The following is a 288358-nucleotide window of genomic DNA, read 5'->3' as shown; positions in this document are numbered from 1 at the left end:
GCAAAATTTACCAGACATTACATACAGCGAGGACGATTGGAAATAGAATGCAATTGCCCAATCAACTGCCTCCTTTATCAGGCACTACTGCACCCTCTGCACAAAGGCCTCTTGGTTGGGAAGGCATGTCTCCCCAAAGACACCAGGAAAGAACTGGCATCAAGGAACAATGCCGTTCAAGTGTATTCGTTCATCCATTCATCTACTCATTCCCTGAAATGTTTATTGAGCACGTTATGTTCTGTGAACAATGCTAAGTGCTGAATAATGTCTACTTGTCTGACTTCTCTTCCTAGGCAAGAAGGAGGATCTGAAATTCCACCCGGGCTGGGTTTCCAAGACCTGAGGTGCATCTTGGAGTTGTGGGGCTGGCCCTGGGCTGCGGGATCAGGTTTAGGAAACCAGGAGGCTGTGTTATACTTGAGGGGAGCCAGGAAGCCAGAGAAGTCAGAAACATCCAATTCAAGGAGGCAGAGGGAGGGGAGTGCCATGCTTGGAGCTGAGAGCCAGCCACGGGGAGTCGGCAGATGTAGCATGGGTTCAGGTGGCCCAGAAAGTCTCCCAGAGGTCCCCAGAGAGGCCCTGCGGGAGAGCAGATGGATGGGAGGGAAAGGCCAAGGGAGCCACGTGGCTTTGATAACACTTATCACTGCTAATGAGTGAACTGGATACTTTTGTACGGATTAGACACGTGGTGATGGTTTTTGACTACTCTCCTTAAAGGGAATGAGGGCAGGAGGCACCAAGCTGAGGGACACTGTAGACCACAGGCTCCCAGCCCTCTTCTATCAGTGGCTTCACATCATTCACAGGTGCAACACCCTCCCATTGGTGACAGCTTCTGAGACAGGAATAATATAGGGTTGTCTCAGGAGAACAGAAAATTCCAGGCAGCAGTTTCACATGACTAGCAAAAGGAAACTTTTGAAATAGCCATGGAGGCTACGGGCTGATAAGACCCTGAAAACCAGGGTGTGGACCAAGCTGGCTGAGACTGACTGCATCCAACATGGCGCTGGATCTGACTAGATTTCACCTAGGACCTCATTATTCACTCATTAACATACTAAACACACACCCACCAGTGCCATGACCGTTCTGAGAGCACCCATATTTGGTGTAAAAATGGGTGGCATCACAGCTTTGAGAGATCGCCACCTTTTTTCCAGGAATCTTCATGAATATTCCACCCCTTGGCCGGGCGCTGTGGCTCACACCTGTAATCTCAGCACTTTGGGAGGCTGAGGAGGGCAGATCACCTGAGGTCAGGAGTTCGAGACCAGGCTGGCCAACATGGTGAAACCCTGTCTCAACTAAAAATACAAAAATTAGCTGGGTGTGGTGGCGGGCGCCTGTAGTTCCAGCTACTTGGGAGGCTGAGGCAGGAGAATCGCTTGACCCCGGGAGATGGAGGTTGCAGTGAGACAAGATAGCACCACTGCACTCCAGCCTGGGCTACAAGAATGAAACTACGTCTCAAAAAAAAAAAAAAAAAAAAGAAAAAGAAGAAAGAAACCCATAGAGTAGAGGTAGCAGCCCCAAACTCCACTGTGTGTCTCTCTCTTGAGTATACCCCGCACCCCGGCCCCACCCCTTTTTTTTTGAGAGGAGTCTCGCTTTTTAGCCCAGGCCGGACTGCAGTGGCACTATCTGGGCTCTCTGCAAGCTCCACCTCCCGGGTTCACGCCATTCTCCTGCCTCAGCCTCCCGAGTAGCTGGGACTACAGGCGCCTCCACTGCGCCCAGCTAATTTTTTGTATTTTTAGTAGAGACGGGGTTTCACCGTGTTAGCCAGGATGGTCTCAATCTCCTGACCTCGTGATCCACCCACCTCGGCCTCCCAAAGTGCTGGGATTACAGGCGTGAGCCACCGCGCCCGGCCCCCCTTTTCTTGAGTGTGTACTTTTCCTTTTGCAATAAATCTCCGTACTCTCACTATTTTCTGACTTGTCCTTGAATTCCTTCTTGTGATGGTGTCAACAGCCTGGACACAAGCTGGGGTCCGGGTCCCACCGGCATTTGGGGACCTCCTCCAGCCCACCGGCATCACTTTGATTACATTCACCCTCTCCACACACACACACATCAAGGAGGAGAGAAAAGGGGAGGCAGCAAATGCTCACACCTAGAATCTTGGACGGGGATAAGCCAGAGTTGGAAAAAGTCTTCTAGAAATTCTGCTGCCACGCCCCTCCACCTCCCCAAGAATGTGCCTTTCCTTGTTGGGAATCACAGCTGTGGACAGAAAGAGAGGGCGCCGGAAGCACAGGTGCACAGTGGACGTCAGTAACAGCGTTTATTGAACACACAAAGTGCGGAGTACTGGGCAAAACACTGGAAGGAAATACAGCGGAGGTTTGACAGCTGTTGTCAGCCTCATGAAGGTTACATTTGATTTGAACGGGGGGAACTCCGGTTAAGCATACACAGACGTGTGTAAACAAGCCACAGAAATACACACATGCTTCTTCACTACTACACGCTTATGATACGAGATTCCCAAGGAACTGGGGTACAAGAAGCCACTGAGACACACAGCTTAATTGAAGAGCAAAGATACAAGTCTCCACCCCAGGGTTCAAGTTCTACCTTGCTACTCTGGGGATGAGTGGGAGCTACCAGAAGACACTAGAAAATACCAGAGAATGATGATGAATGTGTTTTCTTAGCTCTATTAGCCACTATATTTCAAACTCAAATTAGCATTCTACTTTAGCATGATATAAAGGCAGTTAACAAAGTACTACAATAGAATTATGTCAATTTTTTAAAACAGTAAAATCAGACCTTCTTAAAGGACAAAGTTTCTAAAAGTTAATGCCTTTTAAAATCCTTTTTAAAACAAGTTTCCATATGTGAAAGACTTTCCAATAAATCTAGTGAATAGAGGCATTTTACTACTCTGTATCTGGGAAATTGTTTTTATTTTTATGTGCTTTTAAAAATTTTGTAACTTTTTTTATGTGCTTTAAAAATATTTTAAAGTAGGGTTGCCAGATAAAATACAGGATGTATTTTAGTGCATAAGACGTGATCATCCTAAAAGCTATTCATTGCTGATCTGAAGTTAGAATTTAGCAGCTATTTTTAGGTTAACAGGCCTTTGGAACTTCCAGAGCTTCCCAATAATGGGGGGCCTAATTTATCTTCATTTATATGCTAACACTGCTAGAAATAAGGACTTATTCTTCTGGCAGGAAAATTGTAGATAATGTAGAACTTACTCAAATATTGGAGAGATTTTCATTTCTTACACCCTTTATTGTCACCATTTTAGCAGTGCATGTTTGAGTCAGTTGAATTTTTTACCTTGAAATCTTTGACTGAGGTGGCTAGCGACAGATAGTAAAATTAGATTGCAGTCTGAGGAACAGTCTGGCTTGAAAGGTCCCCTGTACTAGTCACACACTCAATAATTTCTTCTGTTAGCATGTGACAATCCCCCCCTCCAAAAATGTGACACTCACATCTTGTCCCATTACATATCTGTTATGCTATTCATCATCACTTCTTGTCACTCTCTTTCCTTTTCCCCTTTCCACATTGAATTTTTTGGAGAATCGAAATCCTTGTGTGCCTCACAGAACATCAGGCCTGGATCAATGGACGGCCATAACCCCATGGAAATAAGAAAAAGCAAAGTTCACTTCCCTGATGCCTAGAGGCACGAAACTATGAAAGGTGGTTTTGTTTGTTTGTTTGTTTCCTGTTTGCTTCCCACACTAGCAGGCAAACTTGCTTCTGTCAAGTATGTTCATGTTAATGTGTGTAAGCGGACAGGACAATGTTGCTCTAAAAAAAGTGAGAAAGAAGCGTTGGTAGACTGAACTGATACATACTATTCTAGAAATGCGCTTCCTGGTATCTGAATGTACAGCTTGTATCTTATTTGAGATTTCTAAATCAGAGGAGAGATATTTCAACACGAATTCTGCTAAGAAATGAAGTTCGCATGAAACTTTGTCATGAAGGAATGTAAAATTATAATACTAGCTGAATTCCTATATCCAATAACTATTCTTTTTTTAAAGAACGCCAAAGAGTATATTCATATGTAAAGAACATAATTTATGTTTGGTTTACACGTATACATAAAATTAGCAAATTATTAGCAAGCATATAGATTGCATTTAAAGGCATGGACAGCTTTGACATTCAAAAGCTATTTGTTAACTGAGTCCAAGTATGCCAGTTTTAATTCTGGGCCTGATTATACGTGTTTCTACTTTTGGCCAGGTAGATGCTCCTTTGTTCCTGGAGATCTTTTCTGGGGAGGAGGAAATGTAGAAGAATATGAGAGATTGAGTTGAGGCAAAGAAGTCGTGAGGTTTAATATCACCATATAAAGGAGAAATTAAGTAATATATATATCATTAAAATAGAAAAAATATTCCCATGCACCTTCTGCCACTTAACATTGCTTAAAGTAAGACAGCATTCCATCCAGCTATTTGCCTTGTACTCTTTTCTCTTTAGAAATGCTAAATTCAAGGCTGGGTGTGGTGGCTCATGTCTATAATCCCAGCACTTTGGGAGGCTCAAACTTGAGCCCAGGAGTTTGAGACCAACTTGGGCAACATACTGAAACCCCATCTTTACAAAACAAACAAACAAACAAACAACTAGCCAGATGGTAGCATATGCCTGTAATCCCAGCTACTATGGAGGCTGAGGTGGGAGGATCACCTAAGCCCAGGAGGCAGAGTTTGCAATAAGCTGAGATGGCACCACTGCATTTCAGCCTGGATGACAGAGCCAGACCCAGTCTCAAAAAAAAAAAAAAAAAAAAGAAAAAGAAAAAGAAAAAAAGAAGTATTGGGTTGAAACTTCCATCTTTCAGACATTGCTTATGCTATTCTGATGACAACTAGCTTATGACTCCGAATGTTCTTGGCCAACCTCAAGATGAAGAAATCAGGCTACTGCCGTACCCAGGACAAAATGGCCAGAGAGGGTTTGCTTCCTGTTCCCTTTGTGGTCACAATGAGGTGGAAGGCTACAGCGGATACCTGATAGGGTGATGGGCTCCCTGCAGGCAGAGCAACCACCACAATTCTCCATAAGCAGAAAAAGCAGAGCATGGAAATGTGTCCCAGGAGGAGTGAGAGCCCACCTTGGATGTTCTAGAAGGTTTGAAAGCTCAGTAGGCCTCATATCTCCGTTTTGAACATGTGCTTGGCAACTCCATTTGCAGTATGAGCCCTGCTGGATTCCCGTCCCTGGCCTGCTGAGGTTTTTCTGGTGGTGAGTGTTACTTAACATTTCCTGCTTTGAACTGCCTAGAAACCAAGTCATGGCCCCACTGGAGCAGTGCTCTGGAATCCAGATGAAGGATGGAAAGCAGACCTTGAAGAGTTCCCACTGGAGGTGGAGCCTTCCTTCTCCATCACCTCTGCTTCCTTCTCTTCCTGATCTCTTCTTCTGTTCTTCCTCCTCTGCCTCCTCCCCGCCTTCCTTCTGCGGTGGAGGGTCAGGGGACAGCTCACTGGGGTGGCGCCGAGGCACTCATATGGCTGTACGAGAACCTGGACAGAGAGGCTCCTGTGGTCCTGCCTTCCTCCTCCTCCCCCACCTCTCCCCTCGCCCCTGGGGGACCAGGATTGGGGCAGCAGGGGAAGGTGGCCATGAAGCCGAGGCGGAAGCGTTTGTTCATGAAGCAGTAGATGATGGGGTTGACGCAGGAGGAGGTGTAGGACAGGAGGAGGATGAAGGAAATGGGGGTCCCTGAGAGGCGGCGCTCTGCGGAGGCGGTGTCGTAGGCCCGCCAGGCGTTGGCGCTGAAGATGGGCATCCAGCACAGGAAGAAGAGGACCACGATGACGATGAGCATGCGGATCACCCTCTTCTTGGCCATCAGGTTGGCCGCGGAGCTGCTGCTCCGGATGCGGTTGGCCCTGCTGCTGCCGCCGGTGGACAGCTGCCGGAGCTCCAGCTTCCTCGGGGGCCTGGACTTCTGCAGGTAACACCCATCGCTGTCCTCATATTTGCCGCTGCTGGTGGTGCTGGGTTTCCTTTCTGGGTGGGCAAGAGACATCACTCATTGTTGGGGATGGGTCATGCCCGGTAGAAGGCATGGAGCCCCTACTCCCCTCCATCAAGAAGGCCAGACCAAAAACGAACTGAGAAATGGCAGACAACCTGGCCTTACACTGATATCGGTAAGCATTGATCTATACTAGTTCTTCCCTTCAATGAAAATCTGCTTAAAATGAATAAAATATATAATAAAAACAATATCTTATGTATGTAGGTTACAAGAAAAAAATCATTAAAGAATGAATATTCACACTCTTTTCCTTCCCTTCATTAGCTCCCCAGAGGGAAGGTTCCTGCTTGCTGGTAAGATTCCAGATTGCTTTTATGATGAGGAATCTGGAGAAGAAGAAAAAAAACCATGAAAACCAAAGAAGCTAGAGAGACTCTGTTATCCACGTAGTAGAGGGCTGAGTTAGGGAGTGGAGTGAGAAGGGAAAAGCTATGTCAACAAGGGTGTCAAGGTCAATTTTCATGGACAGTGGATTGGAATGAATGGAGAAGGAGTGAGGCTTTGTGGCCACTGCAGGGTGAAAATAAAAAGGTGGAGAGAGGTTGAGGAGGAGACAACAAAAAGCCGGCTGTGGGTTAGGAATCAAATCCCTTCCAGTGCCTTTGGAGAGACACAAAACAGGCTGGAATTACAAGTAGCTCTGGTTGTGGAAGAGGGTCTGTTTGAATACAGCACTACAGAACAGCTGGCATAGAAGAGGCCTCGGCTTGCTATTGGGTTATATGTGTGTTACTTTATTCCACTCAGAACGCTTTTGAAAGGAATGATTTCCCCATTTTACAGATGAGGAAATGAAACACTGGGCCCATGACTGTGCTTCTTGACACAGAGTCTCGTAAGAATACTTAAAAAATTTTCCAACAAACTTTACGTACACGCTGGGTATACCTATTTAAATGATAGAAAACAAGCTTTTGTGCTTATTTGGCATAAACACACAGCTACAAGATAGTTACCTTTAGCAGACTTCTTGTGGCTAGCCTCAAATTTTATTCCCTGGTAGAGTTCCAAAGAGATTAATCCATATGCCACCATCATCACAATTCCAGGAATAAGAAAGAGGATGAGTAACAGGAATGTGTGCCTAATGAAATCAAAAGAAATCCAATAACCAGCAACTTTAGGCCTTCAGACTCAAATGGGAAGGAGTGAATAGGGTTTATGTTTATTTTTACTGGCCTGAGCAAACACATTAATTACTAGTATTTAATATCCTTGGCAACTTCATGTCTGGCAATTCAGTCATTATAAGTTGTTTACTTCTTTTCTTTTTTTAGATGAAGTCTCTGATGAAGGACTAGTTTAATTGGAAAAGTTTGGCGTAATTCTGTGCTTGAAAGAAGTCTATGTATTACAAAGAACGTAAGCTTTAAAAAATGAGAGTATGTGAATAGCATTTCAATAAAGCTGTTTTAAAAACCCCTAAAAATTACTTACATACATCAAGAATTTCTATGCGCTACATATAGGCTAAGCATTTTACATACATAATTACATTTAACTCTCATAATAACCATTGAGGTAGGTGCTATTGTCTTAATACCTACAGCAGAGAGGAGGAAACTGAGACTTAAAGAGATTAAATAATTTGTCCAAAGTCACACAGCTGGTAGCAGAGGTGGAATTTGAACCCCCAAAATACGATTCCAGAACCTAGAAGCTATGCTTTTAAGCATCACGGTATACCATTTGCCAAACAACAGAGTAATCAAATGCTTAGGCAGGGACAATGGAAAACCTTCTGGGTCTTACAAAACATGCCATTCTGGCTGTTTCCAACCCATAAGCAGCTCAAACATTTACATGGGTGTCCATTCTCCATGACCCTGTGAGGCTAGCATAGTGGCATCATCATTCTAGTGCATGGCTGGGTAGAGCTATGCTTTCTCTAAACATCTTTGATTCCTGAAGAATCACAGCCTCCTTCTTTATGAGTCTGGCCCCTAAATCACTTCTGCAGTCTGGCATGTGTGAGGTTACACGATTAGGCCATAAAATTGTCAGAGGCTCATGGTGGCTGGGCCATTTCTCATTTCAATTTGACATGTTTTGATAAGATTCCTTTTCAAGCCTTGGAAATATTCCTCTCATTTGCAACGTAATTCTTGTGTGTGTGTGTGCTACTTGGTTGAAATGAAAGGAGGAAAGCAAGAAAAGCAGAGATGATCTCAGTTTGGGGCTGTTACTCAACGTCTAGTTCACTGCTTCTAAAACATCCCTGGAATTGGTAAATATAATACCCTGCAATTCGCGTAGCCTTTTTTATAATGACATTTTTATGCACATATACTCCTTTGTATCTTACAGCCACCCAATGAGGTAGATTTTTAAAATATCCACATTTTTAACTCCTTATAGAGATAAGGAACCTGATGTTCAGAGAGCTTATGTGAATTTGCCCAAGGTGCCCAGTTAGTAAGCAAAGGAACCAGTATTAGAATCTTGCGTTTTTATTTCTGGTAAAATGGTCTGGGTAAGTACCAGAGCTGCTGCAGCTCTAAGAAAAACCGTGTGGGATTTGGGACTCATTCCCTGCCCTGTCTTAATTCTTTAGAAAATCATTGCCAGGTGCAGTGGCTCATGCCTGTAATTCCAGCACTTTGGGAGGCCAAGGTGGGAGGATCACTTGAGCCTAAGAATTCAAGACCAGCCTAGGCAATATAGTGAGACCCAATCTCTATTTTAAAGTAAAAATTTTATTAAATAAAAGAAGGCCAGGCACGGTGGCTCACGCCTGTAATCCCAGTATTTTGGGAGGTCGAGGCAGGTGGATAACCTGAGGTCAGGAGTTCGAAACCAGCCTGACCAACATGGAGAAACCCCACCTCTACTAAAAATACAAAAAAATTAGCCGGGCATGGTGGCGCATGCCTGTAATCCCAGCTACTCAGGAGGCTGAGGCAGAAGAATCGCTTGAACCCGGGAGGCGGAGGTTGTGGTGAGCTGAGATCACACCATTGCACTCCAGCCTGGACAACAAGAGCAAAATTCCGTCTCAAAAAAAAAAAAAAAGAAAAAGAAAAAGAAAGAAAATCATAGCTCTACAATTAATCAGCCTAACCCTCCACTACAGCATTTAGAAGCATACTGCATAGTGATTAAGCACAGAGCCTCTGCCTCTTTCTTAGGTTTGTGAATTGGGAAACTTAACCTTTCCAAGTCTCAGTTTCCTCAGCTGCAAAATGGGCACAATAATAATACCTATCTTAGAGTGTTTTCAGAGGATTGATTGAATGAATATACGCATGGCATTTAAAACAGAGCTCGCCAGCTAAGTGTTTGCTATCATGATTATCCTAGAACGAGGCTAGAATGACCTTCTCAAAACGTCTCCAGGAAACTGATCCCCCAACCACTCTGGGCAAGGCATCTCAGTTTTTCATAACATTGCAAAATTACATCAAGTTGTATTTTTAAAAATAAACAATGCAACCTTACCAGGACTGCTGCATAACATCATTTGGCAGTAGAAAGCGGCACATATTCGCGGTCTGGTTGTTATTTTTGGTAAAAGGCACCAAGTTGCTATAAATGGGGTACGGAGTCATGATGGTAAAGGAAAGGCACCAGGTAGCAGCAATCACCTTCAAAGCATGGGATTTTGTTTGCCAGACCCGGGACTGTAAGGGTTTGCAAATCGCACCATATCTCTCTAGAGATATGGCTACCAGGTTAAAGGTAGATACACTCACAGAGGTGCCTGGGAAAGGAACAAAGAAGCCGGTTATGTTGACTCTGAAATACAAAGTTTATTTGCACATTAGCTTGAATATATCTGATCTGCACAGGTTTGATATCAAAAGAAAACGCTTGGAAGGTAAAGAAATATTGTGTATGTATATTTTTAAAAGACGATTTATTCTCAGCTTTGTTCCAGAAAGGGTTTAAGGCAGTTAAAGAAATGGATTTGTAAATACATCTCATTGCCAATTTTTAATAAGTTTATGGAGCTTTGATTATCACCTAACACCTGCTTAGGCTCAAGGTGCTCATTAATTAATAACCGAGGGGATGAAATTCGTTCTTGCCCCCACAGAAGAGGTTTCTCTAAAATCTGAAGAAAAGCTCTAATTTTGAGTATGGTCTGCATAGTTAAGATGATTCTAAAAACCCGAGATTCTCAAGGGCTCTGTGACCCTGAAAGGTCACTGTGATCCGAGCCAGAGGCATGAAGGCTTTTTCTAAAAATTTTGAGTACATACTGTTCTTAATAGTGAAACAATCTATATTTCAAAATGCAGCTTGTTGAAAAAAAATAAGTAGTAAAAAAGATGAGGGAAAATGCCCCATACGGTAACTAAAGGTTTCCTCTGGGTGGGGGACTAAAGTCTCCTGTCTTATTGTTTTTGTTTTTCTGTATTTTGTAGAATGAGCAAGCATCACCACTACAGTGAGAAAATATCAAATGCACCTCATTTAAAATCATGTATGTCTTGGCTGGGTGCGGTGGCTCATGCCTGTAATACCAACACTTTGGAAGTCCGAGGCAGGCAGATCACTTGAGGTCAGGAGTTTGAGACCCGCCTGGCCAACATGGTGAAACCCTGTCTCTACTACAAATACAAAAATTAACCAGGCATGGCTGCACGTGCCTGTAATCCCAGGTACTTGGAAGGCTGAGGCAGAAGAATTGCTGGAACCAAGGTTGTAGTGAGCCGAAATCGCACCACTGCACCCCAGCCTGGGCGACAGAGAGGCACTCCATCTCAAAAATAAAATAAAATAAATCATGTACTTCTTGGTCTTAGATGGCCTATGGAAAAAAAAATTAAAATAAAAAATAAATAAAAATCATGTGCTTCAGCATTGCCCAAAAAGCTTAACTTCCATTATTTTTGTATTTGTATATGCATGCTTATTAAAATGTCCTATTATTCCCTTAAAATTCCCTGTAGAGTCCTTCTGCTATAAATTCTGTCAGTTCTTCCAAATATCTCTTACCAAGATTTCTTAAACCTCAGAATTAATATAAATTTGGGAGCAGAGGTCCTGAAACTGGGGTCCTTAGATTCTCCTTATTCTTATGGATATAAACTAATTCTCTGAAACTATGTCCAAAAATGTCATTTTTCTAGGGATCCTAGCTCTAGCTTTCCTTAGAGTCTTAAAAAAGTCTGTGACCCCCAAACCATTAACTAAAAACTCATGTTCTGGGGATAGGATTTGCTGTGCTTTACTGGATTTTACCCTAAAGAGTTGATGACATTTAGAGTCAAGAGTATAGCCCAAAACTCTCTAAGACTCAGTTCTGCGTAACGGATCGTCAATAACTATAAACTCACTGGCAGGCAAGCATTCTTTTTCTTTTTGCTACAAATTAGGAGCTAATGAATGTTAATTATTAGTATTGAGGAGACTACAAAATTAAGAGAAGAACCTAAATTATTGGAATTAAAAATCCAACAAAATTATTACGGTATTGCAAATACTTTCAGAATGATGTTACTTTTCTTTTGCCCAATAAAACATTTTTTATGCAGTTGAAATTTACATAACATAAAATTAAACATTTCAAACTGAACAACTCTGTGGCACTCACAATGTTTTGCCACCATGAAAACACTCATTTAAAATCTCGGTTCACATTCTCTGGTTAAGATTTCCAAATAGTATTACCATAAGATATATATGGATGGGCCTCAGGTGTCTACAGTGCTAGTTATTATTATTGCTTCATTATTTAACAATGATCTTTTTCCTTTGTAAGTTTTGTCTTTTTTTTTTTTTCCAGAGGACTTGGACATGGATTGACATATTCTTGGCTTTTGGTGGCACGAGGGTCAGTAATTCACCATCATTTTGTCAGTGCGGAATCCCACTTCCTCAACTGGGAAAAATAAAGACTTTTAAAGCTTTCTGGTCATTGAAGACTGCCCTAGCCTAACTCAGTTCTGCATATTCTGCAAGGCTTGGTCAGAACAAAAAATAACTCCCTTCTTATTTCCTATCTCTGCCCTTCTCCCAACTAATTCTCAGAAAGGGCAAGGGACTAGACAATCTGGCACCCAGAGAGGACCAAGAAATGTGTTTTTGTTCAACTTCGAGAGAACCACAGCAGCTGGCAAACTGAGGTAGCATGCTCACCACTGTGTGGCTACTAATCTGGACTCAAATCTCAGCTCTGTTGCTTACCATCTGTGCGGTGTTAGGCACATTATGGACTTCTCTGTGCCTCCGTTTCCTCCTCAGTGAGACAAGGAAGAATCATTGCATTTACTTCATAGAGTGGTTGGGAGATAAGGTAAGATCATGGAAGGCAAAGCACTTATACCACATCGAGTGCATAAAAGCACTAACAAAATTTAGCTCTTGTGATTTTCATTATCATCATTTTTGTTTGGCATAGGCAAAGAGCTACATATCTCAGCCAATCAGGATCAGCTTAGTGACCCCATAGCCCCCAGGAGCAAATTCAACTTCTCATCTAGGGGCAGAGACCTCTCTCTCTCTCTCTCTTTCTGCCAGAGATGGCCCCAGCTTTGCGGAGAACAGGCTGGGAAGTGAATCCTGAGAAGAGAATCTGGAACTGTGATAGAACTGGTTTTCAAATAGCCCCTGTTCCCTAAGAAAACAAAAGGAACAACTGCAAAGAACCCTCCTCCATCATCCTCACCCTCCCTAGAAGCCAGGACTCAAGTTGGGTATAGATCAGGACACAGTCAACAGCTTCCAGAAAGGGATAGAGCAGCTTAAAGTCACTTTTGACTTCAAACAGAAGCAAGCAAGTTCCTCTTCCCTTCAAGTAGAAGCAAGCAAAATCAACTGCCCCTGTGTTTTCCTATCAATTTATTTCACTCTTAGAAACTGATCTCCGAAATGGATTATGGGCACCAACTTGCGGGGAACGTATAAGGATGACTGTCAAGCCAGCACCAATGTCCTTGCACACAGCCATGCACAGCCTGATGTTCTGTGATTCAGCCCTCAGCAGGGCTCCTTTGCTGTGATTGTCAGAGGTTTGGGAAGGTCTGGGGCTGAGTGGGATCTGGAGCAAGCTCCAGAAAGAGTCACCAGCAGCAACTTACCCATGAAGTAGGTGGTGGTCTTGCAAACGGCGCTCCCGAAGATGAAATCCTTGAGCAGATTGGGGATGAGGTTGAACGGCATGCAGAAGAGACAGAGCATGAGGTCGCTGACAGCCAGGGAGAGGAGGAAGATGTTGGTGACCGTCCGCATCCGCTTGTTCCGAATCAGCACGGTGATGACCAGCGTGTTTCCCAGCACGCTGAGCAGGAATATCAAGGAGTACAAGAGAATCTGCACCGCTGGCTGCCACTCTGCAGAGAGTAACAGGAGCAAGACGGAGGGATGGAGGTGATGAGAGCGGAATGCTAAAACCGAAGCCAAGGGTGAATTCCTGCCGATTTACCCCCAACGGGGTGTACATCACTGGACCCACGATTCCTGTCCTGACAACATTTTGCAGAAACAAATTGAGGAAAGCAGAGACTGAATTATTTTGTTTTTAGAAGGTTGGTTTGTTAAAGGATCACTCAGGGAATCTTAAGAACAAAGCTCCTCAAGTGAACAGTGATCACTTTCTTTCCTGGCTGCTAAGCATTATTTCACTTTAATCACTTCATGCTGGGTTTCCCCCCAAGAAAAGAAAACAGCTGCATGGTGACAACACCTTTTCTGCTGTGCTTGTAAGTTCAGGCTTTGACACTTGTACTCCCTCTTGCTTCACTCAGCTTTTCCTTCCCTGCTTTTGTTCCCCCAAGTTCTATTCATGAATGCCCAACTCTCCCATGGGGGACAATAAGAATATTTGACTCTATTCTGCTTTTTAATCTCTTCTCCAAACTTCTGAACATATGACTTTATCCAGCCTTGTCTCACAATGACTTGGTTATATATATTTTTTATCAGCCTTGCCTTTGCTGATTTCTCCCACAACTCGGTCGTTTCCTGAATTAAAATAACAGCTTCCAACACTTACCTTTGGAAGGACGGGGTTGATCCAAGCAGAAAAGTGTCTCATTTTCGAGCCCGAGTTCGCAGGGAGGAGTGATGTTGCTTCCATTCACAAGAAGGCTGTCAACCACATCCATCCTTGCCTGCTGCTTTCCACCAAGTGCTGGAGAGCTGGTGAATTGCTCACTCCCGGCTCATTCCTCTAATGACCGAAGCGTCTCCCAGATGCAACCTGCCGTGGAGGAGCAGGGAGGGAGTGATTTCCAGGTGTGGGCTTTTTCAGCCATTCCTAAAGGCGACTCGAGTTCACCTCACTCACTCCAGCTGGGCAAGCATTTGCGCTCCTGTTGTGGAAAAGGCAGTGAGCGCAAGCCAAGCCCGCTCCACCTTCACCCCCCGCCCCCACCTCCCCCGGCCCTTTCCTGGGCCAGTCTTAGGGCCCTGAGTACAGACAGCCTGCCTACCTGTTAACCATTCTCAGAGTGTGGCTGCTTTTTACACACATGTGTACACATGCAAGGACACACACACACACAGACACACACACACACAGGCTTCCCCAGTACTCCTCTATATAGGAACCCATCACCATCCCAGACATATGCAGAAGAAAGCCCAAACTGGCTGTGTGAGACAGGAACAATTAACACGGTAACAGATCCGATAATGCAGACCATCAGGCCTAAAGAACACGGAGGGACTGTGTTCCACCTCCTTATAGAAAAGCAATTAGTGCCTTTTTAGCTTTGGAACCATGCCCGGTGGCGTGTGTGGATAGAACCGCTGGCTGGTTGTTAAGTTGCTACTAAACGCAGTGTTGTTTCTCGTGGTCTCTGCCCTTGTTAACTAGAAGGATTGAGGCACTTTTGAACATAGGTACCTGGGTCCTTATTACAAAAGATGTTAGTAAGATTTCCTCTTCATTCATGAAGGCTTGCGTTCAGCACATCTTCATTGAGAGTCAATCATTTGCCAGTCGCTTTTCTAGCATGTCAGCAAATAATGAGCAGAATTATTTCAGATAGTGAGTACTACAAAGGAAGTAAAGCAGGGAGATGTGATGTATACAAACAGATTAGGGGCTGATTTTTTGGGGGGCGGGGACAGGGTCATGCTCTGTTCCCCAGGCTGCAGTGGAGTGGTGCGATCATGGCTCACTGCAGCCTTGATCTCCCTGGCTCAAGCAATCCTCCTACCTTAGCCTCCTGAGTAGCTGGGACTACAGGCACACACCACTAAGCCCAGCTGATTTTTTTAGGTTTAGAAGAGAGGAGGTCTCACTATGTTGTCCAGGCTGGTCTCAAGCTCCTGAGCTCAAGCAATCCTCCTGCCTTGGCCTCCCAGTTTTGGGATTACAGGCGTGAGCCACTGCACCTGGCCTGGGGCTGCTGATTTAGAAGGGGTAGTCAGGAGAGGTCTCTTAAGGAGGGGACTGTGATCTGAGACCTGAACCACAAGAAGGACAAAGTCTTGTGAAGATCCAGGGACAGCTTCTCACAGGCAAAAGGAGGAGTATTTTTAGCAGAGGTAACAGCAAGTGCAAAGGCCCCGAGGTGGGAATGAGTGTGGCCCCATTGAGGTACAAATAGAGGCAGGAGTGAGCAAGAGGCAAACAGCAGGACTTGAGATCAGAGAGGGGGCCATCTCAGGGGCCTGGGTGTTCCATGAAGCTCTGTGGTGCTGGAAAGCCCTTCGACCTCCATTGCACAGATTACGTCGTCAGTTCAGACCCTTTGGAAAGCAGACGACAATGACTGTGGAGCCTGCGTTTCTGATGCGCTGCTTGGCTGTGCTGAGACTTGGTCCGTTTGCTAGATACCCGTGGGGCTCCTTGTGTACTGACAATGCTTCCACTGGCAGAGCTGCATGCTACTTCTTGCTGAGTCTCTGCCAGACACAGAGGAACTAACGCATTTTTACTGTCAATGTGGGGCTGGAAAGACAGTGGTGCCTCTTTTCTTTGAAGCCATGAAGACCACATGGTTGGGGCATTTAGTCACAGAAACAAGAAGAGGAAGGGACACTGGAGAAGCTGTGGATGTTATTAGGAGGACAGGCTTTGGCATCAGACGGACTTGGGATCAAATCCTGGCTTCACTGGTTACCTGCTAGGAAATACTGGGCAAGTTTCCTTCCTTCCTTCCTTCCTTCCTTCCTTGCTTCCTTCCTTGCTTCCTTCCTTCCATTTCTTTCTTTCTTTCTTTTTTCTTTTTCTTTTTCTTTCCTCCTTCCTTCCTTCCTTTCTTTTCTTTCTTTCTTTCTCTTTCTTCTTTCTTTCTCTTTCTTTCTCTTTCTTTCTTTCTTTCTTTCTTTCTTTCTTTCTTTCTTTCTTTCTTTCTTTCTTTCTTTCTTTCTCTTTTTCTTTTTTCTGAGACAGAGTCTTGCTCTGCTGCCCAGGCTGGAGTGCAGTGGCATGATCTAGGCTCACTGCAAACTCCACCTCCCAATCACAAGCAATTGTCGTGCCTCAGCCTCTCAAGTAGCTGGAATTACAGGTATGCACCACCACAACCAGCTAATTTTTGCATTTTTAATAGAGACGGGTTTCACCAAATTGGCCCGGCTGGTCTCAAATTCCTGACCTCAAGTGACCCAATCGCCTCGGCCTCCCAAAGGGCTAGGATTACAGGTGTGAGCCACTGCACCCAGCCTGGGCAAGTTTCTTAACCTAAGACTCATTTCCATCTGTCAAATGGGGATCAGAATGATTTAATAGATATTTGTTATGAAGATTGAACGATTGACTCAAGACAGTGTCTGACATACAAAAAATGTTCAATAAATCACAGGCAGCAGTATTCATAGCCTTCCTACAAGAATGGCTATTTTCCTTTTACAAATGAGAAGGCTGGGACTCACAGTGGCCACATGCTTTGCTGGTGAGAACCAGTGGTGGATTTCCCCTCGAGGACTCTGCAGACCCCATCCTCACACCACTTCCCATGGCATGGAGCTTTCCATCCCTATTCTAGCATCGTGTAGCCTGTTTGGAGCCAGGGCTCTCGTCTCTCCTTCTCCTTCCTGCTATGAGTCCTTTTGTCTGAATCTTCCCTGTCTACAGATGATGGACCCTGCTCGCTGGGCGATGACCCAGAGCAGCTGTGTTCTGATGTGGGAAGGGATGAGCATCCAGGATTTTGGCTGCTGCTTCAACTGCTCCAGCTGGGCAGACGTCACCAGCCATTCAGGGTGCCTCCTGCTGAGGCTCATCAGGCCCATCAGCAACTGCTTCAAAAGCTGCGGGGACAGTGGTTCTGTAAGTCCAAGAACCAGAAGAGCAGAGGGCTGGGCATTGACCTGCCCTGAACCAAAATGGAGCCCAATTTGGGGCAAGTTCCGCCTTTCCCTTCCCTTCCCTTTCCCATCTTCCTATTCTGTTTCTTCCTCCTGCTCATTGGTTGGCAGGAAGTGAGAGTGGGAGATGTGGTGGATGCTAGCGATTTTGTGAACTCACAGTTGGGGGGATGGCAGCATATTTGAGTGCTATTTTATGCAAACTTTACTGCACAACTGAATTACCTGGGTTAGTGGCTTAAAAATGGTGATTTCCAGACTTTCCTCCCGGAGATTCTGATCCTCAGCCCCGAGCCTGGAAATCTGCATTTTTATCCAGCATCCCTGGGGATTTGGAGACCTGTGATCTCAGGATCACTTGTGGGGAAACTCCCTGGGAACCATTAAGAGGGTGAGGGGAGCTATCAGAAGGCAGAAATTGAAGCCTGATCTTCACCCCTGGCTGGCTGGGAAGCATCAACAAAGGAATTACTTAACCTTTCCAAATTTCAGCTTGCTTGTCTGTAAAATAGGGATAAAATAATGCTACTATAAATAAAACAATACATGGAGACAACTCAGAACAGTGCCTGGAACATAGTGCTGGATACTATTTGCTATTATTAATGGGTAAGATTAATTCTAGGGATGCTCTATTTATCTCATTTTCATGGCCAGATTAAGGGCTTGTATTAATATCTTCAATACCCTGCCACAATATCTGGCATATAGTATGTGCTTGGTAAATATGAATGAATAAACAGCAAAAATTAGAGGAGCCAATATTTCATTGCTTATTACACCAATTGATAATTCTATTACATTGATTCCTTTTATGGCCATCTCTGTATTTTTTACTTTGAATTTGTGAGCCCATGTGATATGCTTTGGCTGTGTCCCCACCCAAATCTCATCTTGAATTGTAGCTCCCATAATTCCCACTTGTGGTGGGAGGGACTGGATGGGAGGTAATTGAATAATGAGAATGGGTCTTTCCCTTGCTGTTCTTGTGATAGTGAATAAGTCTCGTGAGAGCTAATGTTTTTATAAAGGGGAGTTCCCTTGCACATGCTCTCTCTTGCCTGCTGCCATGTAAGATGTGACTTTGCTCCTCATTCGCCTTCCACCATGATTGTGAGGTCTCCCCAGCCATGTGGAACTGTGAGTCCATTAAACCTCTTTTCTTTATAAATTACCCAGTCTTGGATATATCTTTATTAGCGCATGAAAACAGACTAATACACCATATGACCTAAGAGTTCAACTAGCAAAAGAGAATTGCAATGAAAGATTCCAATGCACTTTCAAGGGAAAAGCTGATGCATTTCCCGAGTGTCAGCCCTTGTTTCATTCCTCAACATACACTATAGTGAGCGCATCATAAGTGCCAGGTGCTGTATTTGGTGCTAGGGATTTTGTGAGCCAAGTGGATGGAATTTCTGTCCTCGTCAAATGGCTGTCCTCTGTGGGACACAGAAGATGAGTAGCTTGGGCAAAGTGGAAATGCCTTCTCACCTTGGAGACCTAACCTGTGATTAGGCACAGTTCCAGGTGAATTGATACAAATGGACTAAATTGAATTGGAATGGCATAAATGCCTCCCCTCTCTCTGAGACACACACAGACACACAGGGCATAAGTCCACGTGCCTCCTGCAGTCCACAAAACCCTTTCAGTATTAGGGACTCTCTTCTCTGTCAAACCCGGCCCTGGAAGGAAAAGACATGAGCAATCTCCATGGGTTCCTGGATGATAAAATTATTAACTGTTCTCCGAGCTATTCTCCATGTTAAGAAACAATTGTTCTAAAACACCTAAAGGATTTATATGTACTTTCCCCCTCGTGATGACATTAATCACATCCTCATTGCAAATTTTTTAAAAATAAAGAAAAATAAAGGCTGGGTGCGGTGGCTCACACCTGTAATCCCAGCACTTTGGGAGGCTGAGGAGGGTGGATCACCTGAGGTCGGGAGTTTGAGACCAGCCTGACCAACATGGAGAAACCCTGCCTCTACTAAAAATACAAAATTCGTCGGGTGTGGTGGCACATGCCTGTAATCCCAGCTACTCAGGAGGCTGAGGCAGAAGAATCGCTTGCACCCCAGAGGTGGAGGTTGCAGTGAGTCAAGATCGTGCCATTGCACTCCATCCTGGGCAACGAGAGTGAAACTCCATCTCAAATAAATAAATAAATAATAAAGAAAAATAGATAGGTATAAATATAACACAAATATATTTTGGGGCCCTACATGATTCATTCTCAATGTGGTGCCACTTTCAGAGAAACTCAGACACTCAGAGGTAGTAAACAGGCAATTTCATGTATGGGAGACTCAATTCATATGGCAGCCTGACATTTCTTAAAATTCTCTCGCCTCTCTGCAATTTCTCTGTACACTCTGCTGCTCAGATTGTCATTCCCTGAATTCCTCATTCCTCACTCTATTCCCAAACTCACTCAGAGTGCCACTTGCTAGGGTTTTTCTATTTTCCTCCCTCTAGCCTTCTCAGCCTTCTGGAACTGGCTGACTGGGACTTTTCCTCATTGCACGCCGGCCAAGCTTGGTTGCTCTGGGAAAAGTTAATGCACTGAGGCTCTCGCGCACCCCTGGTGCCCATAGAAGGCAGCTTGCAACCACCCTCTCAAGTTCTTCCCCCATGGCTGCCCTCCTTGGAAAAAGCATAGTGGACCTCTGCTGATGAATAGATCCTTTCTCCTTGAACAGAGGAAAGCCAGTACTGTGTCTACTTGGAGATGTCACTTAGCAAACTAGAGCTGGGATTTGGGCAAGGAGCTTTGCCTCTCTGAGTCTCCATTTCCTCACCTGTAAAATGGATTTGCAGCGATAATGCACATCTCAGAGGCTGCCGGGACCTTACTTCTCACAATGTGTGTAAAGCACCCAGGAGAGAACTTTGCATGTCATAGGGGCTCAATAAATGATAATAACAAGCAAAAAGTATATTGATAGGAACATTAAAACCAACCCTGATGCCACTGTCTCAAGATAACCTTTGTTAATGGTTTGGTGATTATGCATTCAGCCTTTTCCTCTAAATACATTCTTAAAAAAAGAGAGAACTGGAATAATACTCAATATACCATAATTATTCTACTTACCAATTTTTTGAAAATGTAATTTTAAGATAAATTTTTTCTCTCAAAATGAGAAGTATGGTTTTTGCAGCATAATGGAAAAATGTATTTTTTAAAAAAATTTAGATAGACAAGAAAGTAAAAACATCTATAACCCTATCATCCGGAGAATTTAAAAAATGTTTTATATACATCCTATTTTATATATTTATTTTGCATATGTCTTTTCTTCACTTAACATTATTCCATGATCATGGGTTTTTTTGTTTTGTTTTGTTTTTTTGAGATGGAGTCTCACTATGTCGCCCAGGCTGGAGTGCAGTGGTGCCATCTCGGCTCACTGCAACTTCTGCCTCCCAGGTTCAAGCAATTCTCCTGCCTCAGCCTCCTGAGTAGCTGGGACTACAGGTGCACACCACCACGCCCAGCTAATTTTTGTATTTTTAGTAGAGATGGGGTTTCACCATGTTGGCCAGGATGGTCTCGATCTCCTGACCTCGTGATCCATCCGCCTCGGCCTCCCAAAGTGCTGGGATTACAGGCATGAGCCACTGCGCCCGGCCAATGTTTAGGTTTTATTGTTAGCTTTTTGTTTTCAAAAGGGAACACATACACACATATTTTTGTGACATTTGATGTACATTGGTAACTTCAGGGCTGCCATCAGCCCATTTACAGCATTCACATTGAATGCAATGCAAACGTAACCTCATAAAGTTGTCCATGCAAGGTGCATGATCCCCTGGAGCTGCTTACCTGGCAGGCCTGGGCAACTGCTTTCCAGAAAAATCATACTATTTTATAAGACTCCTATTTAATAGTACTGGTTTATTTCCTTTTTTTTTTTTTTTTTTGAGATGGAGTCTCACCCTGTCACCCAAGCTGGAGTGCTGGAGTGCAGTGGGGTGATCTTGGTTTACTGCAACCTCCACCTCCGAGGTTCAAGAGATTCTCCTTCCTCAGCCTCCTGAGTAGCTGAGACTACAGGCACCTGCCACCATGCCTGGCTAATTTTTGTATTTTTAGTAGAGACGGGGTTTCACCATGTTGGCCAGGCTGGTCTCGAACTCCTGACCTCAAGTGATCCACCTGCCTCGGCCTCCCAAAGTGCTGGGATTACAGGCGTGAGGCACTGAGCCCGGCCCACTTTATTTCATTTTTTTAGAGATGAGGGCTCCCTCTGTTCCCCAAGCTGGAAGGCAGTGGTGCATTCATAGCTCACTGTAGCCTTAAACTTCTGGCCTCAAGTTCTCCTCCTGGCTGAGCCTCCTGAGTAGCTAGAATTACAGGCATGCGCCTGGCCACTTTTAAAAAATATTTTTGGAGACAGAGTTTTGCTAGGTTGCCCAGGCTGGTCTCAAACTCCTGGTCTCAAGTGATCCTCCTGCCTGAGCCAATAGCTGGGATTAGAGGCATGAGCCACTGCACCTTTCTAGTTTATTATACTCTTGTCAGCACTGGACATTTTAACACTTAAATCCAAATTTAATGTTTGCATTTTGTTAATAATTGAAAAAGGTACTCATGGTTGCTTTAATTTGCACAGGTCCTTTTTGAGACAGAGTCCTGCTCTGTAACCCAGGCTGGAGTGCAGTGGCGGGATCTCGGCTCACTGCAACCTCCACTTCCTAGGTTCAAGCAATTGTCCTGCCTCGGCCTCCCGGGTAGCTGGAATTACAGGCGACCACCATCACACCTGGCTAATTTTTTTTTTTGAGACCGAGTGTTGCTGTCACCAGGCTGGAGTGCAGTGGCGCAATCTCGGCTCACTGCAACCTCTGCCTCCTCAGTTCAAGCGATTCTCCTGCCTCAGCCTCCAGAGTAGCTGGAACTACAGGCGTGCACCACCATGCTCAGCTAATTTTTTTTTTTTTTTTTGTATTTTTAGTGGAGACAGGGTTTTGCCATCTTGGCCAGACTGGTCTTGAACTCCTGACCTCACGTGATCTGCCCACCTTGGCCTCCCAAAGTGCTGGGATTACAGGTGTAAGCCACCGTGCAAGGCCAATATGCAGGTCTTTTATGATCAAAGATGCTTACTATTTCCCACCTTTGTTTACTACTTGTATTTCTTCTTTACCAAAACCTAAGATAAGTCAGAGCATCTTTTAGGAATTCTGTGCTTTGCCCATTTCTTTATACCATCAACAAATATTTATTGGGGCAGGTGCTGTTCACAGTGGCGAACAAAACAAATTCCCTTCCTTTACCGAGCTCTCATTCTATGAGGGACACACAATAAACAAATAACTGAGTAGAGTTTTATGTCAGCGAGTGTAGAGGGCTGTGAAGGGAAACAAAGTGGGTTTAGGAATAGAGAGTGATGGGTCATCAAGAAGGCCTTTCTGAGGGAAAGAGTCTCAGGACAGTCTTGGAGAAGATCATTCCAGACAGGGCAGTTATTGAGGTCTTAATGTTTTTCTCATCACCTGATATGAGCTCTAAAGAACTGAGAATGATATTTAATTTGCAAATCACTGTCATAAACTGCAATGTGTGTGTGTGGCAGAAACTCCTTCCCTTCTCTTTTTACATAGTAATAGGGTCTCCCATTGTTAATTGGGTACACAACTGCCTAGCATTAATAATAATATTTTCCTGCCTCCTTTGCAGCTAGATAGGGCCATGTGACTAAGTTCTGACCACTGACAGGTAGGCAGAAATGAACATGCAGCTTCTGGAAAGCATCTTTACAAAGAGGGGGCATGCCCTTTTCTTTCCTTTTCGCCTTTCCTCTGGCTAGAATGAAGATGTGACCGCTGGAGCTGGAGATGCTACCTTGTACCATGAGGTGGGTGCCTGTGTTGGATGTAACGAAACAAGACACTTGAGGAGCCTGGATTCCTGACAATCTTCTTTATTTATTTATTGAGACAGGGTCTCACTTTGTCACCCAGGCTGGAGTGCAGTGGCATGATCTCGGCTCACTGCAACCTTCACTTCCTGGGTTCAAGTGATTCTCGTGCCTCAGCCTCCTGAGTAGCTGGGATTACAGGTACACACCACCATGCCTGGGTCATTTTTTTGTATTTTTAGTAGAGACGGGGTTTCACCATGTTGGCCAGGCTAGTCTTGAACTCCTGACCTCAAGTGATCCACCTGCCTCAGCCTCCCAAAGTGCTGGGATTACGGGCGTGAGACACTGCACCCGGCCCTGACGATCTTAGAATTGGTATATTAGCTAGACCTGAACTGCTTACCTTTAAACCTCATTTATGTAAGGAAGAAAAATTGATTTTATTTCAAAAAGCCAATGCTGTTATTGATTTTCTGCCTCTCTCAGCCTAATTCGAACAGAAACACTGTAAATGAGAGTCTGCATATTTTAGTTTCTAGTCTTTTTTTCTCACACTACTCCACAGCTATTAATATAGTCTGGATACATCACGGTAGTTTTTGCATCAACACTGGTGATATTTCCAACATTGGTTGGGACACTGGTGATATTTCCCCAGCTCAGTGTGCCTGTCTGATTCCTTACCACCTCATCAGAGTCTACTATTCCTTTTTAACTTTATTTTTATTTTTGTAGAGATGAGATCTCACCATGTTGCCCAGGCTGGTCTCGGACTCCAGGCCTCAAGTGATCCTTTCACCTCGGCCTCCCAAAGTGCTGGGATTACAGGTATGAGTCACTGCACCTGGACCAGAGTCTACTATTCTTATTTTTTATGAGACGTCACCTCTTTCTGTCACCCAGGCTGGAGTGCAGTGATGTGATCTCAGCTCACTGCAGCCTCCACCTCCCAGGTTCAAGCAATTCTCCTGGCCCAGCGTCCTGAGTAGCTGGGACTGCAGGCACGTGCCACCACTCCCGGCTAATTTTCGTATTTTTAGTAGAGATGGGGGTTCGTCATGTTAGCCAGGCTGGTTTCAAACCCCTGACCTTAAGTGATTCACTCGCTTTGGTCTCCCAAAGTGCGGGCATTACAGGCTTGAGTCACTGCACCCGGCCCAGAGTCTACTATTATTTAGGGCCCAACTCAAATCCACAGCCTTCTCCAGTTTACAGCCCTAATTGCTGGGTTTTTTCTCTCAACCTCCACAGCCCTTACCACGAATTCCACTCGCTGGGACTTAATCAAGTGGTCTTGTCTTTTCATGGGTTGAAGACAAATTTCTGCCTCATTTTTCCACTTTTGTCTATCTCTCCTGCTGTTGCCCTAGTGCATGTGACCCTCATCTCTCCCAGGGGGAATTGCTGGAGCTCCCCGCTTTCCCTATAACTCCTCCAATCCCTCCTCCATGCAGTAGTCTGTGTGGTGTTTTAAAAATAGCAGCCAGAATGTCATTCCCTACTTGACTTTGCAGAACTTTCCGGTGAGTCCCTCAATGACCTGGATGGCCCCTGCCTCCCTCTGTGGCCTTACCTTATGCCCTTCCCCACCCCATTTCCTTTCCGTGTGTGCCATAGACTTGCTTCTCCCCTGAGCCATGCTCTTAGAGCACTCCCTTCCTCTCGCCTGGAGTCATCGCACATGTTTTCTCTCTGTCTGGACTGTCCTACCCTCATGAATTCCCACCCACCAATGCCCTTCCTCAGGGAAATCTGTCTTTGGACTTAGACTAAAACAAGTTTCCCCATTAGCTGCCCACACAGGTCCCTGGTCTTTTCTTTAGCAGTCCTTACTGTGGTTTGTAATATTGTTTTGTGTATTTGTATATTAGTCAAGATTCTCTAGAGGGACAGAACTAATGGAATATATATACATCTATATATGGGAGTTTATTAAGTATTAACTCACATGATCACAAGGTCCCACAATAGGCCGTCTGCAGGCTGAGGAGCAAGGATTGCAAGTCCAAGTTCCAAAACTGAAGAACTTGGAGTCCAATGTTTGAAGGCAGGAAGCATCCAGCACGGGAGAAAAATGTAGGCTGGGAGGCTAGGCCAGTCTAACCTTTTCACATTTTTCTGCCTATTAATATTCTAGCCTCGCTGGCAGCTAATTAGATGATGCCCACCTAGATTAAGGGTGGGTCTGCCTTTCCCAGCCCACTGTCTCAAATGTTAATCTCCTTTGACAACACCCTCATAGACACACACAGGATCAATACTTTGTATCCTTCATCCAGTCAAGTTGACACTCAGTATTTGTTACAATTTGTGTCATTGTTGGGTCGCCTGTCTGCACACTAGATGGAAGCTCCATGAAGACAGGAGCTGTGCTTTGCGTATCACTACAGTAACTCCTCAGTGTTAAGTGTTGGTCAGTATTCCTCCCCAAACCACTAGAAGGTAGGTATTATAATTCCCTCTTGCACATGAAGAAAATGAGTCTCAAAGAGATTATAATAGCAGAATCAGCACCCAAACCCAAGTAGGCTTGATGCCAACTCCAACAGCACAAAGTATCACCATAATAATCTCCAGAGTCGGTTGGGAATGGAGGCCAAAAACTGGTTCCCACTCTGGTCTGGTCTTCAGTACAATTGAGGAGGAGGCTTATAAGTTTTTAAGATTCAAGTACATGAATCTCTGAATAAAATTTCATAATGTATGGCAGGCCCTGGGGGAGGTATTTGGAGGTTCTCTTAACTTGGGAGTCAACACAAAGCCAATATAGAATTAGCTTAGAATTTTCTCACCCTTTCTTAGGCTCTCCAGGACCACTCAGAGAAGGAAGCCAAGAGGCACTGCTCTGCAGTGAGCACATGGAACTCCAGTGTGCCACTTTATTGGGCCATCTTCACTGACCTGACCAGTTGGGCTCCACCATTGACCTTCATTCCTTTGCATTTCCAGTTCCTTCTCCACAAAGTGCAGATCATAATATTAACCTCACAGGGTTGCATTAGGAACCCATGAGATGGTGCATGTGAGGGAAAGTTCCGTCTGAGTTCTAGAGAGATGAGGGAAAAAAGCACCATTTTTCAGGCGCAAACACTCCGTCAGATGTTCTATTCTGCTGTCCTATTTCTCACACAACAGCATGCTGCCCCACCATGAGGCATCCTCCACTTATTTGTGGGAGTCCTCAAGGCAGGCCTCATGTGCACCTGCAAGTCACCCTCTTAGCTATTGCTACCTCATGCCGCCCCTGACTTTATCCCCTGCCCTGGATCCCACTACAGAAAAGTTCTACCTTGAACCACTGGAATCTCATCATGAGAACGCCATGGACCATGGAAAGGACGCTGTCTCTGTATCTTTCATGTATTCTCACGAAAGCACACCATCCTGCAGTGGCTCATCCTCCCGTACCACTGTGCAGCAGTGCGGACTGAGCACCAAAGGAGCCCCACTGTGTTAGACCCTAGAAAGCCTCCTGTGAAAACAGTCCCATCAACCCCAGCCCTCAAATCTAGTCCAAGGCCCACCGTGGCCCTCCATCTCTCCACTATCCTGCTGCACTGCCCCATCCAAACCCCTCTTTCCCCTGGAAATTAACAGACAAAAGCCCCCAGGAATATCAGAGGATGCAAAGAGATGGATGAGTCTTCCTGGGGTGGTGGGAGGTCTATGTCCCAGTTCAGCCAGCTGAGTGCCCTACCATACCACTGTTATTATGTTCCCATCATGTCAGGAGGAGGCTGCTGGGCACCACTGGGTCACTAAAACCCTGAGGATCACATTCCTCAGAGGCGTGGGGAACAAGCTTTGTAGCTTTTACGGGAACCATTTAGAGTTGTGCCCGGTGGCATCTGATCCACCCACAAGTCCACTTGCTATTTTGGGATTGTAACAGCTACCGAATCCATTAACTGGTTTAAAAGCGAAAGCAATTGGAAACACAAGTGCCTTGAAATGTTTAAACACCATAATGCTTATCTGGCCTGATTACTGGGAAGGGAGAGCCAGAATGGAACACTTGGTTTCAACCCTTTCATGAACCAGTCAATTAAAGGAGAACTGTCAGGAAAACATTATTTCTACTCCTGTCAATAATAAAAGCTTGGATTTGAAAGTAACTTATCTTAGGCATTTACAGATCACAGAGTAGTTATAGCCCCAAGCACACAGTCTCAGAGCCTACTATGCAGTGATGTCATTGTGCCTGCAGGGTCTGTCTGTCACCACGATGGACCCTGCCCTCCTTGAGAGCAGTGCCCTGTCAACCACATTTGCTGTACTTGTATCTCCATTTATTTCTGCAATAGTTAGTGCATTGTAAGCATGTGCTAAATGTTTGTGGGGTAAAAGAATGAGCAGATGGGAGGATTGATGTCATTTAATGTCATTTTATCATTTTTATATATGGAAGAAAATGTAAGAGTCTGGAATTGTAGGATTTTCAAACTGGATAGAATTATCCCTCTATTTTACTTATGATATAACCATTTCAAAAATTCAAGTCTCTTGAATGGCATGATCTTTCCAAGCTATTTAAAATAGCAGCAACAACAAAAGGAATACTAATAACTAATATTTATTGACTTCTATTTTGCATGCTTTATACACATTGACGCACTGAATCCTCACCCCGACTCCATGAGGTAAGTACTATTATGATCCTCATTTTCCAGAGAGGCTGAGTAGCTTTCCTAAGACCACAACAGAATGGGAACATTTGCCACCAAAATTGTCCTTGACCTTTTTTGGGTCTTGGATCCTGCTATAGACTGAACATTTATGTTGTCCAATATTCATATGTTAAATCCTAACCCCCAAGGTGATGGTGTTTGCTGGTGGGGACTTTGGGAGGTGATTAGGTCATGAGGCTGGAGTGCTGTTGGATGGGATTAGTTCCCTTGTAAAAGAGACCCCACAGAGCTTTCTTACCACTTCTGCTACATGAGGACACAGCAAGATGGTGGTCATCTATGAATCAGGAAGCAGCCCTCACCAGACCCAAGTCAGCCAGCACCTTGATCTTGGACTTCCTGGTCTTCAGAACTGTGAAAAATAGATGTTTGTTGTTTATAAGCCATCCAGTCTGTGGTATTTTGTTATAGCAACCCAAGTTGACTAAGACAGATTTCCTTTGGAATCCAATATTGTGAATCTAAGAAAAGATATTTGCACCCCAACATACATTCAATGTGTGCACAATTTTAGAAGTTCATGAACTTGTTAAAACCTAACCATAAACCATAGGTTAAGAATCAATATAACAACATGCTTAGGCTCTGGAGTCAGCCACACATTGTTTCTTTCTCTTTTTAAAACAGTATTGGCTGAACGTGATGTCTCATGCCTGTAATCTCAGCACTTTGGGAGGCTTGGGTGGGGGGGGGTGACTTGAGTGGGGGCGGCATGGAGGGGGAGGGGGCCAGGGGAGTGGGGGATGGATTACCTAAGGTCAGGAGTTTGAAACCAGACTGGCCAACATGACGAAACCCTGTCTCTACTAAATTAAAAAAATTAGCCGGGCTTGGTGGCAGGTGCCTGCCAGCTACTTGGGAGGCTGAGGCAGGAGAATCACTTGAACCTGGGAGGCAGAGGTTGCAGTAAGCCAAGATCGCGCCACTGCCACTCCAGCCTGGGCGACAGAGTAAGACTCTGTCTCAACTAAAAAAAAAAAAGTATTCATTGTTAGTTACAAGCAATAGAGGACTACATCTTCTCTAGTGAAAATTCAAACATTAGAATTGATGTCTAAATTTCCTTTGACCAATTATTTCCAGATGCCTTCCTAGAAGTAACCATTGTTACCACTTCATTTTATATTATTTTTCTATACATTAAATACCTAATTTTGTATCCACAGGCATTACTTGCTATGGTTGTGTGTTAATGAGGAGTTTACACAAATGATATTGCATTACATCTTTTTTCCCCCTGCAACTTTCATTTTTTCACTTAAGAATCATTTTAGAGGTGTTCAGCCTATATAGGTCTTCCATATCCTTTTAAGCTACTGCGTAGTATTCCATAATATAGATGCACCACACTATTATCATTTTCTTACTAGATGACTTTAAGTCGTTTTTATCAAGTTGGTGCAAAAGCAATTGCGAATTTTGCCATTACTTTTAATGGAAGTAACAGCGAAAACCACAATTGCTTTTACGTCAACCTAAAAGCTCTTTGATCTCACAAACAAAGCCACAGTGAACACTTTTGTACACCCTTCTCCAGTACTTAAGCAGGTGTTTCTCTAGAAGAAACACCAAAACACTGGAATTGCTGAGATATTGAATATGTGCATTTAAAAAAATGTGAATGTACCAAACTTTTGTTAAAAACGGTGGTGACAACTTGTATTATCTCTAACAATGCATAAAACTCACAATTTATGCATGTTAAACCATGACTTCTATCAATCTTTTCAACTTTTCTCCAAACTGATGGATAAAAAATGATATCTCATTATTTTAGTTTGCATTCTTTGGTTACTAGTGAGGTTGAGCATCTTTTTGTATTTTATTGATCATTTGTATTTTTTCTTTGGTGAATTACTTGCTCATTTCTTTTGCTCATTTTTCTGAGCATTTTCTTTTCATTTTTGATTTATGAGTGCACTATTATATTCTGACCAAACATTTATTAGCTATGTTACAAATATTTTCTCTCCGTCTGTCTCCTGTCCTTGTAAGTTACACACCTAGACTGGAATTCTGGCACTAACATTGACATTCTAGATGACTTGCATAAATACCACTCTGAGCCTTAAAGTCCTTTTTTGTAATATGGAAATAGGAACAGTATCTACCTTTAGGGTTGTTGTTAGGATTAAATGAGATAATGATTATAAAATGTTCAACCCAGTGCCTGACATATAATAGTGCTTAAAGGTCATTATTATTTTTCATTGTTAATTTTTAGAAGATTTTTCCATGTATAAGCAAAAATAACTCCTACCTGTTGGTTATAGCTCTATTTTCCACAGGAAAACAAAAATAGAAAGGCTGAGAGATCTTTTAAGATAAATGGTAGAAAAAGATCACATCTGATTTTAGTTTATAACTTCTACAATAGGCCTGTTTTATTTTCACTTGTAGCCAATTTTATAGAAACTAAATTGTTAGCACAGCAGGGGAAAGCCTGAATAGAAGTAAATTCTGTTTTCATTCAAAAAAACTTTTAAAGCAAATTTATAGAAATATTTTTCATAATTGCCTCAGCCTGGGGAGATGGAGAGACGTTCTGTCCTCTTCTTCCCCCTGTAACATTGCCTACAAAATCATTGTTCTTAAAGACACCCATTTGTTCTGAGAGACCAAACAGCTTCTGATTTGGAATCATCATAAACCTATGTAACCAACCACGCTCTCTAGGTCACAGAGCTTCCTCACGAACTTGATTCCCCCAAAAAGCCTCCAGAATAGGTGAGGGCAATAAAAACTATTGCCTCCAAACTTTCAATTGAGGAAACAGAGGCTCTGACCTTCCTCATGAACTTGATTCCCCCAAAAAACCTCCAGAATAGGTGAGGGCAAGAAAAACTATTTCCTCCAAACTTTCAATTGAGGAAACAGACGCTTGGAGGGCAAAGACATTCTTGACCTTCCCCATCTGAATGGGGTCTCCTTGTAGAAGCCTCCATCCCACCATGTATAAACCTCTATCAAACCATGCTCAAGTCGTGTGTATATGTCTTGGTCTCCTCTGTTGCATGAGTTCCTTTTGAGCAGAAGCCTCAAGTTTTGTCTGTGCATCCTTAACGCCTGCCTAGTATGAATGCATGGAGAGATGAATGGATGGATGGAAGACGGATGGAGGGATGGATGCATGGATGGATGGATAAATCAATGGAAGAGGGAGGGATGGATGCATGGGAGAAGGATGGAGGGATGGATGATGGATGGAAGGATGGGTGGACGGATGGATGGATGAGTGGATGGGTGGGTAAACTTAGTCAAAACCGTATCTGGTAAGAAATGGTATCCGGGTCTCCATAAACCATATCAAGCACTCCTTCTTGAGATGTAGTCAAAATTTTAAAATAATGTTTCAAATCATCATACAGGAAAATAGACTTTGGGAAGTGTGTTCGTAGAGTTCTACGAATTTTCACACACACATAGATTCATGTAATCACCTCCACGATCAAGATACAGAACTGTTCCATTATCACAAAAACTTCCTAATGTTACCCTTTAGAGTCACACCCTCTCTTACCCCAACCCCGGCAACCATCTGTCTGTTCTCCATCAATATCATTTATTTATTTATTTATTTATGGAGACAGGGCCCCATTCTGTCACCCAGGCTGGAGTGGATCACCCAGCTATAATCACAGCTCACAGCAGCCTCGAACCTCTGGCCTCAAGTGACCCTCCTTCCTCAGCATCCCAAGTAGCTAGAACTACAGGCACACCACCATGCTCAGCTAATGTTTTTTATTTTAATTTTTGTAGAGATGGGGTCTTGCTATGTTTGGGCCTGGGCTGGTCTCAAACTTCTAGCCTCAAGTAATCCTCCTGCCTCAGCCTCCTAAAGCACTAGGATTACAAGCATAAGCCACTGTGGCCAGCCTTTCATCACTACCTCTTTGTCTTTCAAGAATGTCTTATATGGAACCAAACAGTATGTGGCATTTTGAGAATGGCTTCTTTCACTCGGCATAATTCATTTGAGATCCACCCCTGTTGTTGTGTGTGTCAATAGTTTCTTTTTTATTGCTGAGCTGTATTCCTTTGGGTGATGTACCATGGTGCCTTTATCCATTCACCTATAGAAGACAATTTGGGCTGTTGCCAGTTGTGAGCAAGTATGAATTAGACTTCTATGAACAATCTTGTACAGATTTTTGTAAGAAGCTAAGTCTTCATTTCTCTAGGATATTCCAAAGAGTAGAATTTCTGGGTCTCATGATAAGTGTATGCTTAACTTTTTAAGGAGTTGCCAAACTGTTTTCCAGCAAGGCCATATGAAGCATGCTAACCTTGATACTATGGATCCTATTTAGAAAACCCTCTTCTCTTTTTTCTCTCTTGAGATAGGATCCCTTTCCCAGGCTTCCCTTCATCTAACTCCCCTCCCTGCATCCTTCAGAGTGCCAAGTGCTTCCCTGACATCCAGAGCCAAGAAGACAGCTATCAATCATGGTATGTGTCAGGGGGCACTGCAAGGCACACCCCCTCTAGGTCTTTCCATTCTGGCTTCAGAATGGCCTCTCTTCCACAGCACTAAGTTCCGTCTTTCCACCGTATTAAAAAACAAATGGTAGGGACTGGCCGGGCAAGGTGGCTCACGCCTGTAATCCCAGCACTTTGGGGGCCGAGGCGAGTGGATCACCTGAGGTCGGGAGTTCAAGACCAGCCTAACCATCATGGAGAAACCCCACCTCTACCAAGAAGACAAAAAGTTAGCTGGGCACAGTGGTGCATGCCTGTAATCCTAGCTACTCAGGAGGCTGAGGCAGGAGAATCGCTTGAACTCAGGAGGCGGAGGTTGTAGTGAGCCAAGGTTGCTCTATTGCACTCCAGCCTGGCAACAAGAGTGAAACTCTATCTCAAAACAAACAAACAAACAGCAGATGGTAGGGACTGAGAACATATTGGGCTCTTACATATTCTACTTAGAATAAACCACATTAAAGGCCATCCGAGTATAGACTGGGGTATAGGAAGTAGAACAACCAGTAGGGAGTTGGCTATCCGGAGGGACTTAGGGACAGAGGCCCTGAAAGAAAAAATAGAGGGCACCTAACCCTGTTTTTCTATGTCCTGGCGCCGCTTTGCTCACTTACACTCCGACTCTTAGTAATGCGTGAGGGTGATCCGCTCTCTTCCCTTCTTTCCTCATGTGCTTCTACCAATGATCTCATTTCACCACGATGAACATGGTACCACTGGCTCCTTTCATCCAGACTGGCATGCTGTTGTGTGTACAGAGAACCAGGCTAGACACTTTTCTTGCCCCCCCCCCCCAACTTTGGAAGAGGCACACTGCCTCTTAGAATAATCTATGTGTAATATTTCAAGCCTCATGCTCTTCCTTTTATCTGTGATTTTAAACACAGTTCTGTCAATGAAATGTGGTTATGCCAGACCTTGTAGCCACAATTAGTGATGTTATTTGAGTTGCTTCATTCTTGACAAACTTCCCAAATGCAAGGGATAAGAAGAAAAGGCTCTTTTTGTCTTTCTCTCTGTGGAATCTCGACACAATGCAGATCCATGTCTTTCTAACAGGCCTTTAGGCCAGCTCAGCAGTGGTGTGATGTGTCAGCGAAGCCACCCAAGCCTTCGGTCTGGGTAAAGCTGGGAGGGACTTGTGGCCTGGGGCCTGCTGGCGCTTCCTGCTGGAGGTGGTATTTCAGGGAAAACCACCTCACTGATGCCCTCTGTCCCCTCCTCCCCTCTGGCTGGACTGTTTCTCCCAGACTGGCCTGCTGGAATTTTCTCATTTCAGGAAGCAAATTGCTTCCCAGCTTACAGCTCAGAGAGTCCATGTCACAGTCTCTCTTGCCTTAATCGGGCAGTAGGCACGCAGGAAGCTCCCTTTCTCCCTGAGCTGGGCCTCAGCACCTTTCCCCTGGGGCTTGTAGATTAGAGAGAGCAGTGAAAAAGGAGGACTAGGGGTGGGATGAGAGTATTTCTGGGGTTGGTGAGTCTGATGGGGCTACCATGCAAACATTTCATTGTGGGAGGGTGGAGTGAGGGGAATGGAGGCCACAGAATTTACAGTATGCTCTAAATCCCCAGCCGTTCTGAATGACCTCTATAAACTGAGGACCAAGGAAATGGCTCATGCCTCTCTCTGGAGTTGTTCCTACTTCAGTGATGCCAACTGCCTGCTGTTCTTACCAATCAACATGGAATCCGGAGGATGACTCTAGCCAGGAAATAACAAAAGCACACGCACAGGTTTTCAGACCGACAGAAAAAATGTTACACTTTCCTTTAGCTTAGGAGCTTGGGGAAAGGGGTATGGGTGTTCTCTTCTTTCCTTTAATTTCCAAATTGTTTAGAGTATGCATGGGCTGCGTTTATATTAAATAGACTAGCTCTCATTCATTTACTAAACAGTCCACATGCCAGGACTGTGCTAAGCTGGGGATTGAATTCAAAGACAAGGCTCTCAAAAGCTAGGAAGCACCACCTCCCTTTTAAATGAGAAAAACAAAACAAAAAAGGGGAGGAAATCACTGACATAGAATGCTCTTTGTTGCTTGTAGATCATGGAGAACAACTTTTTTTTTTTTTTTTTTTTTTGAGACAGGGTCTTGCTCTGTTGCCCAGGCTGGAGTGCGGTGGTGTGACTCAGCTCACTCTAGACTAGACTTCTTGGGCTGAAGTGAACCTCCCACGTCAGCTTCCCAAGTAGCTGGGACTGCAGGTGTGAGCCACCGCACCCAGCTAATTTTTTTTTTTTTTTTTTGTAGAGACAGGGCCTCCCTGTGTTGTCCAGGCCGGTTTTGAACTCCCGGGCTTAAGTGATTCTCCTGCCTCAGGCTCTCAGTGTTGGGATTACAGGTGTGAGCCACCGTGCCTGGCCACATGGAGAACATTTTATAGGGCATTGAATATTCTGAGCATATCCTCAGTATTTCTGGCACCACAGGAGATGTGGGCAACTGCTCTCTGGAATATTTACCTTGTTATCCTCTTTGCCCTTCTCCAGCTCCTGTCTTATTGGCAATTTCCCTCATTTGAAGGCACTGGCTCCTCAGACTATCCAGCCTGCTCTTGTTTCTGGCTAGACTGAGAGGAACTTGTATTCGTGATTAGTATTTTCCACACTGTTTCTATGCTTGGGGTGGTTTTCTTCTGCTTTATTAAAACTAGTTGTGCTAACACTGAACAATTTTCGTAATTGTTAATATATGGAAAAGTGGCTTGTTATTATAATTCATTCTTCCTAGGACTCAGGCATGAGTCCTTAAAAGCTAGGTCAAAGGTCAGATTGTGAAAGTGACTATGGAACCGTGGGCTCAGACTTTTCCCCGATGCTAATCCAGCTACATTTGGATCACACCTGTGCACTTGACTCTAGTATGGGATACGTTTTCTCCCAGGAGAATCCTCAGTTCTTTATGCAAATAAGGTCGCGGTCTGATTCTCCCCACTACTCCTCTAGATGCATCTGAATCCTAAACACCAATTGATGTCCCAGCAAACACACTTGCATTCACAAGGTGTGCATGGTTTTGTTAAAATAGCCTGGTCTCTTTGGTCAGCTAGACCTGGAATTGAAAGTGACTTCATCATGTGCTTAGTGTGTGAGTGTGTGACCTTGGCCAAGTTATTTGAGTGGATGATGGGAAAGAAGGAACTACCTCGCAGAACCCACCTGGACCCTCTCTCCATGACTCAAGATTCCACTCATCAAGGAGCTGCCCAACTCATCTCTCCTCCCTCTTCACATCGCCAAACTTTCTCAGCCACCTAAAATTCTGTCTCGCTCTCTCTCTCCTCTCCACTCCCAAGTCTTTTTCCCCTGTGGGAGTCAAATATCTTCCCTGTTTGTGCTGCTCCCAGCCAGTGATAGTGTGATGGGGCTACCAGAGCCCAGCCATTCCTGTCCACAACCCTTTGGAGTCTTAGGTCCCTTATTTTCATGTGACAGAGAAAGAAGAAAAGATATGAGATTATGAATACTTGCAGTTTTCTAAACACACACACACACACGCACACACACAAACACACACCCACACAATAGAACACACTTGCAATGAGCAAGGATTCTTTGCCTGCTTGATCATTTATTGGAGTTTGGCTGGGTTTCATCAGGGTGAGAGAGGTGAAGAGGAGAAATAAATAAACCAAGAGAGGCTGGATTACACTATCTAGGAAAAATATAAGTGGAGGTGATGAGGCAGACAGGAGCAAGGGGGGGCCTCCTTTCCTTGAAAAATACAAAGACATGGGATCATGAAGCTAGGCCTTAGAAGATGTATCATTTTTTATCTTTCAAGAATCAGATGCCAAGATGGAATTAGAAGAACAAAGATTTATAGGGGGAAGTATCTGTAGGATAAAAGGAAGAGGGAACAGGAGGAACAGGAGGGAGGTTTGATATCTGTGAAGAAAGAGTGAGAAGGAAGGAGGGCTGGACAAGAAGAGCTTCAGGCTACAGTGCAGCTCTGAGGAAGTCTGCTAGGCTGTTGGGGCACCCAGACCAAAGGCTGCGCCCAGACCAAAAGCAGCCTTGTGGACAGGAATGGCTGGGCTCTGGTAGCCCCATCACACTGTCACTGGCTGGGAGCAGCGCAAAGAGGGAAGATATTTGACTCCCACAGGGGAAAAAGACTTGGGAGTGGAGAGGAGAGAGAGACAGAATTTTAGGTGGCTGAGAAAGTTTGGCGATGTGAAGAGGGAGGAGAGACGAGTTGGGCAGCTCCTTGGTGAGTGGAATCTTGAGTCATGGAAAGAGGGTCTGGGTGGGTTCTGCGAGGTAGTTCCTTCTTTCCCATCATCTACTCAACCTTCTCATCCTGCTCCCACCCCAATAAGACCTTCCATAAGATTTATGTTGTGTTAAGTGCCATGGGGTCTAATTTGTGCTTGTTCTTTTTAAAAAAAGTTTATATATATATTTTTTTATCTACATATAATAATTTTACGTATTTGTAGGGTACAGAATGATATTTCGATACATGCATACAATGCTTAATGATCAAGTCAGAGCAATTAGAATACCCATCACCTCAAACATTTATTATTTCTTTGTTTTGGGAGCATTCAAAATCCTCTCTTTTAGCTTTCTGGACATATATAATAAATTATGGTTAACTATAATCATGCTGCAGTGCTACAGAACGCTAGTACTTATTCCTCCTATCTAGCTGTCATTTTGTATCCCTTCACCAACTTCTCCCCATCCTCCTGTCCACCTTTCCCTTTCCAGTCTCTAATAATCATAATTGTACTCTCTACTTCTAGAAGCTCATTTTGTTAGTTCCCACATATGAGTGAGAATATGCAGTATTTATCTTTCTGTACCTGACATGTTTCACTTAACATAACGTCTTCTAGTTCCATTCATGTTGCCATGAATGACAGGATTTCTTTTTTTATGGCCGAATAGTTTTCCCTTGTTTATATATACACCACATTTTCTTTAATCGTCTGTTGACAGACACTTAGGTTGATTCGATTTCTTCATTGTTGTGAATAGTGCTGCCATAAATATGGGGTCCACATGGCTTCTGTATGCTGATCTCCTTTCATCTGAGTAAATATCCAGTAGTGGGATTGTTGGATTGTATGGTAGTTCTATTTTTAGCTTTTTGAGAAACCTCCCTACTATTTTCCATAGAGGTTATTCTAATGTACATTATCACAAACAGTGTATAAGTGTCTCCCTTTCTCTGCATCCTCACTGGCATTTGCTATTTTTTGTCTTTTTGATAGTAGCTTTTCAGACTGGGATGAGGCGATACCTGATTGTGGTTTTGATTTGCATTTCCCTGATGATTAGTAACATTGAGCATTTTTTTCATATTGTGATTTGTGTTTCTTTTAAGGTGTCTGTGTCTTATTTTGGTTATGTGTAAAATGGCTATAACAGCTACCTTCCAGTACTGTAACGATTAAATGAAGAAATGCAAGTAGAATTGCTTGACACACAGCGCACTGAACAGCTAATATGTGTCTGCCACTATTCTGTGTGGTAAGAACGAAGGAATAACTAGGAAAGGCATAGTCCTGATCCTTATGGGTCTTAATAAAGAGTAATTTCTCTAATTTTCCTTTTCTTAATCTCAGGAAACTTTTCAGTGTAGAAAATAATGCAATAGAAAAGCCCAGTTTAGTCTCATTGCAATCCTGATTTTAGATGGGCAATTTCCCCTAGTGAAATGATATTGATTAGTTGTAGTAATAATGATCTTAGCTAATATTTTCGCTTGCACTTTAGAGTCTCCAGGTGTTAATTCATTTAATTCTCATACCATACCTATAAAGTGAATATATGCATTACCCCCATTGTATAGATGAGGAAAATGAAGCCCAGAGATGGTTTTGGAGCACTTGCCAAGGTCTTGGCGGAGGCAGGATTTAAACCAGAAGTTGGTCTTCCAAGCTGCTACTCCTAATGGATGCTCCGTTCTATCACTGCAGTGAAAAAGGTTGATTGCCTCTGGAGAAATAAGTATTATCTAATGGCCCTGTCCACGCAGCCCTTAACAAGGTAAATGTTGGACAAATGTTTGCTTTTCATAAAACAAATCTTAATGCCTTTATCGTTCCATATGTACGTAGAGCCAACCCAAGGCCATTCGGGGAACCAGGGAACAGAGGCAGGCTGCGTAAGCCTTTATTTACAGTTGGAGAAGAGAGTTCGGCATCTTTCTTGCCTACAGAGTAACACTAACATCTGTCTTTAGAGGTCATTCTGGGTTCCTGCTGTTCCTGCTGTTGTTTGCTGCTAGTGCTGTTTCCAATCTATGGCTGCCAAGACGGAGTGCTCCCCTCATTCTCACCATACCGAGACTTCCCTGGTTCCTGGTTCCAGATAGACATTTCCTATGCCAATGTCAGGAATAATTCCTCAGCAAATTGTCATTCTAACCCTTCATCTATTCCCCCATTATCAACATTCCCCCACCAAAGTGGTACGTTTGCTATAACTGATGAACCTACTTCACACATCATTATCACCCAAAGTCCATAGTTCACCTTAGAGTTGACTGTTGGTGTTGTATATTCTATGGGTTTGGACAAATATGAAATGACGTTTCCACCACTGTTTTCACTGCCATGCAAACCCTCTGTGCTCCACCTATTCATCCCTCACTCCCTCTATAACCCCCGGCAACCACTGATGGTTTTACTGCCTCCATAGTTTTGCCTTTTTATCCCTTCAATTTGAAAGTTGTGGCCCAGATTAATTTACTTCCATTGCCATGTTCATTTCTTTTGGAATGACATAGGTTTTTTTCTGGATTCATTTCCTTGTCTTTCTATTTTTTCCTTTGTTTATTTGGATTTTTCTTCCTATCGTTCAAGGTCAATAGTGATATTAATATCTTCTACTTGGGTAGTGCCTTCTGAATTATAGTGATCTCATTTACATTACTGTAATCTTCTCAGTAATTCCATGAGATAGGCATTTTACCCTCATTATACAGATGAGAAAACTGAGACTCAGGTATTTTTGGCAATTTGTCCAATGTGATTGTAGTAGACACTTATTGTGTCTATTACACTTATTGTATATATTTATTGTATACACTTATTGCATCCATCCCCCCTGTTTCTGGTACCATCTCAATATTTATTAGCGTCAATTTCTCTACTCTCGATATGTGAGGTCCTTGTGAAGTTGAGCCGACCACTGGTTGCAGGAAGTGGATATTAGAGTAATACACCACCAGTGAAAATCATTCAGTGACCACTTCCCATCAGAACCGATCACAGTTCATCTTGACATGGACCTGGAGAAGGGCCTTCTTTTTCCTGGATGTGAAGCTTGAGGAGGGGCCACAGGAGAAGAGTGAAGATGGAGTTGTTGCAAAAGAATGCAGAGCTTATACAAAGTTATCTTGTCAGAATCTGGATCCGGCTGGGAGTTTCAGTAGAGAAAGCCAAGACATTTCCTTTCTGGCTTTTGCCAGACGAACTGGGTTTCTACCACCGAGCCCTAATCATCCCCCACATTCTCAAAAGCAGTAGAGAGGATGTGGCCCAGCTCACCAGACTCCAGGACTGGGGTGTTTGACTCTGCTCAGAGCCACCTTCAAAAGGCCAGCAACTCCACCTGTCTGAGTGTGATAAGAAAGACAGGGATGAAAGACTAGACATTGAGTACAATGTGCACTGCTCAGGTGATGGGAACAACAAAATCTCAGAAATTACCACTAAATAACTTATTCATGCAACCAAACCCCACCTATCTCCCAGCCTATTGAAAAAAAGAAAGACTAAGCGCACATCTCATTATGATATCACCCCCTCCCCTCCCCCAAGAACTTCATGTTTCTCCTAGCACTTGCATTTTTACTTGTTTAAGGATCTCTCTGATATCTTTCCAGTGATTAAAAACAGAGTAAAAAATGTCCAGCCTGTAAGAACCAAGGTCACCCCCCCCTTTTTTTTTCATTTTCAGTAGAATGGTGACCTTTTCTCATTTTTCGAGGGCTTCCTTTATTCTTCCAAAGAACTGAAAAATAATAGTTAATGGCTTTGCAGTAATATCTTCCCATTCCCTGAGTACCTTAGAATAAATGCCATCAAGCCTGGTTGATCGGAGTAGGTTCAGCTTTTATATACTCTCAGCCATCCTCTCTATTTGGAGAGACAGAGATTAAAGAAAAAACAGTAAAAGCTACTGACCTTAGAGATGATATTTTCTGTCTATTTCTTTTGCTTTTTGTTTTGTATTTTTTCTCTATGCTTTGCTATCATAAAATTAATAAATACTCACTGTAAATTATTTCGAACAATAAAGAACATAAAATTAAAAACAGAATCCTACCTTCCATTAACCCACCCTTCTCAGCCCAATTCTCCAGAAATAATCACTGTTAACAAATTAGAATGGAATCTTTCTAGATAATTTTAAAAGCATTTCAAATTCACTTTTTGAAAAAAATAAAACAGTATATATGTATAAAGAAAATATTTCCTCCACCCTTACTCAATTTTTACCACCTTAGGGTAGTCCTTGGGACTATTTTTATATTGTTCTGCAATAGTTTGTTTTTACTTAAAAGCATGTGATAAACACTTTTCAGGTCAACGTATATAGCTCTGCCTCATTCTTTCCAAAGGCTGCATAATAGTTTTATAGTCAGTTATACCATTATTTATGTATCCATTCTCCGATGATGGTTACTTAAATTGTGCCTATTTTCTATGATTATAAATAATACAGCAATAATTATCCTCATACACATATCTTTACACACTGGCACTAGTATTTCTGAAGGTTCGATTTCCACAAGTGGCATTTCTGGGTCATAGGTTACAAATACACAGATTTTTTTATTGATATTGTCAAATAATGCTCAAAAAGGCTGTATCAGTTTATACTACTGAAAGTGTATACTACTGAAAGTGCCTGTTTTGGCTGGGTGTGGTGGCTCATGCCTGTAATCCCATCAATTTGGGAGGCTGAGACCAGTGGATCACCTGAGGTCAGGAGTTTGAGACCAGCTTGGCCAACATGGTGAAATCCCACCTCTACTAAAAATACAAAAAATTGCCTGGGCGTGGTCACAGATGCCTGTAATTCCAGCTACTCGGTAGGCTGAGGCAGGAGAATCCCTTGAACCCAGGAGGAAGAGGTTGAAGTGAGCCGAGACTGCACCATTACACTCCAGCCTAGGCAACAAGAGAGAAACTTCGCCTCAAAAAAAAAAAAAAGAAAAAGTGCCTGTTTCTCAACCTGTTTGCCAACACTGGAGGTAGTCCATTTTTTAAAGATTTTTACCAGACAACAGGTGGAAAAGGGAGTCTTGTTGCTATTTTAAATCCTTTCTTTTACTATTATGAAGAGTTTGCTCTTTTTACTATTTATCAGCCAAAAATATTTTTTTCTGTGAATTGTCTTAACATAGCATTTGACCATATTTCAATCAGTTCATTTTAATTTTTCTTATTGATTTTGTAGAAATTCTTTATATTGTTATATATACTGTGGTAACTCATTTAACTCTAATTGACCAAACAGAAGATTTCCCTCCACATTTACGTAGCTGGGTTTGTTAGTTTTTCCTTATACAGAGATCTTCTTGATTTCACTTCAAGATTAGGAAAATCTTCTCCAGTCAATAATTGACTTTTCTCCAGTACATTTTAAATACTTTTTAGTTTACTTTTCTTTCTTTCTTTTTTTTTTTTGAGACAGAGTCTCGCTCTGTCACCCAGGCTGGAGTGCAGTTGCATGATCTTGGCTCACTGCAACCTCCACCTCCCAGGTTCAAGCGATTCTCCCACCTCAGCCTCCCAAGTAGCTGGGATTACAGGCGCCCGCCACCACGCCTGGGTAATTTTTGTATTTTTAATATTTACCATGTTGGTCAGGCTGGTCTCGAACTCCTGACCTCAAATGATCCACCCACCTCGGCCTCCCAAAGTGCTATGATTACAGGCGTGAGCCACTGCGACTGGCTACTTTATATGATGTAAAGTAGGAACTAAATTTTAATTGTCTAACTGGTAGCTAATTACTCCCAAGAAAATATATTCAATAGCAAGTTCATCCTTTTTCTTCTAAGCTGAAATACCACCTTTATCATATTTCCTAAACCTGCCTTTATTTCACTTCTGGATTCCCTGTTCTCTTCCAACAATAACATATTTGTGCATCCAAACCAGCACTGCAGTATATGTTTGCTCTACCTTACACATTATAGGTACCATACAGTTGAAAGCGCAAGCTCTGGAATCAGACTGCCTGGGTAAAAATCCCAGTCATAACACTTATTCGCTGTGTGATTTTGGGCAAGTCATTAAATCTTTCTTGAGCTTGTTTCTCTCATCTGGAAAATGACAACAATAATGGTATCAGTCTGATAATGCTGTTGTGATGGTTCAATGAAATAAGATATGCTGAGCATTTTATAGACGGCCTGGCTCATTCTAACTGGTGCTTTCCTAGGTAACTTTAAGTCTGAGCACTTACCATACATCACACACTCTGCTTGTGGGTACTTTTTTTTTTTTTTTTTTTTGAGATGGAGTTTCAGTCTTATTGCCAAGGCTGGAGTGCAACAGCGCGATCTCGGCTCACTGCAACTTCCACCTCCCAGGTTCAAGCGATTCCCCTGTCTCAACCTCCCGAGTAGCTGGGATTACAGGCATGCTTCACGACACCCTGCTAATTTTGTATTTTTAGTAGAGATGGGGTTTCTCCATGTTGGTCAGGCTGGTCTCGAGCTCCTGACCTCAGGTGATCTGCCCACCTCGGCCTCCCAAAGTGCTGGGATTACAAGCATGAGCCACCGTGTCCAGCCAAGTTTGTTTTTTAATCTCCATTTCAAAAAGATAGTAAATAAGATTCAGAAATATTAACTAACTTGCCTAATGTGTGATGGGGTGGAACCATGCTTCTAAGCTCTATTTGACTCATTACAAGACATGTGCTCTTTTCATTATATTATTCTCTTCTTAAGTAACGAGCACTAGGCAATAGTGGTAATTTGTGACTCAACTTCCTACATTTTCTAACCATCATATTCTTACTACCCAGAAACCATTGCTTTTGATGCTCTCTTAACTCCATGATGAGGAAGGATGCCGGTTTCAAAGTCGGTTCTCAAAAGGGACTTCCCATGCTCTGAGAATTTGGGAAAAACAAACCCTAAAACATAGTAATATATTTTCTATTCTGGTGATTTTCACAGCTGTGTCATCCGAAAATAATATACCATGTAGGCTGTTGGTCAAAACTTGAAATTATTTTAATTCTACTGAATTTTAAAAATTAAACTCGTGGTAACAGATTTGTTCGGTGTGACCTTGGTTTGCCCTCTGCTCCGAGTTCCCAGCTCCCCCTACGTCTGCCACCCTCTGCTCTCTTTGGCGTTTTGTTGGGCATCCTCTTCACTCAGTTCCAACGTTTCTGGGGTGGTTCCTTCCAAGATCGGGATTCTTTGTGTTGAAAACTCACCAGCTAGGTGTTCAGCAGCCTCATTTCCTCTTCCTAAACACATGTGAAGATTATATACCTTAGCTTGCTTGTGGACAGACCATGGCCTTGTGATGAGTTTTAGCCAGTGGAACGTAGTCAGAAGTAATATCTGCCAATTCCAGGACTGACAATAAAGTATACCACATGTGACGATTAATTTTATGTGTCAACTTGGCTGTGCCATGGCACCCAGAAAGGTGGCCAAATATTATGGATGTTTCCATGAGGGTGCTTTTGGATGAGATTAACCTTAAAATCAGGGGACTGATTTTAAGTAAAGCAGATAGAATTATCTTCCATAATGTGGGTGGGCCTCATTCATCAAAGGCCTGGTGGAAACAAAAGACTGGCCTCCCGCAAGCAAGAATTGTGCCAGCAAACAGTCTTCGGACTTGCATTGCAGCATTGGCTCCTCCTTGAACTCCAGCCTGCTGGCCCATCCTGCAGATTTTGGACTTGCCAGCCTCTGTAATCACATGACCCAACTCCTTAAAATAAATCTCTTTCTCTCTGTCTACACACACATCCTACTGGTTCTGTTTCTCTGGAGAACCCTAATGCATGTTGCCATTCTCCATGCTGTTTTGTTCTCCAGCTACATGGCAAAGATCTCCAAAGGTGATGGAGTCATGTGACGGGAGGAGCTTGGAGCCTGAGTCACCGCTGAAAGCACACTGCCATATAATGTCATCTGACCAGTGTCCGAGTTTGTGTGTGCTAGAGATAAACTTGTTGTTGTTGTTAAGTCACTGAGATGTGACTTACTAGAGTTACTTGTCTTAACTACATCATTATTGTCCGGAAAAATCCAGTGATGGAGTTACATAGAGACAAGAGAGGCTAGCTCAGCAGATGTGCCAGGATTTAGTTCCAAGTGGGGAACCACAGTAAAAAGCAAGGACGTAATGCAGAAGGGACCTGAGAATGGAGCAAACACAGAGAGGGCTTCTGGACCAGAGCTGGCCTGGTGAGTCAGAGCTTTCCCAGGCACAACAGATACCGGTGCTGCCAAACAAATTCCAGACTCCAGCTGCTGGTGGGTGTGAACTGACTGTCTGGTCAGCATCAACTCAGAGGCTGCATGGGAGTGAGAGACTTGGCTCCTATGGAGCCAAAGAGGCTGGGACCTGATCCAGTTGATTCAGGAATAATTCTCAGGGAAGCAGGAGGACAGTTGCAGGTAGCTAGAGCAGTAAACTCTCTCCTCTGCTGGAACTCCCTTGCTCCTTTGGTTACATTCATACTTCTCCAAGTATCCCTGCCCCTCTCTTGGTCTTGCAGACCTCCCCACATCTCCCTCTTGCCTTATTCCTCTGTGATAAGCTGGATTTCTTGCTCACCTGATTTAACTTTCTGGTCTGACCCATAGCTTGTTTTGTCTTCCAGGCATCCAGATGAGAATAGAGGGATGAGGCACTGACTTCAGCCAGGCTCTAGTCTTAGATTTGTCCTTGCTCATTGTAATAGATTGAATAGTGTCCCTCCAAAATTTATGTCCATTCAGAACCTCAGACTGTGACTTTATTTAGAAATAGAGTCTTTACAGATGTAATTAAGAATCTTGAGACAAGATCATCCTGGATTTAGGGTGCACCCTACATCCGATGACTGATGTCCTCATGAGAACTGGAGAAGACACAGAGACACAGAGAGGAAGGTGATGTGAAGGTGCAGCAGAGACTGGAGTGATAGGCCTGGAAGTCAGAGAATGCCAAGGATTGCTGGCCACAACTAGAAGCTAAGGAGAGAGTCATGGAATACATTCTCCCTCGGAACCTTCAGAAGAAACCAATCCTGCCAACACCTTGATTTCAGATTCCTAGCCTCCAGAACTGCGATAGAATACATTTCTATTGTTTCAAGCCACCCAGATGTGGTCATTTGTTACAGCGGCATCTAGGACACTAATGTACCCCTCAAGACCTTGATGTGGCTCTTGTTTCATATACAGAGCCTGCTGCCTGAGGTTTCACAGCCAGTGAGTGGTAGAACTAGGATTCGAACCTGGTTCTTATGATGCACAAATTAAGACCCTTTTTCCTACCTCTTGAGCTTGAGGCTTGCTAGAGCGAGTATACATGGGAACATCTGGTTAAAGAAGAGAATGGGGCAGCTGGGAGCAAGGAACCCCTTGCTGGAAGTCAACCCAGACTATTATCCCCTTCATCATAGGGTTACTGGTTAAATATATTTGTTCCTTAATTTCCACCCTTCCTACAGGGAAGAGAGAGAGAGCTGTCTACACCACCGGTTCTATACAGTGAAATAGAAAAACTCTATTCATCACCCAAATTTTTATTTGCTAGCCTCAAATTGCTAAATAATAGAATTCTCTGACTATAATCAAGATGTTTGCTTGGCACAGGTATGGAGAGGATTAGACATCTCCACAGTTGGCTTTGTTTAAAGAAAAAAATTAGAGTGATGACTCAGAATGTAAAAATCACATTACTTTAAACGATATGAATAGCAGTCAAGGCAAGAACACAATTATCTGTGGTTGGAATCAGAAAGCAGAGATTCACTGTCGCAGCTCAGAACAAGGTTTGTAGTCGTCTGCCCTCCTTCCTTTTCCAGACAATTTAACTGACTGTTGATCAATCAAACACAACCAAGAGCACAGAAACTGACCCCTGTGTGTTTAAGAGAATAAGATGGCATTTCAAGTTAGTTGTGGGAAAAATAGATTATTATTATTATTTTTCAATGAGCCACATAGGGGCAATTGATTAGCTATTTGGAAAAACATAAGTTCTTACCTCATGCGTGCTTGAGTCAGTCAGTGTTCTTAGTTGCAGACAACAGAAACCTCCCTAGCTAGTGTAACTGGAAAAGGAAATGATTAAATTATTAAAGGATAGGGTAGTCCTGAAACTCTCCAAGAAGGACAGGAATTGGGTCCAAGGATTATGCAGGCAGGGACAAAGCCCAAATTATAGAACAGGCCAGCTATAGTGGAAATACTAAAGCTTCCCTTCTAGATACCAGCCTCCACTCACTCTTGTAGCCAGGCAAAGCGTGGTGCCACAGAACTACTGCTATGATTGTATCTGAAATCTGGAGACCTGTGCCACCACTCTCCACAGAATGGATTTCTGGAGGCCCTTGCTTCTGCTCATCACTGGTTTCTAAATTAAAATTTCACATGGAACTATCTGATTGGTGGAATCTTTGTCACAGGCCTGTGCCCTCTATGCAAAGGCAGCTGGGACATCCAGTTTCTGGCCTCTACTGTGGAGTTAAGTACAAACCGATAAGGTGAGGATATCGCTTATGACACACACACACACACACACATGAAGGATATATCAAAGTTGTTAGCCCACCAAAAACGTAATGCATGTTAATTACAATACTTTAAAATATATTCTAGCCATTGAAGAGTTAAAGAATTAGCTGTACAAAAGGGAACCCTAAATGGACTGGAAGAAGATGTGGGTGAATATTGAATCAATCCTGGGATGAGGAAGGACTTTGTGAGCATAAAAGCAATAGAAGAAATCACAAAAGAAGCGATCCATAGATTTGACTACTTGAAAGGCCAATCCTCCTTCCATCAAGCAAACCATGCACAGTGTGACCGATCAGCCTCTGGTGTCGTTTGCCCCCTTTAAAATCTGCACATACAAGGCCAAAGTCAATGGAATAAAATCCACTTGGAAGGTCATCAGGGATCATAAATTTGAGTCCAAAATGAAGGGATTTCAGTCCTCTCAAAATTGCCTAAAACTCAGCTCTGATCTACTCCAGAAGATTATTTATATTGCAAAGGAAGAAGCTTTTGTTTTCCCCAGTCTCTTAAGAATTGCTCTTACATATTTGGAAAGTTTAATTATTTTTATTGTCTAAATTACTTTCTGTCTTTTAGAGGAACTTAAGTTAATCCATGTCTAGACTTATGAGATTCTTTTAATTAGAAAGAGGAACGATTTAGGTCGCAAAGTAGATTCCCAGCTCCCCCCAGCTCCCTCAGCTCTGTTTACAAGGTTATTGCTGAATGTTTTACTGCTAAAGTGGGTGCAGATGCAAGGCAGTTAAAAAGAATCCTCTTTATTCCTTTTCATTACAGCTACTGGAGGATGTTCGGATTTGCTTCTTGTGGCTAGCTAGGGTCTGACAATTGCTCTTCACTGGCAACACAGAATACATTACTTTTTGATTCCCTGTCAGATTTTAAATGTATCCTTCAGCTAATAATAAGCTGAATCTGCAAAGAAAATGAAGAAAAGAAGAGCAAATCAGGGTCTTGGTACAGAGATGAGCTGATGAGTGTCATGCTGGGGGCACTGAGCCAGCGAGCGGTGCAGACTTGGGTGCATCCCTGCTCTGGCTCACTCCAGGGTGAGTGAAGGGATGAGAAATAGGCCATGGATGGGGAGCAGATAAAGAAGCGCTGTCTGAAAAACATGATCTTAATTGTTTTGGGGTTTGTGATTTAAATTTATCCAAAGAGGGCGCTTGTATGCAGACGTGAAAATTAAGGTCTATTTTTAATCTGTACTTTCCATTCTTTGCCTTCTCATCACTGTAAACCTTTCAATGTTCATGTTTCAACCCACAAAACAGTAAAAGTCAGAAAATCTCATTATTGCATTTATATGCTAAGTACTTTGATGGGTAACAGAAAAATAATTCTGTTATTTATAACCCTTTTATTTTCTGTTTTTTCTTTTCTTTAGAGATGGGATCTTGCTTTTGCCTAGGCTGGTCTCGAACTCCTGGGTTCAAGCAATCCTCCTGCCTCAGCCTTCTGGGTAGCTAGGATTACAGGCATGAGCCCCTTTTTCAAGATGATGGGTGTGGTGGATTGAAGATCATACAAATACTTTGCCCCTCTTTCTCTTAAATTTAAGCTGGTCTTTGCTTTGACCAATACAAAGTAGTGGAAATTTTTTACTGTAGATCTTTCAAACCTGGGCCTGAAGAGAGTAGCAAGTTCTGTTTTCAAGTGCTTGGAATGCTCCCTCATGGAACCCAGTTGCCATGCTATGAAAAGCCCAACCAAGCGGAGAGACCACATGGAGAACTAAGTTGCTCCAGTTCAGCTTTCAGCAGAGAACCAGCTCCAACTGCCAGCCATGCGAGTCAGCCATCTCAGACATTCCAGTTTCCCAATGACTGTAACACCAGCTTACCCCATGTGCAACCAAGGAACCACCAGGCTGAGCCCAGCCCACCCAAAGGACTGTGAGAAAGACAATAAAGGCTTCTGTTATGTGAAGCCCCTACATTTTGTGGTGTTTTTTTTTTTTTTAAATGCAGCAATAGTAACCAAGATAGTGGGCCCTGATAAAATAACTGGAGGACCCTTTGTTTGCTAAGTAGTGTGTCAAATATGCATATATGAGTGTAGAATTCAGAGGAGGCTTAGAGCCAAAGCAATATGGTTGGATAGAGTTGCTTGGGGTGAAAGATCTTGGAGGGAGAAGGAGGAGTCTGAAAGCTGACAGTGTGTAGAGTTGGGGGAAAGTTAAGGGAGAGAAAGAAAAAGAAATAGATTTTGAGTTCAAACTGCCCACTCACTCCATCCCCTTCTGTAGCAGGTTAGCAGAGAAGGGGAGCTGGGGAAAGAAACACTAAGTCGTTGCTGTGGTGGGGGATAGGTAAAGTTCCTCCTCATCTCTTCTACACAATCCTCAGTATAGTCTATATTACTTACAAATGCTGCTGTGCAAGTGTATTCTTTGGGGAAAACTAAAAAGTGATGACTAAGAAGTCACTAAAACATGGGTGAGTGGAGGGCAAGTGGACACAGTGGCTGAACATGGTTATACGGGGGCCAGAGGACAAGAAGGCAAAGCACAGGGCACAGGCAACAATGTCGTGTTTCATCCTGCCAGCAACCCTCCAAGACAGGCATTGCTATGTTCATTTGGCAGATGAACGAACTGAAGCTTAGACATGTGAAGTGCTGTTTCCAAAGTAAGGCAGCTTAGAGATGGCAGCACTGAGATTGACACCCAGGTTCCTCTAACGCCTGTGCTTGAATTCTTTCCACCTTGCCTTGTTCCCTGTGCCTCTTCTCATCCTTTACTTTTCAGATAATCAATCTTCAAGACTTAAACAAGAGTTTCATATACCTTATATACCTGGGTTTCTCACGCTTTTCATTCTCTATAAATGCAATGCCCAAATAATATTTAGATGCGGCCAGACGCGGCGGCTCAATGCTGTAATCTCAGCACTTTGGGAGGCCGAGGCCGGTGGATCACCCGAGGTCGGGAGTTCAAGATCAGTCTGACCAACATGGAGAAACCCCATCTCTACTAAAAATACAAAAAATTAGCCAGGCATGGTGGTGCATGCCTGTAATCCCAGCTAATTGGGAGGCTGAGGCAGGAGACTCACTTGAACCCAGGAGGCGGAGGTTGCAGTGAGCCGAGATCGCACCATTGCACTACAGCCTGGGCAACAAGAGCGAAATTCCTTCTCAAAAAAAAATATATGTATATATATATATATATATATATATATATATATATATGTACATATTTAGATGCTGTTTGAGAGCCTGCTTACCTAATGGTTATGTACCTGGACTCTGGAGCCAGACTACCTCGGTGCAAAGCTCTGCCCCACCACTTGCTAGCTTTGTGAGACTGGGCAATTTCCTTGTTCCTTAAACCTTCCATGCCTCTGTTTTCTCCACCTGTTAAATGGGAATAAGGCTTTTGATCTCTTTGGTTTGTTGATAGGTTTCAATGAGTCAATGCCTAAAGTTCTTAGGGCAGTATCCAGCACACAGTAAATGCTACACAAGTATTCACTCTTGTGATTATGTTCCCTGCATTGTTTCATTCCCTGCCTGAAAATGGAAAACTATTTTTTATGAGTTATCTCATTTTCCCACAGTATGGTGCTGGTATTTTTGGTTTGGATTGGAAACGAGAGGCAGGGTCGCTTCTCCTTACAATGGTCAAGTTGCCTCCAACAAGTGGAGAGGGAATTCTGTCCCAGGACAGCAACTCTGCACCAGTGCAGAAATCTACATAAAACTTCCTTTCTCCCATTCGGATGAAAACAAATACATTCCTCCCTAATTTAAGGAGACACATACCTCTCAGAAGAACAAATAAACAGGCTTGCTAAACAAGAACTCTCAACTAGAGATTTGTGGCTGACACTAGTTTTCCTTCATTAAAGAAAAAGAGGCAGTGACTTTGGCTGGCATACCTTGCTCACCTGTTTCTGTGAGAAGAAACCAGTATTAGATTCTGATACCAAAGGTATCAGATGCAATTTGAGGATTTGTCTCAAGAATTCCCCCATAAGAGGAAATGTATAGATAAAAAGTTCCAGAAAACAATTCATCAAAATATTAGATCAACAATCCATAATGGATCAATAATATATATTACATAAGTCATCTTTAAACACAAACACACATAAAACAAGGTTATATATTGATCAGTTGATGAAATTGTTGTGACCAGAGGCCTGCAGGAACCTAATCTTGTAGTTCTCCTAAAAATAGCAGTTGTCATCTCGGAGTGATGGGTTGACAGACAAGCTTAACTTTTTTCTTTACTCTTTTCTACATTTTTAAAATAAAAGACATGAACATGTGTTGTTCTTACTGTCAATAGAAATAAGATAGCATTTTAAAGAAAAGTAATGTAATTGACTCAATATTAACTTGAAATTCATGGACTCCCCTAGAAATCTCAACTCCAGTAATAATCTTTGCTACACCAACAGCTCAACCAAAGAGAGACAGTCCGTTCACTTATTGGAAGGCTATTTTGATGTTTCTTCCTATTTCCTTGAGGAAAATAACACGAATTTTGTTGGTCTTTTCTCCTAGAGGCATTTCTTTCAACCCTTTCATCATGTTAACATTTCCCATTGGCAACCCCACAATTTATGAAAAAAAAAATACTTCTCACTGACTTCCATCAAAGCAGGTTAACTACACCTTGCAATAGACATTTTGACAGTCTGAAATAAAAGCTTGCTGGATCACTTGTATCTGAGAAAGGACAGCATAAGGCATAATGACCAAATTGGGCCCTGGAAGCCTGTGGTGATGCCTCCGTCTTTATCCACACCTTCAGGTGTGGCTGCAACTCTTACCCAGAGGCAGCTCGAACTTCTATATCACAAGACCTGGGGCCTGGAAGCCAATGTTCCTAATCAAATTGTCCTGCCTTAATAACAACAACAATAATAATTGTTCTGATTGCTATATCATTAGTAATACCAAATAACTATTGTTATATTATTATTACTATTATTTCGGTTGATTCTCATTATTCACCATAGTTGTGTTCTGTAAAATTCCCATGAACACTGAATTAGCAAATTCTGAACTGCTATTTTTAGGAGAACTACAAGGTTAGGTTCCTGCAGGCCTCTGGGCACAACAATTTCATCAATTGATCAATATATAACCTTGTTTTATGTGTGTTTGTGTTTAAAGGTGCCTTATGTAATATATATTGTTGATCCATTAACATTCAACTCACAGTCAACAGCAGTAGAACTCATGCCTGAATGAAACTTAGCTAACACCTGTTTTTTCTCTGCAATGCATATCACAGCCTTCTTGTGCTGAGGAAGATTTCAGCACTATGCATGGGAGACACTGTAAACAGCAAAACTAGCAACAAAAAACAAGCACAAAAATGTGGAATAATGCGGTGTTAAACAGATCATGAAAAGGACTATTGTCTACAGTATTGAGACGAGAGAGTTCCCTTGACTCTGTTGCAGGACTTGTAATAGATGTGTAGCTTGTTTATTTGGCCCCTTGTGGGAAGGGGAGCAGACAGTTGAGTGGGTGCAGGAACCAGGGTGAGCACTTTCAGGCTCTGGCCCCACAGCAGCGTTTAGGGGTATGTTACACTTAATGCTCTTTTAGCTTTGCTGTCCGTAGACAGCTTAAGTGTTAAACAGCTCAGTGAAGAGTCAGCGTGACAGCCTTTTTGGATTCTTGCACCCAGTGCATCCCGAATTCTTGTCATGCATCCAGGAAGAATCAGGTCACATGAATGGTTTCAAAGATTATGAATGTGGAGGATTTTATTAAGCAATAGAAGTGGCTCTCAGCAGAAGAGGAGCAGGAAAGGGGATGGTGTGGGAAGAAGGTGATCTTTCCCTAAGCCAGGCTGCCTGCAGCCGGGCTCCTCTCCAAAGCCGGGCCATCTGAAATTAAGCCGCATCTATCCATAGTCTCCGATGCTCAGTTGCTTCTTCTCCTCTCAATGTTCAGCTGCTTGTCTCTCTGCCAGCTGAGGTCTGGGGTTTATATGGGCACAGGGCTGGGGAGTGTAGCAGGCCAAAAAAGTAACGCTTGGGTGGGAAAACAGCGATAACTGTTCTCATTTAGAGCTGTGGTTCCAGGCTTGAGGGTGGGGCCTTTGCCGGGAAACCACTCTCTTTTACCCATTATTTCCCTGCCTCCTGTTCATATCAGTATGAGAGCTGAAACTAGAAGGCAGAGCGTTGCTTTGTTTCACCTCAGCTGTGAACATGTACATGGAGTGACACCAATATTTTGCCACTCTGCATGTCCATGGATGACTTCAAAAGCACCGTGAGTACTATTTTGGGGTTACAAATAAATTTTAGGGAGTAGGTAAATTCATAAATAAGAAGTCTGCAAATAATAAAGATCCACTGCATATGATTTGTGCTGAGATTTATTTCACACTTTCTAGAGGGTAAGCGCTATGTCAAGTATTTCGTGCACATTTTCTCCTTAAACCTTTACAATAACCCCATTAGGGAAGTGCTATTGTCATTGATAGGGACAGAGGGCAGGGAAATTCTGGGCACACGAGGGCAGGTCCCTGGCGAGGGCCCTACCCTCAAGCCCGGAACCACACCCCAAAGTGAGAACATACATTCCTGTTTCCCTGCCAAATGTTGCCTTTTCCAAAACCACCCGTGGCCTGCCCCACCCCATCCTGTGCCCATAAAAACCCCAGGCTTTGCCAGCAGAGAGAAGAGAGGAGAAGAGGAGAGGCAGTAGGACATGGGAGACTATGGTTGGACTTCAGAGAGAAGCAGCTTGACTTCAGAGGGATGGCTTGACAGCATAACTTCAGTGAGGAGTCCGGCTGGAGATGGCCAGACTCTGGGGGAAGATTATCTTTCTACTCCATCCCCTTTTCAGCTCCCCTTCCTGCTGAGAGCCACTTTCATCAACAATAAAATCCCCCACATTTAGCATCTTCAATTTGTTCATGCGACCTCATTTCTCCTGGACACCAGACAAGAACTCAGGTGCAGGTGCGAAAGGCTGTCACACTGACCCTACACTGAGCTGTTAACACTTAAGCTGTTCGTAGCCAGCAAAGCTAAAAGAGTGCTGACTTTTGAACTCTTTCTGAGGCTTCAGGGGGTTGCATGCACCCCACTAGATGCTGCTGTGGGGCCACACAGAGCTTTGCTCCTGCCAGCACCCAAAAGTGCTTGCCCCGCTTCCTGCACCCACTCACCTGTGCTTCTCCTCCTGCGAAGGGTGGAATGCAGTGGGACTGAGTGAGTGGAGTCCACCCCTGCCGGCACCGAAGGAGCCGGCTAGTTCTAGTGCCCATGCGCTCCAGTTCCTGCCCACAAAGGAGTCAGGGAAACTTTCCTGCTTCATCATCACCATTTTATCTATAAAGCTACTGAGTCTTAAGTAGGCTAAATGACATTATCAAGTTGTACAGCTAACACCTGGCCAAGCAGGATCCACACCCAGTTGTGGCTGACCCTGAGGCCCATGGGCTTATCACTATGAGCCACAGTCTAGCATGGTGGTGTTGGGGATTCAGGTGAGAAGAGGGTGGCCAAAGACCAGTAAATGGGTAACCGCAGGCTATGACCTTCATGCTGAATGGCAGTGGATATGGCGCAAAGTGCATCAAGGCTTGGAAACAGAGCACTTGGCTTCATATCTTGATTGTATCATTGTGTGAATGTAGCTTTGAGTAAACAGCCTCTCTTTTCATCAGTGTCTTCTTGTGGCCAGCAACAGAAATGCAACTCAAACATCCTTAAGCAACTCCATTATCCTCCTTAAGCAAGGAGGATAAGTAAGAGATAATGGCTGGTTCATCTAATCTGGTGAAGGGATCAACATCTAATACTCTGGAAAGGCAGGACCCAAGGCAACTTGAGGAAATTTGTGATTCAGCCATTACCCTTGGATATTTGGGGTTCTTTTTTTCTAGAGAATCACCATTAATATGACTCAGTTCCAATCACTCTTACTTGGTGTTCTTGGTTCAAAACTTTAAATAGTGTGAAGGAACTGGCAGTTGGAGACCACCTCTAGGGACACTGGTCAGTTTTCAGGGAAGGAACACATGTTGTTTATTATAAACTGCCTGGGTTTCTTTTTCCTCACTAGCTAAATAGTAGCTAAAGAAAGCTCCTTACATTGTCCCTGTAAGGTTGCTAGGAAGATCGAATGAGATTGTGTAAGTGGAAGCAGCCAGTGCCAGGGTAGAAAGAGGCTCCTCTTCACCAGACAGCTCCAGGAGACTGGTAGCGGCTGCCTGAGGATTCTGGAGCTGAGACCCGTTACTAGGCTTAGTCCTTGGCTGGCCTGGGAGGCAGGGGTGGATGATTGGAGTGTCTGCTCACATACTTTATGTATGTCATCTCTTGTTCTACCACAGTGCTCTCAAGGCTTCTTCCTCACCCTTGCTGTTTCCCTCCCCTGATTGTGGAAACTGGCCTCTCTCCAACCCAGAGAAGCATGCCTCAGATTGGTAAATCAGGAACAATTAACTGTGCATGCTCAGCTGAGTTCCTTCCACTCCCTCTGCTTCTCCACACCTTCATTTTATTGGCTTTCTCCTTCTCCCTTAAGTGGGGAGGCAGGTGATGGTCCCAGGACATCTAGGGCTGAGGAAGTGTATCTAATTCTGTGGTTCAGAATTAGGAAATCCACCTACCTGCAGACATGTTGCTAGTCTTTTTTTTTTTTTGAGACAGGGTTTCACACTGTCACCCGGTATGATCACAGCTCACTGCAGCCTCAACTTCTCAGGCTCAGGTGATTCTCCCACCTCAGCCTCCCGAGTAGCTGGAACTACAGGCATGTACCACCATGCCTGGTTAATTTTTAAAATTTTTTTGTAGAGACAGGGGTGGTCTTGCCATGCAGCCTAGGCTGATCTTGAATTCCTGGGCTCAGGCGATCTGCCCTCCTGGGCCTCCCAAAGTGCTGGGAGTACAGGCGTGAGCCACCATGCTTATCAGTTGCTAGTATTTATCAGCAATAAAGGCGATACTTGGGCTCAATCAGCCTGTCTCCTTTGTCTCTTTATTTTATTTTATTTTATTTATTTTATTTTTTGAGACGGAGTCTTTGTCTGTCACCCAAGCTGGAGGGCAGTGGTGCTATCTTGGCTCACTGCAACCTCTGCCTCCTGGGCTCCAGCGATTCTCCTGCCTCAGTCTCCGGAGTAGCTGGGATTCTGTAAACCCGCCACCATGCCCAGCTAATTTTTGTATTTTTAGTAGAGATGGGGTTTCACAATATGGTCAGGTTGGTCTCAGACTCCTGACTTCAAGTGATCCACCCGCCTCCACCTCCCAAAATGTTGGGATTACAGGTGTAAGCCACCGCACCTGGCCCTTTTGTCTCATTTCTCAATTAGTTCAGAACTTCAGTACCCTGACACAGGACAGGAGCTGATCAAATCCACTGGAATCTGAAACAGCTAAAATTTCCTGACTCCTGAAATTATCTGAGCTGCCCATTTGTCAAACACGTCCAGTTTCCCAGCAAAAGGACATGCTTTGTACGGAAAACAGCGTGAAAGAAACTACTCAGTAGGTTCCAGTCACCATTCAGGCTTGGCTTAGGATTTTTGTTGTATTAACTGCATATGCCAGGGTTTGGATTAGCACGTCAGGACCACCCGTTTCACTGTCCTCACATATGCAGACTTGACAGGGCTTCCTGCTTATGTCAGGGCAAAGTACTATCCAAACAATGACAAGGAAGACGATTGCCTGTTGCAAGCTGGGTATATTTTCTTTGTTTTATTTCAGAATGTATTATCAGTCTACCCAGGGTACTTTATATTCAGAAAGGATCTTCCCAGAAAGCCGTAGGCAACATTTACATTTTGGTTATGTTTATACAGGACTGGATTTGGGAGTGGCTGAAATGAAGTAAAATCTAAATCTCACTTTTGTTCCTGGCTCTTAGTTTACCTTAAATAAGCAATATGCTGCCTACACAGTAAAAGCATCCAACACAAAACATGAAAGGGAAAGACTGGGCTAGATTTCTAGCAAATTCATCCTCTTGTTCAAGCTACTCTTTAAAGTCATTTGTTAATTGCAAGCATAAATTTAAAACTATTTATTCATTTGCAGTTTGGAAACAGGTTGAACATCTCTGTTCTAGAATAGAAATGAAAGCAGATCTTTCTCGCGGAACATTTTAAACTGTCTATGCATGGTGCTCTGCCAGGTGCTTTCGTAAATAATGTTCCATTGAACTCCCACGATAACTCTATGAATTGTATAGTCTTACTTACTTCATTTTACTGATAAAGAAACTGAGGCTCAAACTTGTTATGTAACCTGCCCACAGCTGCCCAGTTAGGAATGGGATAACTGCAAGGAGAGTCCAAGTTTCTAAGACCAGGAGTAAAATAAATTTTTTTTTTTTTTTGAGAAGGAGTCTCGCTCTTTCACCCAGGTTGGATTGCAGTGGTGCGATCTCGGCTCACTGCAACCTCCGCCTTTTGGGTTCAAACAATTCTCTTGCCTCAGCCTCCCAAGTAGCTGGGATTATAGGAGCCTGCCACCACACATGGCTAATTTTTTTTTTTTTTGAGACGGAGTATATATACTATATATTCTCCATAGAGAACCAATACTATATATATATAGATATATATACTATACATACATATATATGTATATATACTATATATACTATACATACATATATATGTATATATACTATATATATACTATACATACATATATATGTGTATATATACTATATATACTATACGTATATACACATATATATACATATGTGTATATATTATTTTTGTGTATATTTATATATATTTACATATGTGTATATATGTATATATATGTATATATATGTGTATATACGTATAGTATATATATAGTATATATACATATATGTATGTATAGTATAGATATCTATATATATATAGTATTGGTTCTCTTTGGAGAATACTATCTAATACAACTATTTACAGTTTTGAATCAAGCAGCCAATCTCCATACCTTTTTCTTTATATCTATATACACATATATAGTATATGTACTTTATATATATATGTATATATATACATATATGTATATATATATACACGTATATGTATACGTATATATATATATACACACACACACGCACTGTGTACCACATAATGATGTTTCAGTCAATGTGGACTGCATATACAACAGTGGTTCCACAAGATTATAATAAAGCTGCTTTATATAGGTTTATCATTTTTAAGTCTTTTTATATCATATTTTTACTGCACCTTTTTCATGTTGAGCTACGTTTAGATACACAAATACTTACCATTGTGTTACAGTTGCCTACAGTACAGTATTTAGTACTGTAATATTCAGTACTGTGATATGCTGTACAGGTTTGTAGCCTAGGAGCAATGGCTATACCATATAGCCTAGGAGTATAGGAGGCTATCCCATCCAGGTTTGTGTAACTACACTCTGTGATGTTTGCAAAACAACAGAATTGCCTACTGACACATTTCGTAGGATGTATTTCCATCATTAAGCAATGCATGACCTTATATATATGAGAGAAAATTTACTAGAGGAATTGGCTCTCATGGTCACTGAGGCTGAGATATCCCATGATAGGTCATCTGCAAGACGGAGAATGGGGAAGCTGGGAGTGTGGCACATTCCAAGTCTGAAAGCCTCAGAACCAGGGAAACTGATGGTGTAAATCTCAGTCCAAAGCCAAAGGCCTGAGAACCCCAGGGGGCCACTGGTGCAAGTACCAGAGTCCAGTCCAAAGATCAGAGAACCTGGAGTTCTAATGTGTATCAGCTCTAAAACAGAAGGAGAGAATTCACCTCTCCTCTGCCTTTTTATTCTATCTGGGCTATCAGCCAATTGGATGATGCCCATCTCCAGTAGGTGAGGGCAGATCTTCCTTACTCAGTTCACTGATTCAAATGCCAGTCTCTTCCAGAAACACCCTCACAGACACACTCAGAAATCATGCTTTATCGGCTATTTGTGTATTCCCCAATCCAGGCAAGTTGATACCTAAAATTAATCATCACAATGGGCATACAGTTGAACAAAAAAGGTCAATCGTCAGGTTTATTTTTTTTAAAGCTTCATTGCATTTTAAAATATATCTTCCACTTGCACACTTACAATAGTGAGAGGACAAACATGATTTAAATACTAGTTCTCCATAACATATAAATGACAAGATGAAATTGGAATTATAATGGCATAGTAGATTACTGTATCCTGTATGTAATTTTGTCATTGTCCTTGTCATACTGTTTTGTAACTACTTCTTGGGTGTTTCCCCTATTGATTGTGTCATAACAGCAGCACCAACTTCTTTTTCATCTCTATAGGTCCAATGCCATATCCTTTGTTAATTTTGCTTATAATAAATCACAGACACTCATTTGGTTATTAATTAAAGACAAATTAGACCACTCAAAAATTTGTTTGTGACTTGGAACCTACCCGAATGGCCATCAATGATAGACTGGATAAAGAAAATGTGGCACATATACACCATGGAATACTATGCAACCATAAAAAAGAATGAGTTCATGTCCTTTGCAGGGACATGGAGGAAACTGGAAACCATCACCCTCAGCAAACTAACACAGGAACAGAAAACCAAACACTGCATGTTCTCACTCATAAGTGGGAGTTGAACAATGAGAACACGTGGACACAGGGAGGGGAATATCACACACCAGGGCCTGCTGGGGTAGGGGACAGGGGGAGAAAGAACATTAGGACAAATACCTAATGCATGCATGGCTGAAAACCTAGATGATGTGTTGATAGGTGCAGCAAATCACCATGGCACATGTATACCTATGTAAAAAACCTGCACATTCTGCACATGTATCCCAGAACTTAAAGTAAAATAAAATAAAATTTTTAAAAAGTAAGAAAAAAATCTGTTTGTGAATAGGAGTTGAGCCAAGTTAATCAGGATTCTGTCAGTTGTAAAAGGTAGAATCTCAACTCACCTTATATTGCCTGAAATTAAGAGAACTATGAATCCTATAACTGGGGTAGCTCTCAACATTAAAGCAAGTCTTGTAGGAATCATGGAAGCTCCAGGGGCATCTGGAATTGGAACTGGGCCCCAATGCTTCAGAACTCTACTTCATCTTTATGACATATTTTCTAATCTCTCTTTGTTATTCTCACTTGTTAAAGATGAGATTTCTCTACTGGGCATGTTGGCTCACACCTGTAATCCCAGCATTTTGGGAGGCCTAGGTGGGTGGATCGCCTGAGGTCGGGAGTTCAAGACCGGCCTGGCCAACATGGTGAAACCCTGTCTCTACTAAAACTACAAAAATTAGCTGAGTGTGGTGGTGGGCACCTGTAATCTCAGTTACCCGGGAAGTTGAGGCAGGAGAATTGCTGGAACCCAGGAGGCAGAGGTTGCAGTGAGCCAAGATCATGCCATTGCACTCCAGCTCAGCAAGACTCTGTCTCAATAAAAAAAAAAAAAAAAAAAAAAAAAAAAAAAAAAAAATGAGATTTCTCCATGTGGTAGGGAAGGCGATGGGCCACCAGCTGCTTCAATTTCATATTTTTTATCTCCTTGTCCCTTCAACTCCAAATGGAGAAATCCCAGAGAAAAGCTGTGCTGGGCCCCGCCTGGTCACTTTCCTATCCTGGAACCATTCTCCATGGCCCAGGGCATGGGAGACAATGGTCTTCCACAGGAAAATGGCTGAGGGATTGGGATGAGGGGTATCATTTGATTGGAGGGGAGGATTGGTTCCTCTACCTAGAGGAGATGTGCTAGATGGGCAAGAACAACAGATAGTCACCTCAGAAATGTTTTGCTACTGGGAAAATCTTACATCAGTAGATACTTGCTGAGCTTCTGAAGCTTGACGCTGAAGGTTGGGTACAACAAAAGTTCTGAACCCAATGTCTCTCTTCAAGGAGTTCACCAACCAACTGGGGAGGTCCAAAGCCATTCCACCTGCCAGTTTCACCTACTCATCCTCCAGATCCCAGCTCAAATGTCAGAGCTTCCTTAATCTCCCAAATAGACATGTCCCTTTGTTATATGCTCTTACAGAAATATGTCCCCCACTCTCTTTTTTTAAGGTAACCTGTGTTTGTAACAGTTGCCTTTCATGAATGCATTTGTACCCTCCCACTAGAGTATAAGCCCTTTGAGGTCAAGGCCATGTTGATATAAACTCTCCATCATATCCTCAGCACTGAGCACAATTCTTAGAATAAAGGGTGGATGAAATTGCTAAAGATCTCACCATGAATTTCCTATTTGAGGAAGTGTGGAGAGGAGGTAAAGTTGAGAGCCAATTGCTGAGCCTGGGGGAGGGCTCAAATGAAATTGAGCAAGAGAATAGAGATGAGAAGGGAGATTTGACTGATTGAGCATCATTCTGGCCAAGTTAGGATAAAGTTTCAATGAAATGAAGAGATGGCAGTGTTTGCTGCAGTGAATCAGGAAAGAATAAAAATTTGAAAAATCACATCTCCCCAGGTTTGTTCTAGAAAAGAGAGTTGAGATTCAACCCACTACTATGATCCTAGACCCACATAGGGACTGGTCTCTCTATGGGTTAGGAAAAGCTCCCCACATAGAACAAACTTAAGCACTTGGCCTTGAGCCCAGCCTACACATTTGATATAGGGTCTTTGCAGACTTTAAGGAAAATGAATAATGTCAGAGCTTCTACTTGTTATTTGTTTTGTTAAAGGTCATAAACTGGGATTCTGTTTTGGTGGGTGAAAGGAATGATTATGTCTTTAGCTATGTAAAAGAATACAGTCTTATACTAGAGCAGAAAACCTAAAACAATGAGCAAGGAAGCTGGAACTGCTTTACTCTGTTGCACATTAAACCACGTGGACAGCTTTTCAAATATAAGCCATATGCTGGCCCCAATTCAGAACATGCGAATCAGGCTCTCAATCAGTGCGAATCAGTGATTGCAGCTCAATCACTGGAATTTTGTAAAAGCTCCCCAAAATGTGTAGTCGGGATTGAGAGCTATTGAACTAAACTGTTTTATATGAGGTAAAATCATGGTCTTCTTTGGAGGGCAGAGATTGTCTGAGACTTTTGGAAGTTGAGGTTCCTTTGCATGGGGCTAAAGATGAGGCATTGGAACTTGGGTGAATATTAGAAAGGAGTCTTTAATCTGATGGAGGAGTGGGCTGTCTGCAACATGATGGCTAGCCTAGGGCTCAGGCGGTAGACAGCCAATATAGAATTCCCGCTTTTCCCAATTCTATGCTTGCCCACCATGAAAGGACACACCCAGTGAACTTTAGGGTTGTACAGGTTTGTTATATAGGTAAATTGCATGTCATGGGGGTTTGGTGTACAGATTATTTCACCACCCAGATAATAAGCATAGCACCCAATACGTAGTGTTTTTTTGTTTTGTTTTGTTTTTAAAATTTCATTTAACTTTAAGTTCCAGGATACATGTGCAGAATGTGCAGATTTGTTACATAGGTAAATGTGTGCCCCAGTGGTTTGCTGCACCTATCAACCCATCATGTAGGTATTAAGCCCCACATGCATTCGCTATTTATCCTGATGCTCTCCCTCCCCCTACCACCCTAACAGGCCCCAGTGTATGTTGTTCCCCTCCCTGTGTCCACGTGTTCTCATTGTTCAGCTCCCAGTTATAAGTGAGAATATGTGGTGTTTGGTTTTCTGTTCCTGCATTAGTTTGCTGAGGATAACGGCTTCCAGTTCCATCCATATGCCTGCAAAGGACATGATTTCATTCCTTTTTATGACTGCATAGTATTCCATGGTGTATATGTACCACGTTTTCTTTATCCAGTCTATTATTGATGGGCATTTGGGTTGATTCCCTGTCTTTGCTATTGTGAACAGTGCTGCAATGAACATACACGTACATGTATCTTTATACTAGAATGATTTCTTTTGGATATATACTCAGTAATGGGATTGCTGGGTCAAATGCTATTTCTGCTTCTAGATCTTTGAGGAATCACCACACTGTCTTCCACAATGGCTGAACTAATTTACATTCCCATCAACAGTATAAAAGCATTTCTCTTCCTCTACAGCTGCACCAGCATCTGTTGTTTCTTGACTTTTTAATAATTGCCATTCTGACTGGCGTGAGATGGTATATCATCGCATTTTTTATTTACATTTCTCTAATGATCAGTGATGTTGAGCTTTTTTCCATATGTTTTTTGGCCACATAAATGTCTTCTTTTGAGAAGTGTCTGTTCATGGTTTTTGCCCACTTTTAAATGAGGTAGTTTTTTTTTTCACATTTGTTTAATCTACAATCCTTTTAGATTCTGGATATTAGACCTTTGTCAAATGGATAGATTGCAAAAATTTGCTCCCATTCTGTAGGATGTCTGTTCACTCTGAAGATAGTTTCTCTCTGGCTGCCCTTAACATTTTTTCCTTCATTTCAACCTTGGTAAATCTGACAATTACATGTCTTCACATTCTCTAATCTTGTCTTCATAATTTATTTCATTAAGTTGATCTTCAATCTCTGATATCCCTTCTTCCGCTTGATCGATTCAGCTATTGATACTTGTGTATGCTTCACCAGTTTCTCATGCTGTGTTTTTCAGCTCCATCAGGTCATTTACATTCTTCTCTAAACTGGCCATTCTAGTTAGCAATTCCTCTAAGCTTTTTTCAAGGTTCTTAGCTTCCTTGCATTGGATTAGAACATGCTCCTTTAGCTTGGAGGAGTTTGTCATTACCCACCTTCTGAAGCTTACTTCTGTGAATTTGTTAAGCTCATTCTCCATCCAGTTTTGTTCCTTTGCTGGTGAGGAGTTGTGATCCTTTTGAGGAGAAGAGGCATTCTGGTTTTTGGAATTTTCAGGCTTTTTGCACTGTTTTTTCCTCATCTTCATGGATTTATCTACCTTTGGTCTTTGATGCTAGTGACCATTGGATGGGGTTTCTGTATGGATGTCCTTTTTGTTGATGTTGATGTTATTCCTTTCTGTTTGTTAGTTTTCTTTTTAACAGTCAGGCCCCTCTGCTGCAGGTCTGCTGGAGTTTGCTGGGGGCTCACTCCAGACCCTCTTTTCCTGGGTATCACCAGCAGAGGCTGCAGAACAGCAAAGATTGCTGCCTGTTCTTTCCTCGGGAAGGTTTGTCCCAGAGGGGAACCCTCCAGATGCCAGCTGGAGCTCTCCTGTATGAGGTGTCTGTCAACCCCTGCTGGGAAGTATCTCCCAGTCAGGAGCCATGGGGGTCAGGGACCCACTTGAGGAGGCAGTCTGTCCGTTAGCAGAGCTCGAGCACTGTGCAGGGAGATCCGCTGCTCTCTTCAGAGCCAGCAGGCAGGAATGTTTAATTCTGCTGAAGCTGCACCCACAGCCACCCCTTCCCCCAGGTACTCTGTCCCAGGGAGATGGGAGTTTTTTCTAGAAGTCCTCTACTGGGGCTTCTGCCTTTCTTTCAGAGATGCCCTGCCCAGAGAGGAGGAATCTAGAAAGGCAGTCTGGCTATAGTGGCTTTGCTGAGCTGTGGTTGGCTCCGCTCAGTTCAAACTTCCCAGTGGCTTCATTTACACTGTGAGGGTAAAACCGCCTACTCAAACCTCAGTAATGGTGGATGCCCCTCCCCCCACCAAACTCGAGAGTCCCAGGTCGACTTCAGACTACCATGCTGGCAGAGAGAATTTCAAGCCAGTGGATCTTAGCTTGCTGGGCTCTGTGGGGGTGAGATCCACTGAGCTAGACAACTTGGGTCCCTGGCTTCAGCCACCTTTCCAGGGGAGTAAATGGTTCTGTCTTGCTGGCATTCCAGGTGCCACTGGGGTATGAAAAAAAACTCCTGAAGCTAGCTCAGCGTCTGCCCAAATGGCTGCCCAGTTTTGTGCTTGAAACCCAGGGCCCTGGTGGTGTAGGCACCCTAGGGAATCTCCTGGTCTATGGGTTGTGAAGACCATGGGAAAAGCATAGTATCTGGGCTGGAATGCACTATTCCTCATGGCACAGTCCCTCACAGCTTCCCTTGGCTAGGGAAGAGAGTTCCCCAATCCTTTGCACTTCCTGGGTGAGGCGACAGCCCACCCTGCTTTGACTCACCCTCCATGGGCTGCACCCACTGTATAACCAGTCCCAATGAGATGAGCTGGGTACCATGGTTGGAAATGCAGAAATCACCTGCCTTCTGCATTGATCTCACTGGGAGCTGCAGACCAGAGCTGTTCCCATTCGGCCATCTTGCTCCTCACCCTACTTATCTTAAAAATAACCAGCGAGGTTGCATTCCAGTGGCATTTACTTGTCATTACAGAAAAGGTTAGCAAATTTGTAGTATTTTTGTTTTTCATAAAGGAAAAATGAAGAAGATCTTTATGTTTGACATTGATCTTACCTTGAGATAACCACATTGTATGTGGGCTACTGAGTTAACCTACTGTTGCTGCAATGATGACAAACAGGATCTCAGTGGTTTCTGGCATAAGCATGATTTCTTGCTCACAGGTCTGGGGCAACTCTGCTTCCAGCTGTGGGTGATTGGGATTGATGCTTGGTGGCAGGCCTGCTGCATGCATCATATTACAGAGATCAGGCTAATGGTTACCAGCACCCAGGGAATATTCTTCTCATGACAGTTGCAGAAGTGAGCAGAGCCAAGCCAAATTGGCAAGCATATTCAAGCCTGTGCTCATGCAACAGCCTCTAATATCCCATTGGCCAAAATGAGTCCCACATTAAGCCCAAAGTCAAGGGTGATAAGAACACTCCACGCACCATAAGTCTATGTCAAGGGCATGGAATTTTATAGCAGAAAAATAAAGAACTGAGACCAATAATTTAGTTCACCACAGGTTCCCAAGTATTTTGTTGTCACACCCCATCTCACTGAAGCATATTTATATAAATTCCACTAAAGGAATTTATCTTTGTAACCTTTCCTCAAATGTGTTCATTTATTCCCATCAAACTCTTGCCCTATCAGGAATTACACTAACATAGTGTATTAATACATTTTCACACTGCTGATAAAGACATACCCAAGACTGGGTAATTTACAAAGAAAAAGAGGTTCAATGGACTCACAGTTTTGGATGGCTGAGGAGGCCTCACAATCATGGTGGAAGGTGAAAGACACATCTTCCATGGCGGCAGACAAGAGGGAATCAGAGTGAAGCAAAAGGGGAAGCCACCCCCATGATTCAATTATCTCCCCAGGTCCCTCCCACAACATGTGGGAATTAAGGGAGCCACAATTAAAGATGAGATTTGTGTGGGGACATGGCCAAACCATACCACACAGGTAACACGGATGTGTTAGTGTGGCATGCTTTTTCTCCTTTTTAAATAAAAGTCGTTTTCTAATGAATTCACTATTGAATTCTACTGGACACCTTTCCTTAGAGGTTCACAAACACAAAAGTAGTCCTTCCTATGTTCATTACTGAAACAGAATGCTACAAACTGTCAGGTAAAGCATGCTGGCAACATCTGTGTTTTCCCCCAACAGAATAATAAGCCTCCCAAACCATTTAGCTTGTGCCAATTCTAATTTGGTCCATTTTATAGCAGTGTTTTTTTTTTGTACATCTTCCAACAACATTTTATGACAGATGAATATGTATTTGTTTGTAACAGTATTATTTCCAGTGCATTGTTTCAGCAGTTTTCACCACCATGGGAAAAATGAGTGTTACTTCCATTGCTGTGTGGCTTGCTTGGTTTCAGTTTTAAGATATCTCATATGGCCATTCTAAATATTTATCATTCAATTTTGTGAAATGTTGTTATAAAGTACTAGATTGATATCACATGATTTTAAATACTTCTGAAAATTGGTTGGGGTCGTTAATGTTTTGCCTTGTCGGTTTTTTATTGTGGTACAACACACACAAAATTTATCATTTTAACCATTTTTAAGTGTATGGTTCAGCAGTATTAAGTACATTCATATTGTTGTGCAACCATCACCACAGGCATCCATCTCCAGAACTCTTTTCACTTTGTAAAAATCAAACTCTGTATCTATCAAACAATATCTCCCCATTCTTCCCTCCCCTAGTCTCTGGCAACTGCCATTTTACTTTCTGTCCCTATGATTTTGACTACCTTAAATACTTCATATATGTGGAACCATACAGTATTTTTCATTTGTGATTGGCTTATTTTGCTTAGCATAATGTCCTCAAGTTTCACTCATGTTTAGCATATGTCAGAATTTCCTTCACTTTTAAAATTAAGTATTTTTTATTGTATGTAGGTACCATATTTTATGTACACATTCATCTGTGAATGAACACTTAAGATGCTTCCATGTTTTAGCTACTGTGAATAATGCTGTCAGGAACATGGGTTTACAAATATCTCTTTGATACTTTGCTTTCAATTATTTTGGGTATGTACCCATAAGTTGAATTGATGAATCATATGGTAATTCTATTTTAATCTTTTGAGAGACAACCATACTGTTTTTTACAACAGCCGTACCATTTTGCATTCCCACCAATTGCACACTGGGCTTCCAATTTCTGTACATTCTCGCCAACACTTATTATTGTGTGTGTGTGTGTGTGTGTGTGTGTGTGTGTGTGTTTTGGGGGGGATAGTAGCTGTCCTAATGGGTGTGAGGTGGTGTCTCTTTGTAGTTTTGATTTGCATTTCTCTAATTATTGGTCATGTCAAGTATCCTTTTACGTGCTTATTGGTCATTCATATGTCTTCTTTGGAGAAATGTTTATTCAAGTCCTTTGCCCATTTTTGAATTGTGTTTTTACATTTCTTGTTGTTGAGTTTTAGGAGTTCTCTGTATACTCTGTATATTAATGCCTTAGCAGATATATGATTTGCAAATATTTTCTCCCATTCTGTGAGCTGCCTTTTTATCTGATAATGTCTTTCAACACATAACATTTTTAAACTTTGATGAAGTCCAATTTTCTGTTTTTTAAAAAATTTCCTATGCCTTTGGTACCTTACCCAAGAAATCATTGCCAAATACAATTTCATGAAGTCCTATGCTTTCTTCTAAGAGTTTTACAGTTTCAGATATTACATTTAGTCTTCAAATAATTTTTAGTTAATTTTTGTATATAGTATTAGGAAAGAGTCCAACTTCACTTTTTGCAAGTAGATATCCAGATATCCCAGCATCATTTGTTGAAAAGAGTGTCCTTTCTCCATTGAATGGCCTTGCCACACTTGTCTGAATATTATTTGATCATGTATAGGAGGGTTTAATTCTGGGCTATCTCCTCCATTGGTCTATATGTCTGTCTTTATGCCAGTGCCACACAGTTTGTAGTAAGTTTTGAAACCAGGAAGTGTGAGTCCTCCAGCATTGCTCTTCCTTTTCAAGACTCTTTTAGCTATTTGTGGTCTTTGGAGATTCCATATGAATTTTAGGATGAACTTTTCTATTTCTTCAAAAGACAGCATTGAAATTCTGATAGGGAGTGCATTGTACTGGTAGATCACTTGGATAGTATTGACATCTTAACAAATTAAGTCTTCCAATCTGTGAATATGATATATATTTCCATTTATTTATGTCTTTTCTAATTTCTTTCAGCAATGTTTTGTAGTTTTCTTTGTACAAATCTTTTACCTCCTTGGATAAGTCAATTCCTAAGTATTTTATTTTTTGATGCTATTATTAATGGAATAGTTTTCATAATTTCTTTTCTGGGTTGTTCATTGTTAGTGTATAGAAATGCAACTAATTTTGTATGTTGTCTTTGTATCCAGGTACTTTGCTGGTTTTGTTTATTCTAACAATTTTTTCTGGAATCTTTAAAGTTTTCTACCTATAAGATTATATTACCTGTGAATGGAGATATTTTAACTTCTTCCTTTCCAGTTTGGATGCTTTTTTTTTTTTTGGAAATAAGTTTTTCTTCCTGTTAAATACAATAGAGAAAATCAACCAAATCAAATATTTTGTTTAATACAATAGATATATTTGGGGGAAATTTTTAAAAAATTAAAAAGGAGACAGTACAAATAAATATATTAAGATGAAATGGAAGATAAACTAAGATAAAGCAGATATCAAAATAATAAAAAGAATCATATAGACTTTATACAAACAAATTTGAACATTTATATAAAACGAACAATTTCCAAGGAAAATATAATTTTGCATAACTGAGTCAGGAAGAAATAGAAAACCAAAGGGACCTATAATCATTAAAGATGCTGAATCTATAATTATATAAAACTCTATTCTACCACCCCTAAAAAAGAAGGAAGAGGAGAAAACAGAGAAGGGGAAAATGAAGAACTACGACCAGGTCAAAATAATTTTAATAGCTAGTTCTACCAAATATTGTAACAGGCAAATCCAGTCTTATACAAATGCTTCCAGAAAGTTCAGACCACCCAAATTGTTCTCAAAGATGATTTAACTTTCTTCTTTGAGGAAGAACAATTCTGTTTCTTCTTAATTTCTTTTTTTTAATTAATTTTTTTGCACACAAAAACAATAAACATTTTCTAAAAATACATACAAACAAAAAGATGCGTATCAAACATATTAGGAAGGTTACACATGGGAAGTCGGGGAATAGAAATGGGGGGTGGGAGTTAAAATAAAGTAGAGAGGGACTTTATGTGGATCAGTGATAATAACTCAATCCTCTATTTGATAAAGAAGAGGGAGAAGGAAGAGGAAGAAAAAGAAAGTGGGATAAAGGATCAGAAAGGGAGGAAAATAGAAAAAATTAGAGTATGACTCCAGGGTAGACCTGTTTTGTTGTCACTGAGTTGGTTGGTTGGTTTGTCTGTTGTATTTTTCATGTTTCGCCAAGTTGGCCAGACTGGTCTCGAACTCCTAGCCCGAAGTGATCAACCCGCCTCGCCCCCCAGAGTGCCGGGACCACAGGCGTGAGCCACCACGTCCATCCCCCACATTGCTTCTGGCCTCCATGGTAGACCTCCCAGACGGAGCGGCCGGGCAGAGGCACTCCTCACTTCCCAGGTGGGGCGGCTGGGCAGAGGCGCTCCTCACTTCCCAGATGGTGGGTGGCCGGGCAGAGGCGCTCCTCACTTCCCCGACGGTGGGTGGCCGGGCAGAGGCGCTCCTCACTTCCCAGACGGTGGGTGGCCGGGCAGAGGCGCTCCTCACTTCCCAGACGGTGGGTGGCCGGGCAGAGGCGCTCCTCACTTCCCAGACGGTGGGTGGCCGGGCAGAGGCGCTCCTCACTTCCCAGACAGGACGGCCGGGCAGAGGCGCTCCTCACTTCCAGACGGGGGGGGGCAGAGGCGCTCCTCACTTCCCAGACGGTGGGTGGCCGGGCAGAGGCGCTCCTCACTTCCCAGACGGGGCCGGCCCCCCCCCCCCCGGCAGAGGCGCTCCTCACTTCCCAGACGGGGCGGCCGGGCAGAGGCGCTCCTCACCTCCCAGACGATGGGTGGCCGGGCAGAGGTTCTCCTCACCTCCCAGACGGGGCAGCCGGGCAGAGGCGCTCCTCACTTCTTCCCGGACAGGGTGGCCGGGCAGAGGCGCTCCTCACTTCTTCCCAGATGGGGCGCCGGGCAGAGGCGCTCCTCACTTCTTCCTGGACGGGGCGGCCGGGCAGAGGCGCTCCTCATTTCCCAGACGGGGTGGCTGGGCAGAGGCGCTCCTCACTTCTTCCCAGATGGGGCGGCCGGGCAGAGGCGCTCCTCACTTCCCAGACGGGACGGCCGGGCAGAGGCGCTCCTCACTTCCCAGACGGTGGGTGGCTGGGCAGAGGCGCTCCTCACTTCCCAGACGGGACGGCCGGGCAGAGGCGCTCCTCACTTCCCAGACGGTGGGTGGCCGGGCAGAGGCGCTCCTCACTTCCCAGACGGGGCGGCCGGGCAGAGGCGCTCCTCACTTCCCAGACGGGGCGGCCGGGCAGAGGCGCTCCTCACTTCCCAGACGGGGCGGCCAGGCAGAGGCGCTCCTCACTTCCCAGACGATGGGTGGCCGGACAGAGGCGCTCCTCACCTCCCAGACGATGGGTGGCCGGGCAGAGGCGCTCCTCACCTCCCAGACGGGGGCCGGCAGAGGCGCTCCTCACTCCCAGACGATGGGTGGCCGGCAGAGGCGCTCCTCACCTCCCAGACGATGGGTGGCCGGGCAGAGGCGCTCCTCACCTCCCAGACGATGGGTGGCCGGGCAGAGGCGCTCCCCACCTCCCAGACGGGGCGGCGGCCGGGCAGGGGCTGCAATCCCAGCACCCTGGTAGGCCAAGGCAGGCGGCTGGGAGGCGGAGCCTGCCGCGAGCCCAGACCACGCCACCGCACTCCAGCCCGGGCAACACCGAGCACCGGGTGAGCGAGACTCCGTCTGCAGTCCCAGTACCTCGGGAGGCTGAGGCGGGCAGAGCACTCGGCGTCAGGAGCTGGTGAGCAGCGTGGCCAACATGGCGACCGCGCGCCTGCAGCCAAACGAGAAAAAGCAGGCAGCGGTGGCGCGCCGCGGCAGTCCCAGGCAGTCCGCGGCGCGGGCAGCAGCGAGCTGAGTAGATTGCAGCCTGGGCCACAGAGGGAAAGAAAGAGAAAGAAAGAAAGAAAGGAAGGAAGGAAGGAAGGAAGGAAGGAAGCTAGCTCTTCTTAATTTCTTGAATTTGCTCTGGTAACTTTTACTTTCTTTTCATACAACGTTCAAAGGAGGAGAAGGGGCTGAAAAAATATTCCTTTATCTAATGGAAGAATGGTCAATATGAAATCAGAGATACACACACACACACACACACACACACCCATCCACACACGTGCCCCCTCCATTTTAAAGGAAGTGTCAATATGGACGCTTTTTATTTCTTTTTCTTGCCTAATTGCTCTGGCTAGAACTTTCAGTACTGTTTTGAATAGAAGTGATGAAGGCAGATGACCCTGTCTTAGGTCTGATCTTAGAGGAAAAGCTTTTGGTCTTTCACTTTTGAGTATTATGTTCACTGTACATTTTTCATATATTACTTTTATTATGTTGAGGTAATTTCCTTCTATTTCTAGTTTGTTGAGGGTTTTTGTCATGAAAGAATGTGGAATTTTGTCAAATTCTTTTTCTGGATCAATTGAGATAATCATTTGGGTTTTCCCCTCTTCATTTTAGTAATATGGCGTATTACATTTATCAATTTTCATATGTTGAACAATGTTCTCATTCCACTTGGACATGGTATATTTTCCTTTTAATATGTTGCTGGGTTCCATTTTCAGGTATTCTGTTGAGAATTTTTGCATCAATATTCATAAGAAATATTGGTCTGTAGTTTTCTTGTAGTATCTTTGTCTGACTTTGATATCAAGGTATTATTGTCCTCACAGGATGAATTAAGAAGTGTTTCCATTTCTTTAATTTTAAGAAAAAGTTTGAGAAGAATTGGTGTTAGCTCTTCTTTAAATGTTTAATAGAACTCACCAGTAAAGCCATCAGGTCCTGGGCTTTCTTTGTTGGGAGATTTTTTAATTACTGATTTAACCTCCTTACTAATCATAGATCTGTTCAGATTTCTATTTCTTTGTGATTAGGTCTTGGTAAGTTTGTGTTTCTAGGAATTTGTCCATTTTATCTCGGTTATTCAATTTGTTATAATACAGTTGTTCATACAATCCTTTTTATTTCTGTAGAATTAGTAGTAAAGTCCCCAGTTTCATTTCTGATTTTAATAATTTGAGTCTCTCTTTTTTTCTCTTGGTCAACCTAGCTAAAGATTTGTCAACTTCGTTAATCTATTCAAACAACCTGTCTTTGATTTTATTGATTTTCTCCATTGTTTTTCTATTCTCTATTTCATTTCTCTCTGCTTCACTCTTATTTCTTTCCTTCTAGCTTTGGGTTTAACTTTTTTTCTAGTTCCTTGAATGGTAAAGTTAAGCTGTTGATTTGAGTTCTGCTTTTTACTATTAGTGTTTATAGCTATACATTTCCTCCTTAGCACTACTTTCTCTGTGTCCCATAGTTTTGGTATGCCATATTTTTGTTTTCATTAATCACTAAATCACCCTTGTGATTTCCTCTTTAATCCATAGGTTGTTTGAGTGTGTTGTTGGCCAGGGCAGTGGTTCATGCCTGTAATTCCAGCCCTTTGGGAGGATTGCTTGAGGCCAGGAGTTTGAGACCAGCCTGGGCAACATAGCAAGACTCCATCTCTACAAAAGAAAAAAAATAACCAGGCATGGTGGTGGGTGCCTGTGGTCCTAAATACTCAGGAGGCTGAGGTGGGAGGATTGCTTGAGCCCAGGAGTTGAAGGCTGCAGTGAGCTATGATTAAGCCACTGCACTGTACTCCAGCTGGGTGACAGAGTGAGACCTTAACTAAAAAAAAATATGATGTTTAATTTTGAATAATATAAGTTTTCCAATTTTTCTTCTGTTACTCATTTCTAATTTCATTCACTTATAGTTGGAAAACATACTTCTTAGATACCTATCATTTAAAATTTATTAAAACTTAATTTCTGTCCTAATATATGCTGTATCCTGAAAAATGTCTTATGTGCACTTGTGAAGAATGTGTATTCTGGGGTTGTTGGTTAGTGTTCTGTATATGTCTGTTAGAGCTAGTTGGCTTATTATGTGTTCAGTTCTCTATTTCTTTACTTATCTTCTGTCTAGTTGTTCTGTCCATTACTGACATTAAGATATTAACTTCCTCGACTATTGTTATAAAACTATTTCTCCCTTCAGTTCTGTCCATTATTGACAGAAAGCTATTAACATCTTTAACTATTATTGTAAAACTCTCTATTTCTCCCTTCAATTCTGTTCATTTTTGCTTCATATATTTTGGTAATTTGTTATTAGGTACATAAATGTTTATAGTTGCTTCATCTTCTTACCATATTGAACCTTTTACTAACATATAGTGCTCTTCTTTGCCTCTTATAAATTTTTTTGATCCGAAGTCTATTTTGTCTTACATAAGTATAGCCACACTTACCCTCTTTTGGTTACTATTTACATGAAATATCTTTTTTCTATCCTTTCATTTTCAATCTATTTCTTTCTTTGTATCTAAATTGAGTCTCCTGTAGACAGCGTATATTTGGATCTTTCAAAAATCCATTTAGCCGATCTGTCTCTTGATTGGAGTATTTTATCCATTCACATTTGAAGTAACTACTGATAAGAAGGGACTTACTTCTGTCATTTTCCTGTTTGTTTTATATGTGCCTTGTAGCTTTTCTTTTTCCCTCACTTTCTGTGATACTATCTTTTTTTGTGTTTGGTTGTATTTTTTTGTAGTGAAATGTTTTAATTCCCTTCTCATTTCATTTTTTGTACATTCTATATTTTATTTGTCATTACTTTGGGGATTATATTTAATATCTGCAAGTTATAATGCTCTAATTAGAATGTATACCATCTTAACTTCAATAATACACAAACACTCTTCTCCTTTACAACTCTATTCCCATCTCTTTTAGTTATTGATGTCATGATATTATCTTTTTACATTGTATGCCCTAAAACATAAACTAATATTTTTTTTTACTTCATTGGCCACCTCCTAAAAGATGTAGAAAACAATATATGGAATTACAAACAAAAGTTACAATAATACTTCTTTTTATAACTGTGCATGTATTTACCTTTCTTGGGATCTTTTTTTCTTTATACTGATTCAAGTTACTGTCCAGTGTCCTTTCACTTCCCCCTATAGGATTGCTGCTGCTGAGCTAAGAGCTGAAATTGACTGCAATTTACTGTTCTAACCTTCACCTGGAATTTGCAAGCCTTCAATAGACTCCAGAGTTCCAAAATAGTTATATTGCACAGATTCTGCCAGTGTAGTTATTGTCTAGGTGGGAAGATAGATTCTGGTGGTTGCTACTCTGCTGTCTCCCCATAATCTTTGCCTGCTTAGCCTTTAAGGGTCTTGCAAATTGTGATGCTTCTAGACTATCAATAATTAATATCTCACCCACAAGATACATTTACAGTGAGGATGATCATTTGTGAGAGTGGATATAAACCTATATTTCAGATAGCCATTAATATTTTTGAGAAATTTTGGCCAACTTCTAATCATATATTTCTCTACATTCTTTTACAAATTGTCATGTGACTGATAAAGGGCTTGTATTAGCTAGTCACAAAATAACAGATTTGCCATTTTGTGTGTGTCCTTGCATTATTAACGTGATAGAATTGGTCTATGATTTCTCTGCAACATCTTTTTGTTGTTGTTGTTCCACTTGGGAAGGTTGATTTAACTGAAATTTGAGCACACCTCTGTAAATCTACTTTCCCTGGCTGAAGCCCATGTGCCTCAAACTGCTGAAGGTGAAGTACTTGTGGCTACCACTGTCAGCTCCTCATGGAATTCTTCCACCAGTACACCTCCCATGCTGAGTGGGCAACATGGCTAGAGAATAGGTGACTGAGTGTGGACCATGCTTCTAGTAAATAACAATTGTCCCCACCCAAATCTTATCTTGAATTGTAGCTCCCATAATTCCCATGTGTGGTGGGAGGGACCTGGTGAGAGGTAACTGAATCATGGGGGTGGGTCTTTCCCATGCTGTTCTCATGATAGTGAATAAGTCTTACAAGATCTGATGATTTTATAAAGGGGAGTTCCCCTGCACACGCTCTCTCTTGCCTGCCGCCATGTAAGATTTGGCTTTGCTCCTCATTCACCTTCTGCCATGATTGTGAGGCCTCCCAGCCATGTGGAACTGTGAGTCCATTAACTCTCTTTCCTTTATAAGTTACCCAGTCTTGGGTATGTCTTTATTAGCAGCATGAGAACAGACTAATACAATAATGAAGCCTAATTTCATTTTTGTGAGATAAATGCATATAAATAGAACTTCTAATCCTGATCCCACAGTCCTGTTTTGAAGACTGCTAATGCAGGTCAGTAGTTATGTAGTGGTTTAAAAGTTTCTTAATAGAATAGTTTAATCACGTGTTCAAGATTAGGTTATAGGCTGGGTGGGTGGCTCATGCTTATAATCCCAGCAGTTTGGGAGGCCTAAGTGGGAGAATCACTTGAGCCTAGGAATTTGAGACCAGCCTGGGCAACATAGTGAGAATCTGTATCTACAAAAACATTAGAAATTAGCTAGGCATGATGGCACATGCCTATAGTCTCAGGTACTTGGGAAGCTGAGGTGGGAGGACCACTCGAGCCCAGAAGGTTGAGGCTACAGTGAGCTGTGATCTCATCCCTGCACTCCAGCCTGGGTGACAGAGTGAGACCCTGTCTAAAACAAATAAATAAATAAAATATTAGGTTCTACTAGCAGGGTCAAAAAGGCTACTCCAAAAGGCCAGCTTCCTACACCAAGAAGCCTGCTTCTCTCTCTTGGCTCTCTGCCCCCATGGTAGATTTTCTTCTTGGGCTGGCATCTTCCAGTAAGGTGGGATGTTTTCAGAACAATTCTCATGGTTCAAAACTACCTTTTCCTTTCTTTCTTAAGTTTATGTTGTCCTTGTGACCTAAACCATATGTAATCTTTATAGTCCCATTAAAAAACTTCTGGCAGCTTTTATGTGTGGCTAAAACTTGTATCTTTGAAAAATGGACTTTTACTTTTCTTTGCTGATTACGCCAGAACTGTCCCCATTGGGCTACTATAAGCTCTGGCAGTGTTGAGGGAGCCATTTAAAATTAAAGTCATTTTTTCCTTCCTGAGCTTAATAGATACCTATTTATGCAAAGACAGAGAAAGGATCTTTGCATTTCCAGGAAATGGGGAAGATCATGAGACTGTGTAAATATGGTTCGAGGCAGAACTGTGACTAATAGAATTTTGTTCCATTCAGGAAATAAGAAAACAACACGAGGAAGGTAAAGAGCAAATTATGAATAGATTTCTGCTTAATAAAATGTCCAAAGAATTAGACAAGGAACATTAAGCCCCATAAGAAGAAGAAAGAGTAATTTGACCTGTTGAAGTCACTGGGAAATAGGCCAGGTTTATCTTTAAGCATCCAGTCTTGCCCTGTTATTGGTAATGATCTCTAATACTTTTATAGCCCTTTGAAATTTACATAGAGCTTTTCTCGCTGGTGGCGTCCTTCTTCTTACATTCTTCCCCGGCTCCTGTGGGCTTTCATCAGATCTGATCTCAGAAATGCATTTGCTTAACTCATTCCTAATAAGCAGCTTCAAATCCTTTTTGGAAGAAGACAGGGTCAAATAAAAAAAAAATCATTCAACAAAGGAAAGAATGGCTGACAATGTTGAATGCGTGACCTTTCCAGAGGCATTTGTATTTTATCAGAAGATAAGTTAAACAGGTTAATCTCTAATTCTATAAGTAAGGCAACAGGAGAGATTTTTCTGGAGGGAAGGGAAAACATAGCACTCGGAAGTGTCTTATTTTAGATCCCTGAAATAATTTCACATTTAGGAAGCCATTTTGCTTACTGGCAAGGTATTTCTCTTTCCAGCTCTGCATAGCTGATAGCATACACTTCTTAGATCGGTTGAATTTAATTTTGAGTCCAGATTTTCAAACCATTCAAAAATATAAAATTTCAGAATTTTAGAGATTTAGGGAATCTTACTGTTATTATGGTGAAACCCCTTATTTAATAGATAAGAAAATTAAGAACAAGAAATTCTAAATCATTCTGATTAGTCAGACCCGCAAGATCCAAATGCTTTAATAAGGAACCTGAAAATCGGAGGACTAAATATTTAGTTGACCAAGAAAGTCTCTTGAGATACGTTATTATTTAGACCTACAGGCATAGCATAGTATAGTTTTTTTGTTGTTGCTCCATAAAGGTAACAGAACTACGTCTGAGCAGTAGGAGATGTTACTACTCCAATGCCTATCAATTTGTTATTTTCATCTGTATAATCATTACCTTCTGTCCCTAGGTCAATCAGTATTTCATTATTACTTGCATTAATCTTTTTTTTTTTTTTTTCTCCTGAGACAGAGTCTTGCTGTGTCGCCCAGGCTAGAGTGCACAAGTGTGATCTCGGCTCACTGCAACCTCTGCCTCCCAGATTCAAGCAATTCTCCTGCTTCAGCCTCCTGAGTAGCTGGGATTACAGGTGTGTGCCACCATGCACAGCTAATTTTTGTATTCTTAGTGGAGACAGGGTTTCACCATGTTGGCCAGGTTGGTCTCAAACTCTTGACCTTGTGATCCGCCCGCCTCGGCCTCCCAAAGTTCTGGGATTCCAGGCATGAACCACCGTGCCCAGCCCCACATTAATCTTTTATATTGTAATTATTTCATATTTATAACACTTAATAGATAGCAGAATACTAGAAAAGTCAACTGATGCTTTTTAATAATGGATTCTTCCATCACATTAGCAAATATCTCCTTTCTTACAATACGGTATTGTTGAGCTGCTGGACTTCTTGTTAGCTTTACAGCATCATAGAGTTTATTTTATTGAGATAGAGTCTTGCTCTGTCACGCAGGCTGGAGTACAGTGGCAGAATCATGGCTCACTGCAGCCTTGACCTCCTGGGCTCAAGTTATCCACTCACCTCAGCCTCCTGAGTAGCTGGGGCTACAGCTGTGCTACCACGCTCAGCTAATTTTTTTTTTTTTTTTTTTGTATCTTTTGTAGAGATGTAGTTTTGCCATTGTGCCCAAGCTGGTCTCAAATTCCTGGGCTCCAGTGATCCTCTCAAAGTGCTGGGGTTACAGGCATGAGCCACTGCACCCGGCCCGTCATAGATTTTTGATGGAAGATCTTGAAAGATGATCTTGTCTAGCAACATCATATTTTCAAATGAGACATAGACCCAAAGGGTTATACCCCTGATTTGCAGCAGAGCTGACATGAGAGCCCGATCCCCTTAATCCTAGTCCAGGTCTCTGTCTGCCATATCACAAGACACCATTCTATCAGCTCAGAAGCCTTTGGTGACTCTGGAAAGACATTTATTCTATATACTTCAAACCTAGGGAATATTGACTGGCATGATTCCTTCAGAATAAATTTCATTCCGGAAGAGGACAGGAGACTTAACAGTTCTTTTCCCAATCTTTATCAAATCACAGGAAACAATCTTAGATGATGTGTTAGTCTCTAAAAGTCTGATTTTTCCTTTCAGCTCTCTTTTGTTTTGCCTGGCCTCATGAGGAAGGAAAACACTCAGCTGAATGATAAAGCCATTAAAGTCTTAATCGTCTATTTGTTTAATGTTTTCCTCAGTATTTTCATTTTGTGTTTAAAATTCAGAAGCTCATTTTAAGGAGCAAAGGTTACAGGCAAGATTAAGATCAAAGAATTCCTAAGAATACTGACTGAGAAACCAAGATCCTAGTCCTTAGAGTAACTATTCTTTCTGAGAAAAGCTGATGACTCATGCTGATTGTAAAAGTTTGTAATATGCCATGAAAATTGAGCACTTAAAATTCAAAGATTTCCTTGGATGCATCTACTCTGAATCATCTGGAGGAAAATTGAATAAAAACAAAACCAAAACCAAAAACTAAACTAAACAGTCAATTGTCTGGGCATTTTAGCCACATAATAACAAATATATAGCTATTTGTAAATATCGTATGACTGCCTGAATTTTTTATAATCTAGATTTCTAGTCATGAACCCAGTAAAATCTGTATTATCATCAAATAACAATTTATTTCTACACGGACTATAACTGAAAATTTAAGCCACAGACTGTGATGATTACTAGCTTAGTAAATGAACGTAGCTTAGTTAGATATGAAATAGCACAACTCATATAACCAAAAATTAGTTGAAGGGAGAATATCACGTAAAAGAAAGGGCTGAAGCAATCTAGCTGCAACTTTTAATCAGAAGCCAGCATACTGTCAGCATAATGAGATGTATTATATATGTAAATGCTCATTACGATAATCATTTTAAAATTTCAGTTATGGCAGGGTCTCTAGAATACTGAACCTTGAGCTCTACTGATTACTATTAGGAGGGAATATTCACACATCTTTTTTTTTTTTTTTTGGAGATGGAGTCTCGCTCTGTCGCCCAGGCTGGAGTGCAGTGGTGCGATCTCGGCTCACTGCAAGCTCTGCCTCCTGGGTTTCACGCCATTCTCCTGCCTCAGCCTCCCGAGTAGCTGGGACTACAGGCGCCTGCCACCATGCCCAGCTAATTTTTTGTATTTTTAGTAGAGACAGGGTTTCACTGTGTTAGCCAGGATAGTCTCAATCTCCTGATCTTGTGATCTGCCCTCCTCGGCCTCCCAAAGTGCTGGGATTACAGGCGTGAGCCACCGTGCCTGGCCCACACATCTCTTTTAGTTTTAAGGATTCACACTCATCTGTCTGGGAGATTTGCAAAGAAATCCCTGGTGCCCTGAAAACAGGAGAAAAGAACCTACTAACGCGGAGATTGTATCAAATGAGAAAGGTCAATTTTTGTCCAAATTTATTCATCGGTCTTCAGGAGCTTTACTGCTCATAGCTACTTAACCTTTCATCACTAGCACCTGGGGCTTTTTTTCTTTGTTTTTTATTTGTTCACACAAGCAGTAACTACCTTTATGTATGTACTATTTGGATGATGAAAATAATTTAATGTAGCTTGGCCCAGCCTTGTTAATGTCATCACCTCAGAGACAACCCCTGACCACTCAATCCATATACCAGACACCTTTACCCCATCATCAGGTTTCATTTTCTTCAAAACAACCATGGTTATCTAAACTGGTCACCTTAAAAAAAATTCAGTCATGTGTTTACAGTCCATTTCCTCCATGGGGTATAAGCATAATAAGATCAGGTTCTTTGGCCATCCTGTTTGCTGCTGAATCCCCAGTGTCTAGGACAGAGCATGGCATGTGAAAGACACTAAAAAATATGTGTTAAGTGAATATTTGGGTGTCTAAAGCACATGGCCTTAATTAGATCTCTTTCCTCTTGAACACTAAGTTCAAAGTTGCCATCAGGGGTTACATGGAAAGAAAGTCCTATAAGCATAAGACAAACAGAGACATTGGAAAAAAGAAGACTGAATAAAATAAGCAGAGCCAGTGCACGAAAGGATGTAAAAAATAAAATTAGCACCAAATGATTTTACAGGTAAATATTCAAAGGACAGCAAAAAGATTAAAAAGTAGAAATAAATTCGAGGGAAAAAAAGTCAGCTATTGATACAAAGGTTTTAACTGCAGGATTGGGATGCTTCCTGCAATGATCTTTAAGAGTTAGAATCTTGGATGAGTCAGAAGGACAGAGGATAAGAATTTCTGGCACAAGAAATAAGAGTCATTGGAAATAGATGGCCCTGATTCAAATCCAAGTTCTCCCATTTTCTTCCATGGGATCCATGGTAAGTCACTTAGTTTCCTCACCTGTTGGCTTACTCAGTGAAAACTGCTATAACAAAAATACCTTAGACTGGGTAATTTATAAACAACAGAAATTTATTTTTCACAGTTCTGGAGGCTCTGAAGTCCAAGATCAAGGTGCCAGCAGATTTGGTTTCTGGTGACAGCCCACTTTCTGATTCATAGATGGGAACTTCCAGCTGCATCCTAACAGGCTATAAAGGACAGTGTCTCTCTGGGGCCTCTTTTATAAGAGTATTAATCTCATTCTTGAAGGCAGAGCCGTCATAACCTAATCATCTCCCAAAGGCCCCATCTTTTAATACCAACATCTTGGGGGTTAGATTTCAATATTTGAATTTTAACAAGATACAAACAATCAGACCATAGTAGCTGTGAAGTCTAGATAATTCTGAGATAAGGCCTAAAGGAGATACACATGTAAGTGTATTTCTCATTGAATGTCCAATACCGTTGCCTTTTATTATGTATTTTTCAATTAATCAACAGGGTGCTATTGAGAAAAGCTCTCTTGCCTTCCTTCCACAACTAGGTTACTCTTGAAGTCAAAGGAGTGGAACCACCTACAGGTACGTCTTGTACCATCTCTTTTCCTCACTATTAAACACTAGAGTTTGTATTAGAACCCTACATCTAGAATGGAAAAGAAGAACTAATAAGGTTAAGGAGTTCTACTTATAAGCTCTGTACAGAAAAATATAACTCATCACGAAAGGTTCACCCACATCTTGTGCTGTTTTCACCATAATGTCTAGATACTTCATTTGTGACATTTAGCACCTGCAACTGTATCCATGTGTTTTTATAACCTGTTCTCCTGGGGCAAATTCTTCCATTGCAGAGGTCTGTCTTACTCATTGTTATGGACTGAATTATGTCCTCTAAAGATTCATATGTTGAAGCCCCAACCCCCAATATGACTGTTTGGAAACAGGGCCTCTAAAGATGTAATTAAAGTTAAATGAGTTCATAAAAGTGGAACCCTAATCTAATAGGAATGGTGTTCTTATAAGAAGAGTTACCTGGAGTGTGCATGCCTGTAGGAAAAAGGTCATGTGAGGATACATTAAGAAGGCAGCTGTCTTTAGGCAAGGAGAAAGGATTGAGGAGAAACTAACCCTGATAGTATCATGATCTTAGACTTCTAGCCTCCAGAACTATGAGAAATAAATTTCCGTTGCTGAAGCCACCCAGGCTGTGATACTTTGTTATGGCAGCCCTTGCAGACTAATACAATCATCTATGGTGAATATGGTAGACTGACACTCAGAATCCCTTCCAACCTCCTTCCTGCGCCTGGTTCTGTACTTCCAGAGAGCTTACAATGTTGCCTTTCAGATATCTGCACTCCCATGTTTACCACATGACTATTCACAACAGCCAACAAATGGAATCAACCTAATTGTCTGTTAGTAGACGAATGAATAAAAAAGCTGGTATATATACACACAAGGGAATTTTCTTCAGCTACAAAAAACAATGAAATCCTGTCACTTGTGGCAACATGGATGTACTTGGAGGACATAATGTTAAGGGGAATAAGCCAGGCACAGAAAGACAAATACCACATGATTTCTTGCAAAGGTGGAATCTAAAAAAAGTTGACCTCACAAAATTAGAGAGTAGAATAGTGGTTACCAGAGGCCAAGGCGGGGAGGCAGTCAAGAGGATGGGGAAAGGTTACAGATACATAGGAAGAAAGAGTTCTGGATTTATATTGCATAGTAAGGTGACTATAGCAAGTAACAATGCATTGTATGTTTCTTTTTTTTTAAATTTTATTTCCATAGGTTTTTGGGGAACAGGTGGTGTTTGGTTACATAAGTAAGTTCTTTAATGGTAATTTGTGAGATTTTGGGGCACCCATCTCCTGAGCAGTATACACTGGACCCAAAATAGTCTTTTATCCCTTACCCCCTTTCCACCCTTTCTCCCTGAGTCCCCAAAGTCCATTGCATCATTTTTATGCCTTTGCATCCTCACAGCTTAGCTCCCACTTATGAGTGAGGACACATGATGCTTGGTTTTCCAGTCCTGAGTTACTTCACTTAGAATAGTAGTCTCCAATCCCATCCAGGTTGCTGCAAATGCCATTAATTCATTCCTTTTTATGGCTGAGTAGTATTCCATCATGTATGTATACCATAGTTTCTTTATCCACTTATTGATTAATGGGCATTTGCAATTGTATATTTCAAAACAGCTAAAAACGAAGATCTTAAAAGTTATCACTACAAAGAAATGATAAAACTTTGAGGTGATGAACATGCTAGCTACCTGTGTTGTATCAATTTGCAATGCATACATGTATTGAAATATCACACTGTACCCCACAAATATGTATAATTATTATATGTAAATAATAAATATTAAAAATTTATAAAATTAAAAAAATTGTTTTCTTCTAGTCTCCAAATGTAAATTAAATCCCCCAATTAGATGACCTCATGTAAGATTTCAAAGGTGGAAGTGAGGCAGGGGCCATCTTCAGCTGCTGCAGGTGTTGCCGGAACAAGCACAGTCGTGGAGGTGCCGTGTTTTTCTGCAGCAGCATGGCAGTATCCAGTTCCCAGTTCAGAGGGTATTGAGAGAGTTGCGGTGGTTGAGGTAGCCTCTTGATCAGTAGGTGGCAGCTAAGGCAGTGTATCCTCAAACTCAACAGTCCTTGATGGCTGTCTTCTGACTCCTCCTCCCCCGATCATGGTGAAGATAGCAGCTGCCTTGGTGGGCCACCTTGGCAGTGTGATTCTGAGAGCTATTTTTGGAAAGGAAGTCTAGAACTAGCTCCCAAGACTTTCCAATTATCTTGTGTTTAGTGGTCTGGACCAAATTTCTTTCTGTTTAAGAAAGCTAGGGTGGTTTTTGTTTTTTTGTAACTGAGCCCTAACTGATACATTCTTCTTTGTGTCCTTGGCATTAAACAAAATGCCTGGAATATTTAAAAGATGAACAAGTGTTTTTTGTTGCTGTTTAAACCAGCAGTTCTCAATCTTTGATATGTATCAGTATCAACTAGATATTGACACTGTATCCACTTACAAATCTAATAGAGTCCAAAGTCTCAAGCTCATTGAAATAGACTAGGCTCCTAGTCTTCATATTTTTATCAAGTTCTCTAGATGATTCTAATACTCACCAAAGTTTGAGAAGCACTGGTTTAAACATTCACCGAGGCCTACCAAGGACCAGGCATGCTTCTAAGCACTTGACACTCAGTGTTTTATTTAATTCTGATAATAATCTTATAAGGCAGGAAGCATTATTATCCACATCTTATATATGAGAAAACTGAGGTGTAAAGAGCCTTAGAAAAATACCCAGGGTCATAAAACTGGTAAGATCTTGGGTATCTGCCTCTGTCTGTTTTGCATTGCTATAAAAGAATAGCTGAGGCTGGGTAACTTATTTAAAAAAAAAAAGTTGGGCCAGGCACAGTGGCTCACACCTGTAATCCCAACACTTTGTTTTTTTTATTTTTTTGTTTTGTTTTGTTTTGTTTTGTTTTGAGATGGAGTCTCGCTCTGTCGCCCAGGCTGGAGTGCAGTGGCTCAATCTCGGCTCACTGCAAGCTCTGCCTCCCGGGTTCACGCCATTCTCCTGCCTCAGCCTCTCTGAGTAGCTGGCACTACAGCGCCTGCCACCACGCCCGGCCAATTTTTTTGTATTTTTAGTAGAGAGGGGGTTTCACCGTGGTCTCGATCTCCTGACCTCGTGATCCGCCAGCCTCGGCCTCCCAAAGTGCTGGGATTACAAGCGTGAGCCACCGCGCTCAGCTAATCCCAACACTTTGGGTGGCCGAGGTGGGCAGATCACCTGAAGTCAGGAGTTTGAGACCAGCCTGGCCAACATGGTGAAACTCTGTCTCTACAAAAATACAAAAATTAGCTGGGCATGATGGCAAGTTCCTGTAATCCCAGCTACTTGGGAGGCTGAGTGGGGAGAATCACTTGAACCTGGGAGGCAGAGGTTGCAGTGAGCTGAGATCACACCATTGCACTCCAGCCTGGAGGACATAATGAAACTCCACCTCAAAAAAAAAAAAAAAGTTTTATTTGACTCACAATTTTGATGGCTAGAAAGTCCAAGATTGGGCATCTGCATTTGGTGAAGACCTCATGAAGGGGAGCTGGTATGTACAGATAGCACATGGCAACAGAGGAAGCAACAACCAGCTTTCATGAGAACCAATAAAGAGAGAACTCACTCATCCCCAAGGGAGGGTATTAATCTCCTCATGAGGGATCAACCCCAAGACCCAGACACCTCTCCATTTAGGCTCCACCTCCAACACTGGGGATCAAATTTCAACATGAGGTTTGGAGGGGATAAGCATCTATACCGTAGCAGTATCTAACCTGTGTCTACCTGACCATAAGCTCCAAACTCATGATCACTATACTCTTCTGCTTGAATCATCTCCACTCTTTGCAGAGCCTAGAAAATGTATCCTGTTTACATCTAAATCAGATTCCTCCAAATAATTTTTTAAAACATAACAATATTCCAGTGTCTCTGACCAGGTCATTTAGTTACTAAAGAAAAAAGCTGGACTCATAACTCTCCTTCCAAGGAAACAATAGTCTCTTGGATAAATGCAAAAGTACTTCAAAGTCTAATAAGGCATATTTAAATCAAGAAATAGCTTGAAGAAATAATTGCTCTCTGATACAAAACTAACAATTCTCTGAATTTTATTATTATCTTTGCAGTGAGAAATAGCAAAACCGACCCTTAGGTCTATCCATTTATTAGAGAAAATATTATATATTTTCAAAAAGAATAGCTCAAAATAGTATTATCAAGCTGCAAAGCCCCACATTCTTTTTTCCTTATTAATCACGTTTCTGACATTTTAAGATTGCATCTCTAAGATGTAATAAAATCTTATTATTCTTCTAATATCTAGAAATTAATAATGTAGAGGAAAATATCAGATGTCCAGAGGAAGTTTTTCCAGAGATGTGCAGAATGCACAATGGAAAAAGGGAAATATTCTCCTCTTTTATACTTTATAAGCTTTTCAGCCAGTAGAAGTTATCGAATTTAAATATAGTCATTGTTAGAAAGGAGGAGTTCCGAAAACTTCTGGAATTGTCAATTTCATCGCCAGTTGGGCTTGTTAGAGAAAAGCGAAACCTGAACATTTGTGAGGCAAAAATTACGCTGATTTGTCCCAGAGAAGAAATGTGAACAAGTTGCATTCAAATCCCAGCTGTTATTCTGGACTTTATTGTGACTTTTGACAAGTTATCTATCTTTCAGGCGTTCATTTTCTAGTCTGTAAAAATCAGAGAAAATAACCACTACCTCCTGAGGTGTTACAAGGGTTAAATGAGATACATTAGTTTCTTTCTGTGGATCTGTGCAGGGAGTGGAAAAAAGAAAAATTAAGAAAAGAAAAGAAAAGACACAGTAACAAGTCACCCACCCCAAGATAGTAGAAAATCACAGGACAGACTGTCAGAAAATTTGGCTTTGAACTTGGAACTCTGCCTCCATCTTGTTGTGTGACTCGAAGCAATTCTCTTAATTTTACCCTTGGAAAGAACACATTTCACTGTTGTCAAAAGGAGATGAAAGTTTTGACTTCCCAAGTTTGTTCTAATTTTGATGGTTCTTGTTTCAGGAATATAAAAATAATTCTTAAAATTTAAAAAAATGTTACATCTTCACTCACCCTGAAAACCAAAAAATGTACTTTTTAAGCATCCACATTTCCTGTCCTCTTTCTTTATTTGTATTGTCAAGTGAAGTTGTGCCAGCGAATGAGTCAGTTGAGATGGAAACATTTATTTATCTGATGTAATGTGTCAGTGGTGCACTTTTAAAGTGTTTCTAGTATGCTTTGACAGTAAGTAACGTCATTAAAAAATGCTCTGACAAAAATGCTAGTGGTAAATCACGGCTGCCCTTCCCCTTCTCCCGAGGCACTGCAGTTTGATTTTGCCACCTTTCCTTTTCCTTAACAAAAGTGCTATCTGACATATATTTTATGTGTAGTTCCATGAACTAAACTTCATTTTGTTTGGGGGATCTGGAAAGAATCTTACACTTTGAGGCTCTACACAACAAACCACTGGATTGAAATTCCTGCGAGGGGCAGGAAGGGACTTTGGACCCCGCTCAAGAAGTCAGTCCCCAAGAGTGGAATCCAATTCAGCAGAGAAGTCACGGACAGAACAACAACACAGCAGGGCAGAGAGCCACAGAGCCTCATCAAACCAAAAATCAAAAAGGAAGGGTTGTAGAGAGAGTCCAGATGTCAGGGAGATGAAGAGAGGGGTCACAGTAAAATAAGACTCTGGGATCAAGGTATGACCAGGACCATGGCCAGGTATGACCAGGTAAAGGGCTATGTCATGAACCTGTTGTATCTGTTGGGATGGTTAATATTGTGTGTCAACTTGGCTAGGCTATGGCGCCCAGTTGTTTGGTCAAACGGTAATCTAGGTGTTGCTATAAAGGTATTTTTGTAGATTTGAAAAACATTTACAGTCAGTTGACTTCAGGTAAAACAAATAACCCTTCATAATGTGGGTGAGCCTCATCCAATCACTTGAGGGCCTTAACAGCAAAAACTGAGGTTTTCTAGAGAAGAAGGAATTCTTCCCCAAAGCTGGAACATAGAAAATCTGCCTGAGTTTTCAGCCTGCTGGTCTGTCCTACGGATTTCAGATTCAAGACTGCAATATCAACTTTTTTTTACTGAACATCCAGCTTGCTGGTCTGCTTTATAGACTTTGGACTTGCTAGCCTCTCCAGTCACATGAGCCAAATCCTTAAAATCTCTCTCCTCTCTCTCTCTCTGTCTCTTTCTCTCTCTGTCTCTCTCTCTCTCTCTCTCTCTCTCTCTGTGTGTGTGTGTGTGTGTGTGTATTCTCCTACTTGTTCAACTCCTGTTGGGAACTTTGAGTGATACACCTCTCTTGTCATTTTTCGTTTCCAGTGCAAGGCTTGGGAGACTCTGCTGGTCTGGGAAGTCATGCTTAAAGTTGCAAGAACCCAGCCAAACAGTCCCCTCCTGGGGAAAATTGGAAACGGGTTTTCTTTTCTTCAACCAGCACATCTTCAGTACTTGTTACCTTCCAGGCAACGTATTAGGTACTAGACAGGTTGGGTTCCCCCAGAAGCAGATGCTAAAATAAGAATTTGAGTACAAAGAGTCTATTAGATAGGGGTAATTCTAGGAAACACTGGTAGGGGAGTGGGGAAGTGAGACAGGGAAGGGAAGGAAGACACAACAGGGCATGTTAACAAGAAGGGTATGGCTGTGGGCCACTGGATTCAGTGTCACTAGGACTCGTGAGAGACTGCATGGGAGCCTACAGCTGTATGTCTGGAGTGTACTGAAAACCAAGGATAAAAATGGTGCATTCATTTTCCCGATGTTGCATTGTTAAAACCATTTTATATTTTAATAAACACAGGCATATTTTGGAATACATAGATAGTTTCATAAATTTTTTAGATAAGACATGAGAATTCTAGGAAATTTTGAGCTAAGAACTATTGTCTTAGTGCAGTCTTTGTCTTTTTTCTTCTCTCTTCTCCTTTATGTCAAACACTTAATTCAGTGTCCTGTTTAAAAGGATTCTCCTTGCTAAGACACCCACTTTGTTCCAGGGTCCATGGTCTTGCTCTGTCCACTATACGGAGTTTGTTTCATGATTAAGTCTTGGTAACAGGCTTTTGGTCCCTGCCCCAGTCCCCTTTCTTGTGCACGGCATCTATAGTGGGCCTGCCAGTTATGCAGTAGAGCTCCTTGCTGTGCCTGCACATTTGGCTCTGCTCCCAAATTACTGTGCTTCTGACATTTCCAGGCCTGTAACTTGATCCTAATTCCTCATCTGTGTCCATATGGACAACTTGCTAACTTCCATAATGGATGGAGACAGGTCCAACTGCAATCTTCAATTTGATCTCAAGGACCAATATTGCAGCTGTCCTATTCTCATTACATATGCTTGTCTTGTACGTATTGCTAGGCCTTCAAGAAAACTGGGAGAACAAAAAAGATAAAAAAAGATGGCAAAAGGCATGTAAGTTTCCCAGGTGGCAATGGAAGAAAGCCCAAAATAAGAAAGAACCATGAAAAAGGAAACATTCTGGAGTAGAAATATAAGAGAGAGAGAGAGAGAGAGAGAGCGCACGTGCAATTACATATGTGTTAGGTTAGGTGTAGTCTGGAGGAGGTGAGAAGAGAGTAGTGATCAGAGAATTGAGGAGAAAATAGGTCAAGTGAATCCTGCTGTACTGTTAGCTGAAACCTAGAGGAAGTGCCTAGAGAAACTAGAACATCACTTTTTATCAGTAAACCTCTGTTGCCCCAAGTTGTACAGATTGTATTAGAGAATAGACTATTTCTGATGTTCATTTCTTTTGTACAACTCAACAGAGGGAATAATCTCAAATTCCAGAAGAGTGGCTTATAGATATAGGGAGGCCTTAGTTGAAAGCAATTTATGAACAAGCTGCTTTCTTCACAAGTCATCAAATTTTTGTCTTTTTGTACAATGACATTTGCAAAAGTCCTGCTCCTGTCATGTAATCTGCTACTCATAGGTCTTATTTTGCAATGGGTTAGCCTTATTTGTGTTTACCTTTTAAAACGTCACCATGATACTAAGCAAATGCCACCTAGATAAGTACTATAATTTAGATTCTCAGTCTAAACCGCACACAACCAACTCTGTGTGAATGGTAAGTAATCTGGATATTGTCTAACTCTTAAGTAGTCTTATTTGTGGCCCAAATATCATTCACAGGGGTTCATATCCCAGTACCACTCTCACATAGAAGTCATTTTGGACATCATGGCAGAAGTAACCAGACATTCTTCTACTCCTTCATCTCTCTCCAAGAATTAAGGATGAAACACCAGATCAACTCTTGCCAGACTGTCTTGTAACTAGGGGTGATCATGTGACAAAGCTTCAGGCAGTAAGATTTATGGGTAAGTCTTCTTAGGAGCTTCTTGGAAAAATATTCTTTACTCAAACAGAAATGTATACATTGAGAACTTTAAAAATTTTTCTCCCTTCTTTCCTGCCTTTTTTTTTTAAATTTTACTTTAAGTTCCGGGATACCTGTGCAGAATGTGCAGGTTTGTTGCATAGGTATACATGTGCTATGGTGGTTTGCTGCACCTATCAACCCATCATCTACGTTTTAAGCCCCGCATGCATTAGGTATTTGTCCTAATGCTCTCCCTCCCCTAACCCCCACCCCGCAACAGGCCCCAGTGTGTGTTGTTCCCCTAGCTGTGTCCACATGTTCTTATTGTTCACCTCCCACTTATGAGTAAGAACATGCGGTGTTTGGTTTTCTGTTCCTGTGTTAGTTTGCTGAGAATGATGGCTTCCAACTTCATCTTCTTTCCTGCCTTTCAAGACAGCGGTAGGACAAGATATTTGGAACTGCAGCAGCCATCTCGAGACTGTGGCGATAAGCCAGGGAGGGAAAGTCAATATGCTAAGGGTGGTAAAATGGAAAAGATGGAAAGAGCTTAGAAACTTGACGTTTCTGAGACACTGAACCAACCTTGGGACTCTCCTCCAGACTTGTTGGTAATAATAAAGATCTTATTATTTAAACCACAGTTAGGTTTTCTCCTGTAAGTTTTCCCTTTTGCATGGAGTCAATATGGTCCCTGAGATTACTCATGGAGCCAGTAGCCCAGTCCTCCCCATTCACATGCAATTGTCTGGGACCACAGGAACGAAAGATGGGAAAGTGGAGGAGGATAGCATAGTCTGATACTCAGCCTGGATTCAGAAATGAGGTATGACTGCCATTGTAATGAGAGGTGGCAATCAGAAGCAGAAGGTGCTTTTTTTTTTTTTTTTCCCATAAAGGTCTTTGTGAATCTTGGGGTTTAAGCACCTTTGGTGCTTTTGTAGCACCCAGAAAAGCACCCTGGACAGTGGCTTGAGGGCATCAGACATCACCAAGGCAGGCAGAGCAGAAGATCATGAGCCAATTTCTTTTTAAGCACACGTGTATTACTTCCTGAGGACTCCTGGAATGTGAAGAGACTCTGAAGAGGGTCCTGGGGTCTTGTACCAACAAATGGGGCTAACTATCCAGTGACAGGTAATTGACATCAATACGATCTCATTTGTTCCCAAAGACAGTGAGGCCTGTGACATGTGTGATGCCCACAACACACATCATGATTTTTATTTATTCTAAGTAAATTCCTGACAACAAGCAGTTGAATTTATTCTGCAGACATGGCACGTTAAAAGCAGTCTCTTTCTAAAACAACAGTGGAAAGTATTTTTCACTGTAGATGGTACAGTTTATATGAGCCACCCTCATGTGAATAAAGTAAAGATATGTTTCAGTGTACCCTTGAAGGGTGTTTCAATTTTGAGTTAGGCTGGCAGGTTGTTTTTGATGCATTCCACAACCTTGCCATGTGATACCACTAGTCAGTGGTTTTCAAATGTATCCTCTGCCCCTCCCCAGTGAAATCAGACAGAGCATTTTATGAAGAATAGATCAAACCAAGCAGGTCTGAGAAAGGCAGGGTTGGGCCCAGAGCCCTATACATGTTGGCCCAGAAGTACCTCTGTCCTAAATTTGAGAGAATTTTCAGGAGATTACCCTCTGCATCTATTTTAATTTTGTCTCTGTTTGTATAGTTTTAACTATTCAGATAAAATTGCACCCCCTCTTGCTATTCATCTGTTAGTCACTCTGAAATGTCAGAAATAGAGGATTTTCCCATTCTCTACCCACCTTGGGTACAGTAAGGATTTTCTTTTTTTAAAAATTTATTTATTATACTTTTAAGTTGTGGGATACATGTGCAGAACGTGCAGGTTTGTTACATAGGTATACATGTACCATGGTGGTTTGCTGCACCCATCAACCTGTCACCTAGGTTTTAAGGCCCGCATGCATTAGGTATTTGTCCTAATGCTCTCCCTCCCCTTGCCCCCCACTCCCTAACAGGCCCTGGTGTGTGATGTTCCCCTCCCTGTGTCCATGTGTTCTCATGGTTCGACTCTCACTTATGAGTGAGAACATGGGATGTTTGGTTTTCTGTTCCTGTGTTAGTTTGCTGAGAATGATGGTTTCCAGCTTCATCCATGTCCCTGCAAAGGCCATGAACTCATTCTTTTTTATGGCTGCATAGTATTCCATGGTGTATATGTGCCACCAGATTTTCGAGTCCAAGTTCTGCCCTGTGGGATGGAGATGGTAATCTGTACCTTCAGTTTCTTGTGAGACAATGACTTTAAAGTAATAAAATTTCCAGACACACAGGCGGGAGACTGAAGTAGTCTACCATTATAACTCTTTGTATGGCAGCTACATCATTCCTTTGGGACTGAAATTTCTTGAAAGAAAGGAGCATTTCTTACTCATCTTTGTATTCCTTGCCATTTCTTGCCTAGGGCAGGTGTTCTGAAAAGTTTTGCTAAATTGAATTGGAAATAGAGAACAGAGACCATTCTGTAATTAAATTATACTCAGACACATCTGCTTCTATGTATGTAAAAAACAATTTAAAAATATTAGGATTAAGGGATTTTTTTTTTTTGCTTGGACATGCGTTCAGAATCAAATCCAAACTTCGTAATTGTTGCTTTAAGCTTATAATTGTTCTCTTCTTTAACAAAATTATTTAAGTCTCCATCTGTGCAAGGAATTGTTCTGGGCACTTTCACATATGTTGCTATGTTTATTTAGTTACTTTCCATTCCCTTGTCAATAGTACTGGGCATTATTTTTATTTAATTATCACTGTTTCAATATTTAATTTATTAATATATATTAATAGTTTAATACTTGGTACATTTGTTCCTCATACTATCCCCTTAGTTGGATATTTTACACTCTTGATACAGAGAAGAAAATGAAACTGATGGGGAAAGAGACTCATGCAATTCCCAGGATACATACTAGGAAGGAAGCCAGAATGTTTTCTGACTCCAGGCACTATCTATGCCTTTTCTTCTGCTCTACAGCTTCATCATTCCCTTCAACGCTCTACTAATCTTTTCAGCTGAAGCATCTTTATCTCTTTGGCAGCTAATTACTCCACTTCTTTCAATCTCAAAGGGACTGTTATGGCAGTGCTCTCTCTCCTCTCTCTGTCTCTCTTTCTCTCTGTTCAAAGTGAGGTTTGTGGTGGGAATTCATGGATGGGTGGAGAGTTGAGATGGAAGGACTATAAAGAGTTGACAATATCTACTTATCTGCAGCTTTGAGAAATTCTGAGTTGCGAGAGAATGTTTCGTAGAGAAACTGTATTTTAGAGACTGTCATTAATTGCCTTTAAGTGCTTTGTTTCTTTCCTGCCTGCCTCTTTCTAAACTTGGTTTGATAAACCAACTTTACCAAGTTATTTAGAATTTGTACTTATCATCCCAGTAGTCTGGATGGTGGTGTTATAAATGTCAGAGCGTTGTGCATAGAGGCCTGGGTCCGGTCCCTTTGAATTCATATTATTTCCTGCTTTAGTCCTTTGCTATTCAGAATGTAGTCTTTGGACCATCGGCATCACAATTTCTTGGACTTGTCAGAAATGCAGTTTACCAGTTCTCACCAGAGACCTATTGAATTAGAATCTACATTTGATTGAATGAGATCTCTTTGTTTCTAGTTAGTCTAGAGTAGCTTTTGCAGCAATCTTGGTTTGTTTTCTTAAAATCCTACTTTTGCTTTGCTTAAAATATGCATATACACATTTGAACTCAATTTTGATTATTTTTGTGAGGTTACTCTAATGTGTGTATTATTCACTAGGCCTTTTTTGGGGGGAAGGGAGGTGCCGTGGGCCTTTGGGGATGTCATTCAATAATTTAAGTCAGTTACTTTTAGTTCTGCTAAAAATCTTTTGTGCATTTCCTTGAAGGCAAGAACCATATTTTATTAAACCTTTGTGCCCACACAGTTCCTTTTATGTAAATGTTCAATAAGTTGAAAGCTGAATGAATTATGAATAAATGCTTGAATGAATGAATATACGGAAGAGGATGAATCTAGACGGTAAATTCCTTGAAGACTGGGACAATGTCTTATTCATCCTTGAATTGCTAATACTTTGCAGAAAACCTACCAATAATGCCTGTTTGTTAATTTGTGGTTGTTAGATGAGACGAGATTATCTACTTATTCCTGGTATAAAGACTCTAGAGAATAGAAACGAGAGAAAATGAAGTAAAATGGAGTGCTATAGTACAGTGCTAGGCACCTTCACGATTTTTACCTCAGCTAATCATCACAACATCCTGCAAACTGGGTGTTATTTTACAGAGGCGGAAACTGTAACACGTTTACCCAACTAGTGTCAGAGCCTAACAATTCGTGGTTGTAATTCGCAGTATCATTGCGTGCCACAGTCCTGTTTCTGCAGAAATTGAGAGGTGAAAGAGAATGATCCTTTCTATAGTAAAACGCACAATCTCCGTGTCCCCCTTGTGCATCAGAGGCGCTGTGGCTCTGAAGGAATGAGCTTTCTTGCCTTTCAACCACAGACAAGGCAGGAACAATGGTGTGAAAAGCGTCCTCCCCGCCCCGGTCTTTTTCCGCCGGCGGAACGCAGATGCTGTAGCGTTCAGGCGCTGAGGGGACCAGAGAGGGACGGACACAAGGCTCGGCAGTTGCCTGGTAACGCCCGCTGAAGGAGTCCCAGTGTAATAAGGTCCCGGAGAAGTGTCACTGGCCCTGAGTGGGACCCGGTAGCCCGTTCGCTCCGCGCCGGCGGCCTGTCCCCGCGGCTTGGCGGGCTAGGGCAGGGGAAATGTTGCAGGAGGAGTCGGACCTCTCTCTCATTATTGCCCAGATAGTCCAAAAGCTCAAGGGCTCCAATTTGTACTCTCAGCTGGAACGGCAGGCCTGGGTAAGTGAGGCCGAGTGGGAAGGGATGGAGACGGGCGGGGCCGCGGCGATATCTCTTCCTCACCCTCCTCACCCAAGCCAGAGCTCGCCTCTGACCTCTCCAGCTCCGCTCTGGTGCTCAAAAAACAAACAGACAAGAAACAAACAAACAAACAAAAAAAACCCCCTCAAAACCCCACCTCCCTGTCCGGTGCAAGCTCTGCTGCCTCAGCCCTAGGCGTGGTTAATAGATTTTTAAAGAAGGGTGGGGAGCATCACACCTTTTTTTCAGACCAGAGAAACGCTTACTCACTCATTTATCTATTCTTGTAGTCATTTACAGGGTCTAATTTTTTAAGCTGCTGGACTCACTGAAGGTAGCTTGGACCATGCCTTACCTCACTTTTTTCGTCCTGTGGGTGGACTTGGGCCCCCAAGTACCTTTCTGCTTTCTCGTCAAGGTATCACTTTCTTGCACTTTACCCTCCCTGCAATTATTCCTCGTCTATCCGTCCACCACCTAGCATTTATTGGATATTTTATAACATGCTAGGCACTGAGGATGCACAGATTGATCGAGATCTTTGCCTTTTTGTGACTCATATAAATGAAATCACACAGTTTGTACATTTTGTGCCTGCTTTCTGGCATTTAACACAGTGCTTTTGAGATTCATCCATTTTGTTGATATTTCAGTAGTTCTGTTCCTTTTTATTGCTGAGTAATATTTCAGTGTTTGAATGTACAATGGTTTGTTTATCCATCATTGCGTGAAGGGCATTTGGTTTGCTTTCTGGTTTTAGAGATTATAAGTAAAGCTGATATATACATTCTAGTATACGATTTTGCTTGGATATTTGTTTCTTTTTTTCTTGGATAAATACCTAGGGTTGGAACTGCTGAGTTGTATGGTATGTTTAATTCTATAAGAAACTGTCACACTTTTCCAAAGTGGCTGTATCATTTTCCATTCCCACAAGCAATTCTGAGAGTTCCAGTCGTTTTGCGTCCTTGATAGCACTTGATGTTGCCAGTTTTTTATTTATTTTTATTAATTAATTATACTTCTCTAGTAGAAGTGTAATAGTATCTGATTGTAGCTTTTATTGTATTTCCTTAATGACTAATGATATTAAGCAGTTTCTTTTTTTTTTTTTTTTTGAGACAGAGTCTCGCCCTGTCGCCCAGGCTGGAGTGCAGTGGCGCAATCTCGGCTCACTGCAAGCTCCGCCTCCCGGGTTCACGCTATTCTCCTGCCTAAGCCTCTCCGAGTAGCTGGGACTACAGGCGCCCGCCACCACGCCCGGCTAATTTTTTTGTATTTTTAGTGGAGACGGGGTTTCACCGTGGTCTCGATCTCCTGACCTCGTGATCCGCCCGCCTCGGCCTTTAAGCAGTTTCTTATGTGCTTATATCTTTTTTGGTGAGGTAGTCTTCAAATCTTCTGCCCATTAAAAAAAAATCATGTTGTTTGTCTCCTTATTGTTGAGTTGTAAGGATTCTTTCTATATGATGTAAGTCTTTATCAGATATGCGTCTGGCAAATATTTTCTCCCAGTCTGTGGATTATCTTTTTTTTTTTTGAGACGGAGTCTCCCTCTGTCACCCAGGCTGGAGTGCAGTGGTGTGATCTCGGCTCACTGCAACCTCTGCCTCCCAGGTTCAAGTGATCCTCCCGCCTCTGCCTCCTGAATAGCCGGGATTACAGGCATCCACCACCACGCCCAGCTAATTTTTTATATTTTCAGGAGAGACGGGGTTTCACCATGTTGGCCAGGCTGGTCTCGAACTCTTGATCTCAAGTGATCTGCCTGCCTTGGGCTCCCAAAGTGCTGGGATTACAGACGTGAGCCACCGTGCCCTGCCCAGTCTGTGGATTATCTTTTCGTTTTATTAACTGGGTCTTTGAAAGAGAAAAATGCTTAATTTCGGTGACACAAATTTTTATCAATTGTTTTATGATTTGTGCTTTTTGTTCCCTACCTAAAAATGTTTGCCTAACTCAAGGTCTTAAAAAAGTTTCTACTATGTTTGTTTGTTCTAGAAGTTGTATAGTTTTAGCGTCTACATTTAGGTCTGTGATCCTAAATGTAGAAGTGTGATCCATTTTGTGATCCATTTTGAGTTAATTATTGTATATGGTGCAAGGTAAGCCTTTTTTTTTTTTTTTTTTTTGCATATGGATATCCAGTATTTCCATTACTGATTTGTTGAAAAACCTATTCTTTTTCTGCTAATTTCCTTGGCACCTTTGTCGAAAATCAATTACACACACACATACACACAAAATTTCTGGCTATTTTGTTCCATTCATCTATTTGTTCATCATACAATACCACACTATCTTGCTTTTTGTAACTTTATAGTAAGCCTTGAGATCAAAGTCCTCCAAATTTGTTTCTTTTTTTCCCAAAATTATTTTGGCTATTCTAGGTCCTTTGCTTTGCTATATAAATTTTAGAATCCACTTATAAATTACTACAAAAATTGTTGAAAATTGGTTTGGGATTATGTTGAATCTGTAGATCAATTTGGGGAGAATCGACATTTTAGCAATATTAAATTTTCTGGCCCATGGACATAGTTTATCTTTTTATTTATTTATATTGTTTTTATTTTCTCTTGTCAGTGTTTTGTAGTTTCAGCACACAAATATTGCACACTCTTTGTTAAGATTTTCCCCTTAAGTATTTCATGGTTTTTGATGCTATTATAAATGGTGACTTGTTTTAATTTTTTATTTTTAACATACAGAAATGCAATTGATATTGATCTATTTACCATGCATCCTGAGAACTTGCTAAACTTATGTATTGGTTATAGTACCTTTTCTGTAGATTACTTAAGATTTCCCAGGTACATGTATCATAATGAACTAAAGACAGTTTTACTTCTTCCTTTCCAATCCGTGTGCCTTTTATTTCTTTTTCTTGACTTATTGTATTGGATAATGCCTCCAGTGCAATGTTTTGCAGATGCTTTTTTGCAGGTTAAGGAAGCTCTATTCTGTCCCTGGTTTTCTGAGAGTTTTATCATGAATGGATGTTGAACTTTGTTAAATACTTTGTTTATATCTGTAGATATGTTCATATTATTTTTCCTGCTTATGTTGATATGATGAATAATACTGATTGGCTTTGAATGTTGCACCAATTTTGTATTCCTGAGATAAATTCCACTTGGTTATGATGCATTATCCTTTTTATATATTTCTTGACTCAATTTGCTAACATTTTGCTGAAGATTTTGTAACTGTATTTATGAAAGATACTGGTTTGTGGCTGGGCGCGGTGGCTTATGCCTGTAATCCCAGCACTTTGGGAGGCCAAGGTGGGTAGATCACTTGAGCTCATGAGTTTGAGACCAGCCTGGGCAACATGGCAAAACCCTATCTCTACAAAAAATACAAAAATTAGCCAGTGTGGTGGTGCGCACCTGTAGTCCCAGCTACTTGAGAGGTTGAGGTGGGAGGATGGCTTGAACCTGGGTAGCAGAGGTTGCATGAGCAGAGATCGCACCACTGCACTTCAGTCTGGGTGATAGAGCCAGACCTTGTCTCAAAAAAAAAAAAAAAAAAAAAGATATTTCTTTGTAGTTTTTTTTTTTTTCTTGTAACACTTTGTCTGCTTGTCTGCTTTCGATACCAGTTAATGATGATCTTATAAAATGATTTGGAAAGTGTTCCTTATTTTCTGGAAGAATTTATGTAGAATTAATATTATTTGCTCCTTAAATATTTGGTAGAGTTCCCAGCAAAGTCACTGGTGCCTAGAGTTTTCTTTATGGACACATTTTTAATTAAAAAAAATCAATTAAAAATATAATCAGGCCATTAGGTTGTCTATTTCTTCTTCTGTAAGCTTTTGTAGTTTTTATGCTTCAAGAAGTTGTCGCACTTAATCTATTTTAACAAATTTACTGGTATAAAAATATGATCCCCTTATATTCCTTTTAGTGTCTGTAGGATTTGTAGTGATAGCCCTCTTTTTTTTTTTTTTTTTTTTTTTTTTTTTTTTTTTTTTTTTTTTTTTTTTTTTTTTATTTATTTTTTTTTTTTTTTTTTTTTTTTTTTTATACTTTAGGTTTTAGGGTACATGTGCACAATGTGCAGGTTTGTTACATATGTATCCATGTGCCATGTTGATTTCCTGCACCCATTAACTCGTCATTTAGCATTAGTGTATCTCCTAATGCTGTCCCCCCCCTCCCCCCCCCACAACAGTCCCGGAGTGTGATGTTCCCTTCCTGTGTCCATGAGTTCTCATTGTTCAATTCCCACCTATGAGTGAGAACATGCGGTGTTTGGTTTTTTGTCCTTGCGATAGTTTACTGAGAATGATGTTTTCCAGTTTCATACCATTTGACCCAGCCATCCCATTACTGGGTATATACCCAAAGGACTATAAATCATGCTGCTATAAAGACACATGCACACGTATGTTTATTGCGGCACTATTCACAATAGCAAAGAGTTGGAACAACCCAAATGTCCAACAACGATAGACTGGATTAAAAAATGTGGCACATATACACCATGGAATACTATGCAGCCATAAAAATGATGAGTTCGTGTCCTTTGTAGGACATGGATAGCCCCTCTTTCATTCCTTATATTGTCGTATGTGGTTTTTTTTTTTTTTTTTTTTGAGATGAAATCTCGCTTTGTCGCCCAGGCTGGAGTGCAGTGGCATGATCTCGGCTCACTGCAAGCTCTGCCTCCCGGGTTCACGCCATTCTCCTGCCTCAGCCTCCTGAGTAGCTGGAACTACAGGCGCCTGCCACCATGCCCAGCTGATTTTTTGTATTATTAGTAGAGACGGGATTTCACCGTGTTAGCTAGGGTGGTCTCGATCTCCTGACCTCGTGATCCACCCACCTTGGCCTCCCAAATGGCCGGGATTACAGGCTTGAGCCACCGCACCTGGCCATGTGTTCTTTTTTCCCTAATTAATCTGGCTAGAGATTTATCAATTATGTTAATACTTTCAAAGAAGTAGCTCTTGGTTTGGTTGTTTTTCTGTTTTCAATCGCTCTGATTTTTTTCCTTTTATTATTTTTTTCTGCTTGCTTTGGATTTAATTTGCGTTTTTTAAGCTATTTAGGTGAAACTTAGATTTTCGATTTGAGACCTTTATTCTCTTCTTATTAAATGCTCTAAATTTCTTTCTATGTATTGGTTTATCTGTGTCTATAAATTAGGATGTAGTCTATTGCCATTTTCACCCAATTAAAATTTAAAAAAATTGTCTTGTGATTTTATGGGTTCTAATAACCCATAGGTTATTTATAAATGTGTTGTTTACCAGTATCTTTCTTTGATTGATTTCTAGTTTAATTCTCTTATGGTCAAGAATAAAATATGTATGATTTTAGCTATTTTAAACTTACTTACTTTTATGATCCAGAATATGTTTTATCTTGTTTGTTTCATATGTACTTGAAAAGCATGCTTATTCTGCTGTTTCTGTTCCATAATTGTCAATTAGGTCTAGTAGACAATTTTGTTTCAGTATTTTATATCGTTACTGAGTGTAGGGGCTTCAGTCAATATAGACAAGGATCAAGCGGGGTTTGGGTTTTGTTATTGTTGTCATTACCTTCACTATATCACAGGCTTCAGATTCCTTTGAAACTAGTGGTAGTTAGGAGGCTGAGGCAGGCAAATCACTTAAGGCCAGGAGTTCGAGACCAGCCTCGCCAACATAATGAAACCCTGTCTCTACTAAAAATGCAAAAATTAGCTAGGTGAGGTGGTGCATTCCTGTAATCCCAACTACTCAGGAAGCTGAGGCAGGAGAATTGCTTGAACCTGAGAGGTGGAGGTTGCAGCGAGCCAAGATCGTGCCACTGCCCTCCAACCTAGGGGACAGAGCAAGACTCCATCTCAAAAACACAAACAACAACAACAACAAAACCCAGTAGTAGACTGCTGTTACTTTGTGCTTGGCGTAGATCTTAGGGTACTACACAGTTTTTCTCATTGTTTCTACTACATCCTTGACTTTCTTCTGTCTCCTTGCCTGTTCCTCAGGGGGAGATCTCTCTGTGCTCTTGTCCCCAGCAGAAGTCTGTTTCTTGTTATTCAGTCCTAGGCTCACAGTAGGTGCAAGAGTCGTCTGTTTTTCTGACTCAGTCCATGTGCTTTATCCTTGGGTGTGGAGCTTTCCCATCTTTGGCACGTTCCATCCCCTTATCCCTTTGGCAGCCCAGTTCTGCCTTGTATCTGTGGTAAGTATTGAGTGAAAGACCCGTACCTGCCCTGCCCTAGTGCTGGTTTACCTCTGCTTTGTATTGTTGTAGGATCCTGGGCCCAAGAGAGTTTTCTTATTTGCCTATGAGGTTGAGGGTTTTTGTATATATCCCACCCCCAGAAGCAGTGAATTACTGCCTTGTCTTCAGAATGGGAGGGTTTCTGAACCTTCCCCAGTGTTCTTAGTCCTTTGCTTCAGATGAGAGGAAAGTTTGGTCAAGGTAGCAGTTTTATGCTTGTCCTGCAGTGGCAGCCTGTCTCTTTTTGCACACCTGTGCCACCAGAGTGCTCTTTGTAGATTTCTGCTCTCAATCTTTTGTATGGGCACCTGGCATAGACCTATGGAAAAGAGTATGCAAATGTGTGTGAATTCCCCTTGCATTTTGGGTTCCAAAATTATTCCAAACTGACACACTAGCCTACATCTTGTCTATAATAGTTAACATTTTAGTTCATTTCTTACTGTCTTGTGTGGTAGCTTCCTTTTCCTCCTGTGCTCTGCCAAAGGTGAAGTAGTTTGGAATCTCATTTGTCCTTGAAGGAGCTTGTTACTACTTGGAATTTAATTCACTTGGTTGTCTTATAGCTTCAGTTTCCTGATGGGTTCAAAATGTATGATTTTTGAATATTGTACTGTTTTTCTTATTATTTGGCTGGGGGTGACATTCTTTTGTAGTGGCTTTCTACAGTGGAGCTAACAGAACTCAAGAATTAGGGTATAAATATTGCTATAATGTCATGAGAAGGATTGTTATGTAATTTTCCTTTCTTGTAACCATCTTTCTCAAGTTTTATATCAGTAGGTTATGCTGGCCTCATAAAATTAGTAGAGAAGGGTTGCCTCCCTTTTAAAATTTTATTTGCCCTGAGAGTGTTATGAGATTTGTTATTTTTTAAATGTTTGGAAGAATTCTTCAGTGAAGCCTATGTCTGGAGTTTTCTATTTGAGAATATTTTTAAATTAATAGACTTTAGATTTACAGAAAAATTGAGCAGAAAGTACAGTTTCCATTTATCCCTCTCTTTTGCACAATTCTCATCTATTATTAACATCTTGCATTAGTGTGGTACATTTGTTTCAGTTGAACTAATATTGATACATTATTATTAACTAAAGTTCATGGTTTACATTAAGGTTCACTCTTTGTCTTGCATTTTGCAGGTTGTTTTTTTTTCTTTTGTGAGACAGTGTCTTGCTATATTTTTCTCGCTAGGCTGGTCTCAAGCTCCTGGGCTCAAGGGATCCTCCTGACTCAGTCTCCTAAGTAGCTGGAATTCCAGGTGTTCACCACTGTACATGGCTACTGTGGGTTTTGACAAATACATGATGTCCTGTGTTTATATATTCACAATTCCAGTATCATACAGAATAGTTTCAGTGTTCTAAAAATCCCCTGTGGCTTACCTGGTCATTCCTCCCTTCTCCCTGAGACTCCGGCAACCACTTTTTACTGTCTCTATAGTTTTGCTTTTAAGAATGTCATATAGTTGGAATTATATGGTATGTAGTTATTTCACTGGCATCTTTCACTTAGCAATATTCATTTAATGTTCCTCTCTGTCTTTTTGTGGCTTGATAGCTGATTTTTTTTGTTTAGTAATATTTTATTGTATGGAGGTACCACAGTTTGTTTATGCATCCACCTATTGATAGACATCTTGGTTGCATACAAATTTTAGCACTTATGAATAAAACTGCTATGGTGAGCTGAGATCGCACCACTGTGGAACAGGAATTAAAAGAAATTAAAGAATGTGTAAGCAGAAACTCAGTTATATGTAAGAAAACCCAATTCCCCCTGAGAAAGAGAAAGAGAAAGAGCTGGAGTCCTTTAAAAATTAACTGCCTGAACTGAAGGAAATAGAGACACAAAAAACTCCGCAAAAAATCAATGAATCCAGGAGCTGGTTTTTTGAAAAGATCAACAAAATTGATAGACCGCTAGCAAGACTAATAAAGAAGAAGACAGAAGAATCAAATAGATGCAATAAAAAATGATAAAGGGGATATCACCACCGATCCCACAGAAATACAAACATACAAACTACCATCAGAGAATACTATAAACACCTCTATGCAAATAAACTAGAAAATCTAGAAGAGATGGATAAATTCCTTGACACCATACACTCTCCCAAGACTAAACCAGGAAGAAGTTGAATCTCTGAATAGACCAATAACAGGCTCTGAAATTGAGGCAATAATTAATAGCTTACCAGCCAAAAATAGTCCAGGACCAGACGGATTCACATCCGAATTCTACCAGAGGTACAAGGAGGAGCTGGTACCATTCCTTCTGAAACTATTCCAATCAATAGAAAAAGAGGGAATCCTCCCTAACTCATTTTATGAGGCCAGCATCATCCTGCTACCAAAGCCTGGCAGAGACACAACAAAAAAAGAGAATTTTAGCCCAATATCCCTGATGAATATTGATGCAAAAATCCTCAATAAAATACTGGCAAACCGAATCCAGCAGCACATCAAAAAGCTTATCCACCATGATGAAGTGGGCTTCATCCCTGGGATGCAAGGCTGGTTCAACATATGCAAATCAATAAACGTAATCCAGCATATAAACAGGACCAAAGACAAAAACCACAGGATTATCTCAATAGATGCAGAAAAGGCCTTTGACAAAATTCAACAGCCCTTCGTGCTAAAAACTCTCAATAAATTAGGTATTGATGGGATGTATCTCAAAATAATAAGAGCTATGTATGACAAACCCACAGCCAATATCATACTGAATGGGCAAAAACTGGAAGCATTCCCTTTGAAAACTGGTACAAGACAGGGATGCCCTCTCTCACCACTCCTATTCAACATAGTGTTGGAAGTTCTGGCCAGGGCAATCAGGCAGGAGAAGGAAATAAAGGGTATTCAATTAGGAAAAGAGGAAGTAAAATTGTCCCTGTTTGCAGATGACATGAGTTTATATTTAGAAAACCCCATTGTCTCAGCCCAAAATCTCCTTAAGCTGATAAGCAACTTCAGCAAAGTCTCAGGATACAAAATCAGTGCGCAAAAATCACAGGCATTCTTATACACCAATAACAGACAAACAGAGAGCCAAATCATGAGTGAACTCCCATTCACAATTGCTTCAAAGAGAATAAAATACCTAGGAATCCAACTTACAAGGGATGTGAAGGACCTCTTCAAGGAGAACTACAAACCACTGCTCAACGAAATAAAAGAGGACACAAACAAATGGAAGAATATTCCATGCTCATGGATAGGAAGAATTAATATCATGAAAATGGCCATACTGCCTGAGGTAATTTATAGATTCAATGCCATCCCCATCAAGCTACCAATGACTTTCTTCACAGAATTGGAAAAAAACTACTGTTCATATGGAACCAAAAAAGAGTACATTGCCAAGACAATCCTAAGCAAAAAGAACAAAGCTGGAGGCATCACACTACCTGACTTCAAACTATACTACAAGGCTACAGTAGCCAAAACAGCAGGGTACTGGTACCAAAGCAGATATATAGACCAATGGAACAGAACAGAGCCCTCAGAAATAATGCCACATATCTACACCTGTCTGATCTTTGACAAACCTGACAAAAACAAGAAATGGGGAAAGGATTCCCTGTTTAATAAATGGTGCTGGGAAAACTGGCTAGCCATATGTAGAAAGCTGAAACTGGATCCCTTCCTTACACCTTATATTAAAATTAATTCAAGATGGATTAAAGATTTAAATGTTAGACCTAAAACCATAAAAACCCTAGAAGAAAACCTAGGCAATACCATTCAGGACATAGGCGTGGGCAAAGACTTCATGTCTAAAACACCAAAAGCAATGGCAACAAAAGCCAAAATTGACAAGTGGGATCTAATTAAACTAAAGAGCTTCTGCACAGCAAAAGAAACTACCATCAGAGTGAACAGGCAACCTACAGAATGGGAGAAAATTTTTGCAATCTACTCATCTGACAAAGGGCTAATATCCAGAATCTACAATGAACTCAAACAAATTTATAAGAAAAAAACAACCCCATCAAGTGGGTGAAGGATATGAACAGACACTTCTCAAAAGAAGACATTTATGCAGCCAAAAGACACGTGAAAAAATGCTCATCATCACTGGCCATCAGAGAAACGCAAATCAAAACCACAATGAGATACCATCTCACACCAGTTAGAATGGCGATCATTAAAAAGTCAGGAACAACAGGTGCTGGAGAGGATGTGGAGAAATAGGAACACTTTTACACTGTTGGTGGGACTGTAAACTAGTTCAACCATTGTGGAAGTCAGTGTGGCAATTCCTCAAGGATCTAGAACTAGAAATACCATTTGACCCAGCCATCCCATTACTGGGTATATACCCAAAGGATTATAAATCATGCTGCTATAAAGACACATGCACACGTATGTTTATTGCGGCACTATTCACAACAGCAAAGACTTGCAACCAACCCAAATGTCCAACAGTGATAGAGTGGATTAAGAAAATGTGGCACATATATACCATGGAATACCATGCAGCCATAAAAAATGATGAGTTAATGTCCTTTGTAGGGACATGGATGAAGCTGGAAACCATCATTTTCAGCAAACTATCACAAGGACAAAAAGACAAACACCACATGTTCTCACTCATAGGTGGGAATTGAACAATGAGAACACATGGATGCAAGAAGGGGAACATCACACACTGGGGCCTGTCGTGGGGTGGGGGGAAGGGGGAGAGATAGTATTAGGAGATATACCTAATGTTAAATGACGAGTTAATGGGTGCAGCACACCAACATGGCACATGTATATATATGTAACAAACCTGCACGTTGTGCACATGTACCCTAAAACTTAAAGTATAATTAAAAAAAAATTAACTGCCTGTTTTTCTGTGACTAGTGAGCCTTATCTCTCCCTTTCTCAGGCATTGTAAAGACCCTGTTTCTCTAGCTGTGCAGCTGCAAGGTCACTAGACAGATAAACTCAAGCCGTAAAACATGTTTTTCCTTGAAAAGTAAGAAATGATGTAATGCATGTCTCAATTAATTGAATAACTGTCTTTATTTCTTGCTTCTGTTATATGCTTCCCCCTGCACAGATCTCCCCCTACCCCATGAAATGCTAAGGTAACTTAACTCTTTGTTCAGGTCTCAGTCCTTTGGATGTTAATCCGACTGAGCCAGTGCACCTAAATAATAAATATCCTCAATCCCTCGGTCTCTCTGATTCCCTAAAAAATCCCACTACGACTGCACTTCAGCCTGGCGAAAGAGCGAGACTCCATCTCAAAAACAACAACAACAAAAACCTGGTTTAAACCTTCATGTGTAGGTTTTTGTGTGGACATAAATTTTCAGCTATGTTAGGTAAATACCAAAGAGTGAAATTGATAGATTGCATGGTAAGAGAGTGGTTAACCATCAGAAACTGACAACCTGTCTTCCAGTGAGGCTGTGCCATTTTGCATTCCCACCAGCAAGAAATGAGAGTGCTGGTTGCTCCACATCCTCCCCAGCATTTGGTGCTATCACTGTTTCGGATTTTAGCCATCTTAATGTGTGTTGTGATATCTTATTATTTTAATTTGCAATTCCCTAATGACATATGATATTAAGTATCCTTTTATGTTTATTTGCCATCTGTGTGTCTTCTTTGGTCAGGTGTCTATTCAGATCTTTTGCCCATTTTTTAATTGGGTTGTTTTCTTATCGTTGAGTTTTAAGAATTTTTTGTATATTTGGGTACAATTGTTTTGCAGATATTTTCTTCTGATCTGTGGTTAGTCTTTTTATTTTCTTCAATATCTTTCTAAGAGCAGAAATTTTTAATTTTAATGAAGTCCAATTGATCAATTGTTTTCTTTTATGGATTGTGCACTTGGTATTGTGTCTAGAAATTAATAGCTAAACCCTAAGGTCATCTAGATTTTCTCCTATGTTATCTTCTAGATGTCTTATATTTCTGTGTGTTACATTTGGGTCTGTGCTTCATTTGGAGCTAATTTTTGTGAAAGGTCTGAGGTCTGTTTCTAGATTCCATTTCTTGTCCCCCACTCCCACCACCCACCCTGTCTTTCTCTTCCTCCCCCATCCTTTGCATGTGAGTGTTCCAGTACCATTTCCTGAAAAGACTGTCTTTCATCCTTGAATTGCCTTTACTCCTTTGTCAAAAATGCGTTGGTGATGTTTATGTGGATCTATTTCTAGGTCTCTATTCTGTTCTATTGATCTATTTGTCTATTCTTTCACCAATACCACACTGGCTTGATTGCATACCTTTATAAATCTTGAAGTTGGTGGTGTGAATTCTCCAACTTTGTTGTACTTCAGTATTGTGTTAGCCAGATTTTTAATTAAAAAATTTTATTTATTTTTAATTAAAAAATTTTTTTTGAGAGAAAGTCTCACTTTGTTGCCCAGGCTGGAGTGCGGTGGCATAATCTCAGCTCACTGCAACCTCCCTCTCCTGGATTCAAGCGATTCTCCTGCCTCAGCCTCCAGAGTAGCTGGGATTACAGGCGCGTGCTACCATGCCTGGCTAATTTTTGTATTTTTAGTAGATACGGGGTTTTGCCATGTTGGCCGGGCTGGTCTCAAACTCCTGGCCTCATATGATCCATCTGCCTCGGCCTCCCATGGTGCTGGGAGTACAGGCATGAGCCACCGTGCTCGGCCCATACAGATTGCATTTTGATAGATATAGAAGTATTTGGATTTTCTATGCTTCTATTGTCTGTTCTGATAGGTTGCATTTTTCAAGGAATTTGTTTTTATTTAAATTGTATAAATTATTTGCCTAAAGTTGTTTATAGTAAACCTCTATTTCTTTTTAATGTCTGAAAAAATCTGTTACCATTTCTGATAATGGTAACTCGTGTGTGTGTGTGTGTGTGTGTGTGTGTGTGTTTGAACAATTTTGCTAGGGGCTTATTAATTTTATTTGTCTCATCAATGAGCCAGTTTTGGGGTTTACTAATTTTCTCTTAATTTCAGATGAGTTCTTTATTATTAATTTCCTCCTGGTTTTTTTTTTTTTGAGATTGATTTGCTGTTCTTTTCCTAGTTTCTTAAAATGGAAGCTTGTGCCATACATTTGAAGTCTTTCCTCTTTTATAAAACATGCATGCAAGGTTATAATTTTTCTTCTGAGCACTGCTTTGAATGCATTCCACAGTCCTAATGAGTCGTATTTTTATTATCCTCTTGTTTAAAATGTTTTCTAATATCTTCTAAAATTTTTCTAATATTTAACTCAAGGGCTATTTTGAAGTATATTGCTTAATTTCCAAGCAATTGAGATACTTTAAAAAATATTTTGTTATTGATTTCTAGGCTGAAGCTTGCTTTGCTGACTGGAAAACAGTCTCTTCACTTAAACATAATTTTTATCAAGTTCCTTGTTTATTTTGCATCCCAAGTATCACCCTGGCATTAATTATTGCTTGACAAAATTATATTGACCATACTACATTCTACTTTTTACCCAATTTCCTCCCCTCCAAAACAAGGAACTTGTTAAAAACAAAGAAAGGGGTGAGTACATTGTTCTAAGTTCTAGCATTATATTACAGGAAAATAGTAAAAGTAATAATTTATGTAAAACTATAATTAATCAGGAGTAAGTGCTGTAACTCTCGTGTAGCTACCTAAAGAACAGTACAACAAGCTAATGAAGAGGAAAATGTAATAAAGAATTTGAATAATCCAAAAGAATGCAAAAATGAGAGAAAACAGAATATGAAATAGATCAAATAAGAAACAAATATTAATATGAGTTATAAAACCATATAGATGTGAATTATAAAACCATATAGATCAGTAGATTCATTAAATGTAAATAGACTAATACAATTAAAAGACTATTAAAAAAATACAAAGGCCAGGCGCAGTGGCTCACGCCTGCAATCCCGGCACTTTGGGAGGCTGAGGCGGGAGGATCACCTGAGATGAGGAGTTCCAGACTGCCTGGCCAACATGGTGAAATGCAAAATAAAGACCCATTCCTTGCCTTTGAATTTATAGTGTAGTCAGAAAGATAAATAGGTGAGCTGAAAATTACCTTGTAATCTGATAATTGCTGAAACAGAGGAACATAATGTTCTATCCTTGCTGCCTGGCCTAGGGAAAGGAGGTGATATTTGAAGGACGTCTTGGAAGCTAGCAGGTGTTTGCTAAGGTAGTGAGAGAGCACTTCCATCTGAGGAAATAGGAACAGCCCTTAAAGGACTGACAGTTGGGAAATCAGTGAATATAGTTCACCGTGGCTAGGGTGTGTGTGGGGAGGAGGTGTGAGAAGAGGATGTTGTTAACTTGGTGGAGCAACAGCAGGAGATGAATTTGTAGAGATAAGTTGGGTCTAAATTGTGAAGGACCAAGTATGCCCTGTTAAAAAATGTAGACTTCTTGTGTAGGCTGTGAAGGGCCACAGCTGGGAAAGACTTATGTTTTAGAAAGAAATGCTGGAAGATAGATTGGAAAAGGGAGAAATTGGTTCATTCATTCAATAAACATTTATTGAGCACCTACTGTGTGAAAACAACTTAGGTTCTAGGCACTTGGGATACAGATAGTAAAAAAAAGGCAGAAATATCTGCCCTAATGGAGCTTACCGCTTGCAATGTAATGAGATAGATAATATACCAATAAACATAGTAAATAAATTAATCGTACAGTATAATAGAAGGTGACAAATGCTAAGAAGAAAAAGTAGAGTAAGGGAGTTTTGAGAATGCCAGGTGGGAGTGGTCACAATTTAAGTAAGCTGGCAAGAAGCCCAATTTAGAGGTTGTTGCAGTAATTCAAATGAGAAAGACTTGTCTTAGGCTAAATGTGGGACTTTAAAATGGAGAGAAAGTATAGATTGGGAGGACATTTTTTCCTGTCTTTTTTGAACCTTTTTAGCCCGTAAGTATATAAATTTATGTTTATATTATAGATACAAATCTATAATGTATTGTTATGGGGTGAAGGACTTTGTAATGACCACCCTGTAAGTGAAACTTTGCCAGCCACACTGGAAACCTCTCCATTTGCCGCATCCCAATCACAAACCCCTCTGTTTCTGATAACATGATATTTATGGTAATCATTTTTCTGCATTTCTTTTTTTTTTTTAGCTGTTCTGTTAGATATTTTATTATTCTTAACTTTTAGTTTCAGGGGCACATTTGCAGGTTTGTTATATAGGTAAATTGTTTGTCACGGGGGTTTGGTGTACAGATTATTTCGTCACCCAGATAGTGTGCATAATACCCAATCGGTAGTTCCATTCCTCATCCTCCTCCCACCCTCTACCCTCAAGTAGGCCCTGGTGTCTATTGTTCCCTTCTTTGTGTCCATGTGTACTCAATGTTCAGTTTCCACTTATAAGTGGGAACATGTGGGTTTCGTTTTTGTGTCCCTGCTCTTAGTTCATTTAGGATAATGGCCTCCAGCTTCATCCATTTTGCTAGACGTGATCTCGTTGTTTTTTATGGCTGTGTAGTATTCCATGGTGTATATGTACCACATTTTCTTTATCCAGTCTACTGTTGGTGGGCATTTAGGTTGATTCCATTTCTTTGCTATTGTGAATAGTGCTGCAATGAACATAGGCATGAATGTGTCTTTATGGTAGAATGATTTATATTCCTTTGGATATATACCAGTAATTGGGATTGCTGGGTCAAATGGTAGTTCTGTTTTAAGTTCTTTGAGAAATCTTCAAACTGCTTTCCCCAATGGCTGAACTAATTTACATTCCCACCAGCAGTGTATAAACGTTCCCTTTTCTCTACAGCCTCCCTGGCATGTTATTTTTTGACTTTTTAATTGAAGACATTCTGACTGGTGTGACATGGTATCTCATTGCACTTTTTATTTGCATTTCTTTAGTGATTAGTGACATTGAGTATTTTTATATTTTCTGCATTCCTTGATAATTTTATTAATCAAATATATGTCTCTAGACACTATAGCTTAGTCCTGCCTATTTTTTAAATGTCTTTGTCTTTTTTTTTAAGCTATAGGTTTTCTCTCCTTGCTTTCTTTTTCCTTACAGTTTATCAGCGAAGAACTAGGCTATGTGACTTTAGAATTTCCCATAGCCTGGAGACTTTTCTTATTATAAATTCATGGTATAGCTCAACATGTTCCTCTGCCCTTTGTAGGTCTTATAAGTTGACAGTTGGACCCAGAGGCTTCATCAGACTCAGGTGTTATCCCTTTGGCCTGACAATAGCAGTAGAGTGTTCTTTCATTGAAAACCACATCATGTCTAATTATCTCTTTTGCAATGTTAGTAGCTGTTTTTGCTCAATGCCTAGAATTAGTAATTCATTGGGATTGCAAAGTTGTGATATTCTAATTATATCATATCTGTTTTAGTTATTAGCTAGAATTCTTTTGCAAAGAGTCATTTCCCCTTTTACTGTGTGGATATCCAGTGGTATAGTGCCAATAGGAATGGCAGCATAAATGCCTTTTTCATTATTTACCAGTGTTTAAGGTAATGAGTTAGTTCCCTAACATTCTCCTTTTTTATTACTCTATCAACATTTCCAGACTTTGGAAAGGGAGCCTTGATTGGTCAGTTTTAAGAATTTATAGGTACTAGATTGCTCCAGTCTCTTCGGATATCACCTGGCTATATTTGAATCAGGCAAAACCCTTCCCTGTTTTAACTTCTGCTCTAAAGTTGGCTCATCATGTGTTCAAGTGTATGTTTGTTGACTACTTTGGGCTTCTTTTGTTTTCACTACCTCAGATAGCCAATTGCTTTCTTCTGCTTCTTCCTGTACAGATGTTGATATCTTACAGGTCTTGTGGCAGTTCGTTTATCCTCAGCTGCTTGTATTTCTGGGGGATAGCTTATCATCTAGTTTTGTTGTGAATATTTTCCAAGGGATTTGGCTTTGCTGTCTAGTTGCTTGGTCTGTTTTTATGTGGAAATCAAGGAGGTTTTTAAAAAAATCTTACTGCCACCAGTGCCATCTCCCAGAAAGGGATTGAATCATGGAAGAGTTAGTGTGGAATTGAGAATAAATTTGAAGTTTTTAACTTGGAAGATCTGGTAAATGGTAATTTTATCGATGAAGATTTAAAAAATGTAAGAGAAGGAACAAGACAGTAAGTGGAGGATAAGACCAATTTTTGATTTCTTAGGTTTGAAATACTCTATTTGACATCCTCTAATAGAAATTCCTTCTGAAGAAGTATGCTGCTAGAATTTGACAGAGCTAGGTGATGGAACATCAACACTTTGAGAGTAATCAAAGCCATTACAAGTAGGAAAAATTATATTTTTGGTAAAAATTAGTGTGGAAAACCAGTAGAATAGGAAACATGCACTTGAAGATAAAACACTAATAACACAGGCCAGGCATGGTGGCTCATGCCTGTAATCCCAGCACTTTGGGAGGCTGAGGCGGGTGGATCACCTGAGGTCAGAAGTTCAAGACCAGCCTGGTCAACATGGTGAAACCCCGTCTCTACTAAATATACAAAAATTAGCCGGGCGTGGTGGCGGGCGCCTGTAATCCCAGCTACTCAGGAGGCTGAGGCAGGAGAATCGCTTGAACCCGGGAGGCAGAGGTTGCAGTGAGCCGAGATTGCGCCATTGCATTCCAGCCTGGGCAACAAGAGCAAAACTTCGTTCCAAAAAATAAAAAAACACAAAACACTAATAACACACATTTATGAACTAGTAGTTTTATGTATTTTCTACAAATATACACAATGCATTTACATTGAGAAGCAATCCAAAGAGGAAGACAATATGCAAAGATCTATTTACATGGATGCAACTGGTTTTTTAGTCATTAGGTACAGGTGCCATATATATTTAATATAATATCAAGGCAATGAATTTATAAAATCTGAGTATTTTTCCAACTTGAGACCCTAGATAAAGATGATAAGGACTTATAATCTCCAAGTTTTTATAATTTTAGTAGACTTTAGTATACTATCACAGATCCTTTAAGAGTTAGTGAGAAAGTCTTCTTTCTTATAAGCTATTCTAGATAGTTCTAAGCTCTATCTTCAAAGAGGATTTTTCAAATAGTATACATTTTTGGACACTCCTTTTTAAACATTTCCTTTGTTCTAAATATCAACCCAAATGATTTACTTTGGATGTCTTTTCCTTCCTTATCTTTCTTTTTTATTATTATTATTATTCTTAGGCCAGTCTTCAGAGACCTGAGATAAAACTTGAATCACTGAAAGAAGATATTAAGGAATTCTTTAAAATATCAGGTTTGTAATTTTTTTCCTAATAACTTAAGGCAAAATAAGAAAATGTTTTATTTATTCCTAATTCTTTAAGCCCTCAAGCTTGTACAACCACCTTACTTTGTTGTCGTTGTTCTGTTTTGTTTTGTTTTAGGCTTTTAGCAGCCTGAAGCCATGGTTTTTGGTTTCTGTCTCTAGTGATAAGCAGAAAAGAGAGATGAGGAAAGGGCTTTACTGGCCCAATCAGAAACAGAAACTAAGAAGCTGTGACTATTCTCTCCCTTGGATACCATTACAAGGCAAAATAAATAATATTTTATCCCCAGCCTTCCAATTACTCATTCAAAATTGTGAAAACTATGGCCAAATAGGTTTCTATTTAGGGAGAATTAGAACTATTAGACATTTTAACAAAATGGTGCAAAAATTCAAGAACTCTGTGAGAAAGACTCCTTTGCATTAGTTAGATTTAAATACTGTTTACCTTACTGGTAATATCCTGATGGATAAATACATCCATAAGGTATTAAGTATCTCCTTAGTTAAGTAATTTTTCATTTTACTTTTCAGTTGTGACTTTTTTCCTTTTATGCTTTCACAGAAAATAAAAAGAAAATTCTAACTTTTCATAGAGCAAGAGGAGAGAGAGGTTCCCTAGTCCAACATCTGCATATGGGAACTGAGATGTTAAGTGGTTGACCCAGATAGTTAGCAGCTGAGCTAACTGGTCTGACTATTGGTAACTCACAATAATCTGCCTCTGTCATCCAGGACTTTGCCAATCAGTTAATTATAACTAGATACTTGTCATCTATCTTCATCAGGTGGCTGTTTTTTGCCGTTCCCTTGGCACATTCCTTATAGCTTTAGTAGTACAACATGTGAAGATTGTGACATTCATTGAGCACTTTGATAGTGAAAAAGGAAATGTTCCTCCCAACCTGATAAAATGGTGCAATAATGATATTATTTTAAAATATCATGTTGATGACTTTGCTACTCAGTGTTAGCCAAGGGATATGGTAAGTGTATAGGAAATAATGTTTAATAACGCTTTACATAGGGATTGGCAGTTGACAAAATTCTTTCACAAATAAATATGATGCCAAAGTTTTATTAAAATAAATTTAATTATGATGTATGTTTATTTAAAAACTAGTATGTTCATATATTTTATTCTTTTTTTAAAAAACAGGTTGGGAGAAGAAACTTCAGAATGCTGTTTATAGTGAACTGAGTGTGTGAGTTTTCCCACCTATTTTACAATAGTGTTTTGTTTAGCTATATTTACTTTGTGAGTAACAAAACCAGTATTGTTATGTATACTTGTTGTATTATTATTTATCATTAATATTTATACAGCATTTCAAGTAAGTTAATACAATTAAAAATTACTACCGTCTTGCCTGACAAATAATAAGAAATAGGTGTTGTTTTTTTTTTTTTTTACCACCCACCCACTATTTAATTTTTTTAGTTTTCTTTCTGAGATGGAGTCTCACTCTGTTGCCCAGGCTGGAGTGCAGTGCAATGATCTTGGCTTAACTGAAACCTCTGCCTCCCAGGTTCAAGTGATTCTTGTGCCTCAGCCTCCCAAGTTGCTGGGATTACAGGCCGCTGCCACAACACCTGGCTAATTTTTGTATTTTTAGTAGAGATAGGGTTTCACCATGTTGGCCAGTCTAGTCTCGAACTCCTGACCTCAAGTGATCCACCTGCATTGGCCTCCCAAAGTGCTGGGATTAGAGGTAGGAGATACTGCATCCAGCCCCACCCATTATTTTATATTAACAATTCATTTATCTAGTGTAATTAGGGAATAAGATGTTTCTCTGAAGTTAATATTTCAGATAACTGAAGCTTACTAACATTCTTCTTATTGTTGTCATTTTGGGTATTATACTTTTTGTGTCTTTATAAGCTGTCCATTCTAAACATGATTATCTTTTTTGTTCTTTGGCAAAATTGGTGTCATTATTAAGAATGTCCATGTTTTTGTTTATTTAGATTTAACATCAGGGTCTATTAAGGTGTATAGAACTGTTTGCCATTTTAAAAAAATGTAGATCCAGAATGTTAGCTTTTGTAGTTTCTTCAACGTTTGTTACTTGTCAATTATTTATTGAATACCTACCATGTGGCAGCACCATACTAAGCACTGAGCATATAGTATAGAACAATAAACACAATTTCTGCCCTCATGGAGTTCATAGTCTAACAGAGTTCCCAAGTCTAATTGCATTCCCATGTCTCCTTTTTTTTTTCCTTTACTGCTATCACTGTATTTATGTCTGTAGCATTCTCTAGTGTTTAACATTCCCATTTGCAACTTGATCTTTCCAGTTCGTTAACTGGGAAATGACATAATGCAGCTTACCAGAATTGTTTCTAAAATTAAGAGACTCAGATGAACCCCTATGCACATGTGCTTTAGATACAATTTTTAAAGATTAGCATTTGCTTCTTTGCTTTGCTCAAATCCATCTTCCCAGCTGGATTTGAATTCTTAAATAATGTTAGATATAAGTGTATCTAACAATTGAAGTTGACTGTGACCATACCTTTAACAGTACTGTGACAGTACCTTTGGCAGTCACCAAAAGAATAGACATTTATCATGACAAGTAAGGTTTTAAATTTACAATATGTACTAAAGGTGCCTGTTGTGTATAATTCCAAACACTGGATTCTCAATCTGAGGTGATATTACTAATATTCCTGAAAATTGTTCTGTGTGACAGACTTGACCTTTTACTTGATAGAGGAGGGACTGTGTTTTATTCATTATCATATTGTTGGTATTCTGTACAATAGAACTTTAAGTATATATTTTCTGAATAACTCGTTGGGATTTTTTTAAGGAGTCCAGTGATATTATTTTTATTCCTCACTTGGGTTCTGAACAAATTAAGAAACAAGATAAAACAAAAAAGCAGATGGGAGATCAAAATTACACTTTTATTACTGATAAAGACTAGATAGGAGGACATAGCTTAGTATGAGAGCAAAATTAGTCTTTCAACTGAACTCCAGAATTAAATAGATTTAACCTTCCAGTCAAATAGCATTGGATCAGGGGCAGTATGTTCAGTTTATTCCTCTCAGATTTAAAAGTTGAATAAGGCATTAAACCTCTTCTGTAGTGTACTGAGTTAAGCCTTAGAGAGAGTCCAAGAATGTTACAGTAATGGAACTCTTTTCACATGGAAGTGCACATCAGGGATGGGGAAGAAACATTTCCCCTAACATAAGTCAAAAGAATAAAGAAGACTTAGTGTATTCTGTTGCATTTTTCATTGGCAGCAACTGTTAGATGGATGAATAAGGAAAGCAAAAAGGAAAGTATGAATATTCATTAGGTAATATTAAACAATGGGAGATAAAAAATACACATCCTCATGCCTAATAGAGGTATAGAACACATGAGCTATACAGACTATACAGACTGAAAACAGCACGCTTCGTTGTACTTGTTTTAGTAAGCATTACAAAGATTTTAGTCAGTTTCTTATTTAACAAATACACTAGAAAATTTTCTGTATTTTGTTATTTACATGAAATTTTAAACTAGTCTAGGTTAGCACTCTCCATTTCAGATTGCATACTTTAATTATCTTTTCCATTCATTTAAAACAATTAGTTATATATTTATTATTGTGTTAATAACTATTTAGTATTATATTAATGATAATTTACAGTGATTGAATGCTTATTTTATGCCAACACTTTATATGCATTGGCGTAGTCAATATAATCTTCATTACAACCCTACGAAGTAAAATTTATTATGATCACCATTTTACGGAAGAGAAAAATGAGGCTTAAACCATGTTTTAGTTTGTCTCGTGATGCTATAACAGAATACCTGAGATTGGGTAATTTATAATAAACAGAAATTTATTGGCTCACAGTTCTGGAGGCTGGGAAGTCCAATATCAAGGTGCCAGCATCTGGTGAGAGCCTTCTTGCTGCATCATCCCATGGTAGAAGGTGAGAGGGCAAGAGGGGGTTTAACCCACCCTTTTATAATGGCATCAATCCCACCCATGCAGGTGAAGCTCTTATGGCCTAATCACTTCTGAAAGATCCCACCTCTTAATACCGTTACAATCGCAAATTTTAACATGAGTTTTGGAAAGGACAAACATTCAAACCATGGCAGAACACTTAAGTAACTTGTTGAAGATCATATAGCTAGCAAATGGCAGTGCTAGGGCTTAACCTCCAGCTATATGATTCCAAAGCCCATGCATTTTACTACGTCTCACATAGGTCTGTGTCTTATCTCTTGACTGGATTAAAAATGTTCTGGAACAAAAATTGTGTCTTACATTTCTTTCATATTTCCTATAGCATCAAATAAATGACATTGAGTCAGCAAATAGTTATTGAGCCACCTACCAATGCTAACACATGACAAATATTTGTTGAATTGAGGAGACAGTGCAATTATTAGTCTTAGCCTTACTGTATTTAAGACAATCTTTACATGCAAAATGAAAATAGGTCAGTTTATTTCTGTGTCTTAGTCTTCATTGTACTTTGTACAGAGTAGTTTATAAGAAATTAGATGACCTATTCTTTTTCCCTCAAAGAACATAAAGAAGTACATAAACCTTAACAATCTTATTCTATAAGTGCATGTTATAAAAACATATAGCATAGTTTGCTGTTATAGTAGATACATCCAAATGTCTACCATACCTTAGAGAGTTATGAGTGTCAAACAGTAGTGGGCCTAAAATGGAAGGATGTTAGATAATGGATACCTTACACTAGACCACAGATTTGGGTAAGTCTTCGTACACATTCATGGCTTTCACTGGGAGAATGCTCAAGCAGTAGACTTGGGTAACTCTGAAACATCCTAAATGTACAGTTCTTCTTTGCCCTCTTAGTTTGAAATGCTACTGTATGTTTGCTATTGTGCACAGAACCAGGTGCTGTTGATAATGAACAGGCTAGACAGTCTTTGTCTCCTGGAACTTACATCCCAGTTGGGCATACAGACTTTAAAGAGGCAATTACAGTGCAGTAAAATAAGTGCAACAATTAGGGAAATACAAGGAACACATAAGGCCGGCATTTAACTTAGATTTGGGGATGCCATGGTGGCTTACCAAAGGAAGCAATATCCAGGCTGAGATCAGAAAGCTAAGCTAGAGTTTGTCAGGGGAAAGAGTAGAGAAGAAAAGCACTTTAGGCAGAAGGGAATAGCAGGCTCAGAGATTTAGAAGTGGAAAAGAGTGTGGTGCAAACGTGGTAGAAAAGTTTGTATGGCTGAATGGTAGCAGGTGAAGGGATCATGGCTAAGGATGATTCTAGATTTATAAACAGGATTGTGCTTCTTAAGACTTTGTAGACTGGATCCTAAAAGCGTTTGGGTGCCATTTTAAAATTGTAAGTAAAATAGTAACATGATCAAATTTGCATTTTATTCATTCAACAATATATTGGTTATCTACTATGTACCAGGCATTATGCTAGATGCTGGAATTACAATTACTGGTGAATAAGGAAGACATCACTTCTGGCCAACATCCAGGAAAATTGGTGAATAGGTTGAAAACAGTCTGGAAGCACTTAGGAACCTGCTGGATAAATGTAGGCAAGGAGTAATGGTTGCCTAAAATAGTTTACTGTCAGTAGGTAGATCATCTTAAGTTATTTAGGGAGACTTGGGGGACAAGAAAAAATAGAGTCAAGTGTGCTGTATAAGTTTCTGTGCATTTTTCCTATCTGGCAACTCTTATCTCTGCATATTACTAAATGTAAGCTCCATGAGGGCAGATATTTTAGCCAGTTTTGTTCACTTCTGTATCTCTTTTATATTGTGTAGGTTGTCATTAAATATTTCTGAAAAAATAAATATCTAACTTGATTTTGGTCTTAATATGAATGACTTTCAAGTTGCCTCCTCTTGTTACCTGTATTTTGGATACCTTTCTTTGATCATTAACTATTAAGATCATCAGTAAAGTCTGTCCAATTTTAATCCTAAATTTCTTTTTTTTTTTTTTTTTTTGAGATGGAGTCTTGCTCTGTCGCCCAGGCTGGAGTGCAGTGGCGCAGTCTCGGCTCACTGCAAGCTCCACCTTCCAGGTTCACGCCATTCTCCTGCCTCAGCCTCCCGAGTAGCTGGGACTACAGGCATGCGCCACCACGCCCGGCTAATTTTTTTGTATTTTTAATAGAGACGGGGTTTCACCATGTTAGCCAGGATGGTCTCGAGCTCCTGACCTCATGATCCACCCGCTTCGGCCTCCCGAAGTGCTGGGATTACAGGCATGAGCCACCGCGCCTGGCCTTAATCCTAAATTTCTAAGCTTTATTAAATTTAGACATAATTACCATTAAAAGTGGAAGCAAATGGTATATTGGACAATGTGAGATAGTTTTTAAACTATCTTACATATAAGACAAGAAATATCAAGGTATCTAGAGACTTAACTTTTTTTTCGTTTGTGAATGGGAAAGGTACATGAAATGTAGATTTTAGTAGAAAAATAATTTGCCAGAAATAATCAATTTGTGAAACTGTCTTATAGATTAGGTGGGATAGGTTGCCTTTCTCTATTCCAGCAATGTTTCTATGGACAGTTTAGCCTTTTACATGTAGGCTCCAGGACAGATGCAAGTGGTTTTGAATATTATTAACCTTTTACATGCTTTTGTCCCACTTTGTACCAGGAATTTCTTGAGAATTCAGTCTATGGTTCTTGATTATTGGAACATGACTGTTTTGCTGTAGGTACAAGTCTGATGACTAATTTCAAGAGGAGTTATATATTGTTGTGAAATGGATTGGAATCTCCAAATAAATATTGAACCATCATGTCTTCCTACTGCCTTTTCTATCTGTGATTTCATACCACTCTGCACTTCAGTCATTATGTTCCAGTGGTCCTGACTTTTTCTGATCCTTAAACGTTTCAAGCATTACCTCCTCAGAATTCTTGTGCTTGCCATCCCTCTGCTGGAATATTCTTCCCCCAGATCTTTGCATGGTTGGCTCCTTCACACTGATGTCTTGGTTTAAGTATAAAATCCCCTAAGAGGACTTCACTGACCTCCAAATTTATTGTGTTTTATTACCCTGCTTTCATTTTTTCACGGCACTTATTACAATCTGATATTATTTTATTTGTATGTGTTTGTGATTATTGGCTTTCTTCATGAGAATGTTACGTCCATGAGAACAGAGAATGTTACCTCAATCACCACCTTATACTTAGTACCTAGAATGGCCCAAGTATTTGTTGACTAAATCAACCTATTTTCTTAATAAAAACAGTATATTTTGAATATAAAATGAAATGTTACTGGAAAAACAGTTTATAACATGGACTACAGAGGTAAGTAATATCTAACCAAGAGAATAATGTGTGATATTTAGCTGCCTCTTTTTGCTCCTAGGTTTCCTTTACCTAGTCATCCTGCTGCACCTCCTGAACATCTTAAAGAACCTTTGGTATACATGAGGAAAGCACAGGTTGGCTATTGTTCCATTTCATTTTATTTTTTCATGCCAAGTTATGTAATACAGAGCAAAAGATCATTATTGATGTCAGGAGTATGTATTATTAATTATGAAATACTGGGTTAGAACCACTAAATTTATGTTAATGGTATTTGTATATTCTCCCATTTTATTTTCAGTAACCAAGGATCATACCTATTTAACTATGGCAACCCTGGGAAAAATGGGGTAGAAGGGGAAAAAATCATCTACTATACTGGCCTGCAATTTAAAATATGGTACAAGTATAATGTGGCAATCTATTCTTCATGGCCTGTGATATTAAAGGAATGAAATGTGAATGAACTGACACCCTCTTTCCTTAAAATTTTGGCCTTTGAAGCCAGTGTTATTGAAAATGTATTTAAAATATATTTGTTCTCACAGTAGGCTGTCACCTATTAATTGTATGCTGTTATAGAACTCTGATAAGCCTGCTATCAAAAAGGGGTGGCAAAAAACTAAGAATAAAATGACAAAATAAAATAATTTAAGCATAAAGACTATGAATAGTTATTAAAATGGAAGCTCAAGAGGTTCTAGCGCATGCCCCTAGCTCTTTTAACTGTCCTTCATCTCAGCATAGCCTCACTCACCTCCCCTCAGTCCAGTCCTGTCCGTAAGCCTTCCTCACAGTGCTGGTTGAGCAGGATTCTGTGACTGCCACTGCTGAGGCACGTAATGAGCACCACAGTCAGTCGACCATCATTCTTCAGCATAGCCTCAGAGATGGATTTTTAAAACCTTTTTTGGTATGAAATATTTCAAAGGTACCTCAAAGAACTCCCACGAACCCATCACTCAGCTTCCACAGTTATCATCATGGTTCTTCTGCTCTTGAAAATTTTCTGCAGAGTCATCACATTCCACAACAGTCGAAATTAGGCACTTTTTTTCAACTTTTATTTTTATTAAAAAAAATCATCAAAATTAGATGGTGAAAAGAAGCAATATGAATAAAAACCTTGGAGATATTTGAGGAAGTATATATTTCTATCTCTAGGTGGTATCTTTTAGGGCTGGAAATCAGTTAATGTTTATTTATCAATTTGTCATAAAGCATAATAAATAATACGTATTTGAAAAAATTGTGGGGTTTTTTTGTTATAAAGATTTAAACTCAATAAAATAAAACTAAGAAGGTTGGGCCTGAATATTTTTTAGTGAAATTGAAAATTTCTAAACAGTATAGAGAAAGTATCAGTTTTTACATACTAGGTGTAAGAAACAAAACATAAAGGTTTTTTTTTTTTTAATCATGACTGAAAAGAAGAGATAGAGAGGTAAATAATAAGTCCACTCTTAGAGCTTACTGCTAGTTGCTGAGAATATATGTGAGTGATAGGTACATGTATGATACTCCTCTCTTTTCTTTCTGGACTTTCCCATGTATATCAGGGATCTGCAAACCACAGCCCCTGGGCCAAATCCAACCTGCCACCTATTTTTATGGGGTTGGCAAACTAGGAATTTAATTTCTACTTTTTACATTTTTAAGTGGTTGAAAAATCAAAATAAGCATAATCTTGTGACACATGAAAACTATATGAATCACTAAGATATGTTTTATTGGAAAATAGTCATGTTCATTCATTTGCATATTGGTTGTTGCTGCTTTTGCACAAAAGTGACAGCCTGAAGTGGTTGCGATAGAGACCCATGGACTGCAAAGCCTAAAATATTTACTATCTTCCCTTTCATACAAGGTTTGCCAATCCCTGCACTAAATTATTCATTCTTCAATAGCAGGGATTGTGCTTTTTATGGCCAGCATCTAGCATAGTACCCAGCCCACAGAACACTCTTGATAAGGTTTGCTGAGCTAATTGATTCTTTAACCATGGCCATACTGATTACCTCCCCTATCAGTAAGTGTCTACCTGTCTTTCTATATTTGTTCTTTTTGAGACACTTAGTTGCTTAGCTCCCTATTTTGGGGGGCAATTCTCTCTTCTTTCCATGAAAGCTACCTAGTCTGGATCACATGACTTGTATTGCATCATGTTCTTCCTTACGTTTCATAATCTCTTCCCCAACAGACTTCTGTTCTGTCTGCCATTCTACTCCTTAGTCTAAGGCTACTTTTACTGTTTACTTTCTCTCTTCTCCCAAACTTTTTGACCACTTCAAGAGAAAATCTTGTAATTTCTGTGTTAACCATTATCTAGTCTCAATTCATTTATTTAACTTCCAGTGGATTCTTTTTGCTGTCTGCCAATATTATATTTGTTACTCATTGTCTGTCTTCCATTTAGGTTGTTCTAAAACTTTTTCATGCTTGTGTGGCCCCTAATTCAACCTCTGTCTCACTCATTTTAAGCATTTCTCACTTACATTTTATAAAGAATATTCAGGTTATCTCATTCAAGCTTCCACAGCTTCCTTCTTTTTTGTTGCCACATCTCTTTTTGCTCCAATCCTCTGAGATCTACTGTCTGCTGCACATTTTTTTTCTGTGAGATCAAACTTGGCATGTCTAAAACTGTTTAAGTTCTTTTTAAAATGACCATCTCTTCCTGACCTTCCTGTTTTTGTTACTAGTGATCAAGTGCTATATATTATTTCTTCCCATAGTCTTATAATCTCCTCTTTCTTTTCATTACCAAGGCTGTTACCATAGTAGTCACAATAATGATGATGATGGTGATAATGCTGATAATGTTGCTTTTCATTGTTTATTTTAGACATTGTGCTTTAATTCACATCCTTATCTTATTTTTATACCTCCCAACTTTCAGTCTATCTCTCCCAATCTCCTTATGTACTCTCAATACTATTAACTTTAATTATAAGCAGACGAACCCTTATAGCTCACTGCCTTTTAACAGACCTTCAGTGATTATTCCCAGTTGCCTAAAAAATGAAGTTCCGATTCCAGAGCCCAGCATTTAAGAATTTTTACTATCTGTCCTCAGCCTTCCCCTTCCACTTTGTCAGTCTCTGCTGTCTTATAACTGTCCTATGTGCCTGTCCAAGTGAATCATTTTGCCTTTCCCTCTTGCATCATTAACACTTATTTTCCTGTCCTGGAAAGCCCTTTCTCCCTGTTTTGTGTTACAGAAATCCTATCTATTTTGTGAGGGTCAGCTCAGATGGCATCTCTTCTCTGATGTTATTATTGATTATCCCTGTTGAAAGGGATCTCTCTCTTGAACTCTGTTGAATAGCTCTCTGTTGTTTTATGGCCCTTAGCACAAATTGCAATTTATTATAGTAATTGATTTTTTTTATTTTTATTTTTTGAGACTGAGTCTTGTTTTATCGCCCAGGCTGGAGTGCAGTGGTATGATCTCAGGCTCACTGCAACCTCAGCCTCTCAAAGTGCTGGGATTACAGGCATGAGCCACTGTGCCCGGCCTATTATAGTAATTTCTGTATACATCTTTCTGACATTTATTATATGTCTTTTGAAAGAAGTAACAGTTTAAAAACATTTTTACATAACTGCTGCATCTAGTACACTGGACTTTATGTAGCAGGAGCTTAGTAACTTTATGTTGGATTGATAGTAAAGGAGTTAGCCATCTATTTTCCCAATTATTACACTATTTATTTTAAGGATATTTACTGAATACCTACTCAGTAGAAGATTCTATGCTGCAGAAATTCAGAAATAAATTAGATACAGATTCTGCCTTCAAGTAATTGCAAGGTTTAGTAATTGAAATAAGACTTGGACACTAGATGTAATACAAAGTAAAAAGTGCTGTGTGGCTAGCGGGAAGTGACTAGGAAGTTTCGTCCGCACACTGGGAAGGAGTAGTATACAAGTGGTTTCTTACCAGGTTATTCTTTGCCCTTTTTAATGAAAAAGAAGCTTTAAAAATCCAGTTAGTGTTTCTTTTCACTTTGTATTCAGTAAAACATGGGCAGAAAATATTTTGAATTGTACCCTGGAAAAATTCAATTCATTTTTTTTTCAATTAAAGTTTTATGAATTACTTTAACTTCACTTAGCTCTTGATCGTGTCTTCAGAGTTGGGTTATAAATCAGCTTCCTGCAGTTTCTGGCAAGCTACACTGGTACTTAATTTTCTGGGCTCATGAGGTTATGAAGCTTCTTATTCTGTATCAGCATTTCCCAGAATGTTTTCTGCTAAATACTAACCTTGAGGGATGCTCCACAAAAAAGGGTTCCTTGGACAAGGAAGTTTGCAAATTGAGGAACACTGCTTTCCTTTTGATGACTCACAATTTGTTTTACTATTTTTGCTGGACTTCATATTTTGGAAGAGTTTTGAGAAGTTAGCACAGAGTTCTTATAGATCTCATACCCAGTTTCCCTTATTATTAAAATCTTAACATTAGTATGGTACATTTGTTATAATTAATGAGCCATATTGGTTGATACATTATTATGAACTGAAGTCCATAGTTTATTCAGACTTCCTTAGTTGTAACCTAATGTCCTTGTTCTGACCCGGGATCCCATCCAGGACACCACATTACATTTGGTTGTCATGTCTCTGTAGACTGTCTTGGCTATGACAGTTTATCAGACTTTCCTTGTTTTTGATGACTTTGGCAGTTTTGAGAAGTACCATTCAGATATTTTGTAGAGTATCCCTTTCTTGGAATTTATCTGATGTTTTCTCATGATTAGACTGGGATTGTGGGTTTTTTGGAGGAAGATCCCAGATGTAAAGTGCCATTTACATTTATCACATCATATCAGGGTACATACTATTAGCATGATTTATCACTGTTGGTGTTAACCCTGATCATCTGACTGAGGTAGTATTTGTGAGGCTTTTCCACTGTAATGTTACTCTTTTTTCCTCTTTCCATACTGTACTCTTTGGAAGGAAGTCACTACATATAGACCATACTTAAGGAGTGGAGAATTATGTTCCACCTCTTTGAGGGAGGGTATCTACATAAATTATTTGGAATTCTTCTGCATGAAAGAGTTTCTCTCCTTCCCCATTTATTTATATATTCAATTATTTATTTATATCAGTATGGACTCAAGGATATTCATTTTCTACTTTGAGTTTTAATATTTTTTAATTTTGTTGCTTGCAATTTGTTTCGGCATGTTAAAGGTTTGGAGAAGTTCTGCAGGAAAGAAACCTGTTTAATTTTATTTAATCCAGTGTTGTTCAAGCTTACTGATCATGAAACCCTATTTTCATGTAAAATACCTTGGGAACTACTTTGCTATGCCCTTCAGTGAAAGCTGTATTTGAAGATATACAGCGTGATAAATGTAAGTGCATGAGTTTTCTTGTGAAACAATACTAATAAGCTATATAGATCCCTAATTATATCCTAGGTACCATTCTAGTGCTATACATGTACTCACTCATTTAATATTCATGATAACCCTATGAGGTGGGTTACCAATGTGGTCTTAGGTCTCACTTTACAAAATGAGAAAGTGGTAGAGCTGAGATTTGAACCTGGTCAGCCTGGCTCCAGAATTTACATTACCTGATATTCAGTCTGTTTATCTAGCTGAGAAATGCTCAGGCAAACTCAAGATGTACTATGTGGTTGAATTTATTCTGTTCTCTATCAGTCCAGTAACCTTGGCAAAAATGATAATTTTGTTAATTTTGCATTACTTCAGTTCTCACGCCCTTCCTAATGGTCTTTTTGCCTTCTATATTGTCACTCCATTTCCTAAAATTTCCAATACCTTGAGGACACAGCTCAAATTCTTTATTATGGCTCACAAAGCTAGAAATGATCTAGCTTTGTCTCATCTCTTGCCTTCTCACACCGTTCTTCCCCAACCTGCCATGCACATACTTTCTCTCTCTCTAATCATACTTGACCTCTTCCACTTGTTGCAATAGGAGAACTTTTGCTTATGCCACTGCGTCTGTTTGAAACTGCCTCCTCTCATCCCATATATTTCTGGCTATACTTGAAACTGCCTCCTCTCATCCCATATGTTTCTGGGTGTACTTGAAACTGCCTCCTCTCATCCCATATATTTCTGGCTAGCTTCTGCACATTATTTATGTTATCAAGTGAGATGATAGATTGTTTAGGATGGCTCTCTAACTCCCAGATCTCAGATACTCAGGTACTTTTCCTGTGTCATCCATCCTCCACATGAGAGGCCCCCTATACTTCTCTACTATAATACTTGGGTTGTTCGTATCATCATTTAGATTATTTAGTCTCTGTGAAGTAGGACCTGAGTCTCTCTTTTCACCACTGTATCTCCAACATCTAGCACAGTCTCCAGCCCATAGTAGATAATAGATATTTTTAAAAAATTATGAATGAATAGCATAAACAAAAAATAGAGAATATTCCTAGAAAATATTCAGACCCTTTGACTTAGTAATTCTACTTCTAGAACTTTGTATAAAAGAAAGAATCAGAAACACAGAAACTTATGTTTGTAATAATAGTAAAAAATTTAAAAGAATCTAAATGAATAACAGTAGAGCTTGCTTAAATATGACATGCTGTTTCTGAAAGAAACAATGTTATATAGGCATCAAAAACGTCCATTTTTGAAGAATTATAATGAATAGGAAAGGCATACATTATAATCTTATATGGAGAAAGCAAAATATAAAACAATATAATTTCAGTTTAATCCAAAATATATGTGTTTTTATGTCTCAATTACACACATATACATGCATAGAAAAATGAAAGAAAAAATATTAATATTGGTTGTTTTTGTTTGATATATTATTTTTATAATCAGAGAAGAATTACTAAAATGTTTTTCTATTAGATAGCTGGGTTATAATTAGTTTTTTTTGTCGGAGTGAATAAAATAGTTTCCTGATTTTATAATTTCATAAGTTTTTTTACATGCTATTTGTTTAATATATGGTTTAAAAGACATTTTGTTTACCTTCATTGTTATTAAAAAGTAGTAATGCTATACTAATTTAAAAAAATCAGTATAATCATGAATCTTTTATAATTTTTTGCTTCTCATACTTAGAAATTGCTTTATTTATGAAATTCCTGAAATCCTTTGAGTCAATACCATAGATTCCAATTATTAGGGAAATTTACTTGAAGGCAACAATAATTCCATTTAGAGAGGATATAGGTTTGGGTAAAAGGTAGATGTCTTCCTATCTGAACATTTTAAATGTTAAGAACCATTCACTTTCCTTTTGAATAACATGAAAGCTTTGAATTTATTTTGTAAGTCTTTTGGGTAGAAACCATCTATTTATTTATTTTGGGGTGCTAAATGTACATTGAAATTATTAAATAATAGCACAGGCATAATCATGATTTTTTTTTGGCATTTCTTCTAAGACTTAGGGCCTAATTATCCACCTCCACGAATAGGACCTGAGAAAAATTGTGTCTATAAAACTGGAGCTAGAGTGGACCTCAAGTTTATCCAGTCTAAACTCTGGCAAGTGTTCACTTCTCATCTCCTTTTGCTCCAGGACTTCTGGAATCAAGGAGCTCATAATTTCACTGAGTTAAGTTATATTTGAGGTAAATATTTCTACTTTTGCAAAGTGTCTTTTTCATATTAAATGGTCACCTGCTCCTTACTACATTTACTCACTGGTCCTCCTTTTGTGCTTAGCACATAGACAGCATTCAGTATATTAATATATTAGTCAGTGAGTCAGTGAGTGAACAAAGGAATGAATGGATACCAATTAATTAAGATTAGAGTTCTTGAGGAAACCTAAAGGATGGCCAAGCTTGAAAGCAGCTGCTTGCTTCTTCATCTTGGATTTCCCCTCATTGTCAGGAAATTCTATTCCTGTTTCTGATAACTATGGAACTGACTCCTTTGACCATCCAAGATTTCAATGGAAATGACTTCACTTACCATCTGACTGAAGTTCTTGCAAGAGATACCTTGGAAAAGACCTCTCCACCTTGACACAGTGTTATAGATATGGGACAGAGGATAGACATGGCCAGCAACTGGGGTCACTTTTCTTTCCTTATTTTTAGGATTTTCAAGGAAGTGGTATATGTTCAATTGACAATGTTCAAGTTTAGCCATATCTAGCTTTTCTGTTTGCTCATTCTTTCATGTTTTTTTCTGTAGTTTATGACATATGGACTGATACAGATCTTATGAACTTTTTGCAAACTATCTCTGTCCCATATTATTTGTATATCTGTCTTATCCTCCTGACTTCCACCACGAAAGTGATGTGCTTCTTAGTGACAGGAATGCTGTTTTATTCATCTTTAGTGGCATGTATTTTATAGGTGGCTAATAAATATTTGCTAAATCAATGTAGTTTCATCATTTAAAATCTCAGATAATATACCTCATTTCCCCCATTCTAGTTATTTAAAAACCCCATTTTTCTGAATTGGACATGCTCTTTTTTTCTTTCCTTAATGCTTAGTCATAGTATTTCTCTGTTCTGGGTCATTTCTAAGTTCCTGCTTTAATTGTATAGCTCAGAAAAAAATGGTAATCAAATAAGTTTTTATTATTATTATTACTATTATACTTTAAGTTTTAGGGTACATGTGCACAATACGCAGGTTTGTTATATATGTATCCATGTGCCATGTTGGTGTGCTGCACCCATTAACTCGTCATTTAGCATTAGGTATATCTCCTAATGCTGTCCCTCCCCCCTCCCCCCACCCCACAACAGTCCCCGGAGTGTGATGTTTCCCTTCCTGTGTCCATGTGTTCTCATTGTTCAATTCCCACATATGAGTGAGAACATGCAGTGTTTGGTTTTTTGTCTTTGCGATAGTTTACTGAGAATGATGGTTTCCAGTTTCATCCATGTCCCTACAAAGGACATGAACTCATCATTTTTTATGGCTGCATAGTATTCCATGGTGTATAGTGCCACATTTTCTTAATCCAGTCTATCGTTGTTGGACATTTGGGTTGGTTCCAACTCTTTGCTATTGTGAATAGTGCTGCAATAAACATACGTGTGCCTGTGTCTTTATAGCAGCATGATTTATAGTCCTTTGGGTATATACCCAGTAATGATGGCTGAGTCAAATGGTATTCCTAGTTCTAGATCCCTGAGGAATCGCCACACTGACTTCCACAATGGTTGAACTAGTTTACAGTCCCACCAACAGTGTAAAAGTATTCGTATTTCTCCACATCCCCTCCAGCACCTGTTGTTTCCTGACTTTTTAATGATGGCCATTCTAACTGGTGTAAGATGATATCTCATTGTGGTTTTGATTTGCATTTCTCTGATGGCCAGTGATGATGAGCATTTTTTCATGTGTTTTTTGGCTGCATAAATGTCTTTTTTTGAGAAGTGTCTGTTCATGTCCTTCGCCCACTTTTTATGGGGTTGTTTGTTTTTTTCTTGTAAATTTGTTTGAGTTCATTGTAGATTCTGGATATTAGCCCTTTGTCAGATGAGTAGGTTGCGAAAATTTTCTCCCATTTTGTAGGTTGCCTGTTCACTCTGATGGTAGTTTCTTTTGCTGTGCAGGAGCTCTTTAGTTTAATTAGATCCCATTTGTCAATTTTGGCTTTTTTGGCCATTGCTTTTGGTGTTTTAGACATGAAGTCCTTGCCCATGCCTATGTACTGAATGGTATTGCCTAGGTTTTCTTCTAGGGTTTTTATGGTTTCAGGTCTAACATGTAAGTCTTTAATCCATCTTGAATTAATTTTTGTATAAGGTGTAAGGAAGGGATCCAGTTTCAGCTTTCTACATATGGCTAGCCAGTTTTCCCAGCACCATTTATTAAATAGGGAATCCTTTTCCCATTGCTTGTTTTTGTCAGGTTTGTCAAAGATCAGATAGTTGTAGATATGCGGCATTATTTCTGAGGGCTCTGTTCTGATCCATTGATCTATGTCTCTGTTGTGGTACCAGTACCCTGCTGTTTTGGTTACTGTAGCCTTGTGGTATAGTTTGAAGTCAGGTAGTGTGATGCCTCCAGCTTTGTTCTTTTGGCTTAGGATTGACTTGGGAATGCGGGCTCTTTTTTGGTTCCATATGAACTTTAAAGTAGTTTTTTCCAATTCTGTGAAGAAAGTCATTGGTAGCTTGATGGGGATGGCATTGAATCTATAAATTACCTTGGGCAGTATGGCCATTTTCACGATATTGATTCTTCCAACCCATGAGCATGGAATGTTCTTCCATTTGTTTGTATCCTCGTTTATTTAATTCAGCAGTGGTTTGTAGTTCTCCTTGAAGAGGTCCTTCACATCCCTTGTAAGTTGGATTCCTAGGTATTTTATTCTCTTTGAAGCAGTTGTGAATGGGAGTTCACTCATGATTTGGCTCTCTGTTTGTCTGTGATTGTGTACAAGAATGCTTGTGATTTTTGTACACTGATTGTGTATCCTGCGACTTTGCTGAAATTGCTTATCAGCTTAAGGAGATTTTGGGCTGAGACGATGGGGTTTTCTAGATATACAATCATGTCATCTGCAAACAGGGACAATTTGACTTCCTCTTTTCCTAATTGAATACCCTTTATTTCCTTCTCCTGCCTGATTGCCCTGGCCAGAACTTCCAACACTATGTTGAATAGGAGTGGTGAGAGAAGGCATCCCTGTCTTGTGCCAATTTTCGAAGGGAATGCTTCCAGTTTTTGTTCATTCAGTATGATATTGGCTATGGGTTTGTCATAGATAGCTCTTATGATTTTGAGATACGTCCCATCAATACCTAATTTATTGAGAGTTTTTAGCATGAAGGGTTGTTGAATTTTGTCAGAGGCCTTTTCTGCATCTATTGAGATAATCATGTGGTTTTTGTCTTTGGTTCTGTTTATACGCTGGATTACATTTATTGATTTGCATATGTTGAACCAGCCTTGCATCCCAGGGATGAAGCCCACTTCATCATGGTGGATGATCTTTTTGGTGTGCTGCTGGATTCGGTTTGCCAGTATTTTATTGAGGATTTTTGCATCAATGTTCATCAAGGATATTGGTCTGAAATTCTCTTTTTTGGTTGTGTCTCTGCCAGGCTTTGGTATCAGGATGATGCTGGCCTCATAAAATGTGTTAGGGAGGATTCCCTCTTTTTCTATCGATTGGAATACTTTCAGAAGGAATGGTACCAGTTCCTCCTTGTACCTCTGGTAGAATTCAGCTGTGAATCCATCTGGTCCTGGACTCTTTTTGGTTGGTAAGCTATCGATTATTACCACAATTTCAGAACCTGTTATTGGTCTATTCAGAGATTCAACTTCTTCCTGGTTTAGTCTTGGGAGGGTGTATTTGTCGAGGAATTTATCCATTTCTTCTAGATTTTCTAGTTTATTTGCATAGAGGTGTTTGTAGTATTCTCTGATGGTAGATTGTATTTCTGTGGGATCGGTGGTGATATCCCCTTTATCATTTTTTATTGCATCTATTTGATTCTTCTCTCTTTTCTTCTTTATTAGTCTCGCTAGTGCTCTGTCAATTTTGTTGATCTTTTCAAAAAACCAGCTCCTGGATTCATTAATTTTTTGAAGGGTTTTTTGTGTCTCTATCTCCTTCAGTTCTTCTCTGATCTTAGTTATTTCTTGCCTTCTGCTAGCTTTTGAATGTGTTTGCTCTTGCTTTTCTAGTTCTTTTAATTGTGATATTAGGGTATCAATTTTGGATCTTTCCTTCTTCCTCTTGTGGACATTTAGTGCTAAAAATTTCCCTCTACACACTGCTTTGAATGTGTCCCAGAGATTCTGCTATGTTGTGTCTTTGTTCTCGTTGGTTTCAAAGAACATCTTTCTTCTGCCTTCATTTCATTATGTACCCAGTAGTCATTCAGGAGCAGGTTGTTCAGTTTCCATGTAGTGGAGCGGTTTTGAGTGAGTTTCTTGATCCTGAGTTCTAGTTTGATTGCACTGTGGTCTGAGAGACAGTTTGTTACAATTTCTGTTCTTTTACATTTGCTGAGGAGAGCTTTACTTCCAACTATGTGGTCAATTTTGGAATAGGTGTGGTGTGGTGCTGAAAAAAATGTATATTCTGTTGATTTTGGGTGGAGAGTTCTGTAGATGTCTATTAGGTCCACTTGGTGCAGAGCTGAGTTCAATTCCTGGGTATCCTTGTTAACTTTCTGTCTCGTTGATCTGTCTAATGTTGACAGTGGGGTGTTAAAATCTCCCATTATTATTGTGTGGGAGTTTAAGTCTCCTTGGAGGTCACTCAGGACTTGCTTTATGAATCTGGGTGCTCCTGTGTTGGGTGCACATATATTTAGGATAGTTAGCTCTTCTTGTTGAATTGATCCCTTTACCATTATGTAATGGCCTTCTTTGTGTCTTTTGATCTTTGTTTGTTTAAAGTCTGTTTTATCAGAGACTAGGATTGCAACCCCTGCCTTTTTTTGTTTTCCATTTGCTGGGTAGATCTTCCTCCATCCATTTATTTTGAGCTTATGTGTGTCTCTGCACGTGAGATGGGTTTCCTGAATATAGCACACTGATGGGTCTTGACTCCTTATCCAATTTGCCAGTCTGTGTCTTTTAATTGGAGCATTTAGCCCATTTACATTTAAAGTTAATATTGTTATGTGTGAATTTGATCCTGTCATTATGATGTTAGTTTGTTATTTTGCTCGTTAGTTGATGCAGTTTCTTCCTAGCCTCGATGGTCTTTACAATTTGGCATGTTTTTGCAGTGGCTGGTACCAGTTGTTCCTTTCCACGTTTAGTGCTTCCTTCAGGAGCTCTTTTAGGGCAGGCCTGGTGGTGACAAATCAGTCAGCATTTGCTTGTCTGTAAAGTATTTTATTTCTCCTTCACTTATGAAGCTTAGTTTGGCTGGATATGAGATTCTGGGTTGAAAATTCTTTTCTTTAAGAATGTTGAATATTGGCCCCCACTCTCTTCTGGCTTGTAGAGTTTCTGCCGAGAGATCAGCTGTTAGTCTGATGGGCTTCCCTTTGTGGGTAACCCGACCTTTCTCTCTGGCCGCCCTTAACATTTTTTCCTTCATTTCAGCTTTGGTGAATGTGACAATTATGTGTCTTGGAGTTGCTCTTCTCAAGGAGTATCTTTGTGGTGTTCTCTGTATTTCCTGAATCTGAATGTTGGCCTGCCTTGCTAGATTGGGGAAGTTCTCCTGGATAATATCTTGCAGAGTGTTTTCCAACTTGGTTCCATTCTCCTTGTCACTTTCAGGTACACCAATCAGACATAGGTTTGGTGTTTTCAAATAGTCCCAGATTTCTTGGAGGCTTTGTTTGTTTCTTTTTGTTCTTTTTTCTCTAAACTTCTCTTCTCGCTTCATTTCATTCATTTCATCTTCGATCACTGATACCCTTTCTTCCAGTTGATCACATCGGCTACCGAGGCTTCTGCAATCTTCACGTAGTTCTCGAAACTTGGCCTTCAGCTCCATCAGCTCCTTTAAGCCCTTCTCTGCATTGGTTATCTTAGTTATACATTCATCTATTTTTTTTTTCAAAGTTTTTAACTTCTTTGCCATTGGTTTGAATTTCCTCCCATAGCTCGGAGTAGCTTGATCGTCTGAAGCCTTCTTCTCTCAACTTGTCAAAGTCATTCTCCGTCCAGCTTTGTTCCGTTGCTGGTGAGGAACTGCATTCCTTTGGAGGAGGAGAGGTGCTCTGCTTTTTAGAATTTCCAGTTTTTCTGCTCTGTTTTTTCCCCATATTTGTGGTTTTTTTTTTTTTCAGTATGTGCTACTTTTATTAAGCAGTATTTTGTCAATAAGTTTAGCAATATATATTCTTTCATGAGTCTAGCATAAAGATGATAATGAATCTACTTGTCTTTATTTAATTCTCTTATTCTAATGTATTTAGAGCTCTTTAAAGGGATATGTAATTAAATTACCAAGAATTATTGTCTATTTCCACTGACAAGAATGAACTTTGGTGATTTTTTTCCTTTTGTCATAGTAACCTAGTTAGAAATCAGACTTTCACTTGAAAAAGCAAAAACAACCCCATATTCCTAGCACCAAACTCAAACAAATACCATTTCTATAATAGGCATATACACGAAGTTTTCAGATGCCTTGAGTTAATAGCCTTTCACAATAAATTATTTTTTAATGTTTAATTATTATGGCTACGTAATAGTTACATGTACTTATGTGGCACATATAATAATATTTTGATACAAGCATACAATGTATAATGGTTAAATCAGGGTAACTGGGATATCCATCACCTCAAGCATTTATCATTTCTTTTTTTTTTTTCTTTTTTTTTATTATTATACTTTAGGTTTTAGGGTACATGTGCACAATGTGCAGGTTTGTTACATATGTATCCATGTGACATGTTGATTTCCTGCACCCATTAACTCGTCATTTAGCATTAGGTATGTCCCCTAATGCTGTCCCTCCCCCTTCCCCCAACCCCACAACAGTCCCCGGAGTGTGACATCTTTGTGGTTTTATCTACTTTTGGTCTTTGATGATGGTGATGTACAGATGGGTTTTTGGTGTGGGTGTCCTTTCTGTTTGTTAGTTTTCCTTCTACCAGACAGGACCCTGAGGTGGAGGTCTGTTGGAATTTGCTAGAGGTCCTCTCCAGACCCTGTTTTGCTGGGTGTCAGCAGTGGTGGCTGCAGAACAGCGGATTTTTGTGGACTGCAAATTCAGCTGTCTGATTGTTCCTCTGGAAGTTTTGTCTTAGAGGAGTACCTGGCCGAGTGAGGTGTCAGTCTGTCCCTACTGGGGGGTGCCTCCCAGTTAGGCTGCTCGGGGGTCAGGGACCCACTTTAGGAGGCAGTCTGCCCGTTCTCAGATCTCCAGCTGTGTGCTGGGAGAACCGCTACTCTCTTCAAAGCTGTCAGACAGGGACATTTAAGACTGCAGAGGTTCCTGCTGTCTTTTTGTTTGTCTGTGCCGTGCCCCCAGAGGTGGAGCCTGCAGAGGCAGGCAGGCCTCCTTGAGCTGTGGTGGGCTCCCCCCAGTTCGAGCTTCCTGGCTGCTTTGTTTACCTAAGCAAGCCTGGGCAATGGCGGGCACCCCTCCCCCAGCCTTGCTGCTGCCTTGCAGTTTGATCTCAGACTGCTGTACTAGCAATCACCGAGACTCCGTGGGCGTAGGACCCTCCGAGCCAGGTGCAGGACACAATCTCCTGGTGTGCCGTTTTCCAGGCCCGTTGGAAAAGCGGAGTATTAGGGTGGGAGTGACCCGATTTTCCAGGTGCCGTCTGTTACCCCTTTCTTTGACTAGGAAAGGGAACTCCCTGACCCCTTGCGCTTCCCGAGTGAGGCAATGCCTTGCCCCGCTTCGGCTCACGCATGGTGCACTGCACCGACTGTCCTGCACCCACTGTTTGGCATTCCCTAGTGAGATGAACCCGGTACCTCAGATGGAAATGCAGAAATCACCTGTCTTCTGCGTCGCTCACGCTGGGAGCTGTAGACCAGAGCTGTTCCTATTTGGCCATCTTCAATCAAATAAGTTTTAATCAGCACTTCTTACATTCTTAATAGTCTTTCTCGTTGTGCTTTCATGTGTTATTTTTTAAGTTTCTTCATTTGTAAAATGATAGTAATGATACACATCTTATAGGTTAGTAAAATAACATACATTAACACATGTGAATCACATAGTTGTGTTTCATCAAGTAAAATAACACATGTAAACACATGTAAATAATATAGTTGTGTTTCATCAACTCTTTCCATTCAGAATACTTTCTTATGATGTCTAATTTCTTTTCTGTGTAACTTTTTCTCTTGACTGTTTTCTCTATATATTACATCTAATGTTAAATTTAGAGTTGGTAAATTGAAATTCTTGGTACAATGGGATATCTATTTGGAGAACTGTGATTCATCACTTTACAGAAAATACCTGAATGAGCTGTTTTTGCCAAAATAATTATTTAAAGGATAATTTAACAAATATTCAACATCTTGTCTAGGTGTCATTCCAAAAGTTATCTTTCTATTTTGAATGGCCTTCATGTTTGAATTTTTAGTAAGTTTTATGCTGTTTTAAAATTGTGTATTGCAGTCTTGAAAATTTGTATAGTACAGCTGACCCTTAAACAGTGTGGGGTTTACGGGTGCTGACCCTTTGTGCAGTCAAAAATTCACATATAACTTTTGACTCCCCCAAAACTTAACTACTAATAGGCTACTGTTGACCAGATACCTCACTGATAACATTAAGTGGATTAACACATATTTTATATGTTATATATATTATATACTATATTTTTACAATAAAGAATGCTAGAGAAAGGAAAATGTTATGAAGAAAATCATAAGTAAGAAAAATATATTCATTATTTATTAAGTGGGAGTAGATCATCATAAATATCTTCATCATAAATGGTCATAAATCATCTTCACGTTGAGTAGGCTGAGGAGGAGGAGGAAGAGGAAGGGTTGGTCTTGCTGTCTTGCCAGGCAGAGGCAAAAGAGGTAGAGGAGGTGGAAGGGATACCGGAGAGGCAGGCACACTTGGTGTAATTTTACAGAAATACATTCTAACTCCCATCTGACGTTTTTACTTTTTCATTTTTCTAAAAATATTTCTATATGGTTCCAGTCCTCTTTCACTGTTTGCTTTAGTTTCAAGGGTCCATGTTGCAAAATCTTGATACGGACACTGAAGTCATGGGTCCATGTTGCAAAATCTATGATACGGACACTGAAGTCAAAAGCAGTCTTGAATAATCAGAACTCTTCTGCCAGATTGTCCAATGTCAATTTTTTTTTTTGGCACCACTTCTTCTACATGTTCTTCCTCATTTTCTGACAGTGGTCGTCTGGAAGCACTCATCTCCATGAAGTTGTTTTTAATTAATTCCTCCGGTGTGGTGTCTATTAGCTGTTGAATTTCTCTAAAATCAGTATCTTGCAACCCTTCACTCCCAACCTTTTTTGGTCATATCTACAATCTCTTTCATTATTTCCTTGATTGACTCTCTTGTAAATCCTGTGAAGTCTGTACAACATCTGGAAACAGTTTTCTCCAGCAGGAATTTACTGCTTTGGGCTTGATGGCTTTCACAGCTTTTTCCATAACAACAATGGTGTCTTCAGTGGTATAAGTCTTCCAGACTTTCATGGCGATCTCTGTATTGGGTTTCTCTTCCATAGCATTGGCAAATCTTTTCCATAGGGTGCTGTATATAATGAGCCTTAAAGGTCCCTATGACCCAGACCTAGAGGCTGAATTAGAGACGTTGTGTTTGAGGGTAAGTAGACCAATTTGATATCTTCTATGTTGAACTCACGGTGTTCTGCGAGGCGAAGGGCATTGTCCAATATCAAAACAGCTTTAAAAACAGTCCTTTACTGACAAGATACTTCCTGACATCAGGGGCAAAGCATAAATTGAACCAATACAGAAAAAGTGTTCTTGTTGTCCAGGCCTTCTTGTTTTAAAACCAAAAACCTGGCAATTGGTGTTTATCTTTTCCCTTCAAGGCTCAGGGGTTAGCAGCTTTACAGATAAGGGCAGTCCTGTTCCTAAACCCAATTGCATTTACAAAAAAATGGTAGAATTAGCCTATTTCTTCTTGCCTTAAATCCTGGTACTTGCTTCTCTTACTTACTAATAAAAGTCCTATGTGGCATTTTTCCCTCCTAGAATAAGGCACTCTCTTCTGCATTAAAAACCCATTCAGCCAGGTATCCTTTTTCCTCAATGATTTTAATGGCATCTGGGAACTCATCTTCTGCCTCTTGGTCAGCAGAAGCTGCTTCTCTTGTTCTCTTGACATTTTTAAGCCAAACTGATTTTGAAAATTGTCAAACCATCCTTGGCTGGGATTAAATCCTCCAGCTTTAGATCCTTTTCGTTTCTTTTGCTTTAAATTGTCATCTAATGACTTCACTTTTTCTCAAATCATATTTGGAGTCTATGGGTATGCCTTTTAGTAACCCTGCACCCACATAAAAGCTGTATTTTCAATACTAGATAAAAGTATTTTGCAAAAAAAATGCAAGATTTTCACCACTGGTTGTGTAGCTACAGCAATGGCTTCATGAATTTCCTTTTCTTTTTTTAACAATGGTCCTTATGCTGGATTCATTTCTCTTGAAGTGATGGGCAACTGCAGCTGCAGACCTCAATCTTCTGTACATATCAAGCAATTGAATGTTTTCTTGCAATGTCATGACTTTTCTTCTTGGGAGCATTTCTAGCATCACTAGTGGCTTTTTGTATGGGTCCCATGGTATTATTCAGGGACAATATTGTGCTCAACACAATTAAAAAATGTGAGACTGCGAGAGATCACTTTTTACTGCAATACACAATTTACAGGCCTGTGGAACTGCTCACATGGAGATGATTAGCATCACCCAGGGTTTCAAGCAGATACTCACAGCACTTGAATTCACTGTGAATTCAATAGCAAGAGGAGGTGGCTACAAAATTGTTACAGTAATATAGTATGTGCTACAGTTAATTTTATGCAGTTGTGATTTAATACTGCATCTTTATGTTTATATTTCTCTCAACTTCAAATGGTACCATGTATAGTCTGAAAGTATATATACATTTTTAATAAAACTTAACTTTTTATAATAGTTTTATGTATACTTTATGGTAGGAAATGATAAAATAGACTACTAGTATCTACATATATTTTATGCATTCAGATCAAACCCAACTTTTTCTTAAAATTTTCAATATGTCTAGGCTATATGGTTTGTCTGTGAGGTTTTTTGAAATTGTTGCTGATCTCCAGAATTTTTTCCAATATATTTATTGGAAAAAATTTAAATATAAGTAAACCCACACAGTTCAAGCCTGTGTTGTTCAAGGGCCAGCTCTGTATATTATGAGCTGCACATTGATGTCTATTGTATTTAATAACTTTAATTTTGTTTTTATGTCTGAGAGTTAATGCCTTTTTATCAATTCTAGAGCCCTTTGCATGAGTGATTGAAAATGAGAATATTTGTAACCATAATTTAATAGCGAGCAATTTGGTTCCTTATAATAGGATAAATAAAAATCCAGGGATTGGATTTTTAATATGTATGCAAATTTTATTTTATTGTGATCATTTAATTAGAAGTATTTTTTAATAAGCTTTTTCTTACCTGTTTCCTCCACCATTTGGGGTGGGAGGCAGCAGGTAACAGAAGGCTTGTTAGAGGAAATGATTCTTAATCTGACATCAGAAAGGTGAATGAGATTTATCTAAATAAGGTGGGTGTAAAGATATTGAATGTGGAAGGTAGGTTGTATCATTATAATTAATGTTTGCTCATTAACAATGTACCCAGATAAGAGGTACCAAATAAGTCTTGGATCTAAGAGAATTATTTATAGTTAAGGAGAGAATTAGAATGAGCCAATAAATAGAGTTAATTTGGGAGCTATTTCATGTAATGTATTGAGTATGCTTTTATTCTTGAAAATCTATTTCTATAAATGTAGTAAACTGAACTTTATACATTTCACATAGCTTGATATTTATCCTTCAGAAGAATTTTTTCTGTTCATTCACTGCTTGGGCCATTGCATTAAAATTTTTTAAAATACTTGCAACATTACTTAGGGTAGAAATATGTTTAATTATTGAGCATCTATTATGTGCTGGACACAGTGTGATTTGTACCATGATAGGTGGAGGACAGGGTGTTATGAAAGCCCATAAGCAAAGTCACCTAATGCTATCTTGGTTGGGGACCAGGTGAGAAAAGTCTTAATGGAGGAAGGGATATTTAAGCTGATACCTAAAAGGTGAATAAGATTTATTTAGACAAGAATAAGAATGTTGGAGGTGGGAGTTGAGCTTGGAGAGCAAATTTCAGATAAAGAGTAATGTATTTGAATGTGTGTGTTGAAGAAGCTATGAATAATGATAGCTGTAGTAAAAGCCATCACTTATTGAATGATAATTATCATATTATGCCACTGTTTGAGTCAGTTTACATGTATTAACATCTTTTAATCTTTTTAACAGCCATATAAGGGAACTGTTGTTATTATTCCACTTTCATTAATTGATTATTGATTATTAATTGTTCTTTAAGAATAATATACAGTTCTCTCCTTGTTTCCTTATTAGGTCTGAATTTTGGGATTTTGGTATTATTTTATTTTGGTTTCAGTGAGCTAGAAGTGGTCTGTAGGCACATTTATTAAAAAAACAAAAAATATTATTATGGCATTTTAGCTTGTCAGTGAAAAGAATATTATATTAAAATATGGTATTTATGGATGATCAAACCTAGGACTATTAAAACTTAATTTCCATGTTATAAGAAATAGAAGAGATAATGAAGAAAGTAATCAATACTATGAAAAATAGTGAGACAAATCCAAATTGTGACACATTCTAAAAGATAACTGGCCTGGACCTTTCAAAAAAGTCAGTATAATAAAAAAATAAAAAAAGAATAGAGAGATTCTAGATTAAACTGCTCTGAAAGACAGAGACATAACAACCAATGAAATGTAATGCATGAATTTTGAATGGATCCCAGATTTTAAAAAACTATAAAAGATATTTTGGAGACAACTGGAAAATTTGAATATATATGGACTAAGTATGACATCATGAAATATTAATTTTCTTAGGTATGATAATGATATTGTGATATGTTGGAAAACGTCCTTATTCTAAGAATATGCATGCTGAAGTATTTAGGGGTAAATTTTCATTTTTGGAAAAATTACAGTGTAATAATTTCTGTACATTTTTACCTTTTACTAGGTCATTAATGAGATTCCTAAGTATTAAACACTTATAAACTGCTTAAATTTAACTTATCTTTTTATCTGATATTTTCCATATAATGTTTATTACCACATGACTTCTTGACATTTTAAAAAATCTATCCTCATTCCCATCCTCAACCAAAATGTCAGTTATTTGAGGACTGAGGCTTTCTGTTATTCACTGCTTAATTCATAGCACAAAGGATAGTATCTGGCATATAGTAGGCAATAGTCAGTATTTGTTGAGTGGACTAGTAAATAAGGATAACCAATCTCAACCAGCCTTACCATTTCTATATAATTTGTAATATCTTTAATTTTTTTATTAGTTTTAGTATTGTTACTGGAAAAGATAATTGATTGTTTTTTATGTTTCAGGGAAGTTGGGAAAAAAGAATTTTGAAGAGTTTAAATAGTATGTGCACTGAACTGAGTATCCCACTGGCACGAAAGGTACTTTTAAACATTTTTCTGTTTAAGTATTTCATTGTGAATCAAATACTAGGAAGTATCATGAAGTTATATAACTGTTAGGCACATTTATTTATTTATTTATTTAGGGGCAGAGTCTTGCTGTGTCACCCAGGCTGGAGTGCAGTGGCGCGATCTCGGCTCACTGCAACCTCCGCCTCCTGGGTTCGAGCAATTCTTCTGCCTCAGCCTCCCAAGTAGCTGGGACTACAGGCACCTGCCACCAGGTCTGGCTAATTTTTTTGTATTTTTGATAGAGACGGGATTTCACTGTGTTAGTCAGGAGGGTCTTGATCTCCTGACATCATGATCCGCCCACCTTGGCCTCCCAAAGTGCTGGGATTACAGATGTGAGCCACCGTGCCCGGCCTATTTATTTATTTTTACTAGTATATCAACTTGGTTTGAAACAAAAATCTGTAAAAGGCCAATTATGTGGGTATATTCTATATAGATTTCTATTTTGTGTGCTATAATAATTATTATAACAAACCTGTATCTTTGCAAATAAACAGAAATATGAATCTGTAGTATAGACGAGTTAGACATTTGGCTGTAAAGATTAGGAATGTGCTTTAAAGATTTTAATTACCTTTAGTCTCCTTACTTTTTGGCTAATTAGCACAATAGCCATATTCCTTGAATCACAGTTAGAGTTCAGGCATACTGTGATCTTGTAATAGGTAATACGGTACCATCTTTCGGTATTAACATAGGAAACAAAAAGGATAATTTGTCATCTCTCTGTAGAACTGGAATTCTATTTAGATCTAATACTCAACATTTATGTTACTCTGGGCCTTGAGGAGAAAAGATGAGAAAGAAAAGAAAAAACACTTGAGGGATGTTCTGTATTCTTTGTAGCTGCTCACAAGTAGGAGAGAGTCAGTTTCCCTTTACTTCATTTTCCCTACCTGCTATTTATTCCTTGTTGTTGGACAGGATGTAGTGGGTATACTTTGGATAATATCGAAGGGAAAATTACTGAAGGCGCCAGAAGGATAGTGTTTAAAAAGGGATACATTTATATTAAAAACTGTCTAAATATGTAGTATTGTATATACTGCCTTTCTTATAGGAAGGTGATGCTACTGACTCTTAGTCACACTCTCTTGGCCGGGCCCCCTTGTGATGCTTTTCTGAGACTGCTGGATGGGGGTAAGAGATGTAGTATGTGGCTGAGGAGCAGTTTTTCTTTGTGAAATTTACTGGCCAGTACAGATCACTTGCCCTCTTTTATTGGACTCATTAGCACCATGTTCTAACTAAGCCATTGAGACTAGATATAACATAATAGTTAAATAATAATTTAAATGCAGTTACCCCCCAAATTCAACATGTTTAATGAAATTATCCTGTTATGGTTGTTTATTTAGCTTTTAAATAAGTTATTGATTCTTGTTTTTAGTTGTATTGCTAGACTTCAAAAAATGAAATGAAACCAGTTTCAAAATTACCTTTTCCAGAGGCCAGTTGGAGAACAGAAAGAACTTCTTAATAAATGGAATGAAATGGGAACTGATGAACCAGGTATGTGAACAGTTTTTTCTGAATGTAGTAGTGGAAAAATAATTGCCTTCCTAACTGTGGATCTAAAATAACATAATTAACAGTTCTTTTGGGAAGATTGCAATTTTCCTTCTCATTAATTTTCTGTCATCTGGAAAACCAGAATTAGACTGGCCTGCTCAAACTCCCAGACACCACATGCAACTAATAAATACAGACATCAGGAGCAGCTTTTTGTTTGTTTGTGTTTTTAGAGACAGGTTCTTGCTCTATTACCCGTGCTGGAGTGCAGTAGCATGATCACAGCTCACTTTAACCTCAAGCTCCTGGGCTCAGAGTGTCCTTTCACCTCAGCCTGCTGAGTAGCTAAGACTACAGGCACACATCACCATGCCTGGCTAATTTTTTTATTTTTTGTAGAGATGGGGTTTTGCTATGTTGCCCTGGCTCTCTCTGTTGAACTCCTGGCCTCAAGTAATCCTCCCATCCTCCCACCAGAGCCTCCCAAAGTGCTGGGATTACAGGTGTGAGCCACTGCGCCTGGCCTTATTTATCCTTTTTTAAAGCAGCCTTTAAAAACATTTTTATAAAATTATAAATTATCCAGTGGATTTTTGAGATTCTTGTCTTTTAATTAAGGTAAATATTGTGCAAGCTTAATTATATTGGGTTGTTAAAAATAGGATAAATAGTGAAAAATACGTTTGAAGACTTTAAAATGTTTTAAAGAATTTATTTTCGTTCATTTTAATATTTAAAATCTAGTCAATTTTGTAAATATAAAATGAATAACAACTATATTTCATTTACTATGATAGATGGCTGTAATTGTATAGACAGACATGTACATAACCCTTCCTCCTCCCCGTCCTTTACCACTGCTAAAAATACATGTAGGGGACTAGGTAAGAGATAAATACCATAATAGAGTTATTATATATAGTTATTTGAGTTCAAAAGGGGGAATAGTTTAATACAACTGGAGGAATTCACTAATAATGCATTGTTTGTATTTTAAGTACATTGAGAATTCTCATATAGAACCTTTATGTTACATTGACATTGTTTGGCCAGTTCAGTTATAAATAATTATAATTTGTGAATAGGATGCTCTTAATTTCTTCCAGAAAATGTCATTTAGGATGTTAAGGGAAGAAATTGTCTTTTCATTTTAGTGTTCTCTGTACTTAATGCAGTATATGACAAATAATTGATTCTCAAGAAATGATTGAATTAATCTATCTGTATGATAACATATGAAAGAATGATTAACATTTATTTAATAAGGCTTCATATATTATTAGCTGAAATTTTGTTTATAATCTATCTTATTCTAGATTTAAGCCTTTTCAGACCTGTTTATGCACCTAAGGATTTTCTTGAGGTAGGTTCTATTGGATAAATACACATATATTAATGAACAAATAATGTGAATAAATGATGATGTAAAAATATATCAAGGCAGAGGGATTAGCATGTAAAAAGCCCCAGAGTCATTGAAGCAGTAGAATGACATGATCAGATCTGTGTTTGAAAATTACCCTTGGAAAATATATTGGAATATGGAAAGATTAGCATTGAGTAAATCAGTTAGGATAATTTTGATTAAAAAATAGTGACTGTAGGAAGTGGGTTCCAAGATGGCCAAATACGAACAGCCCCAGTCTGCAGCTCCCAGCGTGATCAACACAGAAGACGGGTGATTTCTGCGTTTCTAACTGAGGCACCTGGTTCATCTCATTGGGACTGGTCAGAAAGTGGGTGCAGCCCATCGAGGGTGAGCCGAAGCAGGGAGGGGCATCGCCCCACCCGGGAAGCGCAAGGGGTTGGGGTATTTCCCTTTCTGAGCCAAGGGAAGCCATGACAGACTGTACTGGGAAAATCAGGACACTGCCAACTAAATACTGCGCTTTTCCAACAGTCTTAGCAAATGGCACACCAGGAGATTATATCCCATGCCTGCCTCAGTGGGTCCCACGCCCACGGACCCTTGCTCACAGCTAGTCTGAGATCAAACTATGAGGTGGCAAGCCTGGCTGGGGGAGGGGTATCCGCCATAGCTGAGGCTTGAGTAGGTAAACAAAGTGGCGGGAAGCTCGAACTGGGTGGAGCCCACCACAGCTCAACGAGGCCCGCCTACCTCTGTAGACTCCATCTCTGGGGGCAGGGCATAGCTGAACAAAAGGCAGCAGAAACTTCTGCAGACTTAAACATCCCTGTCTGACAGCTCTGAAGAGAGCAGTGGTTCTCCCAGCACAGTGTTTGAGCTCTGAGAACAGACTGCCTCCTCAAGTGGGTCCCTGACCCCCATGTAGCCTAACTTGGAGACACCTCCCAGTAGGGGCCGACTGACACCTCATACAGCCTGGTGCCCCTCTGAGACAAAGCTTTCAGAGGAAGGATCAGGCAGCTATATTTGCTCTTCTGCAATATTTGCTGTTCTGCAGCCTCCGCTGGTGAAACCCAGGCAAACAGGATCTGGAGTGGAAAACTCCAACAGACCTGCAGCTGGGGGACCTGACTGTTAGAAGGAAAACTAACAAACAGAAAGGAATAGCATCAACATCAACAAAAAGGACATCCATACCAAAACCCCATCTGTAGGTCACCATCATCAAAGACCAAAGGTAGATAAAACCACAAACATGGGGAGAAACCAGAGCAGAAAACTGAAAATTCTAAAAACCAGAGTGCCCCTTCTCCTCCAAAGGATCACAGCTCCTCGCCAGCAACAGAACAAAGCAGGACAGAGAATGACTTTGATGAGTCAACAGAAGTAGGCTTCAGAAAGTCAGTAATAACACACTTCTCCGAGCTAAAGAAGGATGTTTGAAGCCATCATGAGGAAGCTAAAAACCTTGAAAAAAGATTGGATGAATGGCTAACTAGAATAAACAGCATAGAGAAGACCTTAAATGACCTGATGGAGCTGAAAACCATGGCACGAGAACTACGTGATGCATTTACAAGCTTCAGTAGCTGATTCAATCAACTGGAAGAAAGGGTATCAGTGATTAAAAATCAAATGAATGAAATGAAGCGAAAAGAGAAGTTTAGAGAAAAAAGAGTAAAAAGAAACGAACAAAGCCTCCAAGAAATATGGGACTATGTGAAAAGACCAAATCTACATTTGACTGGTGTACCTGAAAGTGACAGGGAGAATGGAACCAAGCTGGAAAACACTCTTCAGGATATTATCCAGGAGAACTTCCCAAACTAGCAAGGCAGGCCAACATTCAAATTCAGGAAATACAAAAAACACCACAAAGATACTCCTCGAGAAGAACAACCCCAAGGCACATAACTGTCAGATTCACCAAGGTTGAAATGGAGGAAAAAATGTTAAGGGAAGCCAGAGAGAAAGTTCAGGTTACCCACAAAGGGAAGCCCATCAGACTAACAGCAGATCTCTCAGCAAAAACCCTACAAGCCAGAAGAGAGTGGGGGCCAATATTCAACATTTTTAAACGAAAGAATTTTCAACCCAGAATCTCATATCCAGCCAAACTAAGCTTCGTAAGTGAAGGAGAAATAAAATCCTTTACAGACAAGCAAATACTGAGAAATTTTGTCACCACTAGGCCTGCCTTACAAGAGCTCCTGAGGGAAGCACTAAACATGGAAAGGAACAACCGGTACCAGCCACTGCAAAAACATACCAAATTGTAAAGACCATCGATGCTAAGAAGAAAGTGCATCAACTAACGGGCAAAATAACCAGCTAACATCATAATGACAGGATCAAATCCACACATAACAATATTAACCTTAAATGTCAATCGGCTAAATGCTCCAATTAAAAGACACAGACTGGCAAATTGGATAAAGAGTCAAGACCCATCAGTGTGCTGTATTCAGGAGACTCATCTCATGTGCAGAGACACACATAGGCTCAAAATAAAGGGACGGAGGAAGATCTGTCAAGCAAATGGAAAGCAAAAAAAAAAGCAGGGGTTGCAATCCTAGTCTCTGATAAAACAGACTTTAAACCAACAAAGATCAAAAGAGACAAGGCCATTACATAATGGTAAGGGATCAATTCAACAAGAAGAGCTAATTATCCTAAATATATATGCACCCAATACAGGAACACCCAGATTGAAAAAGCAAGTCCTGAGAGACCTAAAAAGAGACTTAGACTCCCACACAGTAATAGGAGACTTTAAGACCCCACTGTCAATATTAGACAGATCAATGAGACAGAAGGTTAACAAGGATATCCAGGACTTGAACTCAGCTCTGCACCAAGCAGACCTAATAGACATCTATAGAACCCTCCACCCCAAATCAACAGAATATACATTCTTCTCAGCACCACATTGCACTTATTTCAAAACTGGTCACATAGTTGGAAGTAAAGCTCTCCTCAGCGAATGTAAAAGAACAGAAACCACAACAAACTCTCTCTGACCACAGTGCAATCAGATTAGAACTTAGGATTAACAAACTCACTCAAAACCACACAACTACATGGAAACTGAACAACTTGCTCCTGAATGACTACTGGGTAAATAACGAAATGAAGGCAGATATAAAGATGCCCTTTGAAACCAATGAGAACAAAGACACAACATACCAGAATCTCTGGGACACATTTAAAGCAGTGTGTAGAGGGAAATTTATAGCACTAAATGCCCACAAGAGAAAGCAGGAAAGATCTAAAATTGACACCCTAACATCACAATTAAAAGAACTAGAGAAGCAAGAGCAAACACATTCAAAAGCTAGCAGAAGGCAAGAAATAACTAAGATCAGAGCAGAACTGAAAGAGATAGAGACACAAAAAACCCTTCAAAAAATCAATGAATCCAGTAGCTGTTTTTTGAAATGATCAGCAAAATTGATAGAGCGCTAGCAAGACTAATAAAGAAGAAAAGAGAGAAGAATCAAATACACACAATAAAAAATGATAAAGGGGATATCACCACTGATCTTACAGAAATACAAACTACCATCAGAGAATACTATAAACACCTCTATGCAAATAAACTAGAAAATCTAGAAGAAATGGATAAATTCCTGGGCACATATGCCCTCCCAAGACTAAACCAGGAAGAAGCTGAATCTCTGAATAGACCAATAACAGGCTCTGAAATTGAGGCAATAATTAATAGCTTACCAACCAAAAAAAGTCCAGGACTAGATGGATTCACATCCGAATTCTACCAGAGGTACAAAGAGGAGCTGGTACCATTCCTTCTGAAACTATTCCAATCAATAGAAAAAGAGGGAATCCTCCCTAACTCCTTTTATGGCACCAGCATCATCCTGATACCAAAGCCTGGCAGAGACACAACCAAAAAAGAGCATTTTAGACCAATATCCCTGATGAACACCGATGTGAAAATCCTCAATAAAATATTGGCAAACCGAATCCAGCAGCACATCAAAAAGCTTATCCACCAAGATCAAGTCGGTTTCATCCCTGGGATGCAAGGCTGGTTCAACATATGCAAATCAATAAACGTAATCCATCACATAAACAGAACCAAAGACAAAAATCACATGATTGTCTCAATAGATGCAGAAAAGGCCTTTGACAAAATTCAACAACCTTCATGCTAAAAACTCTCAGTAAACTAGGTATTGATGGAACGTATCTCAAAATAATAAGAGCTATCTATGACAAACCCACAGCCAGTATCATACTGAATGGGCAAAAACTGGAAGCATTCCCTTTAAAAACTGGTACAAGAGAGGGATGCCTTCTCTTACCACTCCTATTCAACGTAGTGTTGGAAGTTCTGGCCATGGCAATCAGGCAGGAGAAAGAAATAAAGGGTATTCAATTAGGAAAATAGGAAGTAAAATTGTCCCTGTTTGCAGATGACATGATTGTATATTTAGAAAATCCCATCATCTTAGCCCCAAATCTCCTTAGGCTGATAAGCAACTTCAGCAAAGTCTCAGGATGCAAAATCAATGTGTAAAAATCACAGGCATTTTTATACACCAATAGCAGACAGAGAGTGAAATCATGAGTGAGCTCCCATTTACAATTGCTACAAAGAGAATAAAATACCTAGCAATCCAACTTACAAGGGATGTGAAGGACCTCTTCAAGGAGAACTACAAACCACTGCTCAATGAAATAAAAGAGGACACAAACAAATGGAAGAACATTCCATGCTCATGGATGGGAAGAATCATACTGCCCAAGGTAATTTATAGATTCAATGCTGTCCCCATAAAGCTACCACTGACTTTCTTCACAGAATTGGAAAATACTATTTAAAGTTCATATGGAACCAAAAAAAGAGCCTGCAGTGCAAAGACAATCCTAAACAAAAAGAACAAAGCTGGAGGCATCACGCTACCTGACTTCAAACTGTACTACAAGGCTACAGTAACCAAAACAGCATGGTACTGGTACAAAACAGGGATATAGACCAACGGAACAGAACAGCGGCCTCAGAAATGACACCACACATCTTCAGCCATCTGATCTTTGACAAGCCTGACAAAAACAAGAAATGGAGAAAGGATTCCCTATTTAATAAATGGTGCTGGGAAAACTGGCTAGCCATATGTAGAAAGCTGAAACTGGATCCCTTCCTTACACCTTATACAAAAATTAATTCAAGATGGATTAAAGACTTAAATGTTAGACCTAAAACCATAAAATCCCTAGAAGAAAACCTAGGCAATACCATTCAGGACATGGGCATGAGCAAGGACTTCATGTCTAAAACTCTAAAAGCAATGGTAACAAAAGTCAAAATTGACAAATGGGATCTAATTAAATGAAAGAGCTTCTGCACAGCAAAAGAAACTACCATCAGAGTGAACAGGCAACCTACAGAATGGGAGAAAATTTTTGCAATCTACCCATGTGACAAAGGGTTAATATCCAGAATCTACAAAGAACTTAAACACATTTACAAGAAAAAAAACAACCCCATCAAAAAGTGGGCAAAGGATATGAACAGACACTTTTCAAAAGAAGACATTTATGCAGTCAACAGATGTGTGAAAAAATGCTCATCATCACTGATATCAGAGAAATTCAAATCAAAACCACAATGTAATACCATCTTACACCAGTTAGAATGGCGATCACTAAAAAGTCAGGAAACAACAGGTGCTGGAGAGGATGTGGAGAAATAGGAACGCTTTTACACTGTTGGTGGGAGTGTAAACTAGTCGAACCATTGTGGTAGACAGTGTGGTGATTCCTCAAGGATCTAGAATTAGAAATACCATTTGCCCCAGTGATCCCATTACTGGGTATATAGCCAAAGGATTGTAAATCATGCCACTATAAAGACACATGCACAGGTATGTTTATTGCGGTACTATTCACAATAGCAAAGACTTGGAACCAACCTAAATGTCCATCAGTAATAGACCAGATTTTAAAAATGTGGCACATATACACCATGGAATACTATGCAGCCATTAAAAAGGATGAGTTCATGTCCTTTATAGCAACATGGATGAGGCGGGAAACCATCATTCTGAGCAAACTATCGCAAGAACAGAAAACCAAACACTGCATGTTCTCACTCATAGGTGGGAATTGAATAATGAGGACACTTGGACACCGGGTGGGAAACATCACACACTGAGGTAGGGGAATGGGGGAGGGATAGCATTAGGAGAAATACCTAATGTAAATGACAAGTTAATGAGTGCAGCAAACCAACATGGCACATGTATACATATGTAACAAACCTGCACGTTGTGCACCTGTACCCTAGAACTTAAAGTATAATAAAAAATAAAAGTAAAATAATGAAAAAAAATAGTGACTGTACATCACGTAGCCTGCTGCCTGGCACATACACATACTCAGGAAATCTTTTTCTTTTTTATTCCATTCCCTGTTCTAGTAGTCCAGAAGACATGATGAGTGTCTGAACTAAGAGAACAACACTGGAAATGGAAACAATTTGACGGATTTAAAGGAGATTTTAAGGATGATGTGGGAACTGATCAGATATGGGGTCTATGAGAAAAAGAAAAGATAATGATCGCCTTCAAGTATCTAGGTTGTGTAATTGGCTAGAAGTTACTTGACGTGAGATAGAGGATACAGGAGGCGGAACAGGGCTATTAGTGAAGGTGATAAGCTTAGTTAAGTTACAGAGACATCAAATATTCAAGTGAAACCCTTCAGTAGCCACTTGGAACTCATTATTTTAATTCACACGTTTGATTTCATTCTTTCTCTTGGACTTCACATGTAATCCTATTATATTTACCTTTGAAATATATCCAGAATACATCCAGTTTTTGTCACCACCACTGCTATATCCAAGCTTTCCAACTGGTCTTCCTACTTCTACCTTTGCCCACCTAGGATCTGTTCTTAGCACAGCTTCCAGAGGAAGGCCTTTAAATGCAATTCAGAATAAGCCACTCTTCTGCTATCCAGTGGCTTCCCATCTCATTCTACTTATTAAATAAAAGCCAAAGTCATGACAGTGACCTAAAATACCCCATTTGATTTGATATCCCATTACCTGTCTGAGTTCATCTCCGGTTACTGTCCTTCTGATTGGTCTTACTCCAGCTACTTTAGCCTCCTTGCTTACCCTTGGCTTCCTCCCAGCTGAGTGTCTTTGCTCTTTGTTTTATCTGCTGGCAAAGATTTTTCCCTAAATGTCTACCTGCATGTTCCCTCACTACTCGTGTCTTTGCTTAAATATCACCTTCTTAGTAAAGGTTTCACTGGCTCTTCTGCTTGGAACTCCTTATACCCTTTCCAGCTTTGTTTTTCTCCATAGCGTCTATCATGACGTATATAACATACTATTGATTTATTTTGCTTATTGCTTGCCTTTTTCCATTACAAAGGAAGCTCTACAGGGGCAAGAGCTTTTCATTCTGTTTTGTTCCCTGCTTCAACAGTCACACGGGTCAAATAATTGACAACACTCACAAGACTCCTCAGGGTACACCCACATGTGGCTTTCTTTCAGCAAGAGAAATAATGAACCTGCAAACACAAAGAGATCCACACTTCCGACAGAGCTCTCAGGGCCCTTTCTCAGTTACACAGGATGTGTTTAGACTTTCAGTTATAAGCCGTCAAGATACATGTGAGATATCTTGGTCTAGAGAGCCAAGACACAAGTTTTTTGAGGGGTCGTTTCTACCCCAACTGGTTATATCAGATGCAAATCACCAATCTACATTTTCAATAAACAAAGTAAATAAACAGATGTGGAATGCCTCCAGGTTAGTTTTGGTCATACAAAATAGCGTATTACAACTGACTAGTTAGTACATGTCACTGCATCTTGGCCAAGGGTCACTACTAGACTTCCAGGTATTCCTGGAGATTAGCATAACACTACCACAAGTCAGCTGTAAGTTAATCCTGTCCTTGACTGCACTGTCCCCAAGTAGAACAGTGCTTAGCACAGTCTGCTCAATAAATATTTACTGAATGAATGAATAAATGAATCAATGAATGAAGGTTTCACATTTTATCTGTTTACATTTGCTAAAGTAAAACTTTTTAGACATTATTTCAGAACTTTTGGAATTGTAACCAGTTTACTTTTAATGTTGAAGAGACAGGTTAGTAAAAAACTGCCTTTATGATGATGGCTTTATTTCTCTTAGCTTACTAAAAGTTTCTCCCAAACTCTTCCTTTTCTAGCTCTTAAAAGCTGAAACTTTATGTAATTTTTATGTTCTTATTCTTATTATGTTTTCTCCTTAATAGCTCATAACATTGTGTCTTTGAGGACAGTTCCTTAATTGATCCTTTTATTACTCATGCTGAGATCTTTCTTAAATTCACGAATATTTTAAATAATTATTTCCTTAATTACAGTTTCTACATTTCTAATATTTTTATTTTTCTGTTACTCATGTATTTACAGTTTCCTCTCCTTTTTCTATCTTTTATGTTTGTCAGTTTCCCTTGCAGTATGATTCCTTATTTATGTAATTAGGCTAAAATTGTGCTGTTAGGTAATTAGGCTAAAATTGTAGATTCTTTGCTAGTTTTTTTTAAAACAAATACTATTGATATTTTTAGTGTCAACATAGTGTTTGCAATTTTAGGACACTTTTTTGGTATTATAGCGTATATTTTATCAGCTGTTAGCTATCAGTTCATTAATGGCTTCCTCAAATATGATAGCGTTTCTGTCATCATAATCTCCTCCACTAGATTCTTTTTTTCCCCAATACCCCCAGCATTTTTGACAGCTTTATTGAGCTAGAATTTTTACAGCATAAATTTCAGCCATTTATAATGTGCAACTCAAGTGGTTTTCAGTATATTTACAGAATCGTGCAACATCACCACATTTTTAGAACATTTTTATTACCCAGAAAAGAAACCTTATGCCCATTGGTAGTCACCCTTCATTCTCTTCCCCATGCAGCCCTAGGCAACCACTAATCTACTTTTTGTCTCTATGAATTTGCCTGTGCTAGACATTTCATAGAAATGAAATTATACCATATATGGTTATTGTATAACCAATGACTGGTTTCTTTTACTTAGCCTACTGTTTTCAAGGTTCATCTATGTTGTGGCATGATATTTCAACATTTTAACTTTTTTTTTTATTATACTTTAAGTTTTAGGGTACATGTGCACAACGTGCAGGTTTGTTACATATGTATACATGTGCCATGTTGGTGTGCTGCACCCATTAACTCCTCATTTAACATTAGGTATATCTCCTAATGCTATCCCTCCCCTCTCCCCGCACCCCACAACAGGCCCCAGTGTGTGATGTTCTTCGTGTGTCCATGTGTTCTCATTGTTCAATTCCCACCTGTGAGTGAGAACATGCAGTGTTTGTTTTTTTGTCCTTGCGATAGTTTGCTGAGAATGATGGTTTCCAGCTTCATCCATGTCCCTACAAAGGACATGAACTCATCATTTTTTATGGCTGCATAGTATTCCATGGTTTATATGTGCCACATTTTCTTAATCCAATCTATCATTCTTGGACATTTGGGTTGGTTCCAACTCTTTGCTATTGTGAATAGTGCCGCGAAAAACATACGTGTGCATGTGTCTTTATAGCAGCATGATTTATAATCCTTTGGGTATATACCCAGTAATGGGATGGCTGGGTTAAGTGGTATTTCTAGTTCTAGATCCCTGAGGAATTGCCACACTGACTTCCACAATGGTTGAACTAGTTTACAGTCCCACCAACAGTGTAAAAGTGTTCCTATTTCTCCACATCCTCTCCAGCACCTGTTGTTTCCTGACTTTTTAATGATGGCCATTCTAACTGGTGTAAGATGATATCTCATTTTGGTTTTGATTTGCATTTCTCTGATGGCCAGTGATGATGAGCATTTTTTCATGTGTCTTTTTGCTGCATAATTGTCTTCTTTTGAGAAGTGTCTGTTCATATCCTTCGCCTACTTGTTGATGGGGTTGATTGTTTTTTCCTTATGAATTTGTTTGAGTTCATTGTGATTCTGGATATTAGCCCTTTGTCAGATGAGTGATTGCAAAAATTTTCTCCCATTCTGTAGGTTGCCTGTTCACTCTGATGGTAGTTTCTTTTGCTGTGCAGGAGCTCTTTAGTTTAATTAGATCCCATTTGTCAATTTTGGCTTTTGTTGCCATTGCTTTTGGTGTTTTAGACATGAAGTCCTTGCCCATGCCTATGTCCTGAATGGTATTGCCTAGGTTTTCTTCTAGGGTTTTTATGGTTTTAGGTCTCACTTTTAAGTCTTTAATCCATCTTGAATTAATTTTTGTATAAGGTGTAAGGAAGGGATCCAGTTTCAGCTTTCTACATATGGCTAGCCAGTTTTCCCAGCACCATTTATTAAATAGGGAATCCTTTCTCCATTTCTTGTTTTTGTCAGATTTGTCAAAGATCAGATAGTTGTAGATAAGTGGCATTATTTCTGAGGGCTCTGTTCTGTTCCATTGGTCTATATCTCTGTTTTGGTACCAGTACCATGCTGTTTTGGTTACTGTAGCCTTGTAGTATAGTTTGAAGTCAGGTAGCGTGATGCCTCCAGCTTTGTTCTTTTGGCTTAGGATTGACTTGGCAATGCGGGCTCTTTTTTGGTTCCATATGAACTTTACAGTAGTATTTTCAAATTCTGTGAAGAAAGTCATTGGTAGCTTGATGGGGATGGCATTGAATCTATAAATTACCTTGGGCAGTATAGCCATTTTCACGATATTCATTCTTCTTACCCATGAGCATGGAATGTTCTTCCATTTGTTTGTATCCTCTTTTATTTCATTGAGCAGTGGTTTGTAGTTCTCCTTGAAGAGGTCCTTCACATCCCTTGTAAGTTGGATTCCTAGGTATTTTATTCTCTTTGAAGCAATTGTGAATGGGAGTTCACTCATGATTTCGCTCTCTGTTTGTCTGCTATTTGTGTGTAAGAATGCCTGTGATTTTTGCACATTGATTTTGTATGCTGACACTTTGCTGAAGTTGCTTATCAGCTTAAGGAGATTTTGGGCTGAGACGATGGGGTTTTCTAGATATACAGTCATGTCATCTGCAAACAGGGACAATTTTACTTCCTCTTTTCCTAATTGAATACCCGTTATTTCCTTCTCCTGCCTGATTGCCCTGGCCAGAACTTCCAACATTATGTTGAATAGGAGTGGTGAGAGAAGGCATCCCTGTCTTGTACCAGTTTTCAAAGGGAATGCTTCCAGTTTTTGTTCATTCAGTATGATATTGGCTGTGGGTTTGTCATACATAGCTCTTATTATTTTGAGATACATCGCATCAATACCTAATTTATTGAGAGTTTTTAGCACGAAGGGCTGTTGAATTTTGTCAAAGGCCTTTTCTGCATCTATTGAGATAATCCTGTGGTTTTTGTCATTGGTTCTGTTTATATGCTGGATTACGTTTATTGATTTGCATATGTTGAACCAGCCTTGCACCCCAGGGATGAAGACCATTTGATCATGGTGGATAAGCTTTTTGATGTGCTGCTGGATTCGGTTTGCCAATATTTTATTGAGGATTTTTGCATCGATGTTGATCAGGGATATTGGTCTAAAATTCTCTTTTTTGGTTGTGTCTCTGCCAGGCTTTGGTATCAGGATGATGCTGGCCACATAAAATGAGTTAGGGAGGATTCCCTCTTTTTCTATTGATTGGAATAGTTTCAGAAGGAATGGTACCAGCTCCTCTTTGTACCTCTGGTAGAATTCGGATGTGAATCCATCTGGTCCTGGACTTTTTTTGGTTGGTAAGCTATTAATTATTGCCTCAATTTCAGAGCCTGTTATTGGTCTATTCAGAGATTCAGCTTCTTCCTGGTTTAGTCTTGGGAGGGCGTATATGTCCAGGAATTTATCCATTTCTTCTAGATTTTCTAGTTTATTTGCATAGAGGTGTTTATAGTATTCTCTGATGGTAGTTTGTATTTCTGTGAGATCGGTGGTGATATCCCCTTTATCATTTTTTATTGTGTCTATTTGATTCTTCTCTCTTTTCTTCTTTATTAGTCTTGCTAGCACTCTGTCAATTTTGTTGATCATTTCAAAAAACCAGCTACTGGATTCATTGATTTTTTGAAGGGTTTTTTGTGTCTCTATCTCCTTCAGTTCTTCTCTGATCTTAGTTATTTCTTGCCTTCTGCTAGCTTTTGAATGTGTTTGCTCTTGCTTCTCTCGTTCTTTTAATTGTGATGTTAGGGTGTCAATTTTAGATCTTTCCTTCTTCCTCTTGTGGACATTTAGTGCTAAAAATTTCCCTCTACACACTGCTTTGAGTGTGTTCCAGAGATTCTGGTATGTTGTGTCTTTGTTCTCGTTGGTTTCAAAAAACATCTTTATTTCTGCCTTCATTTCGTTATATACCGAGTAGTCATTCAGGAGCAGGTTGTTCAGTTTCCATGTAGTGGAGCGGTTTTGAGTGAGTTTCTTGATCCTGAGTTCTAGTTTGATTGCACTGTGGTCTGAGAGACAGTTTGTTATAATTTCTGTTCTTTTACATTTGCTGAGGAGTGCTTTACTTCCAACTATGTGATCAATTTGAAATAAGTGCGATGTGGTGCTGAGAAGAATGTATATTCTGTTGATTTGGGGTGGAGAGTTCTGTAGATGTCTATTAGCTCCGCTTGGTGCAGAGCTGAGTTCAATTCCTGGATATCTTTTTTAACTTTCTGTCTTGTTGATCTGTCTAATGTTGACAATGGGGTGTTAAAGTCTCCCATTATTATTGTGTGGGAGTCTAAGTCTCTTTGTAGGTCTCTAAGGACTTACTTTATGAATCTGGGTGCTCCTGTATTGGGTGCATATATATTTACGATAGTTAGCTCTTCTTGTTGAATTGATCCCTTTACCATTATGTAATGGCCTTCTTTGTCTCTTTTGATCTTTGTTTGTTTAAAGTCTGTTTTATCAGAGACTAGGATTGCAACCCCTGCCTTTTTTTATTTTCCATTTGCTTGGTGGATCTTCCTCCATCCCTTTATTTTGAGCCTATGTGTGTCTCTGAACATGAGATGGGTTTCCTGAATACAGCACACTGATGGGTCTTGACTCCTTATCCAATTTGCCAGTCTGTGTCTTTAAATTGGAGCATTTAGCCCATTTACATTTAAGGTTAATATTGTTATGTGTGAATTTGATCCTGTCATTATGATGTTAGCTGGTTATTTTGCTCATCAGTTGATGCAGTTTCTTCCTAGTCTGGTCTTTACAATTTGCCATGTTTTTGTAGTGGCTGGTACTGGTTGCTCCTTTCTATGTTTAGTGCTTCCTTCAGGAGCTCTTTTAGGGCAGGCCTGGTGGTGACCAAATCTCTCAGCATTTGCTTGTATGTAAAGGATTTTATTTCTCCTTCACTTATGAAGCTTAGTTTGGCTGGATATGAAATTCTGGGTTGAAAATTCTTTTCTTTCTTAAGAATGTTGAATATTGGCCCCCACTCTCTTCTGGCTTGTAGAGTTTCTGCCAAGAGATCAGCTATTAGTGTGAGGGGCTTCCCTTTGTGGGTAACCCGACCTTTCTCTCTGGCTGCCCTTAACATTTTTTCTTTCATTTCAACTTTGATGAATCTGACAATTATGTTTCTTGGAGTTGCTCTTCTCGAGGAGTATCTTTGTGGTGTTTTTTGTATTTCCTGAATTTGAATGTTGGCCTGCCTTGCTAGATTGGGGAAGTTCTCCTGGATAATATCCTGCAGAGTGTTTTCCAACTTGGTTCCATTCTCCCTGTCACTTTCAGGTACACCAATCAGACGTAGATTTGGTCTTTTCACATAGTCCGATATTTCTTGGAGGCTTTGTTGATGTTTGTTTTTATTCTTTTTTCTCTAAACTTCTCTTCTCGCTTCATTTCACTCATTTGATCTTCCATCGCTGATACCCTTTCTTCCAGTTGATCGCATCGGCTACCGAGGCTTGTGCATTTATCATGTAGTTCTCGTGCCTTGGTTTTCAGCTCCATCAGGTCCTTTAAGGACACCTCTGCATTGGTTATTCTAGTTAGCCATTTGTCTAATCTTTTTTCAAGGTTTTTAACTTCTTTGCCATGGGTGCCATTGGGTCAAGCTTCCTCCTTTAGCTTGGAGTAGTTTGATCATCTGAAGCATTCTCTCAACTCGTCAAATTCATTTTCCGTCCATCTTTGTTCCGTTGATGGTGAGGAGCTGCGTTCCTTTGGAGGGGGAAAGACGCTCTGATTTTTAGAATTTTCAGTTTTTCTGCTCTGTTTTTTCCCCATCTTTGTGGTTTTATGTACATTTGGTCTTTGATCATGGTGATGTACAAATGGGGTTTTGGTATGGATGTCCTTTCTGTTTGTTAGTTTTCCTTTTAACATCAGGACCCTCAGCTGCAGGTCTGTTGGAGTTTGCTGGAGGTCTACTCCAGACCCTGTTTGCCTGGGTATCAGCAGCGGCAGCTGCAGAACAGTGGATATTGGTGAACAGCAAATGTTGCTGCCTGATCGTTCCTCTAGAAGTTTTGTCTCAGAGGAGTACCCGGCTGTGTGAGGTGTCAGTGTGCCCCTACTGGGGCGTGCCTCCCAGTTAAGCTACTCAGGGTTCAGGGACCCACTTGAGGAGGCAATCTGTCCGTTCTCAGATCTCAAGCTGCATGCTGGGAGAATCACTACTTTCTTCAAAGCTGTCAGACAGGGACATTTAAGTCTGCAGAGGATTCTGCTGCCTTTTGTTTGGCTATGCCTGCCCCCAGAGGTGAAGTCTAGAGAGGCAAGCAGGCCTCCTTGAGCTGCGGCGGGCTCCACCCAGTTCGAGCTTTCTGGCTGCTTTGTTTACCTAGTCAAGCCTCAGCAATGGCACTTGCCCCTCCACCAGCCTCGCTGCTGCCTTGCAGTTTGATCTCAGACTGCTGTGCTAGCAATGAGCGAGGCTCCGTGGGCGCAGGACCCTCCGAGCCAGGTGCAGGATACAATCTCCTAGTGTTCCATTTGCTAAGACCATTGGAAAAGTGCAGTATTAGGGTGGGAGTGACCCAATTTTCCAGGTGCCATGTGTCACCCTTTTCCTTTGCTAGGAAAGGGAATTCCCTGACCCCTTGTACTTCCCGGGTGAGGCGATGCCTCGCCCTGCTTCAGCTCACACTTAGTGCACTGCAGCCACTGTCCTGCACCCACTTTCCGACAATCCCCAGTGAGATGAACCCGGTACCTCAGTTGGAAATGCAGAAATCATTCATCTTCTGCGTCGCTCATGCTGGGAGCCGTAGACTGGAGCTGTTCCTATTTGGCCATCTTGGCTCCACGCCCTCCACTAGATTCCTAATGGTTTTTTTTCTCTCAAGAGTTTTACTTAAAAATATTTTAAAAAATTATTATTATTCTTTCTTGAAAAATGCATGTTATTAGAAAAATAAGAAAGCATACCTAAGATTAAAATTTGAAATGAAATAATGCACAATGTTATTGTACAGCAATAACTACTCTTTTATTCTTACTATATGTGAGAATAAAATTTGAAATAAAATAACGCACAGTTATTGCACAGCAATAACTACTATACTTTTAAAATAATAATATATTATGAACATTTTTCATGTCATTACCCATATTAATTGAGGCATATTACACTGTATTTTATTATATGAATTAACCATATTTTATTTAATAATCCTTCTAATGGGTTAAGTTGTTCCGTATTTTTCCAATGTAAGCAGTAGTTCACTAACATTATTTCTTTACAATCCTAGCAAACACTTTTATTTTCCTTAGAATCGTATTCTATGTTTATACTTACAGAAGTAAGATTCCTACATTAAATGGTATGTCAGTATCTAAGTTGGCTTTTATCTGCTTTCTTTTTTTTTTTGAGATGGAGTGTCGCTCTGCCATCCAGGCTGGAGTGCAGTGGCAGGATCTTGGCTCACTGCAACCTCCCCCTCCTGGGTTAAAGCAATTCTTCTGCCTCAGCCACCCGAGTAGCTGGGACTACAGGTGCACACCACCACACTCAGCTAATTTTTTGTATTTTAGTAGCAACAGGGTCTCACCATGTTGCTCAGGCTGGTTGTGAACTCTTGAGCTCAGGCAATCTGCCTGCCTCGGCCTGCCAAAGTGCTGGGATTACAGGCATGAGCCACTGTACCCAGACACTTATTTTTGAAAATTATATAAATGACCTTTTTTTAAGCTCTGCTTTTCAAATTTTTTTTCCTTGTGAGTTTGGTTTAGAGGAGATGCCCTGCAATCTTTATAATTATAATTATAATAATAATTATTATTATTTTATTTTATTTTAATTTTACTTTAAGTTCTGGGGTACATGTGCAGAATGTGCAGTTTTGTTACATAGGTATACATGTGCCGTGGTGGTTTGCTGCACCCACCAACCTGTCACCTGCATTAGGTATTTCTCCTAATGCTCTCCCTCTGCTTGCCTCTAACCCCCTGACAGGCCCCGGTGTTTGATGTTTTCCTCCCTTTGTCCATGTGTTCTCATTGATTAACTCTCACTTATGAGTGAGAACATGTGGTGTTTGGTTTTCTGTTCTTGTGATAGTTTGTTGAGAATGATGGTTTCCAGCTTCATCCATGTCCCTGCAAAGGACATGAACTCATCCTTTTTTATGACTGTGTAGTATTCCATGGTATATATGTGCCACATTTTCTTTATCCAGTCTGTCATTGATGGGCATTTGGGTTGGTTCCAAGTCTTTGCTATTGTGAATAGTGCCTCAATAAACATACATGTGCATGTGTCTTTATAGTAGCATGATTTATAATCCTTTGGGTATATACCCAGTAATGGGATGGCTGAGTCAAATGGTATTTCTAGTTCTAGATCCTTGAGGAATCGCCACACTGTCTTCCACAACGGTTGAACTAGTTTACACTCCCACCAACAGTGTAAAAGCGTTCCTATTTCTCCACATCCTCTCCAGCACCTGTTGTTTCCTGACTTTTTAATGGTCACCATTCTAACTGGTGTGAGATGGTATCTCATTATGGTTTTGGTTTGCATTTCTCTAATGACCAGTGATGATGAGCATTTTTTCATATGTTTCTTGGCTGCATAAATGTCTTCTTTTGAGAAGTGTCTGTTCACATTCTTTGCCCACTTTTTGATGGGGTTATTTGTATTTTTCTTGTAAATGTGTTTAAGTTCTTTGTAGGTTCTGGATATTAGCCCTTTGTCAGATGGATAGACTGCAAAATTTTTCTCCCATACTGTAGATTGCCTGTTCACTCTGATGATAGTTTCTTTTGCTGTGCAGAAGCTCTTTAGTTTAATTAGATCCCATTTGTCAATTTTGGCTTTTATTGCCATTGCTTTTGGTGTTTAAGATATGAAGTCTTTGCCCATGCCTGTGTCCTGAATGGTATTGCCCAGATTTTCTTCTAGGATTCCTATACTTTTAGGTCTTATGTTTAAGTCTTTAATGCATCTTGAGTTTATTTTTGTATAAGGTGTAAGGAAGGGGTCCAGTTTAAGTTTTCTGCATATGGCTAGCCAGTTTTCCCAGCACCATTTATTAAATAGGGAATCTTTTCCCCGTTGCTTGTTTGTATCAGGTTTGTCAAAGATCAGATGGTTGTAGATGTGTGGTATTGTTCCTGTGGCCTCTGTTCTGTTCCATTGGCCTATATATCTGTTTTTGTACCAGTACCAGGCTGTTTTGGTTACTGTAGCCTTGTAGTATAGTTTGAAGTTAGGAAGCTTGATGCCTCCAGCTTTGTTCTTTTTGCTTAGGATTGTCTTGGCTATGCGGGCTCTTTTTTGGTTCCATATGAAGTTTAAAGTAGTTTTTTCCGATTCTGTGAAGAAAATCAGTGGTAGCTTTGGGGATAGCATTGAATCTAAAAATTACTTTGGGCAGTATGGCCATTTTCACGATTTTGATTCTTCCTATCCATGAGCATGGAATGTTTTTCCGTTTGTTTGTGTCCTCTCTTATTTTGTTGAGCAGTGGTTTGTAGTTCTCCTTGAAGAGGTTCTTCACATCCCTTGTAAGTTGTATTGCTAGGTATTTTATTCCTTAGTAGCAATTGTGAATGGGAGTTCATTTATGATTTGGCTCTCTGCTTGTCTGTTATTGGTGTATAGGAATGCTTGTGATTTTTGCACATTGATTTTGTATCCTGAGACTTTGCTGTAGTTGCTTATCAGCCTAAGGAGATTTTGGGCTGAGACAATGGGGTTTTCTAAATATACAATCATGTCATCTGCAAACAGACAATTTGACTTCCACTCTTTGTATTTGAATACCCTTTATTTCTGTCTCTTGCCTGATTGCACTGGCCAGAACTTCCAATATTATGTTGAATAAGAGTGGTGAGAGAGATGCCCTGCAATCTTTATTCATTATCTTTCTACAAATATTGTCAATTTCTGTTTTTAAATGTGTTAGAATTGATTCTAAAATTTTTCCTGATAAATATTACAATCAAGCAAGATTTTTTTCTTATCACCTTCTCTGGTAAAGTGTTATAGTCAAGCAATTTTTATTTTTTCTAACCACCAAAAGGTTTTTATTTTTAAGTAAATTCTTAACTTGGTAGAGTTTTATATTGTAGATCATTCATTGGAATATAAAACCATCCTAATTAAAGTATATTTATAGCATTATATTTTAATATTTCAATATACTTTTATACTATTTTAGAATGTAATTAAAGTATGTTCATCACCCAAATAGTAATTAATTTTGTGGTGATACACTAAGAATATCCCTGCTAATTTTATAAGTGTAAACATCCTATAAAGAAACTAACCAATTTTGTTGGATTTGTTTTTAAAGGTATTAATTAATCTTCGAAACCCAAATTATGAAAACGGTGATTCTCTTAGTTTCCGGACTCATTTGGGTTTAATTCAAGTTCCACTGAAAGTAAAAGACATCCCTGAATTGGTAAGTGTAGAAACTTAAAAATAAACATCATTTAGAAGATAACCATTAGAAAAACGTTTTAATACAGCATGTATGTAAAGCAATAGGGTACTCTACTCATTAAACAAATTAATAAAGTGACATTTATTGTTTTATTGCAAATATGTATATAGAGAGAGCAAGTTGCTTTGCTAATAGGACTAAAAATGAGTTCACATTGACATGTAAATGCTTTTGCTTATTTTGTATTTTAATAAGCAGCATAGATTTATTGGACAGCTTGTTGGGATTCAGTTGCCCGGTGGATGGTTATAAAACTGATTGAGAAAAATTGTGAGTTTTGTAAAATTATTTTTAAAAAAGTACATTTTATTTAATTTCACAAAATTTATGGAGCTTGTAACAAGATGAGGCACTTAGGGAGATGGAGAACATAAGAATTAATTAGAGACTGGCTTTGCTCTGGAGACCATAATATTTTTGTGAGGAAGCTCATTTTAAAATGAAAAGTAGGGAGATTTCCTGATGGTGGAATTAAGAAATTATCACTCCTTCTTTCAAAGTCACCCTAAAACAATAAGGAGCATAGAAATATAAATACTGTCTTTGGTGAAACTAGGAAGCCACTTATAAATCTGGGCATTAATGTATTAAGATAGAGTGCTGATGATAAATGACTTAAACAGGGGAGATTAAACCTAAATGTGTCTATAAGATAGAAAGTGTGAATGAGATTAAAGTATATTTATGGCATTATATTTTTTGTCAATCATCAGTTTATTATCTTTCAGCTCCAAATTCTCCTTTTTTGCTCTGCTTTATCATGCTGGAGCTGGACCCTATAAACATTTCCCCTTTGCCAGCAGGCCTGATGTTAGGCTTTGTCAATAGAAGGTTCTAGAGGGACACTACAAGGCCATAGCAGGAGGAAGGGGCTTCCATTTCTAGTTCCTGTGTGTAGGAGTCAGCAGATTGGGATGCAGGAGGCTCAATAACACTCACCTTAGTGGTCCTCAATAGTCCAGCTCTAAGCTACCCCTTGACAAGTTTTTCCACTACCCCTGGTCTGCCTTTGTGTGGCAGCTACACTGCCTCTCTACAGAGGTATGAATCTCAGCATTCAGGGCCAGGGGACCCTTTTCTAAGTTCTTAGTTTCTTCTTTGTTTACTTTCCTTTAGCCTAGAAGTCGTAGTTGCTTTCTGCATTTGCTTCTTCTGTTTTTCCCTGTTCACATTTCTGGTATGACCTATTTCCTGACTAGACACTGACTTATGCAAGAAGCAGTATGATTTTCTCCATAGAGCCTGAGAAATGTTCAAGAATTAGAGGTACCACATGTCAGAGAAAACCGTAGTGAGCCATAGGGCTGAAAATGGAGATTATGTGAAAGTCTGGATCAGGAGAAGTTAGTCCCCCAGATTCCCATCACCATGCATACTCAGATGACTCCTCCTCCCCCACAGAAGACCAGAGGTGTATTCACTAGAGATCCAGATGCAGAAAGACTGTGCACTCGGAGACCTCAGACATAGAGCAGGACAGGAATGAGCTATTGAAAACAGCGATTAAGTGAAAGTCTGCTGAATGGTGAGACTAATACTCTCATTCTTACCACCACTACGCTACCTTCCCCACCCTCCACCTTCTTCTTCCTTACCCTCAACCAACTCTAGAATGCCAGAGAAAACACTAACAGGGATTCAGAGAACCCTTACAAAAAAGAAGTTGGCTGGCTATAAAATTGCCTCACAGTGAAGCCTACTGCATTCTATGCCTGACCCTTGCCGACAGAGCTTCCAGTCAGTTTTTTATTACCTCATTTCTAAATAGGAATGACCAACCTAGAAACCCCAGACTTTTGAATTCTTCCGGTATGAGAGGGAGAGACCAAACTAAAACAAAACCAAACCACAACAATAATAGCAAAACCCAAATAGCCAAATTAGAGAATGACTGCTAATAGGCATTTCAGGTTCTGATTTACATTCACACTCACAGGATACAATAGACGATAACCTGGCCCCAGGTGAACTTAAATTTGTGAATGAAACAGAATGGAAAACAGCATGACAGCATACTAGCATGCCATTAGCAGGTACATCATCACGGAGAGTCCTTACAGCCATCCAAATGCTACTTCCCAACCCTCACAAGGAAGGTATGCAACTGAAAATGACAAGTCACATAGGCACAACATAGGGAAGTCTCATACACAATAGGAATAATTTCTTGTAATGCACATAAACATAGCTCCTAAGTCCTCTCAAGAGACACCACACAGGTGGCTAAGGCCTGTGTTTTCCAGTCAGTTTTTATACTCTACTCACAGTTTTCCATTTCAAATGTCGTTTACCAGTCAAGGATCGTATGTTTTCAGTAAATAACATTGCTTAGCAATATAGTGGGGACATTTCTCTTAGAATTTTTTTTTTTTTTGTGATTCAGTACATTTTTAGGGCAATAGTGATGGGAGAAGATAAACCCAATGTCATCTTCAAATGGACATGTTAACCATTTATTCCCAGAAGGAGACTTTAATGAAACCATTAATGTTCTCAGAAAGATAAGATATTACTCAAAGCAAGAACAGAATTTCAATAATGCAAGAAAACACTTGAGAATGAAAAGGAGGTTTTGGGATTAAGAATATATTATGAAAAAATACATACCAATAGATGAGTTGAAAACAAAGCTGAGGAAATCTTTATCAGAAGATGAAGCAAAAAGCCAAAGAAATGAAAAATAGGAGGGAAAAGATTTCTTAAATTACAAGATCAATCTACAAAGATTAACATCTGACCAAAAGGAGTTCCAGAAAAGGGAAACAGAGGGAATATAATTGAGTTTATAAGAATTTAAGAAAGATGTGGATCTCCAGTGAAAAGGCTTACGAAGTACCCAGTGCCATGAATGAAAGAAGATCCCCACCAAGGCACTTGAAAACGAGAAAACTGAAATTTTTTTATAAAAGAAAAGCAGAGTATATACAGTGTCAGGAATCAGAGTGGCATCTTACTCTCAGCAGCAACACTGGAAGCCAGAAGATTTTGAAGTAATGTCTTTAAAAACCTGAGTGATTTCAAGCCTGGAATTCTATATGTAACCAACAATCAATCAAATGTTAAGGAGAAGTAAACCTTTTCTGATGTACTGATCTAAAATAGTTACTCTTATTTAGGGAGCTCTTGGTAGAAGTGCTTCAAACAAGGTCATAAACAGGAAGCCAAACATGGGTCCCAGAAAACAGGATCCCAACCAAAGAGAAAGAGAATTTCCAGAAATGATAGTGAGGAGAAGTTCCAGGACAAAGGCTGTACAACTGGACTGAAGCACAACAATCCTAGATTGGAGCAGGAGGTTGGAAGGTTCCAGGAGGGATGCCTGCAAGAGAAACACCAAAAGTACAGATGATCTCACAGGCTTGACCACATGCGAAATTTTATTAGGGAGGGTCTTTTCAGAGTTGTTATGGGTTTAGGAAAAAGAGGTAAATGATTAGAGAAAATTGTTTAAGTGAAAAATCAGTTTAATTATAAACAGTGTGGAAAAAAGTATAAGAATGAAAACATTGATAAGTACCACATGCCTCACCAGTGAAATATATACATAGTCACAATAATGCAAACTCTTAATATGGATTTAATTAAGAACTAATGATGACTGAAGGATGGAAAGAGAATGTGCATGAGCTAAAATCCTCATTTTCCATATAAAATCAATAGATGATATCTGAAACTGCTGCATGTAGAGGCAATTTCATATGAATATTAGGTGATGACACTCTAAAACCAGCCAACTTGAAGGAGTTTGCTAGGTAAAAAAGAAGGGAAAGGATAATTTAGACAAAGTTTTAGCTTATGTGTGAATGAGACTACTATGTATTCTGTCTGAAGAGACCCTAAACTGATGTGAATGCATTCTTAGCTATTGGAGAACCAAAAGCTTGTAGCTAATTTTCAAGAAATTGTAGGTATATGATTAAGAGTATAGTTAGTCCTTTTATTCCTCAGTCATTATGGGTAGTTGTCCCTGTTTTGCCTATATCATGCAGCCTGGCAATGTAATGATTCTGACTCCAGGATGCATGGTTTATCTGTGACCCTGGTCTGCCTGTACGAGTATTGAACTTGGTGAGGCTCAGTGAGTCCTGTGATCCTATAATGGATAACCCTTAAACCTAATTACAAGGTTAAGTAGACTCATACATATTAAACAGAAATCCCTTATAACTGAGATGTATTAACTCTAAAGTGTAGTTGTGATAAATTCCTATTTACTAATTTGGTTATGTGGAGGCAGCTAGTTAGGACTAGAGCTAAGTAGTGCGGTTCAATATTTATTGAACCCCTTTGTTATGTCAGGCCCTGTGCCAAGTAGTGAAGCAGAGTGCAAATGTGTGTAAGAGACTGCTTGTCTTCCGAGAGCTGCAGGCTAGTGGAGAGATGGGCAGTAAAAATACAATTTCAATATGATGTGATTGTGTGCTTGGATAGAGGTTGATAAAGGATAATATATGTGCATAAAAAGTTGCTTATATCAGCCTGGAATATCAAGGGAGGCTTCTCTGAAGATGTGATACCTGGGGTGAGTTTTGAAGGAAATCTGAGATTAGGGTCCATGTCTGCTGACACTGAGTTAAAAATAGTCCAGAGCAATGAAGTAGGAAATGGATGTTCAGGGTTCTGTTTATGCTTTTTAACATGTCCTAGCCTAAGTAAAACTCTCCATTTTAATTATAGAACCTAATATCAAAGCATTTGTTGGGTATAAGTCCCTTTTATAGTATGAAGATTAAGGTTATTTTTAAAAAGAGAAATACAAATGATTTCAATTACAGAAGAGTGCCTTAAAATAAATGGAAAACAATGGTTGAAAATGGAAGAATAACAAATTTTTACCTCTTCTGTCATTAAAAATTGGTAACATAAGATGCAGTACTTTTTTTTTTTTTTCTTTGCAGTTGCAAGATTTAATAGAGTGAAAAAAGAGCTCCCATACAATGGGAAGGGCCCCAAGGGGGTTGCCCACTCCCAGCTCGAATGCCTGGGTTTATATCCCGATCATTGTCCCTCCCCCTGTGCTCTCAGGTGATATATGATTTGACTGTTTCTTTACCTCCTGCTTTTAGCCTAAGTTGTATTTTAGTGAGCCCTCTTTACTACCTGATTGGTCGAGTGTGAGCTGAGTTACAAGCCCCGTGTTTAAAGGTGGGTGCGTTCACCTTCCCAGCTAGGCTTAGGATTCTTGGTTGGCTTGGGAAATCCAGCTAGTCCTGGCTCTCAGTCCCCACTCTCAACAGGAAAACCCGAGTGCTGTTGGGGAGGTTGGCCAACGATCGCTCTAACTGCTTCCTGCTGAACTGGGGCATAGTAGGAGTCGTGCAGTTGAGATTTCCTCGGGAGGGGTGCCTTCGATGTCATTAACATCAGAACATGGGCTAGCAGGCCAGTCCAGGGGTCCGCGGTAGATCTTAGTCATGGATAAGATGCAGTACTTTTTAAAGGGTAGATAAAGATTAAAAATTGAAATATAGTAGTAGTTATTTAAAATCTATACAAAACGAAATGTGTATATGTGTATGTTAGGCTGAATAACTGTCTTGTAAAGGACATTAATAAATCACTAACTTAAGTAATAATAGATAATTTAGTAAGGGTTAAAACTAATTCTGTTTTTTAAAGGACAAGGAAGCATGGGTTTAGCAATTAGAATAGTAACAAAATGCTGAGGAAAATATTAATAGAAATATTTAATTACTTAGGGCATAAAAATGTGAATAATGTGAGGTTTTTATATATTTAAAAAATACCAGACAAACATTATTATTTTCCCTAGACATTACTAGATAAGTAGAGGAAGTCTGGAGAATAAATCCGATTTATCCTTATTTTAGCAGAGCACTTGATGGTCCAATTGTACTTAAAAATTAATTTAAGTTGTTTTGGATATTTGCAGTGTTTAGTTGATTAAGATCTGAGTGAAGTACAGTACCATAGAAAGCACAAATACAGGATCATAGTGTTAATTTTAAACAATGATTTTAGAAGATAAAATTGGTAAGTGATACGCATACTGAGTGTTTGTGTGTGTGTGTGTTTCAGGAAAGGTTTAAAGTTAGTTTTTTACTGAAAGGATAATTATCATTCCTTACCTTACTGAGAAGTCTGTTACCTAAAAGGGCAAAATCAATAACTGTTTTTGGAAAACAGTTCTTTTAAACAATGGCAGCACTCATTGGTCAAAAGGCAAGAAGTAAAACTTTTATTAGTAGGAAAAATTAGGAGAAAGAAAAATATTGCTAATGGCTCTCCATTTGGATAAACGTTATATGTTTGTGTCTTTCCCATTATATATTTATATTTCCTAAATGCTTATATCTTTTCTATTCATGATTATTTTATATGAAAATAATAAATATTATATAGTAATCACTGGTTATTCTGTTCTTTAATTTTGGACTAATGCATTATTATTTAGATGTTTAATATGTCCTTTTCTTTTTTAGGTATTTGAATAAAGCAAAGCCTGATTTCACATTGTGATTTTTTATTCAAGCTAATGTTAAGGCAAAGGTGATCTTTTAACAATGTGCAGCAAAGTCTGAGATCTATTTTAATTCTATGTATGTTATTTTTCAGAAAGAATGCTTTGTGGAACTTGGCTTAAATATAGGACAACTGGGTATAGATGATTCTACACAAGTGCCTCCTGGTTAGTATTTTTCCAATAGCATATAATTAATGATAAATGAGAGTGAGCCTAAGGTTTATATTGCTATTTCTGAGTTAATCTAGCAATTTTTTTATATCTGAAAACTAAGCATGCTTTTGCCTCTCCTTGGTTACTGTTATTTATTGAATAGAATCCTGTATGTTGTAATTATTAGAGTTCAACTAAATTTTGTCTTTTTATTTGAAAGTCTTTAAAATGATTTTGAAAAGTCATTAGACACATAAGTTATTTTTGTTATCAGAATCTTTGCTGGCAACATCCTTTCCTGACCATCAGTATCTGTTTTTACTTTTGTATCACCAAGTTAAGTGAGCACTGACGTCTACCTTGAGTCAACTTAGGCTTTAAAAATAGTGTGTTTTAAACCTTAATAATCCAAGCAGTTTTCCTAACTTTTCCCTTTTTGTGCATAAATTCAATGTACTTTTTATTAAATACTACATTGGTATTTAGCTATAATAAAAACGAAGTAAAAATTTACTTAAAGTATGGGAGCACCATATTGTAGTGGAAATAATACTACATAGGGGTTAGGAGACTATTCTAGTCTTTCCTCTGCCACTGGCTAACTGTGTTAACTTGCACAAGTCACTATACATCTTTGGACTTGTTTCTTCCTCTATAAAATAAGTAAGTTGGCTCTTACCACTATTATAATAGCAATATTACATAATTGTTACTATTATTATTACTATATAATCAGAAATAACCATTGAGCACATACTATATGTTGCATCTATATTGTCTCATGTTAACCTCTCAGCAACTCTATATGGTATCAATTTTCATTTTTAAATACTTTATTCATGTATAATGCATATAAAAGAATACATATATAATAAGAGGACAGCTTAATGAATTTTTTACAAATTGAATACACCTATTAAAATACCCAGAACACTAAACAGAAGCCCTCCTCCTACCCTCTTTCAATCTTTAATCCCCATTACAAAGATAACTACTATTCTGATTTCTGGCAGCACAGATTAGTTTTTCAAATTCTTGAACTTCATGTGAATGGAAGCATACAGTGTGTCTCTGTGATGTTTGACTTCTTTTGTTCAAATTATATTTGTGACATTTGGCCATATTGTTATATGTGTTTATAGATCATTTGCTTTCTGGTGTTCCACTGGATGCATATACCACACATTTATTTATCTATTCTACAGTTGATAAATATTTGGGAAGTTTCAAGTTTGAGGATAGTACAGATAAGGCTACTATGATCATTCTAGTATGTGTTTTTTGGTGAACGTATCTATATTCTGCTGTGGAGTATATACCTGGGAGTGCATTTTCTAGGTCCTAGAAATATTCATTCATTCATTCATTCATATTCATATTTGTATATGCTCATTTTTACTAAATAACTGCCGGTGAGTTTTCAAAAGTGTTAGTACCAGTTTACACTTCCACCAACAATGTATGAGAGTCGTAGTTTTTCTGTATGTCCTCACTAATGCTTGGTGTATTTCATCTTTGTCTTAGTCAATCTGGCAGCGTATAGTGGTATTGCAGTATGGTTTTAATTTTCTTATATAATGTGATGTAGGATTATTATCTCCATATTAAAGTTGAAGATATGGAGATGTTAAGTAACTTGCTCCAGGTCACAAAACTAGTAAGTGGTAGAGCCAGGATTCAAAACTAAGCAATCTGTCTCCAAAGTCTGCTACACTGTGCTGCCTCCCTCCTGCCACCTTTGACAGCTTTTTCTTATTTTATAAGAAGATGTAAAATATCTTATAAAATATCTTATACTTTTATTAATGGCAAATGATAGTCATATAAGAAAAGTAAAGGAAGTAGTAACAAAGCCTTGAATTATATTTTTATTTTTTACTTTTGAAATAATCTTTAAGAGTTATTTAAAATTATTCTAAATCTCATAGTATCTATGCTTTAGAAGACTTAATATACTGTATTTTTAAACTTACGGTGCAGATTTTCCTTCTTTGATTCATTCATAATATAGCAAATGTGTTTGAGACCCTGCTGAGGGCCAGGGACTCATGAATACAGAGATATACATAGAATACATAGACATAAGACATAATCTCTGCTTTTAGGGGAAAAAATAGTGGTGAGTGACAGATAAGATACAGGTGGTATTTGCTGTTATTACATTTAAAGGGCAGTTGGAGCATAGAACACTAAGCCTGCTTGAAGGAGGCTGACGACCTCTTATTTTATATTTTAGTCTGTGTCTTCCACTTTGATTAAGTTGGAAATGTAATGCTAATGTTTGAAAATGTTGCTAATACTTGTGTTTGGCTAGAGGCAAGTTTTTTATATTCAGAATTAAGTTTAAGTGTGGCTTAAGGGAATTGTGTTCTTACGCATCTTTAAAATGTCTATTACCTATGTTTTACCATTACTGCTATTCAGTTATTATGTTTGAAATGCATTTCTTACTTATGAGCTTTTATATAAAAGTCAGGAGAAAAAGTCCTTACAATTATACTATAGAATCCTTATTTAACAATAATAAAAAAAGTCATAGCCATTATTTCTACAAACTCTCATGAACATGCATTGCATTTATTTTAAATACACACACACACATTTACTATGGAAACCATTTTATAAGAGTGATGTTAACAGAGTGAGCAAGCTCAGCATTCTTTCATAAGCCTTCATGATAAAGGAGGTCATATGTCTGATATTATTGTCTGAATGTATGTAATAATGAATCTTATTAGATGAGGGTTCTACTAAATAGACATTTTCTTTCTAAAAGAAAAAATCATACTCAGTTAGTGCAGTATTTCCTGAAGCGTTATACTCAGGAGCACTCATAAGATGCCCTGTGAAAAAGAGAATCTTGTTGTCAAATAGGGTTTGAGAAGGGCTGTACTGTATACCTTCTTAAGATACACAGTGTATGTTACCATCTTATAAAGACTATGAGAAGTCTTAACTAAATTATTTTAGCTTAGCATCTTCCAAGATCATTTTAACAGAAGTTTTTTTCCCGAGCAAGTTCTACTAATATAGATGCATCTGTTAACATAATGGTCCTCAGGGCACTCTGAAAAACACAGAATTAGAGTATAAGTTGGAGATTTTGGTTCTGACTTTTTAGCCTTCTTATTCTTAGGACAGAAAATAGCATTGAAAAAGCAAAATTATTGTATTTCACATAATTGACTAGTTAAATTTTTTAAAGAAGTCTGTTTGATTATTGTTATTTCATACTACTTTGGGTAACGAAGCGCTGTTATCATATAGTAATATCCTCTGCTTTTATTAGAAAATGAGAATTGGCTGGCAACTTATTTTTACCTGATTATTCAACTGTTCTTTATTCATTCAGTGAAAATTAAGAATATAAAACATTTCTTGGCATATTATGAGAAGAAAATCTTGAACTGTATAAACTACATTAATTGAAATGAACATAAAGGATTATAATTTGAATCTTAAGAGAAATTTTAGCTTAATCCTTAGTCAAGGAGGATGAAAAAAATTGAGTTGTTATGGGCAGTTTTGTGATGTGCTTATCAAGATAACTGAGAAGAACCGGTTACGGGGTTCTATGTGAAAACTATCTCCAGTGCCTGTAATATACTGTTTGTTATTTTCTGAAAGTTGACTGAACTTCGCCCCACTATAGTATGCTGCAGTATTACATCTGCCGTTTCATGCTATTAAAGCGTTCACTGAAGCATTGTCTTCTTTGGTCACTAAGTCTCAGAAATCATAGCTGATTGAAATGAAACTGTATTGTTACTATATACATATATATGTAGACTATATATTTTTTATATATAATCATTTTATATATATAAATGATTTATGTTACAGATCCCAGACACTTTCCTTAGTCATTGTATAATCTGTTCAACTAATTACTTCCGAAATATTAGGACTACAATAAACTAAAAGAATAAGGCATTCTGGCTCAAATACTCTAGTGAAAAAACCATAATTCTCAGCAAACTATCGCAAGGACAAAAAACCAAACACCACATGTTCTCACTCATAGGTGAGAATTGAACAATGAGAACTCATGGACACAGGAAGGGGAACATCACACTCCGGGGACTGTTGTGGGGTCGGGGGAGACGGGAGGGATAGCATTAGGAGATATACCTAATGCTAAATGACAAGTTAATGGGTGCAGCACACCAACATGGCACATGTATACATATGTAACAAACCTGCACATTGTGCACATGTACCCTAAAACTTAAAGTATAATAATAATAAAATTTAATAAATAAATAAATATGTTGTTAAAAAAAAGAAAAAACAGCTTTATGGATTATTTTTTAAAACTAAAAAATTATCTAATACTGAAAATGTACCACACATACATTAATCTTTCTTTAAAAGAATTCTGATTTTTCCTTAGTGTTGCAATTTTATATTTCAAAACTAGAGTTTTCAAGTACTGCAGGTAATAGAAAAATGACTGCTAATTTTTAAATGACTTTTATAGAAGTGCAATATACATACTGGATAGTACACAAATCACGTATATACAGATCAGTGAATTTTTACAAAGTGAATACACTTGCGTAACCTTCAGCTAGACCAAGAAACAGAATATTACCAGCATCTCAGAAGCACCCTTAGGCACACATTCAGATTCTGTCACTCTCATGGATAAAAACTATTCTGCCTTCTGACATCATAGATTAGTTTTGCTTATTTTTGTACCTTATAGAAATGAAATCATATAGTATATACTCTTTTGTGTTTGGCTTCTTTTGCTTTTCTTTATAATATTCAAGGTGTTGTAGAGAATTATAAATCATTCATTCTCATTGCTATATTGTAATCTATTGTATGAATATGCCACTATCTAGTATCCTGCTGATGCTATTGTTTACATTTTCGGTTATTATCAATGGTGGTGCTGTGAATATTCTTGTATATGTGTCTTGGTGAACATATGTATGCATTAGGGTTTATAACTGAGAGTGGATTACTAATTGTCGTAGGATGTGCACATATGTTCAGTGTTAGTAGATATTGCTGGACACTTTTCCACAGTGTTTGTACCAAGTTCTACCCCCACTAGCTTTGTATGAGAAATTCATTTGCTCCACATCTTTTACATTTCGAATTGTCAGTCTTCATTTTAGCTACTGTCGTGGTTGTGTATTTCATAGTGGTTTTAATTGCATTTCCCTGAAGATCAATGTAGTTGAGCAACTTTTCATGTTTGTTGGTTCTTCAAGTCACTTCTTTTGTGAAGAGCCTTTTATTTAAGTCTTTTGCCTGTTCGTGTCTGAGAGTCGTCTATTTTTGTCTATGATGAGTTCTTTATATATTCTGAACAGGAGTCTTTTGCCAGATATATATACAGCAAGTATATTCTTCCACTCTGTTACTTACATTTTCGCTCTCTTAACGGTGTTTTTTGATGAACAGAAGTTTTTTTTTAAAAATGTAATATAGTCTAGTTCATGAATCTTTTTCCATTATGATTGGTACTTAAAAAAATCTCATCATAGAATCTTTTAAAATGGCATTTGTAGAGTGAGATTTTTCCTATCTAGTAGTAAGGCTTTTATTAGATAGCCAATGGTAGAGTGGAGTGGAAGTAGGATTTTGTAAATGAAGCTGTCAATAAATTTTGTTTTTCTTTAAGAAAAAAATTAAAGATGAATGAATAGGAACATTTTTGTATTATGAGAAGATGTTTTAACAAAGGGAAAATTCATTCATCAATTTTTTGTTTGATTAAATGCTCATAACTGTTTTAATTTTAAACAAAAAATTGTTTAGCTTTATTATGAGATGTTTTAACAAAGGGAAAATTCATTCATCCATTTTTTTGTTTGATTAAATGCTCATAACTCTGTTTTAATTTTAAACAAAAAATTGTTTAGCTTTAAACAATTTAGAAAAATCTTTTTTACATATAAGATATTCTTGTAGCTTTCTGTAGAGCCATCTGGCTTTAAAAATCATTAAACGTATCAATACCAGAAAAATGTATCTAATGTTGTTCTAAATGTGATTGCTCATACTCATGTCTAATAATTTTTTTTAATTTTTAGAACTTTTTGAAAATGAGCATGTACGTATTGGGCAAAAAGGTAAGCTTTTAATTATAAATGTTATTATTTCTGAAAAGTGAGACAGTCCCAGGTAAATGTCTGCCTCAAATAACCTCCAAGTGAAATTTAATCTCTGAAAAGTGAAAAACCTAAGGAGGAGTAATATTTAACCATGTAGATTATATAATGAGAATCTTTATAAGTAGGGAAAATGCATCATTTTGACTTTATCAATAAATGTCAGAGAAAGAAGTACACAGCTGGTTCACTAAAAAGGAAATGCAGACACATATTCCTCAGGGATGTTAGCTTAATCCATTCGGCAGTAGAATTTCATTTTAAAATCAAAGAGGCAGGTTCTGTCTTTGATGCATCCACACACCTCTCATTAGAGTTAATGGGAATATGCTCCCGCATCAGGAGAAAATATAACTGTAATGGTTCCCAGTGACCATTCACAGTGGCATGGCTTAATAACCAAAGTGGCTCTTAGTCTTCTGGGGAATAATTTTTCCCTATCTTTTGAAGATTCTTTTCCTTGTTTTTATAAATCCTTTTTTGTCTTTGAGATATGAAGTACAGATTGGTCTTTGTGTCAGAATGAACCTTCTATGGCAATTATATTGTCATGTACCAAATCCGTACTTCAATTTTTAAAAATTGTATTTATTTAGAATTTATTTGTATGATTTGACACTTTTATTAAGAGCAATTGCAAATCAAAGAATATGCTTCATCTCTTTTTTATTTCATGATTCCTTTGTTTCTTCTGCTCATGTCATTTTCATTTAATATAAGATTATTTTTTCCATATCCTTTTAAGAAGAAAATATGAGAAAACAATACTGGTTAGATAAACATTAGCAGTTTTTTTGGTATGTCTTTTTTTGATTTTGCTTCATTTTGTTTTTTTGGACCTTTATTTCCAGACTGAATAGCTGACATTTTTATTAAAGAAAATAAAAATTAAAATGAAAGCAAAAGATAACATATTGATTGTGTGAACTTGGCTTCTTAAGAATAATTTGAGCCTTCTTACAAGGTTATGAGATCTTTGTTTCTACGTCTTTAAAAATCCCTGTTTTCTGTTGATTTTGGCAAATAACTAAGAAGTCATTAATATCATAGCTAACATTCTTATATATTGTAATTCTTAAACATGAAACTTCATGTACCATACATTTCCAAATATTAGAACATTCGTGATGTAGTAGAATATGCATAAGAAATTTGGGGTTTCCGTAGCTATGAATTAACTTGATAATGGAATCTAAAAATTATTTCATATATATACATGCAGACACACACACACACACACACACGATACTAGTTTCAGATCCATAGAGCTATAGTTAAAGCAAAGTGATCTCAAAGTCCTTACATTAAGTCCCTGCTTATCCAGACTGGGTAGGAGGTGGAAGAGCTTAAGGCGTGCAAGTGGGAGGGCTGCAAATAGGGCTGTATTGAAATCCAGAGAATAAATTTTAAAAGGTAAAGATATGGTGTAATTATGTTAGATAGAAAGACTTAATTTCAGCTTCCCAAAAGATTTATAATTGAAGATTTCAGTGATGTTTCTTACATTCTGAGTTTTCAAAGGAGATTTTCATATACTTTTGATAGTTCTAGCAGAACAAGATAGTGCTGCTGCTCAACAGTACATCAGACAAGGAAGTCCCACGGCACTGAGAGCTGAATTGTGGGCTCTCATTTTGAATATTTCCAGCCAACCTGAGGTAAGAAGAAAAAAAGGGTGGGTCAGATTTTAGCTTTGGGGTATTTATTTTTCAAAGACCAGTTATTCAAAATTGAAAAAACTTTTGTTTCTTAATCTATTATGAACCCCCTTTTTAAATTTTCAAAATCACTTTAGTTTTAGGTTCTAAAATAAGATTTAACATATAGTTTAATCATTGTCTGCTTAATATTGAAGTTTTTGTTATTAATAATTAATGAAATGGTGTGACCTGACGTATACAACAAAACAGTAAGTAAAATTTTGAGAAGTGGGGACTGACAATTTAGATCCATGAAGATATGTGGTTGAATACGGATGTTAGACTACAGAGAAATAAAGAAGGGCAACTCAGGCTAAGTAAATGAATTCTTTGTCCCTATAGGTACCTTTGAAATATGCACAATTTTTATGGTTCTAGAAATTGACAGATTAAGTGGGAATGTTATTTTTCTATATGTAAGAACATTTTATTTTAGGAAACATGAATATGAAAAGAGATCACCAGCAGATGGGTAACAGAGTAAATAAAACAAAATTATGTAAGACATCGATTCTTGAAATATTCTTAGTGGGGATTTTTTTGTTTGTTTTTTGCTTAAGCCCATTAATCGTAGAAGTTATCCATTTAAAAAATTTTAATGAATAGCACACTAATAGTTTTCTAGCCTGGTGGTTAAAAACATCGGTTTTGGAATCATACAGACCTGGTTTCAACTTCTAGCTCACCCAGCTTACTAGAAATATATCATTGAGCAAGTACTTAAATTTCTTCAAACCTCAGTTAACCCACACTTAAATATAGGTAATGATATTTATATCACATAATCGTCAGAATTAAATGAAATAATATACATGTACTTTTAACATAGTGCCTGGAACATAAATGATCACCATTAATAAAAGTAATCATAAAAGTTACATATTACATTTAATTATGCTATAAATTAATTATAATTAATAACTTTTTAAAGAAAATCAAATATTATTAATATTGTTACAAAAACTATACCTCTAACCCTTGCAAACTATGTATATGTGCATGTGTGTATACTGTGTTTTAAATCTCCCTCTGAACAGTTCTGTCAAAAATCACTTGCTTCCTTTGTGAAACAGTAAAGCTTGCAATTTATTTCAGAGCAGTTTTAGACAAATGATATTGCTAACTTTTTATTGTGACACTTTAGAGAAAATAGTTTATAAAATAGGTTTGAGTATATATTGGGCCTTTTCTTGGTGAGTATATCAATTCTTGTAGAAGAAGATACAACTCTTGTCCTGATCTAACTTTGTAGATGCACTGCCAACTTAACTGTATAGAAATTGGATTAACAAATTCTATCTCTTAGCAGAAGAATTACTGCCATTTCTAAAACAAATTTAGAATATTTCCAGAAGTATCATCCTAATAATAAAATAATAATCCCAGGTAATCATTTTTTACAGTGTTCAAAAGTCGTTTTTACTACTTGTAGATGTTTTCTTGTAAAAGTAAAAAAATTTTAAGGCGGTTTTTACCCTTGAATTTTGGAGCTAATAGCCATCTGAGTTTTCTAATTGCAAAGTGACAAGTCTATTCAATATCTGTAAATAGAAATTAATGTTTTCAGAAAAGCAACCCTGATTTTTTTATTAAAGCATCTTTTATCATTTGCAGTTAATTTCAGCTATAAAAGTGTGACCCCAATGAACTATAGCAGTTCCAAAATAATTGTTGTAGGTGGTACATTAGAGAGACAGAAAGAGAGAAGGAAAAAGAATACTGCTTTTTATTAGGAATACCTTATTGGAATTTTTTGTTGAATCGCTTTTCAATCACATAAAATAAGCTGCACATATAATTGTAGTCATAGTTGAGGAGTTAGACGTAAATGGAAGATTCTACATTTCACAAACATAAAGCTATTCTTTAAAATCTATTTCAATACAAAGACTTTGGATATAATACTTGTGGTTCCTAGTAGTTAATTGTTTTCATACTCTGAATAGAATATTATCTAACTTTCATTTTTTAAAGAAAATCTGATAGGTTTAAGAAGATTGCTTTTATATATTTCCTTTTCTACACATTTCTAGGTGTGTGTCAAAATATCCATATTTAGTAAACATTGTTTAATTTTTAAAATTTCGGTTTGCTAATTAAAGACAGAAAATGTTCCTCTACTTTTGCTCTAGGTACTTGCTTACTAATAACAATAGCCAAGACTAATATTAACATTTAAGATTTTCTTTAATGATTTCTTAGGAAGGTTCTTACAACCTTACGTTGGCTCTTAACGATGCCTGATCTGCCTAGATTTTTTTGGTCAGCTCACTTAGTCTTCACAGTGCCTGTTTCTGACCTTCACTCTCTTCAGTCCCTTCTCTTCAGTCTTAGCAAAATACTTCACCTCCTGATACTTAGAGAAAACAGAAGTCATCATTAGAAATACATTCAAATTCTTCCTGCCAAACTTGGAAACTTAATTGCATCAGTACCTGGTCCTTTGCTCAAATACTTTTATTTAAATGGAAGAAATGTCAGGCTGGGCACAGTGGCTCAGGCCTCTAATCCTAGCATTTTGGAAGGCCAAGCCAGGTGAATCACCTAATTTTGTGAGTTTGAGACCAGCCTGGCCAACATGGAGAAGCCCTGACTCTACTAAAAATACAAAAAATTAGCCAGGCATGGTAGTGCATGCCTGTAATCCCAGCTACTTGGGAGGCTGAGGCAGGAGAATGGCGTGAACCCGGGAGGCGGAGCTTGCAGTGAGCAGAGATCGTGCCACTGCACTCCAGCCTGGGCAACAGAGCAAGACTCTGTCTCAAAAAAAAAAAAAATGAAATGTCTACCACTTACACCTGTTGTCAGTGTTTAACCTCATTGACTATTCCTTTATTGAAATATTCCTTTGCTTTTGTGACACAATGCTCTTTCTGGCATTCTTCATTTGTGGAGGGTCTTCTTTGTCTTATCAGTTAGGATTCTTGAGGGTCTGTCTATTCTTCATATATTCCTTAGCAAATATTACAAACTCCCAGAGCCTCATTTACCAGTTACCTCAAATCTATATGCCTTCTTCTTAGATCTCTCTTTTCTAAACTTCAAATGCAGCTGCTTAGTGAACCTAAGCACTTGTATATCTCACAAGCACCTCAAATTCAAGATGTCAACACTCTTCCTAAATTCCTTTTTCAGTACCACTGTTCATCAAGGAACCATAGCCAGAAACCTGGTGTCATCCCTAACTCCTGAATATCATATTGTATTACTCAATAATTATATTACTCAATAATTCCTTCTTGATTTAACTCCTAAACATGTTTCGCTACCAGTCTCATTTCAAAATACTGTCATTTCTTGCCTGGATTAAAAAAAAAAAAAAAACCTTCTACCTTATCTTTCTGACTTCAGCCTTGTTCCCTATAAATCCTTTTTTTTTTTTTTTTTTTTTTTTTTTGAGATGAAGTCTCACTCTATCTTCTAGGCTGGAGTGCAGTGGTGCGATCTTGGCTCACTGCAAGCTCCGCCTCCCAGGTTCACACCATTCTCTTGCCTCAGCCTCCCGAGTAGCTGGGACTACAGGCGCCCGCCACTATGCCAGCTAATTTTTTTTTTTTTGTATTTTTCAGTAGAGACAGGGTTACACCATGTTAGCCAGGATGGTCTTGATCTCCTGACCTCGTGGTCCACCTGCCTTGGCCTCCCAATACCCTGCTTTTTTAAAAACTGAAATCTGGTGATGTGGTTTGGCTGTCCCCACCCAAATCTTATCTTGAATTGTACTTCTCATAATTCCTACATGTCATGGGAGGGACTAGGTGGAGATAATTAAATCATGGGAGCAGTTTCTCCCATCCTGTTCTTATGATAGTGAGGGAGTTCTCACGAGATCTGATGGTTTGGTTTTATAAGGGGTTTCCCCCTTCACTGGGCACTCATTCTCTCCCCTGCTGCCCTGTGAAGAGGTGCCTTCTGCTGTGATTGTAAATTTCCTAAGGCCTCCTCAGCCATGTGGAACTGTGAGTCAATTAAACCTCTTTCCTTTATAAATTATCCAGTCTTGGGTATTTCTTCATAACAGCCTGAGAATGGACTCATACAGTAAATTGGTACTGCAGAGAGTGGGGTGCTGCTATAGATATCTGAAAATGTGGAAGTGACTTTGGAACTGGTTAACAGGCAGAAGTTGGAATAGTTTGGAGGGCTCAGAAGAAGACAGGAAAATGTGGGAAAGTTTGGAACTTCCTAGAGACTTGTTGAATGGTGTTGACCAAAATGTTGATAGTGATATGGACAATGAAGTCCAGGCTGAGATGGTCTCAGATGGAGATGAGGAACTTGTTGGGAACTGGAATAAAGGGGATTCTTGTTATGCTTTAGCAAAGAGACTGGCAGCGTTTTGTCCCTGCCCTAGAGATCTGTGTAACTTTTGTCAGTCAAGAAAAATGACAAGACAAGTCTCAATTATTTTAGGAGGTTTGTTTGCCAAAGTTAAGGATGTGCATCCTGGAAACAGGCTTATGCCTTCTCCAAAGATAATTTTGAGGGCTCCAAATTTAAAGGGGAAAGAGCGAGGTATTGAGAAGTACACAATTTTTATGTAAGAGGTGGGCAGGGAAAAATAGTTATTCATGCCTGGCTCAGTGAAACTGCTTTTTTTTTTTTTTTTTTTTTTTTTTTTTAACCTCAGATGACATAGACAAATGGAGCCAGGAAAAATGTGGGGAATCTGCCTTTTTATATGAGATAACATAGATAAAAAATGGGGCAGGGAAACAATCAGATATGCATTTGTCTAGTGGGCAGGGAGGTGACTGCACCTGTAAAAATAAGCTATCAATTTACATTGCCATAGTGAAATTTTAACAGAAACAGAGGGTGCAAGCTCCAAGACTTGGCAGCTTCCATGTAGTGGTTGTCTAGCAGGTACATAGAAGTCAAGAATTGAGGTTTGGGAACCTCCACCTAGATTTCAAAGGATATATAAAAATGCCTGGATATCCAGGCAGAAGTCTGCTGCAGGGGTGGAGCCCTCATGGAGAACCTCTGCTAGGGCAGTACAGAAGGGAAATGTGGGTTGGAGCCCCCACACAGAGTCCCCACTGGGGCACTGCCTACTGGAGCTGTGAGAAGACAGCCACCATCCTCCAGACCCCAGAATGGCAGATTCACTAACAGCTTGCACTGTGTGCCTGGAAAAGCTGCAGACACTCAATGCCAGCCTGTGAAAGCAGCCATGAGTGGGGCTGTGCTCTGTAAAGCCACAGAAGCAGAGCTGGCCAAGGCCATGGGAGTCTGCCTCTTGCATCAGCATAGTTAATGCTGGAATGAGTTGAGATTTTGGAGGACTGTTGGAAGGGCATGATTGTGTTTTGAATTGTGAGGACATGAGATTTGGGAGGGGCCAGGGTGGAATGATATCATTTGGCTGTGTCCCCATCCAAATCTCATCTTGAATTATAGTTCTTATAATCCCCACATGTCATGGATGGGACCAGGTGGACATAATTGAATCATGGGTGTGGTTTCCTTCATTTTGTTCTCGTGATAGTGAGTTAGTTCTCATGAGATCTGATGGTTTTATAAGGGGCTTCCCCCTTTGCTGGGCACTCATTCTCTCCCCTGTGGCCCTGTGAAGTGGTGCCTTCCACCATGATTGTAAGTTTTCTGAGGCTTCCACAGCCATGCGGAACTGTGAATCAATTAAACCTCTTTCCTTTACAAATTACCCAGTCTCAGGTGTTTCTTCATAGCAGCATGATAATGGACTAATACATCTGATATCTCAGCTTCTGGTTAAACACTTAAAAATCCTGTATTTTAAACACCTTAACATACTTTCTCTTTTCCCTATGTTTGTACATGTTCCATCTACTCTTAAAAAATCTTTTTTTTTTTGCCTCTTCCTCTCTACTCACTCCTTCTCATAGCATTGTACATTCTCAAGTCTTTTCTATCTTAGGAATAAAGGTAAATCTTAAACCTCATGTCTTTCCTAGCCATCTCCCTCTCCCTTTCCTTCCTTTCACAGCTACACCTGTGAAACAAAATTCTGTGCTAGACTTAATTTCATTATTTACTTGATTGTATTAATATGAGTTAAGTAATGCTGAGTTAATCACTTGATCTCATTAATTACTCAGTTGATTGTAGTCTGACATACACCCACCCCCACTACATGACTACAACTACCCTAATTAAAGTCACCAAGGAATAGTGGACATATTTTAGTTCTTATACCTACAGTATTGATACCAGTGCCTACTTGATCCTTGAAATATTCTTGGTCTTTACTTTAGTTCACCCTGTTTTCTTAGCTCTTCTTTCTCTCATTTTTCTTTGTTTAGTCTCCATTTGGATTCCTCTGCTGGATCTTAAGTGCATGTATTTCTCAGAATTCCATTTTGATCTTATTCTATTCATTTTCCCTGAACTGTCTCATCCACAAGTCACCTGTTCCCTAATGGCTTCAACTGTGTTTTCAATACAAGCTTTTGTTTAAGCCTAAAATTTATATTTCTAGTTGCCTAGAGTAGCAGTCTTCAGCCTTTTTGGCACCAGGGACCAGTTTCATGAAAGACAATTTTTTTCCATGGATGGGGGTGTGGGTGGGAATGATTTCATAATGAAACTGTTCCACCTCAAATCAGGCATTAGTTAGATTCTTGTAAGGACCATGCAACGTACATCCCTTTCATGTGCAGTTCACAATAGGCTTCACACTCCTATGAGATTCTTATGCTGCTGCTGATCTGACAGGCAGTAATGCTTCCTGGCCCACCGCTCACCTCCTGGCCCAGTTCCTATAAGGCCATGGACTGGCCTGGTACCAGTCTGCACGCTGGGGATTAGGGACCCTGGCTAGAGAACTCCGTTATATGTTTCACATATATCAGACTCAAAAATATATCATATGTCTAAAAGAAAAATATATCATGTCTAAAAGAAAAGGCAGAATCTATACCTCAATATTTTCTACAAGACACGTTGAATTGTCTTTGCACCATGTTGTTCTCTCCCTGAAATGCCTTCTCTGCCTTTTATCTACTCATCTTACAATTAGCTATAAACTGTTAGGAATTCTGTGGGTTTTTTCATTTCCCAAGAGTATATTTGTTTTTCTTAAGACAGTGTAAATCTGTGTAAAATACCAAAAAAGTACTGAAATTAAAATATTCTCTGATGCTAAAAATTGGGCTACTTTGTTTTTCAAAGATTGCTTTTTATAATCATGATTTATTACCCTTACATATATATACATTACCAGAGCTTATATCAAATAGCCTTTTAAACTATTCTGTTTATATTGGCAATCATTAAATTTTATAGATCCTTATATATTTTATTGGATAAATTAAAATATTAACATAAAAAATTTGTCTCATCGATTGTAAGCATATGGTGTAATTCTGACTTTCCTACCAATGTTTTCTCTCATGTTATATGGATAAATTACACTAAAAACTATTGAAATCAAATAGCATAGACTGAGGATTATGGAAACTATTTCCGTCACCAGCTATGACAGTTAACTTGGCCAGATCTGATTTTTTAAATGTGAAAATTCAGAAAAGAAACTAGATATTTCCAAAGTCTCTTTTAGGTCTCAGATTCTCCGATATGTTTTTTTCCCTCCAGAATTGAGAATAGATTTTTGTCTAAGCACTGTTATCTGTCTAAAGTCATAGATATTAATTTATTCATAGCATTTAGATTGTGTCTAATCTTTCAGGAAACATCTTTAGTTATTCAGATTGGTGAGTGGGGATCCTTGTATGAGTACAAATTATTAACTGCATACTCTCCTGCTATTCAGACAGCAGCCAGCCCATAACTGGTTTAGATGCTTTTAGATCTTTAAGCACTATAATTGGGTGGGAAAATAATGTGTTTTACTTAATTCAGCTTACTATTTGCATCCATTTGTGAGAAAACTCACAATTTAAAATCCACATAAAAATTTTGTTTTGAAAAAATAAAGGGACCATGAGGTATATGATTTTGTCCATGTGTCAGTAAAATATACCGCACAATGGTTGATAAAGAACAGCTGAACTCTTAAGAACTCTGTCCAAGCTTATGCCTAAGTCACCAGTTAACAAAGGCCTTGATTTAGTCTAAAGCTCTGTGAGGTTAGGTTACTTGTCTATCTGGATTACTGCTATACTTCTATCTTCTGGCCAGGAATATTAAACATCCAATAAAATTTTAAATAAAATATACTAAAAGTTGAGTTAATGTCCTTTGCAGGGACATGGATGAAGCTGGAAACCATCTTTCTCAGCAAACTATCACAAGAACAAAAAAACAAACACTGCATGTTCTCACTTATAAGTGGGAGTCGAACAATGAGAACACATGGACACAGGGAGGAGAACATCACACTCCGGGGCCTGTCAGGGGGTAGGGGGCTAGGGGAGGGATAGCGTTAGGAGAAATACCTAATGTAGGTGACAGGTTGATGGGTGCAGCAAACCACCATGGCACATATATACCTGTGTAACAAAACTGCATGTTCTGCACATGTACTCCAGAACTTAAAATACGATTTAAAAAAATATATATATATACTAAAGGTTTAATACTGTTAAGCTATGTGATATGTTATTCAAGAGAATAAGGAAAAGTAAAAAAAAATTATTATGTATATAGTATATTTGTTAGATGCAAATATCAAGTTTTTAAATTTACTTTATATTTTGTTAGACATTAAAAGGGTTATATTGGGGAAAGCCAATATATTTCAAGTAGTTACAATTATGTCAGTAGTTGTCAAATGACATTAATAAAACACAGCAGCCATTTGTAATCAAATCTTTAAATGAACTACTGAAAAATAATACAACTATTTCCCCAAACCAATAATAAATTTAAACAGAAATGTTGAAGCTCTTTTCATTAGAATTGGGAGTAAGGCAGTGATTATTCACCAGTATTATTTGTCATAGTTTTTGAGGTTCTAGCTGAAGATGTGGAAATGAGTTCATGTATGTTTGGGGAAAGAAGAGATACAGTCGTCTTCTTTGCAGATGATCATGACTGTATACCCAGAAAACCCAATAGATTTTTTAAAAATTACAAACAGGGATATGAAATAAATATACAAAATCAAGTTTTTTCTCTATTATCAATAATGAATTAGAAATAGAATAGTGAAAAAATACCTCACAATGGTAGAAACATTAAAATATCTATAAGATAAATTTAGCAGGGCAGGATCCATATGAGGAAAATTATAATACTCTATAAAGAGCAATAATGTTCAACTCTTACATAGCACTTACCCTGTGCCAGATACTATTCAGAGCATATTACATGTATTAATTCATTTATTCCTCACATCAACCTACAGATAAGTTGCTGTTATTTTCATCTTTTTACTGAGGCTCGGCAAAGCTTGTTAATTTACCTAGGGTCACACAGCTGAGATCTGAATCATTCTTGGGTGGAGAGACTTAATGTCATTCATAAAAACAGGAAAGTCTTAATATTATAAAATTTGTCAGTTTTTCCAAAACAAATTTATTAGAGAATTATTTTTATTTTTAACTGGATGAAATTATCTTAAAGTTATTATGGAGATTAAATGTTCAAGAATAGCCCAATAAATTATGAAAAATAATGAATGGTGAGTCCATAAATAGATCCAGGTCTAGCATTTTATTTCAATTGGAAATGCATGGTTTATTTAATAACTGATGCTGATAATTGTCCATCTTTCTGAAAGAAAACAGACCTTTTGATAACTAGGTACAAGAATAAATTCCACGTGGATTATAAATATTTAAAAAAAAATTTAATTGACAATTTTAGAAATAAAATTAGGAAAATATTTGTATAAACATGTGGTGGGGGAGCCTTGCCCAAAGCAAGTAAGAAAACCCAAAGCCATAGAGTACTTTTGAAAAATTGTCAATGTATGTTGGCAAGGATGTGGAGAAAAGGGAACCCTCCTTCACTGTTGGTGGGAATGTTAGTTAGTAGAATCACTATGGAGAAAAATTTGGAGATTCTTCAAAATACTAAAAATAGAGCTACCATATGATCCAGCAATCCCACTCCTACATATATACCCAAAAGAAAGGAAATAAGTACATCGAAGAGATATCTGTACTCTCATGTTTATTGCAGCGCTATTCACAATAGCCAAGATTTGGAAGTAACCCAAATGTTCATCAGCAGAGGAATGCATAAAGAAAATGTAGTACAAATATACAATGGAATACTCTTCAGCCATGAAAAATAATGCGATCCTGTCATTTGCAACAACATGGATGGAACTGGAGGTCATTGTGTTAAGTGAAATAAGCTAGTCACAGAAAGACAAACTTTGCAGGATCTTACTTACTCGTGGGAGCTAAAAAGTAAAGCAATTGAACTCATGGAGATAGAGGATAAAAGGATGGTTACCAGAGGCTGCTAAGGGTAGTGCTGGTGCAGGGGAAGTGGGGAAGATTAATGGTTACAAAAAATAGAACAGGTGAATAAGACCTAGTATTTGCTAGCACAACAGAGTGACCATAATAAAAATAATTGTACCTTTAAAAATAACTAGAAGACTATAATTGGATTGTTTGTAACACAAAAGATAAATGCTTGAGGCATTTACCCTGATGTGATTATTACACATTGCATTCCTATATCAAAATATCTCATGTAACTCATAAGTATATATATCTACTATATACCCACAAAATTAAACATAAAAATTTTAATAAATTGTCAATCTATACCATAAACCAAAATCAAGTAACACATTTTTGCAATACAAATGACAGTTAATCTTCCTTATAAACAACAAATCTAACAAATTATTAAGAGAAAGATAATCTAATAGAAAAATAGGTATATGTTACAAATGACAAATCATTGAAATGGAAATTCAAATGGCCAATAAATATATGAAAGGTTCTTCAACTATATTGAGTTGGGAAAAGTGCAAATTAATACAACAATGAGATGTTTCTCATGCATGAAAATGTTTAAAAGAGGTGAGTACATAGATAAAATGTGCTCTCATGTCGCTGGTGGGAATGTGAATTGATTTTTTTTCTGAGATTAGTCAGGCAATTCGGGGCCCAGTTTAAGATACATAGAGCCTTGGCCAGGCGCGGTGGCTCACGCCTGTAATCCCAGCACTTTGGGAGGCCGAGGCGGGCAGATCACCAGGTTCAGGAGTTGGAGACCATCTTGGCTAACACGGTGAAACTCCGTCTCTAATTAAAAAAAAAAAAAAAAATCAGGCGGGTGTGGTGCTGGGCACCTGTAGTCCCAGCTACTCGGGAGGCTCGGGCAGGAGAATGGCGTGAACCCAGGAGGCAGAGGTTGCAGTGCGCCGAGATTGCGCCACTGCACTCCAGCCTGGGCGACAGAGTGAGACTCCGTCTCAAAAAAAAAAAAAAAAAAAAAAAAAAAAAATACATACAGCCTTCAGTCTATAATCCTGCCTTTGCCAATTTATTCTGTAGATATAAAAACATAGTGCCTAAGATTTATTACAACATTATTTGTAGGGACAAACAACCTGAGTATCCATCTACAGGGATATGATTAAACAAATTGTGACAAATCTATACCACAGCTTTAAAAATATTAAAATGTATGTAACTATTAAAAAGAATGAGTTAAATGTGTATTGTTTAACAAGAAGGAAAACCATGATATAGCATTAGGTTAGAGAAGCTGAATGATGAGTATGGTATGATTCCATTTCATATTGAAAAACGACAACACAAATACCCAACTATGATTACATAGTCATATAAGCATGGAGATAGGTATAAGCATGGAAGAATACAAATTGCAAATAACACCACAAATACAATACCAAATACAAATAATATTAGTTATTTTGGGACGGTTGAATGGAAGGAAAAAGGATGTTTAACTTTTTCTTTATTTTACTTTAGATTGTTTCACTTATTTTAATGGTCATATATTAGTTTGTAATTTTAAACTTATTTTTAAATAGAGGCAAAACCCTAAATGTAGCTTTTGCATTACTCTACTTATGCCAACTGGCAGGAATTGATATTTGAATTAGGTGCTGTTTCTACCATTAAGGAGCCTGCATTCTAGCCAGAGATATGGATTCAGTAGATACAATGGAAGATAAATAAAATAGTAAAATAATTTTGCTTTAGTTAAAAAATGTAAACATCAGTGAGAACCAATTAAGCCTTTTTAATTAAAATTTAAATGACTAAAAATAGCCAGTAAATGCCCAGATCATCGTTAGGCAAAGAGCACTTTGACTTAAGCCAAAGAACTATGTATTAAACATCTTTCACGATGAAGAAATCATATTTCAGGAAACATAGAGTCAGATTTTATCCTGGCAAGGCAGCTACATGCAGTAAATATTCCTCCTTGTCTCAGACGAGACTCTATCCCACAACTCTTCTGTGAGGTCAGAAGGAGTCATACAGATCCGCATGTGCTAAATTGCCTTTGGGTTTGAGAGGAGGCTAGGGCTAAAGTGCCTGAGAGGTGAAAGGAGGGATTTGGAGGAATCCACAGGTCGGCTAAAGCAACCAGATAATATTTCCATCTCTCGTTAGCATAACTATTACCCAGTTGATCCCTACCTTCATCCTTAATGCCCTGACCAACTATGAACCTGATGCTTAACTTGATTACTGTCTCTAGTCCCTCCTCCCCCTTCTTCCTTTCCTCCCTTATTCTCTCCACTTTCCATTTTCCCTCTCTTCCACTTCTTATTCTTTATTACATTAAACATTAGCCTAATCTCATTGTTGTGCAGTTAATCTGATTTTATAATATTATGTGGCCATATTCTTGTATTTATTTATTTATTTATTTTAGAGACTGGGTCTCAGTCTGTTGCCCAGGCTGGAGAGCAGTGGCTCAATCATAACTCACTGTAACCTCAAACTCCTGAGCTCAAGCATATGGGACCATATTCTAATACTAAAAGCTGACTTTATATCCTATATGATTGCTTTTACTACCAGGAGTGCTTTGTTATGCTTAAGCTTTTTATTTTGTAATAATTTAGGTATTAGAAAGGCAGTATAAAGTAATCCTTCTGAGTTTTTTGTATAGGTTGTGGGGCCAGGTTTCTTGAGGTTAAATCTTACTAGCTTTACGGTCTTCAATAGCAAGTTACTTTTCTCTCTTGGCTTCAGTTTCTCAAGCATAAATGGGAATAATAATCACTGACCTAATTCATTTTGTTGGTTTGGGATTAAATGAGTTAACTCATGTAAAGTGGGTAAAATAGTGCCTGGCACCTACAAGTACTTAATAAATACTGTATTTGCTATTAAAGTTAAATTATAGTTAACTTAGCAAATATTGACGGAATACTCACCAGGTGCCAGATGTTATCCTAAGTGATAGGAGTAAGCATATTTATTGAACATCTACTATTAGTCAGGCATGAGGGTTATAGTAGTGAATAAAACTGAGTTCCTGCCCTTCTTAGTGTTTAGAATACTATTGATTATTATTTGAGTTTGAGGCTGACTTTATAAATGTGATTGACCTTTAATTTTTTGTTTTACTTTTAAATTTAGGATGTCTTGTATTATGAGCAGCTTAAGACCAATGTGATACAACATGACCTTTTGGTGGACAGTCTAATCTATAAAGTAAGTAAAAGTCAGCTTAGTTTTTCCTTTTCATTAATATAATTTAAAATTGAGATTCTTCAGTATGCAGAGCCTGTACTATGTATAATGATATATATTAACCTTGAAAAATAATTTTAAGTGATTAGATTTATACATATAAAGTTAAAGTTGGTGTTCAAAATTTGCAGTTTGCATTCTCTGTTATATTCTTTCCCTTTGAAACTGTCTTCATGATTCTTTCCTAGTCCTCCTATTTTTTTATTAAGATAAGCATTTCTTATATCTCTAAATTCAAGCTTTCTACACAAACCAAGGAAAAAGGCAACTGAAAAGCAAAACTGGATTATGATATTTTTATCTTATGATTCTTTAGGGCCTACTTGTTTATTTTCTTTATACTGAAGTCGTTTTTAATTTTTAATTTCTTTTAGTTTCTAGACATATGGCTAAGTATATCTCAGGTTTTAAGGTAGAGACACATTGAGTTTTTGCCTCCAAGCATCTGATAATCAAGTTGAGAGCCGAGTTAATGCTTTCATCACTGAGCCAAAGAGGGTCCATTTTCCAGTACACAATAGAAAGCCAAGCACCAAAGCACTGGGTTTTTGTAGCTAGAAAGGTTTGATCGGACTGGATCCTGCCATGGGGTGATGCCAGGACTTGATCTGATTGAATCCTGGATACTGCCATGTGGTGTCCACTTCTTAATTCAGACCCCACTCCTTAGTCCTATCACATAGGTTCCACCTGTGGTTGCATGCTTGGTTCATCTGGCCATGCTCAGGTTATGTGACCTTCAACCTGGAGGTCCATGGCAACTGAAAAACAGCTCATAACTCTGTTTCATAGAAGTTGAACCAGATTGGTCTGGTGTAGCGAATGCTTTATGTGTAATATAGGATATGAATAATTCTGAATTAATATTAGGCAGTTTAAAAGTGTTAGATTTAAAATTTAGATTTGAAATATAAGGGAGAAAGGCATATTATTATAGGTCTCGGAAATGGGGAAAAGAAGATTACATATTGAGGACCTGAAAATGTGTCTCAGTAGAACATGGCCAGGGGTAATAATAACTATTACTAACAAATGACTGCTTACTGTGCCATATAGTATTCCAAACTCTTTACATAGATTACTATTTAATGCATACAACTACCTAAGAGTAGCAGATGCCAACATTTAGGCTATGTATTATAAATGCATTGTTTTTCTGCAGAAAAACTTGCATTCTGTAAAACCACATGTTAGAAATAACAGAGCTTATGGACAAAACAGGGTTGGGGTGGAAATTTTTGCAACTTTGTAATCAGAGTACTAACAAAGGCAATCATTGGTAGCCTGGGAGAAGAATCAGACAGCTCAGACAGGCTGCTCTGGTAGGAGCTATCAAAAATGTATAAAAATAATAAAACAGAAATGCTGAAATAATGCAAGTGGAAGTGGTGCTCTGGGCCACTGGGGCTACTGTTAAGGTGAGCACAAGAGAACAGCAGTGGAGAAATGTGTTGGGCTGGGAGCGTGCCCCTCTGAAGAGGGAGTCCCAGTGCCAATGCCCGTTTTTAATGTTCTTAAAATGCAACTGTGAAGTCTCATGCCTGTGCAGCAACAGCTGAGCTGAAGACATTTTTTTTTTCCTGCTGATGGCTATAATTCTCCTCCCTCTGCTCCAGCTCCTCTTGCTTAAGAAAAATTGCATCTGAACCAATACAATTTCCATGTTATACTAACATCATTTCCTTACTTACGAGCAACATAGTGACACGTGTGTGATAAAGCAGAAAGTAGTTATTTTGCTATTTTACAAATGAGGAAATTGAGATAAAGAAAGAAATTTGTTTAAATTAACATATTAAGTAGTGAAGCCAAGATTTAGACCTAGCCAATCTGACTTCAGAACTGTGTTCTTAACCACTAAGCTCTACAGTAAGTGGAAATGAGAGTTTAGAGGATACAGTCCTTTGATGGAAAGTCTTGTATCTCACGGAGGTTTTTCACTAGATTTGGATCACAGGTACTACTATTAAGTTTGAGGTCAAATAATTATGCTCAGTGGATTATTTTATCAAAAATGTAAGAGATCTTTTGGCCTGTAAGACCGTTAGCCTCTTTTCTAATCAAATGAGAGGAAACTCACACGTGAAAAAGCTAAAAAAAGTAAGGAGTGCTAGGATGAGAGTTCTCTTTGTCGCCAAAATGAATTTCAGTTTGAGTCAGTAAAGAAAATCTGTTCCAAGAAGAAAGTAATTTGTGCCTGAGGAATTGAATGAAAGTTTTGATGGCATCTATGCTGTGCACAACATGAATGTTTTTAGGAAGATACCTGTCTCTGGTTATTTTTGACTTAGTTGGGCTCTGCCAATCACTCCAAACATTATTGAAGTCAGCTGTTGAGGGAATGATCATTTAAAAAAAAAAATCCGTGTTATTACAGCTCCCTATAGCAAAGACTTATTTTAAATTTAACTGAAAACAAGGTGGAATTCTTTTAAAGGTTAAAGGAATGAATGGAACAAGGCAGTGTTACAAAATCCATAGTCAAATAGCTCAAACAGTCTACAAAATTCAACCAGGCTGAATAGTAGCAATCAGGGGAGGATGGAAACAGGTTGATAATAGCAATCAGGGGAGGATGGAGAGCATAGATGTTCTGAGCCAATGATGTTGTGAGTACAGAACATCATCGAACCCTCCCTAGGCTAATTTATTAAATGGTTCTGTTTTTTGTTTTTTTTTTTTAAACAAACTTGCCTTGTATCCATACTTTCTATAGTTTTCAACTATTTACTATAATCTGATAATTTATACTAGTGTTTTTCAACCTTTCTTCATTATCACGCTCCTGGAGAGAAAGATTAATTAACTTGTCTCTAATAAGAAAAAGTAAATAACAAAAAATAAGATTTGGATGGGTAGGGATGAGCTCTGATCGGCCACATACCATTGTAATATGTGAAATTTGTTGACCTCCAGGAACCAGTTTTCATGCCCACAGAGGCAATAGTATTCCCCTGTTGAGAATGCGTGATCTCTACCTTTGTCTAGGTTGTCTTCTGACATAGAAGGATGGACCATTTCTTTCTCCTTAATCTGTGTCATTACGGTTTTTTCAGAGTTAGCACACATTTGCTACCCCCAGAGTCATCTACAACTCTTTCCATCCTCCCCTGATTGCTACTTTGCTCAACAGCCTGGTTGAATTTTATAGACTGTTAGAGCTATTTGACCATGGATTTTTGTAACATTTCTTTGTGATTTTCCCATGTTTTTACTATCATGCCAGTGAGATTGTAGACTTCTTGACAGTAAACATTTTTTGTTTGTCTTCTTTTTTGTTTGTTTGTTTTTTGAAGTTTTGATTTTTGTATCCTTCATCCCAACTTGTTGAATTTAGTATATATTGGGTCTAAAAGCATGGTGTAGTTACATCTGGAGATTTTGGATACATGTAAGATTTGGGATCTATATTTACTTATAAATAGATGAACAATATTATAAGTAAAAGGACTTTTGGTGAATTTTTTAGAAAAAGCTTTCTGGATGTTTACTCTTTATCTGATACTGTGCTAGGCATTTACCCATCCTTTCTGAAGTAGGCGGTGGTATCCTCATTTATGGATATGGAGATCTAGGCTCAGAGTTACTGACCAAAGTCATACAGCTAAAAGTAGTGGAACTGGATTTCAAATCTTAGTTAAATCTGTTGGAATTTCATGTTCTTTACACTGAAGCACACAAGCAGCAGGTTCCAACTCTGGACATAATATTCAGAGACAATCCTGGGGGAAACACAGACATTTTAGTTCATTTTTCTAGACTTTTGTTCATTTGTTTGCTTGTTATTGGAGAGGGGTACCTATATGCTGATGAATTATATCACAGGAAAATATAATTAATTTCTATTAATAATTTTATCATATTTAATTTTACTCACTCATCAAACATGTATTGGGTATTTAGGTGCTAAGCACTGTGGTGGTCCTACGTATGCAAAAAACATTTAAGATGTTGGAGCTCAAAGTGGCTAAAGTCTCATAGGGAGGCTCATAGAAATCATTAAGGTAGACTCAAGTCAGAAAGTGAGAATAGGAATATATTTAAAGAAGGAAACTAATATGCTATCCAGGGGAAGTCAATGAACTGGCCCTTAAACTCATAATACAGAAAATCAATGTTCTTGCTCTCAGTAACAAGTGGTGACTTGCAGGTGAATAATCACAAAGGCATGGAAGATATTTGGTCTTTTGTGGGAATGGCAAGAATTTGGACTTGAACAGTGAGATTGGAACAGTAATTTGGGGCCAGATTGTTATGGTTGTTTCTGGATGTTATGATTGCATCCGCTTTTCTTTTCTAGCTTTAAGCCATCTAAATATTAGATTAAAAGGAGATAAAATTGAAATAAATATTAAAGAATTACTAGTGGGACCTTAAAAAGTATGAGGAATTCGAGGTCAAATAATGTGTCACATATATTAGTTCAGTAAATATATAGCAATGATAAAATCTAATTGAGAAGTTTATAATCATGAAGTAATAAATTTATTGCAGTAGTGCTTCTAAATACTGTGTGTATGCTTTAGTACTACAGACAGATCCATTTGGGTTCTTTTCAGTACTGTCTACTTTTAATTATAGGATGTGAAGTTGACAGCAAGCAATGATGATTATTATTTTGTATTTGAAGATTATTTATATCAGGTAAGTTTAAAAATTAAAATATATAGTGTTCTTGTTTTAGGTTCTCTAAATCATGATACTTTAGGAGATATCTCTGTTGTTGACTATACCTTTTTGTAATCCATGGCATGCTTGTCAGATGAAATGTTCTAAGTTTGGGATAAGATTACCTTTTGTTTTTACTGTGAAATTAGATAGGAGAATAAGAGTTCCCAATTGTTTCTTTTTGTCATATATGGTACAACAAGGAGGTATTGGCAGATAAGTTTTCTATCTTTGTTATTGGCACAGATGCTTAAATCAGATGTCAAATTCATATTTAAGCCATTCCAAGATGTTTGGAGAAAGCATTTTGCATTATAGTTTTAAAATTAAAGATATTGAATAAATAATGTTTCAAAATCAATTTGGAGTGTCATGATTATCCTTTGATCATTTCATTTGCAGATATTGTGGATGCTTGGATTCTTACTTTTTCACATCTAGAATAAAATCATTTATCATAAATAGAAAATATGCAATTTATATAGAATTGCCTACATGATGTTCTGTTTTTAAAAGATTATATGTACATATTAATAATTTGATTTTGAATGAATGTCAATACAGATGTCATAAAGGAAATACCTAGATTCTACACAGCAATTTCTGCTCGATTAAATGTAAATTGGTCCCTGCTGTTTGTATGAGCAGGTTTTTGTTTGATAATGGTGTTGTGGTGTATATATGTTTAAGAGAGGTTATAAAGTTAAATAAGCATCTCTCAAGAAGGTTTATCATATGTTCCAAGAGCTAAAGTATAAAGACTTTATAAGACTTATTTATAAAGTTAAAATTTTAAATAACCCCAGAAACAATTTTAAGAGATTCCTGTGATTTCAAATGCATAATTAAAATTTTTTATTTTTTTAAATAGTGGACTTAAAATTCCATTTTAATATAAAGGTAGTTAGTAATTAAAAGTTGGAGAATACAAAAATCTTCTTCTAAAAATTTGTTTATGTAGCTAATATGTAGCCCTGTACCTAATTCTTAGTACTCAGTAAATTTTTGAGTATACAGGTATATCTCACTTTATTGTGCTTTATTGTGCTTCACAGATATTGTTATTTTTACAAATTGAAGCTTTGTGGCAACCCTGCATTGAGCAAGTCTATCAGCACCATTTTTTTCAACAGCATGCGCTTGTTTCATATTTCTGTGTCACATTTTGGTAATTCTTAACAATATTTCAAACTTTATTATTGTATCTGATTTAGTAATCTGTGATTAGTGATCTTTGATGTTACTACTGTAATTATTTTGGAATGCCACAAACTGCACCCTTAAGATGGCAAACTTAATTGATGAATGCATGTGTTCTGATTGTTCTACCAACTGGCCATTACCCATTTCTCTCCCTTTCCTCAGGCCTTTCTATACCCTGAGACACAACAATATTGAAATTAGGCCAATAATAACCCTATGGTGGCCTTGAAATGTTGAACTGAATGGAAGTTACATGTCTCTGACTTTAAATCAAAAGCTAGAAATGATTATGCTTAATGAGGACGCATGCCCAAAGCCAAGATATACCAAAAGCTAGGCCTCTTGCACCAAACAGCCAAGTTGTAAATGCAAAGGAAAAGTTTTTGAAGGAAATTAAAAGTGTTACTCTAGTGAACACATGAATGATAAGAAAGGAGAACAGCCTTGTTGCTGATATGGAGAAAATTTTAGTAGTCTGAATAGAAGATCAAGCTAGCCATAACATTCCCCTAAACCAAAGCCTAATCCAGAGCAAGGCCCTAAATCTCTTCAATTTTATCAAGGCTGAGAGAAGAGAGGAAGCTGGAGAAGAATAATTGAAAGCTAGCAAATGTTGGTTTATGTGGTTGAAGGAAAAATGCCATCTCCATAACTTAAAAAATGCAAGGTGAAGCAGCAAGCGTTGATGTAGCAGCTACTGCAAATTGTCCCTGTCTAGCAAAGATCATTGATAAAGGTGGCTATACTAAACAATAGATTTTTCAGTGTAAATGAAACAGCTTTCCATTGGAAGAAAATGCCATCTAGAACTTTCATAGCTAGAGAGGAGAAGTCAATGTTTGTCTTCAAAGCTTCAAAGGATATGCTGACTCTGTTGTTAGGGGCTAATGCAGCTGGTGTCTTTAGGTTGAAGCCAGTGCCTGTTTACCATTTCAAAAATCCTTGGGCCCTTAAGAAATATGCTTAATCTACTCTGCCTGTGCTCTATAAATGGAATAAGAAAGCCTAGATGACAGCACATTTGTTAACAGCATGGTCTACCTAATATTGTAAACATATTGTTGAAGCCTACTATTCAGAAAAAAACATTTGTTTCAAAATATTACTGCTCATTCACAATGCACATAGTCACCCAAAAGCTCCGACGCAGATGTACAAGGAGATAAATGTTGTTTTCATGCCTACTAACACGACATCAATTCTGCAGCCCATGGATAAGGGAGTCATTTTGACTTTCAAGTCTTATTTAAGAAATACATTTTGTAAGGCTATATAATGTGATAGATAGTGATTCCTCTGATGAATCTGGGAAAAGTAAATTGAAAGCTTCTGGAAAGGATTCACCAATCTAAATACCATTAAGAACATTTGTGATTCATGAGAGGAGGTCAAAATATCAACATGAAAAGGAGTTTGGAAGAAGCTGATTCTAACCTTCATAGATAACCTTGAGGGGTTCAAGACTTCAATGGAGGAAGTAACAGTCACTGTGGCGGAAAAAGCAAGATAATTGGAATTAGAAGTAGAGCCTCAATATGTGACTGAATTGCTTCAATCTCATCATAAAACTTAAATGAATGAAGAGTTGCTTCTTGAGGATAAACAAAGAAAGTCATTTCTTGAGATGGACCCTACTCTTGGTGAAGCTACTGTACACATTGTTGAAATGACAACAAAGTGTTTACACTATTACATAAAGTTAGTAAAACAACAGCAGGGTTCAAGTGAATTGACTCCAATTTTGAAAGTTCTACTGTGGGTAAAGTGCCAACAAACAGAGAAATATTTTGTGAAAGGAAGAGTCTATCAATGCAGCAAATTTATTGTTGTCTTATTTTAAGAAACTGCCACAGCTGCCCCAATGTTCAGCAGCCACCACCCTGGATCAGTCAGCAGCCATACACATTGAAGCAAGACCCTCCACCAACAACAAGATTACAGCTTGCTGAAGATTCAGATGGTCATTAGCAATTTTTTTTTTAGCAATAAAGTATTTTTAAATTACGGCATGTATATTTTTGGGCATATGCTATTGTACTTAATAGACTATAGTGTAGTATAAACATAGCTTTTATACATACTGAGAAACCAGAAAATTTGTGTGATTTGCTTTATTATGATATTTACTTTATTGTGGTGGTCTGGAACTGAACCTGCAATATCTCCAAGGTATGCCTATATAAATAAAATTAATTCTTCATTTATACAATAATACTAGTTTGCCAATAACCTCTATACTTCAGAAATACAGAGTGGAAATTATCAGTTCCTAAATGGTGGTCTGAGAGAAGCTCCACGGAACCATCCTCAGCAGGAAACCATAACTAGTGAAAACTATTTTTTTTAAAGTATTTAAAGTCTCTGGTAATTATCCTAAGGTTACATAAAAAGTCAGCAAACAAGAAAACATTTATTTGAGAAAAGCTACTAAATCTTGGTAAAAATAATTTGTGGCCCTTGAGTCATGACCTGCTTTTTGCCTCCCCTCACCCCTAGATTAGCATGACAGAAGCTTCAATTCAGCCATGTGTGGCTAGGAAGATGGGGCTCCCTTTCCCTCCAGCTCCTAGTTGAGGGCTACAGTATCTCCATAGGAGGGGCAGATGGCCAGTATTTCTTATCTCCCTCAGCTCCGTGTTGCAGATGCTAAATTCTAGAGAGTACCATCAGGAAGTTGTCAGATTCCTTCCCGTAGGACAGAGACCTTGCCCAAAAGCTCTGACTCCACTCAGCAGGTCAAAAATACTAGGGCCTCAACTGCTTTCACCTCATTTTGTTTATAGAGGGGAGAGAGGTTCCACATGGGAAAGGCAAGCTAAGAAGACCAGAGGCTACCACCCTCACCAGTGTCTTTCTCACAAAGCAGAAGTGTCACTCCAAGAGAAGTAGGCCACTGTGCACAACCCGGCTCCAGGGCAATGACTCAGAGATTTTGGCCAGAATGGGAGACAGCCTTAACAACAGTAACTCTGAAGCTCTCCTCAAAGAACTAGCTTTATATGGAGTACAGGAAAGTTCCAACCTAATGGGGCTCTGAACAATGAAGATTTTAATGGTAAACACTTAAGAGTAACAAGCTAAAAGCATAGCAGCTGGTTTACCAGAGAAAGCCAGAGACAGAGATAGCTAGGAGGAGTCCTGATGGGATAGGACAAACCTCAAAGACTGGCCTCAAAAATGACCTCACAAAGGACCGTACATTTAATTGAATCAGACTGTGTTACAATTTATGCATGAGGACATTGTTGAAAACAGTAGAATAATCAGCTGGCAATTAGAGGAACCTAATAGCTGGCTGTGATATCGAGAAAGACAGAAAGCTTAACACAAAGATCGGGGGAAGAGACAAAGAGCCTGCTAAGTTAGCCAGGCTTGGTGGTGCATGCCTGTAGTCCCAGCTACTCAGGAGGCTGAGGCAGGAGAATCGCTTGAACCCAGGAGGTAGAGGTTGCAGTGAGCCAAGATTGCACCACTGCACTCCAGCCTGGGTGACAGAGCAAGACTGTCTAAAAAAAAAAAAACCCTGCTAAAGCCAGTGTCATTGAAGGATTATTGTGTGTATGCTCAAGGCGGCATACTTTGAGGTACATCAGAGGCTTCATATTTTGGGAAAAACAGACTTAAATGAAATATTTCAACCAAGTCACTAAACAAATAAGCAAATAACAATCATGAGCTCCAGCTGCTTGTAAGATGGCCTAGATGTTGTACTTAACCAAATAAAACTTCAAAGCAGCCATTATAAATAATATTCAAAGAACTAAAGGAAGCCATGCTTTAAAAAGTAAAGTAAGGCCAGATGCAGTGGCTCACACCTGTAATCATAGCATTTTGGGAAGCTGATGCAGGACAATCGCTTGAGCCCAGGAATTTGGGACCAGCCTAGGCAACGTGGCAAAACCCTGTCTCTACAAAATAGAAAAAAATTAGCTGGGTGTAGTGGCATGTGCCTGTTGTCCCAGCTACTCAGGAGGCTGAGATGTGAGGATAAGTTTTGCCCAGGAGGTCAAGGCTGCAGTGAGCTGTGGTTATGCCATTACACTCCAGCCCAGGCGACAGGTGAGACCTGGTCTTGGAAAAAAAAAAAAAAAAAAAGGTAAAGTAAGGTGTGATGACAATGTCTCCTTGAATACAGAAAGTTATAAAGAGATAGAAATTACATTTTTAAAGTACCAGACCGAAATTCTGGAGTTGAAAAGTACAATAATTGAAATGAAAATTTTATTAGAAGGACTCAAAAGTGTATTTGAAAAAGCAGAGAAGAATCAGTGAACTTGGAAGACATCAAAAGAAATTATATCATTCAGCAGTTCCAAGATGGCCAAATAGGAACAGCTCCAGTCTACAGCTTCCAGAGTGAGCGACGCAGAAGACAGGTGATTTCTGCATTTCCAACTGAGGTACTGGGTTCATCTCACTGGGGCTCATCGGACAGTGGGGGCAGGACAGTGGGTGCAGCCCACCGAGTGTGAGCCGAAGCAGGGTGAGGCATGGCCTCACCCAGGAAGCACAAGGGGTGAGGGAATTCCCTTTCCTAGCCAAGGGAAGGGGTGTCAGACAGCACCTGGAAAATCGGGTCACTCCCACCCTAATACTGCACTTTTCCAAGGGTCTTAGCAAATGGCACACCAGGAGATTATATCCCGCACCTGGCTCAAGGGTCCCACGCCCATGGAGCCTTGCTCATTGCTAGCACAGCAGTCTGAGATCAAACTGTAAGTTGGCAGCAAGGCTGGGAGAGGGGCGCCCACCATTGCTGAGGCTTGAGTAGGTAAACAAAGCGGCCAGGAAGCTCGAACTGGGTGGAGCCCACTGCAGCTCAAGGAGGCCTGCCTGCCTCTGTAGACTCCACCTCTGGGGGCAGGGCATAGCCGAACGAAAGGCAGCAGAAACCTCTGCAGACTTAAATGTCCCTGTCTGACAGCTTTGAAGAGTAGTGGTTCTCCCAGCACGGAGTTTGAGATCTGAGAACGGACAGACCACCTCTTCAAGTGGGTCCCTGACCCCTGAGTAGCCTAACTGGGAGGCACCCCCCAGTAGGGGCAGACTGACACCTCACATAGCCGGGTACCCCTCTGAGACAAAGTTTCCAGAGGAACGATCAGGCAGGAACATTTGCTGTTCAGCAATATTCGCTGTTCTGCAGCCTCCGCTGCTTATACCCAGGCAAACAGCGTCTGGAGTGGACTTCCAGCAAACTCCAACAGTCCTGCAGCTGAGGGTCCTGACTGTTAGAAGGAAAACTAACAAACAGAAAGGACATCCACACCAAAATCCCATCTGTACGTCACCATCATCGAAGACCAAAGGTAGATAAAACCACAAATATGGGGAAAAAACAGCAGAAAAGCTGAAAATTCTAAAAATCAGAGCACCTCTCCCCCTCCAAAGGAATGCAGCTCCTCACCAGCAACGGAACAAACCTGGACAGAGAATGACTTTGACGAGGTGAGAGAAGAAGGCTTCAGACGACCAAACTACTCCGAGCCAAAGGAGGAAGTTCGAAACCAACACAAAGAAGCTAAAAACCTTGAAAAGATCAGACGAGTGGCTAACTAGAATAACCAGTGTAGAGAAGTCCTTAAGTGACCTGACGGAGCTGAAAACCATGGCACGAGAACTACGTGACAAATGCACAAGCTTCAGTAGCCGATTTGATCAACTGGAAGGAAGGGTATCAGTGATTGAAGAACAGATGAATGAAATAAAGTGAGAAGAGAAGTTTAGAGAAAAAAGATTAAAAAGAAACAAACAAAGCCTCCAAGAAATATGGGACTATGTGAAAAGAGCAAATCTACGTCTGATTGGTGTACCTGAAAGTGATGGGGAAAATGGAACCAAGTTGGAAAACACCCTGCAGGATATTATCCGGGAGAACTTCTCCAACCTAGCAAGGCAGGCCAACATTCAAATTCAGGAAATAGAGAACGCCACAAAGATACACCTCGAGAAGAGCAACTCCAAGACACATAATTTTCAGACTCACCGAAGTTGTAATGAAGGAAAAAATGTTAAGAGCAGCCAGAGAGAAAGGTCGGGTTACCCACAAAGGGAATCCCATCAGACTAACAGCAGATCTCTCGGCAGAAATTCTACAAGCCAGAAGAGAGTGGGAGCCAATATTCAATATTCTTAAAAGAATTTTCAACCCAGAATTTCATATCCAGCCAAACTAAGCTTCATAAGTGAAGGAGAAATAAAATCCTTTACATACAAGCAAATGCTGAGAAATTTTGTCACCACCATTCCTGCCCTACAAGAGCTCCTAAGGAAGCACTAAACTTGGAAAGGAGCAACCGGTACCAGCCACTGCAAAAACATGACAGATTGTAAAGAACAGTAATACTAGGAAGAAACTGCATCAACTAATGAGCAAAATAACCAGCTAATGTCATAATGACAGGACCAAATTCACACATAACAGTATTAACCTTGAATGTAATTGGGCTAAATGCTCCAATTAAAAGACACAGACTGGCACATTGGATAAAGAGTCAAGACCCATCAGTGTGCTGTATTCAGGAGACCCATCTCACATGCAGAGACACACATAGGCTCAAAATAAAGGGATGGAGGAAGATCTACCAAGCAAATGGAAAACAAAAAAAGGAAGGGGTTGTAATTCTAGTCTCTCATAAAACAGACTTTAAACAAACAAAGATCAAAAGAGACAAAGGAGGCCGTTACATAGTGGTAAAGGGATCAATTCAACAAGAAGAGCTAACTATCTTAAATATATATGCACCCAATACAGGACACCCAGATTTATAAAGCAAGTCCTTAGAGATCTACAAAGAGACTTAGACTCCCTCACAATAATAATGGGAGACTTTAACACCCCACTGTCAACATTAGACCAATCAATGAGACAGAAGGTTAACAAGGATATCCAGGACTTGAACTCAGCTCTGCACCAAGCAGACCTAATAGACATCTACAGAACTCTCCACCCCAACTCAACAGAATATACATTCCTCTCAGCACCACATCGCACTTATTCCAAAATTGACCACATAGTTGGAAGTAAAGCACTCCTCAGCAAATGTAAAAGAACAGAAATTATAACAAACTGTCTCTCAGACCACAGTGCAATCAAACTAGCACTCAGGAGTAAGAAACTCACTCCAAACCATTCAACTACATGGAAACTGAACAACCTGCTCCTGAATGACTACTGGGTACATAACAAAATGAAGACAGAAGTAAAGATGTTCTTTGAAACCAACGAGAACAAAGACACAACATACCAGAATCTCTGGGACACATTCAAAGCAGTGTGTAGAGGGAAATTTTTAGCACTAAATGCCCACAAGAGAAAGCAGGAAAGATCTAAAATTGACACCCTAACATCACAATTAAAAGAACTAGAGAAGCAAGAGCAAACATGTTCAAAAGCTAGCGGAAGGCAAGAAATAACTAAGATCAGAGCAGAACTGAAAGAGATAGAGACACAAAAAACCCTTCAAAAAAACAGTGTATCTAGGAGCTGGTTTTTTTAAAAGATCAACAAAATTGATAGAGCGCTAGCAAGACTAATAAAGAAGAAAAGAGAGAAGAATCAAATAGATGCAATAAAAAATGATTAAGGGGATATCACCACCGATCCCACAGAAATACAAACTACCATCAGAGAATACTATAAACACCTCTACGCAAATAAACTAGAAAATCTAGAAGAAATGGATAAATTACTGGACACATACACTCTCCCAAGACTAAATCAGGAAGAAGTTGAATCTATGAATGGAACAATAACAGGCTCTGAAATTGAGGCAATAATTAATAGCCTACCAACCAAAAGAAGTCCAGAGCCAGACGGATTCACAGCTGAATTCTACCAGAGGTACAAAGAAGAGCTGGTACCATTCCTTCTGAAACTATTCCAATCAATAGAAAAAGAGGGAATCCTCCCTAACTCATTTTATGAGGCCAGTATCATCCTGATACCAAAGCCTGGCAGAGACACACAAAAAAACAGAATTTTAGACCAATATCCCTGATCAACATCGATGCGAAAATCCTCAGTAAAATACTGGCAAACCAAATCCAGCAGCACATCAAAAAGCTTATCCACTATGATCAAGTGGGCTTCATCCCTGGGATGCAAGGCTGGTTCAACATATGCAAATCAATAAATGTAATCCAGCATATAAACAGGACCAAAGACAAAAACCACAGGATTATCTCAATAGATGCAGAAAAGGCCTTTGACAAAATTCAACAGCCCTTCATGCTAAAAACTCTCAATAAATTAGGTATTGATGGGACGTATCTCAAAATAATAAGAGCTATGTATGACAAACCCACAGCCAATATCATACTGAATGGGCAAAAACTGGAAGCATTCCCTTTGAAAACTGGCACAAGACAAGGATGCCCTCTCTCACCACTCCTATTCAACATAGTGTTGGAAGTTCTGGCCAGGGCAATCAGGCAGGAGAAGGAAATAACGGGTATTCAATTAGGAAAAGAGGAAGTAAAATTGTCCCTGTTTGCAGATAACATGATTTTATATTTAGAAAACCCCATTGTCTCAGCCCAAAATCTCCTTAAGCTGATAAGCAACTTCAGCAAAGTCTCAGGATACAAAATCAATGTGCAAAAATCACAAGCATTCTTATACACCAATAACAGACAAACAGAGAGCCAAATCATGAGTGAACTCCCATTCACAATTGCTTCAAAGAGAATAAAATACCTAGGAATCCAACTTACAAGGGATGTGAAGGACCTCTTCAAGGAGAACTACAAACCACTGCTCAATGTAATGAAAGAGGATACAAAGAAATGGAAGAACATTCCATGCTGATGGGTAGGAAGAATCAAAATCATGAAATGGCCATACTGCCCAAGGTAATTTATAGATTCAATGCCATCCCCATCAAGCTTCCACTGACTTTCTTCACAGAATTGGAAAAAACTACTTTAAAGTTCATATGGAACCAAAGAAGAGCCGACAGTGCCAAGACAATACTAAGCCAAAAGAACAAAGCTGGAGGCATCACGCTACCTGACTTCAAACTATACTACAAGGCTACAGTAACCAAAACAGCATGGTACTGGTACCAAAACAGAGATATAGACCAATGGAACAGAACAGAGCCCTCAGAAATAATACCACACATCTACAACCATCTGATCTTTGACAAATCTGACAAAAACAAGAAATGGGGAAAGGATTCTCTATTGAATAAATGGTGCTGGGAAAACTGGCTAGCTATATGTAGAAAGCTGAACCTGGATCCCTTCCTTACACCTTATACAAAAATTAATTCGAGAGGGTTTAAACACTTAAATGTGAGACCTAAAACCATAAAAACCCTAGAAGAAAACCTAGGCAATACCATTCAGGACATAGGCATGGGCAAGGACTTCATGTCTAAAACACCAAAAGCAATGGCAACAAAAGCCAAAATTGACAAATGGGATCTAATTAAAGAAGGAGCTTCTGCACAGCAAAAGAAACTACCATCAGAGTGAACAGGCAACCTACAGAATGGGAGAAAGTTTTTTCAATCTACTCATCTGACAAAGGGCTAATATCCAGAATCTACAAAGAACTCAAACAAACTTACAAGAAAAAAACAAACAACCCCATCTACAAGTGGGGGAAGGATATGAACAGACACTTCTCAAAAGAAGACATTTATGCAGCCAACAGACACATGAAAAAATGCTCATCATCACTGGCCATCAGAGAAATGCAAATCAAAACCACAATGAGACAGCATCTTACACCAGTTAGAGTGGCGATCATTAAAAAGTCAGGAAACAACAGGTGCTGGAGAGGATGTGGAGAAATAGGAACACTTTTACACAGTTGGTGGGCGTGTAAACTAGTTCAACCGTTGTGGAAGACAGTGTGGCGATTCCTCAAGGATCTAGAACTAGAAATACCATTTGACCCAGCGATCCCATTACTGGGTATATACCCAAAGGATTATGAATCATGCTGCTGTAAAGGGACATGCACATCTATGTTTATTGCAGCACTATTCACAATAGCAAAGACTTGGAACCAACCCAAATGTCCAACAATGATAGACTGGATTACGAAAATGTGGCACATATAAACCATGGAATACTATGCAGCCATAAGAAATGATGAGTTCATGTCCTTTGTAGGGACACGGATGAAGCTGGAAACCATCATTCTCAGCAAAGTAGCGCAAGAACAAAAAACCAAACACCACATGTTCTCACTCTTAGGTGGGAATTGAACAATGAGAACACTTGGACACAGGAAGGGGAACATCACACTCCGGGGCCTGTTATGGGGTTGGGGGAAGGAGGAGGGAAAGCATTAGGAGATATACCTAATGTTAAATGGCGAGTTAATGGGTGCAGCACACCAACATGGCACATGTATACATATGTAACAAGCCTGCATGTGGTGCACATGTACCCTAGAACTTAAAGTATAATAATAATAATAATAATAATAAAAAGAAATTAAAAGGAGTAAGAAAAAGAAAAAAAAAGAAATTATGTCATTCAAAGAACAAAGAAAATAACAAAGCCTCAGAGAAGTTTAGGACAACATGCTCACCAACAAATTTATAACAGGACCATCAGACGGAGAGGAGAGAGAGAAAGGAGCAGAAGTATTTGAAGAAAGAATGGCTGAAAATGTCTCAAATTTGATGAAAAACATTAATCTACACATCCAAGAAACTCAACAAACTCAAAGTAGGATAACCACAGATATCCATTCCCAGACATATCATAGTCAAACTGTCAAAAGCCAAAGGCGATGAAACAATCTCAAAAGTGCTGAAATAAATATTGAATGGCATTTTTTTTCTTTTATTTAACTCATGTTTCAGTAGTTCTGTCCTCAAATATCTTTGTGGCCTTAGGCAATTCGCCAGATCTTCATGGGCCTTCATATTCTTATTATTAAGCTGAGAGTTTAGACTAAACTGTCTTTATGTAGATATCAGAGGTACAAAAAAAAAGTTTATGTGATTTGCCATAAAAGGAACGATTAGATTTTTCCATAAAAGTATTGATTCCAGATTGTTTATTCTTTTTAAATGTGGATTTTAAAATTCTTTCATCTCAAGATTTATTAGTTAGTGGGATTTTATCTGTTGAAAGTTTCATAATTTGTTATGCAGGAAAATTCTATTGGTTTTGTCCTAAAGAAAGAATAGTTATATTGTCTTTAATCTGTGGGTATTTTATTACATTTCTTTACTGCTACTAAAAAGTAAATTGACCTTCCTATTTTTCTCTCTTGCTGAATGCTGGCCACCCCACCTTTTAATCCATGTTCTACAGTAAAGTCAGAATGGTCTTTTAAAAACACTAATCAATTCATGTCACTTGTTTGATTAAAACCAAAAGACCCAAATTTTTCACAAGAGTCTACATGACCCTGCATTACCTGGCCCACCCCTCCAGATGGATTGTTGCTTCTCTACCTGACACTCTGGCATTCTATATTCCAACCACCCTGATCTTTAACTTCATAAGTTCACTATACTCCTTTCAACCTCAGTGCCATAAGATCTGCAGTTCCTTTTATAAGCAAGACTGTTACCCTCCCCTCTTCACCTAGTAAACTCCTATTTTTACTTCATTTCTCAATTTTGGACTTAACAGACAAAAACTTCAAAGCAGCCATTATAAATATATTCAGAGAGCCAAAGGAAACCATGCTTAAAGAAATAATCATTTACTCAGATACACCTTCCCTGACCAACCCCTCACGCATCTGCACAAACACGCACAAAGTGATGGCTATCTAATATGTGCTTTTAAAGTACTATATAGTACTTTCCATACTTTTTGTTTATAGTACTTATCATAGTTTATTTGATTATTTTATAATTGTCTCTCCCAGGTAAATTATTAAGTGTTTTGGTCCTTATTGTTAATTCCAATGCCTAGTATACTGTAGATACTGAGTAAAAATTTTCCTTAACATCATGTACTTGTTTTCATTGATGGGGTTATCTTTTTCATTATTGAGAAGGAAGCTTTCTTCTTTTATCTAAAAGCTTAATGTTAGTAATTTATAGGCTAATTGACATTTTGCCATCATTTTATGGGGCTCTAGATTTCCTTAGATTTTAGTATAGTTGTAATGAATCCTTTTTTATGAACTGACTCATAAACAGATTGGTTAATGTCACACAAGGATATAAAACAAACAAAACCACATAAACTAAATATCTACCACTTGGCAAAAATTTAACTAACTCGCTAAAAGTTTTTGGTCCTTCTTATGCCATTTTGATCCAGAACATGAAACTGTTGTGACACCAAACATATGAACACATAAATTATAATATCAGCCAAAGGCCAATAATGGCATGACTCATAGTAATCTGTGACTATTCTACTTCAGTGTTTGGGTAGAGAGAGTGTACATTTGAGAAGTTTGTCCCATTTGGTCACCAGAGATAAGAGGATTGCCATTTTTAAGTTACAACTACAAAGCCTCTTTGGTGGTGGTAAAAAGGGGCTTGACAGGTAATAAATCTGCCTCATTTGGTAAGCAGAGTCAGTGAGGGTATCTGTATTAAATGAGAGCAGTAACAAGTTCTCCAAATAATGCCAGAACTAACCCTTAAGGGAGCATTCATTTTTATCTTTTCCACATGTAAGTGACTTAAATGTGAGAAAACTTCTAAGAAAACTTATAAGTAACTGAACTAATAAGTGGATGCATATTTTGAGAAAAAGCAGAATGAGCATCAGTAAATATTTATTGATCTACCTCTGATGAAACCTGTGTTGGTGGGGACATCTGAGGGTGTTGATGAATGCCAGTGACTCTGATAGAAAAAAATTACTGATCCTTATACTATGTGTAAATGATACCACCTTTGATGGGCTTACATTCTAGTTAAGGGGGCAGGACATGAACATACAAAATATTCTGAAATTGTTTTAAAGTGTTTATGTAAAGGATTAGGTGCTCAATCAGTATCACAAACAGTGAGTACTATAGGAGTATGCTTTAACCTTTATTTTCCATTTCTATTAATATTTTAGTCCAAATTGTATTGTTTTTAGATTTTACATAATTTTTTCAGTCATAGGTCTCATGACTTCTCCTGCTTTTAGTACTTTGGAAATGATTAAATAAGCCTCTTTTAAATGCTGTAGTAAGAACACTTATCACAAGGTCTATCCTCTTAATACCTTTTTAAGTGTACAGTATAGTAGTATTAACTATAGGCACAGTGCTGTACAGAAGATCTTTAGAATTCAGTCATCTCCCATGATGGAAACATTATACCAATTGAATAGCAGCTCCATATTCCCCCTGCCCCCTAGGCCCAGCAGTCACCATTCAACTGCTGCTATCTGTTTGACTGTTTTAGATACCTCATATAGTAGAATCATGTAGTATTTGTTCTTCTGTGACTGCCTTATTTCATTTAATATAATGTCCTCCAGGATCATGTTGCCTCACGTAACTCATTTTCTTCTTTATAATGACTGAATAATATTCCATTGTATTGTATATACTACATTTTCTTTATCCATTCTTCTGTCTAAATAAGCTTTAATGTGGATCTCTCCCCATAACATAAATAGATGGATAATTACAACATCTAAGCATCTCTCTTTGGGAATTATGTAAAAATAAATTTTCCTTATGTGGATAATTACTAAGAAAACACTTTCATGGTGATACTTTTTAATTATTCATTTTACAATTAGTCTGAATTATTAGAAATTTATTTTAACTAATAAAAACATATGTAATTTTATGCATTGTAAATATTCTGTTTTCAGAAATCGAGTTGTTTTTTCCTTTCAGAAAAAATTGTGTGTGCGTGTGTGTTTGTGTGTGCATGTGTGTAATAAGACAGAAGAAAGCCTGTTCTTGTCATTAATTACAGGCATTCCTTTAGCAGAGCTGCCTAGCAACACAGTTGCTGTATAGGAAAATTGTCAATATATAGCAAATTTAATATTCCTGGCCATGTTCTTGGTCATAGCCCATTTACTGGATTTTGTGACTACACTGCAAAATTAGATGTCATGTGGCATTGCTGTGTTTACATACAGATGAGAAAATATCCAGTAATCCTTCTTTAAAGAAAATCTGGGCCTATGTCTGGGCACGGTGGCTCATGCCTGTAATCCCAGCACTTTGGGAGGCCAAGGCAGGTGGATCACGAGGTCAGGAGATCGAGACCATCCTGGCTAACACGGTGAAACCCCGTCTTTACTAAAAATACAATAAAAAAAAAATTAGCCAGTGTGGTGGCAGGTGCCTGTAGTCCCAGCTACTTGGGAGGCTGAGGCAGGAGAATGGCGTGAACCAGGGAGGCGGAGTTTGCAGTGAGCTGAGATGATGCCACTGCAGTCCGGCCTGGGCGAAAGAGCGAGACTCCGTCGCAAAAAAAAAAAAAAAAAAAAAAGAAAGAAAGAAAATCTGGGCCTATGTTACAAGGATACGCAGGCACTTGTTCCTGAGTACCTCATGTTAATGTTACCTAAATTTTACAGGCAACAATACTGAATATTATAGAAATAATGTTTTTAGTAATAAGCCAATCCTTTAGTATTCCAGTGTTAGTTTTTATTTTGCATGAAATTCTTAAAGTACCCATTTTTAAGTGTTGTAAGTTTTAAATTACGTCAGAGTTTCAAAATGTATTCAGACAGAAGACAACTCTTACGTAATGGAAGTAAATTGAGTAGTTCAACAATACCATTTTCAGACTTCAGTACTGAATGGAATTTTCACAAACTACATAAGTTAACATATTGTCCAAAGTATATAAAATATTCATAGGAAAGAATTCATATATAGTAAAAGGGAAGACATGGCGATTTACTCTTTCTGTTGTATGGCGAATCTTCCATCATATGCTTGGTTTATCTGGCATATACTTAGTAGTAGTCCTGAGATACTGAAGTGTGACATAGTTACAGATATTTTAACGCTATTGAATGGAGTTAAAAAGGTCCAAATGTGTCAGATATTCTTTGTTCATGTATCTAGTTAGATTATTTGGTGTATGTTCTGATATAGGCACTATGTTAGGTGCTAGCAAAAGAAGATATTTATTAAGCTCATAACTTAGTGAAAAATGAAGAGAAAGACAAATTCATAGTTATAATTTGATAAATCCACCAATAGAAATATATATAAATTCTATGCAAATATAGATAAAGGGAAAGTAAATTCTGGGAGTAGTGCAGAACTCAGTGGTGGCTTCAGAATAGAAATATAATATTATAAGAAATGAATTTTCTTTCAACTTTTTGAGGAACTGTCATACTGTTTTCCATAGTGACTATACCATTTTATATTCCAACAATAGTGTACAAAGTTTCCAGTTACTCCACATCATCCCCAACATGTTACTCTTTTTTTGATAGTAGCCATCCTAATGAGTATGAAATGATATTATCTTATTATAGTTTTCATTTGCATTTCCCTAATGATTAATGATATTGAGCATCTTTTCTTGTGCTCATTAGCCATTTATATATCTACTCAGGAAAAAAATGTCTATTCAAGTCCTTTGCCCATTTTTGGGTCAACTTGTTTTTTTTTTGTTGTTGTTATTGTTGAGTCTTAAGAGATCTGTAAATATTCTGGTTATTAATGTCTTATTGAAAATGTGATTTGTAAATATTTTCTCCCATTTGTGAGTTGACTTCTTACTCTGTTGATAGTGTCTTTTGATGCACAAAATTTTAAAATTTTCATGAAGTCCAGTTTGCCTATTTTTTGTTGTTATCATCTGTGTCTTTGGTATCGTATCCAAGAGATCACCAAATCCAATGTTGTGAAGATTTTGCAGTATGTTTTCTTCTATGAGTTTTATAGTTTTAGAACTTGCATTTAGGTCTTTGATCCATTTTGACTTAATTTTTGGATATGGTGTTAGATAAAGGTCCAACTTCATTCTTTTGCATATAGATATCCAGTTTTCCTAGCACCATTTGTTGGAAGACTGCACTTTCTCCCATTGAATGGTAATGGGAGAAAGGACAAGCACAAACCCTTCTTGTAAATCATTTGACTGTATATTTCTAGTTCTGTTCTATTCTGTTTGTCTGTACATCTGTCTTTATGCCAATAGCACACTGTTTTGATTATTATAGCTTTCTAGTAAGTTTTTTAATCTGGAAGAAGTAGGAATCTTCCAGATATGTTATTCTTTTTTCAAGATTGTTTTGGCTATTTGGGGTTTCCCGTAGTGTCTTTAGTGTTGGTATCAAGGTAATGCTGGCCTCATAGAATGAATTAAGAAGTGTTTTCTATTTTTTAATTGTGTGGGAGAGTTTTTGCTTTGTTTTGTTTTGTTTTGTTTTGTTCGTTTGTTTGAAAGACAGGATCTCCCTATGTTGCCCAGGCTGGAGTACAGTGACTATTCACAGGCTTGATCATAGTACATGCACTGTACCCTTGGACTCCTGACCTCAAGCAATTCTCTTGCCTCAACTCTCTGAGTATCTGGGACTATAGTTGCACATCACCATGCCCAGCTCAATTTTTAGAAAAGTTTGAGAAACATTGTTGTTAGTTCTTTAAATATTTAGTAGAATTAACCAGTGAAGCCATCAGGACCAAGGCTTTTCTTTGTCAGAGTTTTGATTATTGATGAATATTTTTACTAGTTACAGGTCTGTTCAGATTTTCTATTTTTTTGTGATTTAGTCTTGGTTGAGTTTGTGTTTCTAGAAATTTGTTCATTTTATCTAGGTTATCCAATTTGTTGGTGTACAATTGGTCATAGTACTCTCTTATAATCCTTTTTATTTCTGTAGAGTCAGTAGTAATATTTGCAGTTTCATTTCTTATTTTAATAATTTGAGTCTTCTCTCTTTTTTCTTAGTCCTTCTAGCTCAAGGTTTGTTAATTTTGTTGATCTTTTTGAAAAGCCAACTTTTGGTTTCAGTTATTGTCTCTATTGTTTTCCTATTCTCTATTTCATTTATCTCTGCTCTACTTTTTATTATTTTATTTTCTTTCTTCTGCTAGCTTACAGCCTAGTTTGCCCATTTTTTTTCCAGTTCCTGAAGTTGCAAAGTTAGCTGTTGATTTGAAACCTTTCTTGTTTTTTAATCTAAGCCTCTATAGCTATAAATTTTCCACTTAACATCACTCTCACTGAGTCCCGTAAGTTTTGATATGTCATGGTTTTGTCATTTGTCTCTAAGTATTTATAATTTCTCTTATAATTTCTTCTTTAATCCATTGGCTGTTTAAGACTGTGTTGTTTAATTTCCATAAATTTGTGAATTTTCCAGTTTTCCCTCTGTTACTGATTTCTACCTCCATCTCTGTGGTCAGAGAAGCTACTTTGTATCATCTCTATTTTTTAAAAATCTATATAAACTTAATTTGTGACCTTATATATGATCTATCTGGAAAATGTCCCATGTGCATTTACGTAGAATGTGTATGCTGTAGTTCTTGGGTAAGGTGTTCAGTATATTGTTAGATCTAGTTGGTTTATCATGTAAATACTCTAGTTGGTTTATCATGTAAATACTTTATTTACTTATTTCCTGTCTAGTGGTTCTATCCATCATTGAGAATAGGGTATTTAAGTCCACTGTTATTCTAGAATTTTCTATATCTCCCTTCATTTTTTGTCAGTTTTTGCTTCATACATTTTCAAGTCTGTTGTAGGTACATAAATGTTTATAGCTGTTATATCTTCTTGCTGTATTGAAACTTTTATTAATATATAATGTCTTTTTGTCTCCCATAACCTCTTTTATTTAAAGTCTATTTTGTGTGATATAAGTACAGTCACCTTGCTCTCTTTTGGTTACTATTTGCATGGAGTATCTTTTTCCATCCTTTAACTTTTAATATATTTATATCTTTAGATCTAAAATGAATCTCTTATAGATGACGTGTAGTTTTATCTTTTTAAATTCATTCTGCCAACCTGTCTTTTGATTGGACAGTTTAATGCATTTACATTGAAAGTAATTACTGATGAGGAGATATTTCTCTCATTTTTCTATTTGTTTTCTATATGTCTTATAGCTTTTATGCCTCTCATTTTCTGTATTACTATCTTCTTTTGGGTTTAGTTGGGGTTTTTTTTGTGTGTGTAGTGAAATGTTTACATTTCTTTCTCATTTTCTCTTCTCTTTTGTGTATATTCCATAGCTATTTTCTTTGTGCTTCCCATGTGGATTATATTTAACAACCTAAAATTGTAACACTCTAGTTTAAATTAATACCAATTTAACTTCAGTAACATACAAAATTTGTATTACTTTACAGCTCTATCCTCATCCCTTTCACTTGATGACATCACAATATTACATCTGTGTACAGTGCATACACAAACCCAGAAATCAGAAATTCTTTTAAATGTACTGATTTCTTAAATAATGTAGAAAACAAAATGTGGAGTTGCAATCCAAAGTTACAATAATACTGATTTTTAAATAATGACTTTTCAAATATATGAGTTTCTTAAATCATATAGAAAGCAAAAAATGGAGTTACAAACCTATGTTACAATAGTATTATCTTTATAATTGCCCATGTGTGTTTCTTAAAGATCTTTATTTCTTCACTCAGATTCTAGTTACTGCCTTGTATCCTTTCCTTTTACTCTGCAGGTCTCCTGTGAGCATTTCTTGAAGGTCAGGTCTCAGCTTTCATTTATGTGAGAGAGTCTGAATATCTCTCTCACTTTTGAAGGACAGTTTGCTGGATATGGGATTCTTGATTAATGGCTTTTTTCTTTTACCACATTGAATATGTCAGCCCATTGTGTGTGGTCCTGAAGTTTCTGATGAGAAATCTGCTAATAATTGTATAGAGGATCCCTTATATTTAATGAGTCATTACTCTCTTGCAGCTTTCAAAGTTCTCTCTTTGCCTTTGACTTTCAACAGTTTGATTATAATGTGTCCTAGTATGGGACTCTTTGAATTCATCTTACATGGAGTTTATTGAGCTTCTTGGGTGTTTATATTCATGTCTTTCATCAAATTTGGGAAATTTTCAGCCATTATTTCTTCAAATATTCTCTCTACCCCTTCCTCAATTTCTCTCATCTTTCTGAGACTTCTACCATGCATATCGGTTGGCTTGATGGTGTCCCATAAGTTCCTATGGCTCTGTTAACTTCAATTTTTTTTTCTTTCTGTTTCACAGACTCAATTATTTCCATTTCCCTATCTTCAAGTTTGCTGATTCTTTCTTCTACCTGCTCAAATCTGCCTTTGAATCCCTCTACTGAGTTTTTATTTTAGTATTATACCTTCCAGCTCCATAATTTCCTTTTGGTTTCTTTTTTGGTTTGCTATCTCTTTAATGATGTTTCCGTTTTGTTCATATATTTTTACTTGATTTTCTCCACATTTATTTAGTTTTTTGAGAATCTATGGACAGTTGTTTTAAAGTCTTTCTATAGCAAATCTGCCATCAGGTCTTTTTCAAGGACAGTTGTCAATTTTTTTTTTTTTGGCCCTTTAAATGGGCCATATGTTTCAAGTTCTTTGTATTATTTGTGATTTTGTTGTTGTTGTTGAAAATGGGACATATAAATCTAATAATGGGGAATCTCTGGAAATCAGTTTCTTTTTCTTCCCAGGGTTTTTGTTGTTGTTGTTATTGTTTTAGTTTTAGTTTTTTTGAATGTTGTTTGTTCTCCTTCTGCCCAGGATCATCCTGAGGTATAAATCTAACATCTTGTTGGGTCTTTTCTTAGTCTTTACTTTTCCTTGAGCATATGTGGTCACTTTCTAATTTCCCCCATATACACAGTTGTTTTTGAATGACCTAGTCTTTAACATCTGGCTCCCAAAGGGAATAATAGAGAAAATGAAGAGAAGGGAGAGAATTGTTCCTTTAAATTTTCTGAAAATTACTTCAGCCAGAGGGGACGGGGCTTGCAACAATCAAGGGAGGTTCAACTACAGTGTTTCCTTCTTCCGATCTTCACCCTTACTTCTTTGTTTGCACCTCTCTGGTCAGAAGAAGCAATCTGAGTACAGATACCAGATATTTAGAGGATGGGCTGCTTTTTTCCCTTTCTGGGTCCTTTAAGCTGATTGTAAGCTGCTCCTGGGATTCATGCATTCCTGCCTGTTGATGGGATTGGGGTGGGGGATGCATATATGCGGCTATGCTAGAAGCTGACATTGATCAAAATTAACTGAAATTTACCATCCAAGCTTTCTCCTAAAAGTTGCAAGACTTCAGTAGACTCCAGAGTTCTAAAATAATTACATCAGACAGTTGCTGCCAGTGCAATTTTTGTCTAGGTGGGGAGACAGGTTCTTGGTGCTTCCTACTGCACCATCTTCCCAGAATCCACTTTATAGATGATTCTTACAAAACTACCTAGGAGGTAGTTTTATTCCCCTTTTATAGATGAAGAAGCAGAGGCTTAGATCCCAAGCCCATACAGCTATCAGGACCCCAAGCCAGGGGTGTCCATTTTCAAAGCTAGTAAACCACATTGCCCTTTATTTTCTGAAAATTTATATCAGGGCAGAGTGTTTTAAAAAGCGATTCTTGAAAATTTATCATTTGAAATTTTCTAAATTTGGATAAAAATGTAAGAGCATCACAAATTAAAAAAATTTTATAATAGTTTTACATTAAAGTGATTGCCCAATTGATATGTCATTTCTTATGTGCTTTTTATTATAAAAATAATTTATTTCTCAGAAACATTTACCATAAATATATTTTCTAGAAATAAGAGAAAGCTTTAGGACAAACTAAATCTTTTATGGCTATATGTAGACATTTTAGGTATAATTCTGCCATATTAGCATAGTCAGACTTACACATTCAGTTTCTTATAGCTCTTCTAAATGAAGTAAATTACTATCATGTATAGCTTCATCCTGATAAAGTTTAATTTTTACTTAATTAGTAATTAATCCAGGTTAGATTTTCTAGTTATATTTGATTGAAATTGTCATCTTCATATAATCATACCATTTTCTAGCAGATTTATAATTGTACTGTCATTTCCATACAGATACAAAAATTAGAATCTCAGAAGTTAAAACAACTCAGGTTAGCATAAGAGTTGGCAGCTCTTTGCTTGTATCCCAGGATTGCACACCAGTATGCACTGTCTAACTTACCACTTCTGCCATTATCACCTAACAATTGCCAATATTCTCCTTAGAGCAGTCTCAGATAGCTTGTCTTCTCTAGGGCAACAGGGACTCTAGGGAGATATATTTAATCATGGAGCTTCTTCTAAAATTACTGTGCTTCTACGAGTCTGCTAAACTAAGGGAAAGTTAATACAAATGTTTCTTTAGGAATTGTTTTTCCTCTAGGCAATAGTAGAAAGTTGTCTGTAAGTATATTTTCTTGTTGTATTATTTTACTCTAATTATATATATTTATTGTTGTATATGTTGATTTGTTCTATTAGTTTATTATTGCTGCCATAAATTTTTTTTCGATATACTTCTTTTTTTTTCTTTTTTTTTATTATTATACTTTAGGTTTTAGGGTACATGTGCACAATGTGCAGGTTTGTTACATATGTATCCATGTGCCATGTTGTTTTGCTGCACCCATTAACTCATCATTTAGCATTAGGTAATATCTCCTAATGCTGTCCCTACCCCCTACCCCCATCCCACAACAGTCCCGGAGTGTGATGTTCCCCTTCCTGTGTCCATGAGTTCTTGTTGTTCAATTCCCACCTATGAGTGAGAACATGTGGTGTTTGGTTTTTTGTCCTTGTGATAGTTTACTGAGAATGATGGTTTCCAGTTTCATCCATGTCCCTACAAAGGGCATGAACTCATCATTTTTTATGGCTGCGTAGTATTCCATGGTGTATATGTGCCACATTTTCTTAATCCAGTCTATCGTTGTTGGACATTTGGGTTGGTTCCAAGTCTTTGCTATTGTGAATAGTGCCGCAATAAACATACGTGTGCATGTGTCTTTATAGCAGCATGATTTATAGTCCTTTGGGTATATACCCAGTAATGGGATGGCTGGGTCAAATGGTATTTCTAATTCTAGATCCCTGAGGAATCGCCACACTGACTTCCACAATGGTTGAACTAGTTTACAGTCCCACCAACAGTGTAAAAGTGTTCCTATTTCTCCACATCCTCTCCAGCACCTGTTGTTTCTTGACTTTTTAATGATGGCCATTCTAACTGGTGTGAGATGGTATCTCACTGTGGTTTTGATTTGCATTTCTCTGATGGCCAGTGATGATGAGCATTTTTTCATGTGTTTTTTGGCTGCATAAATGTCTTCTTTTGAGAAGTGTCTGTTCATATCCTTCGCCCACTTTTTGATGGGGTTGTTTGTTTTTTTCTTGTAAATTTGTTTGAGTTCATTGTAGATTCTGGATATTAGCCCTTTGTCACATGAGTAGGTTGCAAAAATTTTCTCCCATTCTGTAGGTTGCCTGTTCACTCTGATGGTAGTTTCTTTTGCTGTGCAGAAGCTCTTTAGTTTAATTAGATCCCATTTGTCAATTTTGGCTTTTGTTGCCATTGCTTTTGGTGTTTTAGACATGAAGTCCTTGCCCACGCCTATGTCCTGAATGGTATTGCCTAGGTTTTCTTGTAGGATTTTAATGGTTTTAGGTCTAACATTTAAGTCTTTAATCCATCTCGAATTAATTTTTGTATAAGGTGTAAGGAAGGGATCCAGTTTCAGCTTTCTACATATGGCTAGCCAGTTTTCCCAGCACCATTTATTAAATAGGGAATCCTTTCTCCATTTCTTGTTTTTGTCAGGTTTGTCAAAGATCAGATAGTTGTAGATATGCGGCATCATTTCTGAGGACTCTGTTCTGTTCCATTGATCTATGTCTCTGTTGCAGTACCAGTACCATGCTGTTTTGGTTACTGTAGCCTTGTAGTATAGTTTGAAGTCAGGTAACGTGATGCCTCCAGCTTTGTTCTTTTGACTTAGGATTGACTTGGCGATGCGGGCTCTTTTTTGGTTCCATATGAACTTTAAAGTAGTTTTTTCCAATTCTGTGAAGAAAGTCATTAGTAGCTTCATGGGGATGGCATTGCATCTATAAATTACCTTGGGCAGTATGGCCATTTTCACAATATTGACTCTTCCAACCCATGAGCATGGAATGTTCTTCCATTTTGTTTGTATCCTCTTTTATTTTATTGAGCAGTGGTTTGTAGTTCTCCTTGAAGAGGTCCTTCACATCCCTTGTAAGTTGGATTCCTAGGTATTTTATTCTCTTTGAAGCAATTGTGAATGGGAGTTCACTCATGATTTGGCTCTCTGTTTGTCTGTGATTGGTGTACAAGAATGCTTGTGATTTTTGTACATTGATTTTGTATCCTGAGACTTTGCTGAAGTTGCTAATCAGCTTAACGAGATTTTGGGCTGAGACGATGGGGTTTTCTAGATATACAATCATGTCATCTGCAAACAGGGACAATTTGACTTCCTCTTTTCCTAATTGAATACCCTTTATTTCCTTCTCCTGCCTGATTGCTCTGGCCAGAACTTCCAACACTATGTTGAATAGGAGTGGTGAGAGAGGGCATCCCTGTCTTATGCCAGTTTTCAAAAGGGAATGCTTCCAGTTTTTGCCCATTCAGTATGATATTGGCTGTGGGTTTGTCATAGATAGCTCTTATTATTTTGAGATACATCGCACCAATACCTAATTTATTTAGAGTTTTTAGCATGAAGGGCTGTTGAATTTTGTCAAAGGCCTTTTCTGCATCTGTTGAGATAATCATGTGGTTTTTGTCTTTGGTTCTGTTTATATGCTGGATTACATTTATTGATTTACGTATGTTGAACCAGCCTTCCATCTCAGGGATGAAGCCCACTTGATCATGGTGTGTAAGCTTTTTAATGTGCTGCTGGATTTGGTTTGCCAGTATTTTATTGAGAATTTTTGCATCAATGTTCATCAAGGATATTGGTCTGAAATTCTCTTTTTTGGTTATGTCTCTGCCAGGCTTTGGTATCAGGACGATGCTGGCTTCATAAAATGTGTTAGGGAGGATTCCCTCTTTTTCTGTTGATTGGAATAGTTTCAGAAGGAATGGTACCAGTTCCTCCTTGTACCTCTGGTAGAATTTGGCTGTGAATCCGTCAGGTCCTGGACTCTTTTTGGTTGGTAAGCTATTGATTATTGCCACAATTTCAGAGCCTGTTAATGGTCTATTCAGAGATTCAACTTCTTCCTTGTTTAGTCTTGGGAGGGTGTATTTGTCGAGGAATTTATCCATTTCTTCTAGATTTTCTAGTTTATTTGCATAGAGGTGTTTGTAGTATTCTCTGATGGTAGATTGTATTTCTGTGGGATCGGTGGTGATATCGCCTTTTTCATTTTTTATTGCATCTATTTGATTCTTCTCTCTTTTCTTCTTTATTAGTCTTGCTAATGGTCTATCAATTTTGTTGATCTTTTCAAAAAACCAGCTCCTGGATTCATTAATTTTTTGAAGTGTTTTTTGTGTCTCTATTTCCTTCAGTTCAGTTCGAGACCAGCCTAGTCAACATGGTGAAACCCCATCTCTACTAAAAGTACAAAAAATTAGCCAGGCGTGGTGGCGTGTACCTGTAGTCCCAGATACTCAGGAGGCTGAGGTAGGAGAATTGCTTGAACATGGAAGGCAGAGGTTGCAGTGAGCTGCCATAAATTTAGTTGAGTTTGAAGTGAGTTTCATTGGGCTTGAATCAAGGCATTGGCAGGGCTGTGTTACTTGTGGATGCTCCAGAGGAGAATCTGGTTTTTTCTTGCCCTTTCTAGAACCTAGAGTGCACCTGTATTCCTTGGCTTGTGGCCCCTTCCTCTGTCTTCAAAGCCAGCAGAGAGCATCATCACATCTCTTTCTGACTTTGACCCTGCTGCTTCTCTCTTTCATGTATAAGAATCCTTGGTTACATTGGGCCCAGCCAGACAATCCTAAATAATCTCCCCATTTAAAGATCTTCTATTTAATCTCATCTGCATAATCCCATTTGTCACATAAGTCACATTTTGTGTGACTGTACCAGAATACCTGAGGCTAGGTAATTTATAAAGAAAAGAGGCTTATTTGGTTCGTGATTCTGGTGGCTGGAAAGTCTAAGATTGAACAGCCTATCTAGTGAAGGTCTTATGCTGCTTCAACTCATGGCACAAAATGGAAGGGTAAGCAGGTATATACAAAGAGACCAAACATAAGAAGGAGCAACCTACTTTCATGGCAACTAGTCCTGTCCCACAGAGATACATTAATCTATTCATAAAGGATCTGCCCACATGACCCAGACACCTTCCACTAGGCCCATCTCCCAACACTACCACATTGGGAATCAAATTTCAACAGGAGTTTTCACAGGGACAAACCATATCCAAACTGGTAGCACACAAATTTCAGGGATTAGGATGTGGACATCTTTGGGGGCCATTATGCTACCTACCACAGTGGTATGTGAAAGTTTGGCAGGAGAAGAGATTAATATTTATAAATTTAGAATTTTTAGAGTCTAATGGTTTTTCTTAATTATTGGAAAATATTTATTATATTAATAGGTCAAACAATAAAATTCACACGATTATCTTAATAGATGCCAAAAATTTATTTGAGACCATATTTGATATCAATTTTAACAAAGTATTTAATTGTAGTAAAACAAATCACAACATAAAATTGACCACTTAACCATTTCTAAGGGTACAGTTTAGCACTGTTAAGTATATTCACATTGTTGGGCAACTTAATATTCATTTTTATACTTTTTATACACTAGAAATCAAGTATTAATATATTTTCTTGACATAATAGTATTTATCTGAAACCAACATTTGCAATATTAATGTAAGTTAATGTTACTCATTAGTGCAATACTAGAGATGTTCCCACTAAAGGAAGGAAAGAACATATCATTTTGGAATTTCTCAACAATGGAATAAGAAAAATAAAATAATAAATAACAGAAAGGACACAACATTATTGTTAACTACAGTTATTTAAAAATTCAAGGGATTGGACTGAAAGCCAGTAGAACTAATAAAATGATTCAGTTAACTGCCTCTTTACCAAATATAATATTAAAATCTCTTACTCTTTTAAATATGAGTAATAATCATTTAGACTATGTAATAGAAAATAGAGTTAGGCAACATGAGGGATTGAGCTTATTCACACAGCCCCCTTTTAGACTGTAAACATATAGAAATGCTGGAAAAAGAAAACAAGGGATATAAGTATACAGCCAAATAGCCACATTTTTCAATGTGTATACTCTCTGACTGGGCAATTCTCTTCCTATGTATTTGTTCTACAGAGACACTCATATGTGTAAAATGATATAGTAACAGGCTAATTGTTTTGGTATTGTCAGAAACAGCATAAAGTTGAAAGTGAATGTTCATGTATTGGGGAGTAACCCATTAAATGAACCATGGAGTACATATTCAGTGAAACATGATACAGCCCTTTAAAAATGAATGCAGCGGGTCAAGTACAGTGGCTCACGCCTGTAATCCCAGCACTTTGGAAGGCTGAGGCAGGAGGATTACTTGAGCTCAAGAGTTCAAGACCAGCCTGGGCAACATAAATAGACCCTGTCTCTACCAAAAAAATTAAAAAGAATGAGGCAGCTCTGTATATACTGATATGAAAAGATCTCTTTAATGCATTGTTTCTTTTTTTTCTTTTTTTAAATTATACTTTAAGTTTTAGGGTACATGTGCACAACGTGCAGGTTAGTTACATATGTATACATGTGCCATGTTGTTTTAAGAAGCAGGTACCAAACATTGTGTATGGTGCTCCTACCACTTGAACTGAAACTACTCTCGTCAAGGTCATCAAGAACTAAATCCAATGACCAATTATCCATCCTCCTTTTAACTAATCTCTCAACAGCATTTGATTCATTTTTGCTGTTTCTTCACTTGGGTTTCAAGACACCACATTCTTTTTAGTTTTCCTCTTACTTTTCTAGTCACCAGTGGCAAATTCGGCATTTTGCGGACCTAAAGCTTATACAATTTGGAGGGCCTTCTTTAAGAAAGAGAATATCATATTATAAATACAAAACCAGATAAGAACACGTATTTTTGTTTTGAATGAGGAAAAATTTGTAACAGATTATTAGAACTATAGAGATTCAGGTCTTTTTCCTCTGAGATCTTATTAAACAGTTTACTAGAAATGCATACATAGAAATGCTTTCTGATTACACACTGACTTTCCTTGCCCAGGACACTCTGTGTCTCCCAGCAACTTGCAGCACTCACAGAGCATCATGGTAAATCCACCTTTGATGGTTACTCACTACTCAGTTGTCTAAGCTGGTTCCTTCTCTTTTCTCCGATATCCTAGAATGCCTCAAGTCTCAGTTCTTGGTCTTCTTTTCTCTAGTTACACTCACTCACTTGATTCCACCAAGCTCACCTATTTTGTAGCTTTCAGTTCCAATCTATATGTTGATAACTCTCAAATTTATATCTTCATTTTAAACTTTTCTTCTATACTCCATACAAATATCTCCAATTACCTCTTCAATTTTTCCATTTAGATGTCTTGCAGGCATCTCAAATTTAGCATGTTGAAAAATGAACCCATGATCTCGCTCCCCAAACTGTTCTGCCTGCCACTTTCCCTGTCTCAGTTAAAGGTGTTCCACTTGCTGAGATCAAACATCCTTCTATTTTCAACTTCCACATGTTACTCTCCTTGACTCCTGTCTTTCTCCAAGATACCATCTCAATCTATCAGTAACTCCTGTTGGCCCTGCCTTCACAATGTATTTAGAATCTGACTTTTTCCCACTTTCACTGTGTTGTAAGATGGGTTCCCAGGGAAGCCAATTTAGATGAAGACGAGCATGCCAAAGGTTTATTAGCGAGTGCTCTTGTAGGAATGCAGTGAATGAAGCAGAATTAAGCATAACGACAATTCTAGCTGCAATACAGTTTAAATGAAACCCTCAGCCAATGCTGCAGAGAGTTCTAAAGATGGGATAAACTGTCAGACCCATCCTGAGCTGGGGACAAGAATTTCAGACCTTTCCCCCTTGCATCCTCTTCATCAGATATAGGCCATTTCAGGAAAAGGGTGTGACCTTGATATTTGAGCAAAATAGCTCTCTCCAGCAGAGGTAGTCCATGAAAAGAGCTGGCTGCTGAGGGCTATTTGCTACAGCACTACCAGCTGCTATAGTCAGTCCGTCATTCCTAGAGGAGGGTTTCTGGGTGGTGTGTCATACATCTGCCACACATTGCTGCCATCTTAGTGAAAGCCACTGTCAATAGTCTCCTAACAAGTCTCCTGGAATGCTCTTGCACATATATCCACATGCTAGGTTTCTCAACTCCTTTCAATCTTTGATTAGATATCACCTTCTCAAGGAAGCCTACACTGAACAGCCTCTTTAAAGTGTCAGCCATTCTTTCTCTGTTCCCCTTTATCTTGTTTCCATAGCACTTGCTACCTCATATACTATATAATGTAATTATCTATCATATTTGCTATTTATCACACACATTCTGCTCCATCATAATGAAACTCCATAAAAGAGGTGTTGTGTTTGTTTCCTTTTATGTATTCCAAACACAAGGAAGAGTGCCTGGTACATAGTAGGGGCAGAAGAAGAGAATTAGTGAACTGACTAAAAAATAATCTGAGGAAGTCATCCAGAATGGAACAGGGGGGATAAAAGTAAGTAAAAGGCATGGCAGGTTGAATACATGTAGGTAAATCTTACAGCTTACAGGAGTCAGGTAGAAGTAAATAGAGAAAATGTGGGAGAGGCATCGTTCAATTAAAAATGCCCAAAGCAATTGACCAGACAGGTGGTCCAGTTTTTGGAATTTAAATAACTAAAGGTGTACATATTTAGCCATAAGTAAATTCACTCTAGTGTTGTTTGTAGTTGGGAAAAAGTGGAAATAATTAAATGTTCAACAAAAATACAGGTTAAATAAGTTATTGTTCTTTCATACAGTGGAATATTCTGCAACATAAAAATGTGTAAGAAATATTTATCTTATAATAGTGAAAGAAAATTACGTATAATCCTGTTTGGTCTGAAAAAATTATACATATGAGTATGTTAAAAAGCAGTCTGAAAGGATATACCTCAAATTATTAAGACTGATGGGATTATGGCTGTTTCCCCTTTTGTTGATCATCTGTATTTCTTTATTTTTAAAATTAATCTTTTTTTAAAAAATAGAGATGAGGTTTCACCATGTTGATCAGGCTGGTCTTGAACTCCTGGGCTCAAGTGATCCTCCTGCCTTGGCCTCCTGAAGTGCTGGGATCATAGGCGTGAGCTACCATGCCCAGCCAATACTTTGTATTTCTAAATTTGTCATTAACATATACCACTTACCTAGTCATTTAAAATATAATGAAAACAAAGCAGTGGCAGTGGTTGATATGCATTCCACCATTGAACCTGACTGATGCCCAATCTCCATTACCTATCCTTTTTTCCAAAGCTGTATCCCCTTTCTTGTGTCTTGGACACAAGGATTTTTCCTCTCCCTTCACTCATGCTGCTAGTTCAGCCCTGACTCTGTGCCCCTGTTCTGCCTTTTCAGTCATCTTGAGTTCTTTTCTTGGTAATATTTTTAGAATCCCAGGTCTTCTAATACGGAGACCCAGATTTCCTGTCACTAATGGCCTTACTGTGTCTTGGACTCCTGCTCCCAAATTCCAAGCTGGTGTCCTCAATCTAGTACCTCCTAATGGACATCCTTGTTGCTGACTTTCTACCGTGCCTATTTTCATCTCCACATAGAGTTGACATACTCTACCCTACTGGTCAGGACAGCTAGCTTCTACCCTTTATTAGGCAACCACTTGTTCTACTGCTGCTGCTATCCTTTCTAAGTACCACGAGTTGCCTTCCCGCCCACCCTGACATGCCTAACTGCCTGATGCATCCCAGCATGACTCAAGTTCATTTCCTGCACTTCCCAAATTGCTCTGTCACAATAGTTACTCAGGGTCTTCTCCATACATTTTTCATCTGTTAAATTTCCCCCAGGTGTTTTTTCTCTTGTCCAGATAGAAAACACAAGAGAAGAGTCAACTGTTAGTTAGCAGTTTGCATTTTCTGCTCTTCAAAGTTGAGGTAGCAAATGGTGAGAACTCTTTGGAAGAACTTGGCATCCCACTGTAATGCTTACCAAAGGTATACCGATAAAGGGCATTCTTCCCACCGCAAGGCACAGTACTTGAGCTTGAAGGATGCCTCCTGAGTAAGAAATAATGAATTATCTGGTTTTATAATAGTGCTTAATTGCTATTTTTTTTCCAATGTTATATTCAGGTATTACTTTGTTTTTCCCGGGATACATCTGTGTTGAGTCACTTTGCATTCAACAGTGCCTCGCCACCAAAATCATACATAAGAGGTAAATTTTTAATAATTTTAAGGAAGTATTAAGATTTACATAATCATACCGAGAATATTTGTTTTATTTTTGGAGATAGTGGTGTTGCCAAATTATTTTATTATAAATTACTTAAGATTTCTCTCAGATGACTGTAATCATCCTTTCATACCTCAAATCAGTGCCCAAGTAATTTATCACAAATCACGAGAAAGTGGTTCCCTGAAGCAGCATTTCAAGTTACTTTCTCTGTCTTCCCTGTGTGCTCTACCCTTTATTGTTGTTTTTATGTCATATCTGTTGACTTTTATTTTTCTTTCTAACTATAAGTTTATAACACAGATTTGCTTTTTCTACTTTTTTTAACAATCTATACTTCTCTCAAAATGCTCCGCCACACTCAAAACTTTGATATAATTTATATGCTTTTAGCTCTCCAATTTCTAGTTTAGTTATTTTTCTCCTCTTTATCACCAACTGCTTATAAAACATCAATGTCCTGCCATCATCTGAAGATACAATTAACTTCAGCTGAATGCCCTTCCCAAATTTTCCTTTTTATTAAATGGTGAACACCCAACACTGAAAGCTCAGACTTCATTGTGTATGGTCATTCTGCCATTTCCATGAAAAAAGAAACTGTTTCTCCTGTATCTCTTATGTCTGAACTATCTGCCTGATTGCTCCACCTCGTACCCTAGGAGAGGCCACATAACCTTGTGCTGGATTTCAGCTACCCCTAATGTAAGGTTTTCTTAGGTCCATTGCTTCTAAATTGAATTTATGGAAACATTTTGTTTGTTTCTTTAAGTCTTCTGCTGAAAAACTGATTGTAAACTTAATTGTCTACTGAGCTCACCTCTAAACTCAGCCAGGATTTTAAGGCCTTTGACCAGTTGATACTGTCCTAACCTAACTAACTTTGCTTCCCTGATTATTCCACAATACCCCATATTCATTCTAGCCTCCCTATAGTCCCTGCATGTGGAAGGCTTCCCACTTTCCAACCTTAAAAATCATAGGTCCTTGAAGAACTAGCCTGTACCTCACCATGTCCACCAACCCATCATCCATTTCTCTCTCCTCTGAACTTCTAAACACTTAAAGTCTGTGCTAGAAAAGTTAGCAAATATACCCTAATGTTTCATGATTTAGTCTGGACTATAAACCACATGGTTGAGGGAACATATATATGTTTGCCTCTCAGCACCTAGCCCAGTAATCAATTTTATCTACCTACCTACCTACCTATTCATTATTCCATTCTCTTCTTGCTCACAAGATCAATCCTTTTTGTCTCCACCCTAACCTAAACTGCTCACACTTCTTATTCTTCATTCATCTCTGTCACCACCCCTAACAAGAATAAAATGAACTTTTTTTAAACTAAAAATATTACTCTTAGCCCAGTACAGAAATACAAGTGACTTTTCAATAAACGCAAAAGTGTTAGAAAAACTGTCGAAGTAAAAGCTGTTTAAAGATATTCAGTGGAAGGTGGAAAAAACTAAGAACTTTTAAGAGTTTTAAAGGAAAGATACTTTTTAAAACTCTGTTAAATATTTGATTATTGTGAATATACTTTACTTTTCTGGGACAATTCTGATTTCAAATATTCAGCCCCATTCTGAAATCATGTGAACTGTTTTGGTATTCAGAAAATATGACCACCATACAGCTAGTCATTTAATTTTTAACTTTCAGCACATTCCATAAAAGTGTAAACACAGTATTACAAAGCTTAAGACTTGCTTTGATGAATAGATTAACTTATTTATAATTAGCAAAACAATTTTATGCATAATAAATAGATACTTCTCTTCTTAAGTGCCTAAGGAACTTGAAAGCGTTTGTTCTTTTGGTTGTTTTGTGTCGCTTCTGTTGTACTTATATTCATGTTACTTTAATTGATGAAAGGGTTTGCTAATATCAAAAGATTGGCTGGTACATTTTTAAGTTAATTCCATATCATGAAATGACATATCAGTTTATAGTAGTTTTTAAAATTCTGTTGTTAGTACATTCACAAAATAAGTTGATTTTTAAAGATTTATTTACTTAATCATATTGAAATCCTCTGTGGTTTTCTCTTATAGGAAAACTAGGACTGGAAGAATATGCTGTCTTTTACCCACCAAATGGTAAGAGTAATGCTATTGCTTCCTCTAGTGGGAAGTGAAAAAATTACAACTTTTATAATCAAAATGTGACTTTCTTATTCTCTCTTTAATGGATAATCATTTATTATCTAAAATAAACCTTCCATAGAATGTATAATTTAATGAAATCTTCCACATTTGTGGTAGGTTTGTGCTAAATTATGCATACTCTCTCTGATTCTCCCTGGGACAACAGTAAACCTGTGAGAAAGCTGAGTATGCTTAGATCTAAGTCCAAGGCACTTCGTTTTCCTATGAAGAACACTAGCTAGTCCAACGAGGACCTTCCTTTTGGGTTTGTTGGAGCTGGGCTTTACTCAGTTGAGTGGATTACCTTGTATTGTACCTTATTGTTCTCATAATTTGACCAGTGTAGTATTTATGAAGCAAAGAGATTATTAAAAGGTATCACTGAAATCACCTATTTTGATGTTATAAGGTGATCAAATATATAATGACCTCATTAGACATTAAATATTCTTTTGAGATAACTAGACAGGTTTTAAGATATGCTTCTTGGAAAAGCAATATATAGCAGTCCTTATGATAATATTAAGTTGCATCCTGAAGAAGTTCTTTTACTCCAGCAGAGTTAAGAACATGGGTTTTATAATCCAGCAGACTTGGGTTCAGATCCCAGTTCTGCCAGCTTATGCTATGACCTTAGGTGAGTTACATGACTTCTCTGAACTTCAGGTTCATCATCTGTACCATGTGGATAATTGATTAAATGAGATATGGTATATAAAACCACAAAGTGCCTGACATGTAGTGAGTGCTCAGAAAATATAGCTGTTATGAGTATGTTTAACTTTACTGATCACTATATCTAAAACTCATACGTGGCTTTGGCTTTCATGGCGCTGTTCTCTCCCTGTGTCTCTCAATATGGAATCTCAGTTTCATGGGCCATCTACCTCTGTCCCTCTTTTAATATCTCACTCTTGTTCTGCTGCTGTTCTCTTTTCTTACTTTTATCTAGGGGCTGCCATTTGCTTTTATGATTCTGTCTATTGTTAATTACTCTAACATATATCCAGTTCGTACCTCTCCCATAACTACCTCAAGCTTAATATGTCCCAGCCTGAACTCACTATTTTATCTTCTTGTGCCCACCCCCAAAAGAAAAAAAAAGAAACTGAATTAAAAAACAAAAACAAAAACTCACCTATTTCTCTCTGAGTTAATTGAATTATCATCTTCCTAGTAACTCAAAGCCATCCTAAATTTCTCTCCACCTTGTCCCCAACTCATCTAATAAGTCATCAGGACCTTCCAATTTTATCTTCTAAATACATCAGGGACCCTCTCTGCCACACCATCCCCATTGCCTTGTCTCCTTTCAGTTCTTACTATCTCTAGATTGTTAATTGCAACAGCCATCTAACTGGTCCCTCTTCCCACAGTCTTTTCTAGTTTTGCTGTCTTTTACACTGCTCACCAAGTTATACATCTAAAGTGAAAATCTGCAAATTGCCATTTTTCTCAAAGTGTTCTTAATGGCTTCCCATCTCTTAACAAGTGATATTCAAGCTTCTCAGCATGACATATGAGGACCTCTTGAGTCTGATCCCTATAGTCTACCTCCTAGCTTCATTCCCCACCATTTCCCATCTTATTTTTAATTACAGCAATATCAAACTATTTATTATTTATACCCACAGCTACATACTCTCACGAAAGCACTATGCTGCTTCCTGTCTCATCACTTCTCATGTTTCCATGCTTAGAATAGCCCATCTAACCTTTCTTCACCTGGCTGTCATCAAGCTCAGTTTAGGCATGATCCTCTTTCAGGAAGCTTTCCCTGAATCCTCAGGTTAGGCTAAGAGCCCTTCCTCTAGACTCCCATAGTACCTGGTCTAAACTCTTTGGTATCTCTAGCTATATTATCTTGATATTGTTTGTTTATACTTTATCTCCTCTTAATTGCAAGCTTCTTGTAGTTCAGAACCATATCATTCATTTTTGTTGCCTCAGTATCTAGCATGTAATAGGACTGTAATGAGTATTTATTTGAACTCAATTAGAAGTTTGTTAATTTTAACTTTATGTATTACCATTGTTACATCTATTATCCCAGAAACTTACTTTTATAGTAACTTTTTATATTTTATCTAAGAAGCAAGAAACAATAACAAAATACCTCTGAATAGCCAGAAGAGTTGTCCATGGGCTCAAGTTCTTCTCTCCATTCATGGAAGTGTTTTTTCAACTTAGTTTAGAATATATTAGCTTTTACTTAACACACATGTCTAACAAATTGGTTAACTCTTTTTTATGCCTCCTGCAAAAATAGAAGCATGGAAAAGGCTGATATAGATATGAAAAAATAGCAACAACAGTGAGAAGTAAAAAGGGGACTTCACAAAGGAAAATACAGGAGCTATAAAACAGCGTATTAGACCACTCCAGCAAATCAGTCTGGGGCCATTTTATGTAAAAGCTAGTGACGCTGTGCCCTTTAAGAAGGTATCACTAAGTTGCAGCATATTATAATTTAACATCTTTATAATGAGCTCAAGACACCAAAAAAAATATTGCTATAGTAATAATTGTAACAGTATAGTTATAGCAGCAGCAGCAAACATTTTCCAAGCAGTACTATATCCCAGGCAATGTGTTAAGTATATGACATATATTAATTCATTTAGTCCTTACAAGAACCTATGAGGAAGGTACTAATATTATCCCTATTTACAGATAAAGAAACTGAGGCATAGAGTGTTAACCTGCCCAACAGGTGAGTGACAAAGCCAAGCTTTGAATCCAAGCTGTCTGGCTTCAGAAGCAACATTCTTATCAGGATGCCCTACTGCCTCAGAAGATGTTGCTGAGCTCATTATAGTGAATTTGGGAAGAAAGGAAAGTAGTTAATGTAATAAAAAGGTAGAGGATGTATATGATAGGTTCTAGAAAGATTTTCATCCAGAATGAAAACTGTTTAATCCTTAATGAGATAAGCCCACAGCTGTTCATAAATTTACTTCTACAGAATCATTTCTCCTCTCAGGTTGTTTTAGAACTTGCCAGAATCAGGGAGGACTCTTTTCTCTGGGCAATGATTCTGAAGTTTCAGAACAAGAAGAGACAAAGACCAGTCCATCTACTGTCCCCCCCACCCTTTTTTAAGCTTAAGGCAATACTTAGCAGCATTTTTATATTACCCACCCTGTTTTGAACCTCTGCCAAAGATAGTATTACTTTGAAATCTTGACACCTCTGTCACTACTACCACCAAAACTGTTCTGGCTTTCTTGATCTCAGGGGACCACACATAGAGGTTAGCCTACAGATCACTGATACACTCTCATTCCCTGACCAGGCCAGTGCTTACAGGGGGGCAGAGGTTTTCTCACCACTACCCCCAACATGCCTGTGATTACCTTCCCTGGGAGGAAAATGACAGGCCATGGTGGCATCAGACATTTGTTCTCTCGCTTCATTTCAAGAATCAACAATGGACAGATTTCCTCTAGTAGATTCACCAAACAGCTAGTGAGCAAAACTTCTGAACTGAGGGAGACTTCTCAGAAGAATTTTATAAGCTTTTTATATTTTTTGTTGTTATTCAACACATATAAATTGTCTTTATTCATTTGATAAATATTTATTTAGCCTAGCTCACTGTTGTAGGAGGGTAATCCACAGTAAATGATACAAATAAAGTACCTGCTGCCAACGAGCTTACCTTCTAGTAAGGGGAACATAAAATCAATCAATTATCAATCAATCAACAAAGGATGAATGAATGAAAGTAATTTCAAAGAATGATGGACTTAACAATGAAAGGGAGCAGAAATTGTAGGAAGTTGGGATGGGCATAGCCATTTTAGATCAAGTAGTCAGGAAAGGTGCCTCTGAGGAGGTGGAATATGAACAGAGACAGACTATATGGAGTATGCTATGCAATGAAATAGGAGAACGTTCCAGAAGAGAGTACACAGCATGTCTGAAGGCAGGAATAAGCTTGATCGTCTGAAGCTCACCAAGATGGCCAGTGTGACTGGCAATAGTGAGCAAAGCATTGACTGACACAAGGTGAGGTAGAAGAGGTAGATGGAGCTAGGTCAGTTAGGGAGATAGTTGATTTAAAGTCTTGTCTAGTAAGTCCAATGTCTGGGCTTCCTCAGGGATTTTTTATTAATTTTTTTCCTGTGGGTTATACTTTTTTATTTCTTCACATGCCTAGTAATTGTTTTATTGTCGAAAATGGAATAATTTGAATATTATACTGTGGTATCACTGGAAATGGGAGTCTCTCTGTCCCCCTCCCCAAGAATTCATTGTTGTTGCTTGTTGTGGGTTCTAGGTGTTGTTTAGTGACTTTTCTAAATTATTTTTATAAAGATTTTTATAAAGATATTTTATACAGATATTTTTATAAAGATATTTTTCATCTTGTATGCTCACTGAAGTCTTTATTTTACTAGAGTAACAGTCAGCTAGTGATTTGACAGGGATTTTCTTAAATATCTAGAACCAAAAATAAAAAAACACTCTCTCAGTCTTTGCAGATTGGCTGGGTATTGGGGCACTCCTTCAAGGCTTAGCCAGGTCGTTTACAACTCTATCTTAGCCTTCACTTCCTGCTTGCACAGAGCCTAAAAGGCAGTCGGAGGTGAGAGCCTAAGGTCTTCTCGGGCATTTTTTAGATTCCCCTGTATACACAGATGCTTTCCAAAGCTCTCATGCCCCAAGTAGCTCCTTCCCCAGCCTCTTTCTTCCCAGGCTTTTCAATCTGTATACCACCACTCCCATCTTTTATTCCTTCTCCTAAGTGGCTGCAGCTAGTATGTATTTTCCTTTAAATGCTTTTGACAAATGCCTCTTGGCAGGCCATGTCAGTCCTGAAAAAACTCAGAGATGAGGCAAATAAAATGAAGGCAATCTCCTGAGCCAGTACCTCAGGTAGCTACTATGTAAGTCAAAACACACAGCCACATTTTTTTGATACAAGATCCCCCTGGTACCAGCAAGCTGCCTCAGGAATGTGAGCCATGGTCTTCATGGCTGCTGCGAAGTTGGGGAGTAGGGTATGGTAGGTGGGCAAATTAAAATGCCATATGCTCTCTTACTAAAATTCTTTCTTCATTAAAAATTCCCCTGGTGGTTGTAAGTTTTTATTAAATTCCAGAGTTCAAAAAAGTTGATTCTAACAGTTCCTGCCAGCTTAACCATTGCTTTAATGGAGGAATGGAGTTTGGGAGTTTCCTACTCCACTCTTCTCAGTGACATCTCTCCTCCAATTCCTGATTCATGCTTTTTCTTTTTCTTTTTTCCTCCCCCCAAGATAAAGTCTTGCTCTGTCGCACAGGCTGGAATGCAGTGGCCCAATCATGAACTACTGCAGCCTCGACCTCCTGGGCTTAAGTGATCCTCCCACCTCAGCCTCCCAAGTAGCTGGAACTACAGGTGCACACCACCATGCTTGGCTGATTTTTTTGTATTTTTCATATAGACAGGATTTTACCATGTTGCCAGGCTAGTCTTGAACACCTGGGCTCAAGCAATCCGCCCACCTCAGCCTCCTAAATTTCTGGGATTACAAGCATGAACCACCATGCCCAACCCTGATTAATACTTCTAAATGATCATCCTCTCTACTGTGTAGAATAAAAGTGTCACTAGAATGTAAGCTCCAAGAGAACAAGGACCTTAATAGTTTTGGTGACCAACATATCTAGCACCTAGAATCATGCCTGGCATAAAGTCTGTGCTCAGTAAACATTATTGAATAAGTGAGGGAATGGATAAGAGAATGAACATAGAATACAGAGGAATAAGAATAGAAGCAAGGAAACCAGACTTGTAGGAAAAATACACATATATCTGACTGACTTAATTACAAGTGATAAACAACCATCATAAATTTGTTAATACCATTTGTTTCCTACATGACAGAAGAAAACAATTGTCAGTGAATATTGGGTAGGGGAGTTTCAGTACTCTAGAGCAGTAATTCTCAACCAGTGGCAATTCTCCCAACACACACACACACACACACACACACACACACACACACACACATATCAGGAAACATTCGGCAATGTCTGAAGACATTTTTGGTTGTCAGCCAGGGGAGAGGGATGCTGATAAACATCCTACAGTACACTGGACAGCCCCTTACAACAAAGATTAGATAAGGCTCTTAGAAGAAAAATAATCAAAGTACATCATTTTAAATCTTCTTGCAAGTGTCAAATTAATAAATAGCAATGTAGTTTGTCATCCATATTAAATAAATTTAAAATATCTCATATTCCAAAATTCATTTGAGGTATAACTTTAGACTTCAATGAAAACCTCACTAAAATTTTAAAGTAAGATTTTCAGATTGATATTTAAATATGTTTATGTTCCGATGTTTTGTGAAATTTTAACTACTGAAATAGAGTAACAAAACCATAATGTGACATTCTAATTCAGAAAGATAATGGAAATAACTAGAAAATAATTTAATCATTGTCCCAATCTCTATTCTTACTGACCTGTAGGCTACATGTGGAATAAGAATAAACAGAGGAAATGATTACTTCAACAAATGAATTAAATAAACTGTACTAAGTAATAATATGCTTTCAGCTGGGGTGAAGTTGAAGTGAATCAGATGGGCGAGTTATGGTACAATGATAAATGCTAAGTATTAATAGAGACAATGAGGAAATGAAGAGAAAATATTTAATAAGTGCAAAGCATGTTAATATTAGGGATATTTTCTGAGTCATATTTACTATTTATATCTCATCTAGTTCAAGATTTATTTTAGTTGACAATGTTTGCCATTCTGAGCTTTGTCAAAGGCCCATAAATCATCACTTTATAAAGTTATTCACATTGAGTGGAATAGGCAGTTAATATTTTAGACTTTCTTTAGATGCACAAGGAAAGGCTAGAATCTGAAAATAATTACTCATAGCAGACTTGTAGAAGAACTCTGAGGCCAGATATGAGATGTGCCCCAAGCATCCTGACGCCTGCTGGAAACATGCTTTTGGGTGGTAGCCAGGTGAATGAAACTTGACCCTTGAAAGGCTGAAGTGATGAGAGGCAAAGGGAAGGATTTTGAAAAACTAGCCAAGAACATGACAACCTTTAAGATCAAAGAAATGTTCTAGGTGGTATGCACCCTACAGTGTTAATGAATTCTTCACTGCTTCTTATGCCTCCGGATTTTGTTTGCCAGAATCTGACTCATCCTTCAACAAAGCGGACTGTGTAGACTCTTTTTGGAGCCTTAAGCCCAGGCTAATCTCGGCTAAGCTGAAGTGCGCCTTTATCTGATACTGACAAAAAAAGATTTTCTTAGGTTTAAGCTGATATGTTAATGTGGCACTTTCACTTCTGAGAGCATAAAACAGCTATGGGTTATTGAGCATCTGCTGTGGACTGAACACTACACTGGCACAATTTAAATAAATTAACTCTGTTGTGCTTTGTAGTGCAGCCCATTGAAGTTGATCTTGTTTATCTCCATTTTCAGAAATGAAAATATGGTTTCAGCAAGGGTTCGTAACTTGCCCAGAGTCACACAGGATTCAAATTCATGTCTGTATGACTTCTTTGGTCATTTGTTCTTTCAACATTGAGTTATCAAAAGCCTTCTGTCCTATATCTTAATTACTTATTTATAAATGAATTTTGTATTTTAGTATTTTATCTATAAGCCTTGATTATATTTATAAATGCTCAAATTTCCATCATTAACATTTACTGGGCATCCCACTTGCGGAAGACACTGTGCCGGATGCTGAAGATAATACACAGTATGAAATACAGTTCTTCTTCAAACAGCTTGTAGCCTAGCTACTTATAGAGAAGCTATAGATTTCAGAACTTGGGGGAAATGTAGTAAAAGTGGTTAAACATGACTCATCTTAATATCTGCATCCCTTTTTGCTGCTTCGTAGTTCACTAATTAATTTATTGTAAGCTTTCTTATTAAAAGTGCCTTGTCCTGACTAGGGTATTCTTACACTTAGCAGATCCTTAATAAATATTTTTATAAGATGAAAATATTAATAATGTCTTCATTTCTGACTACCTTAGCCACTTGTTGAAATGTTTCTGCAGTGCAGGGGCTTAAAAGAGGAAGGCAAAAGTGTTTTTTAAGTCAGGCTGTCAGGTTTTTATATAATAGCAATCTGCTTTGAGATTTAGTACTTAGAAAGATATAATATGTACTTACACTTTTATAAGGCATCAAAATATGCCTTCTATTTATTAACTTATTTTTCTCTCTGAGTTTTTCTTTCACATGTCAGCATGTTTATTGTAGAAAAGTTAGAAAAGACAGATAAACTTTGTAATTATTTGTTAAAAGTTTATAATTAGTAAAGGAAATAACATGAAACAGCAGAGGCAGTAGGAAGGTAAAAAAAAGACGGGCAGAAGAAAAAGAGACTTAACCAAAGAATATAGAGAAGGACTTGAAGAAGAAATGTTTTTTGAGCTCTCCTTCTAGATAGTCCCTGGAACTGAAGCTGGTGGCTATAGTGTCATTGGGAATATTGACCTTCTAATCTGGTTTTTAATTTTTTTAGTTTCTAGAATGCAAAGGGCCTTTAAGTTGTTAAAGAGTCTTACTATTGTCTGGGCGTGGTGGCTCACACCTGTAATCCCAGCACTTTGGGAGGCTGAGGCGGGCGGATCACGAGGTCAGGAGATCGAGACCATCCTGGCTAATATGGTGAAACCCCGTCTCTACTAAAAATACCAAAAAAATTAGCCAGGCGTGATGGCGGGCGCCTGTAGTCCCAGCTACTCTGGAGGCTGAGGCAGGAGAATGGCGTGAACCCGGGAGGCGGAGCTTGAAGTGAGCCGAAATCGCGTCACTGCACTCCAGCCTGGGCGACAGAGTGAGACTCCGTCTCAAAAAAAAAAAAAAAGAGTCTTACTATTGGAAAATCTTTATAGGTACTGTTTTCTTCAAGTCTCACAATCTTTTTCGCATTTCCTCTAGACTTAATTGTTAACGTCTAATTTTAGGGTTAGATAATACATCAGAGGCAATCATAGCCCCTTTGTGTGTCAGGCAGGTTACTGAAGCTCAGGAGGTTTGATGATGTTCCTAAGGTTACCCAGCTGGTTTGTGTTAAGCCCACAATTGAACTTTGATCTCCTAACTAGAGACCAATACTTCTCTTGCTGCTTCTGTATCTATGATTTACTCATCTCTTCATTCTGCAAAGATGTATATCATCAACTATGTACGTGGCACCATGAGTTGTATACTCAGATGAATACAATGTATTTCCTATCCTCAGGAACAACCTGTTAAACAGCTAATTATAACACAAAACATAGTGCAATCATAGTGTTAGAAATATGAACTAAGTGCCATGAGAATGCAGAAGAATAAGCATTTAATTATGATTAAGAGATCAGGAAATGTTTGTCTGAGGTTATAGCTGACCTTAGTAAGGTTTTGATGGCTAAGTAGGATAAAGAATTATCAAGTTCAGAGCTATCAAACTGTAGTGATACTGGTGATGATAAATAATCTAGTGTGACTATACCACAGAGTGTATGGAGTTAGGATAGTATGCCAAGGGGGAGGCAGATGTAGCTCAGGTTGCAGGACATAATCATGAATGTTTAAGGCCAGATCAAAGGTCTTGAATTTTACTGTGTATACACTTAGCCTATATTACAAGGCTAGAGTGTGAGCTCTATAAATACAGGGACAATGTCCTATTTATTTTAATATCTCCAGAGGCTACAGAGTAGGTTTTTAAATATTTGTTAATTAGATGAGTAGGAGCTCAGCAAATATTTGGTAGATGGATAAATAGTGGAAAATCCTCAGTGGATGTAGAGATCTCTTTCATGGTCTCAATATTTTTGAAAGATAACGAGCTCTCTAATTTCAAAAACTGGTTAGAGAAGTGAGAGTTTGGAGGAAAGGATACCAATTAGGAGGCTCTTACAGAACCATAGGTAAGAGTTTATTAGGGACAGAATTCTGATCATGGCAGTAGGGAAGGAAATAAAAGGTTAAAAAATGATAGAGGTAGACTCGCTACAGATGCATATATTCATTCTGCAAGCATTTAATGAGTACCTGTTATATTCTGGGCACTGTGCTTGGTCTCTGGATATAGAGATACATAAATAAAAAACAGTTCCTATGCTCAAAGGATTTATTCTACTGGGAGAGAAAAAAATAAAAAATTATTAAAAGACAGTAAGATACGGAAAGGAATACAATTCTTAAGTACTGACTTTGTATCAAATATTGTGCTAATCATATTGCATATATTATAATATTTAATCCTCACCACCTCATTGGTATTGTTTCCACTTGATTGTAGAAGGCAAGTTCCTCTCCAACCTTTGCAGGGCCCAGAGCAGGAGTACAAATAGAGGCCCACCTACCATAAGTCAAAATATTTAAAAGTTATAAATTAGACTCATAAGCTGATAAAGTCTACTCTGTTTTCTTTCATTGACACGTATACTTTGGTAACAATCTGGAAGGCCAGGTTTGAATTCAGAATTATCAGACTCTTCATCCTTCCCTAGCCTGTGGTATCCCCACCCACTTCTCATCTACGGCTCCACTTCACACCTTGGACAGGCTTCATGGACAGAAGGCTGCAGGTCCAACCTCTGTTCACAGTTTCCACAAATAGCCAGCCTTTGGCCACCTCTCTGTCCTGAGGTATACAGGTGTATCAGGAGGTGTATGCCTTCTCTTCTCTTCTCTTCCCCACCAAAGAGAACATGCAGGCCCTGGAAGCTGTCTTAGGAGCCTTTGGGCTCAGAATTTCAGAGTCTTGGGTACCTGGGATGAGGTCTGGAAGGAGAAACATTGGCTCTGGGTAAGGAGTACAGCCAGAGGAGGGTCACAGAGCCCTCAGCTCAAGCCCCTGTGCCTTAGTCTAAAAGCAGCTTTGGATGAGGAAGCAGGTTACATAACATGCCTAAGTGTACACAGGTAGAAAGTGCTGGAGTCAGAATTGCACAGCGTGAAGGAGTAGTACCTCAATCATTGAGGGCAAATCAACTGAAACAAGAGGACTGATTAATGAATTGCTTAGGGGGAGGGATCAAGGCTATCAGGGAGATCTTTCTAGAAAGATTATTGTTTAAAATTACGAAGGAGTAGGGCAGGGACAGGGCCAGAGGTAGAAGAGAACATTGCCTACAGCCCTTGTCTTGCACTCAGAGGCTGAAGGGGTGGCGATCAATTTGGAGGGATTAGAGCAGTGCTTGTGGGGTACAGAGGAGGAATGAAGACTGAAGAGTTAAGTGGTCGTTATCCAAAAGAGACAGGAGAGGTACATAATCAATTTAGGTATAAGGGCTAAGGGAGAATAAGAGAGCAAAAATGACTCAAAAGTTTCTTCCCTGAATGACTAGCGAGGTGGTGAGTCATTTACAAAAATAGAGACCAGAAGGAGCCTGAGGATACTGGGCTTTTAAGGTTGGTATTATGGATTAATAATGAGAATACTGGTAGAGCGAGAGAGAAAACAAGTATACAGAGTCTCGGAGCTATCTTGAAGGAGTGCGCAGAAGAGAGAACTGCCAGAAACAAAACAAACACTCACAAAAAACTGAGCAGCTAAAGTTTCTGTGGGACAAGAAGCCCGATCTGCATGGTGTCATCAATGCCATAGTAGACTCAAGTTTGACTGTGAGGCCATTAAGTACAACATACAAAGAAGGGAAACCCCTGGATTTGGCAATCAGAAGTTACGTCCGTGGGGATGGGAAACCATTTGCGAGAATTTGAGGATACATAATAAGGAAGTAAAGGAAGTGAATATAGTTTAAAAAAAATTAAGCCTGGCTTTGAGAAAATGAGCGAGATTAGAGATTTGTTTGATGGGAAAATAGGGTCTGGGAAAGAAAAATTGACTACTTCTTCTTCCTTCTTCCTCCTTCCTTCCTATTTCTTCTTCTTTCTTATTTCTTCTTATTATTATGTGTAAGAATATTTGTAACATCCTTGGCTGAAAGGATGCAGTGAAATACGAAAGACTAAAGATATGATTACTTTGATAAGATACACCCACCCCTTGCTTCTACTCTGCTTCGTTAGAGGAGTAAAGAGCAGATCCCACCACTATCCAGCTGAAGACCAGTTGCCCTCAGTAAAGGTAACCCTGTTTATGACAATCATCACATGAAGCTAGGGCTTCCAGGTCACCCTTGTCAGATGATTCTCACCTCCACAGCTTCAGGGCTCTTTATCAGTAAGTCCTCCTCCACCCTAGCCTGGCCTTGTCCTCCTTCTCTCCATTATTTTTCTTCATAGCACTTATTACTATCTGACTTGTATTCATTTATTTTTATTATGATTGTTTTGTCCCTAATAAAATGGCAGCTATAGTTCTTAGAACAGTGTCTGGCACATCGCAGGGACACAGCACATGTGTATGGAATGATGCACGTGCAGCAAAGGGGAAGGGATGGTTGATGGGGCAGGAAAAGCAGGGTTTGGCAGACTTTTCCTTTAACCAGCCAGATGGTAAATATTTCACGTTTTGCTGGCCACAAACAGTCCATGTCCCATATTATTCTTTGTTGTTTTTGAAATAATCCTTTACAATATTTAAAAGCCATTCTTAGCTCACAGGCCACACGTAAACAAACTGCAAACCTGACTGCTGCTTGCCAGTCACTGTGGAAGTCAAGGAAACATGATTTAGAGCACAGGTGAAGATGTTGGGTGAAAAAGAAAAAGGATACATCCTCCTCTGGACTGTAAGTGAGAAAACAGATGAAATATGAAGAACAGACAAAGGAAGGAGTTCATGTCAATGGCATCAGCCTCCTAGTGAGGAGAAAGTGAAGTCTACAATTAAGTGTTAAACACTTGAAAAGGGAGGAAATTTTGAAAGAATGGGGTGGCTAATCATATAGAGAGGAATAAGAAAATTGATACACAACATAAAATTCAGCAAACGTTGGAGAACATGAATCTGTGTGCTAGAAGACTAGAGAAAATGTCGATCCTCAGAATTTTAACTTGTGAGCTTAAAGCAGTGCTGCACAAAATTCTGAAGATGGTTGGCCTGGCATACCAGTTCAGAATAATTTCGCTTTTCTCATACTATTTTTGATAAAATTGCTTCTAGAAACAACAAAGAAGTATGAACTAACTTGTAAATGATAACATCAACAATTAACATTTGCTTATTAATAAATAATAGCCTAAGCTATTTAAATAAATAGTATAGGCCCTAAGCTATTTATTAATGGCTAAGCTACAACTATTATCTCATTTAATCATATTATGTGAGTTCTAGCGTTATCTCTGATTTACAGATGAGGAAGCTAAAGCTTAGAGAAGTTAAGAGACATATGCAAAGACACACACACACACACACTCTTTAGTGATAGAACCAGATGAACCCAACCTTGTCTGTCTGACATCCAGTCCATGCCCTTACCGCAACAGGTTGCTGATTAATGCATTGATATCAATATGAAAGGAGTTTCTACTGATAATTCTAGTCTTCACCCTGTCATGTTCAGCATTTTTATATTGCTTTTGATGAGAACATGGTATACTTATCAAATTTTTCAGTTTTGTAGAATCAGGAGAACTAGAGGATGCATTAGATAACAGAATAAGAATTCAGGATTATTATCTCTAACTGGAGTGGTTCACCAAAGAAGAAATGTAATAGAGATAAAAATATAACCCTTTACTGAAGTCCAGGAACAACTGTCGAAGAACACTGTCTTAGCTGTTGGGTGTGTAGGGAGAGAAAATGATTAGAGATTTTAGTCACCTCACTTTAAGGACTGCAGTGAACTGTAACTGGTTAGAAGAAAATAAAATAGGGAAGCTTTTCAAGACCACCTCAACTAAGGAAAAATTGAAGAAACTCATAAAGTCTTGGAGCAAGAAATCCTGATGGTGCTGGGGCAGGAGAGAGAGCAGCGTCTTCAAATTTTTCTGAATGTTTTCACATAATGTTTTCACATTATGTGAATGTTTTCACATAAATTAGATTTGTTCTGTGTGACCTTTGTGGTCAGAACTAAGAATACTAAGTAGAAATTTCAGGGAGCCAGAGTGGCTCACTATGAGAAAATAGCTCCTTCCATTCAAAATTGTAATGAGTTGCATTGGGAATTAATGCTTCTGCTATTGCTGGACATGGTTTAAACTGAGACTGAACTATCATTTATTAGAACTCACTCTATATGACCGCCAGCACAAAATTTTTGCCTATGAACATGTCAGATGAATAAAGCATTTCTATATTATTTTTCAAAAATGTAACTTAGCAGCTTTCTTCTGTGCTGTGTTTGCAAACTGATTTAGTAGTGTTAGCTATATGGTGGTATATATTACAAAACTTCTGTTTTGAACTAAGCTGTACAAATTCACATTTTTTACTTGGAATGTGAGAAGATGTTTAGCACACCAAGTTAGGCTTTGAGTATTTCTTTGAAAAGGATGTGTACTTTACTTCTGTGTAATTATTGCCGAAGATTATACTGAATTTGTATTGTATTTCTGCCAATATTTCTTCTAAAGCCATATCCCATGATTAATTTTCAGTTAGTTTACGTAACACCCATAGTGTTTTCTGTAAAGCAAATGTTTTCAAGAAGTGCCTTGAAAAGCTCACTTATCTTTTAGCATATTCGATTCTAATATACACAGTGAAGTTGTTTCAGGAGGGACGTAATCTATTGACTTTCTGAGACCATTATAATTAGTTCTTAAACTTAATTCTGTGATCTGTCTCATTATGTTTTTGTCCTGTTGTTTTGTGTGTGTGTATATGTATATGTATATGTATGTGTGTGTATATATATACACACACATATGTACACACATATATGTGTATGTACATATGTGTGTGTATGTGTGTATATACACATACAAATATGTATATATGTATACACAAGTGTGTGTATATGTATATGTATGTACACATATATACACACACATATATATACACATATATATACACACATATATATATTCAAAGCTTTGATTTCTCAATATTAATAGAATGTTAACTGGATATATGTTTTAAAGCCTCTAGTTTACTTTTCTGAAGGTATTAAAAATATCTTTATTGTTTACTATCACTAAGTCTTTCTGACATTTATGAACAAAGTTGAAGCAAAAAATAGAAAACCTTTTTATTTTCAGTTTTAACCATTTAAAGCTTACCTAATAATCAGTAGACCTACTACTTATTGAAAAGAAATACCTTTTTTTTTTTTTTTAGGTGTTATCCCTTTTCATGGATTTTCAATGTATGGTAAGTTGGGCTTTAAAAACATCATAATGTACACGATAAAAACATACAATGTTATCTGTCAATTTAAAAAATAATGACTGACAGATATAATTGTTTTACTATAGTAAAACAATAAAGGAAAAAATAAAGTGAAATGCATGCTAGTTCCCCATAGGGGCTTAATTTTTTAAAATTATTGTTTTTATTACACATTAGAAAATTAAACAAAAAGAACACCACTTTATTTCTAATCACCCACAAGTTATTATGAACATTTTAAAATGTTGAGTTTAATAGTCTAGGCATGGTGGCTCATGCTTGTAATCTCACCATTTTGGGAGGCTGAGATGAGAGGATCACTTGAGGCCAGGAGTTCAAGACCAGCCTGGTTGACATAGCGAGACCCTATCTCTAAAAAATAAAATAAAATGTTGAGTTTAGTATTTTTATATGTCTAATTTTAAAATATTAAAAGTAAGAGGTCATCATAATTGGTTAGGTGGTGATTGCTTGACAAATTAGAATATATTGTGAAAATGGTCCTGTGGTTTACCATTTTTTAGTCCAATGGAAACTAGAGATACACATTAATATTTAGCTCTAATAGGTGTAAAATCAGATTGCTTAAATTCCTAAAGTAATTCTCTTAAGAGTTTTTTAAAAATAATAGGTCAGAAAGAATGCTAAGGAAGGGACAATACTGAGTTTGAGCTCATGATTTCTCCAGGCTACTGATATGCACAGCAACAATTACATCAGAGCATTCAGTCACCTGAGATACACGTGGGAGATGCATGTGCAGGTTTGAGAGCTCTGAGTGCCTCTGAGGCCTCATGTGTCATTAAATGAGGAATGCAAGAAGCTTATGAAGATTAGCAAAAAGAAGAACTCTCTACACCTTAATGCTACTTAATTTTTAAGTTTTCAAGTGTTACATATAAACTTATTAAAGATTGTTGTCCCCTTTATTTCTACCCCCTACCTTTAGAATGAACAGAAATACATTAATGTTTTGCCTTTGTACCAAGAATCTGCAATAAACACTTTTCTTTGTAAACATCACTGTTCAACATCAGATGGTCATGGTGAATGACATAATATAAAACTATCGTTCAATGAAAAAGAGTCAAAGTACCTGGGGACTTTATGCTATACTTGGTGTTAGTCACAGGCTTGAATTATAGGGTACTCAGCTTTATTCTCTTGGGCAACCAAAATTTCATAACATAATACATAACATTATAGAGACCTTACAGCATATTTATCTTATATATGTGAAGAATTTAAAATAGAAAACCAAAAAGATTAATAATATAAATTTTTACATCTAATAATAAAAATGTTCACCTTTTTATCTTTCTACTTTAATAGTTCCAACTGCAAAAATTTTTCAAGTAAATAGTTTTTGGAAGTTGTACTTGAATGATTTGGAGGATACTTGATGTCATGAAAGTTTAAATCTTCTAGCAAGATCTTCTGGTGTTTAAAATATATCACTGACTCAGCCTCTGCCTATTCACATTTATGGTCATTTAAATAGGCTACAGTTTATACACCCAAGGGGAAAGCATTTGCTAACAATGATGCAAAATGTTTGATATAGAATTTATTTATACCATTTTAGAAAACTATTTTAAGCATCCACAAAAACTTTACCAGCAACCACTTATTTAGAACCAGTATACAAAAATAATCACAAATCATCCCTAAGGAACTCTAGTTAGTACTTTGCCATTTCAGTTTTAGTTACTATATTTCTTTAAAATTATAATACCTCTTTTAAATATTGATACAGATCTTTAATGATAGGCTGTCATTAAAAAGGAAACCAAAAGATAGTAATTTATTTAAAAATTTACTCAGAACTCTTCTCTAATTTAAAATACCTTCTGCTATTCTATTTATGCAGATTAATGAAGTTTTATTGTAGGTGTATAGTGTATTATGGTGTCATAAATTCCTACAGTATAGTCTTTAATTGGTTTAAAAGATAATTAGCTAAATCTATTTTTATGGAAGAACCAAATAGGAAAGGATGCTTAAAATTAAAAATTAAGTCATGTAAAATCTTTTTTACATATAATCTATAATGGACTAAAGCTTTTCCATTTCATAGCTATATAAAGGAATTCAACATAAACAACTGTGGTATCTTGAATAAAAACTAATTGTAAATTTCTTTTATATTGTATATATTCGTAGAAACGTGCTTATTTTAAAATTCTCTTTTCATTTCTTCACTGGAAATTTTTGTTAATAATTACTGAATCCATAACATCTTCAGATTCAGGTTATAAGTTTTCACATATCAGTATCTAAGAATTGGAGGAAAAAAAATGCGTCATTTTTTAAAAATAAAGAAGTTTCAAACCTTAGTCTTAGATTTATAATAATACCATATATTTGTACCACACTGTTGTTTCTTAGGTTGTTATTGCAATTAGAGCATGAGTTACTATTTGTAAATATATGAAATATCCTAATTTGGGCTGTTTTTATAAGTAGCAATTTATTTAATAATAAAATAAGTTTTAAAAATTAGTCTTGAAATAGACATAGCTGTCTTTTTAAAATTTTATATATAATACATATTGTATATACATTTTTCTATATATATACAAGTATTTATTTTTATATGAATTTAGATATTTACCCCCAAAAGTGATTTCTCTTTTGCCCTTCAGAAAAAATAAAAATTCTCACTTGCAATGCTAATTTTTAATGACTTATTTAACAGTAATACTGTGCATTGCCCTTTATCCCAGAAAATTGAACTTTTGTGTTTGAAAGAATATAAAATATTTTACTATTTTTCCTTTTACTTTGTCAAAAAGAAGAGAGCTCAACTGGCCCACTGACTTCCTTGCTTACTTAGTGCTTACTGCTCTCAGAGCATTACCAACAGGTTATAGAGCCCCAGAAATTCTTACTTGTCCAATACATATTGTTTGAAATTACCCTGTAAGGCATTTTTTATTAAAATTAATATTTAGGTAATGCAGTTGTATCTATCTGCATTATCTCTATGCTGCCTAAAATACTTAAGGCTTGAAAAGATGGAAAGCATGACCACCTTTGTCAGTGTAGAATAATCACATGCTCAGGTAGGTCTCCAATCCAAGATTAGGACTTTCTGACATTCAACTGTGGGATGGCTGGTTGAGTTGACCCAGCTGTGCTTAATTGCTACAAACGGGGCAATCAATTCTACATTCATTAGAGAAATAAATCCTTTCTGCCTAAGCATTGTTTTCAGTTGATGAATATATATGGGGATATAGCGATAAAGACCAGTAGTGTACAGCTATTACTCAAAATCTTTATTTTCAAATTGAATTAATTGAAGACCATGATTCTAAAAGTCATAAATCATCTATTTTACTTACCTGACTTCCAAAGTTAAAAATTTTGAAATGTGGCCTGAATCCTTTGTGAGAGAAAGTAAAAATAAGCTGCTTGGTTGTTATTTTCTTATTACCTCAATTAAAAAAAGGAGAGATTTGACTTATGCAGTTTTTATAAGTTACTTGGAACTTTTCATATTTCTGTATAATTCCATAATGTCATTCTTAGGTATCTGTTAAATTGGGATTATAATAGTTTGTAATATATTCCTTTCTTTATAATATTTAATGGCTGTTTGAACTTTACATATGCATATATTCCCCTCTCAAAATGAAAAAAAGTAGTATGATTTTAAACTTGTCTGTGAGTGTATATGATTACTATAAAATAGTGATTTATTATGACATATTTTATAAATTTATCTTAACATTTTAGTAGTTCTGCAGTATTATAAATTAATTTTTTCTTTCAGTTGCACCACTTTGTTTTCTATACCATGAACCTTCCAAATTGTATCAGATATTCCGTGAGATGTATGTGCGTTTTTTCTTCAGACTCCATTCCATCTCTTCTCATCCTTCTGTAAGTTCATAAGAAAAACTTGATCAAATTAGGTTGGACTGTAATCTATTCTTTCTTTCCGTTAAGAAAAAGTCTTCTACTCAAATTCTAATGCAACAAATTTTAATTTGTGATGTCAAGCAATGTGTTTTTATTGCAAAAATGGCAGAGAAGATGAAATTGATATTTAAATATTTTGGTAATAATTTAAACAGAAAAAGTCTCTTGTAAACTACATTTAAATGATTTTTTTCTTTTACATATTAAAAAATTAGAATGTCTGTATTATTATTCTTAGCAAAGATGCCTACCTTCTTTTCTTATTTCTTATCTATGAAATGAAGTAAATAATATATTATCTCTAGTGCTGTAGAAAAGTCTACAAAGCACTCAGTGTAGTTAGTGCTTGGATCTTCGCAGGTGTTCAGTAAATAAATGGCCATTGTTGTTATAATTATCATCATCATTCTTCTTTGTTGATGAAAATCAAATATTGATTTGTCACTTGTTTGCCAATTTCATATTTGGCTAATTATCAGTTATAATAGTACATATTTTCTTTGTATTCAATAAAATGATCCTTTGGCCTACAATATAAGAGTCAAGGAAAAGCATATATTTAGGAGTTGAACATTTTAATCTGTTTTATTTTGGCTGTTCCTTTATCATATCTTTTTTTCCCTTCCCATAAACCTGACTAAGAGCAGTGTTTATTTTATTTCAGTTATACTTTTTTTCCCCCTTTGGACCTACTGTGGGTAACATGACTGCTACTCCAGGTGAAACATTCAATTGGAATATATGTCAGGGCTGCTAAATTTCCCCAAAGAGGCAACTGTATTATTGCTATGAAATTAAATGGCTGTTCTTTATCCCCCCATTCTAAGCCTATATATTCCTGTTTCACCTTCCTCCATCTCCAGTTTTGCTCTCATACATTGCTAGTGAAAGTTGGCAAATCACAGAATTCCAGGATGTTACAGATAAACAAATGAAGCAACACCAGTTATCTTGGGTTTCTTATCTCTAAGAGAACTTGATTTTGTTCTTAACTTACCTTAATATTTAATCTGGAATAATCAGAAATATGACCAATAATTAAGATTAATAATTCTTTTCTTTTATTCAATTCTAAGTATCATATTTCTACACTCATATTCTATGCCATTTTATGCTTCAGAGTTTAAAAAAACTGGCTGCATAGTACGCACCCATGGTGTTCTCCCTGTGCAGAGCACTGAAGCCTGGCACTGGGCAACTGTGGGTATTTCTTATCTATCTCTATGCTGGTGGCCCTGGGTATCCTTTTTCAGCGAATTGATTGAGCCAGGCCTGCCTCTGTCCTTTTTTTTTTTTTGATTCAGTGGAGTAAAAACTTACAGGCAGTCTCCTCCTTTTTTGGCTTGCAGCCAGACTGAACTATTTGGAACCATGACAGTCTTTTTTTCTTTAGAAACGCAAAAAGAGGATTAAAACTTCCTTACAAAGATAAACTCGGAGGAATGCTAAGCTGCAAGAAAGACTTTATTCAGAGTTGTCAAATAATAAATGTAGTTGAAAAACTGTCTGCTTAAATTGGTTAAATTTTGTACTTTACAAATAATGCCCTTTTAAAAACAGTAGATTTTAGTTTTAAAAAATATGTGTATAATAAGTAATCAAACATTCTTGTTCAATAACTTCTGATGCAAATTTAAAGCAGCTAGCTGCTAGTCTTTTCCTGGGGGTAGATTTCAAAGAAAGAGTGAGGAAAGCAGGCAGTATTTTCCCTAGTGAGTGAGGCTGGAGGGGAAGGGACATATGGAGGGAGAGTGAAGGTGGCTATATAGCACTAGGGAAATAACTGGAAACTGAAATGCATTCAGATAAAAACTAATTTTGCTGGGGCTAAGTAATAATACGTGGCTTGCAAAGTAGCAAGTTTTCCGTAAGGTGATGTTTTCCTTGGACTATCCAAATATTACATACTGGTTTATGTGGGGAGCATATTGTGTAAAAAGGGAGGCTCCTTAGCATATCTGTATGTGTGAGTATCCATAAAGAGGATAAAGTTTATCTCTAAATGCAATGTTAGAGATCCATTAATGCATTTCCTGTTTTTGACTCTTAAACAGTATAAAGAAAATTTATGTTGATAGTTTCTCATTTTCCGTTTGACTAATTTGTTGGCATAGTTAATTTTTAAATATTAAAATATCTATTTCTCTTATGATTCATTATTGTATCCAGGGTATTGTGTCACTCTGTCTGCTGTTTGAAACTCTTCTTCAAACTTATCTTCCCCAACTCTTTTATCATCTACGGGAAATTGGAGCTCAACCGTGAGTACTTTTCTCTCCTAATTGAAGAATAGATAGTTTCACAGAAAGCTCTTTTTTCCTCATTGCAGAGCACTTGCAAATATGTAATTTTTCAGAGAAATTAAGCTAACAGTTTTCCTAATAAAACTATAATTATCAAGTAGTAAATTGTAATAACATTGTGCCAAAAATTCTTGAAAGAATTACCAAAATCCTAATAAAGTCTTATTTACTAGGATTTTTGTGTCTGGTACAAGAATCACCAAAATGAACCAATTTCTATTCATAATGAAAGGTGTCAGCCAAAACTGAAGCAAACATTTGTGGAAACAAATACTACCTGAGAAACATGATCATACTAAACTTAAGTCAGTATAGGCCACATTTATCAGAGAACAACCTATGAAAACTATAAAAGTTGGCTGTCTTTTGTTAAAGGAAAGCAGATCAGGTGCCTATCAATGGTTGTACACTGTGATTTCTCCTTCCTAAAATTTGAGTTTTGTTCATTGGTCTCAGTATGAGTTATAAGTGAATATGTATAATATCTCTGGACTTCACGATTATTGGTTCTGTCTCTCTCCTTTAAAAAAAAAATGTCTCCTAATGCTGCCCCCCCTCCCCCCAACCCACAACATGCTAAATGACGAGTTAATGGGTGCAGCAAACCAACACAGCACATGGATACATATGTAACAAACCTGCACATTGTGCACATGTACCCTAAAACCTAAAGTATAATAATAATAATAATAAAAAGAAAGTTACCTGCCTGTACATGTTAGAGTTTGTGACTGCATCTAAAGGAATGTACTGTTTTGTATATATTTTAGTCAAGTTTAACATAATTGTTTCATATTTCAAATTCTTAAGATGATTTAACATGTTGATTAGCTTTTGGGGAGGTTGTTGTCTTTGAATTGGTAGAAACTTAGACTCCATCAATAAGCTACATAAGATTGTAAGAATCATTACTTTTATCAAATACAAAATATAGGAGACTCAAAAAAAAATGTCTAAAGCAAGAGAGATTTCCAAATGGTTTATCAATGTTTTCTTCCTGTCTTCTCTCTGCAGCTATTTTCTCCTATTAAGGAGGGCATATTTGAAAAAAGTATTAACTCCTTGAGGCCACAAAAGAAGTTAGTGGGAGATAGAATAGTATAGTATTTGTCTTCTCCACTCTTGAATCCATAGCAAATAGATAGCTCAGTGAGTGGAAATTTAATCCAGATTCAAATTCCATTTCTGTTAAGCTTTGCAATCCTGGTGAAGTTTTTTCAATTTATCAAAGCCTCAATTTCTTTATGTTAAGATAATTCAGTTTGTTTATCTTAAAAATCAAGAGAATTAGTACCTTGCAGAGTTGTTTCAAGACTGAATGATTATAAAAATGGAGATAGCAATCAAGATGGAGATAGAGATAGGTAGATATGTAATCTCCTTTTTATAAAGTACCATTGAATTTCAGACATCTTAGAGATGGCCTTTATAAAATACCTCATATCATCCATTGATAATACTGAGTGGATACCCTTTCCTTTGTAGCCATTAAAAAACAAAATTCTATTCATGATTCAGAAATATTTTATATTGAGCATAAGACTTTATTTATTTATTTATTTATTTATTTATTATTATTTTTTGAGATGGAGTCTTGCTCTGTCGCCCAGGCCGGACTGCAGTGGCGCTATCTTGGCTCACTGCAAGCTCCGCCTCCTGGGTTCACACCATTCTCCTGCCTCAGCCTCCCGAGTAGCTGAGACTACAGGCGCCCGCTACTGCGCCCGGCTAATTTTTTTTGTATTTTTAGTAGAGACGGGGTTTCACCGTGTTAGCCAGGATGGTCTTGATCTCCTGACCTCGTGATCCGCCCGCCTCGGCCTCCCAAAGTGCTGGGATTACAGGCGTGAGCCACTGCGCCCGGCCGAGCATAAGACTTTTATTCTTGTAGTAAATTGACTTCTTTTTGCTACTGCGAAATGAACATTGGAGTATAAGTAGAGTTTTCTTTACTAGGATGAGGACATTTAGTTCATTACTAGAAACTGAAATGATATTTTTTCTAGCCTGTTTATATACCTTACTCATTAAAAGAAATAAATTTATTTCAATGACATGAGAAACATTAAAATTCCTATATAGGAAAAGTGTAAAAATTCTAATTGTCAAGGTAGAAATCAATTTTTTAAAAACTGAAGCTTTTGGAAGGTTTCTTAATTTTGAATTTAATTTCTTTAATAGATATAGGACTACTTGGGTTATCTATTTCTTTTTGAATAAGCTTCAGTAGTTTATGTCTTTTACTAGGTTATCATATTTATAAACAGAAAGTTATTCATAATATTCTCTATGCTTAGCCTTTTTAATATTTATAGGGTTAGTAGTGACATCATCTTTGTCATTCCTGAGATTAGTAATTGTATTATCTCCCATTTTTTCTTGATTATTCTGGCTACAGGTTTATCAATTTTATTCATCTTTGAAAGAATCAGTTTTTTGTACCATTGATTCTTTTTCTTTGTTTTTTTCTACTTTAATTTTATTTATTTTTACTCTTATATTTATTATTTTCTTCTTTTTGCTTGCATTAGATTTATTTTGCTCTTGCCTTTCTGCTTGTTTAAGGTAGAAGTTAGATCATTGATTTGGGACCTTTCTTTTTTTCTAATATAAGCATTAATGTTACAGATTTCTCTCAAATTACCTATTTACCTCCACCTAACAAATTTTGATATGTTATATTTTCATTTTTATTTAATTAGAAATGTTTCATAATTTCTCCTGTGGTTTCCTCCTTGAATATGGGTTATGTAAAAGTACATTGTTTAATTTCTAAATATTTAGAAAACTATCTTTCTGGCATTTATTTCTGTTTTAATTCTGTTGCAGTTAAACAGCATGCTTCACATGATTTCATTTGTTTTAAATGTGTTGAAGTTTGTTTTTTGATCCAGAACATGATCTGTCTTGGTCCATGTGCACCTGAAAAAAATTTGTATTCTGCAAGTATCAGGCAGAATGTCATATAAATGTCAAGGAAATCAAGTTTGTTAATAATGATGTTCAAACCTTGTATACACTAATTTTCTGTCTACTTTTTCTGTTAATTATTGAAAGAGGAATGTGAACAGCTCTAATTATAATTGTGGATTTTGTCTATGTCTTCCTTTAGTGCTGTATTTGTTTTTTTCTTCACGTATTTTGATGCTTTGTTTTTAGGAGAATTGATCACTTTATTATTATATAATGTCCTGTTTTATTCCTAGTAATAAATCTACTATGTCTGATATTAATATAGCCATTCCAGCTTTCTTTTGATTATAATTGCATGATACATTCTTTTCTATTCTTTTACTTAACATATTGATTATCAATATCTTTTTTTAAGTGGGTTTCTTGTCGAAAGTTGGGTCTTCCTATGTGGCAGTCTGTTTCTTAATCGGTGTGTTTATACCATTTATAGTTAATAAAATTGATATTATTGAATTGGAATCAACTATATTGCTAAATTTTTTTAGTTGTTCCATGTTCTCTTTATTCCTTTTTTCTCATTCTCTGCCTACCTTTGAATTGAACATTTTTTATTCCATTTTATCTCCTCTATTAGATTTTTATACTTTTAAAGTATGTTTTTGATAGGTGCCATGAGGTTTACAATATGCTTCTTTTTTTTTTTTTTTGAGATGGAGTCTCACTCTGTTGCCCAGGCTGGAGTGCAGTGATGCGATCTTGGCTCACTGCAACCTTACCTCCCTGGTTCAGGCAATTCCCCTGCCTCAGCCTCCCAAGTAGCTGGGATTACAGGTGCACGCCACCATGCGCAGCTAGTTTTTCTTTGTATTTTTAGTAGAGACGGGGTTTCACCATGTTGGCCAGACTGGTCTCGGACTCCTGACCTCAGGCAATCTGCCTGCCTTGGCCTCCCAAAGTCTTGGGATTACAGGTGTGAGCCACCGCAGCCAGCCAATATACTTCTTTAATTAATCACATTCTACCTTCAAATAAACTTCAGGCCTAGATGGCTCCACTGGCATATTCTACCAAGCACTTCAGGAAGAAATGATATCAATCCTTATTTTTCTGTGGCTACTATCAAGATTTTTGTTTTCAGTTCTCACCACTTTGATTATGATATATCTAGGCATAGATTTCTTTGGATTTATCCTCTTGGGTGTTTGCTAAGCTTGAATTTATAAGTTTATGTCTTTTGCCAAATTTGGCAGTTTTGACCCATTATTCCTTTAAATATTTTTTTCTGCACCATACTCATTCTTCTTTTTTTCTGGCAATCCAGTGACACTAATGTTGAAACTTTTGATATAAAAGAAAAAAAGAAGATGAAGAAAAATAAGGTTTGTTATTTTCTCGCAGGTCCTTGCAGGTCTATTTTTTTTTTTTTTTTTTTTTCCATAGAGACAGGTTCTTGCTTTGTTGCTCAGGCTGGTCTCAAACTCCTGGCTTCAAGTATTCCTCCTGCCTCAGCCTCCCAAAGCACTGGGATTACAGCCATCACCACACACAGCCCTTCACTTTTTCTTAATCCTTTTTCTGTATGGTGTAGATTGGACATTTTCTACTGATCTATAGTCAAATTCTCTGGCTCTTTCCTCTATCATTTTCATTTTACTATTGGATCCCATCTAGTGAGATGTTTTTGTGTGGTTTTTTGGTTATTGTGTTTTGCAGTTCTATAATTTTCATCTGGTTCTTCTTCATACAAAACATATTGAACTGTACACTAATAAGGGTAATTTCTACTATAATGTAGTTTCCCCTTATCTGTGGGAGATACATTCCAAGACCCCCAGTGGATGCCTAAAGCTGTGGATAGTACTGAGCCCTGTATATACACCATGATGTTTTTCCCTATATATACATAACTATGATAAAGTTCAATTTATAATTAGGCACAGCAAGAGATTTACAATAACTAATAATAAAATAGAACAATTATAACAATATGCAAGCATCACTACTCTTACTCTTTGGGGCCATTATTAAGTTTTTAAAAAAAAAGGGTTACTTGAACACAGGCACTGTGATACCAGGACAGTCAACCTGATAACCAATGTGGCTTCTAAGTGACTAACATGTGGGTAGCATGTACAGCATAGATACACTGGACAAAGGGATGATTCATATCTGGAGTGGGACTGTGCGAGCTTTCACCAGGCTACTCAGAATAGCACACAATTTAAAATTTATGGATTATATCTGGAATTTTTCATTTAATATTTTTGGACTGTTGGTGACCACAGTTGGCTATGGGTAACTGAAACCACAGAAGGTGAAACTGGAAGATGACTATACATAAACTATAGCACAATAAACTTTATTTCTAAAAAGCTATGCTATGTTATTTCTATATTGGTGGATGGGATGTATGGCACTATTCCTTAAATATGACACTATGAGAATTTGAGTAAAATGAAGTGAGCTGAAGTTAATAATTTTGACTTTAAATTCAAATGTATTTTGTAAGTTATTAAAATATCCAGTGGCCCAAAGTTTCTTTCGTATATATAAAGAGATATTCTAAAACCACCCAAAAAGCTTAGTCAATACTAGTGCTTACATGTACTTTGTTGTATTAGAATAATAGCTATGCAGTATTGAGGAATTTCTGAAACTTGAGGATCTTTTTCAGTCTTAAGATAATACAATGACACCAACCAAGGCAACCTCTGAGTCCTTTTCTGTCTTTTAAGAGAATAGCACAGATGTTTATTGACAAAATATGATAATTCCAGCAAACAGTTTGGCTAGCACCTGTCAGGGACAGTCAAGTGATATTAGATGCTAATAGATAATACAGAAATGTGAAGAACTGGTTGATCTCTTAAGGCACCAGAGCCAAAGAGTTCATTTCCTGATTTCAGAGATAAATTGTTATTGTAACATAACCTACCTGTAAGTAGTAAGATCTCATACATCTTAGAATTGTTTAAGCAAAATGGAATTTAGTTGAATTTTCTGGCTGATCTTTCAGAGTTCTATAACCTCCTAAGTAAAATGAAGGGTTTGAAATCAGAAATCTATTTCTAATGTCTCATAGCTTTGAAACTATTTTTGTCCTTATACTCATACTTGTTATTTTATTTTATTCATCCTATATAGCCATTTGACTGAAATGTAGAAAATAATTTATTAAATTGAGAAAATATGTAGGCAATGAACAATCTTTCAAGTATTTTGAATAAAAATTCAAATTATTATGGATTGCCTGGAATTGTTAAGACTATCAGAAGGTCAGCTCAGTGATAGCTAAGTAGTATACACTCTGAAAAACAGAATGTAGAAGTGGGTTTTGTAAAGGCTGACCTCTAGAATGTGCAATTACACATGACCCAGCATGTGTAATTCTTCTTCTTAATACTTTAAGACCACTAATTTGAGGACTTATGGTTTCTCACCACTGCACCCTTGCAGCTTTCAAGAAAGTACTTAAGTTTTAAATGCCCAGGTGATTTCTAAGACTCTTGAAGGAGTTACCTTAACAATAGAATTGGTTGGGTTCTTCTGATACTGCATTTTCGTGAGAAAAAATTTCAGTGGTACATTAATTTTTATTTTTCCTTGCTTATAGACTTCGCATATCATTTAAGTGGATGGTTCGAGCTTTCTCTGGATACTTAGCTACAGATCAGCTCTTGCTTTTATGGGATAGAATCCTAGGATACAACTCTTTGGAAATTCTTGCTGGTAAGAGTAAATGCTTGTTTGTAGAACACGTGCTGTTTCTATAATAAAGCCCCTTTTCTTCCTAACATTCACCATCCGTAACTGGAATTTATTTGTCACTTCTAATTCATGAACAATTAATAGATATATCTGGCTTTGAAGATAAGTACCAACAAAAACTGCAGTCTTGATATTTTATGGAACTGCACAATACTAGCCTACTTCTAGTCTTTCTTCCCAGCTCCCAGGAAAGTTCATTTTCCCTTCCCTTTCCCTCTCCCCTTTTAGTCCAGCTAGGTCTCACTATCTCCCAGCACCTATGAGGTCTGTGCAGCAAAGTGTAGATATACTTACCTTCTACTCTGGACTCCCCTGGCTACCTTAGCAGTCTGTTCTATGCCCCATCTCAACACCTAAGATCCAGACTGAGGCTAAGCCTCCCTACATGGCTGAAACCTCAGCTCTTCTGTGTCTGTTTATAAATGAAGTTAAAACCTTTTCCTTTTTGCTAACAGTCTCCGACTTCCTCCCTGGTGGCTGAGTTTCCCCTTTTATTCTCTCAGGCCAAAAGCTATTTCATCTTTTTTTCAAAGCCACATATTTATCTTTTATTTAATAATTAGGCAGTTCTTACAACAGATGTATGCCCAAGGCAATTATATGATTACAAAGAGGGCATATATTTCTTATTAATTACATTATTTTACTTCCCTTGTGCACAATATACTCAATTATTTTATTAGTGAGATTACCAGGAAATTCAAATAATAATTACAATGTTTTCACAATAGATAGGGATCAGAAAAGTTGGCAGAATGTTTCCATACCTTAAATTGATAGCATTATAAAATCACCTCTCTGGGCTGCTGTGGAAATAAAGCTTAGTTGAAGAAGAATATGATAGGAAGATTCTCTAGGTACCATATTAACATATTTGGGGTTTTTTTTTTTTTTGAGACACTCTCACTCTGTCGCCCAAGCTGGGGTCTGGGGTACAGTGGCACGATCTTGGCTCACTGCAACCTCCACCTCCTGGGTTAAAGCGAGTCACCCTCCTCAGCCTCCCGAATAGCTGAGATTACAGGCGCCTGCCACCACACTCAGGTAATTTTTGTATTTTTAGTAGAGACGGGGTTTTACCATGTTGGCCAGGTTGGTCTGAAACTCCTGACCTCAATTGATCCACCCGCCTCGGCCTCCCAGAGTGCTGGGATTACAGGTGTGAGCCTCCATGCCCAGCCTTAACATATTCTTGAATGCTGAGAAGTCTCTAGTTATAGTTACTGGGTAGCATATGTCCCTGGGTGGCAATTACCCTGGTATAATCAGAGATATCACTGGTTAATGTTTTTAGCAACTTCTAGTATTCTTCTCTCTCAATTTTTTTAAAAACCTATACAAATATGAGTTAGGAAATAATGGTCTGCCCTCATTTCTTTTGGCTGAATGGCAGTAACATATATAATCTAGCAAGAGAAGGAATTCTCAAGGGTGTTGAGTATAACTTTTTCTAAACATTGTTCACAAGCCGTTCTTATCCTCTGTTGGGACACTTCAGTATTGGGCAATCCCCTGCCTTACCTGGTGGCCCATTTCATTTCTGGATAATATGGCTCATTACATGTACCCCTATTAAACCAAGGTAATTATCATGTTTTCTCTACTCTCACATTTTCGCCTCTCCCCAAAGTATTCTATTTTCCAAGCTAAGTAGCCTTGTTTTCTACTGTCATTTCTCAAGTGAGAGAATTGTAGACTTTTAACCAAATGTCTGTCCTCTCAGTGTGCCAGAAAATTTGAAGAGTACTGTGTATAGCTTTCGGTATCATTTTAAAGAGACATTAAAGCATGTTAAAAAGGAGGGCTCAGTATAAGAAAATACTTTCTAATAATTAGGACTTTGAAAAAGTAGAATGGGTTCTTTAACTGTTATGTGAAGGGTCAAGAGGTTTCATACCTTGAAAGAAATGTTGAATTAGAAAACCTTCAAGCCCTCTTTCAATTTAAATTCTCTCATTCTGTGCCTTATCATCCCTTAGCAAACTGAAGGAAAAGAGAAATAAGTGTATGTTGAATACTGTATTTGCTCTAAGCCAGGCACTCTTCTGTGAGCTCAATAATTAATAAAAAGGTTACTGAAGAAGAGGTAGAAATGTAGTCTGCATTATTGCTTCCACCCATTTTCCCTGAGTGCTTTAAAAAAATCTACAGGGAAGAATTCTGGAACATCTAGAAATGGAACTAGACTGAAGGAAGCTCCCTTACCATGGAATTCAGATAAAGAACCACAGGGTAGATAATTTCATGTAAATGTATACAAATTAGTTTTGATTGTTTCATATACTTTTGGTATGAGTATTTTGGAACCACCTTTTTCTGATCAAGTGGGTTACTATGTAGTCTTGAGAAATATTTTCATAAATGGCACTGGCTTTAATTGTGAATTAATTAGAGCCTCTTGAAGAACAGTTTAAAGCAAAGTTATCTTAATGTTCTTGATAGAATTGCTTAGAATTAAAGTAATAAGACCAAAAGAAAATATTAGAGCCTCTGTATTTCATATGAAGCATAATTTCAGTTGAAAATATCCCAAAATGTAGACCTTTCCTCCCTGGCAAACAAACCTGTTCTGTGGAAGGGCTGGGCAAACCAAACATGAGGCAGATGGAAAGGAACTTCTGTGATGTGACACCAAGATAAATAAAGGTTATGAGCACATAAGCATTTTGGATGCTGAGGTCAGTTAGTGAACTGCTCTTTTTTTCCCCTTCTTATCTACCTTTGGAGAAACAGTTTCCCACTATGTAAAACTCTTTCCTGCTGGAGCAGAAAATTTGGCCAGCCTGTCAAGCTTTCAGCAACTATGTTCAATTATATACAAAAAAGGAAGTAGTAATCATACTCTTTAACTGCTAAATTGCCTGCACTATATAAAATATTATTCCAGATATTAGGAAGCTGTAAAAAATTGCTGGTCTACAGAAATAGTTTTCTTTGATATTCTTGTAAACATGAAACTCAGTGACTTTAAAATATTCATGTTTTCTCCATTTCAGTTAAGGAGTAAATCCTTTGTTGCAGATCTCTTGTATCTACTGTTACATATTCACTAACTCCAGCTGACTTGACTTTTAAAATTTTGCCATTCTCATCTTTTTCTCCAGAATGTTTCTCTCTAACGAGTTCTAATGCTTTTTTGCCTGACTGTCCAAAATCTCTAGTCCCCTAGAAAAGTGCCTGTGCTTCCCAGTCACTGGTTGCACTTGGCCTTTATCTGGGGAAATTAAGAGGCCTGGCTGCTGACTTCTGTTCCTCAGGCACAATGTCCAGGACCACTGTAGCAGCATCCTTCATGCCATCTCTGGAAAGCCATTCTGATAGACAGCAGAGCCAGTGATTTTTAGGAAAGCACACAGATTTTCATGTCAGAGATGAGTAGTTGCTGCTTACTTTCAGTCTCAATAGTATCTTCACATAGTGGTTAGATGCACAACTCCAGAGCCAAGGTTGAGTATTGGCTTTACCGTTTTCTACCTGTGTGCCTCTGAACGTGTCACCCCACTTACTAAGCGTCACTCTCTATATTAGCAAAATGGGCTATTAATAGTATTCAACCCACAGAATTGGTATGAGAATGACTTATTCTCTTTGTAAAAATGTATTTTAAAAAATAGATGTGTTTGCATTAGGTATGCAATATACGTAAGAACCAGTCTTCCAAATAATTTTGAATATTTCTTTTACTTTTTCTTTTTCTTTCTTTTTTTTTTTTCAGACAAGGTCTCGCTGTGTTACCCAGGCTAGAGCGCAGTGGCACAATCATAGCTCACTACAGCCTAGAACTCTTGGGCTCAAGCAATGCTCCTGTCTCAGCCTCCCAAAGCACTGGGATTGCAGGCATAAGTCACTGTGCCCAGTATTTTGAATATTTCTTACCATTAATTTCCTAAACTTCAATGACTTGTTGGGTAGAGAATCCACTACCATCACTGGTGATGGAGAGAAAAGGAGATAAGTCAAGAGTTAGCTCCAAGCAGTACCATCTCCTTATCGGTCACCTGCCTTTTAAATGGGTCCTTCTGTTGTTTATGACTCACTCCCTCACATGGAGTTTTACAGTAGGTTATGTAAATTTTGCATGTTAGCATTACTCTTTTTCCATGTGCATATGTTTAATGGAAACAATAATCCAAATGCTCTTTTTAATTTTTTTTAAGAGACGGGTTTTTGCCATGTTGCCCAGGCTGTCAAACTCCTGAGCTCAAGTCACTTCTCCTGCCTCAGCTTCCCAGTTAGCTGGGACTACAGGTATGCACCACCGTGCCTGGCCTCCAATGTTGCTTTCTATTTAATGTATATTATTGACCTTTAAGTTGTCCTGTAATGTTTGTATTTTTTTGAAGTTTCACTTCTTTTTTCCTGTAGCCAACATTAAATTAAATGTCAGGATCAATCCCACAGCAGCCCTCCCTACAGATATATCCATCTGTGACACTCTAAGAAAGTCAGTGCTGTGTATAAAAATATAACAAAAAATTATAAAAATATTTTTTAAGAAAAGGCTTTAAAGCCATGTTTCTATCAGAACACCTCCTTGGTACATATGAAACATAATCTATTTAAAAATTCAGCCTCCATATAACGTTTCAGAAGCCTCTCTACTACATTAGTAAGAAATACCTGCACCAAAATAAACCTTAATCTGTAAGACAGTCATTAGGCCAGGCATAGCGGCTCACCCCTGTAATCCCAGCACTTTGGGAGGGTGAAGCAAGACGATCACTTGAGCACAGGAATTCAAGACCAGCCTAAGCAACATAGTAAGATACCATTTCTACCAAAAAAAAACAAAACAAAACAAAAAAAAAAACAAACCTCGTTAGATCTTCATGCCATTTTAAAATGGTTTAAGTTGTAGGTCTGAAAGAAATAACTTATAAAATGGCTTTTCTTTTTTTTAAGAACACTGAATTTTCCTTTTTCTCAAAACTGTGGTATTCAGTTTGTCTGGCCATCAGGCACTGTCTTCTAGAGCAGACAATTTCCGTGCATCACAAGACCTTAACTCAGAATGCGGGGGTGTGGTCAGTTGTGTAAAGCACTAGTTCTGAGTTTCCGTGCAGTGGGTTTTGGGCATAGCATAGCAGTAACCGTGCCGGGCTGATGAGTAGGCCAGCAGTTGAAGTAGTGTGCATTCTTTTCCAGTGCTGGCAGCTGCCGTGTTTGCTTTCCGAGCAGTGAACCTGATGGAGGTGACATCACTGGCTGCAGCTGAAGTAAGGATAAGTTTCACTCAGATGGGATGGAAATAGTTTCTGAGAGATTGCCAGGCTGTCATTTTAGTGTCTGTTGCATAGGACACACATTACTTGTAGCCAGATTTTTTAACTCGGGTAAAACCTGTTAAGTTCTGAGCTAATAATACTTAAGGATTCAAATTTCTTTAATTACTTGAGAAAAGTCTTCTTATGAAGGAGTAATAAACAAGATTATTATAGGAAACCATTATAACCCTCTGGGAAACCAGATACCTGGTAATTTTAATAGAAACAGTTGGGGGTTTATGTTGCATTTTTTATTGTTCATGTCCATGCATTATTTTCACAGAAGAAAAACCACTTGAGAGAATTAAAGAGCGTGTATTTGGATGATATAGTGAAGATACATGGGCTTTTTTGGTTATTTTAAATTGTGAGTTAATTATTTAAAGCTGATTTCTTTTCAGTGGTATAATTTATACCTGAAGTATGGTTCAATTAAATAGTGCTTACTGTATTATTCTATTTGTTATCTTTCACAGAAATATAAATTTTTCCTTAAAATAGCTGCCTGCATTTTTGTTTAAAGGGAAGAGGATGTTTATGCATCTTGCAACTGAATAAACATTAGTTCCATCTCAAGATGATTTCCTGCAGTCAGTTACTCCTTACACTAGAATAACAGGACTAGGATTCATAATGTATGCTTATTTATAGAAGCAAGTTGAAATGTTAAACCTGTTATAAACTCATGGTACCTTGTATATTTGAAGAAGACTGAGGCTAACATCCAGGTTATTTTCTACAGCACATTTTAGCATTTTGCACATGTACTAACATTAAGATATTCTGAAAAGAGAAGGAAAGTTGTAGCTTTAGTACTAAGATTTAGGACAAATCTGAAGAAGGAGCTTAGTGTCAAAATTACATTGTAATTATGTTTACCTTATTTCATAGACTTCGCTTTGCTATTAATAATTCTTTTTATTTTTTGTTTCAGGCAGTTCTTGCTGACCTTTCTACTTTAAAAGTTATGCCTCTTCTTCAAATTTTTCTGTTTGCTACTGTCACCTGATCTTCTTCATAGTCACTGACAACGCATCTAGTTTTTCATTAGAAACAAATCATGAACTATGCAAACTCTGCATAAAACCAAAATGAAACCTTGCATATAAGCCAATAAAGATCATGTTCCCTCTTCAGTTAAACCTAAGTAGTTTCTCACTTTTTGAAACAATAACTCTGCACCAAATATTGCATCGCATGCTGCTGATTTTCAAGACAGAAGCAATAAACACAACTTCTGCTAAATTGATCATTATATATATAATATTATAATCTATATATATATATAATCCTGACTTGTAAATGGCATGTAATAATATATGCAATAAGAACTAAAGATACTGTAATAAACTTCAAGAGGTAATATAGCTTCTTGGATAATTCTTTTATGTCAGTTTATAAATTTATCTCTAGATAATGTATCGTTTTGTCTCATAAATTGCTCCTCACTAAGAGCCAGGGGTGGGGTAGGGTGTGAGAATGCTTGAAAAAGATAATGTTTTTAAGTAGGAATTCAAAAGTTGCTTAAATGATGTTTTAAGCAACTTTTTACACCCCAGGGATTTTCTACATTTCTCTCCATTTTATTTCTCTCTTTAAACATCTCTACTGGGGAAGGTCAAATACAATTGTCTCCATCTGACAATATTTTATGCTTGACTCTCTGAAAGTCAGAAAATTATAGGTGATCCCTTTTCACTTCTCAACCTTCCTTCTCTTGCTTAGAAGACTTGACATTGCCGAGGCTTGTTGCTAACTTCTGTTACTTTGTAACTATACAAGGAAGACACCCAAGAGAATGAGGAGTCAAAACCACATTCACTTTTGCTGAAGCTTGGTTTAACAAGATTTACTTCCAGGGCAGAGCAGCTGAGAGAGATTAAAAGTAGGTAGTAGGCATTCATTCTAAACTGCAGACATTATGCAAGGCATCAGCCTTATTTTGGGCTTTATTATAAGTGAAGGGTCTTATTTTGTATTACTTCCAAAAGACCTACCATTTCTGTAATATGGAATAATAGTATGTGGGGGAAAAAGTCCAAAAACTATTGTCCTTTGATTTTAGTTTCAAATTTAAGATGCTGATCACTTCACTAAAACTGTAAATCAGTAGATTGATACTCTTATTGATTGCCTAGAATTTTATTAAGTTTTACCCAAACGTATTTTATGAGTCTTTTATTTTGGCAGTATATATTAGGAAAAACGCTTGTTGATTTACTAAGAGCTGAATAATAATTTATTCCATGATTGATTCTTAATAAACCCCATTTTATTGCTTTTGAAGGTGATGCAGTTATAATCCTATTCTTTGCCATTCTTTGTTTGCAAATGAACATTAATTGACAGGACCAGCACACACCCATGACTATTATCTACTCTGAGAAAATGGCTAAATATTAGGAAGAGAGTGAGTTTTAAATGATCTGGTTCACATGCATATAGATATGCCCATCTTTGGCTTTTTTCTTTAGGAGAATATGCATTAGCTTTTTTAAAAGAGGCAATGTAATAGTCTAGTACACTAGACTGGAGAATTCTGGTCCTCAGATGGGGGAATTTTGGTCCTCCTGTAAATCCCTAGATAATGTAAGCTCTCTTATCTGTAATTGGGGTTGAAGGGCTGGCAACAAATGGTAGGAACTTATTGTATCTTCTCTGTTTACCTTACAGGTAGGTAAGGACCTGTAGGACCAAATGAGAAAATACTATATTTGAAAGTAATTTTTTAAACTGCAAAGCACCAAGCAAATGAAGGATATTGTTGGTACTTAGTTTGTATATGACATTTTAAGGGCAAGTGGTAGAAGATGATATATGAAGAATGCACAACTTCATTAGCATTTCTATCATTTAACCTGATAGTTTAAGACTATGTCTGTAAAGATGAATGGACCGTGCCATAGCAGATCCTTTCATTTGAAACAGGTGGCTCTAGGCAGTAGATCTGAATCTGAATCCCAAAGCCAGACCTGGTTGACAACCACCCACTTTGCTGCTTCTGCAGACCCCAGGCCAAGCACTGCTCTTGGCTGCTTGTTAAAACACTGCACTGAGGGTCATCGGGCTGCCTTACCCATGCTATTTTTTTTTTTTTTTTGACACAGTCTGGCTCTGTCACCCAGGCTGGAGTGCAGTGATGCCATCTCAGCTCACTGCAACCTCCACCTCCTGGGTTCAGGTGATTCTCCTGCCTCAGCCTCCCAAGTAGCTGGGACTACAGGCATGCGCCGTAACACCTGGCTAATTTTTTGTATTTTTAGTAGAGACAGGTTTTCACCATGTTGGCCAGCCAGGTCTCAAACTCCTGACCTCAAGTGATCCACCTGCCTCAGCCTCCCAAAGTGCTGGTATTACAGGCGTGAGTGACCACACCAGACCTGTCCGCTCCATCTTTAACCACCCCTCCTTAGGCTCCCTCATTTGGCTTCCTTCCTCTTGCAGCCTCCTGTGCCATCTCCTCCCAACCCTTGACACCTCCTTCACATCTGCTCTGCCAGTGATTACAAAGATTGGAGTGAACAGTGATACATTGGCATTGATGTAGCCTAATAGGTAAATTGTATTTGGTTCTTCAGGATGTCAGTTCACCCACTAATGTGATATGTTATGACTTTATAGTATGGAAGAGTTTATTGAATAATGGTTTTGTTGAGTGCTTTGGTAAGGCCATGTTCTGGCTAATTGAAATTTCCAGCTTGTCTTAACTTCACAGTACCCCACACTCAGCATGTGCTCTCTTCTCCTATTTTGCAGGGAAAATAGAGACCATTAAGCTTGAGTTGTCTCAGCCTTCTACTTCAGAATTTAGCTTTTTCTCTCCCCCCAGATTTATCTCCTTCCTTCTTGCATGAAGAAGTGTCTAGCCTAGTCTAGTCATAGTTCTATGAATGGAGATTTGATTGTGCCGTTTCTATGCTTGAAAAACTCAACAACTTCTCATTGCTTAAAGGATAAAGGCTAGGCTCTGTAGCATAACAGAAAAAATTCTTCACCGCTTGGTCTTTTCATTCCTATGTTCCCACAATGATCCATTATCCTGTACTTCAGCCTCACCAGGTTCTATGCTGATTCTCAACCAGATATGGCTGTTTATTTTGTCTCCACCAAAATCTTCTCCATTTCTCAAGGCCTCCCCCCCAAAATTTTTCTCTGTTGTGAAGATACCATGGAGCCTATAAATTAAATTGATTATGCCCTTCTCCTTGTTCTCATCGAACTATTCATCCACTCATATGATGCTTATAGTATTAAGTGATAGCTTTTTGGATATGTGTTCTGATTTTGTCACTTTATTATCAAGGCAGTTTTCATTGACTTGTCTGTCCTAAATGTGGAAGATGCAAGCAGAAATTTGTCCGTATATGTCTGTATCCCTTGACCTACTCAGAAATTGTTGGGATCTGTTTTCTATAAAACGTAATTTCTCCTTTGTATCTAGTCTTCCTTCTTCCACAAATGCTCTGATTTTTCTTTAGTGATCTACCCCTTCCCCATGTGCATCAGGTGAGGCTGACTTGCATCCCCAGGACCTCTGGGTCCTAGCCAAGTAGTCACCATGTACTGTTCCTCTGGCCATGGGGATTGCTTCAGGACCAGTGCAAAATCGAGACCAACGAGAGCTAGTGAAACTTAATTAGGAAGCTTTGGTTTAATCTTTCAGGGAAGCTGGATATGAAAATGAAAGAATGTAGGGTGTAGCTGCTGCAGTCTAGGAATGGAGAGAAGGAAAAGCTGCTCTTTTGGCCTTGTTGATCCCCAGATCATGCTGCACCAGTCTACCTCTGGACTATTTTTTTTACAAGACCCAAAGGATTTTCTTTGCAACAGAAAGGATCCTAACTGATGGCAGTTATTTTCCTTTTAGGTGATGCACAATAATAAGGGGTATCATTATTTGGTGTAGAACCCCTGTCTACACACTGCTCAAACTAGAGTAGCATATTTTAACTTCTTCTAATCAAGACACAACCATGACCTTACAAGGATAAATTGTATATTTCAGACCTACTGAACTACTCAAAGTACCTAATACAAGGTACATATTTTGCCTTTGGCCCTTTGCCCTTACAGCTTCTTCTGCTTAGAATGCCTTCTCTTCCCTCTTTACCTAACTCTTACTTGTACATCAAAACCCACCTCAGGTGTTGCATCATCAGGGAAGACTGCTTCTCTTATGAATCCTTAACCCCTACATATACATAAGATGTATTATAATCAAGTTAGCTTGTCTTTCACTCCCACTAGACTGTGACTCCTCGAGGACAAAATTGGATTCTTTTTCAGCCGTATATCTCTAGAATCTAGCATTGTGTTTGCCCCATAATAGACTTTAGTAAATATTTATTGAATGAACGAATGACATCATCTATTCTAATTCACTCATTTACTGATAAAGGAATTTGCGGAGTTGCCTTTGGAAGTCCAAAAGGAAAGAATATTTTCAGAGGAAAAAATGAAATGGTTCAGTCACTCTTTTTTTCATTTAAGTTAACTTTATTAAGTATAATTTATGTACAATAAAGTTATATGTATATTTTATGTAAAATAAAATGCAGTTTAAGTGTACAGTTCTATAAGGCTTAACAGATGTATATACCCATGTCACCACCACCACATCAAGATATAGAACATTTCCGTCACGCAAAATAGTTCCTTTTGTGCCCCTCCCCATCTAATCCCCCATACACGCATTCACTCCAACCACTCATCTGCTTCTGTCCCTGAAGATTAGATTCATCTTTTCTAGAGTTTCACGTAAATGGAATCATCCATATGTACTTTTTTGTGTCTGGCGTCTTCTGCTCAGCATGTTTTGAGATTCATCCATATTGTGTGATCAGTAGTTCATTCCTTTTTACTACTGCCTAGGATTTCATTGTATGAGTATTTCACAATTTATTTACCATTGTTAATGTACATTCATGTTGTTTTCAGTTTGGGTGTATTATGGATACAGCTACTATAAACATTTGTGCACAAGCCTTCATATGGACATATATCTTCATTTATCTGGGGTAAATACCTTAGGAGTAGGATTTCTGGGTTATGTGTAAGCACGTGTTTAACTTAGAAGGAGGCCTCCAAACTCTTCTGAAGTGGTTCTAGTTTTTTACATTGCCACCAACAGTATATGAGTTCCAGTGTTTCCCAATCCTTACTACCAACACTTGGTGTTGTCATATTAGTCATTCTAATAAGTGGTTATAATTTGTATTTTCCTAATGATATTGAGCATATTTTCATACTTATTTGCCATTTATACATATTCTTTTGTAAAGTATCTGTTCAAATCTTTTGTCCATTTTAAATCAATGATCTTACTAAGTTATAGGCTAGGGGTGGTGGCTCACACGTATAATCCCAGCACTTTGGGAGGCTAAGGCAGGAAGATGGCTTGAGCCCAGGAGTTCAAGACCAGCTTGGGCAACATGGTAAAACCACGTCCCTACAAAAAATACAAAAACAATTAGCCAGGCATGGTGGTGCACACCTGTAGTTTCAGCTACTGGTGGGAGTGGTGGGGATGCTGAAGTGGGAGGATCGCTTGAGGCTGGAGGTTAAGGCTACAGTGAGCTGTGATCCTGCCACTGCATTCCAGCCTGGATGACAGAGGGAGACTTTGTCTCAAAACAAAGTTGTAAGGAGTCTTTATTCTGGATGCAGCATATGGTTTGCAAAATTTTCTCCCAGCCTATAGGATAGTTAATTTTCTTAACTATGAGATAGTTAATATTCTTAACTGTCTTTTAAAGAGAAAAAGTTTTAATTTTGTTGAGGTCCAATTTATCTAGTTTTTCTTTTATGGTTTATATTTTTTGCTTCCTCTCCAAGAAATCTTTGCTTAAGTCAAAGTCACAAATATTTTTTTCCCTATGTTTTCTTCTAGAAACTTTAAAGATTATAAACTTTAAATATATATGGGCTGGTTTCTGGACCCTCTATTCTGTTCATGAATTTTTGTCTAACCTAATTTCAATATTGCACTCTCTTGATTTTTGTAGTTTTATAGTAAATCTTGAAATCAGGTAGTGTAAGTCCTTTAACTTTATTCACGTATGTTAAAATTATTTGGCCATTCTAGCTTCTTCGCATTTCTAAAGAACTTTTTAACCTGCACCAAAAGAAGCAAAAAGTCTGCTTTGATTTTTATTGGGATAGCATTGGCTTAATAGATCAGCCTGGAAATAACTGATATCTTTAACAATGTTGAGTCCTCCAATCCATAAACATGGCATACCTCTCCATTTATTTAGATCTGCTTTAATTTTACTCAGTAATATTTTGTAGTTTTCAGTGTACAGTTCTTGCACATATTTTGTTAAAATTATCCCTAATTCTTTCACATTTTTTGATGCTATTGTATTTAAATAATGGTATTTTATTTCAATTTCCAAACTTTTGTTATTAAGATGTAAAATACAATTGATATTTTATATTGACCTTGTATCCTGAGACCTTCCTAAGCTTACTACTTCTACTATCCTTTTTTGTAGCCTCCCTGGGATTTTCCATATATGCAGTATGTCATCCATAAATAAATAAAATTTTGTTCGTTTCTTTCGTATGCTTTTTTTTCTTTTCTTATGCACTGACTAGAACTTGCAATTGAATACAGAAGTGTTGCAGTTCACCTAATTTTAAAGGAAATGTACTTATTTCTTGAATAAGTTTAACAAATATTTTTCAATATTTATAAACAATAGTTTGGCCAACTTAGCAATAAAACAGTAGGGGGGGATGGGCACGGTGGCTCACACCTGTAATCTCAGCACTTTGGGAGGCTGAGGTGGGCAGATCACTTGAGATCACGAGTTCGAGACCAGTCTGGCCAACATGGTGAAACCCCGTCTCTACTAAAAGTACAAAAAAAAAGAAAAATTAGCTGGATATGGTGGCACATGCCTGTAATCCCAGCTACTCGGGGGGCTGAGGCAGGAGAATCACTTGAACCGGGAGATGAAGATTCCACTGAGCCGAGGTTGCACCACCGCACTTTGGCCTGAGTGACAGAGTGAGACTCTGTCTCAAAATGAATAAATAAAACAGTAGGGGAAAGTGAGACAGATTCAGAAGGAGGTGGGGAGCAATATTGACATACAGAGAAGATAGATTAAGTTTTGTGTTGCTGATCATTCACATGGCTTCTTAAAATTATCCTTTTAACTTAAACCGTTGGCTTCAGGTATTATCAATGCCTTTGTCATATTAATTAGAAAATGGTTTTTAATTGCTTATTCAACTATTCTTTATCCTTAAAACTTTTTTCTTAGATATGTGGTGTACATATACTTACTCAACAAACATCGAATACTTACTCTGAGCAAGGTACTGTGCTGGACCTTCAATGTATACAGGTATTTGTGTGATTGCTTTTTCAGTATCAAATGTGGTAAGAGACAGTACCCCCTATGACAATAGAATCTTAGCACATCTTTCTTAAAGTAATGGCACCATCCTTCCTGTGATAGGAAAAATAATGGTTCCTCAAAGATATTCATGTTCTAATTCCTGAAAACTCTGTATATGTTACCTTACCGGCAAAAGGGACTTGCTGATGTTATTAACAATTTTGAGATGGGGAGATTATCCTGGATTATCAGGTGGGCCCAATGTAAAGACAAGTGTTCTTATAATTGAAAGTGAAACAGAGAAACAGGAGGGTATGAGTCACAGAGGGATTTGAAGGTGTCACACAACTGGCTTTAAAAATGGAGGAAGGGGCCATGAGCCAGGAACACAAGCAGCTTCTAGAAGCTGGAAGGAAATGGAGTCTCCCATGACTCTCCAGAAGGAATGCATCCCTACTGACACCTTGATTGTAGGACTTTTGACCTCCAGAACTGTAAGATAATAATGTTGTATTGTTTTGAGCTCCTATGTGGGTCATAGTTTGTGACAGCAATAAGAGACAATCTGTCTCCTCGCAGCTAAATTAAGTTTACTGTATTAACTGTAACATATGAAAATAACAAATTCACATTGTTTTAATAACCCTTTTTATAAAATAGGTGATTCTGCCTGTCTTAATTTCTCTTGTGTGGTTTTGATAATGATCAAATGTAAACCAAAAATAAAATTCTAAGACCTCCCAACCATCTAAATGGACTTCCTCCTTAGCCAGGGCTCTTAAAATTTAACCTGAAAGACTGGTTCAGGCCATAAAGGGAAGTAGGGGTTGGACATGCCTGACTATACTTCTCCAGCATTAAAATCAACACAGACTTTAAGTCTGATGAGAAACATTTTACAGCCTGTTCTCCCTGAAGCCCACTAGCTAAAAGCTTCATCTGCATGATAAAACTGGTCTCCACAACCCAAACATTCTATTGATCCCAGGTTTTTAGACAAACTCAACCAAATGTCAACCAGGAAATGTTTAAATTTACCTATAGCCTTGATGCCTCCCCGCCTTGAGTTGTCCCGCCTTTCTGGACCAAACCAATGTCTTTCTTAAATGTACTTGATTGATGGTGCATGCCTCCCTAAAATCTATAATCTATAAAACCAAGCTGCATCCCAACAACCTTGGGCACATGTCGTCAGGACTTCCTGAGGCTGTGTCATGGGCACACGTCCTCAACCTTGACAAAATAAACTTTCTAAATTAACTGAGACCTGTCTCAGATTTTCTGGGTCTACACAAGTAAGATAAAATACATAAAAGTATCTTGAATACAAACTTCTGTTCTGGTGCTGACAGGGAAAAGACCACAGAAAGTTGGGCAAGTGTGATAGAGGAAGAGGGGTGTTAGGGAAAGTATATCACCAAGTCCTAATGTTTTCTTCTGTGTGGAAGGAGCTCGCTGGTTGTAATCGACCTTGTGTCCTGAGGCTTTGCTGAACTTACTACTTCTACTATCCTTTTTTGCAGCATCCCTAGGTGATGTACAGTAATTTATCTATAAATAGGCAATTTTGCTTCTTTCAAATATGTTTGCCTGTTGTTTTTCATTTCTTATTTGCTGACTAGAACTTGCAATCAAATATGAAAGTGTTACAGCTCACCTAATTTTAAATGAAATGTACTTCTTTTTTGAATAATTTTAACAAGTATTTTAAGATATTTATCAGTGTAATATTTTGGCTGATAGCTGGCCCTCATTCCCTCCTCCCCTGGAGAAGAATGAATTATATTATTGATGAGGTCGGGATATGACAGTGAGCATTTAAAGCCAACCTCCTTCTCTCATCTTTTTCACGGAATCCAGCTGCCCACAGTGAACCTTTCTGCACTGCTCCCCTATTCCCTGAGCTTTACAGAATCCAGATCCTACAGTATGGAATTGGGGGTGGGGGAGGAGATGGCTGTAGTTGTTCAGGAGCCTGTGTCTAACTCAGTTTTTAAAAGCTGAGGAGCCCGTGACTAACTCAGTTTTTAAAAGTCCTTGCTGTAAAACTAAGTCACATTCCTTGGGATTAACTTAGCAGTAAGAAAGATGATATATCATCTTCATCTGCTTTCATCAGCCTAGATTTTAATTTTCTCTCTCAAGTACTGCTGAACTCAGGCAGGAAGAAGAGTGCAGTTTGTTGAGCTCCAAATCTCATTCAACAGAACAAAGAAGTTGAGGTTTGCAAGGAAGAACCTGTAATGATGGTTCATGGAATATAAACTAGAAAAGAAGAGAAATAAAAGGTAAGGAGGGTTTGGTGATGGATATGGATAAAGAGGGGTGAATGGATTAAAGGTTACAACAAAAAAGTAAAAGCACTTCTGAGAGAAGGGTAATTTTGAAGGCACATAACGTGGAAGGTTAATATTGGTAGTCAGAATGTGATATTTGCATTTGAAATTTTGGAGATGGTGCCATTTTTATTGATGTAAAAATGTAAGGCATATGGATAGCTAAAATAGGGTAGAAGAAAATATCATTGAAAGTATGAGGAAGTCGAAAAACCAGGAGTCCATGATGTTAGATGAATCATGAGCATACATGCTGAAGCCACAAAGGACAATAGGAGTAGGGTAGGGATAAAGAATAAAACTGAGTTGCAAGCTCACTTCCCTGAGAATGAGGAGGAAAGACCCAGAGACTACTAGTAGGCGACAGCAGCATGGAGGGGGAAGAGTAGTAGAACTAGATGGCATGAGCCTCGAAGGAGCAGAGGGGGTTTGCAAGAAGGAAGGAGGAATAACACTCTAAAATTGGCATTGAGGAGTAAGGTTGGTGCTGAAGCACTTTTGGAGTGGAGAGAAAAAAAGTTTGAAAGGGCTTCAGAGAAACCATGTCCCCAAGATATAGCCTTCTTTTAGTTAAGTGAGACTGTGAATAGATCTCCAGAAAAGAGACTGAAAAACCCAGGATTTTAATGAACTCATATTAGGGGTTGGGAATTCCAAAGAGTTGGGGGGGATGGTTTATTAAGGAGGGGAATTTGGGGATGAGAGAAATGGGGAGCAAATTAGGTCAGATTAAGGGAAGAAAGTTTTTAGGTAATTGATGCCTAGAGAGTGAGTTCTGATAAGGAGTAGAATAAACGGGGATGTGTAGATGAACCGTCTCCTCAGAGGTGACTGAGCAATAAACTCTACTGCTGTGGTCTAGATCATTTGTCTCTGGGGAGGGGCACCTACTGCCTCAGGAAGCCTCATATGGTCTAATCAAAGTCAGCTGCTTCTTAGACAGCAGGAGTTGTGGTAGTCTCTGCTCTATCACTACACTAGTTTGGTGACTCACCTATTTTTTCTCATCTAGTGAATTTGGTTCTCCTCTCTTCTGACTTCTGCCTATTTGTTGTTTCTACTTACTCCGGGCATGGGGAGGGATTATCTTCAGACAAAATAATTCCTCCTTCATAAATGGAATCACTGCAAAGTTTTTTTGAAATATAAATACACAACTTAATTTGCACCCATAACACATGCACGATACACTGCCAAGACTTGGGTGATGGACTGACCCATGGTGGGGAGGTGGGGAGAGTGTATGTGAAAGACAGAGATATGGAGAGAGGCATACTATTTTTTACGTCGATGGGTTTCCTCCCCTAGTGTAGGAGAAAAGTAGATGAATGAGTATTTCATGTGTGAGAGCCTAAAGAAAGTGTAAAGAAGTGAATACATGTCTGGAAAGAAAGATTTGAGTCTGAGGATGGCAAATAGAACTTCACCCTGAGAGTGCTCCCCAACTCTGTCAGAGGTCTGAATAATGCCAGGCTGGTGGCCAAATACAGAAATGTTGTAATGGAGCACTGTATGAGGAACAGGAACTACACTCTCCTCAACAGAAGGCCAACCCAGCGTTTCAGCCCTAAGACAAGTTCAGTGGCCTCAACCAGAGAATAGGAACAATACCTTGCTTGACCTTCCGGACTTCTCTTACCAATATAAATATGCAACCACTGTGTGAGGACACCTTCCAGATTCCCAGGTCTTTCTCCACTCCTAAGTAACCACCAGACACCTATGCCATGTGAGGGAGGTAGTTGAAAGAGGAGGGGAGAGTTTCTACACCCATGCTTTGTAGAGAACTATGTATATTAGTAACACCTGGACTGGAGACAGAAGGAATAGTTACTACTGTTGCAAACAAATATTTTCACAATATACCCATATTTTTTATTTAGATTTTACCAGGCATGGACTTGAATCCCAGCTCCACTATTTACTAACTGTGTGACCTTGGTAATATTACTTAACCTTTAAGCCTTGATTTCTTCATCTATAAAATGTAAATCAGAACCAAATAGGTCTGGGTACTCTAAAGATTAAATGAGATAATGCATATAGAATATTTAATTCTAAACACTTTACGAAGAAGAAGGAATCTATTCTTATCATCAAGGGACATACAATTAATAGGTATGTAGTAATGGATAAAATAGCAAGCTCAGAACAATAAGATGCATCAGAAGTGCTCTGCCATTTTTAGGGTTTCATGAGCAATAAATCTGTGAGACTAGGCATGGAGGCTCACATCTGTAATCCTAACACTTTGAGAGGCTGAGGCAGGAGGGTTGCTTGAGCCCAGGCATTCAAGGCTGTAATGAGTCATGATCATGCCACTGCACTCCAGCCTGGGTGACAGAGTGAGACTCTATCTCAGTCAATTGATTAATAAAAAATAAATGAAATGTTTTGTGCTGTATTTTCCTCATGGAGATTTATACTGCACATTAGTCCATTATATACTCTGAGAATTCCTGCAATAAACAACCTGAATAACTCTATTTATCCCACAGTTTCTCAGCATTGCATATACACAAACTATTAATATCTTACAGAGATAGTCTTCCTCAAAACACCATTTGAATAGATTTCCATTTCTGTCCGAGATGGACTGAGTGTTTGTGCCCCACTGCCAGAAGTCATATGTTGAAGCCCTAACCTCCAATGTGATGGTATAGAAAGCAGGGCCTTTGAGAGGTAATCAAGTCATCAAGGTACAGCCACCATGATGGAACGTAGCTCTCTCCCCTCTCACTCTTCTCACACACAAAGAAGAGATCATGTGAGCACACAACAAGATGGCGGCACTATAAGGCAAGACTAGAGGTCTCAGAATAAATTTTACCTTGCCAGCCTCCAGACTGTGAAAAATAAATTTCTGTAGTTTAAGCCACCCACTCTGCTGCTAAATTTTGTTATAGCAGCTTGCACCGATTAAGACAATGGAGTAACCAGAATCAAATTTACCCATTTACCCTTCATCTGAAACAACTCAAAATCTAGACTATACAAAATAATAGTTCTCAAGATATGGGACATCAAGCACTAAGGACAGTGACCCTTACAGTTGCCCTAACTTGCTACCTGTGTAAAGTTTCCATGATGTAACATAAGAAGGAGGAACCCAGGAGGAACCTGGTTTTCTTGCTGAGTTGAAGAGATGGGATTGGGAGTTCCAGGAGGCCAAGACAAGAGTTCACAAGACAGAGTGCCAGAGACGAGAGAGATGCACAGAGAGGGAACTCTAAGGATCTGCAAAAGATCCCCTCAACTTTTCAGCTGGGAGCTTTCCTCAGAACATGCACGTGAGGAACCTATCCAAGGCTGAAAAAGAATTACTCAGAAGGATTAAAGGGAGTAATCTCTTGAGCTCACACAGGCCAGGAAGAGTGGCTATTCCTACCAGCATTCATGGGTAGAATACTCAAAAGGGTTTTGCCTCAGGAAGGAATATTAATCCTAAACTAGATGCTGTTGTGGTCCTACCTAGCAAAGCTTAAAAGCAAGGCTCAGGAGGATTAAATGACTGCCAAGTAACTTAACCCCATCTCACCACAGATCAAGACTATAAGAATACAAATATATCCAGCATTCAAACAAAGTAAAATGTACAATACTTGGCATTTGATAAAAAATTACCAGATATGCAAAGAAGCAGGAAAATTAGACTCATAATAGGAACAAAATTAATAAATCAAAAGGGACTGTAAATGACACAGATGATAGAATGTATAAGCAAGAACATTACTTTTTATAACTTTGTCCTATTTGTTAAAGAAGCCAGAGGAAAATTGGCCATGTTAAGTAGAGACATGGAAGATATTAAAAAGCTTCTAGATTTAAAAAATAGTGTCTAAGATGAAAAGGAACTGCTTATTTTAACAGCAGATTAGACAATTTAGAAGAAAAGATTAGTGAATCATGAAAATATTGCAATAGAAACTATCCAAAATGAAATACAGAGAGATTAAAAACAAAAAAATAAGATAATAAAAAGACAGTCAATTAGCTGTATGTCACCTTTAAACAACCTAATATACTTGTAATTGAAATCTCCAAAGGAAGCAGGGGAGGATATCTCAAAAAGTAATGGCAAAAATGTTCTAAATTTGATGAAAATTAAAACTCTCATGTCCAAGAAGATCAACAAGCCCCAAGCAGAAGAAACATGAAGAAAGTTACGAGAAGACACATGATAATAAATTTAGCTAAAACTAATTATGAAGAGAAAATCTTAAAAGCAGCCCAAGAAGTCCTATCTGTAGAGAGGAACAAGGTTAAGGATGACAACATATTACAAGCTAGAAGACAGTAGACCAATGTCTTTAAAGTACTGGAAGAAAAATGTTGTCTATCTAGAATTCTTTATCCAGTGAAAACATCTTTCAAAAATGAATATGAAATAAAGATTCTTTTTTCACACCTACAATAGCTGAAAGAAATCTTTACCAGGAGACATGCCTCAAAAGAAATGGTAAATGAAGTCCTTCAAGCAGAAGAAAAATGGCTCTAAAAGGAAATTTGTATTTACATAAAAGAATGAAGAGCACTAGAAATAATAACTATGTGGGTAAATAGAAAGGCTTTTTTCTTATTATTTAAATCTATTTTAAAAATAAACAATGTAAAGCAAAAATAATAAATCATAAGATTTATATAGAAGTACAAGTAAAATGTATGACAATAGCACAACAGCAAGTAGGATTAGAAATGTAAATATATAGTTTAAGTTTCTTTTTTTTTTTTTTTTTTTTGAGACAGGGTCTTGCTCTCACACCCAGCTTGGAGTGTAGTGGTGTGATCTCAGCTCACTGCATCTTCAACCTCCTGAACTCAAGCAATCCGCCCACCTCAGCCTCCCAGGGAGTAGCTGGGTAGGACTACAGGTGTCTGCCACCATACCTGGCTAATTTTTGTATTTTTTTTGCAGAGACTGTGTTTCACCATGTTGCCCAGGCTGGTCTCGAACTTCTGAGCTCAAGCGATCCACCCTCCTCAGCCTCCAGAAGTGCTGGGATTACAGGCATGAGACACCAAGTCCAGCCATAAGGTTCTTATTCTATATATGCATGGTATGATATCACTTGAAGGTAGACTGTGATAAGTTAAATACATATATTTTTTAAATCTTCAAACAACCACTAAAATAAAAGAACAAAGAGTTACAACTAATAGAGGAGATAGAATGGAATCATAAAAATATATTTTCAAAAGATGGTGTAAAAGGAATAAAAAGGAAACAAAAAACAGATGGAGAAAATAGAAAAAAAACAACATGGTAGATTAAAACTCAACCGTATCAATAATCACATTAAATAAAAAATCTACAAAAATTTCAATTAAAAGGCAGAGATTGTCAGATTGGATTAAAAAAGATGAGACCTACCTATATACTCCCTTCAAGAAACCCATTTTAATATAAAGGCACAATTAGGTTAAAAGTAAAAGGGTGAGAAAAGATCATGCTACCACTAATCAAAAGTAAACTAGAGAGATTTCAAACAGCAAGCATTATCATGTTAAAGGTGAATTCATCAAGAAGGCATAGTGCTAAACATTTATGCACATAACAGAGTTTCTAAATATATAGAGCAAAACTGATAGAAGTGCAAGGAAAAACAGACAAATCTACAATTAATCAGATTTCAACAACCTTTATCAATTATTGGTGGAATGAGTAAGTAGAAAAATCTGTAGTTCTTATTTCTTCTAGATTTTTCTACCTATTCCACCAATAATTGATAAATGGGTGTTGAAATCTGACTAATTTTAGATACAGAAGAACAACATTATTAACCAACTACATCTAACTGCATTTATAGAACACCCCACCCAACAACAGCAAAATATACATTAATCTCAAGTGCAGACAGAACTCCTATGAGTATAAAATATATTTTGGGCCAAAAAACAGGTCTCAACAACTTTACAAGGATTCAAGCCATATAAAGTATGTGCTCTGATTACAATGAGTAATATTAGAAATTGATAACAAAAATATCTGGAAAAATCTTGAACTATTGAGGATACTAACAGATTGCTAAATAACCCATAGGTCAAGGAATAAATCAAAAGGGAAGCTCAAAAGTATTTTGAACTGAATAAAAATGGAAATAAAACATCAAAATTTTTGAAATTCAGTCAAAGCAGTATTTACTAGGAAATTTGTACTATAAATACCTATATTGTTATAGAAAAGGGGAAGGATCTCACATCAGTGATCTTGGTTTCTATTAAAAAACTAAAAGACATACAAATGGTCAACAGACATATGAAAAGACACTCAACATCACTAATCATCAGGGAAATGCAAATTAAAACCACAATGAGATGTCACCTTCTACTTGTCAAGGTGTCTATTATCAAAAAAAAAAAAAGATTAGTGTTCACAATGATGTTGAGAAATTGGAACTCTTGTACACTGTTGGTGGGAATGTAAAATGGTGCAGCTGCTTGGAAAACAGTATGGAGGTTCCTCAAAAAGTTAAAATAGAACTACCATACAATCCAGCAATCTCACTTCTGGATATTTATCCAAAAGAATTGAAATCAGGATCTCAAGGAGATTGGAACACATGTTCACTGCAACATTATTCCTAACAGTCAAGATATGGAAACAACCTAAATGAGTGAATAGATAAAGAAAGGTGGTATATACATACAATGGAATATTATTCAGCCTTAAAAAAGAAGAAAATCCTGCCATCTATGACATGAGTAAACCTTGATGACATTATACTATGTGGAATAAGCCAGTCACAGAAAGACAAATACTGCATGATTCCACTTATATAAGGTATCTAAATAGTCAAATTCAGAAGCAGAGTGGCGGTTGCCAGGGGATGGGGGAGGGTGAAATGAAGAGTTGTTTTTCAATAGTATAAAGCTTCAGTTACGCAAGATAAATAAGTTCAAGAGATCTGCTTCACAACATTGTGCTATAGTCAACAATACTGTACTATGCACTTAAAATTTTGTTCAAAGGGTATGTCTCATGTTAAGTGTTCTTATCACATTTTTCAAACTAGAAAAAAGTGAGAAAATTAAACCCAAAATAAGTAGAATAAAGGAAATAATAAAGGTCAGAACAGAAATCAATGAAATAGAAAACAAAAACAATGGTGTCATTAAAACAAAAATTTCGTTCTTCTGTGCAGTCAGTATAATTAGTAAACCTCTATCCAGACTGATTAGGGAAAAAAAGGGAAAAGATAAATATTAGCAGTATCAGAAATGAAAGAGTTAATATAACTGCAGGAAATACTATGGACAACTTCATGCCTGTGAATTTGACATAAGGTAGTTTTAGCCCTCCAACTTTTTTTTTTTTTCGAGTAATTATGGCTATTGTGGAGTCTCTGCATCTCTTTATTAAGGAGTCTGGCTCCTGGCCAAAGTCTACATGTGATTTTTCAGGTCCTACTATAGGCAATTACAAAGGCTTTACCTCGCAGGTCGCAAGGGAGGAAGCTGACTACCCCCACATCAGACTTGGTGCACAGCCAGAGCATTGCAGTCCCCGAAGGGTCTTGCAGTCACAGACTCAGGCCCATCTGGCTGACCATGCTCTTACACATGCCTGCATTCCTCACCTAAGTACCTCCATTTGGAGTCCTCTTTATTTTTTCTGGGTGAGGGGGAGTCATCTTTTTTTTCCTTCAACTTTTATTTTAAGTTCAGGGGTACATGTGCAGGATGTGATGTTTGTTACATAGGTAAACGTCTGCCATGGTGGTTTGCTGCACAGATCATCCCATCACCTAGGTTTTAAGCCCAGCATTCATTAGCTGTTCCTCCTGATGCTCTTCCTCCCTCATCCCCCACCCCCAACAGAACCCAGTGTGTGTTGCTCCCTGCTATGTGTCTATGTGTTTTCATTGTTCAACTCCCACTTATTAGAACATGCGGTATGTGGTTTTTTGTTCCTTCTTTAGTTTGCTGAGAATAATGGCTTCCAACTCCATTCATGTCCCTTCAAAGGACATGATCTCATTCCTTTTTATGGCTGCATAGTTTCCATGGTGTATATGTGCCACATTTTCTTTATCCAGTCTATCATTGATGGACATTTAGTTTCATTCCATGTCTTTGCTATTGTAAATAGTGCTGCAATGAACATATGCATGAATGCATCTTTATTATAGAAAGATATATGTTCCTTTGGGTATATACCCAGTAATGGGATTGCTAGGTCAAATGGTATCTCTGTCTCTGGGTCTTTGAGGAATCACCACACTGTCTTCCACAATGGTTGAACTAATTTACACTGCCATCAACAGTGTAAAAGCATTCCTATTTCTCCACAACCTCACCAGCATCAGTTGCTTTTGACGTTTTAATAGTCACCATTCTGACTGGCATGAGATGGTATGTCATTGTGGTTTTGATTTGCATTTCTCTAATGATCAGTAATGTTGAGCTTTATTTCATATGTTTATTTGCCACATGTATGTCTTCTTTTGAGGAGTATCTGTTCATGTCCTTTGCCCACTTTTTTAGTGGGTTTGTTTGTTTGTTGGTTTTCTTGTAAATTTGTTATGTTTCTTGTAGATTCTGGATATTAGACCTTTGTCAGATGGATAGATTGCAAAAATTTTCTCCCAATCTGTAGGATGTCTGTTCACTTTAATAATAGTTTATTTTACTGTGCAGAAGACTTTTAGTTTAATTGGATCCTATTTGTCAATTGTTGCTTTTGTTGCAATTACTTGTGACATTTTTGTCATGAAATCTTTGCCCATGCCTATGTCCTGAATGGTATTGCCTAGATTTTCTTCTAGGGTTTTTATAGTTTTGGGTTTTACATTTAGGTCTTTAATCCATCTTGAGTTAATTTTTATATAAGGTATAAAGAAGGAGTCCAGTTTCAATTTTCTGCATATGGCTAGCCAGTTTTCCCAGCACCATTTATTAAATAGGGAATCTTTTCCCCATTCCTCGTTTTTGTCAGGATTGTCAAAGATCAGATGGTTTGTAGGTGTGTGGTCTTATTTCTGAGTTCTCTATTCTGTTCCATTGGTCTATGTGTCTGTTCTTGTACCAGTACTATGCAGTTTTGGTTACTGTAGTCTTGTAGTATAGTTTGAAGTTGGGTAGCGTGTTGCCTGGAGGCCTCTTTATTAGAAGCCTTGCACAGGGGCTTTCTGCAGAGGCCTTCCTCAGGTGCCTCTGCTAAGATCTCCTTATCTAGGTAGAAACAGGGGACACTTGATGCTTTTCTCCACACTAACCCAATACTCAGTACTTTTTTTCTCCTACCCCTTCCCTTCTCTCACCTCCTGGTCCCCAGGACCATAATACATCAGGAGCCTTTTGGGGGGCAGGGCTTCTTTTGGCATTGAGACCATTCTCCACAACTGCATTGATCCACCTGATCCTCAACCAGAGCTGTTTTACAGGGAAAATAAATGAAAGGGAGGTGGCACATTGCTTATACCATCATAGTACAGCAAGTGACTAAAGGCTTGACTCTTGTTTTCATTTTAGTTTTTTGCCTTAATCAGCTATTCTGATTCCTGGCAGATCAGCACTCTTAGTTCAGCTTTTGACATGTGATTATAGAAGCAGTTTGTCAATCTCCACAATAAAGTCTAAACCGTTTAATAATACTGAATCTTCCAATCCATGAACATGGTATATCTCTCTATTTAGATCTTTTTCCATTTCACTTGGCAATATTGTCATGGTATATCTCTGCATTTGTTGTCAATGTACTGGTCTTGAACATCTCTTGTCAGAATTTTCCCTGAGTTTCATATTTTTGATGCTATTTTAAGTGCTGTTGTTTAACTTCAATTTTGGATTGTTATACTATATGGAAATACAATTGATTTTTGTATATTGATCTTATAACCAGAAACCTTGATAAACTTACTTATTAGTTCTAGTAGCTTTTTTTGTAGATTATCTAATATTTTCTACATAAATGATAATATTGTCTGTTGATAAAGGCAGTTTTACTGCTTCCTTTCCCATATCAATCCCTTTTATTTTTTTCTTGTCTTTTTGCATTGCTAAAAGTTCCAAGAAAACATTGAGTAGACATTGTAAGAGTGACATCCCTCACAAGTTCTTAATCTAAGAAGGAAAGCACTTATTCTTTCTCCATTACATATGAGCAGCAGGCTCATATGTAATGGTTAAGGAATTTCCTTTCTATTCCAAGTTTGCTGAGAGTTTTTTTTATTAGGAACTATGGTTGAATTTTGTAAAAATGACTTTTCTGTATCCATTGAGAATAACATAAGTTTTCTCTTTTAGTATGTTAGTATTGTGAACTGCTAAATTGCATTTTAATAATTTAGGGCAGTATTGCTATGATTTGAAAGCTTGTACCCTCCAACACTCATGTTGAAATTTAATTGCTAGGCCAGGTGTAGTGGCTTACACCTGTAATCCCAGCACTTTGAAAGGCTAAGGCTGGAGATACACTTGAGACCAGGAGTTTGAGACCAGCCTGGGCAGCATAGTGAGACCCTGTCTCTACAAAACATTTTAAAAAATTAACCAGATATAGTGGCACACACCTATGGTCCTAGCTACTCAGGAGGCTAAGGTGAGAAGATCACTTGAGTCCAGGAAGTGGAGACTGCAGTGAGCTGTGATTGTGTTACCACACGCCAGCCTGGGCAACATAGCGAGACTCTGTCTCAAAAGAAAGAAATAAAGAAATTTAATTGCCAATATAATGGTATGGGAGGTGGGGACTTTGAGAGATGATTAGGCTATGAGGGCTCCAGCTTCCTGTGTGCCTTCTAAAAGGGCTTTCGGGGTAGCTACTCTTTGCCCTTCCACCGTCAGATGACACAGCAAAAAGGTCCTCTCCAAATGCCAACACCTTGATATTGGATTTCCCAGCCTCCAGAACTATAACTTTCTGTTCTTTATAAATTACCCAGTCTCAGGTATCCTGTTATAGCAGAACAACATGGACTAAGACAAATACATACAGGAAAGCCAGGATTTGCTTGATCCTAACAAATAAAGGGCTTTCCCTTTATTTGTCAATTTTCAAGGCAATGAGTTGGTATCTTATTATTTTTCAAAGGTGGTCAGTTTTTTTTAATATCATCGTGAACTTATGTAGTTAAACATGATATGTTATGGGTTTCATTCCCATGCAGTTTTTATCCTTATTGAGGTTCAAGGTTTCCCATCTTCAGTCAGTGACAGCCACTTCAAGGAGTAAAGTTTTTTTTGTCATGACTCTAGTCATCATTGAAAGCTTACTTGCCATCAGGCATGACAAGATGTTCCAAGTTTATCTTATATACTTTCTACCCAAAACCTGAAATTAGTCAATTCTCGAAGAAGTCATGTTATCTTTTAGTAGTAAACAATATTTTAAGGCCACAATCTGATCATTAGGGCTAATCATTGCTAGTAGGTTGGTCATTGTTATTAGGCCTTTTCAGGTGCTCAGAGGTAATTTCAAATTCAAATACAGACTTTGTATTTTTACTTAAGCTTTCGTATATATACAATTTTTTTCTGTATACTAATAATCATAGTTTTCAAGAATACAAGAGGTGATGGGATAAAATATCTATAATCATTCGTTTCATCCAACAATTCACATGTAATAGTCTTAAGATAACAAAACTCACCCCAACAGAAGAGTTTGTAAATGTCTGTATTATATGTTTTTCCCATTTTTGCACTATGTCTACATTGTCAGAGCATATATCCAGAGCAGACTATATCCTAGTCCATTTAACCCCTTAGTCTTAGTTCTACAAGTAATTATATTGAATACCCACCATCAGTACTTATGTCAATGTCATCCTAGTCATTTTGGTTGTCTGAAGCTTGTTTTCTATTTAGATACCTCAAGAAGGGCTCATGGGAGAAAATAATATCTTAAGTTTATATGTTGATAACAGCTTGTATGTACTCTTTTTCTTGAAAGTAAGTTTAGTTACATGTAAAATGCTTGGCTCACATTTTCTTTCCTTGTGTGTCTTAAATATGTTATTCTATTTTTCTCTGGCTTAAAATTAGGTGGTCATCTAATTTTCTTTCCCTTATAAATCACTTGCTGTTTTTGCCTAGATTTTCTAAGTATTTTTTTTCCTTTTCATTAAGCCAAGTAATAACTAAAATATATCTTTCTGTTTGTTGTTTTGCGTTCATATTTTGAAGTTCATCGTGTGCTCTTTCAATATGTAATTTCAAATTTTTTTATTTCAAGAACGTTTTATTGAATTATAGCTTATAGAACTATAGTTGTAGAATTTATTTTATTTCCTTGTTTTGGTGTTATTCTACAGGAAACGCTGGGACAGGCCACTTTATATCTTTACATAGCTCTATTAGGCATCTCTCTCTCTCTCTTTTTTTTTTTTTTTTTTTTTTTTTTACAGAGTTTTGTTCTTGTTGCCCAGGCTGGAGTGCAATGGTGCAATCTTGGCTCACTGCAACCTCTGCCTCCTGGGTTCAAGCAATTCTCCTGTCTCAGCCTCCTGAGTAGCTAGGATTACAGGCGCCCACCACCATGCCCAACTAATTTTTGTATTTTTAGTAGAGACGGGGTTTCATCATATTGGTCAGGTTGGTCTCAAACTCCTGACCTGAGGTGATCTGCCCACCTTGGCCTCCCAAAGTGCTGGGGTTACAGGCGTGAGCCACCGCGCTCTGCCTGTTTGTTTGGTTTTGGTTTTGTTTGTTTGTTTGTTTGTTTAGACAGAGTCTCTCTCTGTCCCTCAGGCTGGAGTGCAGTGGCGCAATCTTGGCTCACTGTAACCTCCGCCTCCTGGGTTCAAGCGATCCTTATGCCTCAGCCTCCAGAGTAGCTGGGATTGCTGGGATTACAGGCCTGTGCCACCACAACTGGCTAATTTTTGTACTTTTTAATAGAGACAGGGTTTTGCAACGTTGGCCAGGCTGGTCTCTAACTCCTGGCCTCAATTGATCCACCAGGCTCGGCCTCCCAAAGTGCTGGGATTACAGGTCTGAACCACTGCTCTTGGCCTCTTACCCCCATTTTTAAATTGAGGACACTGATAATCAGAAAGATTTTTTGTCTGGACATGGTGGCTCATGCCTGTAATCCCAGAACTTTGGAAGACCAAGGTGTGAGGATTACTGGAGCCCAGGAGTTCAAGACTAGCCTGGGAAACATAATGAGACTCTGTCTCTACAAAAAATTTACAGGGCGTGGTGGTTCGTGCCAGTGGTCCAAGCTACTGAGGAGGCTGAGGTGGGGGGATTGCTTGAACCCATGAGGCTGAGGATGCAGTTGCGTCTCAACCTGGGCAACAGAGAAGGGCCCTGTAAGAAAAAAAAGAAGGAGAGGGGAGGGGATGGGAGGGAGAGATGGGGGGTGTGGAGGGAGAGAGAGAGAAGGAAAGGAAAGAGGCCAGGACGCAGTGGCTCACACCTGTAATCCCAGCACTTTGGGAGGCCCAGGCGGGTGGATCACAAGGTCAGGAGATCGAGACCATCCTGGCTAACACGGTGAAACCCTGTCTCTACTAAAAAAAAGAAAAAATTAGCCAGGCATGGTGGCGGGCGCCTGTAGTCCCAGCCACTCGGGAGGCTGAGGCAGGAGAATGGCATGAACCTGGGAGGTAGAGCTTGCAGTAAGCCAAAATCGTGCCACTGCACTCCAGCCTAGGCAACAGAGTGAGACTCCATCTCAAAAAAAAAAGAAAGAAAGAAAGAGAAGGGGAGGGAAGGGGGAAGGGAAGAAGGAAAGCAAAAAGGAAAGGAAAGATTATGTAATTTGTTGAAGATTCCACAGGTGGTAGGGGAAGAACCAGAACCGAGGGCTGCTCAACCATGAATCCTTAGGTCTTTTTTCCATATTACCCTGCCACCTGGGTCCTTTCTGAGTTTATTTCACTGCCTTTCCCTTCAGATGGTCACTCTCATATGCCTTACGGTCTTGCTTCTCAAAATCTAGCCCTTGGACCGGCATCATTGGAATTACCAGAAACCCCATTAGAACTGAAGAATCTCAGTTGCTCCAGTCCTACTGAATGAGATTCTGAATTTTTATAAGATCTCCAGGTTATTTCAGTCTCCATTACAATTTAAGAAACACTGGTCTAGAGAGAAATCTAAAGGTATTTTAGGCTATAATTCTCAAATTTTATGGCATACTGAT

General features: G+C 38.4%; 2 protein-coding genes and 1 non-coding gene across 6 annotated transcripts; 2 read left to right on the top strand and 1 right to left on the bottom strand.

Moving 5' to 3' along the window:
• Positions 1 to 5238: 5238 nt before the first annotated feature.
• CCKAR (cholecystokinin A receptor) lies at positions 5239 to 14323 on the bottom strand. The gene is made up of 5 exons (XM_003258554.2): positions 13986 to 14323; positions 13072 to 13323; positions 9485 to 9746; positions 7003 to 7130; positions 5239 to 6015 (listed from the first exon to the last, which is right to left on the bottom strand). The coding sequence occupies exons 1-5, from the start codon at positions 14095 to 14097 to the stop codon at positions 5483 to 5485; spliced, it is 1287 nt and encodes a 428-aa protein (XP_003258602.1). The 5' UTR covers positions 14098 to 14323; the 3' UTR covers positions 5239 to 5482.
• Positions 14324 to 94647: 80324 nt separating this feature from the next.
• On the top strand, positions 94648 to 273097 carry TBC1D19 (TBC1 domain family member 19). Of its 4 annotated transcripts, none has more exons than XR_004027327.1 (21): positions 94800 to 95014; positions 113383 to 113455; positions 114627 to 114672; positions 120848 to 120923; positions 141856 to 141930; positions 143415 to 143478; positions 144795 to 144841; positions 163618 to 163728; positions 170347 to 170419; positions 176458 to 176496; positions 178081 to 178193; positions 191714 to 191788; positions 196409 to 196471; positions 227922 to 228006; positions 230082 to 230126; positions 245354 to 245386; positions 249183 to 249292; positions 251501 to 251592; positions 258161 to 258276; positions 263461 to 263946; positions 264514 to 264568. XR_004027327.1 is itself a non-coding variant. In XM_003258555.3 (21 exons), exons 1-21 carry the CDS (start codon positions 94916 to 94918, stop codon positions 264586 to 264588), a joined length of 1581 nt encoding a protein of 526 aa, XP_003258603.1. In that variant the 5' UTR covers positions 94800 to 94915; the 3' UTR covers positions 264589 to 264721. The 4 variants fall into 4 exon arrangements, 3 of the variants coding, with proteins under 3 accessions (XP_003258604.1, XP_003258603.1, XP_030657035.1); XM_003258555.3 differs by having other exon boundaries at positions 263461 to 263531; positions 264514 to 264721; XM_030801175.1 differs by lacking the exons at positions 263461 to 263946; positions 264514 to 264568 and adding an exon at positions 271853 to 273097.
• On the top strand, positions 210417 to 210496 carry LOC115831948. The gene has a single exon (XR_004027435.1). It is a non-coding gene; the product is annotated as a small nucleolar RNA SNORD74 (small nucleolar RNA).
• Positions 273098 to 288358: the final 15261 nt, after the last annotated feature.

Source organism: Nomascus leucogenys, chromosome 20 (genome assembly GCF_006542625.1).
Source record: "Nomascus leucogenys isolate Asia chromosome 20, Asia_NLE_v1, whole genome shotgun sequence".
In the NCBI taxonomy this organism is placed as follows: Eukaryota; Metazoa; Chordata; class Mammalia; order Primates; family Hylobatidae; genus Nomascus; species Nomascus leucogenys.
The sequence above is the reverse complement of the archived record's forward strand: the minus strand, read 5'-3'. Positions and strand labels throughout refer to the sequence as shown.

Bases quoted from the DNA above. Each gene is read 5' to 3' on its own strand.
- TBC1D19 (XM_003258555.3), top strand. From the start codon at position 94,916: ATGTTGCAGGAGGAGTCGGACCTCTCTCTCATTATTGCCCAGATAGTC. The intron at 113,456-114,626 runs GTTTGTAATTTT...TTTAAAAAACAG, and splicing joins GGAATTCTTTAAAATATCAG to GTTGGGAGAAGAAACTTCAG. The intron at 196,472-227,921 runs GTAAGTTTAAAA...TGTTATATTCAG, and splicing joins TTGAAGATTATTTATATCAG to GTATTACTTTGTTTTTCCCG.
- CCKAR (XM_003258554.2), bottom strand. From the start codon at position 14,097: ATGGATGTGGTTGACAGCCTTCTTGTGAATGGAAGCAACATCACTCCT. The intron at 9,747-13,071 runs GTAAGTTGCTGC...TTCCTTTCCCAG, and splicing joins GACCACCACCTACTTCATGG to GCACCTCTGTGAGTGTATCT. The intron at 7,131-9,484 runs GTAAGGTTGCAT...TGATTTCATTAG, and splicing joins GATGTTATGCAGCAGTCCTG to GCACACATTCCTGTTACTCA.